Source organism: Lontra canadensis, unplaced genomic scaffold (genome assembly GCF_010015895.1).
Source record: "Lontra canadensis isolate GAN:19392208 unplaced genomic scaffold, GSC_riverotter_1.0 scaffold53, whole genome shotgun sequence".
NCBI classification, from domain to species: Eukaryota; Metazoa; Chordata; class Mammalia; order Carnivora; family Mustelidae; genus Lontra; species Lontra canadensis.
This window is the reverse complement of record NW_022631047.1, coordinates 13,264,121-13,546,961: the sequence shown is the minus strand read 5'-3', so window position 1 is coordinate 13,546,961 and position 282,841 is coordinate 13,264,121. Positions and strand designations below refer to the sequence as shown.

General features: G+C 50.5%; 5 protein-coding genes across 33 annotated transcripts; 3 read left to right on the top strand and 2 right to left on the bottom strand.

The window, feature by feature from the left end:
• The first annotated feature begins 13,623 nt into the window (after window positions 1-13,623).
• SLC6A13 (solute carrier family 6 member 13) lies at window positions 13,624-52,706 on the top strand. 8 transcript variants are annotated; one of them, XM_032874915.1, is made up of 15 exons: window positions 13,624-13,746; window positions 18,513-18,719; window positions 30,905-31,039; window positions 34,082-34,222; window positions 37,673-37,757; window positions 38,391-38,523; window positions 39,422-39,556; window positions 45,139-45,242; window positions 46,138-46,262; window positions 48,799-48,911; window positions 49,238-49,375; window positions 50,091-50,193; window positions 50,675-50,775; window positions 51,767-51,937; window positions 52,275-52,706. In XM_032874915.1, the coding sequence occupies exons 2-15, from the start codon at window positions 18,518-18,520 to the stop codon at window positions 52,395-52,397; spliced, it is 1,809 nt and encodes a 602-aa protein (XP_032730806.1). In that variant the 5' UTR covers window positions 13,624-13,746; window positions 18,513-18,517; the 3' UTR covers window positions 52,398-52,706. The 8 variants fall into 8 exon arrangements, with proteins under 8 accessions (XP_032730806.1, XP_032730799.1, XP_032730801.1 ...); XM_032874908.1 differs by lacking the exon at window positions 13,624-13,746 and adding an exon at window positions 15,681-15,724; XM_032874916.1 differs by lacking the exon at window positions 13,624-13,746 and having other exon boundaries at window positions 18,549-18,636; window positions 18,669-18,719.
• Window positions 52,707-58,358: 5,652 nt separating this feature from the next.
• Window positions 58,359-84,051, top strand: SLC6A12 (solute carrier family 6 member 12). 11 transcript variants are annotated; one of them, XM_032874902.1, is made up of 16 exons: window positions 58,359-58,455; window positions 60,304-60,388; window positions 62,413-62,675; window positions 68,394-68,528; window positions 71,474-71,614; window positions 72,233-72,320; window positions 73,409-73,541; window positions 74,797-74,931; window positions 76,631-76,734; window positions 77,079-77,203; window positions 77,678-77,790; window positions 78,265-78,402; window positions 79,130-79,232; window positions 81,042-81,142; window positions 81,615-81,785; window positions 82,964-84,051. In XM_032874902.1, the coding sequence occupies exons 3-16, from the start codon at window positions 62,462-62,464 to the stop codon at window positions 83,105-83,107; spliced, it is 1,845 nt and encodes a 614-aa protein (XP_032730793.1). In that variant the 5' UTR covers window positions 58,359-58,455; window positions 60,304-60,388; window positions 62,413-62,461; the 3' UTR covers window positions 83,108-84,051. The 11 variants fall into 11 exon arrangements, with proteins under 11 accessions (XP_032730793.1, XP_032730798.1, XP_032730797.1 ...); XM_032874900.1 differs by lacking the exon at window positions 58,359-58,455 and adding an exon at window positions 58,957-59,074 and having other exon boundaries at window positions 76,682-76,734; window positions 77,109-77,203; XM_032874899.1 differs by lacking the exon at window positions 58,359-58,455 and adding an exon at window positions 58,957-59,074 and having other exon boundaries at window positions 76,682-76,734.
• An 11,837-nt stretch (window positions 84,052-95,888) lies between these two features.
• IQSEC3 (IQ motif and Sec7 domain ArfGEF 3) lies at window positions 95,889-195,258 on the bottom strand. 8 transcript variants are annotated; one of them, XM_032874891.1, is made up of 15 exons: window positions 194,589-195,258; window positions 162,408-162,491; window positions 141,880-142,159; window positions 129,774-130,906; window positions 127,772-127,933; window positions 114,594-114,716; window positions 113,939-114,105; window positions 107,618-107,757; window positions 106,340-106,465; window positions 105,350-105,449; window positions 105,009-105,170; window positions 102,137-102,229; window positions 99,873-99,922; window positions 99,707-99,786; window positions 96,544-96,624 (listed from the first exon to the last, which is right to left on the bottom strand). In XM_032874891.1, exons 1-14 carry the CDS (start codon window positions 195,143-195,145, stop codon window positions 99,712-99,714), a joined length of 3,252 nt encoding a protein of 1,083 aa, XP_032730782.1. In that variant the 5' UTR covers window positions 195,146-195,258; the 3' UTR covers window positions 96,544-96,624; window positions 99,707-99,711. The 8 variants fall into 8 exon arrangements, with proteins under 8 accessions (XP_032730778.1, XP_032730779.1, XP_032730782.1 ...); XM_032874890.1 differs by having other exon boundaries at window positions 96,546-96,641; XM_032874887.1 differs by lacking the exon at window positions 99,707-99,786 and having other exon boundaries at window positions 95,889-96,641.
• A 34,600-nt stretch (window positions 195,259-229,858) lies between these two features.
• On the top strand, window positions 229,859-244,925 carry WASHC1 (WASH complex subunit 1). Its single transcript, XM_032874886.1, has 11 exons — window positions 229,859-229,880; window positions 233,371-233,524; window positions 240,552-240,663; window positions 240,859-241,005; window positions 241,165-241,301; window positions 241,562-241,697; window positions 241,898-242,099; window positions 242,190-242,357; window positions 243,111-243,269; window positions 244,264-244,332; window positions 244,497-244,925. The coding sequence occupies exons 2-11, from the start codon at window positions 233,376-233,378 to the stop codon at window positions 244,634-244,636; spliced, it is 1,419 nt and encodes a 472-aa protein (XP_032730777.1). The 5' UTR covers window positions 229,859-229,880; window positions 233,371-233,375; the 3' UTR covers window positions 244,637-244,925.
• A 107-nt stretch (window positions 244,926-245,032) lies between these two features.
• On the bottom strand, window positions 245,033-281,172 carry DDX11 (DEAD/H-box helicase 11). 5 transcript variants are annotated; one of them, XM_032874884.1, is made up of 28 exons: window positions 281,064-281,172; window positions 275,743-275,928; window positions 275,350-275,497; window positions 268,355-268,603; window positions 267,810-267,896; window positions 267,360-267,517; window positions 260,788-260,833; window positions 259,827-259,934; window positions 259,564-259,651; window positions 258,973-259,178; window positions 257,312-257,464; window positions 256,139-256,185; window positions 255,721-255,800; window positions 254,798-254,842; window positions 254,610-254,677; window positions 253,080-253,118; window positions 252,737-252,848; window positions 252,446-252,577; window positions 251,857-251,969; window positions 249,068-249,140; window positions 248,611-248,714; window positions 247,797-247,946; window positions 247,455-247,523; window positions 247,252-247,352; window positions 246,764-246,869; window positions 246,362-246,440; window positions 246,074-246,228; window positions 245,033-245,995 (listed from the first exon to the last, which is right to left on the bottom strand). In XM_032874884.1, exons 3-28 carry the CDS (start codon window positions 275,491-275,493, stop codon window positions 245,966-245,968), a joined length of 2,742 nt encoding a protein of 913 aa, XP_032730775.1. In that variant the 5' UTR covers window positions 275,494-275,497; window positions 275,743-275,928; window positions 281,064-281,172; the 3' UTR covers window positions 245,033-245,965. The 5 variants fall into 5 exon arrangements, with proteins under 5 accessions (XP_032730775.1, XP_032730776.1, XP_032730771.1 ...); XM_032874885.1 differs by having other exon boundaries at window positions 246,764-246,848; XM_032874880.1 differs by having other exon boundaries at window positions 247,252-247,523.
• Window positions 281,173-282,841: the final 1,669 nt, after the last annotated feature.

Here is a 282,841-nt window from a genome sequence, read left to right as displayed (position 1 = left end):
GGACCTGTACAAAATGGAAATTTTTCTATAGGAAGGAGGGTGGGGGCAATGATGTTATTAGCAAAAGAAAAGAAAGGAGCATTTCAGAGAAGGTCAAGCAGTTTCCCTTAGGAGGAAGATCAGGAGGTCTCAAGCTGACTACCATATCTTCTGTTGGGGAGTGGGGGTAGAGAGGGCCCATGTGACAGATTACTACACTGATGCTCACCAGAAACTCCCGACTGACTGATTATGACTACTTCTCTGATGGAGGCTGAAACTGCATTAGGTTAGGTATTAAGTCCCAGTTCGGTGATTTGGCCTGACACAAGAGACTCCATGTTGGACCTATGGTTGTCTTTTGAAAAGTCCTCATTCTTTGAAATTCAGCTCATCCCCAAAACTCTTTTGAGAAGTCTTTCAGATTAATCCTTTCCTCCTAATCTGATTTAGGTGTCCTTTCATGGAGCTGATAGCATTTTAGATTATACAGTGGTTCACAAAGTGTGGTCTTTGGACCAGCAGTATCAGCAACACTTGGGAATGTGTTTAGAAATGCACATTCTTGGGCCCGACCCCAGACATTTTGAATCAAAACCCTGGGGGCAGGGCCCAAAACCTGCATCTTAACAAGCCCTCCAGGTTGTTGTGATGTTTGCCGAAATTTGAGAACCACTAAACTGCATCATAGGTATTATATTTATTATCTCCAGCTTCTAGCACAATGCTTAGAAAAAGTTTATTGTAAAGATTTTCCTTATAGGGGCGCCTGGGTGGCTCAGTTGTGAAGCAGCTGCTTTCGACTCAGGTCATGATCCCAGGATCCTGGATTCGAGCCCCACATCGGGCTCCCTGGAAGCCTGCTTCTCCCTCTCCCACTCCCCCTGCTTGTGTTCCCTCTCTTGCTCTCTCTTTCTGTCAAATAAATGAATAAAATCTTTAAAAAAAATAAAGGGAATCTTTAAAAGATCTTCCTTATAAAGAACTAAAATCCATCTTCCTGTAGCTTCATACTTTAATCCTGATTCCTTTAAAGATATGAAAAACTAGTTTGACTGCCTCTGTTTTGGCAGCATTTCAATATTTGACAATGACCGTTATTTTTACCTCCCCACCCCTCATTGTCAATCTTCTGGCTTAATATTAATTCTTTCTCATGTGCTATGACTTTGAGTCTCTTCAAACTCAAACTCATTGGATTTATCTGAACGAAGTCCGACTTCGTATCCATCTTAAATACATATTCAGAGCATCCTTTTAGCTTTCAAGCTACAATTCTAAAGGTGAAACTAGATGTGTAGTGTCACCCTAACACAGTGGACTTTGTGATGGATACGACTAACATTCCGTTTGCACAGTTGGACACGTACACTGGAAACCAGAGGTGGTCCGAAGCTCTGTCTGTTCCCTATCTCAAAGAATCTGGCCTTGGTAACAGGAAAGTAATTCTCTAAAGTGGTCTCCTAGAACTGAGTTGGTGGTTCTCAGCCCTGGTAGCACACTGGAATCATCCGGAGAGCTTTAGAAAACTATCCCTGCCACTCCCACCCCAAACCAGTTGAATCAGAGTGTCTTAGAGTAGAACCCAGGCGCCAGTATTTTTTGGAACAGATTCTTTAAGATAGAATACCATGAAATTCACTTGTTTTATTTTATATAAGTCAAAGACTCTTAATAAATTTACAGTATTGTGCAACCATCACCACAGTCTAACTTTAGAATGTTTCCATCACCCCAAAAAGAAACTTAATGCCTCTTCAAAGTCATCCCGTTTCCTCTCCCAACTCCCGGCAGCCGCCAGTCTACTTATGTCTCCATAGCTTTGCCTTTTCTAAACTCAAGCATTAGGATTAAAAAAAAAAAAAAAAAAAAAAAAAAAAGTTTCCAGGTGATTTTAATTATGCAGCCAAAGGTTCAGAACCACATTTCTAAATGCATTGTAGGGAGTCTTAATGATTTTTAAGGGCTGTGTATAATAAGAATAGTTCACATATTTTCATGTGTGTGTCTCCCACCTATGCCAGCATATTCACCCATCACTAGTATGACAAGATCATTAATTTGAATGGAACTTAATAGACCATTCTATTGTTTTCCTTTTATACTTCTTAGAATCATAATTAAAATTGCTGGGATACCTGGGTGGCTCAGTTGGTTAAGCATCTGCCTTTGGCTCAGGTCATGATCCCAGGGTCCTGGGATCGAGCTCCCACTGGGCTGCTTGCTTAGCCAGGAGCCTGCTTCTCCCTCTGCCTCTGCCTGCCACTCCCCCTGCCTGTGCTCTCTCTCTTCCTCTCTCATTCTGGCAAATAAATAAATAAATAAATCTTAAAAAAATAAAATAAAATTGATTCCCATGCTTTCCCCCAAGCTATTTTAAAACATGTCTAGTCTGCTTTTTTCCCTTTTGCTTGTAAATTACCAGTGACAGAGGTGATCTCAGGAGCATTCTCCCTGAGATAATGTAGTCTCCAGAAATGACTAAAACATACTGCTATTGATCCCATCCATGAACTTGTTTTCCTTTCAGTGTCTTTCACATTGGTTTTTTTTTTCACGAAATGTTTTCGTTTAACTTCTCTGCCGAATATAGATTTTTGCACTAGTACTTCCAAAAATGTTTTGAAGAAAATGTATTTCCGTTTTTTATTTTTTTTAATTTTATTTTATTTTATTTATTTTTATTTTTATTTTTTTTTTTTTCCTAATAGCACAGAGGTGCCTGGGTGGCTCAGTTAAGTGTCTGACTCTTGATTATGGTTCAGGCCATGCATAATCTCAGAGTCATGAGATCAAGCCCTGCACTGGGCTCTGCCCTCGGCGGCGTGGAGTCTGCTTGTCCCTTTCTCTATGCTCCTCCCCACTCCTCTCTCTCCAATAAACAAATAAAATCTTTACAAAAATTTTATTTTGTTATTATTTTTAAAGATTTTATTTGACATACAGAGAGAGCGAGAGAGGGAACACAAGCAGGGGGAGTGGGAGAGGGAGAAGCAGGCTTCCCACTGAGCAGGGAGCCCGATGGAGGGCTGGATCCTGGGGCTCTGAGATCATGACCTGAGCTGAAGGCAGACACTTAAAGACTGAGTGACCCAGGAACCCCAAATCTTTATAAAAATTTTAAAAACATTAAAAATGGTACATGCACATTTGTTTAAGAAAAATATTAAGAATAAATGAAAAATGATCCTCCCAAAAAATGACTACTGTTAAGATTTAACCAAATTTACTTTCTGACAGTTATCTGTGCATATTTATATAGGGATATACACAAATATGTACAGCTTTACATAAATGAGGTCACACTCTGCTGCTTTGTAACTTCTTCTTTTACTTAATAATAAGAGCATTCGTATAAGACTAAAATACAGGTTTGTATTCTTTTTTCTTTTTTTTTAAGATTTTTTATTTATTTATTTGACAGAGAGAAAGAGAGATCACAAGTAGGCAGAGAGGCAGGCAGGGAGAGAGGAGGAAGCAGGCTCCCCCGCCGAGCAGAGAGCCCAATGTGGGGCTCGATCCCAGGACCCTGAGATCACGACCTGAGCTGAAGGCAGAGGCTTAACTCACTGAGCCACCCAGGCACCCCCAGATTTGTATTCTTTTTAATGGCTGTATAGTTTTGCATCATATGGAATCTTAGTGATTTTTAAGAGTTATGTATATTGAGGACACTATTTCTTTGTCTTGTGTTGCAAATTTTTGATGACTTTGTTATTAGTCTTTTAGTCTTACTATTTTTTACTTTATAAAAGTTATTATTTTATGATGTAAACTTCTTTAGTTTTATAATTCCTGGTTTTCCTGACATGCTTAGAATGACTTCTACAAGATAATAAAAATACCTCTGTGATTTTGCTTACTACATTTCTAGTTTTATTGTCTATACAAAATTTTTGTTCCATCCTGAATTAATTGGTGTGAGAAATGACAAATTTCTTTAGATTATTCCTCTGTCAACTACATTTCTTGAATTTCTTACTGCATACTCATTCACTCTTCAAAGTACTTGAGCATTGGCTTTGCATTTCTTTTCTTTCTTTTAAAGAGTTTATTTATTTATTTGTCAGAGAGAGAGAGCACAAGCAGGCAGAAGGAGAAACAGGCTCCCTCCTGAGCAGGGAGCCTCATGTGGGACTCAATCCCAGGACCCTGGGATCATGACCCGAGCTGAAGGCAGATGCTTAACTGACTGAGTCACGCAGGCACCCCGCAGATGTTAGTCTTATGTAATCATGTACACCTAATCACATATGTCCCATCACCTTTGCTGTGATCTGTTGGTTAGAACTAAGAGGTCCAGCTCCTGCTCAAGGGGAGAGGCAGTGATTGTGTGGGGGTCACCTTACATCTGTCTGTCACACACACACACACACACAAACACACACACACACACACACACAGTGAGGGTGAGTAATTCGCTGCATCAGCTTAAGACTGACATGCCTGAGAAAAGAAACTGACTTCCTTAGGTTTAGCAACATTCACAGTTTCCGTACTTTCCTATTCAAGTTAGATTGAAAAGGAAAAGCATAATGGCTTTGTTTTTCTAACGTTCATGAGAAAGAAAAGCAGTAGTTTTTTCACTTGGGCTTAACTTCTATAAGACTGCTGTAATTTGAAGTAATTATAATTACCCTTTGGCCAATCTCCTCCTGCATTCAGTGGAACAAATCTTTTCCGCTTCTTAGAGCAGTAAAAATCTCCAGATCACATCACATCTATTCCTATGTGTTCTGAGTTCCTTGACCCTCCTGGTAGTTCTCTTCTGAACACATTCCAGATTGTTCCTATCCTTTTTAATGTCTATGCAAAGCATTTTTTTAATCTTTAAGCTGTAATTCAAATCTCCTTGGATTTCTTAATTCATAAGATTCACAGGATGCATAGTTAAGAGTCTTTGCAAATTTGCCTCCTCTCCATGCATTTTCTTGTCTTCTGTAGCCTTGTGCTTTTGGAGGCTGTGAGCAATAATTGCTGTACTTTCCATTCCTAATTTTCATTCACAAATATGGAAATGTGAGGATTCCCTCATCATTGTAATTACACTCCTATCTTTCCTAAATACCCTGAGAGTTTCTATTTTGTTCCTAGGGATGGTTTAGTTGGGAGTTTCTTGTAAACTGGCTTCTTGAAGTGTGGTAATAAAAGATAAGAGACAAGGGACTAGAAGAAGAATTCAGACTTTTAAAAGTTCTCATCCCAAGTTTGTAAATTAATAGTAATTTCTTTTGAAGGTAGTAAGATTTCCATCTGTGCTACTGATGGGTGATTCCTTTATAGGAATCACCTGGAGAGCTTTTTATACCTCAGCAAGGGCATGAGTCAGTGCTGGCTTTCTGTGTTGTTTTGCAGTTCTTTTCTGGGATATATTTAATATTTTGCTTTAAATTCTATGCATACATACACATATATACATATATCCTAAATCATGTCTGAGAATGACATAGTCCTAACATTTCCAGGTATCCGAATGTCAACTTTTCCATGCTTCTAGTGCTAATACAATAGCATCTAAATCATTTCTAAACATGTTCTAAACAGTTCTAAAACTTGGCTAATGCTTGCATGAAAAATGTGTCGGGGAAATATTATGTATAAACAGCCTAGTTCCATCTTATTTTTTCTAATATTACTAATTAAGCACCATTGTACACTAAATATTTGTTTACCAAGCAAAGCGTTGTCTGGTTTGTGGGGTGTGTTGAGACTATGGGGGATGATGAATGGACAGGTGGAGGGAGAAGGAGATGCTGGCTTGAGTTCACACGAAATCGCCAGGTTTGAAGGTGTTTCTCTGTTAAGCTGTGTTTTTCCATAGCTATATCTGTGCCTCCTCTGCTTTGCAGAGATCTTGGACTTCTGCCTTCCAGGTTATCCATTTCTTTCATCGCACTGAAATTTGCTCTTCCCTTCTTCTGCATTTATGGCCTTTCCTTTTGCCTCCTTAATGCACCTGCCATTGGTCACCTGGTAGGACTTACCACCTGATTTCAACAGTCACTTCTTCGGGCTTCTGCTCTTCAGTTTGCGGGTGTGTATGTGGAGTTCCTCCATTGCTGGATTTCTCATTTGGTGGAAACCAAGAACTGAGCCACTGTTGACGCAAACACAACCTGAATGGGTCAATGGCGATAGGGCATGGTGGAATCACGGGGACACTTGGGGCACTTCAGCTTCACGGAGATGTTATGAGCCTGGAGAGCTTCCAGAGGACAGCAGTGAAAACAGTGGGTGGAGTAAGGAAGGAGAGCTCTTGGAAAAGATGAAAGGATTTGGGGTTATTTATCTTGGAGAAGAAAGGGCTGAGGGTGGCTTTCAAAAAGATTTCAAATATAAGGCCAGCTGCAGAACATCTTTCTTGAGGGTGGAATGAGAAATAAGATCGCTGCAGCGAGGGGATTTTGGCTACAGAGGTTTTCAGCCTGTGCTGCCCATTAGAATCATCCGGGGAGGGCGCCTGGGTGGCTCAGTGGGTTAAAGCCTCTGCCTTCAGCTCAGGTCATGATCCCAGGGTTCTGGGATCGAGCCCCACATCGGGCTCTCTGCTCAGCAGGGAGCCTGCTTCCCTCTCTCTCTCTGCCTGCCTCTCTGCCTACTTGTGATCTGTCTGTCAAATAAATAAATAAATCTTTAAAAAAAAAAAAAAAAGAATCATCCGGGGAGCTTTAAAGAAAAAAAAAGTCAATGACCAAGGGGTGACTGGGTGGCTCAGTTGGGTCTGACTTTGGCTCAGGTTGTGATCTCAGGTCCTGGGACTGAGCCCTAAGTTGGAATCCCTGCTCAGCAGGGAACCTGCTTTTCCCTCTCTCTCTCTGCCCCTCCCCCTGCTCATGTGCACTTGAGTTCTCACTCTCTTTCAAATAAATAAAATCTAAAAAAAAAAAAAAAAAAATCAATGGCCAAGCTGTACTTCAGAACAATGAAATGAGAATCTAGAGTTGGGAACCAAGCGTCAGCAGTTTTTAAAATGTTTCCCAGGTGATTCCAATGGGCAAACAAGGTTAAGAGTGAAGATAATGGGTCCTTACCTGCTAAGACTGATGTGATTTGAGAGGGGACTCTGAGTGCAGTGTGTGGTCTTCCTATTTAGAAATGGTTTGCATATGTAATAGACCCTTAGCTTCTTGGGTGTAGATAGATAGGTATAGATACATCTGCACAGGAATCTGTCTGTATCTACATCTATCTGTCTGTCTGCCTGTCCGTCTCTATATCCCTTAGAGGTAGGTTTTGATGGGGTAGCCTTCTTCAGATGCGGTAGTTCTCAATCAAGATCATCTTTGTGAGAATCAGGGTCAGTGCACAATAGGATCACATTGTACAGCTTTAAAAATACAGAACTATCTGGAATGCACCCCATTCAGAAGAACAAATCAAAATCTCTTAGATGGGACCCAGACTATAAATTTATATATGTTATAGATAATATGTATATTATTACATGTGTATTATGTATATATGTATATTACATATATAATATGTGTATATAGCTAGATAGATTGATATCTATATATCTATCTATATCTATGTAGTTAAATATAGCTATCTTTAAATTCATATAGCCCTATGGGTGATTCTGATGTACAGTCAATGCTGGGAATCACTTTTTTTTTTTTTTTCGGGGGGAATAACTTTCTAGGGAAGGATCACATCCTCCTGATTTCCACCTCTCATGAACATCTGCTGTGGGAAAGACACTGCAGATTTTGATGGCATTAACTTTGCCTTGAAAAACACCCCGGGCTGTGCACCTGGGAAGAAATCTCCATCCACCTCCGGTTGCCTCCTTTCCCAGTTACACACATGCTTCCCTCAAGTGGATCAGCCAGCAGGTAGGCATCAAGAACCTCCCGCGTGCCCAACACTATGTATTCTTTGAGAATAGAGAAAAAGAAGTTCTTCTTCCCACTTAAGGACTTCACAAACTCTTGCACTGAAACTGATTAGGAAACACACACACAAGAGATTGTTGAATTAAATGGTACGGACAGCTGGGGGCGCCTAGGGGGCGCAGTCGGTTAACTGTCTGACTCTTGGTTTCAGCTCAGGTCCCCATCTCAGGATCTTGAGATCCATCCCCGCATCAGGCTCTGCGCTCAGTGGGGAGTCTGCTTGGAACTCCCGCTCTCCCTCTGCCCCTCCCACTCGTGCTCTTTCTCGCACTCTCTCACTCTTCCTCTCGCTCAAATATATAAATCTTTAAATGGTATAGGCTGCCACAGAAGTCCAGTTCTGAGGAACACTTCATGTAAAGTGTGGGATTTGAGCTGGTCTTGAAGAGCAGGTAGGATCTGGAGTGAATGTGGGGAAGTAGACCAGGTGAGACTTTGAGAAAAAAGCATTTGATGGGAGGGGAGGACCATGTTTGAAAGGAGAGGGAAGCAAAGTTGGCAGGAGTGCATGGACCAGATTCTCACACACATGGCTGTGGGCCACAGTGGTAAACATTCTAACAAGCTGACAACCTCCTATAGTGGTTGAGTTCTTAGTGTCAAAGAAGGATTTGCAGAAACCCCTTAGGGAGGTCATCCTCTCTTAATCCTTTCTTTCCTAGCTGATATAAGGCCCAGGGAAGCAAGCTTTCCTCCAGACTCTCTGGTAATGCTTTGTGATTTCTGATTCAGAAGATTTTACATATTTAATCTTAGAAGAATCAAGAGGAAAATGGCCAAATGATGTCAGTCTATTCTAGAAATTTCTTTTTCCTTTTTCTTAATGGAGGGAGTTGGAGTGAGATGTAACAAGAGTGAAGGCTGGGGTAGGGCTACTTGTTTGGAGGCTTGAGAACAGGGGAAAGGGCATGTGAGAAGCTGGGGCCATGGCCTCTGAGAGCAAACTCTTTTGGGTTCCCTCTCCCTCTCTGGATGAAGAAAAAGTCCTCAGCTGTCAGAGGTGAGATCATGGGCACGTCTCTAGTTCCATCTCCATCGGCTAAGTGATCAGGGCATTGATGTACACCCTTGCCCATCACAAATAAACGCCTGCAGTACTGTGGAAAAATGTTCAGCCTAAAAGACTGTACAGAGGTTGAAATTGTTCTTTCTACACGTGGTCCCTCTGCCCTAATCTCTCACCGTGGCTCTGGGCTATCGTGTGAGGGTGTCGAAGCTATGTTGAGAATTCCTCCATTCAATCAGAGCCCCTTATCGCTCACCGTTCATCAGCCAGGAGTTTCCTGCTAAGGCTAGTTACCTAAATGTTGCAAACTCTCCTCTCTGTGTATTCCGAGGATCCGATGAGAAACCTGGGAAACGGGGATCAGAAGAAACTGGATATGATTGGAAAAGAACAATTTTCTGGAGTTAAAGAAGAAAGTTACGATTTTTCCTTCTTTGCTCGGGAAGGTAGAGCAGTGGGGGACGATTGTACACACAGCTGGATAGGAGACTTGCCTCTAATTAGATTGTTAAAATAGTTCAGGTCTGATGAAGTTTTCGGTGAAAGGAGTATTTTTTCTTGTCATTTCATTATCCACCTCTCTCCTAAGAGAGCTCTGTTTAATCCCCTGGGCCAGCGATAGCCCAAACAAACACAGAGCCAGAGCTGTGCTCTGTAGCCTTTTTCCTGTCTTTTTTTTTTCTCCTGGATTTAAAGTGTAGCCTGGTAGCTGTAAGTAGTGGACTTTGAAATCTCACAAGCCTGAGTTCAAATTCTGCCTCTAACGTTTTTTAGTTAAATGACCTTAAGAAAGTCATCTCCTTTCTGGGTATTTAATTGATTAATTTACTGCGTCTCTCTCTTTTTTTAAGTTTTTATTTATTTATTTGACAGAGAGAAACAGTGAGAAAGGGAACACAAGCAGGGGGAGTGGGAGAGGGAGAAGCAGGCTTCCTGCTGAGCAAAGAGCCTGATGTGGGGCTCGATCCCAGGAATCTGGGTCTGGGATCAGGACCCGAGCAGAAGGCAGAGGCTTAACACCTGAGCCACCCCGGCGTCCCACTGGGTCTCATTTTTTTAAGAGGTCATACTAGCAATCTCTTTATCTCTCCTGAACAGATGGGGGCCCCCAAATGTGGGGGCACCCGCTTGGGGGGAAGCCAGCAGCACGGGAGGTGAGAGAATTCACTGGAGGCAGAACAAAGAAGTTGAAGGTTTATTGAAGACAGCGCAAGGGAGCTGAGGGCAGAATACCAGAGGAGGGGTGGTATGGTACGAGGCAGCGGGTCGGGGATGTATTTAAGGGGAGAGGGTGAGGAGGTATGGGAACATATAGAATTCTCCTTTTTTGGTCCGGGTGTAAGTAACCCATTGGTCAGCGGGGGCTTATGGGTATCTTGAGATGGGTCACCCGATGGGCCTGTCTGTATTCAGCCAGAGTGGTTGGGGGCTCTGTGGGGGTTCCCATCATTCAAGCCTCTTGCCCAAAAATGGCATCTACATCTGTTTCAGAGGTTTATTCTGAGGATACAATTAGATGGCATGCGTGTAGCCCTCAGCACAGCGCCTGGCACGTTGGAAGCGCCCAATAAAATGAAGAACGGCGACGACTGATATTGACATTCTTCGTCCCAAGTTTTATTTTTTTAAGACCTTGGGCTTCGAGAGTTCAGTCTATCCTCCCGGAAATCCAACCCAGCACCTGAGAACGGACTTCTGCGTGTTCAGGACACCTGTGGTCCCAGGGATTTCCCCAGCGGGATCCAGTGCTTAGACAGCAATGGTCAGGGAGCAAACCATGAAAAAAAAGCCTTTTTTATTTTAAATTAATTTTAGACTGAAGGAAATGTTGCAAAAATAGTACAGTTTCCGTATACCCCCCAAGTCACCATCTTATCCAACCAGACCACGATTGTCAGAACAGGAACCCAGCGTGGGCGGAGCGCCATCAGCCTGAAGGCCTTCTGTACATGGCACCGGTTTTGACACTGGTCAGTGGCCCTTTTATGTTCTAGCATCCAGTCTAGGACCCTTGGGAGGATCCCAGGGGATATGTGAATGTTACTTCCCCTCGGTCTCCTGCAGCCTGAAACAGTCTCTGTCTCCTTGTCAGTTATTTTGTCCAGTGTCCCCCTCTGGCTTTGTCTTAGGTTTCCTCATGATTAAAACTGCATTTTTGGCAGGAGCGTGGTTGTGTTTTTCTTAGTACATCATTTCCTTGGTTCGTGATATGGATAGCGGTATGTCTTATTACCAGAGATGTTGGCCTGGGTCACTTGGTTATGGTGGTTTCTGTCTGATGTCTCCACCATGAAGTGACTCTCTCTTTGTAGCTAATAAATATCTTGGAGGAGATGCTTCGAGACTATGTAAACTTCTCACCCATTCATTTTAGCAGTCATCGGTGGAACTTGTCTCCAACAAGGATTACAGTGGGGTTTGTCTAGTGGTGAGTTTCTGTTTCTTGCTTTCCTTCTATTTTTATTAATTAGAATTCTACTGTAGAGAAGAGCTGTCCTTTTCCTCCCATTCATTTATTTGATTGATTATTTATTTATTCTATTAGCATGGATTTGTGAATATATTTCATTCTTTGGGTTAAAATCCAGTACCTCCTTATTCACTTTGTGGCTTGAATTGTTCCAGTTTTAGCAAAACTGTAATTTGTGTAGTTGATTCCACTTGTTCTTTTCTTTTTTTCTTTAAAAGATTTTATTTATTTATTTGACAGACAGAAATCACAAGTAGGCAGAGAGGCAGGCAGAGAGAGAGGAGGAAGCAGTCTCCCCGCTGAGCAGAAAGTCTGATTCGGGGCTCGATCCCAGGACCCTGGGATCATGACCCAAGCCGAAGGCAGAGGCTTTAACCCACTGAGCCACCCAGGTGCCCCTCCTCTTGTTCTTTTCTTCTCTTTCAGATATTTGAAAAGAGATCAAAAAGGTCAATAGGTTCCTCACCCCTGTGGTTAAAGAGAACTATGCCTATTAATTGTTTTAAAAAGATTTTATTTATTTATTTACTTGAGAGAAGAGGGAGCAAGCGAAAGCACGAGCAGGGTGGTGGCAGAGGGAGAAGTGGACTCCCCACTGAGCAGGGAGCCCGATGCAGGACTCCATCCCAGGACCTTGGGGTTATGACCTGAGCCAAAGGCAGACGCTTAACAACTGAGCCACCCAGATGCCCCAGTTTCTGTTCATTTAAAGATCTCTCTCCACTTTCTTCATTAACTCATTCCAATGTTGAAACTGGTGTTGCTCAGAAATATTCTTTTTGAAATGAATCATGCTCATTCGAAAATTTTTTTACCTTTGTGCCACTCCTAGTAGAGAGAAAAAATTGCTGGGGGAGTATATAACAGCATATTGACATTGAAATATGTCGGGGTCAACGGGCTAGAAACCGAGAACTGCCAGGCCCGCTTTCTCCATGGTTCACTCTATTTCTGTTTGAGGACCACATCCTTCCATTATCCTAACAGTCTCTAGCGAGTCTTAGAACCAACACCGCCTCTTGAGTGAGAACTTTTGAAAACTGACTCTAGTGTTCCCTATTTTCAGGTTTCCTGACCGAGGAGGGCAAAGGCTGATGGCGAAGTGAAGTAGAAGCAAGGCTAGTCCTGCCTGATTTGTGCTAAACCCCAGACAGGGAGTTGTGAGCAATTGTCACTCATTTACCAGCGATTTTCAAATGTTTTAAAAATTGGTGAACCTAAACAGGGCAGAAGACTTACAGCACCTGTTCCTACTTTACGGAGAAAAAGAAATTGGGGATAACAAAGATTTGGAGAGGAACAAAACAACAATCAAAATGATAATACGTAGGAGTGCCCGGCTGGCTCAGTCAGTGGAGTGAGCTTCTCTGTCTCGGGGATATAAGTTTGAGCCCCACGGTGGGTGTACAGATTACTTAAAAAATAAAATATAAAAAGGTAAAATGTAAGTGGTTATGTAAAAACAACAGGATCAACAAGCAAAACTGAACATTCCTTTGTACAAGGGCAGCAACTCTAAATGACTCTAATTCAAGGCTAAAGGAACTCAGCCTGATCCTGATGGTGCCCTGGTCACTGGGAGTCTTTCCTGGAAACAGGGAACCCTAGTTTTTGCACATAGAGGGCATAGGAGGGGCTGTGCAACACTGCTGATGGCTGTCTGGCGTCCTAACTTAGAATACTATTCCTATATCGATCTGAGGTTCAGTACACTCCAGTTACCTGGTCATTTTAGAGCACAAATACTAGAGTTTCTAATGATTAGCAGCTCAGTTAATAGGTCATTAGTAAGTAGTACTTGATGGTAAGTAAAAACAGAAGTTAACAGCATTACCTTTGAAGATGGAGTTTTTTACATGAGTTTGCAACCTCTCTGGGAGAACACTTTTGGTCTCTTGTTTAACAGTTAAATAAGATAGAGGGATGGTCAGAAGGGGAGAGAAGAGCAGCAGAAACACAGGAATAATTGTCTCTGTGAGGTTCCCTGGGCTTTTTTTTTTTTTTTTTCAGATTTATTTATTTGAGAGAGAGAGAGAGAGCTGAGCTGGCAGCCAAGGGTGGGGTTTGATCCCATGACCCTGGGATCATGACCTGAGCTGAAAGCAAATGCTTAACCGACTGAGCCACCCAGGTACCAGAAACTCCCAGGCACCTTTGTGTATCCCATTCAGTCATCCACCCCAAGCCCTGCCCCCAGCCCCAGACTCTTACTGTCTGACCTGAGCCCAGCTTTGCTCAGGGGTCTCTGGATCTCATCCCCTTCAGGAAACCTTCCCTGCTCACTGTGAATGATTTCCTAAGGATCAATACCAGCTACCGTTCGAAGGCTTGCTACCCATGGACTGGGCCCTTCACATATGCTCGTTACCTGCCGAAACCTCACTCAACCCTGCAAGGTAAGGAAGAGGCACACCTTTTTATAGATTTTTCAAAAGCAAGTTGTGTTGTTGTTGTTTTATAATGTTAGGGTTTTTTTTTTTTAATATTTTACTTATTTATTTGACAGCGAGAGAGACTGTGAGAGCAGGAACACAAGCAGGGGGAGTGGGAGTGGAAAGCAGGGGGACGGGGAGAGGAAAAGCAGACTTCCCACAGAGAACCTGAGGTGGGGCTGCACCCCAGGACCCTGGGATCGTGAGCTGAGCCAAAGGCGGATGCTTAACCCACTGAGCCACCCAGGCGCCTGAGAACAAGGTTTTTGAGCAAGAAGGCCACAACACGGAAAGTGATGGAGCAGGGACTCCGCCCAGGATCATCTGGCCTCGGCACCCAGAGCGCATCCGGGCCCAGCATGCACCCCAGGGGGCATTCCGTGTTGGGCGGGTGCTCTGCCGCCCCACTCTGCTCCCGCCCTGACGCGGAGTGCGAAACGCCGGGGACTGGACAGCGGCCGCCTCTTCTTCCCAGCCAGCTCTTCCGCTTAGGATGAGTTTAGGGCTTAAGCTAGGCACTTCTTTTCTTTATTGGTTTAAAAATCATTAAAAAAAAAAAAAAATCAAAACTAGCACATTATTTAACAATCCACAAAATCGAAAACAGAAGTGAAAAATGTCCCTTACTTCATGTTTCATTTCCGAGTCCCAACCCTACTCTCCAGATAGAACTAGTATTAATTGTTTTGACTTTCCCATATGTAGATAAATGTGCAAATGCGCGTGCACCAAAGGCCAGGGTGGCTCAGTTGGTGAAGCCTCTGAGTTGGGCTGGAGTCATGATCTCAGGGTCATGGGATCCAGCCCCAGCTCTGCACTGGGCCACTGGTGGGGCTCCCTACTCAGGGGGGAGTTGGCTTCACCCTCTGCTCCTCCTCCCAGCTCCTGCTCTCTCACTCTCAAATAAGTAAATAAAATAAATTAAAAAATAAAATAAATAAAAACTCTCAAAAAAATAAAATAAAACACACACCTGTGCGTGCGTGCGTGTGTGTGTGTGTGTTGAGGGAGTTTTTCTGACTTCTCAGATTTCTATAATCTACGTATTTTTATTCCTTTTTTCTGACAAAAGTCTCCCTTTATTGAATTTTATGCCTATAATTTTGCCAGTAAAACAAAAAGTAAAAAATAAATAGTAGGGTACAACCTGCAAAAATGATAACTGATATTTTTTTTTCATTCCATTAATGTATTTTTTTATTGAGTTATAGTTGACTCACAACATGACATTAATTTCAGGTGCCCGTATATATCTTTATTCTTTTTTTTTTTTAAGATTTTATTTATTTGACAGAGAGAGAGAGATCACAAGTAGGCAGAGAGGCAGGCAGAGAGAGAGGGGGAAGCAGGCTCCCCGCTGAGCAGAGATCCCGATGCGGGGCTCGATTCCAGGACCCTGAGATCATTACCTGAGCTGAAGGCGGAGGCTCAACCCACTGAGCCACCCAGGCACCCCCGTGTATCTTTATTCTTAATCACGGTCCACACCAAATCATAAACTGCAGAATGTTAAGAGAAATGCACATTCAATTTACTGAGCACCTGACCAAAGGAACACCTATTCCTGAGGGGAGTATAGGAGCGCTGGAGCCAGAGAAAGGGTGGAAGGCGGAATCCCTCTAGGGAGACCCCGAGGTGGCCAGAGGGAAGAGTTTGTGAGGTCTGGGGAAGACAGACTGCTGCCCGGCCTCTCAAGCAACTGGCCTGACCTGCCAGGGTGCGCTCGCACTCCCCAGGCTGTGAGTTGTCTGGTGCTCAGGGGAGGGAACGTGGAGCGGGGCAGGCAGGAGGCGGAATGTGGGCTGGGCCAAGTTTAGAATTACAAGTGCAGCAGAGGAGTTGGAACCACACTTTAAATAGCCAGCACCTTCCCCTTCCCCCTTAGATCATTCTTCTCCCCACCCCCCCCCCACACTGGACCTCTGGCAGCAACCGCACTAAGGTTGGTGACATTTTCTTCTCTCTCTCTCTTTCTCTCTTTTTCTTCTGTTTCTGGGTCTCAGACTACAGGTTGGTAAGATCATAGTTCGTACAACCAAAGGATTTTTTGGTTCTCCTAGAAAACAGATCCTGCCACTTCTGTGTGCCTGTGCAAAGACTAGATGCTATATTCTGGGCTTTCTGAAGGTTCAGTGGTCGTGGACTTGAGGGCCCATGGGCTTTAGAGGACGAGAACCCTAGACTGAGAGGAAAGAAAGTCTTTCTTCTCTGTGAGATGAGACAATGAACATCTCTTCGGCAAGACTGAAAGAAAATAAAAATCTGAGTGCTGTTATTCTATGAAGTGCTTTCCTTTCTATATATCTAGTGCCTCACTTAGTCCTTCTTGCTTTCACAGATGAGTGAATGGAGACTCAGAGTAGTTAATTCACTTCCCCGGAGTCAGACAGTGAGTGGCACGGCGCAGAGCTAAGATCTGTGCTGGGCTTGTCTGACCAGCTCATGACCTTCTAACTGCAACACACTACCTCTGAGAGGCACCCTCATGAGGCCGGGGACCCAGGAGAGGCCTGCGGTTTCTTCTAGGGTCTGGGAGGATGAGGGAGGGAGGGAGATGGCATTCCCATTGGAAGACTCCCATCAGATGGTAAAGAGAGGCTCAGAATGAGCATGAGGCGTTAGACAAGCTTCTTGAAAGGACTGAGGAACTTTCTCGGGACCAGCTGGTTGGGTTTCTCCTTCTTAGCTCAAGATCTCTGGAGCCTATTCCCTAATTTATCAAATGAGCGAAGGTGCCTACTGTTCCTTGACTTTCTGAATCCCTGAGGTGGCCCCCCTGGGGAGGCGGAGCCAAAGGGGAGCCTGGGCAAGATGAGGCTCTCCCTGAGAAAGTTCTGTTAGCATGAATTTTTCCTGAGGCATATGAAAAAGCCCATTTGCCTCCTTTTCCAGAAAAGGGACCATTGTATAAAATCAGGAGGAAGTTAACAGAAGATGCTACTGAGACATGCTGATCAACCTGGGTAGCCAATGTAATCAAGAGATTTAATGGAAAGAGCAGTTCAAGTCTGCCAGTACCATTATCTCGCTGTAGAGCTGCAGACACGTCACCTAACCTCTCTGAGCTGCATCTCCCTTATTTACAAAGCAGAACCAATACTGCTTAACTTTCAGGTGGCTGTGGATTAAAGGAAACAAATATTTGTAAAGCGCTTAGTAGTAATTGCTCACTAAATGTGAACCATGTCCAGTATTATCTTTAATCCTGGTAAGAGTCTAGAATAGGGCAGTGAAGCATTTGGACCAGTGTTTCTTTTTTTTTTTTTTAATTTTAAATTTTTAAAAAAGATTTTATTTATTTATTTGACAGACAGAGATCACAAGTAGGCAGAGAGGCAGGCAGAGAGAGAATGGGGGAAGCAGGGACTCGATCCCAGGACCCTGAGATCATGACCTGAGCCGAAGGCAGAGGCTTTAACCATTGAGCCACTCAGGTGCCCCTGGGCCAGTGTTTTTTTATTTATTTTTTTTTAATTTTTAAATTTTTAAAAAATATTTTATTTATTTATTAGAGAGAGAGATCACAAGTAGGCAGAGAGGGGGAAACAGGCTGCCTGCTGAGCAGAGAGCCCGATGATGTGATGCAGGGCTCCATCCCAGGACCCTGAGATCATGACCTGAGCCGAAGGCAGAGGCTTAAGCCACTGAGCCACCCAGGTGCCCCACAGTGTTTCTTTACTAATTTCATGCTTTCTTCTCTACTGTAACAGATTCCTATGTGTAACATCACAAAAAAAAAAAAAAAAAGAGCCCATAGTTCATCTTTCTTTTATGTTGACTTCTGAGAGACAGGGAAGGATAGCTGGAAAAATCAGCCCATCTTCTGCAGAATTCCAGGACCCCCTCAGCCTCTCTCATTCCTTGGGAAGGATTGTTTAAAAACTTGCTTTTATTTAAATAGTACAAGATAAATCATGTTCTTTGATGAAAATGTAGGAAATGGAAATAGGGAAAACATTCCTATATTCCAACCATGGAGAGAGAACCATTTTGGTGTCTATCCTAAGCTTCCAATGCATACACTTTATGAAATATTTCCAAGCATAATGGTATCGTGTATGCTCTTTGATAACTTTTCGCTTCACATATTGTGAGCACTTTCATTTCGTTACCTTTTCTTCTGCAACACAATTTTTGATGATAGTATAAGGCTCCAGTGTCTGTATGTGCCATAATTTATTAACCTATCGCTTTGGGACCTTACGTACTTTCTAATTTTTTGCTGTTGTAAATAACGAACATCTTCAATGCCAAATCTTTACCCACAGTCACAGTTACTTTGCTAGACTAAATTCCTGCAAGGGAAATTGGTGGCCTTGAGGGTCCTTTCAACTATTACCAGCATACAGAATATAGACACTGAAGGTCATGCTAACACATTCAAAGTGAGCCGTAGGCTGGCAGAGAGGAACTTAGATAACCCAGGGGCCATGTGAATTCTTCCATATCCATAAGCCCCCACCCAAGAGGACCTGCCCTGTGGAACACCTGCCTGTACCTCGGTCTCCATGCTTTCTTTCCGAACAGGAAAGGAAGATACATTCTCAGCAGCTGTTACTCAGCCGTTACCAATGAGAGATGCTAAGGAGAACACGGGTCTACAGGCAAGGGGGTAGGAATCTACTTTCTTCCAGTGCACTCATTCCCTTGGGAATCTGCTGGTGAAGGAAGGGGAAGGCTTTCTTCCCAGGATTCCCAGCAGTTAACAGAACACTTTGCTTCTTTTCCAGGTGGGATGGATAGCAGGGTTTCGAACACAACCAGTAATGGAGAGACAAAGCCAGCATACCCAGTCGTGGAAAAGGCGAAGGAAGATGGCACCCTGGAAAGGGGACACTGGAACAACAAGATGGAGTTTGTGCTGTCAGTGGCCGGGGAGATCATTGGTCTTGGCAACGTCTGGAGGTTTCCCTATCTCTGCTACAAAAATGGGGGAGGTGAGAGCCACTGCGCCACCCCACCCACCCCTGGAAGGAGGATGTCTCCATCTCCCACACGTACTGCCCCTCTAGGGAGTCCCATGGGTGCACAGAAATGCTGGAGTTGGAAAGACCCTTACGAGTCAGGAAGGACACTGCAGACCTAGGAGATTGAGACCTAGCCAGATTATGTGACTTTCCCCAGGGTTTTTCTATGTTGCTGTGGCACCCTAGGAGTACGAACATAGGTTTGGAACCAGACGGATCAGAGTTTGGACCCTGGCTCTGCTACTTAATCTCTGTGTAATCTTGGGCAAGTCGTTTAAGCCCCTCAGAGCCTCAGTGGCTCTTCCTGTAAATTAAGATAGCAGTACCTGCCTTGCAAGCTGCCGTAAGGATCAGCGGTCACGTGGGTCAGGAGCTTAATAAATGGCAGCAATGTTGGAGAAGATGTTGCTACTGAACTGTCCTGTGGTCCTGAAACTCCTTAGTGTCTTCCCCTATGCTGCTGGCCTGATGCCATTCCCAAAGGCAGTCATTACCCAACCCCCTTTGATACCAGCGGCTCTCCCTTCAAAATCCCCCCCCAAACTTTGCAGGCAGGTGGCATTAACTCCAGGTTCTTTTTGGCTTCTCGCTCCCCCCACCCCGTTCCAGCCCGCTGGGGGCATCTCTGCTCCTGCCCGGCAGCGGTGGTCATTCTCTGACCAGTACCTCACTTTCAGGCAATCCCAGCCCTCTGTGGGAGAGCTCAGAGGGATTTCTCAGGTTCTGAAGCATTCTGGGTGAGCAGTAGGTTAAGAAGATCTCCTTGTTGGTGGGTAAAGCGTACAGGTGTTGGGGCTCCCCAGATCCAGTTTGGACGTCTGGGCTGGAGGAAGGGGCAATGGCGAGGTAGGTCACGTGGAGAAATGCTGAGGGCCGTGGTTATTCTGTGGGCCACAGGATTGGCGGGTGCCCTAACGTAACACCTGTCCTTTTCCTGGGGAGTCAGATCCTCCAAAATGCATGGAGCTCCGCCTCCCAGTGGTTTTGGACAGGGGAGGTGGGAGGGCTGGCTTGGCCCTCTGAAGCCTTGGAGCACTGTTTTCAGGATCGTGGCAACTGGAGGCCTGGCCTTGGAGTTGGAAGTTAACTTGTATGTTTCCAGAGGGCAGGAATGGGCTGATATGTCCTTTCTCCCCCCTGGGGATTTCTGGCCAGCAGCCTGAAATCACAGGACTTTGTTCCATGCTTTGTGTGAGGGAAGAAAGGAGGTCTTCCCACTCGAACCCAGCCTTGGACACTCCACCTGCCTCCCTTCAGTGAGCTGGGTGGAGGGACAAGGCTGGTCCAGGGCGGAGGAGGAGTCTGGAGGCTAAGCTGGGCTTTGGGGCTCTGTATCTGGAGCCTAGTAACCAGCTTAGCTCCTCACATGGCAGGAAGATTAGGAGGTGAGCGGCTTTCCCCAAGCCTCTCTGGAATTGGGTAAGGGTTGGCCTGGGAATTAGCGGGAGTGGCACGAAGAGGTGGGAGGGAGTGATTTCCAGTGATTTCTGGTGCAAAACCACTGGGCTGAGGAAGGGGAAGCAAAGGGAGCTGTGACCAGGAGCAGTGTGTGTGTGTGTGTGTGTGTGTGTGTGTATGTGTGTGTGTATGTGTGTGTGTGTGTGGTGAGGGGGGGCAGAGTGTGGGCTCACCCCGTTGAGGGGAGCTTGTCTGGCAGTGTTTGGATCTGAGCTCTGCCTCAGAGCTCTGTGGTAAGTGCGTGCAGGCCCGGGAGAGAGTGTTGCTGTCTTGGGTGGAAATGCAGGCCCAGGAAGGGTATGGGGGGCCCTTGGTTCTTGCCATGGGCTTGTGAGGGAAGGGGGTGGGTGTGACGGCTTATTGGCAGCTTCCTCCCTGGATAGAGCCGGCCTTCCAGCGGTGCTGATTCTGACTGGGAGTGGAGAGACCTTTTCTGGGTCCTGGGTCCAGTCAAACTGTTTAATCCCTAACACTGCCACCCACAGTCTCTTCCCTTGATCAAACGTAGGGCCTTAGGACTCGTCTTTTCCTTGATGGACGACAGCAGCTGGAGGGAAGTGTTTTGAGGGGCTTTGGAGCTAGAGGCTGATGCTCAGGTTTGCTCTGAAGGGCATGAGTCATCCAGGGCCACTGGGTGAATTAATGGAAAGCCTCCTTTGCCAAGGTAAGGGGGACTCACCTAGGATGTGTGGGGTCATTAGACGGACAGGCCTGTTTTGTGGTGCTCCTCGTGGTTTAACCTTCCTGTCATCATTCAGCTCCCCTCGCCTTCCAGGGAAAGCAAGTTTCTACAGGGAATGGGCTCTAACACTTGCTCTTCTCACCCCCTTGTCTGGCAAGGAGCAGACTGATGCCTTTTTCTGACAGGACCCTTTGTTACCCGTGTGGGGCAGGAAGGTGAGGAGAATGGAGACTACTTACATGGATTCCACCCTTCTTCCTCCTGGTGTAGTGATTTTGCTTAAACCCATGATTCTCCAACTAGGGATCCCTGGGGACTCCTAGGGGATGAGAGGAATGTTTTGAGCAAGTTCTGGAGAAAGATGCTGGGGGTACAATGGGGTGAACCGTGCTCAGGTAATGGACCCTATCAGCCTGCTTCCGGGCCCTTTCTTCAACTTCCCAGCCTTAAACAGCCCCTTTGGGACTTGGGGCAGAGCGGGAAAATAAGTTAGGTAGGCACTTTTTATCCATATTTGTTCAGTGATGAGGTCAGGAATGAAAAAGTCCCCAAAACATATTTTTTGTTCCAAACTTAAAATACTGACAGTCTTCTCTGGTTCCTTCCAGCTTTAACATCTGGTGGATCCCAATTTGAAGTGACTTCCCAAGCAGAGAAAGGGCTGAGGCAAGAATATGATAGAAAAGCAGGTGAAACTAAAAAAAAAAAAAGAGAGAGAGAGAAAAAAAGCAGGAGAACAGCGAAACACTATAGTCAAAAACCAGAGAAGCTGAGAAAGTAATAGAAAGAAGCCCATCTCAAATCAAAAGCAGCTAGTAGGCTCTTCAGGGAGATGGATGGGAGCCTTGCCTGCCTCAGCCATCTACTTGGTGAACACCTTCTCTGCTGTCCAAAACCTGGGGCCAGCCTACCCCTAATGTCTTTCTAGAATCTCCAGTCTCAGCCATCCATCCCAGCACACAGCTCACACAAGCCCTGACCCTAACCATGTCATTTAAAGCAATTACTGGCTACATTCCATTCGCCCAGAATTCTTCTACATTGTTGGCATCCGTGTATAAAGAGAACAGAACAATTCCCTGTCCTTGTGGAGCTTACATTCTAGAGGAGGGAAACAGACGAGAAACATACTAAATGGGAAAATTATACAGTATATCAGAAGTTAAGGGGTGCTATGGAAAAAGACCAAGGAGAGCTGGGTAAGGGGATCAGGAGTGTGTGGGAGGGGTGGAGGGGAGGGGGCACTGAGAACATGTGAGCCAAAGTTTGCCAGGAGTGAGAGAGTTGGCTGTGTGGCTATTGAGGGTAAAAGTGCTCCGAGCAGAGGACACACAAGATTTAAGAGTCATAAAGCAAGAGGCTGACTGGTTGGTTTGAGGAGTTGTGAGGAGGGGAGTAGATAGAAGCTGGGGTCAGAGAAGTAAATGGGACGGGAGTGGCAGATCGGGGAGGTCCTTGTCCGTTACTTTGAGACTTTGGCTGTTGCTCTAGTGACGTGGGGATTCAGAGCAGGATTTTGAGCAGGAGTGACATGATCTTCATTTTATTATTTTTAAAAAGATTTTATTTATTTGAGAGGGAGAGAGAGAGCACCGGGAAGAGCAGACAGCACAAGTGGGGAGGGGCAGGGGAGGAAAGGGGGAGAGGGAGGGGGAGAAGAAGACTCCCCACGGAGCAGGGAGCCTGCCATGGGGCTCGATCCCAGCACCCTGGGATCTGAGCCGAAGGCAGACACTTAACCTACTGAGCCAACCAGGTACTCCATTGATCTTACATTTTGAAAGAATCTCTTTGGCTGCTGTTGGGAACGGAGTGTATAGGAGTCAGGAAAGAAGGAGGCCAGTTACAAGGCTGAAAATGTTAGAGTCATTCTTGATTCCTCCCCCGCCCCCCCAACCCTCAAATCTACCTAACTACCCAGATTCTGGGTGCTTCTGAACATGAACCTTCAGCTGGGTTCTCTACATCCTGGCTGCTGACAGACTGAGTTCCTCAACACCCAGAACGCTTGGGACTGGAGACCCCCCCCACCCATGATGTAGGCAGAATCAGACACTTCTTGTCACCCCCACTGATGCTTTCTGGTCTCAGCAGTCCCAAGAGCTACAGTTTGAGCACTGGGGAGGAAGGACGAGCCCTCCGCTGTGATGTGGAAGACCATGAAAGGAGAAGGTGTTCAGAAGAAAATAAGGAGTTGCATTTTGGGAACACTGACTTGAGCTATCTCTTAGTTATCCAAGGGGAGCTGTCCACTAGGCAGTAAAACACAGAAGTCTGGAGTCTGAGGGAGTTGCGGATGGGAGATATAAATCGGTGGGTGATTAGCCCTTTCATGGTGAGAAGAGAGAACAAGGAATGGGGGAAGGGGAGGGAAGAGCAGGGGGCAGATAAGGAGACAGCAGTGCAGAAGGACGACCACTAGGACAGTGAAGTGTTTTGGGAGGCAAGGAAAGTGATGAGGTCAGAGAGGCCGGAAGGACAACGACATCAGATGCTGCAGAAAGGTCAAGAAAGTTACGGAGGAGACTGGAGTGTTGGCTTTGGTGGCATGGGGGCCATTTGTTGGTGACCTTGTAGGAACGGTCGCTCCGGGAGGCCGGGGCAGTGACTGCTTCTGCTTGCAGTGGGTTCGAGGTAATGGGGGCAGAAGAGAATTAGAAATAGGAAGTATGGGTTATTTGGGCAAAACTCGGGAGTGGACAGAGTACATGTCTGCTGTGTGTTCTCCCTCCTGGTTAGGAGGGAGCCAGTGTGAGTGCTAAAGAGAAATGACAGTGTGCCCTGTGCAGCCAGCGGTGCCGGTGCTGGGGCTGGGTCTCCTGCCTGGGAAGACGTTGAACATTTGAACTAGCTCTCCTGCTCTCCACCCTTAGCCCCCTGGAGGGAAATGCAAACATGACCTCCCACCGAGGCCTGTCCCCTAAAGCTCTAACCATGGGGATGAGAATTTTCCAGAGAACCCAAAAGGCGTGATGCCGGGGGGAAGGTGGTAGGACAGGGTTTTGGTAAGAGGATTCAAATCTGCCAGGAGGGAATGTAAATTACTTGCCCACCAGTCTCAGCCCAGTCAAAAACATCATCTGCCAACCATTTTATGCTGAATTTATTTTTTAGAAAAAATTGATTTTTGTATTTATTTTTACGATTTTATTTTTAAGTCGTCTCTACACCCAGTGTGGGGCTTGAACTTAATGACCCTGACCAAGATCAAGAGAGCCATACGCTCCTCCGACTGAGCAAGCCAGGTGCCCCTATACTTAATTTCTAAGTCAAGTTGCTGAAAACCAGGGGCCGAGGTCACTCGTGCAAGGAATCATTGGTTTTTGCTAGTCATAGAACACCAGCTGGAGGTCATCTTGTGTGAAGACAGATGCTTCCTTGATCCTTGTCCCCCTCCAAGCCCTCCTCCCTTCTGATCTTCAGTCCCCAGATACCCGAATTCTTCATGGGGCTTCAGCTGAGCTCTCCCTAGCTCCCTGGACTCTGGCTGCTGGCTGACCAAGTTCCTCCAACACTGGAATGCCTGGACACCCCACATGCTGCTACAACAGAATGCCCCACAGCTGGATTTCTAGGAATAGGGATCTTAGAGCAGCAGGCTATGGAGGGAGGGCAGCCCTAGACCACAGGGACAGAGGTCATAGGGACACCAGGGCAAGGAGGATTAAATAGTACCTGGCCTCTGGGAGGACTGATCGCCTTGATGCTGCTTGTTAGTATAAAGAACAAAGGGAAATGAGGAGTGCTTTTTTCTCCATATAAGAATAACGATTGTGATTTTAGTAGTGTGTGATGGTTTGTTACCACTGTCAGTTAATGACTCGGCTCCCAGCAGTGGTCAGAATAGTGTTGCTTCTGGCACGTAACGGCTCATTGATGCTCACCACTGGGTAGAATCTGATCAGTTTAGGCTTTTTAAATATTTGCTGGAATATTACAGAAGACACCACAGAATGGGTTCCTTTGGAGAAGAGTGGCCTGCAGAATGATTCCTTTCTAGGTTGGACATGGGGCTTCCCCCATCTCACAGGGAAGCATGCCAGGACCCTTCAGAATTTGGGGAAGGAGACTAACCTGCCGGGATGGGGGAGCAGATCACTGAGGTCCCTCCTCCATCTCTAGGACTAGCTCCATCTTCTAATCATGGTGACCGGGGCTTGGGTAGGGAAAGAGACCGGGGGCTCCATAGGAACCCCAAGTCTGCACCCGGGTCCCTCTGGGGCCCATCACTCCCCTGACCCCTTCCCCTTGTAGGACCAGTGGCTCAGCTTGTCAAGTGTGGACCTTGCCCCTTGTGGCCAGCTGCCCACGTGCTCCAAGAAGCAGAAGACTAGGGGAGCAGAGCTGACCATGGAACCCTCCGTGGTTAAACATTGGCTCAGATTATTGGGAAAGATCAGGTAGCATAAAGGTGGGGAGGAGGGGCTTGAATTGGGCTGAAAATTCTCTTTCTGTCTTTCTATCTCTCTCTGCTCTCTTTCTTTTTCTGCCATGTTTTCAACTCTGAGCAGTAACTGTTCAAATTGGCTACTGAGTTCTCTCTTCTGGAATTTTCCCTTCCTACTCAGTAAGTTTTGGATTGTTTTATGAACTTATTACGCCGTGGTGTTTATGATCTTTATTTCTTTGCCCTGTGGGAATCAGGTGCTTTCCTCAGCAGGACTATAGACATGTAGACTACAAACCAGAGATTTGGAAGGTGAGGGACTGCAGAATGCTATCCCCCATTAACTTCCATTTTCAAACAGTTTTATTAAGATATAACTGATTTACAACAAAATTGTGCCTATTTAAAGTGTACAGTTTGATAACTTTTGACATGATACACCTATGAAACGATTGCCACAATCAAGATAATGAACTTGTATTGTATTCATGACTCCCTCAAGTTCCCTCCTGTCCCTTTCTCCCACCTCTCTTACCTTTGCTGCCCTATCAGAGTAAAACCACAGACGTGGCTTGGTTTTTTTTTTTTTTAACGTCTTTCCAGTTTTATTGAGATATTATTGACACGACATATATTAAGTTTAAGGTGTACAATGTGATGATTCAATCTGTGTTATCTACTGTGAAATGATTACCACAATCAGGTTATTTGACACTTCCATTTCCTCCCATAATTATCTTTTCTTGGTGATAACACTTAAGATCTAGTTTCTTAACAGCTTTCAAGTATATGATATGGTGTTGTTCACTATAGGCACACTGCTGTATACATTAGATTGCCAGAGCTTATTCATTTTATAGGTGCAAGTTTATCTCCTCATTTCCCCCATCCCTGAACCTCTGGCAATCACCGTTCTACCTTTTAATTCCACAGATTGGGGCTTTTTAAAAATTTTTTAAAAGTTTGTTTGTTTTAGTAATCTCCTCACCCAATGTAGGGCTTGAACTCACAACTCTGAGATTACAAATCACGAGCTTTTCCAACTGAGTCAGCCAGGTGTCCCCAAATTTGGCCTTTTCAGGTCCGCATATAACTGAGAACATACAGGTTTTGCTGGAGTCCTGAGCTCATGGTGGCTGAGGCCTCTGGTGCTGTGGTCTGTGGTTACTGGTTTGGGACTGGGACATGAGCAAAGGGACCCTGGATGATGACAAAGCTGGGATGTGAAGTCCAGAAGGGACCTGACATCACTCCTCTACTCCTCGCTTTGCTAATGAGAAACACAAAGGAGAAAGGACACTTGCTTAGGTTCCCCAGGAAGTTAGAGGCCAAAGGCAGAGGAGAGCCAAGTTCTCTTGCCATCCCAGCCAGCAGGTGGGGAATGCTGCATCCCTTGAACATACTGTTTCTTATTCTCTCCCTGCAAACAATGTCCTCAAGGTCCATCTACCCTATCTCAACAGGCAGGATTTCCTTCTTTTCAGGTCTTGATACTTAAAGTGCATTTCTTTTAAGCAACATATAGCAGAGTCTTGCTAGTTTTTGTTTTGAAGCCCCACTGACAATCTCTGCCTTTTATTTGTTTAGACTATTTACATTTAAAGTAATTATCAGTTAACTTTATCCCATTAAGTTTAAATAAATTATCTATTTGTTTTCTTTTTTTTTTAAGATTTTATTTATTTATTTGAGAGAGAGAGAGTGAGGTCACAAGTAGGCAGAGAGGCAGGCAGAGAGAGAGGGGGAAGCAGGCTCCCCACTGAGCAGAGAGCCCGATGCGGGACTCGATCCCAGGACCCTGAGATCATGACTTGAGCCGAAGGCAGAGGCCCAACCCACTGAGCCACCCAGGCACCCTACTATTTGTTTTCTATTTGTCCTATCAGTTCTTTGTTCCCCTTTTCCTATTTTTCTGCTTTCTTTTGAATTAATTGGTTATTTTTTATTATTTCATTGTTGGCTTTCTTCCTTTGATGGCTTATTAGCCACAAGTCTTTGTTATGTTAGTTGAATGATGGTTTTATTTTATTTTTTGAAAAGACTTTATTTATTTGTGAGAGAGAGAGAGAGAGCCGCGCATGCGCACAAATGGGGGAGGGGGCAGATGCAGAGGGAGAACCAGGCTCCCTGCTCAGCATGTGGGACTCCATCCTAGGACCCTGAGATTGTGACTTGAGCCTAAGGCAGACACTTAACCAACTGAGCCACTGAGACGCCCCTGAATGATTGTTTTAGGTTTTGTGGCATGCATCTTTTTTTTTTTTTTAGATATTTATTTATTTATTTAACAGAGAGATCACAAGTAGGCAGAGAGGCGGCAGAGAGAGAGGAGGAAGCAGGCTCCCCACCAAGCAGAGAGCCCCATGCGGGACTCGATCCCAGGACCCTGAGATCATGACCTGAGCCGAAGGCAGAGGCTTTAACCCACTGAGCCACCCAGGCACCCTTTTTTTTTTTTTAAAGATTTTATTTTGTGGCATGCATCTTTAATTTATCACAGTTCACCTTCACGTGATATTCTATTGCTTTACATGCAAGAACCTTACAATAATATATTTCCATCTCTCTCCTCTTGACTTCTGTGCTCTTTGCTACACATTTTACTTTTTCATGTGTTATAAACTCCACCTCGTATTGTGTAACTAGTCAGTCATCTTTCAAAGAGATTTGGGTGATAAGAGAAAATTCTTAGATATTTATCTATGTATGCAGTTACCGTTTCTAACATTCTTTGTTCTTTTGTGTAGCATCATATTCCCCTCTGCCTGAAGGTCTTTCTTTAACCTTTATTATCGTGCGGGTCTTCTAGGGATGGATTCTTTCAGGTTTTGCTCGTCTTAAGAAGCATTACTTCACTTTAGTTTTTGAACAGTATTTTTATTGGGAGTCTAGCTAAAAGTTTCTTCTTTCCTTCAGTACTGGAACTAATGTGCCCTCTTATTGCTGTCTTCTCGTTTGCATTGTTTTCAGTGAGAAATTTGAGGTCATCCTATCTTTGTTTCTCTGTGTATATGTGTCCTTTTTTCTCTGATTAATTTTATTTTTTTTAAAGATTTTATTTATTTATTTGACAGAGATCACAAGTAGGCAGAGAGGCAGGCAGAGAGAGGAAGATAATCAGACTCTCTGCTGAGCAGAGAGCCCCATGTGGGGCTCAATCCCATGACCCTGGGATCATAACTTGAGCCAAAGGCAGAGGCTTTAACCCACTGAGACATCCAGGCACCCCATAATTTTATTTCTATTTTTTAAGATTTTATTTATTTATTTGTCAGAGAGAGAGAGAACACAAGTAGAAGAAGCAGCAGGCAGAAGGAGAAGCAGGCTCCCCACTGAGCAAGGAGCCCAATGTGGGACTCGATCCCAGGACTCTGGGATCATGACCTACCTGAGCTGAAGGCAGACGCTTAACTGACTGAGCCACCCAGTTGTCCCTCTCTGGTTGCTGTTAAGATTTCCTCTAAAAAACTCTTAGTCACTGGTTTAAATAACTTGATTATGATGTGCCTTCTTATAGTGTTTTTTATGCTTCTTACCTTGAGGCTCATATAGCTTCTTGAATATGTGGATTTATAGTTTTCATCACATTTGGAAAAATTTCACCCATTATTTCTTCAAATTTTTTTCTGACCCTCCCTCCCCATCTTTTATCTCTTCAGGGACTCCAGATGCTAGTATATCAGACTTTTTGAAATTGCTTCATAGCTCACTGACACATTTTTCTTTTAACCTCTTTTTTGTTTTATTTTGGATAGTTTCTACTCTGTGGTTCAAGTTCACTAATCTTTTCTTCTGCTGTTAATTTGCCACTAATCCCATCCAATTTATTTTTCATCTCACACATTGTGGTTTTCATCTCTAATTTTTTTTTTTTTTTAAGTAGGCTCCTTGCCCAACGTGGGGCTTCAGCTCACAACCCCGAGACTGAGAGTCGCATGTTCTATGGGCTGAACGAGCCAGGTGCCCCAGTGGTTTTCATCTCTAGACATTTGACTTGGGTGTTTTCGGTATCTTTCACATCTCTGTCTAACATTTTGACTATATGGAACACAATTATAATAAACATGCTAGCGTCCATATCTGCTTATTCTAACATCGGTTTAAGTATGGGTTGGGTTCATCAATTGATTTACCTGCTCGTTATAAGTGACATTTTTCTGCTTGTTTTCCTGGTAATTTTTACAAAAGTTTTTATTTATTTATTTGTGAGAGTGAGAGTGAGTGAGTGCAGGGAGGAGCAGAGGGAGAGGGACAAGCAGACTGTGTGCTGAGTGTGGAGCCCAACATGGGGCTCAATCCCATGACCCTGAGATTTTGACCTGAGCCAAAATCAAGAGTTAGATGTTCAACCAATTGAGCCACCCAGGCTCCCCTTTCCTGATAATTTTTGATTGGACACCAGACCTGGTGATTTTTGCTTTATTGGCTGCTGAGTATTTTTATATTTCTATAAATATTCTTTTTAAAAAAGGTTTTATTATTTATTTGACAGAGAGAGACGCAATGAGAGAGAGGACACACGCAGGGGGAGGGGGAGAGGGAGAAGCAGGCTTTCCGCTGAGCAGGTAGCCCCATGCGGGGTTCCATCCCAGGACCCTGGGATCATGACTTGAGTGGGAGGCAGACGCTTAATGACTGAGACCCCCAGGGGAGAATACAAATATTCTTGAGCTTTGTTTGGAGCTAGTGAAGTTATTTGATACTTTCAGGGGTTGCTTCCAAGATTTGTTATACAGAACCAGAGTTGTGCTCAATCTAGGGCTAATTATTCTCCATTTCAGTGGAAGTGCCTTCTCTTTCCAATGCCTTGTGAATTCTGGGACTCTCCAGTCTGGCTGGTGGGAGTCAGCCCTTCTCCCCGCCCTTCTCCCAGCCCTGTGTGAGCGTCATTACTCTCCATCTTTTGAACTGGTTCTTTCCCTTACCTTGGGTAGTTTCCTCAGACATATGTACTTATTTTTTATTGGACCACCCCTCAGTTGAAAGCTCGAAGTGGACACCCTGCAGATATTTGGATCTCCCTCTCTGCACGGTTCTCTTTTCTCTGGTACTCCGTGAACTCCTCTGCCTACCTTGGCAGTAGACAGAGGTTTACAGTGGAGAAAATGCCAGCATTTCCAGCATCAGCACTTCCAGCATCAGTACTCTTGTCTCAGCAGAAAGCCGAGCAGAAAGGATTGTGAAAACTGAAGCAGAAAGGATTACTAGAGGGAAATCTGATTTCAAACTGCTTCAAGTCTCTATCTAGCATTCAAAACAGTAATTTCCTTGAAAAGAATTATAGTCTGTGGGCTATGTTAATGTTCTGGGATGTCCATTATTCAATGAGCTCCTTGCTATTGGCACAGTTATGGATAATTGAAATCATAATTGATGTTTGATGGGGAGCAGATCCTGGTAGGTATAGATTGAAACTTTCAGAGTGAAAGAAAGGGCTGGTCAGGTAACTTGGTGACTCTTGATCTCTGCTATGGTTCCAGATATCTGGAGGAATGTCCCCCCACAGTTTTGCATGTCTCACACCCCTGGGTATTCTGACTGGCAGTGTGGGGTGGTAATGGGAGGAGATGAATGTGGACCACAAGGAGGCTAGTGCCAGGTAATGGAAAACCTGTTTCCGACCCACAGGTGCCTTTTTCATCCCCTACCTCATCTTCCTCTTTACCTGTGGCATTCCTGTCTTCCTCTTGGAGACAGCGCTGGGCCAGTACACTAGCCAGGGAGGCGTCACAGCCTGGAGGAAGATTTGCCCCATCTTTGAGGGTGAGTAGCCTCGTGCCTGATTCCAGGATATCTGCATACATGGTTACAAACCTTATTTGGGATGACTGAGTGCTTTGGTAGCAGTGCTGGTTGACCTAATACTCTCTGTCTTTATGTTAAACCCTCCACTTGTAGGCCCAATGCTGCACTGATTTATCAGAGAATGGAGAAGATGGGGCTGAGGATGGAGAAAAAGATTTCAGATTAAATAAGTAGAGTGCAAAGCTCTTTTAGCTATATATTTTACAAATGTATAACAAATGATTTTGTATTTTTTCAAAATGTTTAATTAATTGCAAGACATTTAAAAAGAGAATTTTAGTTTATTTATATTTATTTATTTAAAAGATTTTATTTATTTATTTGAAAGAGAAAGACACAGCGAGATAGGGAACACAAGCAGGGGGAGTGGGTGAGGGAGAAGCAGGTTTCCCGCCAAGCAGGGAGCTTGATGCAGGGCTCCATCTGAGGACCCTGGGATCATGACCTGAACTGAAGGCAGACGCTTAATGACTGAGCCACCCAGGAGGACTAAAAAGACAATTTTAAATGACAAAAAGATACCAGTAACAATTCTGCTTTCTCGACAAAATAGCTATTTAAAGTTTAGGGTGTTTTATTTCAATATTTCTCTCTATATAGGATTTTCTTTAAGTTTCTATTTTGAAATAATTATATATCAGAGAAAATTGTCGAACTAGTAGAGAGAGGTCACATGTACCCTTCACCCAGTTTTCCCCAATGGTAATGTCTTACTTAACTATAAAAAAAATCATAACCTGGAAATTGATATTTGGCACTATCCACAGACCTTATTCAAATTTCCCCAGTTTTCCATGCACTCATTAGTGTGTATGTGTGTGTGTGTAATTGTTATTTTTATCACATGTAGATTTATTTAACCATCACCACAATCAATATACAGACTGTCCCATTATCACAAAGGTCTCTGTCATGCTACTTCTTTGTAGTCACACCTGCCCCTTCTTGCCCCATCCCTAGTCCCTGGAAACCACCGATTTGTTCTCTATCTCTATAATTCTGTCATTTTGAGAATGTTACATAAATGGAATTGTGCAGTCTTTACCTTTTGAGATTAGATTTTTTTAGTCAGTACAGTACCCTTGAGATCCATCCAGGTTCTTGTATAAAGAGTTCATTCTTCTTTATTGCTGAGTAGTATTCCATGGTATGGACATACCACAGTTCATTTAACCATCACCCACCTTAAAACATTTGTGTTGTTTCCAGTTTTAGGAATTCATTTCATTCATTCTTTCTCTGTATAGAGCTTACATATCTATTAATCCAGGATATACACAGTTTATGTCCCCACTTTCCAATTAGTGTTATTTTCCATTTTCTTTCTTTCCCTCCCTCCCTCCCCCCCTTTCTTTCTCTTCCTTCCTTTCTTTTCCTTCCTTCCTATCACCCTCTCCCTCACTTCTTCCCTCCCTCCCTCCCTTCCTTCCTTCTTTCTTTCCTTTCATTCTTTCTTTTTTTTTAGAGACAGAGGGTAGGGGAGGGGCAGAGGGAGAGGGAAAGAGAATCTTTTGAGAATTTTTTTTTTTTAAGGATTTTATTTATTTACTTGACACAGAGGGAGAGAAGATCACAAGTCGTCAGAGAGGCTGGCAGAGAGAGGGGGGGAAGCAGGCTCCCTGCTAAGCAGAGAGCCTGATGCAGGGCTCAATCCCAGGACCCCGGGATCATGACCTGAGCAGAGGCTCAACCCACTGAGCCACCCAGGCACCCCTGAAAGAGAGAATCTTCAACAGGCTCTACAGCCAGTGTGGAGGCTGATGATTCAGGGGTCCATCTAATGACCCTGTCATGACTCTGAGATCATGACCTGAGCCGAAATCAAGAGTTGGGATGCTTAACCAACTGAGCCACCCAGGCACCCTTATTTTCCATTTTCTATATAACAATAATTTAATGATTGCATAAACTTCAATGGAGTGGATATATAATAATTTACTTAACAGTTCTCTGTTTTGGGCTTTTGGTTTATTTTCAATTACTTATAAAGCTGTTATATTCTGCTGTCGTGTGTATTTGTTAAGATAGTTTTGTCTCTCTTTTTTTTTAAATTATTTCATTGGGATAAATTTCCAGGATTAGGATCACTGGATCAAATGGACAATCAAGTTGATGTCTCTTGATCTGGCTTATTAAATTGCCCTATGCAAGTGTTATACTGATTTGCCATGTCATTATACTCAAGTAAGCACCTTTCCCCCGTATCTTTCACGACTCTGGGTATTTGCGGTTCCCCAACTTGTCTTCACATTGGAGTCACCTGGGGACCTTCAAAATATCCTGAGGCTTATGCCCTGCCCCCAAAGATTGTGATTTAATTGGTCTCAGGTATGGTTTGGGCTTTGAAATTTTTAAAAATATTCCCAGGTAATTCTAATATGTGGACAAATTTGGAAATCACTGCGTTACATAATTTGTAAAAAATTTCACTATGGCTATCTATGCAGAATGGTACCTCACCATCATTTCCTTTTGCACACCTGCAAATATTAGGGAGGATCTAGTATTTTCTCCCATGTGAATTGTCTATACCTGCACTTTTTTTTTTTTTTCAAGTAAGCTCTATGCCAAATGTGGGGCTTGAACTCACAACCCTGAGATCAGCAGTTGCATGTTCTATGGACTGAGCCAGTTAGGCGCCCCTGTTCCTGCTCTTAACATGTATTTTTATATTTCAAAAAGACATCAACTTAATTCCAGGGAATATTTACTATTGGAATCTTCAAGTTAGTCTTAACATTTAAAAAACAAATCAGTGAATTTTCAGAACCGATAAAGATGGAAGGACACAGGGAGCCAGGGTAGAGGGCAACCAACAGAAGGCAGGGAGAAAAGCCCCTTGTCACCTGCCAGGGAGGCAGAGGAGAGAGTCGGGCGCCTGGGCCCAGTGCTATCTTAGGCTCTGACAGTGGAGAGCAAACCCCCTCCTGAACTGGGATGGGGGGCGTGTGAGAACTCTGTCCACGGTCCCTAGCCCAATTCTGCAGTTTTCCCCTGCAGGCATTGGATATGCCTCCCAGATGATTGTCGTCCTCCTGAACATCTACTACATTATTGTCCTGGCCTGGGCCCTCTTCTACCTCTTCAGCAGCTTCACCATCGACCTTCCCTGGGGAAGCTGCCACCACGAGTGGAATACAGGTAAGGTCATCCCTGGCGAGTCCCCTTCCTCTTGCCGCTCAGCCACATAAACCACGACTGGGATTATCCGTATATCCCCGGCACCCCATCGCCAACCTTAACTTGGGACATTCTAGATAACCCGCCAAGTAGGTCACAGAAATCTTGTATCAAAGATCAGCGTGAGAATTCACCAGCATCACAGGCAAAATGTCACACACTAAAAAAAACGGTCTCTCAACTGTACTCAAATTTTAAAAAGTTAGTGTATTCAATTCATAGATTATGAAGTCGCAGATTATGCAAACAGAACTGATTTCTTTTTATGTAGTTTAGCCATTTATTTCTTGCAGTTTGAAGTATGATCACTTCGGTGTATGTATTGTTTGTCCATTATCTTTGTTTCTCCCGTCTTCTTTCTGATACTATCTTGGGTCTTTCGATCTCATGGTCCATCTCGGTTTAACCAGGGAATAAGCTGTTTTGTGCATCTTCCTTATGATTTATAAACATGCTTGATTTCTCCTGTGCTTGTAAGACTGCTTGTGACTCTCTTAGAAGACAACAGGAGCCACCCGTGGCCACAGGCCTACTGAGTCGATTTGGTAGAAAGTATAAAGATTGAAAATCCCTAGGGTAGTGCCATCCAAGAGAACTTTCTGCGATGAGGAAAAGTTCTCCATACTCTCCAACATGGTAGCCGCCAGCTCCATGTGGCTGTGGAGAGCTTGACATGGGCCCAGTGTGTGTGAAAACCTGAGTTTTTAAGTTTTTGTTTAATTTTAAGTAGCTTAAATGTAAGTAGCCCCATGGGGCTGGAGGCCAACCCAAGGACAGCACAGGTGGGGAGCTGTCCTGTCTGGACCCAACATCTCCACTTGCTCTCACGGCCCCAATATCCCTCGGTGCTCATCACGGGGGCCCAACCTGTGCCATGACTTCTTTTTTCGTTTTATTTTGTTTAGGTGAGGTATTCAGTTCCAACCTGGAGTCTAAGCCCTTTGCTTGCCAAGGGGGCACACTTGGCAATGCTTAGCAAGGCCCCTCTGGTGCTCAGACCCTTATCCCTTTCCAGGCGGTTCTGGTGCTGATCTCTGCCACCTTCATCCCACCAGTTGGCAAGCAAAGAGTCTGATCTTGGAAGCTCCTCCCCCCACAGCCCTAGATTCCTTAGGTTCTTCTTTTTTAAAGATTTTTATTATTTTTTTTATTTATTTGACAGAGAGAGAGAGATCACAAGCAGGCAGAGAGGCAGGCGGGGGTGGTGGGGGAAGCAGGCTCCCTGCCGAACAGAAAGCCTGATGCGGGGCTCGATCCCAAGACCCTGAGATCATGACCTGAGCCAAAGGCAGAGGCTTAACCCACTGAGCCACCCAGGCACCCCTCCTTAGGTTCTTCTTAAATGTGCCTGGTGGTGCCTGCCCCGAGCCCTGACTCCACTGTGCTACTTACCTTACTTTCTGGTGCTGGCTACATCATAAGCGCTCAAAAAAAAACATTTTGCTGGATGAGTCCAGTCTTAAAAGTTGGTTCTATTCTAGTATGTTCTTGATTATTATTTTTTTCTTTCTTTCTTCCCTCCTCCCTTCTTTCCTCTCCCACTCCATCCCTTGTTCATTCTATTTATCCTGAAATCACCCTTGACAACCAGCTTGTCAGATGTTGATTTGATTCAGATCTCAGAGGAGTTCCTTTTGTAGAAATGTTGCAAATTTCTGGTGGCCTAGGGCTTTTGCTTCAGGGTGTTGTGAGGCCTACAAACCTTGGGGTTGACTGGGGGATCTCTGAGACAATCTCAAGGCACATTCCATACCCGAGTCTTTTGCTTCTTGATATTTTTGACATTTCTCCTAGTGAGTCTGGTTTTACTCAGAGCCTAGCATCTTTTGTAGCAGAGGACATCCCATCCTGTCAAGATGAAACGCCACTTTTCTGGGCGAGCTGAAGCTTCAAGGAGAGAGAGGGTTCCGTGGAAAGAAGACTCCATGGGCATTCATTCAACAGATATTTATTGAGTTCCTACCCTGTGCCAGGCTCTGTTCTAAGCACTGGGGTTATGATAAGGCACACAAGGGTCCCTGCCCTCATGGAGGTTTTGTCCTAATGGCGAGACACAGACCGTAAACAAAATTAAATGCCTAATGTGTATTATGTTAGAAGAAGGGTTAGGGAGAAACATATAATAGGGAGGAGGAATTGGGAGTTTTAGGGGTGGGAGTTGTCATTTTCAATAGGGTCATCAGGGAAGGCCTTACTGAGATGACACAGAAGTTGTGCTCTGAAGGAAGGGTGGTGGGGAGTCAGCTGCAGTGCAAAGGCCCTGAGGTGGCCTTGTGCCTATAGCATCCAGGGAACAGCAGGGTGTGACTGGAGCAGGTATGGCCAGAACAGGTCAGTGGGGATCCCTTCAGGCGACAAGGTCAGAGGTAACAGTGGTAGATTGAAAAGGGCCTTGGAGGCCATTATAGGGGTCATATCTTCTTTCTCTGTGTGGGGTGGGAAGCTCATTGGAGAGTTTTATGTCACAGATGTGACGTAGAGTTACTTAAATTTTAACAAAATCATTCTGGCTGCTGTGTGGAGATTGCACGAGGGAGGCAAAGGTAGGAAGCAGAGGGCAGCGGAGGAGCCACAAAATGGTGGGGACCCACAGGTGGCCGTAATGAGAACGGTCTGATGGCAGGTGTTGTGGAGGTAAGGCATACAACTTGCTGAGCTGGATTCCAGCCTTCAGTCAGTCATTCACGACCTGCGACAGGCCGTTTCTAAGAAGATTCCCTTTCTCCATGTGTACAACGGGGAAAACTATCTGGTTTAAAGTTTTCTACGATTATTACGCTAACATGACGTAAAAAAGAATGCAAGCCCCCCGCCCCATCGTGAAACTCCAAGGTCATTTACAAATAATTAAGAGCCACTACTTACTGGGCGCCTTATACTCAGGTTTTCATTTAGTCCCTCATCAGTCTCACAACTGGGAATCACTATGTGCATTATAGGATCGAGCAAAGTGATGTCAGAGAGCCACACAGCAAATAACCAGAGCGTCAGCATTTGAGCCAGAACTTTCTGACCTTGTATCTGAACTCTTGGCCACTCCGCTACATGTCTTCCCTAGAAAGCGTTATTATCCTTCAGAGATTGTGCCTTCATACAAGGCAGTGACCTAGAAATATTTGCAAACTTTGAAGAAGGCAGAAGCAGAGCTCCCTTTGTGATCCCATCTTATGATGCTTTAGTAAGAGTATGTCCCCAGACATTTAGAAACCCGCCCGTGAAGTCATGCGGGAGAAGGCGCAGTAAGCTTGTTGAAGTTATCTGTGTTCGAGGATGTTCTGTATGGACAACTTCAGCCCGGTTCCTTCCAGATCCCTTCCTTCCCGTTGCCCTATAATTTCACACCCCTCTCTCTGGCCATGCCAAATAGTGAATGACCTTTCTCTTGCTTCCTTCCCTGGGACCCACGGGTAGAATACTGTGTAGAGTTCCAGAGGACCAATGGCTCCCTGAATGTGACCTCTGAGAATGCCACCTCTCCTGTCATCGAGTTCTGGGAGTAAGTGAGGCCCTCTCCCCATCCCAGTGTGGGCTGTGTGTTGGAAAAGAGGGCATAGGGATGAGCTCGTGTGGTGGTCCTGTCACCTAAGTGGCTTCCCCTGCCCTCCTGCCCCCTGTTGGGCTTGTATTCGTGATTAATGCAGAATGGGTTTCAGAGATGAGAATTTTGCAACTTTCCTTAGGCCATACCTGCCTTCCCTCCCCTCATCCTCACCCCCATGTTAGATGGCGCACACGCGTGTGTGTGGACACTCCTACTTCCCTCTGCCCTGCAGCTTCGTGTAGGCTGCGTCCTAGCCCCCCCCGCCCTCATATCTATGTTCACCTAGTGATTCCTAACATCAACACATCCCGAAACCCTGGTTGGGAAGATATGTGTTTGCACCTCCCTCTCTAGGTTAAATTGGTGCTCAGCCTCCCAGACCACACTTACCTGGGAACAGTCTCTAGTTGTCTCCCTTGCTATCTATCCCCATCTCTGGGCAAAGGAGAGCCTTGTGGATCTGAGCAAAAAGAGCTGACGAGCCTTTGGACGAGAGCCTGCAGGCATGACTCTACTGCCTGAGACACATGGGCCACAAAACTGAGGCTGGGGGCAAAGGCGGAGCCCAGCCCAACCTTTTTTCCCCAGGAGGCGGGTCCTGAAGATCTCTGATGGCATCCATGACCTGGGGGCCCTGCGCTGGGAGCTGGCCCTGTGCCTCCTGCTCGCCTGGGTCATCTGCTACTTCTGCATCTGGAAGGGGGTCAAGTCCACGGGCAAGGTCCGTGCTGGAGAGCTCCTGGCCCCTCTCTCTTCCCAGGACTCCTTGCCCTCCCTGGTGGCCCAGTCACCCAGGAGCTCCCAGAGCTGTAACCTGGTCGGGGACGGGAGGGAATGAGCCCCTCAAGATTGAATGTGGCTCCCTTGATTCTGGGCCTCTCCTTGCTTCGCTCCTGTGCACTCTGGTATGTGGGGAAATGGAATGGAAAGGCGGGAGAGAGAGAGGCAGGAAGGACACTTCCAAGGAATGTGATCTTATAATTTGCCACACGTGCGGGCACGTTGCAAATTGAACACCCATCATGGCTCCCTGATTTATTCAACGGTTCTTTGGAAAAATAATCCCACTGAGACAATTCATCTCAAAATGATCCGCAACCACCCTGAGAACTTGGGGGTGGGTACTCTCTGCCATAGAGTGTATGAGGCATTAGAGGGCATTCTGAGTTCTTCTGGACTCTTGCCCTGGAGGCCTCTGACAAGGCTTCCTTCCTGATCTGGCTCCCCAGCTGCACTAAGCATGTAAGCCCTGTGAGGACAGGGATCACGTGTTAGAGAGTTTTTGGTACCCGACAGCCCTTGCCAAAAATCTAAGCACCTTTGCTCAGAGCATGCCTGAGTTCATTCAGTCACTTAACAGATATTTACCAGGGGGGAGGTGGGTGTGTGAAGCTGGAGGGCTAGGGGAGGCTGTGGCTTGGGATGGAGGGCAGATGGAGCCGGAACAGCTGCAGGGGTGAGAAGGAGGGGGCAGAGACAAACTGTCTTGACCTCCTCTGTGTGCTCAGAGCAAGGAGCTCCCGCCTCCTGCCTCTGTAGCTGGTCTCGGTCTTTGTCGGTCTTGGGGCCCCTCCTACCAAACTCACGGGTTCCTTGTCTTTCATCTGCCCTCTGGTTAGGTGGTGTACTTCACAGCCACATTCCCTTACCTCATGCTGGTGGTCCTGTTAATTCGAGGGGTGACGCTGCCTGGGGCAGCCCGAGGAATTCAGTTTTACCTGTACCCCAACCTCACACGTCTGTGGGATCCCCAGGTAAGAAGCCACAGACAGGGGCCAGCCATCCCGTGGCTCTGGAGGCTTTTTCCCTGCTCCTGGCCCAAACCCTGTGGTGGCGTATATGGTGGTGTAGGGGGGTCTCTGGCCACGTGTTAGCAGCTGTCTGTGGTCCCCCGCTTGGTTCGCAGCCGCCAGGGAGCGCAGGCCTCGTCCTCAGGGGCTCCAGTCTGTCCCCACTTTCCCACTTTTCCTATTGGTGTTCTCAGCTCAATTTCTTACCCCTCCACCAGCCCCTCTGGTTTCCTCCCTCTGCCCACATGGCCCATTCCAAGGTCCCTCAGTTCCCCAGCCCCTCCCATGGCCAGCTGGGTTGGTGTTGAGTTTCCCATCAGTTGTCCAGAGGCCCCGGCCTCCTCCCTCCTCTCCGGCCCTTCCCTCCTGTCCTGTCTGCTTCAGCCAGCTTCTTTGTGGCCTGGCCCTCCCCGGGGGTGCTGCTGCTTGCTTCCTGGAGGGGTTTGGAAAGCAGGGCCTGAAAGAAAAGCCACCACTGCTGACAGGTTTCTTATCTTCTCCTGTTTGGCAGCCATTTTGAAAAGCTGGCAAAGCCAGGAGGTGTCGAGGGCCAGAGGGGAGCGTGGGTAAGCTCCACCCCAGGGCTCCTAAAATGCATTGTCCAGCTACGTGCCCCACCTATGTGCTGTGGCTCCCTGGCACCGAGGTCACCCTCTCTTTGGGTGCTGGAGGGGCTCTCTGTGTCTGGAAAGGGGCCCTGAGGAGACACAAGGTGGGAGGCTCCCAGCACAGAAGAGACGAGAACAGCCAGTGGCTTCGCACACGTTGCAAATGCTGAGGTCCCTGCTGGGCAGGACCTGGAGCGGGGGTGGGGGCGGGATCCAGCAGCTGCATTTTTCTCACGGTTCCCAGCCACCCTGGCAGAGTTGAGTCCTGCCATCCTGAGTTCTGCCCGCGACCAGAAGTCGCCAGAGCACTCGTCTTCCAAAGCTTCTCGCAGAGTCTGGCAGCCTGGCGTGCCAGGTCCTGCTCAGCAATCTGGGGAGCTGTGGGCTTATCCTTCCCTCCCCTGTTTATTGGACACAGCGGAGGTGCGGCTTGCCTTTGCCTCATCTCCACGTGAGGCACATGGGCCGTAGTCCGGCTAGGGAGCAAAGCGTAGAACTGTGGTAGTTGAAGCAAAAAGGCCCCCAGAGATCAACCAGGGCAAACTCCTCATTGAACAGATGAGCAAACAAGGCCCAAGGTCACACAGCAAGTAAGGGGCTGGCCAAACAAAGTGTAATTTTATTCTGTGATTCGGAAGCCCTTTGACGTTTCTGGAACCCAAGTGTTGTGGGTCGTGACAAGCAGGAGGTTGTGGGGACCAGCTTTGAAGGCCAGGGGTAGAGAGGCTGGCTTGGGTCTCGTGAGCAGGAGGGCTCCAGTGTTGTTCTAGAAGAGCAGAGGGATGAACCAGGGCTAAGCTGCCGTCTACCTTCGTCTGGGGGGTTGGGCTGGGAAGGAGAAGCCCGTGTTCAGGCAGGGAGACGGGCAGGGAGGCCGAAAGAGAAACGGGAAGGAGGGCTCTGGTATTTCTTGAATGGATTTTTGGCTTCAGTGATCAATGCCTCATTTGTTCTGATCAGCTGTTTATAGTCAACAGTGACTGAGCCCTAACTACGTCCTATCGTCATTACGTGCAGTGTCACAGCTAACCCTCAAGGCTGATCAGTGAGGTGACCCCATTTCATAAGAGAGGGAGGCCTAGAGAGCTTAATGCATTTTTCATCCTCACATTTGCAGCTGGAACCTGGGTCCGAATGAGGACTAATCCCATATGCTTTATGATTTCTTGAGGGCAAAGTCCCCATCTGCTCATCTTTGTTTTTCTCAAGCTCATTCAGTCAGCAAAAAGTTTACTCAACATCTATTTATTACGTGACAGGTTTGTTCCAGCAAACGCAAAGGAGGTGGACCAGATAGCCTTTAACTCTGAGCGTCAACAAGGCCATGATTCTGTGTCTGGGTCACTGCGGGGAGTAAAACCTCTTTTCACTGCCATCCAGGATACCACCCTTCCAACTCCAGCCAGCTGTAGGCTGCGCAGAGAACGTGTGCCTTCCAAGTCCCCTGAGGCCATGAGGAGGGAGATGTTTCCAGAGCCGGGCTTGGTCTGTGCGGCCCAGCAGCCTTCTTGGCCCCTGGGTCCCCCCCCGTCTCCGGCTGCAGCCAGGCCTCTGTTGTCGGTGAACAGAGCAGCAGCCCCGCAGGTGTGATGGCCCTGCCAGAGCCCTAATTGAATGTAGTTTGCACTCCCCAGGAAGTGTGAGAATTCCAGCTGGCATTTGCCTGGCACTTGAGAAAGGTGCGAAATTCCTGCTAGCCAACACAAAGACCAAAGACATCTCTGTCTGCCAAGCACTCAGTCTGGGAGCGGGGAGGTGGGCAGAGACTGCTGGGTTCATCTGGCTCCCTCCTCTCTTCCTGCCAGGCTTGCTGCATGTCAGGCAGGTCACTGCCCCTCCCGGTGTTCCCTGGGGCTCATCCCTTTCACACCCGGGAGGGGCTCCTGGAGACCAGGACTCTCCTGGGCAATCCTTTCTTTCCCTTGCCTGTCCCTTTGTTCTGCTGCCTTTGTTCGGTAGATGGATAGGGACTTAGGGTGTCCAAAGAGCCTTCTTGGAACCTTTGAAATCTCAACGCTAAGCTCTTCTAATGAAGGGCTTGTTTAGGGAGGCGGTTGGAACATGGATTAGAATGGGTCTTTTTATTTTTACTCCTATGGGACCTCATGATCACTGGAAGGTGAGTTGCCTTTTTGAAGTAACCACAGTAACCACAAAGAGCAGCAGGAGCTGACACATTTATTATGTGCTTGCTGTTTGCCAGGCACTTTTACTGAGGGCATGACGCTGGGGAGCCCCCACGCAGCCCCATGAATGCCTGTCAGCTTCATCTTACAGATGAAGAAACTCAAGCATAGAAAACTTAAGAACTTTGCCCCAAATCCACAAGAACTAGCACACGGGGAAGCTTGGGTTTTATGCCAAGTGGTCTTACGGAGTCTGCTGTCCTGATGACCATGATATACATTTTCCAAAGAGTATGAATGTGAAAGTTTTCAGGGCTGCTTTTCACTATTCCAGAAGATGGGACAGGGAACTAATACTTATTTATGTGCTGAGGATTTTGCATATATTATTTTATTTGTTACTGTACCCATTTCCCTGAGGAGAAGAGTGAGGTTCGGAGAGGTTAAGGGACTTGCCCAAGATCACACAGCTAGGAATTAATAGAGTTAAGAGTTGAACCCAGTTCAGTGCGACTCTGAAGCCCAGGCTTTTTCCATTACACACTAGTGCCTTCCTACAAATAGTGAACATAATCATCCTTGGGATTGAGCTCAAAGTCGAAAACCTCCTTCCTGGATCTTAGAGGTCTCTGTCCTCTGCTCCCCGCAAAGACCTCGCTCTCCTTTTGCCCACACTCAACCAGGTGTTTCTCACACTTGTTTTACTCTTGATCGGTCTCCTGTCGCAGCCAAAGACACACTGGGGCTTTGTTTTAGGAACCAGAACTGCTGGCGTGGTCAGGGAGCAGGTCGCCTGCGGTGGAGAACAGAACAGCCGCTCTACTTGTTCCTGCGGCCCTTCCTCTGACCCCTTTCTTCTCCCCATCCCAGCAGGCTTGTCAAGCCACAGCTGGGCCAAGAGCGGGGGGGGGCTTGCCAAGCTGCTGGGGAGCGGGTTTTAGTCAGAGGCTCCAGGTCTGACCCTCACCCTCTGAACTCTCAGCCCTCCTGCTGCATTTCCCTCTGTTCTCGTTAACCTCTGCCCCCAACCCCAGTCGTAGTCTGTCCCCCTCAGGGCAGGGTGAACTGCCAAGTCACAATCTTTCTTATTTTTTCTTCCCAAGGCCAAGTTCGTGCAACTTCATCACCATGGGGTTTGCGGCCCCTGCTTACGTGTGGGCAGCCGCAGAATGTCTCTGCGGGCAGCGGAGAGTTTCCCTGGTAACTCATGGGCACTGCCAGGCCCGGGAGGGAAACTTCCAAGACCCGAGGCTGGGCAGGCTCCTGGGCTCTCTCCTGGATGGCCCACTGGGGAGCGGTCACCTGGGCTGGTGGCTGTGGGCCCCCAGGTAGAGAGGGATGTCTCCCAGCCTTCCCTCTCTGGGCCTGGATCAGATCTTTGGACAAGTTCAGAGCCTCCGGCCGCAGGGTCCCACCAGTAACCCACTGAGAGGGAACGAAACAGAAGAGAGGGACCCGTAGTCACTGACTTCCTGAGGTGACTCCCCTCACAGCCTCTGTGGGGATGGGGGTTCACAGTGAGCAGAAGGGATAGGAGCCCAAGATGGTCTCCTCTCTTCTTCACCGTCTTTCCCCACTCTGCCCCGCATCCCACAAAAGTGGAATACAACGAGAGGAGTGGGTGCCCTGGGTGGGTTCCGGGCGCTGGTTCTCAGGGCCTGTAGGGCGGGGATTCCCGCCTCCGGCTGACACTAGGATCATTCAGGAAGCTTTGAAAATAATACAGATTTCTGCATGTTTCTTAAGTCCTAGAGACCCGAGATCGCAACTAGGGCTTGCTATTGGGTCCCCGGGACCCACCCCAATGCTGGGGGAAATGGGCAGTTTGGCAGGGGCGCGTGTGACAAGACCGTGAGGGAGGCTGGGGGCGGTGGTGACAGTCAGGGAAGCAGGGAGAGGCTGGCCAGCAACTGAGGCTTTGGTGGGTGTGGGTACTGGGAGCTTGACATGAGAGGAAGGAAAGCAGGGGTCTGTTTGGGGCTGTTAGCAGAGGGCGAGACAAAAGCAAGAAATGGGGACCCCAGAAAGGTTAGGCCCGGTGTTTTCTGCGCCCGTAGCTTAGTGTTCCCTTGTGGTGCTGCATCCTCTGAAGACAGGAGGTGCCTGGGAAGGGTCTGCGGCCCAGGGACTCCACCTCCTGCAGATCAGCAGGGTTGCCCAGTCTTGCTCGCCTTGATGTGCTTTCTCTTCGGGATGTTATTGTAGCTGTTAAATCTAAATCATAACATGTCCGGGCCGGCTCGGCCAGCTGAGACAATAATGGTTCTCACCGGGCCCGGGTTTAGCCGCAGAGTTCTTCCCCCCAAGAAGTACACAGCATGTGCATTCCTGTTCAGCCTCTTGCTTTTGTGGGCTGAGGATGACTCTTTCTGCTTTCCAGAGGACTTTGGGGGGCGCGGGGCAAAGATATGTTCTCACCATGGCTCTGATATGAAGGATCCCCTAGGTCCAGAGATCCTGTCCTCTGGGTTCCTTCCAACCCCGTTGCGAGGAGGACTCAGGGAGGGAGAAAGTAGGGGAAGAACCAGGACCTTATTTCTGTTGCAGAAAGTTGGTGCCAGGCCTGGCTTAGTCCTACAACTCCCTCCCAGACTCCTCTTCCCTTGGTCCTTCAGGCTTCTCCCAGACCCTGCTGCCCACGCCATCCTGGTAGTCCCCAAGAAATGCCCTCCCAGGGCCTATTGGGATAGTCGGGTTGCAGGCTGAGCCACTGCTAGCCAGCGCCCGGCTCAGCCACAGGACTGTGTGTGCCGTGGAGCCCTGACAGCCCGGCTTTCCTGGGGTGCAACGTTCTTGCGTTTCCCCTGTGTAGGTGTGGATGGACGCGGGCACACAGATCTTCTTCTCCTTCGCCATCTGTCTGGGGTGCCTGACCGCCCTGGGCAGCTACAACAAGTACAACAACAATTGCTACAGGTGATTGGAGGGGTGGGGCCTGGGCCCCCGTCCCGCCTCTCCCCTGCCCCACCAGTGTGCTAGGTCTGGGTGCTTTAAAGGGTGCAGAAGCTCATGCATCTTCACCCCACTTTCCCGTGCCCCAGGGCCACCAGTTGCTGAAGGCGAGCCAAGGATAGCATGGGCAGAGGAATTTCCTCCAAAGGCTGGGGTGGTTGTGGTTGGCTGGGAAGCCACCCTGGGGTCCAGCCCTCTGGCTAATGGAGAGGTTTGTGGGCTCGAACCTGGGAAGTCATTCATTGTGCCATGCAGTAGAGCCTCATTTGCCCAGCCAGTGCTGAACCCTCACCTACTTTTACCTCACCGCTCCCCATCTCATGCCTCCCCCCGAACCCCAGGGTTCCCTCCAGCCTCCTGGCTTCATATCAGAGCATCTCAGCCAAGTTCAAGCTAAATTACAAAAAAAAAAAAAAAAAGAAAGAAATCAAGTCCCGTCTTTCAAAATCAGATTTGGGGGATGAGAATCACATGTTGCTTGGGATTGCCCATGTCCATAGCCTCCACATTAGCATGCCAGACTGAATTGCGTCTGAGCGGAAGCGTCCTGAGAGGGGTGGTGGCAATAGGGCAGGGGTGGAGGGGGGAAGCTCTGCAGCAGTTCCTAATTTTTAGATGAGTATATTACTTCCTTAGAACCTTATTCTTCTGGGACCACTGTGACTGAGTCCAAGTCTTAGCTAATAGATTGAGGGGGGTGGGTGTGGGGGCAGAACCAGGCCTGGAGTGCTCGTTGGGATCCTGCTGGCAGCCCCCCTCTGGTCTGGTGAAGGGCTGGGGCTGTCTGTCCACCTGAGGGGCTTCCTGCTGGCATCCTCGTGCTGACCCGGCCCATCTCTGTCCCCCGCCTGCCCCGCAGGGACTGCATCGCCCTCTGCTTCCTCAATAGTGGCACCAGCTTTGTGGCCGGGTTTGCCATCTTCTCCGTCCTGGGCTTCATGTCTCAGGAGCAGGGGGTGCCCATCTCTGAGGTGGCCGAGTCTGGTGAGTGCTGGGGGCTGCGTGCCAGGGCTGGGTTCTGGGAGCTTTGTTTGAACCTTCGCCAACTGGGGTCTGGACACGTTTCTCCCTACCCTGGGGTGCTCACCCTTCGGTGGCCGCGTCCCTGGGAAGACGTGGGGGAGCACATCCACACTCACCCCAGCTTCAAAGGGCAGAGGGGTGTACGGGGAGCATTGCCCACACCTGGCCTCCACTTCCTGGAGGCAGCCAACATGGTCAGGCTCATGTTTCTCCTTGCAGAAACACTTTAGGCATCTGTGAGAAGAGAAAGGCACACATACACATACGCACGTACGTGAACATTCATACAAGCTGAGACATGGTACTATTTCTATTTCTTACCCCCCCCCTTCTAGAAAACCAACTCACAGAAAACTATAGATGCTGTTCTGCCCCTTGTCTTGTTTTGCCCACTCCAAAACGTATCTGGAAGATAAGTTTATGTTGGCGTGGAGTTTCCTCCTTTTTATCATGCCGTATTCAACAAAATATGGTTGTTGTTGCTTTTATATTTTTTATTATTTTTTAAAAGAGTTATTTATTTATTTTAGAGAGAGAGAGAGCATGAGCAGGGGGAGGCACGGAGGGCAGAGGGAGACAGAGGGAGAATCTCAAGCAGATTCCCTGCTGAGCCCACAGCCTGATGCGGGACTCGATCCCAGGGCCCTGAGATCATGACCTGAGCTGAAGGCAGACACTCAACTGACTGAGCCACCCAGGTGCCCCTGTTGTTGCTTTACTTTATTCTTTAAAAGATGTGTTTATTTGAGAGAGAGACAGAGAAAGAGAGGGAGAGTGTGTGAGTGCTCACACAAGTGGGGGGCGAGGGCAGAGGGAAAGACCGTCAGCAGACTCCCCACTGAGTGCGGAGTCCCATGGGGTGGGGGGTGCTCAGTCTCGGGACCCTGAGATCAGGACCTGAACTGACACCAAGAGTCTGAGGCTCAAGCCACTGAGCCACCCAGGCGGCCCCTAGTGTTGCTTTTAATCAAGAACCAGTGCCCTACGTGAGTGAGCTGTCAATGTGTCCTGCCCTTCCCTACTCTTGAGGACCACCCTTTCGCCCTCTGCCTCAAGACGGTGTTCCATCATGGCCCACTCAAGCATGCCCTGTTACACAGAGGGCCAAGCACTGGGAACTGACATCACTGATTCTTAGGAAACCCAGTATTTTTTCACTTTTTTAAAAATAGAACTTTAAAAAATTTATTTTTCAGAGAGAGAGAGCACAAGCAGGCAGAGCAGCAGGCAGAGGCATAGGGGAGAAGCAGGCTCCCTGCGGGGCAGGGACACCCCCCACCCCACGCCATGCGGGACTCGATCCCAGGACCCTGGGATCATGACCCAAGCCAAAGGCAGACGCTTAACCTTAACCGACTGAGCCACCCAGGCATCCCGCTACTGTTTCACTTTTATAAAACATTTGCTCAATGCCAGGCACTGCAAGAAGCAGTTTGCCTGCAGCAGCGATGGCAAGCTTTGAGGCGGGACTGGGATTATCCCCGTCCCTCCAGTGTGGCGAGTGGGGGCTCGAGGAGGTAAACGACCGTCCAAGGTCCCAGTTGTACTGTCTCTCCGGGGAAGCTGCTGTTGGATAAAGCCAGGCGTGTGCAGGTATATCAGCTCCCGTAGTCTGAGCCAGCTAATTTGAGAGACTGTTATGTCAGCGATACCCTGAAATGAATGCCCAGTCACTCCTAGCCTTTTCTGAAGGACAGAAAAGGCTCTGGGTGCAGAGGTGGCACACGGGTGGCCCCGGGTTCAATCTAGTCCTTGGAGGTATTTTCTTTGGGAGCGTCTTCTAGAAAGAACTCGCCGATTGCCGTGGTGGAGTCATGATAGCGGCAGGTCTCATCAACTCCTGCCTGCGCTCATTTGACTCTGGGTCAGTGGCACAAATGTACGTGGCCAGGGCCCCTGGGTGGCTCAGCAGGTTGGGCTGCTGCCTTCGGCTCGGGTCATGATCTCAGGGTGCTGGGATCTGGTCCCGAGTCGGGCTCTCGGCTCGGCAGGGAGCCTGCTTCCCTCTCTCTCTCTGCCTACTTGTGATCTCTCTCTCTCTCTCTCAAATAAATAAAATAAAAATCTTTAAAACAAACAAACAAACAAACAAATGTATGTGGCCTTCCTGGCCTCTGAACTCTTTTTAAGGGTGAAACCTCTGGTTTGGGGCAGTAGATCCCAAGAGTGAGCCCTGAGGATCTGGGGTAGAACTCACGGAAATGCAGGTGATCTTCCCCCTTTGTGTCTCCCAAAGCCCCTTACACCCACAGCTTCTAGGTGGTTCTGCTCTGTTCCTGCCAACAAGAACACAGCGGGGGGTGCCTTGGAGATGTGGGCACCAGGTGGAGGTTGGGATGACTTCTCCCAGGCTCGGTTAGGGGCAATGACGGTAACTTGGGGGCGAGGTTTCCTCTGGCTCTTGTGATTCCATGACCTGCACCGAGCAGCCTTGGGATCTCATGTGGTCTGGAGGCAGCCCAGGCACTGGGCCGTGTTCTTCTGCTCCTTGCTGTAGGCCCCGGCCTGGCTTTCATCGCCTACCCCCGGGCCGTGGTGATGCTGCCCTTCTCTCCCCTCTGGGCCTGCTGCTTCTTCTTCATGGTCGTCCTCCTGGGACTGGACAGCCAGGTATCAACAAGTGGTCGTGCGAGAGCCTGAGAGATAAGTGGATGTGTGCGGGCTGGAGGATGGGAAGCCGTGGGCATGAGGTTGAGCCCGACGTCCCGAGGGACCTTAGGAAAATTGGGGACCGGGTGAATGTCTCAGGTGGAGGCCCATCTAGGGACCAAGAGGGACTCTGCAGGGTAGGTCCAGACCTGAGCACACCAGGACGGTGCTGGGTACTTGAGGGCGGGGGCAGGGCTGAGCCTGGGAGCAAGAAGCCAGAGGTGGCTGACGGCAGCAGCGTATTTGGGAGCTCTCTTTCCCTCCAATTCTTTTGCCCTCTCATCCAGTTTGTGTGCGTAGAAAGCCTGGTGACGGCGCTGGTGGACATGTACCCCCGTGTATTCCGCAAGAAGAACCGGAGGGAGCTCCTCATTCTGGGCGTGTCCGTCACCTCCTTCTTTGTCGGGCTGGTCATGCTCACAGAGGTGAGGGTCCGGGAGCTGTGAAGGTGGGGACCGGGAGAGGAGGAGAAGCCAAGCTCCCGGGCTTCAGGGCCCTGGGACTCCGTCCCTTCCCAGCCACAGCCAGCACCAAGTAGGTGAGGCCTTCCTCTGCCCTGGGAACACCAGCCACACACCTCTGGGGGCGGCTGAGGGGTGGTTTGGCTCCACGGTAAGCTAAGAGGTATGAGAAGGATGGTCAGGAAGTTCTGGGTTAGGAAAAATGGCCTTTCCAGCAAGCTCCCATGACTTCTCAGTCAGCTGAACCACGTTCCTGGGAAAGACTTCAAAGGCAGAAAGGGAGCCCTGGGGATGGGTGCTATTCTGTGTTTTGTCTCAAGGGAGAAGGAAGGAGATGGAGTTTGTCGTCTTCACAGTACTGATGACGGCCTCTGTCCTGATCCTCCGCCAAAAAGTACACACGTCGTCTCGGACTTCTGGGTCAATCCCTAAATGTTCTCAGGGATGAGCTAACAACAGCGACTGTTTTCTCTATCTTCCCTCTGAAAATAATAAAAAAAAATTTATTGTCTCCTATTGGCCCTAGTGCCTCCCAGCTCACAAACTATATTCTGTTTTAATATCTGTCTCCCGTGATCACCAGGTCTGCTCTGTGCCTGTGGGTGTGAGGCTGGAGGCCGGGGTGGGTAAATCTCTGTTTCCTCCGGATACAGTTCTGCTCTGTTTTCTCCCACGGCAGGGCGGTATGTACGTATTTCAACTCTTTGACTACTATGCTGCCAGTGGCATGTGCCTCCTGTTTGTGGCCATCTTTGAGTCCCTCTGTGTGGCCTGGGTCTATGGTGAGTGACCCTCCCCCCCGGGTCCTAACCCCAGGGCTCACCGCCACCTCATGGCCCTTGGACAAAGAGACATCTGCTGTTCTCACACACCTTTTCCTGGAACGCCCCCCACTGCTTGACCTCAAAAATCTCAAGAATCCTAAATCGCTACCATTGGAAGGGCCCTCCGGAGGTTGCTTCGGCAACCTCCTGGTCATGGCCGCACCCAGACTGCCCCGAGTGGGCCCATCCTATCCTGTCCTAGCCAAACCTCTTCAGCCCTTGACGACCTTGATGAACAGAAAGTCATTGTCTTTGCTACGCTAAGGCCTGCCCCCTGCCGTGTATGCCTATGACTCCCTGGGGAAGAGAGTCTCCCAGCAGTCGTTGGAAAGACAACCATGTTATCTTCTATTTCTTGGTCCTTGCCCATCTGGCCCGTGCCTTGGATGCTGAAGAATGTTCTTTCTCCCCCTTTCCTTCCTTCTCTTCTTCCTGGTAGGAGCCGGGCGCTTCTACGACAACATTGAAGATATGATTGGATACAGACCATGGCCTCTTATCAAATATTGCTGGCTCTTCCTCACCCCAGCTGTGTGCACGGTAAGGGAACCTCAGGGGTAAAGTGACATGAAGGCAAAGAGAAATGGTGGTGGTAGGAGGGTAGATAGGCTGTTAGCTCTAGAAGGTACTTCTCCACGGGGACTGAAAAATCATTTTACATTTTCACTCCTCCTCCTGTTGGATTCTAGAAAATGGTTAGCAGGGTAGATGCTTCCTTTCCAATTCACAGAAGGTCAAACTGAGGTCCAGAGCTACCAGATGGTTTGACCAACACCACAATGTGAGTTGAATGTCACAGGCAGGACAGCAACCCAAGGGCATTGGGCTGCTTGTGGTGTACTAGTAACCACAGCAATTATAAGAACACCATTACAGAACTCACACTTTGTGCCAGGAATAAGGTGCTTTGCACGTTTTAACCCACTTGATCTGCACAAGAACTGCATGAAGAATTACTATTATACTCATTTTATGGATGAAGCGGAAGCCAAAGAGGGACAGCCATTTGCCCTAGCGAGGAAATAGCAGTGAGCTGGGATCAAGCCCAGCAGCTTGGCTCCAGATTCTGAGCAGTAAGCCCCGGGGTGCTGCCTCCTGGGGCTTTTTCTTGTATGTCTGCTGCTCCCCAAGTTCCCACTTCGGGGCACAGGGTGTAAATGCGGCTCAGGGGGAAGGAGGCTCGACCCCCTGCCCTTGAGGCCCTCGCAGCCTCACCTGATGGTGCTGGATCCTTAAGCACCTGAACACGTTAGCAGCCTCATGACCATTTCCTAGCTGAGGGCCAGCTCCAGTAGAGGTGCACAGGGGCACGGGGCCCTGCAGGGAGAGGGGAGGCGCCTTGGATGTTCTGTTGAGAAGGTGTGGATTTTGAGTAGAATGTGGTTGGGGGTTGGGGTTTGATTGACCCAGATGAGCCTGGAGGCCAGTCCAGGCTTACAGAGTGAAGGATCGCTGCCAGCTCTTCCAGGGGGCGTGGAGGGCACAAGGCTCCTGCTCTCCCAGCCCCTTTCTCTTCTCCTCTCCTCCTCAGGCCACCTTCCTCTTCTCTCTGATCAAGTACACTCCGCTGACTTACAACAAAAAGTACACGTACCCGTGGTGGGGTGATGCCCTGGGCTGGTTCCTGGCTCTGTCCTCCATGGTCTGCATTCCCGCCTGGAGCTTCTATAAACTCGGGACCCTCAAGGGCTCCTTCAGAGAGGTAGGGGGTTTGTGGGGAGGGACAGGAACACGAGACGATGACATAGGGCCCCATGAGGATAGACCGATATCCACCAGGGTAGGAGTTGGGACACGGGGGTGACACCATGCCTGGAGAGGCTGCTGGGGAGGGACAAAGTGAATTCTTACAACTCTCAGAAAGAGACTGATGCCTCCAAGTCACAGGCTGGGTCGTGGGGGTTGGCACCTGGCCACCTGGAGGGCACATATGTGTGTTGTGGGGGGGGCGGCAGGCAGACACTGGTGAGCTGATGAAGGAGGCGGGCAGCCATGCCCCTGACACCAGCTCACGAGAGCCACCTCCACTTGCCTTGCAGAGAATTCGCCAGCTCATGTGCCCAGCTGAGGACCTGCCTGGATGGAAGCGAGCAGAACCCTCAGCCCCTGCCACACCCAGGACGTCGCTTCTCATACTCACAGAGCTAGAGTCTCACTGCTAGGGCCATGGGGCCCGGGATCATGCCCACGGGCCTGGCTTGGGGGCCAGCTGCAGAAGCCACTCCGCTGGGCATCTCTGCCTCCACCTGTGGTAGATAAGACACAAGGGGATGGTTTGGAATCTGCTTGGGGCTGGGGTCCTCCCTCCAGAACTTTCCTGCTCCAGGGCTGGCCAAACAGGTGTGAGATGCTGGTATCAAGAGCGCCCCCTTTGAGACAGGCCTTGGGAGTCCAGGTGAGAGCTGGTGGGTGGAGCGGGAGCCCCGTCCCTCTTACCTTTCATTCCATTAAATCCATGTTCTTCCCACCAACTGCCGGCTGTTCCGCCTGGTTCCTGCCTTGGCTGCCTTGAGCACCATCTCACTTTAAAGTTGTGGCTTTAGAGTACCCCCCTCTGCCCCATCTCTCCTTCTCTCCCTGAGTTCTTGCGGCCCAGGAGCAGAGGGAAAGGACAGTGGGACCCAGCTGAGACCCTCCATCTTCAGACACTCACACCAGAGGGGTCTCTCACACTCCATTCATGCTCTCAACTTCCCGGAGCCCTTTCCCTCCTTCTCTGCTCTGCGGACTAAGCAGGGCAATGGAGGGGGGCATGAGGGAGACCTGAGCCCTAGCTGGAGGAAGGAAGAGGAAAGAGTGATGCTTGGGCTTCTTTCCCCCCACATTCCCCTTGCCCCCTCCCTCCCTGACCCTGCCTGCCAAAACGGTGTGTGCACGCGCCCGCCCGCCCAGGTCCTGAGACCCGAGCACGCGAGGGACAGCAGTGGCTGCAGACCTGAGGCGGCAGGTGCCACCAGCCCTGGCAGAACGGGTCCTATCCCAGCTCAGCCAGCAGAGGGACCCTACTTCCTCAGGACCACCTCGCTCTTCTGCTCAGGGCGGATGCCGGATGCGGCACTGCTGAACGTGGCCACAAGGGGGCGGCACTGCCACGACCAAGGCTTGAGGTCTGGGCCAGAGCTGCAGAGAGGATCCAGGTGGCAGGCAGCCCCTGTCCAACCTCGGGGGCGCCGGGGGTTGGGGGGGGGAGTGGGCGTGGTCTGGGCCCCAGATGATCACACAGGTGTGTCTGCAGCCTTTATGTGTGGAGCTGGGGCATACTTATCTCTTGGTGTGTAGGTATGTGTGTGTGTGTGTGTGTGTGTGTGTGTGTGTGTATGTGCCTGAACACGGTGCTTTCTTTCTCCCTGAATGTGTGGAGGCTTCGGTGTCTGCCTGACCCACCTCTGCTCAGATGGTTCTTCTTCTGCTGGTGTCTGGGGGAGCGTCTGCGAATCTCAGAGCTGCGGACTAAGGGCACACACTATTCCTGGGTGATTTCCCTAGTTTATTTTACAGGTCAATTAGTGGGAAAGTGCGCTGAAACCGTTGCCAGTCTTCAGGTTTTGATTTTTGTTGTTGTTGTTTGGAGAAATTATCAAAGTCAGTGGTCACGACCCTCCCGCTTGTTGGTGTCGGCTGCTCCTTCCTGCACTGTGCCTGGCTGGGCATCTCCCGAGTGCACCAGGCTCAGTCACGGTCCTAAGGTGGGAGGAGAAAATGTGTGAGGGGAAACCTGGCGTCTCCATCCATCTGACGATGTTTCCAGAACACCATGATGTGACACTGTGCTATCTTCATGATGCTACAAAATAGATACCATTTCTGCAATAAAAAATTGTGGCCGATGCTATGGAGGAAAAGCAAAATGCCATGAGAAGGAGGGATGGGGTCTGGGAAGGAGGCTGCTGGTTTAAGTGTGGGTGGGGGTTGGGAAGGCCATTCTGAGGGTGTGCTGGCTCTCCAGCCAGCCATCTGACTGCAATTGCAAGCAGCTGTGAGGCCAGGGAGGGGATGCCTGCCTGCAGTCCGGTGATGGCTCTTCGAATCCTAGATGGGAGATTCATTAATACAGGCTGAAAAGAATCCATTGGCCCGAGGCTCAGGAGATGCAGGGTCCAGTCCTGACCTGCCTTTAACTTGTCTTTGTGGCAGTCCCATGCAACCGAAGTCTTCGCATGTTTCTGACGGAGGGAATACCATGCCCCCACCTAAATGCAGTCCTGTTGTAGGGCGAAATGTGGTCATGGATGTGAGAGCCCTTTCAGTCATTCGGTGCCAAGCGGTGTGAGGTCATTAAACCAGTTGGAGGGGATGAATGAGGGCGATCTGCTCTAATAACCCGGGGGGTGGGGACAGGCAAAGGTGCGAGAGAAGAGCCCCTTGTCAGCCTCAGGGTCGGGAACCGGAGCAGGAATACCTGCACTTGGCTTTAACGGAGATGGTGGGGGAGGGGTTGCTATCTGTCCCATTTGCTTTCTCTGCCTGGAAGAGCAGAAACTGGATCCTGCGGTTCTTCGAGGAGGAAGACACAAAAGAAAGGGCACCTCTCTGACCTAGCAGCCCCACCTCTTAGAGAAGAAAGGCAGGCACAGGAGAGCGTGGGTAGCTCCGTCAGTTAAGCTTCCCACTCTTGGTCTCGGATCAGGTCATGATCTCGGGATAGTGGGTTTGAGCCCTGAGTCGTGTTCCCTCTGGCTTAGCGCTCGGCATGGAGTCTGCTTGAGGCTTTCTCTCCCTCTGCCTCTACCCCTGCCTCCTTGCGCGTGCGTGCTCTTTCTCTGATATAAATAAATAAATAAATCTTAAAACAACAACGACGACAACAAAAAATCAAAAGGCAGGTGCAGGGGTGCCTGGGCAAGTGATTATAGAATGGAGAGAAGCAAACAGCGTCCCGGAGCTGCAAGCAGAGGCCTTGCAGACAGGGAGGAACCGACAAGGAGCTGAGCCCACCTGGCCGCCTTGGAGCCTTGGGTCACATACCGCAGACCTCGCACACGCCTCCTTCCTCACCCTCAGATAAATGTGCACCAACTCAGATGCTTCACAGTCAGCCCAGTGCACTCCTTTATAGAGGCTTGCCGTCTTGGCTTGGGTCCGAGCCCTCTTACCTATTTGCTATGTGACTTTGGGTCAGTTCACCTTTCTGAACCTTCATTTTCTCCTCTATAAAATGGAAATAATAAGACCTAGATTAGTGTGATGTTGGAGGCCAGTGGAGAGTGTAGGGAGAGCTGCCATGGGGACACATTTGAGAAAATCCACCTTTTCCCCCCATGCTCTAGCCCCACCACATTGGGCCATCCATGAAACACAAAAGCCCAGGAAGAGTTCAGAGGCATCTTGGCAGTCTGCTGACCTCCTCAGCCCCCGGCATCAAGTGGCGTTGGGCCCAGAAAAAAGGCTACCGGTTTCCTGAACTAGGCATTTGGGGGGTGGTGGACAAGGGAGAAGGAGGCCCAGAATAATTCTGCACCCTGGGGTCCCAGGGTTCTGCCCAACACAAGTGGTATTGTCCAAGAAACGCAGGAGCTGAGCCCCCCAAGCCCTAATCTATCCCCTGAATCCGGGAGGGCAGCGCCTTTCCAGAAAATGGAAAATTGGGTCAATTTTTTCCCCTCAAGTTGCATCCATCCTTCCTTCCTTCCATCCATCCACCCACCCACCCATCCATCCATCCATCCATCCAATAAACATCCAGTGCCTCCTCTGAACCAGCATTGTATTAAATGCTGAAGGCAGAAACAAAGAATTAGGAAACACGTCCCTATCCTTTAGACATTTCTTGTCTGGGAAACAATGACGCTGCAGTGGGACAAGAAAGAGTTGGATGCTCAGGAAGCAAGTTCCATGCCAGGCTCTCAAAAGCGTGGGCTCAGATGAAGGTGGGGAGAACATTTTATGGGGTTCACGGCTCTCACAGCGGCAAGATAACGGAGTCACTTAGCCATATTCCTTCTTGTCTCCAGACACATCCCAGTTTGGAAACCATCTTAGGAAGGCTTTCCAGGAAATGCAGGGATTTCCTACCTTTTGCAAAGACGGGGGTCTCTAGCCTCCAAGAGTTTACTAATTGGTCTGAATACCCACTAGGGGTGGGAAGCTGCAGGGGCCGGGGTGAGGGGGTTTGAAGAAGGGGGGGCTCAAAGTTAAAAGGAGTCCGGGGCCAACAAGGCAGCTATTACCTGCCAGGCCAAAGGAGAGGAGATAAAACTGCTTGTCCCTGTGTAACCCCAGGTCCTTGTGGAAAGCCCGACACATTGTAGGCATGAAATGCCATTTTTGAATGAATGAATGAATGAGCCAGGAAATTTCCCCTCTGCCTACTGTGATTCTCTTTCCTCTCGCTCCCCTTCGTGGAGAGGCTGGGTGTTTTGTTCCAGAAAAGTGGCCGCTGCTGTCCTGTATCTCATGGACTTTGGTGTCCCCACTGCACTAGGCTCCAGGGCTGACACGTGGTGGACCCAACATGCCGGGACAGATGCAGCAGCGCAGGTCACATCGTCCCAGCTGAGTGCAGGGGTAACCGCGGTATGAATTCTGCTGGGGGGCCATGGGCAGCTCTGCCAGGGCTGACCCTCTGTCTGCCTTCTGGTTTCGCAGAGGCAAGGAGTCTGAGAACTGAGACTCACTCCGGCTTCCTTGTGCTGGGGAACCCCACAGGAGATGCTGCGAGGGGCCTCCGAGGCACCCAGTGGGTCTGCTTGATGGAAAAGTACAGACTGAGATTCTCACTTCACACCCCAGCCCTGCTGGGAGGGTCGAAAATACAAAGGGGAAGCTCATGCAGAGGGAAATTTCCCTTTCTCTCCACAACTTCCCCTCCCTCCACACCACTCGGGGCTTAAAAATCACCGTCATTGTCTTGAAAGAGGCCCTGGGGGGCTGTTCTGAATGAATGACCGTGGGACAGTCCTGCACCCAGCGTCGTGAGGGGCGTGTGCAGGACCAGAGATGAGGACCCTGCTCTGCATAATCTCACTGAGCACAAAGCAAGGGGCACACACATTCATTCAACAAGTACCGGATCGTCACTGATGGCGGGCCGGGTGATCGGACAAGTCCCAGTTAGGGGCCTTAGTGCTGAGAGGTCACCAGAGCTTTATCATTGTTGCCGGGGACCAGACACCACACCAACCCTGCTCTCTCTTCCAGAGGACACACAACAGACACCACTGACCCCCGACCCCTTACTGAAGCCCCCCACAATCTCCTAAGCAATTTATCATATTGTCTTTAATTGTGAAAAGTTAAGTTGGTCTTGTTTTGTCCCTTTTACAGATGGGAAAACTGGGGGTTCGACCCTTGCCTAGCTGACCCGACCACTAGAACAGAGGAGGGGCTTAAACTTAGGTCTTGTCTGACTGTAGACCTGTGTCCTTTCTAGATTAGGCTTCTTGAGGTATGCTCTGGGCAGTTTCTCTAGGAAAATCCCAAGGCAAAGGGTAGTGGTTGTGAAGGTCCAGAGCCTTGCCTTGAAACCACAGAGGGCAGGTACTTGGTGGAAAACTCCAGCGCGTGATTCACCCTCCTCCTGAGCCCTCGTCAATGAGGCCAACTCCCCTCCTGAGGTTCTCAGTTTCCAGCCTGGGGGTTGGTGGCTCCCATCCTACTGCTCTGGTGAGAGAAGCCTGCACCCTGCCTCGCACACCCTCATCTCCTTCCTCGGAAGGAGCTGGCACTGGAGGGGCAAGGTGAGGAGGGGGAAGGCGGGAGGGACAAAAGGAGGGAGATGTGGTCAGATGGGAGTCTGAGCTGTCTGGAGGGGTCGTCTTGGGACAGCATCCACTGGGACAGCTGTGGGGGGGCGCGGGGGGCGCCCACAGAGGGAGGGAGCTGGGGGTGGGGGACTGGGGACAGAGGACTTGGCTTCCTGAGGTTGGATGTTGTAATCCTGGTGCACAAACTTTTGGCTTCAGTCCCTCCTGTTGCTTGTGGTGTTTCTCTGTCCCTTCACTTCCCAATACACTGGTGTGTGTGAGCACACACACACACACGCACACACACACGCACGCACACACATGTACACACACAGTCGCTTTCTGTCTGGAAGTCCCGGGACGACGACTCAGATGGGATTCTGAGCTGGGAGGAACAGGAGAAGGAGCAAAAGTGGAAGCTGGTTCCCCTCCCAAGTCCCAGCTGTGTGGGCATTCGTGTAAGCGGCGTCCCCGGGACTGTGCCGGGGACGGGAGGCATGGAGCTGAGCTGACCACGGGAGCCAAGATCGGGACTGAGGTGAGCAGGAAGTGGAGGACAGGCTGTGTCTTCGCAGTCCCTTAGAGGTGCCGGAGGGGTGAATCTTGGGAGGCAAGATTTTGTAGGATTGTGTGGATCTGTTGTATAAGAGACTGGGGCAGAAGATAAGTGTGATGTTGGGGAATCTTAGGACTAGAGGCATCACCCCAGCTCTCCCAAGCCGCCCGCAGCTTCTACGTTGCTCAGGGACAAGCCTGGGGAAGTCCAGAGGTGGGGGGCTGGCCCCAGGGAGTGGGGGAAAGAGGGGTGATCACCTGACTCAGAGAGGGAGGGAAAGCAGACAGTGCCCAGCGAGATGGGAAGGAAGAGCAGCGGGACAAACCTTGGGCATTCCCGAACACCCGTGACCTGCAATTAGCCATGTGGATGCGGGGTTCCCTCCCTCCCCCACGGGTCGAGCAGGGCAAGCAGGGCGACAAGTGTCTCTCAGAAGGAGGAAGCTGCCCCAGCTGAGGCTATGGGGAGGCGTGGGCGGGCTTGTGCCAGAGGAGGGCAACAAGGGAGCCCCGGGGAGGGGCGGGCGGCCACAAGCTGAACCAGGCAGCCCCACAGGGTGTGAAGGACTAGCCGGAGTCAGGTTTTGGTGCCATGCACACAGGTATGTGTGTGCAAAGGGACGTGACGGGAATGGCACCAGTGTGTGTACGGAAATGGGAACTGGTATGTGGGTGTGGGCTGAAGCAGGGGCTGGGGCATCCCGTGCCTCCACCCCACGGCGGGTCTTGGGCTGGGCTGTTCCTGTGCTGGACTGGGAGGGTGATGGGGCCAAGCTGGGATCCCAGCAGCATGGTGGTGAGCAGCATTTCTCCACCTGTCTGGTCCTCCGCTAGACCCTGACCGGACCTCTTCCTCCTAGACCTTGACCCATGCCCAGCTCCTGTAAACGGTTAATTTTGGACTTGCTAGCCTCCTGAAGATTTCCTCCATGGGCAGCACTGAGCCCTGTGTGGGTGTAGGTGTCTTTGCTTCTGGAGGGCACTGACGTGTGGTGAGCTCCAATGCCTGTCCCCCCGCACCCTGCTCCAGCTTAGCAGAAGTGGGAAGCGGGTTCTAGGGGCTAGAGAGGTGGCAGGGCTGGGATGGGGAGATCTTGGGAAGGGGGAGATCTCTGGAAGTCACCTTGACTGTGGATAGCACTTGTTTATTCCTTGCTAGTGGGCTAGGGGCAGAAGGGCACAGTGGGGAAGGGGTGAGAAGGGTAGGGGGGCAGGCCATCCTTTTGGCTTTTAAAAGTAACCCCCACAAGAGAGCTCTGACCTTGTGTTTATGTCTGACCTCTGCCTTGACATTTCTTCCCTGAGTCTAACTTGAATCCCACTTGCTGCACTGTTTCCCCTTGACTTGCCATGGCTCGGGGCCAGCTTCCCTTTCCACATGCTCATGCTTTCATTCTGCCATTCCGGTTTTTCACTCTAACCCATAAATTATGATCTTTCCAGTAACCTTAAAAAAAAAAAATACGTTCCATCAGTATCAGCTCATCAATGTTGTTCTCTTCTGGTCTCCCCCATCCCGGCACAACCCAAACCCTGTGCCCACACTGGGCTCTGAGATCTGCTTCCCCACTCTGCACTTGCTTCTGGTCTTCCCTTCGCTCACTCCTTGTCCCCACCAGGTCTCCCCTCCTCCCACTCTTGCAGACAGCTTGGCCCTCACGTGGTGCTTCTGGTCCGAGAACAGGAAGGCTTGTCCCCTGGCCTCCCCCTTGGAGACCTTTGTGCTTGGGCTCACCCTGAGCTAAGCTACACTATGGCTTGGCAAGAAAAGGCTTATTTTTATCCCCTACCCTCCCGGCACCCCTGTTGAATGGCTCATTCTCTCTTCCAGGGAGACTTAGAGCCCAGAGAGGACGTGTGAGTTGCCTAAGGTCACACAGCAAGTTAGAGACTCGGCTCCATCACTTATTGTATTGGTAAGTTCCTTCAAATCATTCAAAAGTCGTTTTTACTGAACACTTGCAGGGTGTCGAGTCCCGTCCCTTCATCTCTCTGAACTTCATTTCCTCATTGATAAAATGGAATTCGTAGTAATACCTACTCAAAGATTTTAATGAGGATGAAATTTAATAATGTATTGAAGAAGTGTAGGTTTTGGGCACAAGGATTAGTCAAATGTTAAACTTTTATTAATGTTATTATTGGCTAGGAATAGACTAGACCTTGGGTTTCCTATCTGGTGCTTTTTTCCGTTAATGTTTTTTAATTCATTCATTCATCCATTCATCTGTCTGATAACGATTCCGGGGCCACTATTCTGGGTGCCTAAGCCCCAATTCTGTAGCAATGTCTACCATCTACCATTGGTTCAAGTAGCACCAACTCTTTTCCCCAGGGTCAAACTGCCTCGTTCTTCCAACCTGACACTCTGGTTCTCAAAGCCTCCCCGAGCCCCCAGGGTCCGACGGTCTCCTCTGAACCTGGAAGCCTTCTTCCCTCCCTTCCTTCCCTCCTCCTCCCTTACATGGGAGGCTGGAGACCTCTGATTTCCAGTAGGTGCTTCTCTCTTCATCTTTCTTCCTGGGCTGAACTTGCGGTGGAAACCTGTGAGTGGGTCCCCATACCAGAATCTAACCCCGACAGGCTATCCCGTTCCTGGGATAACCCGTACCCTCCAAGTCACCTTCAAAAATTTCCATAACCTCAAATGGCTCCTGCCACGCCCTTCTAACTGACTTGGGCTTGGGCTGTTGCCTGGGTTAAAAGGACCAACAAATAAACACAGACGCTTCTTTTAGTAAAAAGAATCCCTTGTGTTTCCCTGGAGCCCTGGAGGAGCACTTGGTAGCTTCGGGTCACTTTGATTCCCCCAGCGCCCCCCAGAGGTGAGGGGGCTGTGTGGGTACTTACCCCTGGAGCCCAGACCCCTCCTCCTGGCAGATCCCTGGGAGCCAAGGCGGAGGTGGCCTCAGGGTGGCTGTGTGTGGGGGAGGGGGGAAGGCAAACAAGGACTCCAGGTACAACACCATGGTGCCGCAATTTGTCTCCTGGAGGTTGACAAATGGACAGCGATAGGGGCAGAGTAAAACTGAGGGAAGCCACGTCATTTTTCTGGCAGTCCAGGGAGCTCTGGGCTCTTTACGAGAGCAGGGACTCAGGAAGGTCAGTAACCTACTGTCATGCTTAGCCACGTCTGGGTCTCCCTTGAGCAGACCACCCACCCCAGTGAGAGTTGCTCTGGAATCGACTGCCAGAACCCCTTGCTTGTTCTCAGGACAGAGGTACAACGGGGAGAGAAGAACCAGGTTTCCCTCGAAGACCTGTGCTTGGTCCTGGCACCAATCCCAGGTCTCCTCTGACCTTATTTAAAGACCCCACCTTCTCCTTCCCTCCCAATCAGACTCCCAGAGCTAGCTGGCTCCCATGTTTACCTGGAGCTGATCGATTCCCTGGCACAGGGATGAGCACACAACCGGCCAGAGGAAGACCATGCAGTCAGCTGGGCCACACCTGCCCTTTGACCTCCTGTCACCCCTGGCAGGCTTTGATCCCTTCTGGCCTGGAGGCTGGAGGCTGGGCAGGTGCCACTCACTGGACAGCTGGGCAGACGGGCAAGCGGGGATGGTGGCTAGCTGTTAATACCAGAAGGGGACTCGGAATAAAAGACCTCAAGCCTTTTCCTCCCAGTCTACTCCTACGTGCTCATCGGCAAGTCCCTTCATCTGTCAAGGCCTGGATGTCCCCCTCTGCAAAATGGGCAAACTAAGATCGGCTCCTTATTTGCTCTCCGAGTCACGAGAGCAAAGTGTAACTTTTGGTGTAAATGTCATTGAGAGTTTGGGAAGAAAAGCAACACCCCGACGATTATTAAACCGTATTCCACCAAAGGGAAATGTGACTGTCGTGTTCCGACAATAATGAAAACCTAGGAGGGAGAAAGCAGGGGTGGAGGGCGCGCATCGGGTTGGTACAGCTCACCCCTTCTCCCCCCACCTGGCAGTACCCATCTCACCGTCCTGCTCTGCGGCCTCCCGGTCCATCGCGTCGCCATGGACAGAAAAGTGACAGTCCCCGCAGACGGGCCTCTTGCGGTCTCCTGGCTCCCTGAGGAGGGAGAGACGTTGAACCAGGAAGGCGAGGACCAGGTGAAGCATCGGGGCCAGTGGACCAACAAGATGGAGTTTGTGCTGTCAGTGGCCGGGGAGATCATTGGGCTGGGGAATGTCTGGAGGTTTCCCTATCTCTGCTACAAAAATGGAGGTGGTGAGTTCATTTTGAGGTAGGCGTGGTGGGGAGAGCTGTGCCTTGACCGCCCAGGCAGGGCCTACCTGGTGCCTCCTGCCTGGCTGTGTGATGAAATGGAAGGAGGCTAGATGGAGTCGGAGGGCCCGGGTCTGAGCTCTGGCGACGCCTCGGGCGTCCTCCGCCGTGAAGGAGGGATGCTGCCTCCCAGGGCCACGGTGAAGGGTAACAGAGTTCATGGGCAGGACCGAGGAATCTGAGTACGTAACCAGACAGGATAATAATAGTCCTTCATGATGGTGTACAACGTCGGTTGCTGATAGGAGCCATTGATTTAGCTGGTATTATTATGGCCCTGCCCTGTGCCAGGTGCTGTTCTAGATCCAGTCCAGAACACATTCTGGGTGATATATTCTAGATCAGGGTGCAGACTACAGCCAAAGAAGTAAAATGCATGATATGTTGAATGGCGAGGGGTGGAATGGTGAGAAGCCAAGCAGGGACGGGGGTTGGAGAATGCTGGGTCGCTGGCGGTGGGGGACGTGGGGGGAAAGGTTTGAAAGGTGAAGTAAGGTGCCCAGGAAAGCTCGCATTGAGGATGTGACTTGAAGGAGGTAAAGGAGTGAGTCTTGGGGATGGAGATCAGGTGAAGACCATTCCAAAAGGAGGGGAAAGCAAAGGCAAAGGTCCTGCGGTCAAAGTGCACCTGGCCTGTTTGCAGAAAAGTGAGGAGGGCAGTGCCCAATGGGGAGAAGAGTAGGAGAAGACATCAGAGAGGTAACAGGCTCTGCTCTGAGAGAGATAGGAACGGTTGAAGAATTTGAGCACAGGAATATGACCTTCTCTCTGATTTTTTTAAATTAAAGAAACATAATTTTATTATTTTTCAGCACTGATAGTAAAAATGAGCAGGGGTATGGTGGGAAGGGGCCAGCTCAATCTTTTTACGGGTACAATTAAAGGTTTTTCGCATATTCATAGAATTATGCAACCATCACCACAATTGATTTTAGAACATTCTCTTCATTCCAGAAGGAAGGCCTGAAGGCATTAGCAATCACTCTCTATTCCCTCTCACTGCCAGCCCTTGGCAATAGCTGATCTACTTTCTGTGACCATGGGTTTACCTATTTGGCATTTTCATACAAATAGAAGTGTCCATTTGTATGAATTTATTTGTGACAGGACAGATTCATCATTGCTTATTGAAAATACCTTTATTCTTTCTCGTGGAAATTGTACACATTTATTGGGAAACCGGAACCTTTCCCGAAAGGTAAAAAGAAGAAACATTCCTACTTAAAGATAATCATTGTTTAGAAAGTACTTCTAAACACTATTCATATTTAATTTTTTAAAAAAGATTTTTTTTAAAGAGTTTTTATTTATTTATTTTCAGACAGAGATCACAAGTAGGCAGAGAGGCAGGGAGAGAGAGAGGAGGAAGCAGGCTCCCTGCTGAGCAGAGAGCCCAATGCGGGGCTCGATCCCAGGACCCTGGGATCATGACCCGAGCCGAAGGCAGAGGCTTTAACCCACTGAGCCACCCAGGTGCCCCTAAAAAAGATTATTTTGGAGAGTGGGGCAGGGGCTGAGAGGGAGAGAGAAAATCTCCAGATTCCCTGCTGAGCGTAGAGCCTGACCTGGTGCTTAGTCCCACGATCTGGGGATCATGACTTGAGCGGAAGTCAAGAGTCAGATGCTTACCCAACTAAGCCCCTCATATTTACTTTGACAGGTATTTACTGAGCATCTACCAAGTACCTTGTTCTGTATTTCAAACCTTTTAGTTATTATTACCAAGTGTTTGAACTAATGACTCCAAAGAAATAGGAATGGGGTTTCTTGGCATGTGAGGGTTATGGGGCGAGGCTGTGGAGTGGGGGTGAATGTTGGCCAGAGATTAGGGGAGGCGGGGAGAAGTGGTAGGGGTGGTGACTTGTTTCTTTGTCCCAGGCCAATTTCACGGACATGCAAGGCATTCGTGTTCTAGCTAAAAATGATGGAGGCTGAGCCCTCATTTCACAGAGCACACAGAGGCTCCTTGGGATGTTTTGTGACTTGCCTAAGATCGTAGAAGTGGTTGGTAGCTGTGCACCCTGGCTGCCTGGCTCCCGGCTCGCCCATTACTCGCCCTGCCAACTGAAAAGGAGGGAGAAAGAGGGTCCAGGGAACAAGTTTTCAGGTTCAGGTACCCACAGGTGTCCCGCCTGGTGGCTGCCCTTGGCTGTGACCTCGGTCCTGGCCATGGGGTGGTGTGGGAAGAGGAGCACGTAGGACAGTGAGCAGGGACACCAGGCTGAGCCTGGGTGGTCCGTGAAGAGGCGGTGCCAGAACGCAGCTCCTGGGCGGAGTCTGGGTACTTATGTCAGCTCTGTCCCAACCTAAGTACCCGGGGAGGACACCTCACCACCCCTCTCTCCTGTCTCCCTTATTTCCCCACACATGAGGGACCGAGCAAAGTCAGGGGTCCCAATCTGAGGTCACTGGTCTTTGGGGGTCCAGGAAATAGGCATGTAGTTTTCCTTATTTCAGACAATGTAATGATGGATCTACATGAGAACACGACTTCACCCACCAACTCAAGTGTCAACTTTTTGCTTTAGGCTAGAATTTTATGAACTTGCTGTGATAACAGGGTTTCTCTCGAGCTGACCATAAATCCTTAGTTAGCGGTTAGGATGTGAGGGCGATCTGGCTGTGACATCTTTCACCTCATTGGTCACCAGCGTTGATTCGGCTGATCTGGAAGGCCAGGCGGGTGTCCCCTTGTCCCTCACCACTCCACATGCGTCCTTCCCGAAGCTGCCTGCTCGGCCTGAAGCAACAACCTTCCCCGAGAGAAGAGGGCTGTTCTTCTGTATAGGAGGGTATAGGAGTAGCAACGTTCCCCTTCTAGAACCTCCAGACAAGCTCTCCGGGTCTGTTTGTAGGAGGACATAGGGTAGTCAAGCTTCCACATGAGGAACCACAGGGGGCAGTCTGACTGGCTTTTAAAAAAAAATTTTTTTTTAAAGCTGTTAAATATAGTTTTTGCTGATCTATTAATCAGTTCATAATGAATTGATAATGAGTCAACCAACGGTTCTATAGAGGAAAATCTTTCAAGAGGGATGAAAAAAATAGTGTTATTGGTGTAATCATGTCTTTGGTTACAAAAAAAACAGGGTGTCACCAAACTACATCATCGTCAAAAAAGGGTTCACCCCAAAAGAGAATTTTATGACTCCTGAGTTTGCAAACTGTCAGTGGTTCAGGAGTGAGTGCTTGGCAGAGATAATAAGGCATACCTTAGAGCAAAGGGAAGGAGACTTTAAACACGTCCTGAGTCATCCCGTCCTCACAGATCCCTGGGGGGCCTCACCCGGCTGCTCAGGCCCAGAGCCTGGGCAGATGCCAAGAGAACTGTGGGCCAGGTCAGCCTCCCCGAGTGAGGATTCTCAGATGTTCATTGGAGAGGAGGATGTTTGCAGTGATAGTGTGTTGAAAACCCAGGGAGAAAGCCAAGAATGGATGCCTGTAGGCGCTCCAGGACCAACTTCCTCCCACTGCCTGCCGTGGCCCAGGCCTGGGCAGACTCAGCCTGAGCGTGGCCCAGCTCCAGACCTCCTGAGCTCTCCCCGGTTTCAGTGGGGCAGAAGTCTACATAGCCAAGGGTAGGGCTGAGGCCGTCTCCTTCCGGAGAGGGAAGGACCGCCACACAGCCAGCAGGAAGGGGCCCATGAGTCACATGCCACCACAGACTTCCAGTAAAGCACCCTCCGGGAGAGCCCTGCACACTGCCCCTCAGCCTCACCCCTGTAACCCACCAAGCCACGTAACCTGGAGTCAGGGGTGTTGCTAGGCAAAGCTGGGGTTACAAAGGACTTCAGGACTTGGAGAATTACTGGCTGCCGTGGCTCTAGAGGGCCCAGAAGTCTCACAGATCCTTCTCCTTCACTCACATATTGCTGCTGGCAGTGCAGATGGGTAGGAGAGGCTGGGAGGGCCATTTGGAAATGCACGTCAAAGACTTTTAAAAAGTGTTCAAGCCCCAAGGGTAGAAGCAACCCAAACGTCCATCAATGGACACAGGGATAAACAAAATGTGGTATATACACACGAGGGAGTATTACTCAGCCTTAAAACGTGGAAAGGCATATGGAGAAACCTTGAGGACATGAAACTAAGTGAAATAAGCCAGACAAAAACGTAAAAACATAAGTACTGTATGATTCCTCTTATATGGGATATCTAGAAAAACAATAGAGAAGGTGTAGAACAGTGGTTACCAGGGGCCTGGGGAGAGGCGGGGAATAGGGATGTAGTGTTTAATGGAGTTTCAGATTGGGCTGGCTGAGAAGGTTCTGGAAACCAATGGTGGTGGTGATTGGATAACAATGTGAATGCACTTAGTGCCACTGTACCGTACACTTAGAAATGGTTAAAAAGTACAATTTACGTTACATGTATTTTACCACCAAATAATAAAAAAAAAAAGTGCATTCCCTCTGACTTACCAATTTATCTACTGGAAATTTATACAAAGGAGCCAGTTAGCTAAATGCACAAGGATGTGGACCGCAGATCACAGTGGAGTTTGCAGTGAAACAACCAGAGGCCAGTGGAGGTACGGATGAGATGAGCTAGGACAGATGCTTATGTTAGAATATAACACGGCCATTGAAATGATGCTGTCTACATTTATTGGTATAATAGGTTCATGATATGTTTTTAAATGGTTATCAAGGAATGTATAGCAGGTACTCATTTTTGCCAAAAAAAGAGAAATATGTGTGTGTGTGTGTGTTTATAAGAATATTGGAAGGCTATACAATGTTTTTTTTCCTTTTTCCCCCTTTGTACTTTCTATTTTTCCTACACAGTAAGGTGGATGACTTGGGTAAGAGCACAGACTCAGGATCAGACCAGCTGGCTTGGTGTCTCAGTTTCTTCCTCTGTAAAATGGGGATAACAATGGTATACCTGCCCCATGGGAGGTGGTTCTATGAGAATTTGGATGATGGTGGAGCGTTTAGAAGAACGCCTCACACACAGTAAGCACTCCATAAGTGCTAAGGATTATTTCGGTGCAGAAAACAATAATCCGTTCACCCCCCGGGTACACTTCTGAGGTGACGTATATGTCTTAGAGACTGAAGTGGGCATTGGTGGCTTAGGGTCATCTCCAAATTCACTACTTTGCTGGATGCTTTTTTGGCCTGGCCTCCCGTGGGTTGGCACCTAATCACATGACTGCCGAAACCCCCGCAACCCGAGAATTGGCCTGAGCAGAAAGGCCTTCTCTGCTGGGACCCCAGTTCGGATCCGGGCCTGGTAGAGGGGGAAAAAAAAAATCTGAAAATTATTAGAGGAAAAATAATTTTTTTGAGGTGTCTGTGTTTGTTTTTCTCTAAAATGTAACACACTTGATAATTTAACAGGCATATCAAATTATACAGAACACATGTTTCGGTTCCAAAAATAATAAATGGACTAAGTTTGTGAAGCACACTGAGAAAATAAATTGGGCATCTATTAGGATTTCCACCTAAATGTTCACTCCTTTTTCTTCAAAGGTCTTTCCTATCCCGGGGGGTGGTTCAGACTGGAAAATTTCTGCCCGTCCCTGTTCATAGACAGGAGGAAGCCGACGCGGGCCCCTGGGAGGGTGGGGAGGGAGATTACAGATGCTGAGTAGTGGGACGCTGGTCTCCCAGATGGGTCGAGGACTCAGCCCCTGCCCCGCTTCTTCCACAGGAGCCTTCTTCATCCCCTACTTCATCTTCTTCTTCACCTGTGGCATCCCGGTGTTCTTCCTGGAGGTGGCTTTGGGCCAGTACACCAGCCAAGGCAGTGTGACAGCCTGGAGAAAGATCTGCCCCCTTCTCCAGGGTGAGTGTTCCCCTTTGCCCTCCTACCAGGGCCCCCAAGCGAGTCCATGCATCTGCCGCTCCTCCCCTTTCCTTCCCCTCCACCACCTTCTTATTCGTCTACTGTGGGGGACACGAGGAAGTGTCATCAGACTTTGGGGGGCCCAAAACTTATAGATTCTGAGGAGGAAGGCACTCCTCAAGAAAGACAATACAAAATCACCACTGCAAAACTAGATACAGAGCCAGGAAGGGGTCCTTGCCAGTGAGGAATTGTGAAGGTTCATCTTCCTCAGCTTCCTGAAAAGTTGTTCCGTGTATACGGCACGGCCACAGACATGCCACCGAGGCCCATAACCATAGTGACGATGACAATGACAATGGCTAACAACTACTGAGCCCTGCTACATGTTGGGGCTCAAGTAAGAACTTTACGTGCATTTCCTCATCGGATCCTCTAGTAATAACTCACTTAGTTATTTGCAGATGAGAAAATGAGATCATTCACTGAGGATTTGAACCCAGGTCACCCCGAGCTGAAAATTCATGCTATTTCCTGTGTTAGGTTAGGGATTCGGTTAAGGACAGCTCCTGTTCTCTCTGTGGATTTGCTGGCTAATGTGAGCAGCTTGGGGTGTCCTTCCCCCACTCCAATTTTAGTTGATTGGGCCAGTCCCCCGGGGGCCATTGGGAAACCCAACCTTTGTCTCTGAGGGGTTCCTGGCCTATGTGAAATGAGGAGAGGACTCTTTTCCTCACATCAGTCTCTGAGAGAGCCTCAGGGACTGGGCTATCTGGGGTTACTGCCCAGTTTGGTAGGCTGGGCAGAGGTGGGCATGGGGGGAAATTACTGGTTCCTGAACAGGCTGGGAACCTGACCACTGACTGGGGGTTTGGCTGTAGGGACCAGGCTAGTCTGGGGCTAGCTGATTCCTCTTGGGGCACCCATGGGACCTGTGGAGGAGCAGCAGTAAGGGGCTGGGGCAGGGCAAAGCTTGGCCTGCACACCTTTCTACTCACGAGGGCTGGGTCCTGCTGGAGTGCTGTGGCTTCAGCCGGAGTAGTTTCTCAGCATTCTGCTCTGGACCCCAGGGGTCGCCTCATGTCCCACACAGCTGGGCTCTATCCCTAGACTCGACCCAGGGACGAGTCTCCCGCAGATATCTACTAACTCTGCAAGGGGGTCACTGCAGATAGGGTGAGCAAACCGATCATTGGGTGGGGGTTGAAGGAAAGGATTGCTGCTCCTTCCCTCTTTTCCAAGTAGAAGAGACAGACTCTGAGGCTTGGGGTCTCAGGGAGAGAGGCATTCAAGGTGTGTGCACCTATGTTGGTGGGAGGGTCCAAGGATGCGTACTATCTGCCCTCCATCTGCGTAAGGGCGCCCACCCCACAGATCACCCTCCCCATACGGGAGGACACACCCTGTGCTCACCCTCCCCCCCCCCCCAATTTACACACAGGCACAAGCTTCCTTCTCCCCCACCCCCCCAGATCATCCCTCCCTTCAGAGATGGGGCAAACCACCACCAACCCCCACCCGCCCTGGCGCGCTGCCTCCTCCTGGGTCAGGTCGGTGTTTACTGGGCGGTGGGAGCACAGCGCGTTCCGGCGGCGGCGGAGACGAGTGGCCGCACAGTGGCCGCTTGTTTGGGAATGTCTGTGTGCGCGCGTTCAGAACCGCCTGGCCGCGGGGCTCCCCGGGGACCCTCCGCACCATCAGCAGGCCCCGCCCCCGCCCCTCCCGAGGCCCCAGCGGGTCGCTTTAGGGCGCGCCCCCACCCCACGCCTGCATGCTGTGCGGAGACCCAAACGCAGGAAAACATGGGGGGCCTCCAGTCGAGGTGGCCAGGCCCGTGGGAACAGACAATCAGGGTGGGCTCGACCGGCCAAGGGCAGGTTTTGTGGTCAGTCGCCCGGCTAAGGGCAGGTTTTGTGGACAGTTGGCATTGATTTTCCAACCTGCCTCTGGGCTTTGTTTCATTAAATCCTTCTGGAGCACCGACTTCCCGGGCCGACAGCCGAATCTCCAGGACTTGGGGCCCCGGGGGGGTGGGTGCTGGGACGCAAGACAAACAGGCAGGCCCTGGCAGGGCACGGCGCCCACTTCTCCACCAGTTTTCGCACCTCGGGACTAACGGCCGCCCTGGCAATGTGTTACTTTTAAAATGACTGTGGAAAAGATCCCACGTTTGCAGGCGGGGCGGGAAGGAGGGGTGGGGGTGCATACTGTGCCTGCCCTTGCTCCTTCCCAGCCCTGATAGGTTTGAGGGCGGGAGGGGTGCCCCAGGCCAGCCTCCAGACTGCTCCCCTGTGTCAGACCTGGGTGCACAGGTCGCGCCTCTGGGGACACTCTTGCTCCTCGCTCCCCTGTGAGCTGGCATTTTGAGACCCACTCAGGCTCCCGGTTCTCCAAGGTGACCACTTCTCTTTTTTCCCTTTGCCTGTTTCTTTTGGTCTTTGCTCTTACCTTGAGCAAAAGATAACTCCTCTGTTCTTCCTGCCCCTTTTCATTTTACAAGTCACGCGTGACTGTCATAGAAAAACTAGAGAATGCAGATGGACAAAAGGAAAAAAAAAAACTTTAAAAAAGTGAACTGAAATCTTATCACCCAGAGAACCACAGGGAGCTTTTGGATGGCAATCCTTCCAGAGTTTATCTCATTAAAAAAAGGGGGGATGGAAGTTAAGTAAATTATGCATAATGAGAAAAAAAATTAAAAAGAAGATATACGTTCAAACATGTATTGCAAAACTGGAAGAATGCAAACCGTGGTGTTCTGTAGCCTGGGTTTCTTAGAAAAATGTGCTGTCTGTGGCTTCTCAGGCCAATAGCAGATGTGGTGAATTTCTTCGGGTAGCACCCAATCCCTGGCCAGCCACTGCAGGAGGCTTCCGTGCGGCTCTGCTGGACTAACTTGATCTCTTGGATTCTCCTTGTTGCTTCCCCCGCGCCCCCCGCAACAGGCATCGGTCTGGCATCTGTGGTCATCGAGTCCTATCTGAACATCTACTACATCGTTATCCTCGCCTGGGCCCTCTTTTACCTGTTCAGCTCCTTTACCTCTGAGCTGCCCTGGACAACCTGTACCAATAGCTGGAACACAGGTATCCATTGTTTCGGCCGCTGGGCTGGGGCCTCTCCCAGCTTGGATGTACTAGACGCCCAAGGGCGAGCAAAAGCCACACGGCCCCAGCCCTCCCCGAGCCTATGGTCTCGTGGGAGAAACAGACCGATTAATCAAACAATTACAAATTGCACCGGGTGAAAGAAGCAGCAGAAACCCGACAACAGCGGGAGGAAAATTGATGGCTGAGGGCTGAAGGGTGAGAAGGAACCCATCATGGGAACAGCGGCCCGTCTGGGGCAAAGAGCAGGCGCAGGACACAGTCCCTTTGTGTGTCGAGTGGAGAGACAGTGGGCCAGTCATGGGGGTGGAGGAGGGATCTGAGGTCTGTGTCAGAGGTTGGTGGGTGGGGTGGCCAGGGCACAGCCAGATTCCCTGGAACAAGAGCTGTATGAGGCACACGGGGAGGGGGCCTGGTCCCATGAACCGCTTGGGTGGTCAACTCCTAGGAAATGGGGGCTCTGAGGGAAGCTCTTGGGATCGGGAATGATGGGGACCGCCAGGCTGTAAGGTCAGAGGGTCGGAGGGGACCAGAGTGTCAGGGCATCTCTCCCCATCTGGTCCCTAGCTGACGCCCAGCCCCCCTTGTCTCCAACAGAGCACTGCATGGACTTCCTGAACCGCTCGGGAGCCCGCACAGCCACCCCCTCCGAGAACTTCACCTCACCTGTCATGGAATTCTGGGAGTAGGTGCTGGGTTTGGATGCCATGGGCCAGGGGCCCCAAGCGGGAGTGGATGTCCGAGACCCGGGACTTGGAGGGAGGGTTTAAGCCTTTCTGTGCACACTCTCCAGCGCTTGCCCACCTCCCCCACCTGCACATCACTGGGACCTGGGGGCACACTCGCATCTACTCGGACTCATCCACTGACACACTCCCAATGACCCTGAGTCCACCTGTGTCTGCCCAGGCCCACACATTCACCCGTGTCGTCTTGTTGCCTTGCACCAATCCACCCCCCACCCCAAGGATCTACCTACACCTTCATTCCTACTGACATGTGTCCCCTGGCGCATGGCCAGTGGTCTGCCCCGGCTCGCAAGAGCAGGTGGTGCCCATCACTCCCCAGCTCCGTGTTCAGGGATGTCATGTGGGTAGCTTGAAATGGGCCAAGGTGAGCGTATTGGTACCACAGAGATTGGCCGACCCCATACTCGCACCTCCACCCGGTGGTTACTACACCCATCCATCTGCCCACGCCCATATATGTCCAGCTTCATGCCCGCAAAGGTCCGCCTGTACCCTTACGTATTTACCAACACTCACATGTGTCTGCCTGCACCCGCACACTCGTGTGTCCCCATGTCACCCAAAGCTCACACATCCACCAACACTTACGTGCACACATTTCCACTGCTCCCTGCGCTCTTCAGGCGCTAAAACACAGTCAGCCCCCCTGTTTGATACCCATGCGCTTGTATCTCAACCTGCCCGTGTAAGTATCTACTCTCCATCTGCTCGTCCATGCCTTACTTACCACCCTCACTCTCTCTCTCTTTCTCTATCTCTCTCTGTACAACAGAGAAAGCTGGATGGTTAGAAAGACAAAGATACCTATGGGATTACGTGATTTGGTCTTCTAACAGGAGGGGCATACAGACCACAGGTGGGAACATGGCATGGCCATGGGTGGGGGGGTGCAGCGGGATGGGGAGGGGAAGCCTGGAACATGAGATCTGTGGGGTCAGCGCTAAGAATCAAGAGACTTGAAGACAAACACCAAGTTCTCCCCTTTCGCCTGCCACCTGGTTATTAATTCTTTTTCCATCCTCAGGAGACGTGTTTTGGGCATCACCTCAGGTATCCATGACCTGGGGGCCCTGCGCTGGGAGCTGGCCCTGTGCCTCCTGCTTGCCTGGGTCATCTGCTACTTCTGCATATGGAAGGGGGTCAAGACCACAGGCAAGGTGAGGTGTTCTGGCCCCTGGTAAGCTCTTTCCGGCCCCCAGAAGCCCTGGGGACACTCACAGAGTCCCCCTGGAGAAGTGAAAGAAAGAGTAGTGTAAGGGAGAGGCAAGGTGAGAACAGGGGAAATGGTAAGAAGAGTTTAACTTAGTACAAGGAAAGACTTTCTCTTTCAGTATGATTATAAAAGATCCGTTTATGTAAGTAACATACAGATCGAAATAAGAAACCTAGAAGTCCCCTTAATCACTGTACCAGCCAGCATGACGGCCATTTGGATCTATGAGTTCCCATTAATGTTTCATTGTATTGCCTTCTAGTTTTCTTTATGTGTGTGTCTGTGTCCATCTGTATTAATTATGTGTGTACATGACACAATTAGCATCGTACACTTTTATGACTTGCTTTTTGTAGTATGTGGTATGAACCAGCAAACAGAACTGTCTTTGAGGTGGTAAGTTTCCAATCGTCAAAGGGGTTCAAGCCAAGAATGGACAACAGTGGCTTATTGTGTGTGTAGAGAGTTCAAATTAGAGCCATTATTTCCAACCCAGGAAATCTGAGGTTGAGGCTTCATGCTTTTTAAAAAAGCCAGGAATAGACAGGATACTGACTGCACCGATTAGCCTGTTCTGGGGACAGCCCCCCCCCCCAATCCCCGGGATTGTTGTAATAATAATAAAACTAGTGATGGCGATAATAACACAGATCTTGCCGTCACCTCCGACAAGGAGCTGAGCTCGGTCAGGGGCAGAGTGGACCCCTTGGAGTGTCTCCATATCCCAGAACTCAGGCCACTGCTGCTCCCCCAACGTTAAGCCTGGAAAAGCACAGTGTAAATTTTGTCACAGGTCACTGTGAGGATCTGCTCCCCCTCTGTCTCCGAGACCTACTCTCACCAAGGGGCACAAGGAGAACAGCCAGGATTCCGGGAGACCAGATTCCGGATTTTAAAATAGCCTTTGAAATGTTGTGGCTGGGAGCTTGTGCCTCTCCCTGCCCTTCTTCCGTCCTTGCCCTGCTGGTGTGCATCTCACACTCCACCGGCCTCGCAGCCCAAGACCCGCTAGAAATTGTAAGGAAGCCATGGCGAGTTACGGGTGCTCACCCCTCTCGGTGTCTCTAAGGAGGCGTCTGACGCTGAGCTGGGGACCGCTCTTGCTGCCTGAGGAGGAGTGACAGGAGGACAGCCGGAGGTTCCATGGCACCTCCTGGCGTCTGGATCAGCAGGAGTGACCTGGGGATGCTTCCCTGCAGGTTGTTTATTTCACAGCCACGTTTCCCTACCTGATGCTGATTATCCTTTTGATCCGTGGCGTCACCCTTCCCGGAGCCTCTGAGGGTATCATTTATTACTTGAAGCCCGATTTGCTTCGCCTCAAGGACCCCCAGGTAGGAGCTGTGCTGGGGACCTTTCCCTGCTATCTCCCGCCCCAAACCACAGCTGTATTTTTGAAAATCTCTGGTTGCTTTTCTTTTGGTTTAAAGGCAGTATATCGGGAACTCAGTCAGTTAAGCCTCTGCCTTTAGCTCAGGTCATGATCTCAGGGTTCTGGGATCCAGTCCCGCATGAGGCTCCCTGCTCAGTGGGGAGCCTGCTTTTCCCTCTTCCTCTGCAGCTCCCCCTGCTTGTGCTCTCCTTCTGTCAAATAAATAAATACAACCTTTAAAAAAATAAAAATAAATAAATAAAGGCAACGTATCCCCACTGGAGAACAATTAAAGATCTCTTGAAATCCCACCACTTAGCTGTTTCTCTATGAGCATTTTAGATTTCCTTCCAAGTCTTTTTCTAGTTGTGTGTGTGTATGTGTGTGTGTTTTAACATAGTTGAGATAATTTTGTAGAAATATATCTTTTTTCATTTAAATTATATTGTAAACATTTTCCATATTATTAAATTCATTTGTAAATGTCATTTTAAACACTTGCCTATACTGTGTTCTCCATCTATCACCCATTCAGTTACTCATCCACCCAGAATGTACCCATCAAGGTACATTCTGGTACATTCAAGGTACATGAGGACCCATCAAGGGCCAGGTAGTGCTCTAAGAACGGAGCGGGCAGTGTGCATGACAGACCAGGCTCCGTGTCCTCTGAGCACTTACACGTGGGGCAGGTGTCATCAATCTGCTCCTATTCTTGGACAGTTTGGTCAGGCATTTTTTTTAAGATTTTATTTATTTATTTGACAGACAGAGATAGGCAGAGAGGCAGGCAGAGAGAGAGAGAGGAGGAAGCAGGCTTCCTGCCGAGCAGAGGGATCCCTGGCTCGATCTCAGGACTCTGAGACCATGACCTGAGCCGAAGGCAGAGGCCTAACCCACTGAGCCACCCAGGCGTCCAGGCATTTTTTTTTTTTTTTAAATGGTCACATATTTAGCTGTAACGGACACCTTGTGTTTAGAACTTGGACCACATCTCTGATTATTTCCTGACAGTCTCTGGAATCACTAAGTCCAAGAGCATGTGCGTTTAAGTTTCTTGAAATGTACTGGCTTTAGAGAAATGGAGACTTTCTCCACCAGTATTGCAGGACACCCTTTTTTCCTCCAGGGCCCATAAGAGATTCCATAATAATTTGCTTTAAACTTTGATCTAATTTGAGAGATCAAGATAGTATCATTTTGTTGTTTTAATTTAAATCCCCACTCCCCTTCCCCACAGATTTACTGCACATTTCGATTTCCTCCTATAGGATTTGTCTGAGCACATTCTTTGCACACCCCCCTCCCCGTTCCCCAAGGAGTCCCGGGTTTTTTCCTTATATTCTAATGAAGTGGCTCTTGGCCCCATGTGTTGGCTGCCTCTCGAGGCACTCAGTGCTGTGGAGTGAGCCCAGTGCTCTCAGTTCTGCCCTGCCTTCTCTGGGCCCTCCCTTCTCTGGGCCCAGCCCCTCCACTCAAGAAATCCTAGTGTGTGGGGCCCCCTGGGTGCCCTCAGAGCCACATTTAAATGGCCCTGCCTGTGAAGTGACATGTGAGTGGAAGGTGAGGAGTGAACAACTCCGAGGGCACACCCAGCAGAGTCTGAGGGGCCAAGGCCGGGTGCCCCCCACCCCCTACCACATTTTTGGGGTCTCACATAGGTGTGGATGGATGCGGGCACCCAGATCTTCTTCTCCTTTGCCATCTGCCAGGGGTGCCTGACCGCCCTGGGCAGCTACAACAAGTACCACAATAATTGTTACAGGTAAGTGAAGGGGTAGGGGTGGGGTGCCGGGGACCCCAGGTTGATGGGGAGCTGGCCTTCCTGGAGTGTGGCCAGGAAATCACAGCTTCAGTTCCCAGAATGAATTTCTTTCTTCCCTCCTTTTCTCCCTCCTGCTCCCTCTCTCACCCTCCACGATCCTTGATCTTGTTCCCTCCCCCATTCTCTCTTCCATACCTCCCCATGCGCATCTTTGCTCCCCCTTTCCCTCCCTGCTCTGCTCTCTCTGCTTGCTCCACTGCTCCACTGTCTTTGGCTCTCTCCTCCCTGGTGGCACTTCTTCGTCTCTTTCCCCCGGCTCCTCGCCTTCCCGCCCTGCCCCACAGGGACTGCATCGCCCTCTGCTTCCTCAACAGCACCACCAGCTTCGTGGCCGGCTTCGTGGTCTTCTCCATCCTGGGCTTCATGGCGCAAGAGCAGGGGGTGCCCATCTCCGAAGTGGCCGAGTCCGGTAAGTGCCACTTTGCTGCCTGGGCCCTGAGGGGAGGACACAGATCCATCCTCCAGGGTCCCAGGCAGGGGTGCCAGCAGCTGGCTGATGGGAACATGTTTAGCCTCTGGGGGCCCTGCGTGGTTCAGAGGAGGGCCTTCTTAACAACAGGTGGGCGGGGGAGCGCCGACTGAGGGGGCATGGGCAGACCCACAGTCAAGCCAGCTCCTCAGAAGCAGAAGAGCAGAGTAATGGAAGAAACTACTCTTGAAACACACACACACACACACATACACACACATATTCCCCTTGCGCATGCCTGCGTGTGCATGTGCGTGCGCACACGCGCGCGCACGCTTTCTCTCTCTCTCTCTCTCTCTCTCTCTCTCTCTCTCTCTCTCGCATGTGCACTCACACAGGGCCTTGGGAGAAGGCTCCTCCCTGCAGGTAGTGAGAGCCTGGAGGGAGCTCTCCTGACCTCTGTGTGCCCGGCAGGTCCTGGTCTGGCCTTCATCGCCTTCCCCAAGGCTGTGACAATGATGCCCTTATCCCAGCTGTGGTCCTGCCTTTTCTTCATCATGCTCATCTTCCTAGGGCTGGACAGCCAGGTTTGTCACCCCGCCCACCCCACCGCACCCCTCCCTGCCCTGGTGACCCTCTTCCCAGGTTATGCGCTTCTGGGAATTACATTTCCCAATCTCTTTTCCCCCTGACCATATCTTCCAGACCCCCCCTCCACTTTCCAGGGCTTGTCCTTGCAGTTGGTTGGAGGACCCTGGGCCTCAAGACCAACCTATTCTGCGAGGGGGCTGTCTACCTTCTCCCCCTAGGCCTGACCCTTCCCTATGTATAGACACCCCCCCTTCCCAAATGGCCCTTCAGCCTCCTTCCAGCTATCCAGCTCAAGCAGCCTAGCCCCACTCCCCAGCCTTGGGGACAGAACATGTCTCCTGCTCCGGCCCCCATGCTGGGACCCTTGGTTGTCCCAGGGCAGGACTGGCACTCCCAATTCTGCCCTTGAACTCCCTCCTGTGCTCCTGTGCATCAGCATGGGTGAGTGCGAACTCCCCTCCTACCCACAGTTTGTCTGTGTGGAATGCCTGGTGACAGCCTCCGTGGACATGTTCCCCAGTCAGCTCCGGAAGAGTGGGCGGCGGGAGCTCCTCATCCTGGCTATTGCAGTCGTGTGCTATCTAATAGGGCTCTTCCTGGTTACGGAGGTGAGTGTGTGTGGGGGGATGTGGCCTGCAGTATGGGCTTCAGGGTGAGGGAGCCAGGGGCCACACCTTCCTTATCGGCTACTTGGGGTTGCTGATACGGGCTCTGCCCTCATCACAGTGAGGATGTAGGGAGAGTTAGCTCTTTTGATGTCAGGCAACAGAAACCAAATGCTAGCCAGTTTGAGCAGAAAAGAGAGTTTTTTGGGGCCAGGAAACTGAAAAGTCTAGAGGTTATTGGTTTCAGGTATAGTTGGATCCAGCTGCTCTAAGGACATTGTCAGGAATGCCATTCTTAGCCAGATTTCCCTCCCAATATTAAAGAGCACTGGCACAGCTTCAGTCTTACCTTCTGCCACCCACCCAACCCCCGAGGAAAGAGAGGGACCTTTTCCTAAGAACACAGTGAGTGTCCAGCCCTAGCTCCGCTTCAGGCCTGTAGCAGGGAGAGGAGCACCCTCAGAGTGAGGTGGTGACAGCTTCTACAAGAGAGGATGCTGGGCAGATGCAAAGTGTATGTCCCACACTTCCCAAGAGTCAGAGATTGTGGCCCTGACGTTAAATGAGGGGCCTGGAGGCAAGGACAGGAGAGGAAAACTCCCTTTAGTTAGTTGCAAGGAACGGGCTTGGGCAGGATGGGTGCCCAGATGGGTGGTTGCGCTTTCGCTGTGGAGCGGGTGCCCTGCCCGCCCTGGCCAAGGCCCTACCCAGCTCCCCGGCTTCTCTGCAGGGCGGGATGTATATCTTCCAGCTGTTTGATTATTATGCATCTAGTGGTATATGCCTGCTCTTCCTGGCAGTGTTTGAAGTGATCTGCGTCAGCTGGGTGTACGGTAAGTGGAGAGAGGAGTGCGTGGGGGAGCCTCCACCCCCCTCCAAGAAGGGCATGATCGGCCCAGGAGAGACAGGATGTGCCAGCCCTCTGGTTTCTATAAGTCTTTGTACTGCTGCCCTGGGAAGTTCATCCAACCCTGGGAGCCCAGGCATTTGTCATTATGGCAGACAGAGCTGGCGTAAGGACAAAACCGATTTCCCGCAATGGTGAGAGGAATTAGAAACAACGGGGAACAGTTTTTTTGATACAGAAGCTGCTGGAGGCCCTTCGCCAGTGGGAATCCTAGTTTTAGGGCTGCTTCGTCCGAGCCTCCGCACATCCCCACATTCCCTTTCTGGGTTATCACCCAGACTTTGCTTGAATACTTCCCCAAACAGGAAACTCATTCCCGTGTTTTTGAGGGAGCTTTTCTCCTTATGGCTGTTACACATTCCTTTCTTAGACTGGAGTGAATTCTGCCTTCTGTTGACTTCCACCACCGGCACCCCCACCGGGCTGGGATATCCAGCCAGTGACGCTGAATGCTAGAACGTCCTGTCTGATGACAGTGGAGGGGGATCCTTTATGCACTGAGTCAATGCGCTCTTAAATCCCAAGAAACATGCTGACTGTGGCATACCTTATCTTGCAGCCCACACAGCAGCCCTTTGCAGGGGGAGGCGAGGCTCAGAGAGGTAGTTCTCTTGCCTAAGCCCACACAGCTAGTATGCGGAAGAGGTATCATCATATCCCAGGACCCTGGGGGGGGGGGTACACGCTGCCGACGTAACAAGGCTTGGGGCAGAGAGGGGGAGCTGGGTGCATGTAGCAGGCCTGAGGAGGAAAACTGCGAGTAGGAAGGTTTTTTTATTTTGCTACCTTGAGCCTTCCTATCTAATGTCCTTCCTCTCCTGGGACATGTCTCCTATCTTCTCACTTCAAACATCTGATGTCTTTCTGATTTCCCTCTACTGCTTCTCGGAACTCTGATAAACTTCATCACAGTGAGTCCTAAAAAGTTGAGGAACTATAATAGTTTATGCCTCCCCAGCATTAGCTGATATCCGGGGGAGAAATTTGGAAGTCAAAGTAATGACTTCCTAATGGGACATTTCATGCACCCCGGTGATGAATGGAGAGTTATTTCTTTGCTGAGGAAGGGCTTGGAGGGGACCATCCCAGGATCTTTCCCTGATTGGTGGCTCTCTCCTTAGAGGACTGGCTGGGCCTGGATCTGGAGCAAACGTGGAAACAGAAAGACAGTACATAAAACCAGGCAGTGTTTCCACAAACCCAGATCAAGCCTCTTGCAGGGCTTTCCCGAGAACTCGGTGTGGTTCCTCCAGAGTCTAGAATCTAGACTTCTAGATTGTTCCCTTCCCAGTGGCTTTCTGGCCCCATGTGAGTTTGGCGTGCTACGCAGGCATAGTGGGACCCTCGCTGTTTTGCTGTTTTGACTTGAAACTGAATTCATCTCTGCGGCATAGATAAACGAGCTTGGACGTAGCAATGGTGCCATTTTAGGCCCACTCTGTCCTCTGAGTTTAGGATTTAGGCTCTTTGTTCCTAGACAAGGGGATAAAGGATCGCACTGGGAGGTTGGGTAGCTCTCTCGAGGGCTCCCGGGTTTTAGGTGGCAGCCCCTTCTCCCTCCTCACTCCCTGCCTTGTGGCTGCAATGCCAGTGACCCTGCTCATTCACGTGCCCTGACCAAGTTTCCCCTGACAGGGTGGGAGGAAGAGGGCAAAGCCAAGTGAGTCCTCCCCAGATACCTACAAGCTGTCTCCCTCCTCCCGTTCTCACACTCTTCTCCCACTGCCCTGGGCAGGAGCAGACCGTTTCTATGACAACGTTGAGGACATGATTGGCTACCGGCCATGGCCCTTGGTGAAGGTCTCCTGGCTCTTTCTGACCCCTGGACTTTGCCTGGTATGTGCCCACCTAGCTACCCTCCTGCCTCCAGAGGACTCGGGGATGAGGAGCAGGACGCCTGAGTTCTGGGCTCCTTCCCTGCCTATCCAGTTACCCAGGGAAGCTGGTCCATTCTCCCCTTCTGGGTCGGTTCTCCTGCACTTCCTTTCAGTTCTCCTGCCTCATTCCAGTTTCTGCCCCGTTCCTTTCTCTCTGCGTCCATCCTCTGCCCGACTTCCCAGTTTTAGTGGTCTCTTTCTGTCTGCCGATTTAGGGCTCCTCCACCTCCCCTCCCTTCCTCAGAGCTCCTCCTGTCTCAATCCTCGGGGGAGCCATGCCTTGGCTCACAGCTCGTGATGGCTTTTACTAGTCTACCTCCGTATGTACCACAGTGCATTAACTCATCCCCTGTCCCTGGACATTGACATGGGTGAAGAGAGGATTTCAAGGACTCTCTGTCTCATCTGTGTCCACCTCTCCCTCCTTCCAGGCCACCTTCCTCTTCTCCTTGAGCAAGTACACCCCTCTCAAATACAACAACATCTACGTGTACCCTCCCTGGGGCTACTCCATCGGCTGGTTCCTGGCTCTCTCCTCCATGGTCTGCGTCCCACTCTTTGTCATTGTCAGCCTTCTGAAGACCCAGGGCTCCTTCAAGAAGGTAGGGACCTGGGGAAGGGATACATGGAAAGGGGTTCCTGAGAGAGGGTGTGGGCAGGACACCATCGGTGGGGCCCAGCTCTGAGTGTGGGGCCGTCCTTTGGTCTCATGGAATCTTTGAAGACCAGTCCCATGGCTTCACTGCCAGAAACGTTCAAGAGTCCTCAGATTCTGGACATTCAGAATCTGACCTCCAGCAGATCATGTGGGCGGGCTGAGCAAGAGTAAACTGTCAGAGGCTTAAGGGGGAAACTGAGTCACAGCAAGAACTTAAAAAAGAGGTGCCCAGGCAGAGATTTAGAGAGCACAAATCCCCTACTCCCAGGAAACTAATAACCCGTTACCATGGTTCATTTCATACACAGGCTTCCGGCTTCTTTTCTTCTCTTAATTCTGCCTGGGGAACCAATGCAAAGGCTCCCTGTTTAGAATTTAAGACATGCCTTCCTAGAAGGGGATAGAGCATGTCCCACAAAGATATTACACTTGTAGAAATTGATCTGGCCTATAAGTAACAGAAAACCCAATCTGCAATAAGCAAACGGGCTTATTTTCTTTTTACATCGAGAAGACCAGAGATGGATCCTGTTGACATTTGGTTTAGCTGCTCAAAAGAGGTCATTAGGGACCAAACTCTTCCTATATTTCTGCACCTCTGTCTGAGCATGTCTTTGTCATCATGCTCACCAGCCCATGGCCACAAGAAGGCTGTCATGACTTCAGTCATCACATCTGCATTCAAGGCAAGAAGGAGGGGGAAGGAGATAGATGGTACCAATACCAGTAATAATAGTAGTACTACTACTCCTATAATAGGGAGCTATTGGTCACATTATAATAGTAATAGTAAGAACAAAAATAAGCACTTATTGGTCAACTTACTTTGAGCTGTGTACTATTAATATCTTTGTTTACAGATAGGGCACAGAAGGGTTAAATGGGTTGCCTACTATTGCACAGGTAGTTAGTAAGAGCCAGGACTGGAACCTGGCCAGTTTCTGGTCCTAGTCACCATGCTGTCTCTTCTCTCTTCTCGAAATATTTATTCCCATATTCACTCAGATTCTACCAATGGCCCCTATGTGCCTGGCTCTGGGCTGGGCCCTGGGAACACAAAAAGGACAAAACATCTGTGCCTTACTCACCAGTAGCACCCATCTGCCCCTCTCATCTCCACAGCGCCTGCGACAGCTCACCACCCCTGACCCCGGCCTGCCACAGCCCAAACAACGCCTGTATCCAGATGGTGGTACCAGCCAGGACGGCGGGCCTTCCCCAGCAAAGGAGGGATTCATAGCTGCGGAGAAGGAGACCCACTTGTAGGATGTGGCCAGCAGTCAGGTGGCTATGGAGCCAGGAACCTCTGTTAGGGCCACCACGGTGGACAGCCTTCATCACCGTCCCTCACCGCAGTCCAGCTGGGGACCTCTTTGTTGTCCGTGGGTGCCCCCAGCCAGAGGCCAGGCCGCTCGCTCCTCAGCTGGGGCAGCTCCTTCTGTGGGAGAGAGGTTGTCTGCTACACCACACCATACTGTTGGAACACACCTTCTTATTTATAAAGGAGGGTGGTCTCCTTTGAGTCCACCATCTGATTCGAACACATCATGCTGTGTGGGAGCTCCCGCTGTAGGGATGTTCCAGCTTCCTGTATTGTGCTTTGGGAGGGTAGCGCCGATGGGGATACGTATCACGCTTGGACTCGGAGAGCCCGATGGAACACGTGGGTTGGAAGTGACAACAGAACACATCATATTTGTTCTGACATTCCATTAGAGGGGTCCTTCACTAGGCTTGGTATTCTGAAGTCCCCGGGGAAGGAACTAGAGAGACAAAAAGCTTTCACGAGCCATCAAGGTCTCAAGTTTTCCTGGAGGCTTCTCAAGGTGCCCCGGTTCCCCATGCTTTCTAAAATCTGTGTCCTCGGCTCATGGAACATTGGAATGGAAGGAACTTAGAGATGACCCCTAGACTGTTCAAAGGCAAGAGTGTCTGTACCTTCCTGTGCCCAAGGCAGACATTGCTAATTGATAACAGAGTCTTCCCACCACACAGTCCTTCCAAATACAGAGCTCCAGGCAGCTCCATGGGCCACCCTGCTTTTGTCCCACCTCCTGACTTCACGGGTAAGAAAACTGAGGACCAAAGAGAAAGTGACTTTTTCAAGTTCACATAACTATGCCTAAAACCTGGTCTCCTTTTCTCAGGCCGAGGTTCTTCCCATGATACCCTCCTGCCTTAGTTAACAAGTATATATGGCTTGTCTGCTATGGTGTGCTAGTCTTCTCTGCCTCGACCCATTCCTGTTTAGTTCTGTCTTGGGGTGGGAGGGAGAGGGTCCCCTCTCTAGAGGGGTGAGCAGCTTTCCCCACATTGGCATCCCTATCTTGGCATTTCCTCTGCTGGCCCATACTCCTCTGGCCAGATTTCCTCTCTCGACCCTTTTGTTCTTGCTCTTTTCCATCTCCTCTCCCTCCAGAGATTCCTTGGAGTACATGAAAGCCCACTGGTCTCCCACAGAGAGGGAGGTGTTGCATGTGGGATGCTCCTCTCCCCAGGCCCTTATCAAATGATGCCAGAGCCTCCGGAAGGCAAGGGAGGGGGAGGAGTCAGGATGGGGGAGGCCACTTCGGGACAGTGGCCTGGGGCAGAACCTGGGAGCTGGAAGAAGGGAAGCCACCTGTATACACCTGTGTATCTATAGATAGCCATCTGCAGGGATGCAAAGATAGATGTCACCCAGAGCCAGTGCCTGGTGGCCAGAGCAAAAATCTGTGGTCCAGCCAGGGTGAATTTCATCTTCAGAGCACCCAGCGTCCTTCACCCAGATCTGTCAGGGCTTCCCTGCTGGGCACAAGCAGACGTCTAGACCCCTGGGTTCAGCCTCCCTTGGACTGCTCTGCATATCCGTGCTCGCTTTGGTCAGACTAGTTAGTGGGTGGAGAAGGAGGTCCAGGAGAAAGCCATAGAGAGAAATTGCTTCAGCCTGGTAGCTCTCCTGAATGACCCTGGGGGACCTGTGGAGCAGGTCTGCTGCTTTCTGCTGCCGCCTGGTGGCAGATGGGAGCAGTGCCTCCTTCCCTGGCCCTGCCAGCCTCTGGAGCTCCCCATAGGAGCAGGAGGAAAGTGCTCTCACCCCTGTCTGGAAACTAAATACTTCTTATATCCTCCTCCCGTGGCCTCAGCGGGGCTCCCCAGTACAATTGGCTTGGTTTGGGGGAGCCCAGCTTCAAGGGCATGGGGGCTGAGGCCGGCCAGGCTCCTCAGCCCCCCGCCTCCTCCCCAGAGTGTGCTGTGCTTTTTAGCCTGGCCCCCTTCCAGTCTGGACTATGGCGTTGTCTGTTGTGGGTGGTTTTCCTATTCCGCACAGCGGTGGGGCACCAGCTCTCCCCAGCTCCCTGGGCCCTCAGCCTCAGTCTTGATCTCTGCAGACAGCAGACACCACTGTCCTCTTCCCACATCAACTCACCAGGACTCAGCTGCTCCAGATCCCCTGGCTTTAAGCTCACCAGCATGTCCAGGAAAGTTTCTGCCCTGGCATGGGGGTGAGGGAGGTGGTGGGGGGTGGGCCTGGTTGGAGCTGGAGAGAACATCAGCCAGAGAAGAAGGGACTTCAGGGAAGCCACTCATTGGGCCCACAACATGGGCAATGAGCACGAATTTGACTCTTTCAAGTGCCCAGAGCACTACTTCAGCTGTGCGTGCGTGCGTGTGTGTGTTTACATACACATGTATGCGTAAAGAGCATAGCTATGCCTCTGTGGGTTGTAGGGTCATAACTTGGGGTCTGTTTTCATCTCATCGAGACTATTTAAGTTTTAAACTGGTGGCCCGAGCAGGCAGCCATGACTTGTTTGGCCACTATGATACTTAAAGAACAACTTTTTTCAAGGTGGATGCCTCCAGGCACCCTCCAGTTTGCCACAGACCCCCCTCCCCTGCCAAGTCCCTATTTCTCATACCTGACCTTTTCACACATTCATGCCTGAATGCATTTGCCTTCATAACCGGTGCCCAAGCTGAACAGAGAATTCTGCGCAAGGGAGGTCACCGGAACCCCCACTGGAGCAAGACAGGGACCCAACACAAGTGGTCTCACGAGTCCCAGTGCCTCCGAAGGGCTGGAAGTTCATGACTTGTTCATGAACTTCCCACTCTGTAGACCCTCTGATGCAATTTATTAATCCTGGGTCACCTCCCCCTCCCACCCAGGCTCTTCTCTTGCCCAAAGAAGGATGGTGGCTGAGTTTAATTGCGAAGCTGGATCTAAAATGTCAGTGCACGGCAGTCCCTAGGGGCAGGGTGGGCTCCAAAGCAAAAAATGTGGCCGTGTTTTCTGAAGTCTGGGGTCTCTCCTGCCTCCCAACCCCACTAGTGCAACCAGATGTGCTTAGAAATCATCCTTCCCCTTCCTTTATTTTAGGTAAAAGCATTTTTATCTGACTGGCACTCCTCTATGTCGTGAGGCTAAGAGTGTCCCTGCTTTTCCCTCACCACCCCCAGGCTGGGATTCTGGGGAGCCCACCCTCTAAAGCTGGGGTTTGCTGTCCCTAGCTGCTCACTTTGTCTTCCCTGTATGTCCCCCTTGCGTGGCTGGGTCTTGGTGCTGGCTTGAACTTGGCCTCTCCCCGTCCCATCTCCCCTGAGAGTCCAAGACGCTGCCCGGTGCAGGAGCTGAGGAGGGCGCTCAGGCGAGCTCAGCCCCCTCCACCCCATCCCCCTGAGCTGGGAGAGCTCTGGGAACTGAGAGGGGCCTTGAACTCTGCTGACACTGGAGCCTCTGACCTCAGGGGAGCTGATTTCCCATTTGCAGGCTGTGGTCTGTGTGTGTTGGGCCAGAAGGTGCCTGACTAGGGGAAACTGTTCCCCTATCTAGCCTGGCTTCCCCCTTTTACAGCTTCCCTACTCCATCCCATGCAGAGCCCCAGAAGAGGGTAGCTGGCCCTGGTTTGGGGCCTCCAAGAACTATCTGGGCTTCACCTCCAGCTCTTTGCCCAAATCCACCCTTCAGGTACGGGCCACCTTGAGGTTGACCCTTGACTTCCAGTTGGTCTCTTGTCTCTGCTGTCGCTGTCGACAGGAGGCACAGCTCTGCCCTTTCCGCTCCATCCCAGGGCCGCCCAGAGCCTCAGCTCAGAACTCCCCCAACTGGGTCAGAGAGAAAGATAGAGAGAGAGAGAATGTAAGCGCCCAATCTCTCAGCCTTGTGAGATTTTTGGCTGTGGAGGGGAGGGGACAGGGTTACAGGAATGGGGACTGGGGCAGGTGAAAGAAGAAGAATCAGATGGCATTAGGGGGAAACATGGTGGGGCAGAGGGACCTAGACTACACACCCTGGAAGAGAGCTCTATGAGGTTTTGGAGGAAAGAGCCAGGATGGCGCTTTGTGGGGAGGTATCATAATCACAAGGCTTGAGGTCAGCTCACTGGAAAGGCTAGCACCTTATTTTTAAACAGCCAGGGGATAGAAGGAGCTCCTTGGATAAACCTTCCAGTCCACCCCCTTCCTCCTTCTCCGCTCGGGACCCTGGTAGCCAGCATCCAAGACGGCTGTCTGTGAACCTCACCTCCTGGGACCCATGCCCTTGATCCACAGTGTGTGTGACAGAATGGTGGCAAGTGACTTCTTCTGACTTGACCTCTTGGGTCATTCGCTCAGAGAGGGGAGGGGTAAGCCAGTCGCCATGCCACGTGGACACTCAAGCACCCCAACAGAGAGGCCCATGTGGGTGGAACGGAGGCCTCGGACCAAGGGCCCTCACTGACGTGTCAGCCACGTGACTGAGCCACTGTGGAGGGGGGTCCTTCAAAAGGGACTAAAGAAGGATTGCTGATGTTGCAGGCCTGGCTGGTGTCGACTGTAACCTCACGAGGGGCTCTGTGCCAGGAAGGTCCAGCCAGGTGGGCCCTGAATTTGGAGCAGTTTATTATGCACCAGCAGGTAACCAATATGGGTCCTTGGCTCCCCTGCATACCAGAATCTCCCTGTTTGAGGGTCGGGTGCCACCCCCTCATCAGAGGCGACCCTCGGTACGCCCTGGGATTCCTCCCGTCTGAGCCCTTTGCCTTTCTCCCCCATCCTCACCACCTCTGGCCCTCCAAAGCCCTCCCAGGGCCCTGGGCTTTGCCCTCCTCTCCCTGCTCTGAGGCAGGGGAATCCGGCCTGCCACCCCGGTCCTCACGTGTCCACTCCCCGGTGGCCCAGGGCACGTGGCTTCCCTGCGAGTTTAGCTGCTCAAGAAAGTGATGCGGGCTGATCAGATCTGACAGGGAGGAAAAGCTTGCTAGACAGCGGTTGGCACAGAGAGGTCAGGAGGACAGCAGAGGGCTGCGGAGGGCCAGGCTCTGCGCCCAGCCGATGGGAGTACATGAACATAGCCTATACCCAGCCTGTCCTCAGCTGGAGGGGGTCTGGTGATGAAAGGACTGTCCCCATGAGAGGGGCTACAAGGCTATGACTTTTCATCTGTTCCAAAGTTGCTGGGTTTTTTTTGTTTTTGTTTTTTTTTAAATCAAGACCTTTGAGTTGGTGGTAGGACCTTTCTTTTCTGTAGGCATGATTGAAACGTGACTTTTTGTGCAAATTAGATGGCTAAATTATTTCTTTTGGAGCAAGAGGATCTACCTTTCTCTCCACGATACACAGTTGTATACCCCTTTATGGTTTTCCAGGAAATTTAAAAAAAAAAAAGCAATCAATGTTGATTCTATTAATTGCTTTTTCATCAATTGAAATGATCGTATCGTTTTTCTGCTTTAATCTGTTAATGTGGTGAATTATATTAATGGATTTTTTCCTAATATTTAACCATCTTTAATTTCTGGGACCCATCTAAGCCGGTGGTGGTCTACCATAGTCTTTGTTATTCACTGCCAGATTCAGTGTGCTAATATTTTGCTTGGAGTTGCTATATTCTGGCTAAATATACTCACAGAAGCAAGAGTGGCTTCTAGTTTCCCTTTCTCATGTTGCCTTGTCTACTTTCGTTTTTGCTTTTAAGATGACTTTAGCCTCGTGAAAAGCCATTTGGGCATTTTCTTTTTTTTCCCCCTCTCTGAAGGAGTTAATAAAAGGGTGGAACTTTCTGTTCCCTTGATGTATGGTAGACTTGTGTAGAACCATTCGACCTGGTCTTGTGTCGTTGTTTCCGTGGAGGGAGGTGGCAGAGAGATTTTTTAACACGTGCTCGAATTTCTTTAACGACCATTCATCTCAAATTTCCCATTTGTACTCGAGTGAGTTTTGGTAAAGTATTTTTCAAAGATCGTATTCATCTTACATGACGATTTTCAAACGTGTTGTTCTAAAGTGTGTAGTTTATTTATAGCTGGTTTGTAGTATTCTGTTTATAAAAACATTTCTGCAGGATTGGTAGCTAGGCGCCCCTTCCTGCCTCAGTTTATTTATCTGTGCCAAATCTCATTGTCATGATCAGTCTAATTGGAGGCTTGTCAATTTGATTAGTCTTTTCTTAGAACTAACTTCTGCTTCTGTTAATCCTTTCCTTTGTATATATCTTTTCTGTTTCTCTGTTTCTGCTTTTGTCTTGATTAGTTCCTTTTTCCTACTGCCTTTAAGATTATCCTGTTTTGTTTTGTTTTGTTTTTTGAGACTTTAACTTCTTAACGGGAACAATCCCGTCAGAGATAGCCGTTGGACTGATTAACCTGTTTGCTTCCAGGTCCGACATTCGGGGACTCTGTGGCTCCCTGCGATGGTGGACTAGGCTCCCTCAAGCCTGGGGGGTTGCGAGGGAGGCCACTTCCAAGCCCGGACGTCTTAGAAGGAGAAAGGATTGCAGGTTCTGGGGGCAGGGAAGCTGGGAATGTGGGAATAAGAGCCAGCTCTCCTGGAGGCTTCCTGCCTTCCCGCAGCTGGTTCCCACAACTTCTCCACAGCCAGCCTTGAGGTTCCTTAGGGTCATGGAAGCAGGAAACTCAGAGGTGCTCAGGGCTAGCTAGTGGGTCTAGGGCGCCTGGTTCTCTAGGGAAAGGAGCCACCCAGACCTGCAGGAGGGATGGGAGGACAGGGTGAGGAAAGAGTTTTCATCCGACTCCTTCATCTCCTGAGCCCAGTTCCCTCATCCTCCAGCCTCTTCCAGAACGGAATTTTCCCAGTGGGACTGGTTCTGTCTTCAGGCTGGAACAACATGGGGCCTCTCCCTGGGTCTGGCTCCTTCCTGGGAAGGAGAGAGAAGCAGATAAGAGGTCAGACTGCCACTTCAGGCCACAGTGCTCTTGTCGGGCCCCACATTCTCCTGGAGGGAACACGTCACCCTGCCCTGTGAAGACTTGCCTGGTGGTGGCCTCTCGGGGCCATGCTTTGTCCTGGGATGGAGAGCTCTCCTGAGTTCCCGTTCCCCAGACTCCCTGTCTGTGACCCTGGCTGCTCTCCTGTACCTCAGTGGCTCACTCTGTGGGTCAGAGGAAAGAGGGAGCCGATGGCAGCTGAGTAGAGCAAGTGAGGGGACCTCCTGGGCCAGGGGTCAGCAGGGTGCCGGAGTAGGGTGGAACCAGCCCTAAGAGGGAGCAGCCGTGAGCATCGGACTGGCACAGCATTGGTGAGCTATGGAACAGTGAGGTGTCCTCCTGAGCCATTTTCCACAAGCAATCTGACAAGAGTGGGCACAAGCGTCTGCCGCCAGGCTTCCTCCCTAGGCCCGGGTCCCTCAGTCCACAGAGTTCGCCTGTGCCTCCTGCTCTAAAACCACCTCCGTCCCAAATAGCTTCCTTCAGGGCAGCTCAGGAAGGACACCTGGAGTGGGCAGCCTCTTCACTTCATCCCAGTGGCCAACGTTTGTTGATTGATGGGGACTCCTGCAAAGCAGTGGTCAACAAGCCGCGTCTGTCAAGGCTGGGGGAAGGAAGGGAGGCGTACCAAGGTCCACAGCAGCCTTCTGCCAGCCCTGCGGGATGAGAAATTGACCCTACCACAGTTTTGGGTAATTCATGCTGAGGTCAGAAAGGTTGCCAACCCAGGTCTTGTGGGTAATGGGCCATGGAATCCATCCTGTTATTTAAAAAAGCAAATCTGAGTTTCCTTGGCGTGGGGTGACAGGGAGGAGGTGGACAGAGGGCTGCGTGCTGGCCCACTGGGCCCTGGGTGGGGGGCGGCGGGGGGCTCTTCCACACCAACTTTTGCTCTGGACAGTAGCTGCCCCCACCTGGCCAGCCCCTGGAAGTGCCTGCCGGCCTGTGTCCAAGCCCCCTCCTTCCCCACTGATGATGGTGCCCCTCCAACTGGAGTTTCCCAGGAGAAGCCCAATTTTATCATTTCCTCGGTCAAGATGGTTCTTTAAATGCATTTCAGGAAGCTACAGTAAGAATTTTCATGTAAGGACATTCACAGATTAGGAGACAGTCCTGTGCCAGAACGTCTCTGTTTTTGCCTCAGAAAGCTATGGTCATTCCACCCCCTGAAACTGCTCCCCTGTCCTGGGAACTGTTCTTGACTTTGCTGCATCTGGCTCCCTGCAGAGGCCTTCCTTGACTGTTCACCCTCTCCCCATCTCCCCCTCACCTCTCCTGCGCCACCACTTGCTCTGTGAAAACAGCTGGTCCCTTTGTGTTTCTGTGATAGCACCGCTCGGTGCGAGCTCCTGGAGGGCAGGACCCTTGTCTGTCCCATTCACTGGATGCCCCCCGCACCCGTACCAGTGCCCGGGGCATGCTGGGCTTCCTAACCTTGCTAACTGCTCCCTGAATTCTCACGCTGCTGTCCTGTTCTGGGCCATTGCTCTCAGGTGCCCCTTATTGGAAACATTCTCAATCAATGGCTGAGGAGTTTCTCCCTGCTCAAGGGTCACTATAGGGAGAGGCACTGGCCAAGGGACCCAGGGGGCTTCTGTTAGAGCCCCATGGTCTCCCTCTCTCACTAGACAAAGGGCGTTCCTTCCAGACGACCTCAGGGGCCAGAAGGCTTGGAGGATGGCGCCGCCCTGTGTTCCCACACAGCAGCAGCCCTTTTGGCCTTCAGCCCTCTCCCAGGCCTGGGCTGAGCTGGGTCCCCTCAGGGGTGCTCTCCAGGGACCCGTCCTCAGATTCCTGGGTCAGAGAGTTCCCAGGATGGGACAGGTCATTGCTGGCCCCAGACTTCTTCTGGAATTTCCCGTTTCCTGGAAGGAGGGTGAGGTCACGTTCCTTCTTACTTGAACTGGGGATAACGGGCCCCAGCCTGCGGAGCTGCCTGGATTCCTGGGTGTTCAGAGTTCTGGTCACCAGGAGAGTGGGTCACCCTCTTTACAGGTGTCCCCGGACCCTCCGCCCTGGCCAGTCACTCTTCTCCCACGGCGCAGTGCCTCTGAGGCGTTGGCTTTGCTGCAAGGCTCTGTCCTCTCTCCCCCACCAGGGGAAATCGCTCTCTGTGAAGCCCCTGTCCATAGCAGTGAATGCTCGCTCAAGCCCCTTGTCTCTCTCCCCCACCCTGATGCTCTTGTCCTCTCCTGCAGAATTTGGGCGTCCCCTCCTGCAACCTGCAGATGTCTGCCCCACACACTCCGTGCCCCACACATCAAGCAGTGCAGCTTGCCGGACCGTGCCCTCGGGCCTGTTGACTTCCACCTTCGGAAGGGCTCTCCACCCCAGGGCTGGTCAAAGCAGACCTGTGATTAGAAGGTCAGACATTCAGAGGCTGATGATCAAATGTGCTCAGTGGGACCCGGGGCCCCCAACATGGGCCCTCTCAACATGGCATAAGGCCAAGCATGGCAGATGGGGTCCTGACCCCTCCTCTCCCTCTCTGCGGGGAGGCACACTGGAGGTCATAGGGCTTCTTCCCTCTAACGTGGCCCGGGTCTCCACTGTTAGCGGCTCTCTTGGCTGAAAGGTGCGTGCGGGAGCGCGTGTATGCGCATGTGCGCTGTGTGGGTGTGGCTGTGTGGCTGCGCTGAGTGTTGGGGTCAGCTTCCCGGCCCTGTGCCCCCAGCTCTGACCCATCCTATGACTCCCGCACAAGCCCCCAACTCTTCTTTATTTCGGATGGGGCTTCCTAACCATGTCCTATGGTGGCACCGAGTTACCCCATCCCGGGGTCAGAGGTGACACCGCTGCGGCCAGAAGAGAGCAGCCTGGCAGTCCAGCTGCCCCCCAAAGCCCTCGGGGCTGAGGGCTGCACAGCAGCCTCTGGCTTCGGACTCTGGCCAACCGGATGCTCAGACTCAAGGTAGGACCTCCCTCTGAGAGAAACAGAACCAACGCAATTTGCTCAAGTGACATATTTCAATATAATCTCTAAAACTCTATGAATTGAACAGATAAAATACCTCTGGGCTATTTTGTTACAAAATATTTGCCATTTGGATTCATCGCTGGGTGCAGCCATCCTGCCTTTCCCTAGAGAGGTTTCTCTCCAATGAGGAGAAGGGGCAGATGCGGGGGGGGCGGTGCTGGAGCGGGTGGGGAGGATGTTTAGCAAGAAGGTCTGTACAGCAGGACACAGGGACAGATGGACAGATGGCTACCAGGGAAGCCTATTGGACGCAAAGAGACATTCTGGCAGGCTGTGGGGGAACGGGGTTCAGTCGGGGTGGGGGGGCTGCCCAGGGCCCAGCTCTGATTGATAGGTGTGTCTTGGAGACTAGCAGGCTTCCAGGCCAAGCTGCCAGGGTGGGGACTTCCAGCTCCAGTGGGGGACTTGCACAAAACTGTGTGGGAAAGCTGCTAATCGTTCCCACTCCTGCTTCTGAAGCTGGGGCCGGATGGATACCACTGAGAGGGGGCCCAGGTCCCCTAAAGTAAGGCCTAGAGAGCTGATCCAGTGGGTCTACCCTGGAGTGGGGGTAGGCCCACTGGAGTCATGGGGTGGGCCCACCTGGGGTCATGAGGGGGCCCACCTGGGGTCACGGGGGATGTGCCCAGGACGCTGTGTCTGGGGGCCCAGTCAGCACTCCACTGCCCGCCCCCCGCCCCACTGCCTCAGAGAGCAGGGAGCCATAGTGCACCTCCAGCCGGGCCCTCTGGGAGGGCTGGGCCCTGACGCTGCCATGGGGAGGAGCAGGCTTGTCCCACGTCTCTGGGGACAGGGAATGAGGTGGGTCCCAACCTCAGCTTGTTAGCTGATCGGAGGAGGGCAGTTAGAGCCAGTGGGAAGTCTGGCTTTTCTGACAGTGAGGGAGGCCATCAGGAATTAAAAGCCCCTCAGATCCCAGGCTTGGCTCCAGGTTCCGCTGACCCCAGGCTGATCTGCCTCCTAGGCCAGGCCTCCCTGCGCTGCCAGTGGGGCCCAGGGAAACCACCCCAGTGACAGTGGGTAAGCCCCTACCCGGGGAAGGGACCCTGTGACGCCTGGGCGTCTGGTCTTCAGGGAGAGGCTCCAGGCATGGTTTCAGCCCTAAGACCTTTGCTGGGCCCGGCCTGGAAAGTCAGGGCCACAGCAGAGCTGGGACGGGGGTTGGTGTGCCTGTCAACAGAGAGGAGGGCACTTTCCACCAGAAGCACTGTGTGGGCAGGTAATAGGGGTCCAGCAGTTGTGATGGTGCCCCTTCTCAGCGCTCCCTGGCACTCACGGTCCCTACCGAGTGAATACACTTAGCCATCTCAGAGCTCCTGTTCCTTCCTAAGGCAGCCTCCCTGCCACCCAGCGTAACTACCGCTCGCTTTCGGCCTGGCCCCTCTTTCAAGGTTCATCCACTCCCCCCACTGAGTCCCCCCAACCCTGACTCCTGCTGTCTAGGCCTGCATTTTTTTAAGGGCAATCCCTGCCTTGGTCAAGGGCACCAGAGGTGACTGAATCTGTGGGCTCCATCTGTCAGCCACTCTGCTCTGAAGGCTGTGACTGTAGCCACCTGTTACAGGAAAGGCATGGGGGGGTGGTGGTGGCAGGGAGAGACAAGTACAGGAGATCAGCTGGGCAGCCACCCGGGGAGGAGGCGGCAAATTGGTCACAAGTTATGGAAACGGGGCTGACAAAGACAGAGCCAGAAATAAACTCACTGGGTGACATCATGTGACGTCTGGGTGACCGCACACACACATTAGAAACTAGGTCATCTGGAACCTCTGAGAGTGGGGGAGGACGCTGCGTCTCCTAGCTGGCTCGGGGCACTCCCTCTGGGGCACGGGGTAGGCGTCAGGGAGACGCAGATTCACTTTAGCCCTAGCCAATAGTCCCTTCCATGTCTTGGCAGGCTTTGCTAATGGGCTCCAAGTGGGAGGGGATCTTAATGAAGGACAGCAATGAACTCTTGGCACAGTACTGGAGAGTCCGGCCTGACTTGGGACAGATACTTCCTGAAAGGACTGGGATGGGGCAGGCCACGGTAGTGCCCAAGGGCTTTGAGGCCAGGCTGCCTCGGCTCCGCGGGGCCTCACAAAAGCAGACACTCTGATTCTGGTGGGCCCAGGTCAGCAGGCAGTGAGCCCTGCTCGGCTCTCCTGTGCAACTGTGATGGTGTGAGGGCTCTTTCAGCCGTGCCTCCTGGAGGCAGGTCTGTTGCCTTCCTGGAGGAGGCACGGGGAGCAGGATTTAAAGGCTGCTGGGCTGGTTGGGGATGGCAGCAGGAGGAATGCCAGTGCCTTTACAGCATCTGCTTCTGTCGCCTGCTTCTGTCTCCAAACCTCTCAGGGGGGCTGCGGCAGGCATTCCAGAAGGAACCCTGACTTAGGTCTGAATTCTACCTCTGCCTGCTGTATCCGTCCCTTGGGCAATCACCACCACTTTTCCGTGTGTCTGCTTCCAGGCTGGAAGAGCCTGGCTCAGATGAGTATGTTTAAGTCTTCACTTCACCTCTGCACTTTGTCTTGGCTGGGCACCATCTGGGACTAGAGAACTAAGAAACTCTTTTAAAAGGTGTGTATTGTGGCTATATGGCCTCACAATTCCACAGCTCTGCTGATGGGCTCCCTTTCCCTCTTAACTTCAGAACTTTCCTGAAGTCTGAGAAGCCCCGGACAGGCAGGGCCCAGCTCCTGAGAATGTGGGAGAAGGCCCTAGGAGGAGGGGGAGGATGTGACCCGGACAGCCAACATCCCTGGGGGTTAGGGGATCAGCTTGGGGGCTGCTGAAGAGGAAGCCTCCCACCCCTTGCTTTCCCAACCTGGCCTGAGGCCTGGGACCCGACAGACTCAGGGTCGGGAAGCCAGTTAGGCCCTCGGCTCCTGCCTTCTTCAGTCTGGGGCCCAAGGGGCCAGAATGGTAGCAGGAGGAAGGGGTCCCTTGCTGTGTCGGGCCCCAGGAGAGTGAGGTGGTGTGTCCAGATTAGGGGGAAGGGGTGCTCAGACCAAGGGAAGCATGGTGGGCGAGGCCATCCCAGGCGCCTGGGATTGGGAATCTCTTTCCAAAATGATGGTGAGCAGTGGCCAGGAGTGCATTGTGCCGTAGTGTGGGGAGCAGCGAACAAGGGTGTGTTGGGGTTGCTGGGGGCAGCTAAGGGCCCCCCCACCCCCACCGGCCAGCCCTTCCAGGACAGCAGTGCAGTGGGGACCAGAGTCTACACTAGGCTCCTGGAGCCGCTGGAGTAGCGGCGCCGGTGCAGCAGGGAACCGGGCGGGCAGTACTGGTGGGGGTGGTTGTATGGGGGTGGGGGCGGGGGCAGCGGAGGCTGGTGGGTGACCTTGACGGGGGAGCCTGGGCCACCCAGGGGTGTGGAGCCACAGGAGTCGGAGGAGGACGAGGCGTAGCAGGAGAGGGCCTGGCTCAGCAGGGGCTCCATGCGGGCCAAGCAGGGCTTGTCCAGGACAATGACCTTGACAATCTGCTGGCACTGCACCAGGGTCCCAGGGGGTGTGGGTGGCAGCGGCGGCAGCAGCGGGGGCTGCTCCCTCAAGGGGCTAGGCTGCGGGTCTGGCGGCGGCGCTGGCGCTCCCCTCTCGGCCCCCAGCCTGGGGTTGTGCTGAGACGTTTGAAGCCTGTTGTGAATTGACACCTAGTTTAGAAACAGCCAGAGAAGCATGAAATGTTATAAGACTAATTCCCAGCTGCTAGGACTGGCTACCCTGAGCCTCCCTCCCCAGCCCTTTCTCGTCTCCTGGGCCCCTCGGCTGCTTCCAGCCCTCACCTCTAGCCGCGCTGGCTGCCTCCCTACCGGCCTGGAGGAACTCTGGCTGCGATACAGAAGGGCCGCCCCCCCTTGTGGTCCAGAGAGCTCGGCTCTCAGGCCTGTCTCCTCACCTGGGGCTCTGCAGGCTTCTGCAGTCACATCTCACGGGTAAACCTCTCTCCACTTCCCTCTCTACTAACCTCGGAGCTTAGAAAACAGGGCAATGGTCTTTGCCCTCTCCCTGCCTCCCAGGGCTGTGGCAAGGACAAACAGAGACCAGACACAGGGACAGTCCATCATCTTTGAGCCTCTCAAGCCCCCTCCTCCCTTTGTTAAAGGGGAAGCTTCACCAGCCCTGTCGAATCACAAAGGTGCCCAAACCCAGAACACTGGGGGCCTCTGAAGGGACGATCTGGACCTACCCTGTTCTCCTAGATTTCCCCAAGGCCAAAACCATGAATCTAAAAGCAACCCAGATAGCCAAGGCCAGAGCTCAGTCCCCAGCTGCCTTTCTGGGCCAGCCTGCATCCTGGTTAAATTTGTCCCACTGCAGGAGAGGGTCCCCAGAAAGGACTCGAATCGTTATGCCCTCCCTCGACCCATGGAGGTCACTCTGAACCAACCTGGCCTCCTCTCGCTAGCAGGGGGAGGTTGAGGAAATGGGAGAAAAGGAGCTCAAGCCTTCTGGGGGGTGGGATGTCTTTAGTTCCTCACCTTCCAGCTCCCCAGCCTGTAGGTATGACATTGCCACCATCCCCTTCTGACCCCTGGCCCTCTGAGGTGGCTGACACCTTTCACTCTGAGACATTCTACTGTTCTTGGGCCACCACCACCCAGGATGGGCTCTCAGAGCACAGAGGGGGACATCAAGGCTGGAGTGGAGGAGCCCTGATTGCCAGGTCTAGACCAAGATGCCCATCTCAGAGCTGTACACCAGGGGTTCCTAACCGAATTTATTGGCACAGGATACAATTTCTGGGACCCCCCCCCTTCTGGGCCCGTGCACTCCCCATGGGCTGCTTCCCTCTCCACAGTCCCCCAACCCCCCTCCCCCCGTCCCTCGGTGCTCTGCTGAGACACAGGGTAGGCAGAGGGCATAGCTGGGACCCACCTTCTTCTTGGGGAGCCCTCTGCCGTCCCCACTCTGGCAGAAGGCTTCTGCCCTCCACTGCTGGAGGGGACCAGCTTCTTTCTCCACCTGCCTGTATTCTGAGTTACTCCCCAGGAGAAAAGTGGCCTAGAGAGTGGGGGCAGGCCTTCTGCTCTCCTGCTCCCCCAGATTTTACAGCTGGTGTCTTGCTGCCCTAGTCCAGACCCACTGGACTTCCTTTTCCTCCTCCTGGCCCGCACCCCTCCCCCACGCAGCCCACAGCTCTTGGCTCATCTCCGCCCCCTCATCACCTCTTACTTTCCGTCCCCCACCCCACTGCCTGCCCCTCCCGCCTCTCCACCCCAGCGTGGATTCCTTATCTTTAATGGTCAGTAAGTGAGAAGCAGGAAGTGACAGCAAAACATTTCATTCTGACCCCCTTCTTACCTCCCTGCTAATGGAAGAACGGGGGGGGGGGGGGGAGAAAGAGAAAGAGAGAGAGAGAGAGAGAGAGGGAGGATGGATCATGAGTAGCAGGTCAGAACAGCTCAGAGAAGATGGAGAAGCACCTGCCAGAGGGGCTCGGCCAGGCAGTGCCGGAGAGAGGGCAGAGGACGAGAGAGCTTGGGGTCCAGCTGAGAGGCTGGGGGCAGCGAGGCTGCCCTCTGTGCAGGGGAGCAGAGGCTGGCAGGGCCCTGGGGCTAGCTGGGGATGGCAGCCTTGCAGATAGCCACGTGGCCCTCTGGCAGGGTGGGAGGGGAGGACCGGCCATCAGACGGCTCGTGCTCCCTAGGCAGGCCAGGCTAAGGCAGGGCAGAGCTGGGAGAACAAACCGGAGGGCTGGGAGCCTTGTGTGTTTATCTGCAAGGCTAGAGAATGGGCAGCTGCAGGAAGATGGGGAGAAGAGGGGGCACGGGATGGGATACCCACCCTGGGGGCTTGTCAGCTGCTGGGGCAGGAAGCTCCTCCGTGTAAAGGTGCCTCCTCCAGACACAGGTGTGTGGGGGGTGGGGGCCGTGGGAAAAGAGGGAAGAAGCTGGGCTCCCCTGGGGCATCATGGTGGGCAGGCTTCTCCCTCCCTCTAAGTGGGGGCTCCTCCAGCTTGGGGTAGGGCTGGGAAAGGAGGTGTCTGTGTGTGAGAAGCTACATCCCTAGAGGCCTGGCAAAGGAGTGAGGGGTTCACTGGGGTGGGAGGGGAGCAATGGGGGAGGACTGGGGCCCAGTGGAGCTTATAGGGGGCACTAAATAGGGCCCCCACTTGGGGGCTTGGCAAGGACTAGCTGCGGCGGCTACCTCCCCAGCCTCTCCCTATGTGGCTTGGGAGGGCATCCCCCTCCCACGTGGGGAGTCTTCGGATACCTCTGCTGTCCCCCCAGGGAAATCCCCAAGGTGATCCAACCCTGCTCTCCCTCACTGGCTCCCACACGCACCCCTACGCCGTGGCCCGCTTTCCAAATGGACGGGTGGGTCCAGGGAGGAGCTCCCCACTCTCAGCTGCCCCCTGTCTCTATGTTCTCCAACTGTCCCAAGAGGCAGCTGGGCAGGCAGGGTCCGCACCGGAAGCGGTCCCTAGGGCTGGACATGAGGGGTGAGTCTCCGGAGGGGCCCAAGCTCCCTCCTGTGGGGGACAGACACCCCATGGGGAAGGGACCCGTGGCTTCCCTGCTAGAGCATGTATTAGGGGCTCAGTGAGCAGTCTGCTGGGGAGGTGGTTTGAGGGGGCTGTGAGCAGAGTCACTACGGAAGCGTCATGGGCATCGTCTGCAGGTGTCAGTCTGGGAGCTCGGCCTCGGAGAGCACGCGGCCAGGGAATGGGCAGAAAGGGCTGTGGCTTAATTAGGCGCTGGAACAGTGGCATTACCCATGCTAGCAGTAACTTTTAATTGTATCTCTTGAAATTGGTAAAATGGTGAGTCGGGCTGGGGAGGCATTGATTAATACCTGAGAAGAGAAACAACAGAGACAGTGAGAAGAAGGACAAGCAGGGGCTCGGAATCACTCACCTGGGCGACCAGGCGTCCACTTACCTCCACCGTGCTCTCCACTGGCTTCTCCCCCAGCGCCGCTTCCCTTTTGGCTTTGAATGCAAAGAGCACAGGGCTCACTCTCTACCCAGCCCAATACAAATAAATTCCTGCCTTTCCCAGCCACCGCTCCCCCGCCCCCCACGCCCCCTGATACCAAGCATCCTTGCAGTTAGCCGGTGTGGACAGAAGACTCCGGGTATCGTGCTACTCCTGACTGGGACGCAGCCCCAGGGCGGTGGACCTGAAGGCAGAGCCCAGTTCTGCCCCTTGGTTGCTGTGTGACCTTGGGCATGCAGACTACAGGATCTCTGATGGTTTTTATGTGGGCATTGTTGAGTCTTTCACCCATGGTCAAAGCCTCCCCAATAGGGACAGTGAAAGTCAGTTTCACGGTGCCACTGGCTCTCAGAAACGCAGGGAGTCTCCGCTATTAACCTGTCCCTGACCAGTGCAGGCCCCTTGAGGGAGAGGCAGTGTTCCTTTTGTGTTCCTATCCCCGCTACTTAGCTCCGTGGTGCGGATTCAGTAAACTGAGGCCCGTACAGGGCCTGGCATGGGAAGTGTGGCTGTTTGAGCTCTACAGGGCATTCTGACTGGCGTGGCACAGCACCAGGAACCCTGCAGACCTCCAGGGACAGTGTGGTGGCTTTCTCTGGCTCAGTCACTCCCGGCTGTCTCCCTGGCCCTCGTCAGGCCTCCCACAGCCCCTTCGGGGAGCCCCTCTGACTGCTGTGTGCCCATGTATGTGTATGTGTGTGTCTGTGCGTGTGCGCAAGTACCCTTGCTGTGTCCATCTCTCTGCTTTCTGTAGCGCAAGAGGGAGCTATGCCATTGTTTGGGACCAAGGAGAACCCCAAGCAGGAGGTGACTGATGGACCAGGCCCTGGAGACAGGCATCCTGGACTGACCAGGGGGTGCAGCTTCCAAAAGAGGCAGGCTGGGCTGCAGAGTGGGGTGGGATGTCAAGTAATTAATCACAGCTGAGGCATGGCTCCGGAGTTTACACAGCTGTGCAAACAAGCAGTGACCCGAGTACTGTGACCTGATAGAAATGGAGGGGCTGGCTGGAAACTCAGGCCGGGTGGAGAATTATGAATGCGCGATGTCAGGCCAAACCCACACGCGGAAGATGACGTCACAGTGAGAATCCCCATGCAGCTAAAGGAGCCTCAGGTCTTGCTTGGGAAAGGAATCGCATCTCCAGAGTGACCGAGGCCTGTGATGCCGTCTGTCCCAGCATCGTGGTGTCATGGCTGTCACCGAGGGCTGGGGCCCAGCATGAAACCCACCAGAGTGTCTCGGCTCAAGCCGTGGTCTTGCTGGAACCCTGGTCTTCTAGTGCTTAGCAGGGGGCACACGGCAGGCACTTGATAAGTGTTTGTTAAATGTAAGAATAAATGGCTGAATTAATTAACCAGTGAACAGTTCTGGATGGTTTACTGGAGGTCTGTTGGGATGGGAGTTCATTCTTACGCCATCTCGGCCTCTGATTTTTATTTGGGACCGCAGAGTGGGGGTGGCAGTGATACTTCTCTCTGTGGTGGGTGGCGGTAAGGTGAAGGCCAAGAGGTAGAAAGTAGGAAGATGTCAGTGGCAGAAAGGAAGCAGGTCTAGAGAACATGGCCAGAACTGATAACAAAATCTGAAACCGGCTTGAGTTGTCTGGAGTGAATAAGTCAATCTGAAGAAACCATTGGGGAAAATGGGTTTAAAGGTTTATGTTGGGTTGGGCTGACTCTTCTGGCCTGGAGCACTTGTGGCTCATTAGGTAAAAGACTTGACTGGCAGACCAAGATTTCCAGACCCTTCTGCCATCCTCCTTACTGGGCTCCCATCATAGGCAGTAATTTTTCTCAAGCTGTTTCTCTTTATTACACCTCCCACCCCCCAGTGAACCCCAGCAGTCCCCGGGGAGTCTGGATGCAGGGTGGGTGCGTGCATGGGAGGCTCCCCCACTGGGGCCAGGCATCTGGGCTCTTGGCCCGACTTCTCTAGGGAGGATAGTGACATTTCACAGGGACCCAGGGCCTCAGGGCAGCATGTAAATGGACACATTCCTCCCTCGTTGTCCTCCTCACTCCCACTACTAAGGCCCGTGAGATTAGCCTGGAGCTCTGAGCAGAAAGAAATGACCATGGGAATGAGCACTTCCCTCATCCCAATTCCCCAGGAACCCAAGGCTGGGGGTGGAGAGTGGCCTCCCTGTGGGCCCAGGGCCATCACAGGCCTGGGATTTGGGACTCCAGAGTGGAACCAGGGCTCACCTGTAGGCGATCCTTGCTTTGACTGCGGGTCCACCTGCGCCCCGCTGGACTTGAAGGAGAGCGTCTTTGCTCCCTGCTGCTTCTCCAGCTCCCCTAGAGGATGGAGAGGAACCCAACCTCAACCACAGTGAGATGGGAGAGGAGTGAGGAGAGAGCAGGGAGGAGGGCTGCTCCCTGACCCAGGCTCTAACATGTGGCCCGAGTCTGGCACCCTCTTCACAGCAAGTTAGAGACCCACTAGAACCTCAGTTTCTTCCTCTGTCTGTGGGGATGCTAACGGCTGCTTGATTGTCATAGAGGCAGCAGAAGAGGCGGAGAGGGCAGCGGGCAGTCTGGGTTTGAATCCTGGTTCTGGGACTTCTTAGCTGTGTGGCTATGGGCAATTTACTTAACCTTTCCATGCCTCATTCAAGGGGACAGCCGTGCTCACTTCCAAGTGTGGTTAAGCGGATTACAAGAGGAAATGCACCAAAGCCCTTTAGGAGATGGCCCAGCTCATGGCAAGTGCTCAGTGGATCTTAGCTTTTATGACAACGCAGACGAATCACCTGGCACAGAGGACCTCAGTGACGGCTGGGGCCAGCCTGCGTCCTTTGCACCGGATGGGAAAGAGCCCGCCCAGCTGGCTGAGCTGCCCCAGAGAGGAGATTCCCCACCTGAGAATGTCGGTGCTCCTCAACCCCCAGGACACCCGCCTTGCCCTCAACCTTGATTCCTCTCACTACACTGTAAGCCTGGTCCAGACATGATTCAATCACTGCTTCAGGGTCTCTCTTCTAGGAGATATAACTCAGGTTCCTTTTATTAAATCTGCTCTCCTGGGTCCCATTTTCTGTGTCCCTAGTTGTCTATAATCCAGGGCCCTGGACTGCAAACCTCCAAGCCAGCACAGGTTGTCCTGACTGCCTGAATCACACCATCAGTCCATACTTCATACTTCTGCTGAGCGGAGGGTTGTCTCTCCCCAGAGAGGGGCTGTCTTGGCTTTGGAGAAATTAGCATCGTAATTATAAGCAGGGATTCCAAGGAACTTGGTGCAAATCTTGTTTTGTCACTGACTGTATGAACTTGGACAACTTCCTTCAGCTTGGTCCCTTATTTGTAAAATGAGGACAAGCCTCCCTGCCTCACGGGCAGTGGTGGCAAGGATCAGATAACAGAAGAGGGCTGGCACGCAGCCCAGCGCCGGGCATGGAATAAACGGTGGCTCTGCTGTTTCCATTTTCCTTTGTCTATTTCCTTCCCTCCCTGCCTCCCTGGCCCATGCTTCATCTTTTCTTAGCTGTTGCTTCCCCTTCTCTGCATCTGAAGAGGAAAAGCCAGACGCGAGTGAGCCTCTCTCCCTGCTCCCCTGCCCTCTGGGCAGCAGGGAAGGACATTGCTCTTGACAGACTGATTCTGGCAATATCTACTCCTTTGTGCTTTGGGAGGGCTGGGTATGCTGCTCCCGGGCAGGTGGGGGCAAAGGGGCCTCTTCCAGCAACCGCACTGTGCCTCCCCGGGGCGGGGCAGAGCCATCTGTAACGTTTTGACAATGACAGAAGTGACCTTTCAGGGTGTGTCCTTGAGAATGTTCAAGATCAGCAGCCAAGGTGGCATGTCGGAGCCTCCGGTCCTGCCGCTGAGCTCAAGAATGCCAGCAGAGCGCAGCAGCAGAATTTACACCCCCTCCACCTCCGAGCCCTACAGTCTGGGCTGGTGGGCTCCTCTTCCAACCTGACTGAGCTGTTTCCTTATGTTATTATAAACGGAACCTCTTTCGTCAACGTTAGAGTAGAAAGTACATGAACCTCAGAAGCAGACCTAAATGCAAGTGCCACGTCTACTTCTAAGATGCCCGATGTTAAACACATCCCTAACTTCCCCGGAGGCTGGTCTGTAAACTGGGGACGAGCACCACCTTGCAGCATCACTGTGAGCGCTGTAGGCAAACTGCCCAGCACGTAGTAGGTGCTCCAAAAACACGGATTAAAAAGCACCGGCCTGTCCCGTTGCTGCCCTGCCCCCAAAGTCCCTCTGCTTTTCCTATTGCCTAATGGGTTTAAGTTAATTTAGAAGCACTTTCCAACAAACTGACCATAGAAGGCAGACCCGAAATCTATCTGCTCTTTTTGTTTCTGAATCCACGGTTGTTTGATTTCCCATGAAAGGCAGTCTGAAGCCAAGGGCGATGTCACAGCAGGAAAAGCTTGCGAGTGGGCCCAGCTTGTGGGCCCTCGCTGCTCCCTTCCTCAACCACCAAGTTACCTGGCAAACCACCTTCCCCTCCAGAGAGGCCCACGGAGTTTCTAAAATGCCTGAATTGGAGCACTCAGGAATCCAGGCATTCCTTAGGGGAATCAAAAGACAGCTCCTAGATGAGGGAGAGTCAGAAAACCAGGCAGGACCCTTCAAAAAGACCATATGGTGAAAAAATAAAGTCGGGGGACGATTCTAGATGAGAAGAGATGAACGAAATGAAGCAGACAGATGTAAGGTATGAGCCAGACTGGATCCCGGGGTCTGTGTCTCCCCTGGGCACACAGACCATCGAGGCTGGCATGGCTGCCTCGCTCGGCCGGCTCAGCCTCGCTGGTCAGACACAGCCGGTCCTCAGCTCCCAGGGGTCCACACGCAGCCCCACAGCCTGGTGGGTGTGCACACGGGTGTGCGCACTCTAGCAACCCCCAACTTCAATTGTGAAGAAACGGGAGCAGATGCAGTGAGCCTGGAGTGGGGCTCAGAAGACGGGAGGGGCCTCGGCTCATCCCACCGCATTCACTCCAGGGCGGGGCCAAGAGTCAGACTCCTGCCACAAGCAGCCTCCATTCCCTGTGGACGGGGAGCCCACCCACCCGCCCCGCCGTGTGCCCCCACCCCTCGTGGCCCTTACACTCTATCCGGATCTGCTCGAGCTCTGTCACCTCAGCGATGGACTCCTTCAGATCTTCCACAAACTTCTGCATCTCGTCCGAGCCCAGGGCACAGAAATGCAGCACTTGCTTCTTCTCAGAGCCCGAAAGTGGGGTCACCAGGGTGATGCCGTGAGAGTAGTCTGGAAAGGAGACCCCAGGCCCACGTGATCGTGAGCAACAGCAGGGGAGGCTAGAGGCAGCCCCGTGGGGAGAATGACCAGGGACTTTGGGACCCTTGTCCCCTCTCTCCTCCCTCCAGCCTCCAGCTTTCCCCTCCAAAACTCCCTCTGCCATGTCTCCGGGTCTGCAGGAGACTTACACTCGTTCTCAAAGAGATGGAACTGCATGCCCAGCAGGCCGACTGATTTGCAGAAGGTGTATGTGGAGGAGCTCTTCTTCTTTGGGCAAAGCTTCAGAATCTGTTCAGAGAGGGACAGAGACAAGCACTGACAGCGCACGTGTGTGTGTGCGCTCGGATGCACACACACACGGGGCACTGGGGAACACACGAGTGCATACAAAGAAATGTGAACACGCTTGCACACTTGCATACTTAGGATACATTCACACACATTCACATGTTTCTCTATACGCACACGCATACACATTGCTATGTATGTGTCCACACACATATACATGCGTGTATACACATGTATATAAATACACACTATCTCAAAATATGGTGTTTTTTTAACTTGCTAAACTCCTCAGTGGCTCTTCCCACCACAGTTAGAAGAAGCCAGCCCACACTCCCTGCCTCTCCCCATCTTTTCCAGGCCTCACTCTGGCTTTATGCTGGGTCCTACTGTCCTCCTTTCCGTGGCCTGAATAGGGCAAGCTCAGTCCCCCTGCAGGCCCTTTGCACATGCTATCTCGGGGCCGCAACCCTCCCTGCAGCTTTTTGCATGGCTGGGTTACTCTCATTACTTACATCTCAACTCAGATGTGGCCTCCTTAGGAATCCCCTCCCTGAGTAGCCCAAGTAACAAACAGAAACAAACTGCACCAAATCCCCCCTCATCATGGCTTGCTTTCATCCCACCTTCTTCCCAATTTGATAATATCTTGTTAATTTCTTAGTTATTTCCTAACTATTTCCTAGGTATCTCCCTCCCCCAAGGAAAATGGAAACTTAGCCAGTTGCTCAATACACAAATGCTTCCTCAGTGCCCTTCCTCCAGCTGGGCCCTGGAGACACTGGAGCCACCAAAAGAGAGAAATAACTACAGCATTCTGAAGGAGGTCCCCAGGGACAGGGCTGAGGCTGAGGAGGGGCCGCAGGCTGCCCCGGCCTGGCCAGGCCACTCACCACCAGCAGGTCGTTGAAGAGGAACACCTCCCTCTGATGCGCGGCCTGTTTCTGCAGCTTGTTCACATCTGTCACCTCGAAGAGACGGCTGCAGCAGACCAGGCGGCGGTGGGGCACAGACAGCACCTGGAGCAAGGGCGTGGCCATTGAAAAGAGCTTCCAGGTTGTTCAAATATGGCTGCCATCGACCCGTTTCCCTCTAAGACTTCTGGAGGGCCCCCCCACGACCCAGGCTGCCAGCTGCAGGGCTGTACCTCCGTCCCCTTGCCCCCTGCACACCAAATCCTAGTGTGCCGGAGGGAGGGGATGGCGGGGAGGCCTTGGATCTGCCATGTGTAACAGTCTACTGCAGCGGCACCCGCAGACCAGGCAGATGCTGAGACCTCGGCAATGGAGGTGCCTGGGGAGCTCAGTCAGTTAGTTCAGCGTCTGCCTTTGGCTGAGGTCATGCTAGAGGGGTCCTGGGATAGAGTCCCACATTGAGCTCCCTGCCCAGTGGGGAGTCTGCTTCTCCCTCTCCCAGTCCCCCTGCTTGTGCTCTCACTCTCTGTCAAACTAATAAATAAAATTAAAAAAAAAAAAAAAAAAGACCTCAGCAATCAAGGCTCTGGGCAAAAAGGGCCATCCCAGAGCAGAGGAGCCCAGTGCAGAGCTCAGATGACATCTCCATGCTGCTTCTGGGTCAGCAATTTAGGAGGAGAAAGTGGAAACAAATACCAGAACCCACTCTACATCCTTTATATTTATGGCATGAACAGCCTCTGCCGATGTGTGAGTAGTAAACTATAGAGCGTCATTACCAGCTTGGACCATATTGCCTGTGACATAGGTCATAACTGAGGGGCAGCCAGTGGTTGGGACACCAGAGTCTAGAAGGCTTTTCAGCTCTTTCCTGTCTTCTGTTCAGTAGGACCATTCAGGAACACTCAGCATCCCGCCCTTCCTTAGTCTCCCCATCAGGCCATCCGGATGCTTCAACCCTAGATCACTGGCCAGTCTTTCCCAACACCTCACCTCAGGCCCTCCTGCTGTGGTGGCTGGTAGCCACGAGGAAATGAGGCTAGAGGAAACGGCGGGGGGTGCGGTGGGTGCCACATAGTGGGAATTCAATCACTATGAAGTGAGCAAATAATGTAAAAGTGTTTCAGAAAGGGAAGGAGGAGAATGGGAGGAGATGTCACACAGGAGACAGAAGCAGGTTCAAGGTGGGGGGCTTGGCAGCCATGGGAGGGGAAGCGACCCCCATGGGGTGAGTGCTGTTCTTTGGGGGGCACTTACTGTCTTCATGCCCACGATGGACTTCTCCACCTTGGTGACATACGTGACGTGGTCCTCATTGGACTTGAGCTCCTTCTGCTGTATCCTTTCGTAGATGCCTACCACCAGCTCCCTGGGGATGTCGGCACCATCATCGACACCTACCAGCAATGGAGAGGGAAAGTAAGGTCAGGGAGGCGGTGGAGGGAGAGAGGGTGGTATTAGAGACCAGGAGCCAGAGAGGGGAAACCCTACCAGACTGAGGCTCTTCAAGGGTGGCCTTGATTTTGCCCAGTCCCTGTTCCAAAGCCTTCAGTGACAAGTCCCTTCACCTACTGAATTAAGGACAGACTCCTGAGCCAGGCACCAGAATACTATAATATAACACACATTGCAGCCTCATATCCTGCTGTTCCATGACCAGAACCTCCATTCCCCGATCCCACCTCTTTCCCCGTCCCCAAATACAGCCTCCATGCTCCTGCTCAGCTCCTTGCTTCTGTAGTTCTCTTATCCTCCGTGCATTTGTCTACCCCCACCCCGCTCCCTGTTCCCACCATGAGAGTCTCTTGACAGCTGATGTTCTAGCTTGTTCTCTCTTGGATCTCCTCCCTCTTGGACCCTCCGCACCCCTCCACACGGAGGCCTGGTGCCCCATGATTAGTTGCTGCATGTATGACACAATTCTTCCCTCACTGGGAGTGTGGGAGGTGGTGGTAGTTAGACATCAGGTGAAGAGAAGCGGAGGAGACCTTACGTCCATCTCCTACTTCACAGTCATTACACTCCGGCAACAAAAAAATACTAGCACGAAATTGACCAGCATGGAAGCAAATTTCTTCAGGAGGTAGAAAGAGAGGCAATAAAAAATTTCTTCTTTCTACCTTTTCTAAAGCTTTTTTTTTTAAATGACTATATGTTTCTCTTACAAGAGAGAAAAGTAGAAAATAAAGCAACTTTGGCAAGTGTGCTCAAAGGAGATTTCCTAATTTAGTGAGAGGATATTATACCTTCTCCAAGCATCTCTTTGTATCAACCTTGTTTCTTCCCCATTTGACCTTGGTTCTTCAAGTCAGGCACATTAGCCATGCAGCACCCCTGGGGACCTAAAAGGCATCAGGCTGGGGGCAAGAAAGAGCAAGGACCAAGACTGAACCCACAGAGGCTCCCAGCTGAAGACGGCAGGTCACACATCTCTGTTCCTCCTTAACATTCTGGTCAAAGGGAGGTTTTTTTAAAAGAGGGCAGGGAAGAAACAATGGCACCACGTGACCTGGGAAGTGGACTAATGAGCCGGACTGGCAAATCTGAGAGAGTGGAATGTGAAGCCAGCAGCAAGTTAGAAGCCACTCCGTACACCACAGAACCACCAAAGGGCTCTGGAATGGTGGCAACAGGAATCCTTGAAAGTGGAGGTAAAGTCAGGCTGGACATAGGATCATAGCTCGATCGTCAGTCTAGAAAGCATTTAGATCTCCCTGTCCCTTCTTCCACTCTGGCAGCCAACCAAGGGTTAGATTTCTGCAAGAGGTGAGATAGGAACTCTGTGCAGGGGGCGGCGGGGGGACCCCAAGCCCAGCCAAAGGTGGGAGTCCGTGCTGAAAACTGGGGCATGGAGTTGATGTCTATGCATTAAGAGACCCTCTCAGTCCTATTGACCCAGAAGATCTCAGAACGTAGGCAGCCAGACTCATACCCTCTGGGCAACAGATCAGACGTTTCTCTTCTGAGAAATCAACAGGCAGAAGAGAAAAATCTAAAAATGCTGCCGTAGGGGTCCCTCAGTGAAGCAGCTCAACTAAATCACCCTATGAGAAAGACCACTGGTCAGCAGCTCCCGCCTATATATACATATATATTTATATATGCATATATATATATGCATATATATATATATTTAAAGATTGTACTTATTTGTTTGACAGACAGAGATCACAAGTAGGTGGAGAGGCAGGCAGAGAGAGAGGAGGAAGCAGGCTCCCCGCTCAGCAGAGAGCCAGATGTGGGGCTCGATGCCAGGACCCTGAGATCGTGATCTGAGCTGAAGGCAGAGGCTTAACCCACTGAGCCACCCAGGCACCCCATACTTATAGTTTTTAATCAGCCTTTTAGCTCATTCTTAAATATGAGAGAACAACCAAGTTTCATCATGTATATATATATAAAGTGTATAAAGCAAAAGAGAAAAAGGACAGGGAATCAGAAAAAGGAAGCCAGAAGAAATAGAGACAAGCAGGGAGAAACTGAACTAAATAAATACCATCAGAGACATGTAAGAAGACACCACATCTAAAAAACAAGAGTAAAATCCTAGAAAAGAGGAAGCTTTTGAGAACAAAATGTTCTTGAAAATGAAAAATATGACAGGAAAGGTGAAAACCTTAGGAGGAGACTTGGAAGACATCTTCAAGAAAGTCCAGCAAGGGGCACCTGAGTGGCTCAGTGGGTTGAGCATCTGCCTTCAGCTCAGGTCATGATCCCAGGGTGCCAGGATCGAGTCCCGCATTGGGCTCCTTGCTCAGCTGGGAGCCTGCTTTTCCCTTTCCTCCCAGCTCCTGATCTCTCTCACTGTCTCTGTCTCAAGTAAATAAAATCTTTAAAAAAAAAAAAAAAGTCCAACAGGAAGACAAAGATGACAAATAGAAAGCTGTAAAAATTAGAAGATCAAACTAGGAGATCTAACATCCAGAGTTCCAGAAAGCACAGAGAAAACGAAATGGGGTGATGATCAAATACTCTATTTAAGAAAACTTCCCAACAATTGGAGGACATTATTTCTAGACTAAAGGATCAACCCAGTGCTAGCACAAGAGATGAGAAAAGAACCATAAAGAAACTCACCAGTTTGAAGAGATATCTGCAACCCCAGGTCCACCGAGCATTACTTATAGTGGCCAAGATGTGGAAGAATTGAAAGATGAATCGATATAGAAGATGTAACATATATATATATATATATATATATATATATATATATATATATAGTGGAATATTGGTCATAAAAGAGAATGAAATCTTGCCATTTATGACAGCATTGGTGGACCTAGAGGTTACTGTGCTAAGTGAAGCCAAGTCAGAAAAAGAAAGAAAAACACCATATGATTTCACTTATATGTGGGCTCTAAATATGAAACAAATGAGCACACAAAACAAAAATAGAAACAGACTCATAAATACAGAGAACACCTCCAGAGGGGAGGTGGGTTGGGGGTGGGCAAGATAGGTGAAGGGGACTAAGGGGTACAAACTTCCAGTTACAAATAAATTAAATCACAGGGATGTAATGTACAGCATAGGAAACAGAATCAATAACATTGTAGTAACTTTATGTGGTGCCAGATGGTAACTAGACTGCTTTCGCAGTGTATAAAAATCACTCTGTTGTACACCTGAAACTAACAGGATGTCAGTTACACTTCAGTTTTTAAAAAAAGAACCAGAAGGAGGTGAAAAGTCATGAAAATTTAGAACACAAAGGACAAAGAGAAGAGCCTATAAATTTTCAGAGAGAGAGAGAGAAATTAATATGCAAAAGGGGACAAATTGGAATGGCAGAGAAGCACCATCATTAAAAGACAATGGAGCAGCGCCTTAAGAATTCTGAGTTCCCTGTTTCCAATCTGGAATTCTTTCCCCAGCCAAACTCCCAATCAGGAGTGAGGGTAGAAAAAGCTATATTCAGATACACAGGTTCTCGGAAAGTTTGCCCCCCGTGCCCCTTTTCTATGGAAGTGAATTAGAAATAAGCAAACCACTACTGGGTATTTACAACTAAAGATACAAGCGTAGTGATCCGAAGGGGCACGTGCACCTGAGTGTTTATAGCAGCAATGTCCACAGTAGCCAGACTGTGGAAAAAACCTAGATGTCCATCAACAGATGAATGGATAAAGAAGATGTGGTATATATATACAATGGAATACTACGCAGCCATCAAAAGAAATGAAATCTTGCAATTTGCAATGAGATGGATGGAACTAGAGGGTATTTATGTTGAGCGAAATAAGTCAATCAGAGAAAGACAATTATCATATGATCTCCCTGATATGAGGAATTTGAGAAGCAAAGTTGGGGGCTTGGGAGGTAGGGAAGGAAAAACAAGATGGGATCGGAAGGGAGACAAACCATAAGAGACTCTTAATCTCATAAAACAAACAGAGGGTTGCTGGGAGGAGGGGGGTAGTGACAGGGTGGTTGGGGTTATGGACACTGGGGAGGGTATGTGCTATGGTGAGTGCTGTGAAGTGTGTAAACCTGACGATTCACAGACCTGTACCCCTGGGACTAATAATATATTATATGTTAATAAAAAATTAAAAAAAAAAAAAGAAATGAGCAAGCCATAAAATCTAGGATCTATGGACCGAACACAGAAGCTAGGTGAAGGGGGGCCCCAGATGATGGAGGAGGGGATCCCATACAGACTGGAGCAGCTAGAGGCTCTGGGAGGGAGACTCCAAGAAGAAGACCTCCCTGGGCTCAATGGGTTGAGAGGGACGTGATACTTAGGATGGGGAATTTGGAGAGGAATCAGTAGCGTGTACCTAAAGAGCTAAGCAAAGGGAAGAAGAACACAAGTGCTCACTTCACTCCAAGGAAAGCAGAAATAAAAAGACTTTGTAATCACGACATACTTCAAGACCCAGCTTTGGACTGTGTTTAGGTATTTTTTTTAAGATTTTATTTATTTATTTGAGAGAGAGGCAGTGAGAGAAAGCATGAACGAGGAGAAGGTCAGAGGGAGAAGCAGACTCCCCATAGAGCTGGGAGCCCGATGCGGGACTCGATCCCGGGACTCCGGGATCATGACCTGAGCCGAAGGCAGTCGTCCAACCAACTGAGCCACCCAGGCGTCCCTGTGTTTAGGTCTTAATAACATAAACGCAGTGTCGTCTTAGTGGGGCAGGCTGGGGATGGTGGATGAAAGAGAGCTAATCCTTGGATTCTGCAACAGGAGATGGCCGTGGTCCGAATGTTCGTGTCCCCCTTCTTCATGCATAGGTTGGAATCCTAAGCCTCAAAATGGATGGCATGAGGAGGTGGGGCCTTTAGAAAGTGTGGAAGTCATAAAGATAGAGTTCACGTAAGTGGGATTAGTGTCATTAAAAAAAAAAACAACAAAGAGCTCCGCACCCCTTCCGCCATGTGAGCACACAGCTGGACAGGCCCAGCCAGAATCAGGAAGTGGGTGCTCACCAAACACCAACTTGGCCAGCGCCTTGATCTTGGGTGGCCTAGCGGGCAGAACAGTGTGAAATAAATGTCTGTTGTTTATCATCTACCCAGTCTGTGATATTTTGTTACAGCAGCCTGAACCGATTAAGACAGAAATTAATAATACTTAAAATTTAAAAAATGAACAAGTCTCGTATAAAAAGAATAAAAGTATAAAAGGAACCAAAGTGTGTGTACTATTTAATCCCACCTGTAAGAAGTTCAAGAACTGGCCCAGCTGGTCAGCGGGGATGGCGTTAGGAGAGTTGGCCCTCGGGCAGGGGTGCTGAATGGGACAGGACGGGAGAGGCTGTCCTGGGGTCAGGGAAATGATCTAGATCGTGAGCTGGCTGTGATCCCACACGTGTATATTCATACATTCAAGCATTCCTCAAGCCCTCAGATTTATACACCTTACAGTCGGCTTTTATACTAATTAGAAAAAAGGCATAAGAAAAGAAGCAGAAGCATGTTGTTTAGCGCTATAGAAGACACACAATAAACAGCAAAACAAAATTGAGATTGGTTGCTTCTGAGGAAGGAGAGTGGTGACGGGTAGGGATGAACTTTGTAGCAAGCCTTGTGGAATTATTTGACTTCGTTAAATTACGTGCATGTATGGCTTTGATTTCTTAAATGCTAGAAAAGAAAAAAAACCCAGTTGAGCACACATCCCGTCCTGCCGGCTTTGCTCTGATCCCTGCCAGGGGCTGCATTGTGTCATTTAGGGAAGGACTTGGCTGGTGGCTGCATGACATTATCTGCAAGGCGGATGTAAGCAGACCTAAGACCTAAATGTCATTGTATGTTGTGCAGGGGAAGGGCTGGTATACCCCAGCACTGGCTGCAGTGCCACACCTAGAGGTCAGTCCATGGAGGGCGTTCCGTGGAGGGCAAGGGGTACCGCCCAAGGTCTAGGACAGTGGCAGTGGCTCCTGGAAACTGAACAGATGCCTGGCACTCAAGCAGCCTTCCCAGATTGCTGTGTGTGACCAAGACCGGACAGCAGCGTCCCCGTGCCCTTGGCTGCTGGGGTGACCATCTCCAGTGGACTCAGGCTCACAGAATTAAGGCTGAACAGACGGGGGTCTGAGCTGTGGTCTCACCCCTCCTCCCCCTCCTCCTCACCTCGCAGGTTTCGGATAAAGTCCTCCAGCATCATCTTGCGGTCAGGCTTGATGTTGGGGCTGTACATGTCGGTGTTGAGGAGGATAATGGCGAAGGCAAGAATGAAGATGGTGTCGGGGTTGTGGAATTGTTGCACCACCTCGGGGTTGCACATGCAATAGCGCTGGCTGTGGGGGGGACATGGAGTGGGATGCCCAGTTACGTCCCCTCCCCCCAAACCCTCATCCCCCAGTCCCTGAGCTCCAGAGACTGGGGGCTGTTGGGGCCTGTAAGCTGGTTCCCCAAGGGCATCTGGTCTGTAATGGTGGTTGGCTTCCCTGTAGCTTGGTCCTCTTCTCCACTGAGAGGACGGGGCAGGTGTCCCACACCCGTGGAGCCCATCACCTTGCACAGACGCGGGATGAGGGAGAAGCCCGCAGTCCACTTGGGGAGCCTGGCGCTACTCCAGCTTAGCGAGCTCGAGGGCTGAGGGCTCCTGTCCCTTTTCTTCCCTTCCTTCTATCCCACCCAGCCCACCACCCCCGCTGCCTCACCAGGAGTGCTTCTCCCCAACCCTGCACTAACCGCCCCCCCCAGCATCTCCCGTCCCCCGTGACCCCAGGCATGTGTTTTGAGGGCTGGGGGAGGGGAGGGAGGCTACAGAAGGGGGTCCTACCTGAAGGCCTCTATGAGCCGCTCCACCTTCTGGGCCTCCCCTTGCACGCGGATGTGAGCCTGGAACTTCCGCAGGGCCTCGTCCAGCTCCATGCTGGAGAAGTCCATCTCGTCCACCACGCAGCTGGGGGCGGGGGAGGGACGAGGGGTCTTGAGGAGAGGTCGGCCCCTGAACCTCCCTCAACCCAAAGAAACTGAGGAGCAGTGTGCAAGGTGCACCTTCCCTACCCCCCTGGACAGCCCGCCCTGCTGGGGGAGGGGCTGGGGTCCCGTGACCAATCAGGAGGGGCCTCCTAGGCCAAATCGCCCCACCCCCGGGGGCTTTCCTTTGAAAACCCCCAGATGGCAGCTGGTGGTGGAAGCCTCTGGGTCTAGCCCAGGGAGAGGCAACTCTTGATTTCTCAGCAGCGTGTTACCTCTTCTCTAGGTCTTCCCCAGGTGGCAGGTGAGCCCTGAGAGCAGCATCATGGGGCCCACATCCACGTGACCCCCAGCCCAGCACAGTCAGGAGTTAGGGATTGTGCATGATTGACCCAGGCCACGAGGCTGGTCGGAGGAGGTGAACCAGCGGACCGGCAGCGAGGGGCCGAGGAGCTAGAGCCCGGGAGGCAAGGGCTGGGTGGGGACAGGGATGGAGACAGAGAGACGCAGAGGATACAGAGTCTGGTGAGAAAGACAGGGAGGACAAAGACAGAGAGACAGAGAAGGCAAGAGAGACAGAAAAATAAGGGCAAGGAGATGAACAGGGAAGCAAGAAAGACCCACAAAACAGGGGAGAGACAGAGACAGAAGAGACCAGAGACGGCGAGAGACAGGGAAAAAGACAGACAGACAAAGAGAGGAAGGAGAGGAGGGAGAGAGGTGGAAAGTAACAGGACATGCAGGTGGAGAACACCACAGACTGGACAGGGTGGCCTGGGTGTGGGTGGGGTGGGCTGCACAAGCTCATCTCTGCCCCCACCTGACATGTGGAGACCACCGGGGAGGGCGGTATGCCCCAGGCTGGCCAAACCCAGAGGACCCCAGGCTGGCCCCTGGTGCCCCGGCCAGGCGCCCAGCTGCTGCCCAGGACTTGCCCCATCAGTCTGTCCATCCCACTGCTTCAGGGCCTCTGAGGCCCTCTGCACTGTCTTTCCCAGAGCCTCTGTGCCTTCTGTCCCACCGCTCTGAGGGGGTGGGTGCCTCAGGCCTCTGAGGGGGTGGGAGGCCCCAGGCACCATGGCAGGGGGCGAAAGCAGCTGAAGGAGGCAGTGGAGCAGCTGGGAGAAAGTGGGATCTGCTCGGCCAAGCACGATGGCCTAGTTTCCCGGCCTTCACTCAGGTGACCGGCAGCCCGCTCACTGGCTCGCTCGGGGCTGCGGCTGAAAGCTCCAGTAATGAGCCCAGAGCCCGAGACTCAGCCAGGTGGAAATGCCAGCCGCAGACTGGGAGTGCTGAGTAAATCGGCCACAGGCCACCGGGGAGGCGGGGGAAGGAGGAAGAGACAGATGCAGAGCCCCTACACGCACGCACGCACACACGCATGCACACGCATGTGCGCACTTATTTCGCGCCTTCCTACCGGGAGGATTGCCACCATGGGGCATCAGTGTTCGATGGGCTGATGGTGTCCTGGGGCTCTCAGATCCCGAGGGGAAAAAAAATCTCAGTGTGTTCTGCCAAACCCCAGATGGCAGGGAAGAAGCTGTTCTGAGTGGTGGTAGGGCATTACCATCCCCGAGAAGACAAATGCCTTCCTCTCTGGAGACTTGGGGTCCAAGCCAGGTAAGCGCTCAGGACTGCCCTTACTCTCTGAGAAAGACCCAGCAGAGAGGGCCACAGTCAGCAGCGGCGTTCCTGGCTGGCCAATGAGCGGGCAATGACGGGCTGCTTCTCTCCCTCACCCCAGGGGACCACCGGGGGTCTTCCTGGTGGGGACTGTGCCGCCTGGGGCAGCTAGCTAGTCCAGGCTGTGTTCTCTCCTGACAAGCCTGCCCCAGTGGACCCTCACCTCAGAACCTCGGCCATCCTGCAATCACCCAAACCTTTGTCCCTCCACTCAGCATGATGCTTTTTTCTCTCCCGAAGGGTCAGCTCAGCCTGCATGACGACCTCCTCTCCCTCTCCTCTTCTCTCCCTCTTTCCCATGGTCTCTCTTATTTTGCTGGGTCTACTGTAAAATCACCCCTTCCCCATCCTTCTTTGCCACCCCAGAATCCCTGTGAGGTGCAGACTGACAGTTTTCCAAACCTATCCTGCTGCGTCCACCCAGGACAGCCCATGACTGTCTCTCCTCTTAGAGGATCTTTAAGGTCAAAACCATCACACATTTCTGCGTGGTCTTGTCTGGCGTATAATCTCCCCATTTTGCAGAAGGCAAAACTGAGACCACAAAGGGGCTTGCCCCATGCTTCCTGCTCCTGTGAGGCCTTTTCCCCCAGCAGGACCTCTCCACTCTAAGGGGGGGGGGTCCAAGACCAGTGGGGGACATGGCCTCTTCACTCACATTTACTAAAGACTGTTCTTTGCTCAGAGCTCTGGCCTGAGGGCTGGTGGTGCTAATTTTTAAGTGGAGTCCAGATGGGGTGGACTCAGAGGCAGGAGGAGAGATTGAGACCGCCAGTTGAGACACATTCAGTCTGAGATGGTCTTACTGATAGTACCAACTTAGTGTCTACTAAATCATCCCCCTTAGTACCCGGAGTCTTGTCTTTCCTATTTCACGAATTAGGACCCTGCCTTGACTCTTCTTTGCCTCTCGTCGCTACCCCTTCTCTCTACTCTTCTTTGGAGCCAAAATTCTAGAAGGTGTCCCTACCCATGCTGTCTGTACTTCCTCAATCCCATTCACTTTTCAACCCACTCCAGCCAAGCATCTACCCCAGCATTCCATTAAAACTTCTCTTGTCAAGGCCATGCTGGCTGCCTCGTTGCCAAGTCCAATGGCACCAGCTTCTCATCCCACCAGCCTCTTGGTGGCACGGACATTGTTCATCGTTCCCTTCTTGAAACACTCCTCTCTCCCGCTCTCCTCACACCACCCTCCCCTTGGTTGACTCTTTCATCTCTGAGGGTGCCCCTCCTCCATCCAGAGCCTCCCTCCCTTGGCCTCCAAATTAGGGCTGGCCACCAGTCTCCCTTCTCCCTCTTAACACCTCTGTCGAGGTGGCCTCATCCATCACTGTGGCTCTGAATGTCCCCTGCCACCACTCATACGTGTGTATCTCTTATGATGAATTCCCCCTTTCCATGTTATTATTCGTCACTAACTAGTTAATTTTCTTTTTGGTTGATTCGTATTTTTAATAAGAGACAACGTTGCTGAATCCAGGGGGGCCAAGTAAACAACCAACTGTGCGTTTAATCGAAGCCAACCAACTTCTGAGTTCTCACTGTTGACCTCATCGGGGTGCTCTGGTCTGAATGGCAGTCAGAGCTGGTCCTGGCACACTCACAAGCCCACAGGCTGTGCTGGCATGTCTTGCAGGGAAGTCAGCCTGCACACACGTCATGTTTCAGTGGCTATTTAATATTTCAGCTTGTTCTCGGTAAATATTTGATAATACCTGGTTTGAGGGATTCTTCAGATCAAATGTTCCCGACCCCAGCATCTCCCTTCCCAAACTGAAAATATGCACATGTTTATTTGGTATAATTTCACAAATTACCCTAGAGAGCCTGAAGCACAAACAAATTCATATGCTAAGAGGGAGGGTTCTGAAATCTCAGCCCCTCTGGAGGCTGTTCCTTGGATCAGCTACCCCATCCCCGCACCTGCCTGGCCACGCCTCCCGGCCCCGCCTACTTCTCCCTTCCGTGGCCACTGCTTGAGCTCAGTCTCAACATTTCTCCCCAAGACTGTGCCTTCGATGGCCTCCTAACCAGCCTCCCTGCCTCCAAGTCATGTTCCAGAACAATCCTTCAAGGACACCCATTTGGTCCTGTCACTCACTCCTCTGCTTCTATTTTTTTCCCAAGGCTTCCCACATCGTAGTCTGAAGCCCCAGTTTCGGGGCCAAGCAAACCCCAACTTCTGCCCAGCTTTTCCTGCCCCTTCCATATATCGGCTTCCCCTCCTGCAGTTTGGGTCTGAAGCCTGACACTTTTGTACACGCTGTCCTTCTTCCTGCTGCCCAGCCCCAACCTCAACGTCCCTGGTGAGCTGTCCATCTCTCCAGGAGTCCTCCTGGACCGCCCTGGCCTCCCGGACAGTCCTCTGTCTACCGCCGCCGTTGTCCCTTGTGCAGTAACATTTATCTGCCTGTCTTCGCACCCGGCTCCACGCCCCTTCCAGCAGGAGCCTCTCACTCTCTGCGTGCCTGGCGTGCATATGAATTCAATAACCGTTTCTGGGATGAATGAATGCGTGAGTGAGAGACCAGCTGGGCGAATGAATGGGACCTGGAGCATGTGCTCAGCTAGGGAGGGAGCCCAGTGGCCTGAGCCTCTGGGAGCTCTGCCCAGTGGCTCAGGATTGCTGGGCCTGCTTTGCCAAGATCATCTGGAGCTGCCCCCTAGACGGGGTAGAGCTGCCTAGGAAACGGCCCTGTGGATGCCAGACCGCAGGCAGTCAGGCAGTGTGGCGGGCACAGGCTTCCCACTGCCTTCAGCCGCACACGCGAGGAAGTGAGTGAGGAGAAGCCGGGCAAACTGGTGCCCATTAAGCCGCTTCCAGCAGAGCCTGCCTGCACCTGCCCAGGGTGGGGCCTCCGATCAGCGAGTGAGTGGATCATGAGAGTTGGAGCTTCTGCTGGGGCCTCCCTCCCTCTCTTTCCTGTGCAAGCCCCTCCCAGGGGCTGTGGGGAACAGAAGCACAGATGTTCCCTGCATCTGTATAAACAGGTACAGCCTTGCAGAAAATGGTTTGTTAATACTGATCTGTGCATCGAAGCGGTTTGTGTTGCAAGGAGATGAAGCATCGTACACGACTGTGAGCAAAATGAATTTCGTCATCTCAACTTTTTTTTTTTTTCTTTTACGATATCAAGACTGTGTCTGGCAGACAAAGGAACTGACTGGGAGCTGAAAATAGGTAATGATAGCAGCAGGGATTTTTAATTGGCCAGAAGAGACAGCAGAGATCTGGAAGGTGAGGCTCGGGCTGAGCTCAGAAGAGGTGCGAGAGCGCAGCGCCCGCCGACAGCAGGGGGGGGCCCTGGTGCTCGAGGCGGGGACTGAGTCCGGGCTCCAGGATTAGGATGGAAGATGAAACCGCCCACTGCCACGGGATGTAGGAACCTTGGTTTTATTTCTGCAGTTCTTGGCTCATACAATTCAATTAAAAATATCCCCATCCGCCAGAGAGTTATTTTTGTGAGGCAGAACTCATAACATGCCCAACAAAGGTCAAGGCTTTTTGGAAAAGTGTGATGTGGCTCAGAAAATAGAACAGAGGGAAGCTGACGCAGGAGGACCTGCCAGCATCCCTGGTGACGACATGGGGACAAAGAGAGTCTCATCTGGGAGGTCCTCAAAAGGGATGGCTGCCGGTCACACGTTGGGGACTCAGGAACCAAAAGAACGAAGTTGAAACGACCCGAATGAACTCAAAGCCAGTGTGGATGCCTGGGGGGGGGGGTCTCCCTTCACTAGGCCGGCCAGCATCCCCGCTTGCCAGGGATTCTCTGACTTGAGTGTGCCTCCGAACCACCTGGCTGGCTTGTGAACCCACCGTTGCTGCCCTCGGAGTTCTGGCTCCGTGGGCCTGGGGTGGAGTCTGAGAATTGATATCTCTAACAGTTTTCCAGGTGATGCTGCTGCTGCTGTTCTGGGGACCCCACTTTGAGAACCACTGCTCCAGGGTATTAAGAATGGGCAGCATGGGAGGTCAGGCCTTTGGTGTCAGACACCCTCGAGGCTGAATCTTGCTTCCATCATTAAGCCTCTCAGTTCAGGTCACCTAGACTCTCCATGCCTCATTTTTTCCACCTATAGAATGGAGCTGACTCCTAGGACCTCTAGTGGACGGGTGATTCTGAGTTTTAAAAGAGACCGTGTATGTAAAGCTACATAACAAAGCTTCAGAGATGAAGGTTTTCATTATGTACCTGGAGACCCAGTCTGAAATGACATACCAAGTGAGTAAGTGAATTTGAAGTCCCTTCTAGCATAGCGATTGAGACCCTCTCCATCATCAGCAGTTGACTCTGCCTGAAATTTCACCTCTAGATGTTCATTCACTAACTTGAAAATATCCACCTATCGGGGAGAGAGGAAACTTGATCCAGCTCAGACCCGAGATGTACGGATCCATTTCTCAGTTTTGCTTTCTTCTCGGATGAGCAGAGCCAACAAACGTGGGTCAAGGGATGTAGGAGTACCTGATTTTGTTCAATTTGCCACTGGCCAGGGGACTAGTCATTTCTTCTCTCTGGGCCTCTCTTCCTGCTTGGGTGAAATGAGAGGGCTGGACAAGCAGGCCGTGTAAGGGGCCTTCCTGCACCGCATTTCACAACTGAGGTCATCTGGACCACACTTGCCTTGAGATGAGGCAGAGAGGAAGGATGGTGTCAGGCTATGGGCTCAGGTTGTAGACCCATTCTGCCTGCCTTCAGATCTCAGCCATTGGTTAGCTCTGTGACTGTGGGCAAGTTAGCTACCCTCTCTGTTCCTTGGTTCCTTCATTTGGCACAGATTAATAGCACTCACCTAACAGAGCTACTGAGAGATGGGATGAGATTTTGCATGTATGGGTCTTAGCCCAGTGCCAGCTGGCACACAGTGAATGCGTGATATATGTGAGCTGTCACTGTTACATCTCACAGCCTAGTCACTCACAGCTGACCCTCCTACAAGCCCCAGGGTAGTGTAATCCTAGGAAGCCCCTTCCCTAGAATCCTACTCCCTAGAAATCCCACTTAAAAGAGTGGCCAGGTGAAGGCACACCTGAATATCACACAGGGACTGAGAGAACATTCCAGAGCTAGGGCCCAAAATATCATGAAAGGACTGGGTGGTAGATCTTTGTGTGAAAGTCCAACTTATACGTTAATGTGACCAAGCCAAAGGGAATCTCAACATTGGACTTGTTCGCCCCACACTTAAAGTCCAGAGATCTCTACACACAGGAGTAAGTGGGTCTAAAATGTTCATTACTCGTTATTGTTAAGGAAAATCTCTTGTCTGTGTGTGTACGTGTGTAATGGTGGGGTGGGGGTTCAGGGGAAAGGGCACTGGAGAGGCGAGGGGTCATGGCCATAAACCTAAAGGCTTCTCTTTTAGAAGAGACCCCCTTCCACAGAGCTGGAACAAATAATCCTAAAATTTATGGAACCAGAAAGGATCCCAAATAGCCAAAAGAATACTGAAAAAGAAAACCAAAGCTGGGGGCATCACAATGCCGGACTTTAAGCTCTATTACAAAGCTGTATCATCAAGACAGTATGGTACTGGCACAAAAACAGACACATACATCTATGAAACAGAATAGAGAGCCCAGAAATGGACCCTAACTCTATGGTCAACTAATATTTGAGAAAGTGGGAAAGGATATCCAATGGAAAAAAGTCTCTTCGACACATGGTGTTGGGAAAATTGACATGCAGAAGAATGAAACTGGACCATTTCCTTTCACCACACACAAAAATAGACTAAAAATGGATGAAAGACCTAAACGTGAGTCAAGAATCCACCAAAATCCTAGAGGAGAACACAAGCAGCAACTGCTTTGACTTCAGCCACAGCAACTTCTTGATAGACATATCTCCAAAGGCAAGGAAAACAAAAGCAAAAATGAACTATTGGGACTTCATCAAGGTAAAAAGCTTTTGCACAGCAAAGGAAACAGTAAACAAAACCAAAAGATAACCGAAGGAATGGGAGAAGATATTCGCAAATGTCTTAACAGATAAAGGGCTAGCATCCAAAATCTATAAAGAACTTAGCAAACTCAACACCCAAAGAAAAATAATCCAATCAAGAAATGGGCAGAGGACATGAACAGACATTTCTCCAAAGAAGACATACAAATGGCCAACAGACACATGAAAAAATGCTCAACATCATGTGACATCAGGGAAATAGAAATCAAAACCACAATGAGATGTCACCTCACACCGGTCAGAATGGTTCATGTTAACAAGTCAGGAAATGACAGATGTTGGCAAGATTGTGGAGAAAGGGGAACCCTCCTACACTGTTGGCGGGAATGCAAGCTGGTGCAGCTGCTCTGGAAAACAGTGTGGAGGTTCCTCTAAAAGTTAAAAATAGAGCTACCCTACGACCCAGCAATTGTACTACCAACCAAAGATAAAAATGTAGTGACCCAAAGAGGCACCTGCACCCCAATGTTTATAGCAGCAATGTCCACAACAGCCAAAGTGTGTAAAGAGCCCAGATGTCCACCGACAGATGAACAGATAAAGATGTGGTATAAATAAATAAATACACACACACACACACACACACACACACACACACACATAATGGAATATTACTCATCCATCAAAAAATGAAATCTCATCATTTGCAATGACGTGGATGGAACTAGAGGGTATTATGCTAAGTGAAATAAGTCAATCAGAGAAAGACAATTATATGATTTCATTCATATGTGGAATCTAAGAAACAAAACAGATCACTGAGGAAGGGAAGAAAAAATAAAACGAGGAGATCAGAAGGGAGAAAAACCATAAGAGACTCTTAATCTCAGGAAACAAACTGAGGGCTGCTGGAGGGGTAGTGGGTGGGGGGATGGGGTAACTGGGTGATGGACATTAAGGAGGGCACATGATGTAGTGAGCACTGGGTGTCATATGTGACTGATGAATCACTGAGCTCGATCTCCAAAACGAATAATACACCATATGTTAATTAACTTAATTTAAATAAAATACAATTAAATTAAAAGAAAAAAGAAGAGACCCTGTCCTTCTATCCTGCTGGGTGGTGGCAGTGTCAAGTTTTTAAAGCAGTGGAAATAAACACAGTCTATCCCGGCCTGCCCCGGGCCTCTTTCCACCCTCCTGCAGACCTATAAGGGTCAGCCTGGGCCCCAGCCTGCTCTCTCCTTCCTGGTGGAATTCCCCAGAAACAAAGTAACCATTCTGAGGTTACCCATGGCAGAGTGGGCAGGACATTCTCAAATAATTTCTTCCTAACCACTAAAGGCTAGCACCTCCCAGCCTGTTGAGTTGGACAGGCAATCTGTCTTCATTTCTGAATGTCCCCTCAGAAGAACAAATCTGTTACACTCTGGCCAACACATTTCTAAGGAAATGAAATAATGCGATCTGACTAAAATGTCAAATTCTAATATTGAACAAGAAACGGAGTAGACGCAGCGAGAGAAGGAACATGCAGGAAACCCTTTTGGCAATTCAGCCCAAAAGCTGCCCTCCGTGCACTTCCACGGAAATGACAGATACCCACACCCGCCCTGTGTCTGTGATTCCCCTCAGAAAAGATCACCCGGCCCAGAAAAGAGCCTGCTCACAGCCAGCATGGAACGCGCCCCCCGCTCCACCGGCCTTCAGACTGCTGAGGCGAACATTTCAGAAGGGAAATAGAGCAGAGCCAGATTTCCCAGCCATGTGAAAACTGAGAGGGAGAAGCTTCCAGCGCCCCAGGATCCTAACCTCAGCTGATGTCTGGCTCCTCAGGCCAGGCTGCCAGGGCCCCTCTCGCCTCAGCACCAGAGAAGATTTCCTCAGAGTGCAGGATGGTCCCCAAATGAGCTCCCCTCCCTCCCCAGCAAGCTCCAGCAAGTTCTTGCTGTCTGGGGAGTGGACCTGATCTCCAACCAGACCTGAGGCGTCTGAGGGATCCCCCCACTGGGCCGGGGCCAGGCTGGGGAGGCATCTACCGTCCTGTGCTTTCAAGTGAGAAAGATAATAATGGAAATAGCTAATATTTGTAAAGAACTGACTAAGCCTCAGTCACTGACGTAAGCACTTTACATGCGTTTTAAAACTGTAATTTGCATGACGTGGGTCCTATTGTCCCCATTTGACAAGCAAGGCAACAGGCCCTTTTCTCCTTTATCAAAACCAAACCCTTCCCAGGTAAACAGTGGAATGGACATGGCCTCTGGAGCTCAGGATGCCTCCTCCTATTATTCAGTACACCCTGATTAAATACATTTCTTCTTGGAACGGATCTGCTATGGAATCAGGGCACTAAGGGACGAAGAGATCAGCTGATCAGCTTCCTAGAGCAGCAAGGGCCAGATTCCGGAGGCGACGTCATGCAATCCATGGCGCTCAGACGTAGGCCAGCAGCTGAGGTGGATTCTGCTTGGCCCCTTCTATCTTCCTTTTCTCCACAGGCCCGTGGGCGGTAGGGGTCGGGGTCCCGCCCCATCCCCTCCTAGAAGCTTCCACCCTCTCCCCTTCCTGCCCAGCTACATCTCGGAGAGTGCTGTGGCCGGGGCTGTCTCAGTCTCCAAGGGGATGGGTGATTTATGCCCTTTTATTCAGCAAGCAGCTTTGTACAGAACGGACGAGACATGCTGAATGTCACCAGGCGGGGGCAGGGACACTGTGCAGAATCCCAATGAAGCCTTATTGGCCTGGGCAAAATGGCACTGGTGACTTTGTTATTGTGTGTGTTCTCTGGTGGGCGTAAGGAAGAGGCAGCAGATGCCCAGAGGTGGCGGGAGAGCTGGCTTGAGTGGCAGGGAACCCCCCCGAACCCCAGCATCTGGCTCCCCTGTGAGTGCCTGCCCCCTTCCTGCCTCCCATCTCCCACTGACACCCTACAGGAGACAAGCCAGGCAGGCGGCAACTCGGACTTGGGTGAAGAGGGTCCCTTCGGTGCTGTTTCTGTGCAGAGGCTGGGTGTGCCGGCGAGTAAAGCACAAGGGTCCAAGCACCCACTGGGGCGGAGGGGGCTCAGCTCTGCACTCCACTCTCCTGACACCCCTAGGCCTGCAGGAGGTTCCCTGTCTCCCTTTCCACTCTCCTGCTCATCTCTCCCACTGACACCAGGGTCTGTGAGTTCCCCTGAGGCCACGGCCACGCCTGCTCCTCCCTGCCCCCATCCCGCACTCGCAGGGATGCCCAGCGCAGCCTCATTCCCAGCCCGGAGCAGGCACTGCTGTTTGTGGCAGGAACCGTGAGCTCCTGGCTCTGGAGCCCACGGACTGCTCTGGGATGCCCCGGTGGCCTGACAAAGCGTGGTCTTGACCTTTAGGGCGAACGATTCTGCAACCATCCCAGTGTGCGATGATGACACCGAGGAATACGTAAGATCTCAGGAGTTGAAGGGACCTTGGAGATCGCACAGCCCGACCCTCTCGCTCGCTTTCCAGGTAAGGAAACCGAGGCCCAGAGGAGGCCTCCCAGCAGGAGAGGAGCAGAGCCAGGGTTCAGAGCCGGCCTGGTCAGGAGCAGCTCTCTCTTGCCACCACACTGTTCCCTCATCCCTAGCCTGCTCCCCACCTCAGCTGCCAGCTCAGTCCCAGGCTCCCAGCGGCGCCCCTCCCCACGGGGGGGGGGCTGCCTGTCTCCAGCCCACACACTCGGTCTCCCAGGGAGGATGGCAATTAGTTAGCATTGTGCTGCCGGTCGCCCGCACCACCGGGGCTGCCGGAAAACTGTGTGTTCCCAGTGCACCAGGTCACCGTGGACCTAGCAGGTCAGAATTTCAGGGCCAGGCCACATGGCGACTGGGGATGGCAGAGGAGACTGGGGAGGTCAGGGCTGGGAGTGAAGGAGGAAGCCACCCCCCCCCCAGCAGAGCGACAAAGCAGGGTCCCCCAGGGGCGCGGGGAGCCAGGAGAATGAAGCGTTGAGGAGAGCACACGCCCACTCACCCTCCCACGGAAACAGGGGGTGGGGGGCGGGAGTGAAACGGGGACAAAAGCAAATGAAAAGGCCAGAGAGATGAGCTAGATGGAGGGAAAGCCTGTGCGGAAGGAGACAGAGAAAACTTGATCTTTCTCCTCTTTCTATCATTTCCTCAGGGCATCCCTTCAGGGCACCCTACCCAGCAGGGCTGATGCTGAGGAGAAAGGGGGGTGGCGAGGGAGTGGGAGAAGAAAGGAGGAAGGAAGCACACTTATCCATTCATTTTCCTCTGCAAGACCCTCAGAGCATCTTAAGCACTAGTGGGGGAGGGTCTGATTGTTCAAATAGGGGGGGATTGAGTTCCGTCAACTAAGGGGCGAAATCCTGGGATTTCAAGGTCCCTCAGATGTGTCCAAGCCCCTGCTCTTCGGACTGTACTCAGTTAGACTGAGTGGATTCAGGAACGTGACAGGGATTCCAGAGGACAACGGGACGACCCCTCATAATCCAGCCCCCTCCAGTCCACGGGCAGGGAACCACAGGCCCCCAGGGTAGGGACTTGTCCAAAGACACAGCACCAAGACTACTGCGTAAACAGAAGCCAGGTCTCCAACTCCTGCTCCAGGCACAGTGACCGTCTTGCCAGTTAGGCTGCTCCCAAACCCTCGGGCAGGAGCCCCCTGTCCCTCCTACAGCAGCCCCTTGCTGCTCCAAAAGCAAGACAAAAGGGAGAGATTGTTTCAGAACCCCCGAGAAACACATCGGCTGACTTCCCAAGGAGAAAGCAGGAGAGAGGTGGGGCGGCTTCCAACAGCACGGTGACCTTCGAGAATGGGGTCTGGAGCAGCCTTCAGAGGGCCTCACCCTCTCTCTCTGCCAGGGGCAAGGTGGCTTCGAGGCCCCAAGGATGTCACCCCAGACCCGGCGGCTCTCACCTGCCCACGCCTCCGCGTGAACAGAGCCAAGAGCACTAGCGAAGCCAAGCCCCCATCCTGCCCACATCTGTTGATCTTGGTGGTAAACGTATGTTTATGGAATCACTGCATTTTCTTGCTCTAAAACCCTTCCATCTAACTCCCTTTTCCTGACTTGTGTTTGCCTCCACCAATATGAAACTGAGCCCACACGGGGAGCAAGCCAGCCAGTGGGGGCTCAGGGGTTGGGCAGACAGCAGCAAGGTGGTGGGCTGAGGGTCCTGTTCACCAGGCAGAGATAGCCCCCGTGTAGACCCAGTCCTCCTCTCTGGCCCCAGAGGGTAGCAGGGAGGGAGGCCTTTTCGTCTCCTTCGACCATTTCTATACCCCTGGTGCCTTCAGTGGGACCCAGCCCGGAGCCCGCTCAGTAAATGTAGGACCCCAGGAGGGGGAAACAGAGGCTGGTCAAGATACATCGACGGGCCCAGACTCCAGGGGTCCTGTTCCCTCCCCTGTGTCCTGTGGGACCCTGGGCCATGCGTGGCGAGAGGGGCACTCACTCCAGCACATCGCGGTTGAACTGCTTCTTGCTGTTGCCTAGGAACTCCCCGATCATCTGCCGGCTGAGGCCCTTGCGCTGGAGCAGGAAGTGGGCCACTCCGATGGGGGTGTCGGGGATGAAGCCTCGTGAGATCAGGAACTGGATGCCTTTGTCTGGGTTTCTGGGGGTGGGAGTGGAGGTGGGAAGAAGAAGTATAGAGTGAGCCAAGGCTATCCACGACTTCTTTCCTCCCTTTCTTCCAGCCCAGGGAAGCCACAGAAGTGCCTGGAAATTTCTGGGAAGAATTCCACCGAAAAGCCAGGATTCCTTCCGCTGCAGACGAGCTCCCTGTCCCAGGGGCTTCGCCTAGGAACCTCGTCTTCCTGAACACCCCCACCCCCCACACCAATACACACACAAGGAGTGAAGATAGCACAGGGAGAGAAGGAGTTAGAGAGGTCTGGCCAGATGAAGAGAATTCCAGAGCAAGTAGAGAGGTTTCTTTTTGTCTTCCCTGAAAGGCCCGGAGGCTTGCCACGAAGGCCCTTCCTCCCTGTCTGTGTTCTGTCATCTGTACGCAGTACTCGCCCCAGAAGCAGGGCTCTGGGGAGCAGAGGGGAGCTCTCCCACCGCACTGGCCACAGAGGACACAAGAATCCTGCCCTCCATCATTCACTTTCTCAGGCTCGAGTCTCTACGTGTGGATGTGGGTGCTGTGTTTTTAGGCAAATGTGCTCACAGTATGGCCTGCAAATCCATGCTGTTCCCTGAACTGTATCTGACCCGTTCAGGAAAAGCTAAGTACAGAAACAGAGGGCAAGCGTTTAGAACCTTTTATAGCACTCTGACATTTTCAGGATAACCAAGCATGTGATTGTTTTTCTAGCAACTCATTTTTATTGCATTTCACAAAAGTATCAGCCACCACTTAGTGGGTAAGAACCCAGACTGGTCCTTTACTACAGAGAGTTTGAGAACCACTGTCTTGAGGGATCCCAGGGTCTGCGTGAGTGTGAGCGCACAACTCGCCTTACTTGTGTGAGCCTGCTTCCTTTCCGTAAAATGGCATAATAAGGCCATCTCTAGATATTGTTAGGAAGTTTGCAGATGTTTTATATAAGGTGAGCCGGGAATAGTAGCTGTTCCTCCCTGGAATAGAAGTTTCTGGAGACCAGGGGATGTGTCCTACTCATCTCCATAGTCAACGTGCCCGGCATTCAATAAGTAACAGTTGAGTGAATAAGTGAACGGACACATGGCTGGGAGAGATGTTCAATTTCCTGGCTCGGGGCTCTGAAGGAAGGGGTGAATGGAGGGTGGAGACGGGATTTCCACGGGAGGGCTGCGTGTATACTGCTGGCCCCCTCTCTCTACATTCTAGTTGCAAGGACAGTTCTGGCTGGGGCTCTGGCTGGGGACTTTGAACCAAAACCCTTGTTCATTTTTCTGCTTTCCTTCTCCTGTTCTCTTCTGTGCCACCTCTGTGTCCTTGTCGCCCCCTTTTATCCCCGTCCCTCTCCTGCCTTTTACCTGGATTCCTTATGCTAGGTCTCTTCTTTCTCACCCATCCAGGGCCTCCCTTGCCTTTCCTCCTTTTCCTCCTTGCTCTCTCCTTGACATCATCCCCCTGAGACGATGCTGTTTCCCTGGCTTCGGGTCTGCTTGAAGGATTTCGGCTCAATCCTCATACGACCTGGACTATTACTTAATACTGCATTTTCTTTTCAATTCCCTTGCTTTCCAAGCCCTAGTAAGCAGGAATAGTACTGAAAGCATGGGCTTGATGTGTTGTCTTGTCCCTAATCCTGAACATAAATTTGTTAACCATTAAAAAGAAAACATGCATCCCTACCCAGCACCTCGAGGAGCAGGTACAGCACAAATGTCACCAGGCAGGGTGCTGGGATGATGCAGGAAATCAACCTGTACCCTGCTCACCTGTCATTGTAGCCCCTGCCCCTTACCCGCAGACCAAGAGCTTCCCGGGTTGCCCCAGAGCTCCCCAGTCGGTGCTCACTCACATGTTGAAAAGGTTGAGGCCGATGCGATAGAGCCGTTTGCGAAGGGTGTCGGTGGAGAGCGTGGGCGACTTGCAGCTGGCGGGGTTCTCGCAGTGGTAGCGTGGCAGGCTCAGGATCATGGCCTGCAGGGCCTCCTTGGAGGCTGAGGCTGACGCTTCGGAGCCCGACTTGGCCGACTTGGTGGACGTGCTGCTGCTGCTCAGCGGCTCCGAGTTGTCGCCGGCTTCGGCCTCAGTCCCTTTCCCCACCTCCCCGGTCCCCTCCTCCGCTGCCTCTGCCTCCGCTGCCACTGAGGCCCCCTCCGCCACCGCCTCCACTGCAGCCCCAGGCGGGTGGGTGCTCGGGGCCCCGCTGGCTCCGGCCTCTGCGCCCGTGTTTTCGGCGGGCACGTCCCCCTGAGCCGCGGTTGTGGCCGCCGAGGCCTCCTGCCCCGGGGCCTCTCCGTGCTCGGCTTTGCCCGCCGCGGGCTCCGTCGGGGTCTGGGCGGTCTGCGTGCCCAGACAGTTGGCCACCGACAGAGCCGTGGCAGAGGAGACAGAGATGTTCTGGTTGGCGATCTGCACGGTGACGTCCCGGAAAGCCATCATGAGGGTGCTGCCGTGGCCCTGGGGCAGGCCGGCGGCCTCGGCGGTCTCTTCCCCAGGCGCGGGCGCGGGGCGGGCACTGTCGAGCTCCCGCATCTCGGCCTCTAGGCCTGGCGGCCCCGCGCCCGCGTGCAGGGCCTGGTGGAGCTGGTAGGCGCCGCTCTCCTGCAGGGAGCACATGGTCTTGAGGCTCCAGGTGCTGAGCGCGTCGTCGATGGACTTGGCCAGGGACTGCACCTGCTCGGTGAAGGAGTCCTCCAGCTCGGTGAGCGTGCCCGCAAAGGTGGGCGGCAGGGAGGGCGAGCGCACCAGCGGCAGCCCCATGAGGCCGTAGCCCTCCATGAGCGCCTTCTCGGCCGCCAGGCTCTCAGCCGTGGGCGCGCGGACTTTGCGCAGAGAGATCCGTCGCGGCAGACGGCTCTCCAGGAGCGAGTTGCGGATCTTCTCGAAGTTCTTGCTGAGCTGGTACTGGCGGAAGGCGGTTTGGATGGTGCAAGCGGCGCGCCGGGACACGAGGTGGCCCCCGTACTTGTGTTCTAGCATTTCAATCTGCAGCAAGAACAGAGAAGAGGAAGAGTGCGGTGAGGCCTGGGGTGGGGTGGGGGGGGCGGCGGGGGGGCGGGGTGGGGGGGCGGGGACTAAAGGGCCGAAGTCTGAAACTCCAGCATGTCACGGCCTGGGATACCAGATCCTTGTCAAGACTCTTAGATGTGTAGGATGTAGGACTGGCTTCCCAGCGGTTGGCAATTTTCGGGGAGGGGGGGGCGGGCAGAGGTCAGGGCGTTGCATTTGGGGATCAGATAGCTGCTGTTGCAGTGTTTGTTTTAAAACGTTCATATCAGAGATCTGTATGGAAGTCCTTATGGGTGAAATACACGGGATCTTGAGTTTGTATTAAAATACTCCATCAAAAAAACTGGAACCGTTAGAGGAAACAATATTAACAAAAATTGTTGGAACTGGGGGGTGGTTATCTGCAAGTTTACTACACTATTCTTTCTACTTGTGTGCACATTTAAAACAATAACAAATTAAAAATTAAACAGGAATGCTTTAAAAAATGTTGCTCCTCCCGTTCACCTTTCTTCCTCATCACTGCATTGCGGAAATTTCTGACCCTGGGATCATCATAAGGGGATGATTGGGGATTGATCAACGTGTTCCTGATACCCAGCCCAAGGGCTGGCACATAGTAGATGCTCAATAAATGTGAATTTAATAGATGGAGGACAGAGGAGTGGGTGGACGGATATTTCAAGAATGGGAGTCCCTCCAGGCTACCATGCTCCATAATTTGGGCCACCTCTGTTCCCAACAACAGGAGCTGTACAATCAGGGCGGGGCTGGGTGGGGCTGGTGGGCACTTATTACCTCATGTGGGCAGTGTGAACCCAGGAAAACTTGTGACAAGGGACCCGTGTGTCTTCTAGGCCCTTACTCGCCTCCTTCCAGCTCTGTCCTCCTGCTGTGGCTGTTTCTCCCCATCACGTGGCAATGCTCTCACTCTTTTTCCCTTATCGAAACCTCTTAGGAAAGAACCAGAGAGACTTTCCCCCTGTGGCCAATAACCTTTAGCCACATTGGCTCACCAGCGGCTGGGCTCCCTCCCTGTGGGTGCCCCCCTACCCCTGGACCAACAGAGGCACACTTCTAGCCCAGGAAATCTGACAGGCACAACCCCAACCCCCAGGGACGATCCCGGGTAAAATGGCATGACCTCAATCCTGTCTTCGGTTCTTCCGTCTCGCCATTCAGGGCCCTTCCCCATCCCCAGACCTAGTGGCCTTATGCTTTCTATCTTCCTCAGTCTGGCTGTCCGCTCTGAAGATAGGGGGGAAACTGAATCTCACTAAGATTTGAGTGGCCAGTAGGTATCCTAAGTTCAGCTGCTTGAGATTCCAAGGCTGAGGCCCTTAGTCACAGCTGCCTGCTGTTCTCTGCCACATGGTATTTTGGCCCTTTGAGGCCAGCAGGAGAGTGACTCTGTTGCTTCACCTTCTTTTAAAGGGTTCACCTGATTCGGTCAAACCGCCCGGGATGATTTTCCTTTGATTCACTTAAGGTCAACTGAGTGGTAACCTAATCACAGGAGGGATACCCTATTATGCCCTGTAGTCCCACGGCACTTCCCATGGAAGGGAATTATACGGATGTGAGCACCAGGGGGGCGGGAATCTCGGGCTGTCTGAGTTCTGCCTCCCGGAAGGTTCCGACAGTTGCCTACAGGGTTTCATCATGTACCCAGGATCTCCAGAGAAAGAGAAACTCCCCATATCTCAGAGGCATTTCGTTGTTGCTTTCACAGAAATCATGTCAGAGGGGAGAGATCACTGTGGCTCAGCTCAGTGTCGCCGCAGAACTCTGGCAGGTTCCCTGAGGTCTGGAATGGCCAATAGGCCTTAACGAGGAAGGAGAGCCCTCCAAGGTGCAAACTGAGGGGAGGTGACCACTTAATTGCCTCCTTCTGTCAATTTCTGTCTAGGGGACCAGGAGAAACAGACACCAGGCAGAAATTCTTACTTCTTTCCAACCTGGCCTACTCACGCTTTGAGGGAAACCCTAGCCCCAAGAGCATTCTCTTTAGGTTATGAGATGCTATTGGCAACAGAGGGAAGGTATGAAATCCCATTGCCTGAAATGCTTCCAGAATGGGAAAGATGTCCATTCCCCTAGCACGGTATCATCCTACCTGGAGACAGAAGGCTGAGCTAAGCCTAGGAGACTTCTACCAGCCAGTGTCCTAGTGTCACCCAAGCAGAGAAGAAAACCAGATTTTGAATATCTTGAATCTATTCCCATCAAGTTCTCCACTAGACTGTAAACCCCACGAATGCAGAGACTCTACCATGTTCACTCCTTTATCCCCAGTGCTTAGAGAGCGCCCAGCACACAGTAGGACTTCAGTAGATATTTACTGAATACATTAAAGAATTAATTGCAAAGTTATCTTTGTGACTCTCAAAAACGCCCCTAACCTAACCCATAACTTTCTTCTCCTGGAACTGATGTATTTCACTTGCATTTCCGAACTCTATTGTGTCACTGGCTCCTTTCCCCCTGCCTACAGACCCTCCCAGATCTCCCCAGGCTAGAACATAACTCCTCTTGACTTCACTGCTCTGGGGCACTGGCCCAGTCTCTTTTTTTCTGTTTGCCACCAGACCTCTTGGAAGACTATACCCTCTGCCTCCTTCCATGAACAAGTACCGAACAGCCAACCCAACCCTGTATGCGCTGACTCCCCAGGGTCTACCTCCTGCTCCCACCAGTCTTCTAAAGTGACTCTCAGGAAGGTCACCAGAGACCTTTAATCATGAAACCTGATGGTCCATCCTCCACTCTCCTTCTCCCCCTTTTCCACAGTTCTTGGTATTTTTATCACCTTGAGACTCCGTCCTCAGCTCTCACGACCCAGTCTACCTTGGTCTGCCTGCTCCCATAGCCCTTTCATCCTATATTCTGACCGAGAAACCCCTACGAATGTCAGTTACGAGTCCCACGTGGGCCATCTTCCACTCTGCAGACACATCTGAGCCCTTCCGGACATTCCGTGACTGCCATGTTGGACGTCGTCAGAGCAGCCTCTGGTAACTGATAATTAGGCACTAATTAAGAGGGAAGCTGTCTCAGGCAGAGCCTTTGTGGCAACATCTACAGGCTAATGTCTTCTCACCTCTTATGTGAGAACCTTGTTTCCTATCATAACTTCACTCTGCTTTAATGGACTGATGAACAAGCCTTAGGAGAGACATTCAGGCCCAGATCTGCTTCTTCCCTGCTGGTTGACCTTGAGCTAGTTTCCTAACATCTCTGATTCTCCACTTTCTTATCTGTTAAATGAAACTAATCCTGCTTACCCTGTACCTTGTTATGAGAGTTGAATGGTTTCGTATAGCGCTTGGCACATAATAGGTATACAGTAAGTGGTAACTATTTGATGACAATGATGATGATGGGAATGACTCTCAAATTTCCATTCCGAGGCTTGATCCTAGACTTGCATTTCCAACAACCCACGGATCCCCCTGTACACCTATACAAAGCCACTGTCTTCCCCCACCTCCCTAAACCAGCTCTCGATGACTTCTTTGTTTGCATACAGAGCCTTGGCTGTTACATTCTCCAGGCTGGGAAACTTGCATTTGACTATGGGTTCTCCTTCACCCCGGCCTCTGCGTTTGTCAGCCTCAAAGCCTTTATTCCACGCACCCCCCACCCCAATACCTTTTGCATCAACCTGACCCGACTGTTGCCATGTGAGGCTGTCTTTGACTCCCCACTTGGACCCTTCTGGCAGCCTCCCCACTGCCTCCCTGCTTCTTGCTCACACCTACCATCCACCCTACATAACCCCGATCAAGGGTCTTGAAAAGCCGATGTGAACACAGGCTTTGCACTGCTTGAGAGCATCACCCAAAATAAGTATAAGTGTTTCCTGCTGGCCTTCCGACCCTGAGCAATCTGGCCTCAGCCTCCCTCCCATCTTCTACTCCTACGCCAAGCCTGTGTATACACTGGCTGGACTCCTGCGCTTCCCCCAGGGCACGCTAGGCTTTCCTGCCCTGAGCATTTGCTCAGCCTTGTCACTCAATCTGCAGTATTCTTCCCTTTCTTCGAGACCTGCCTCCAGTGTGCTTCCTCTGTGAAGCCTTCTCAGTCCCCCTACCCGATGGGGAGCTCCCTATTTCAGGCGCCCATGGAGAACGTTGTTTCTTACTTCTCTCTTACACTCAGTTCTCTCCACTCATCTTTGGGATATTTATTTAACCCACCCTTCTCTCCACCTCACCACCCCAACTCGAACAGAGCCGAAGTTATTCGAGCCCTCTGATCCCTGCCCAGCACCCAGCACAGACCCTGGCAAGGAGCAACTGCTCACTCTGGTGTTTGAATTCAATTGTTGGATCTTCTCCATTTGTTCCAGCGCATTTAACACAACCATCTCCCATTTATCCCAGCCTTGTGCCTGCACTGTCCCCCACTGTTTCTTTCCCGTCCTTTGTAGCCCACCCTCTGTAGCCCCACAAACTGTACCTTACAGACAGGATAGTATTATGTCTCTACATTCCTAGGGCCCAGCATCGAGCCAGAGCCATGGCTGGGGCTTAATAAATGTTTGCAGACAGGAACTAAACTGAACTCTCTCCTATATCCCAGGGAAAATAAAAATCTAGGCTCTCTTCCGGATCTGGGCTTGGAGTCAAATGCTGCAAGCTCCCCTTTCCCTCCACTATCTCGCCCCCAACCAGGGCTTGGGAACTTGGCAGTGTCCCAGATCAGCTCTGTCTACCCAGCCAGGTCCTCCCAAGCACCCTAACGCTTTTCTTTTCTTAACCGGGGCCAGATTAGAGAGCTAAGAGAGATGGACACGGGGGTGGGGGGAAGTGGGGGGTGGGCCTAGGGAGGGAAGGTCTCTGGGCCCACTGGCCTAAGAGCAGCTCAGCTCACTTCTCTCTAAACCCCATGAATCATGGGTAATTGTAGCCTCGCCTCCTCCCAAGAGAGCAATCTCTCAGCTTCTGCAGGGAGAAGCGGTGGAGGGGGGCTCGGGGGGCTCTGTCTGTCTAATGAGCCTCTCAGTGTTAATTAGAACATGCTCCCTCTTTTCAGGTTGCTGCCGCAGCCAGGCCCGAGGAGGGCTGCAGAGAGAGGGCCGCCAAGTCAGGCTGGGGGAGGAAGAGCAGCTAGCTGGGGGGTGGCAGTGCTGGGGAAGGAGGGAGCCAGCCCGGGGTGGGGGGTGGCTTTCACATGTGAGAGAGGATTTCCTCTGATCCAAGATTTCCCAGCTGAGAATGTTTAAGCATTACGTGGAATGAGCCTGCAGAACTTGGCAAGGGAAGGCTTCCAGGAGGCTTAGGAGCAGACAGTAGGGGCGGGAGGGGGGAGGAGCTCGGAGATGCTAATGGCGGGCCCCCAGGGGAAGCTGGCCTGCGCCTGGCACCTGGCGGGATGTGACCCCTGTGTCTTCCCTGTATGCCCACCTCGCTGTCCGCTGTCCAAAACACTGAAAGTGCTCGACATAACAGGGCACTGAGGCCTGCCTAGAAGTAAGGATGCTCTTGGAAACCTCTCCTGGCCCCATCCAGCTAGGGTTGGGGGCTACTAATAACTCTGCTCCTCCTCGGTCACAGAGACTGCCTCAGGGAGAGCTGCTGCTGTGGGGAGCCTGCTTTGAACCCCAGGTTGGGCTCCTCGCTGTCGCCAGTGCTCCCATAGCATGCCGTCCACCGCTTCCTTGGAACCTACCCCTTTGCTGCTCTTGTGAAAGACCTGGGATAAAATCAAGGACTGTGAGTCGCAGTCTTGGCTGGACCACGGACACACACTTAGGGGCATGTCCTTGGGTGAGTTACTTGTTACAGCGAAGCCTCAGTCCCCTCATTCCTCAAATGGGGGTAGCAGTCGTCCCTAGCTCACTGAGATAGCCAGCAGATCTGGGGAGATAATGCATAAGAAATGCTTAGCACCTCGTCTGGCCCAGATTAGGGCTGTTAGTGCTACTTAGTACCCACTACATGTCAGCGCCCACCACTGGAGTGAGCTCCCTGAGGCCTGGAACTGCATCTTTTGCAGCGCGGTGGCCCAGGCCTTGCACAGAGCAGCTGTGCGATAGTGCTCCCTGAATTGGATGCAGGTGGACAGAAGGACTACCATTGACCGGCATTGCCTTCACCATCATCTGTAGGCTGGCCCCTGATGCTGTCCAGGACCATGGTGGGACTCTCATCTTCAAAGGAGGAACGAGCCTTAGATATTCCAGAATAACCTCTTGTTTCTTCCATGAGGAAACTGAGACCAGAGAGTTGGAAACATAATCAACCACCTATCCCCTTAAGAGGGTGATCACCTCCCGGATGAGGCTGGACCCCGAGGCTCGGGTAGGGGAGATCGCTTGTAGAAAGGACTGCTGTCCAAAAAAGAAAACATGACTTCCACCCAGGACCTGACGTGGGGTCAAGGCCTGGCTGCTACGGACCACCACCACATGGTCCCCTGGCTTGGATGGCAAGAGACCCATGCCATTTGGACATCCCACGCGGGCTCCAACAGGGTCCTCCTCAGCAGAGGCACACAGCAGGATCCGAACTCCCTCCAGAGCATGGAGGAATGTGGAACTCACTCAGCTGCCCTATGCATCCTCCCCACACCACTTTCCTAAAGGACCCCCCGAAAGGACCTGCATGTTCTTTGTCCCTGGAGGTTGTAACCCCAAGGACCACGGTGAGATAAAGCGACAGAGCTGAGGGTGGAGGGAGCGGAGGACAGGAGAAGCCAGACTGGAGGACCTCCCCACTGTGTGAGTATGGGGAGAGGCCCTGGGGGCTGGGAGGCAGGGATGCCAGGGGGCAGACTCATTCTTTCTTTCGTTCATTCATTCGTTCGTTCTTTCATTCATTCATTTGTTTGTTCTTTCACTCATGTGTTCCTCCAGTGTGAAGCATGTCTTAGGCACCAGGGACTGTGCAGGCTGCCGGAAGCAAAGGTGGGCAAGAGCCACGTATCATCTAACGCACAGCTCTGAGGAATGCTCACTCCCCACAGAGACTACAAAGGTGTTCTGTGCACAGTCTGCTCGACTCTGTAACAGCCCTGAGAACGGCACAGTCCCTGCCTTTATGGGTGGGACAGCTCTCAGGTGGCACAGAGTCATCGGTGGGGCACTCCGTGAAGGCACACAGCCAGGCTCAGGGATACTGAGCTGAGATGCGGAGTATGAGCAGAGATCTCCCCGGTGACGTGTGCTGGAGGGACAAGTGGGGAGTACTCCCAGCAAAGGAAATAAAATCCGTCAAGGCCCGGAGGCAAATGACGGCACAGAGGTCTGGAGCAAGGCAAGTGGGAATGGCTGGAACCCCACTTGGGAGCGGGACAGGAGATGGGGTTGTGTCTGGTAGTAGGAGACCTTGGAGAAGTCTTTGTCCTGCACACGGAGAGGAGCCATGCAAGGCTTTCAGAGAGATACCGTGATCAGATGTGCTCTCCAAGAGGGCTCAGTGGCAGCATGGAGATCAGTTTGGAGGAAGCACAGCTCCAAGTAGGGGAACGTGCGACCCCCCCCAGGGGCTCAGGCGGGAGATGATGGTGGCCTGCCCTGGGGTGGGGGTGGTGGGGTTGGCAGGGGAGGGTGGGAATTGGGGAAAGAGTTAAGATGTAGCAGCAGTGGAGGTTGGGTTGGAGGACAGAGAAGCCACAGAAACTGCCTAGGATTCTGGACTGGCCGATGGAGCAAGACTAGCAGTTGGTGGGCTAGGGAGATAATGACTGTCCAAGATCCTTCCAGTCCAAGTGCTACAGTATTTGTGCCACTGGTGGGACTGACAGAATCAGAATACCACACCCTAGATCTCGAAGAAACCCAAAGCAGAGTCAGGTCCTGGCCCCAGTTCTCATGCCCCTCTCCCTCTTCAGCTCACTTCGTATTTTCCCCTTTTCATCCCTGAGCATCTTCTTCATGCCAGGCACTGTGTCAGGCACTGGGGATATAATGATGAATAATAAGTCATGCGTCCTGCCTTCAAGGAGTGGTCAAGTCAACAGGGAATGAGGATATAGGGTTGAAGGGCTATGACTAGGAAGGGCTGGGTGCGGGAGGGTCACAGAGAAGGGACATCCAGCACAGGCTTGGGAGGGCAGGGAAAGCTGCCAGGAGGAGGAAAGAGAACCATAATTCTGTCTCAAAGTAAAATAAAGAGTAATTGAGGCCAAGTGCCAAGTAAGGAGGGGAGCATGAATGTTAGCGGTAGAGGCAGAGGGAACAGCACATACAAAGCCCCAAAGAGATAGGAGGCAATGGAGGCCCAGAGAAGTTAAGCAGCTTGCAGGAGGTCACACAGTTCATTTGCAGAAGAGACAGAAGTTGAGTTCAGTCTCTTATGAACGTGTGCCGCATTTTTAATCACTTTTCTCTAGCCCCTCACTTTTTGCCCTCTTCCTGCCTCCCTCCAGTCTATGTTTGACCCAGACAGATACTCAATCCAGGGGAGTGGGCTGTTGCCCGAGGCTGGTTTCGCTCAGCACAAAGGCTCCTGTCACACCCTCTGCCAACCGTCCCACACCTTTCCCACCCCACTCCTGTTGGCCCGACAAGCAGAACCGTCTATCAGAATGATGTCCACTATAAAAAGGTCCATGATACCGATCAGAGCAACTCTCCATATGCCATCATCACTCAGAATTAAACTAATTCTCCCGCCCAAGTTGAAGCACAGGTTTCCCTCAGTTTTATTGGCCCGATACTCCTTAAAATGAGCTACACTCTCTTTGGGGGCCAGTAGGGACCATTTTCTTCTTGTTACCTCACTCTCGTGTTCCTTTTCACACCGTAGTTATCCAAATAGTATTCATTCAATGAGCTCTTACTATGTCCAAGACACTCCGCTAGGTGCTGGGGGAATGGTATGAAGATGGATGAGAGATGGTCTCTGTCCTCAAGGAGCACAGTCATGTGGAACCGAGAAGATGTCTTCTCTGGGCCAACTGACCACCCACATCATACTGTAGTGTTCCAGATGGACTGTCTGCCAACCCCTGCCTGGGCATTCCCAGTAACACAAACTCACTACCTCATAAGCAAGGCCTTCTATATTTTTAACAGCTCTAATTGTTAATTGAGCTAAAAGCTTCCTTTCCTGTAGCTTTCTTACATTAGTACCACTATTTTTGCCTGGAATGATAGAAAATATATCTAATCCCTTTTTCACATGCCAGCTTTTCCATATTTAAAACTTGTTTTCGTGTCTACAATTTCTCCATATGAATCCAGTCAATCCTCTTTTCCTTCTTAGGAGAACCTTAGAATCCTCGGCATTCTTACTTGCTTCTTAAAGACAGCCCCAAGAATCAAGGACGGGCTCCAGACGGGCCCTGACCAGGAACCAGTGTGGGGCTCTAGCCAGCAGCTTCCTTATTCAGGGGGCTTTATCTACCCTTCTGTGCAGGCTGCTAGACTCACTTTGGCACCTGATTTCCTGGTTATTGACTCCTTTTGAGCTTACAATCAATGGAAGCCCTAAGGTCTCTCTCCCAGGACCAAGCCTGCCCATCTTGTATGAATGCTGTGGGCTTTTCAAAGCTAAGAGAAATTTAGATGTTTTTCCCTATTTCATTTAGACTTTTTCATTTAAATCTTTATGTCTGGATAAGATTTTTACAAAATCTTGGATTCTGTCACCGAGGTATTTGCTGTCCCCTTTCAGCTTTGTGTCATCAGAAATTAGTGCCTTGTCAAAACCAGTTGAACAGAACAGGACCAAGGACAGCACACCGCTCACCTCCCCCAAGGAATTGGCCTTGATGGAAAAACCAACTTTTTTTTTTTTAAGAATTCTGTTTGAAAAGAACCCACTTGACTATATTATCATCTACTCTGCTTCCTGTCTTGCCCACATATCGATCATGGGGGATTTTTTAAATACTTTGCTGACAGCCAGATGTTCCACCTACAGCTGACCTTGATGCAGAAGGAAAGAAGTAAAGTTGGTATGGCCTGACTCAGTCTTAGTGATCTTCCTACTAGCTTTCCTTCCCAAGACTGACTTTGCCCATTGAGTTAAAGGATGTTTCTTTAGAACCTACACACTGTAGAGCTAGAAGGGACCTTGGAGATGATTCAAGGTCTAATGCCCAATTTTGCTGATGAAGAAACCAGTGCCCAGAGTGCATAACTGGCATTCCCAAAGTCACAGAGTTAACTAGAGCAAGACCAAGGATTGGATCCTATGTCTCTGGCTCCAAGTTCAATGCTCTTTCTTAATAATATCTAGTCATGGGGCACCTGGGTGGCTCGGTGGGTTAAGCCTCTGCCTTCGGCTCAGGTCATGATCTCAGGGTCCTGGGATTGAGCCCCGCATTGGGCTCTCTGCTCAGCAGGGAGCCTGCTTCACCCTCTCTCTCTGCCTGCCTCTCTGCCTACTTGTGATCTCTCTCTCTGCCAAATAAATAAATAAAATCTTAAAAAAAACCCAATATCTAGTCATGATGTTTTTCTCTAAGCATATGCACATAAGTACACACACACACACACACACACACACACACACACACAGGATTTGTTCTCCAGTAGAGGAGATTTGGTTAATCTAGGGAATCCTCAATCTCCTTGGAGGAGACCATTCTCTTGGCACCTCATTTTAACCTGTGTCTACACACGGGGCTTGTCCTTTGCATGGACACGTAAGCGAGGCTCTCTCTTCTTCCCCAGAGAACAGTGGGCTACCTGTCTCAAGGTCTGGGGGTGGGGCAATTTAAGCTTCTGGCTCACGGCGAGAGGAACAGAGCCCTGAACACAGTACTGAGGGAACTGGCATTGCAAAGGTGTGACCCCTGCCATGGAGAGGCTGATTCCTGACAAACTGGGCTCCAGGGAAGGGCCGAAGACAGCTCCATCTGGGAGAAGTCATGGGAAAAGAAGTGTGCCTACAGCAGAGGTGGGCCCAAGTGGGGAGATCCCTGGTACCCTGGATAGCCCCCGAAGGCAGGGCCCCCTCACCACCCTTCCCACCCCCCTCGGAGGCCCTGGGTACCTGTTTATTCTTTAGGTCAAGGGAGAGCTCGTAATCGGAGGCGTTAGGGGCGTGGGAGCAGAGCGCCGTCGCCAGGGCAGGCTGCTGCCGGCCGGGGGAGGCCACGCGGTGGGAGCCAGCCCTCGGGGAGGCACCCCCCGCCCCCGGCCGCTCCTCCTCCTGCTGCAGCTCCTGGGCTTGAGCCTTCGGGGCATGGGCACTGGGTCTGCCGGCTGCCACCGCCGCCGCTGCCACCACGGAGTCCTCCATGCCCCCACCGGCCTGGGTGCAGGAGCCATCGCTGTGAACAAAAGGCAACGGTGCTCGGTTGGGGGAGAGCGGGACAGGGTGCATGTGGGTGCGGGGGTGAGGAGAGAGACTGGGCGCTCCAGCCTGACCTTTGGGGCACTGATGGGCCTTTCTGGCGGTGGGGACTCGTGGGGGTGCCTCCTGCCATCGCCTCTAGGGAGGGGCTGCCTTGGCAGGGGAGAGCTGCAGGCAAGGAGAGAGAACCTACATTTGAGAAGGGTAGCCCAGGAAGAGGGAAGAAGCAGCGGTGCTTAGAAGCAGTATGGCACAGTGGGGAAGAGCAGACCGCCTGGGCTGGGATCTGGACTCTGACTTATCAACTGTGCCAACCTCAATAGGCTATTCGACCTCATTGTACCTGTTTCCCCATCTATAAAATGGGCACAATAATAGTATCTACCTCATAGGGATGTTGGAAGGTTTGAGTTAGTTAAAGTTCTTAGAACAGTGCCTGACTCATGGTCCCTCCTATATATCAGTGTTAAGGATCACCATTATCAGTCATCTAGCTTCCAGACCAGTGGCTTAAGCAGCTGGAAAGAAGCTGGTTTACACTGAACGTGCTCCATCTTTACACTGTTCCAGCAGCTGTTGGGGAAGGAATGATCCTTACAGGCATGATCTGGGCATGAAGCTCCTCTGGACTGGGTGGACGGACGTCAGCTCTTTGGAGCTGGGGCTATGAAGAGGAGGGTGCTTGCCCTTCAGGGTCTGGGGTGGCAACTGTATTTGGCTCCTGGCCCCTCCTTCCTTCCCATGGAAATACCAGCAGGCTGGGCCGTAGCTGCTGTCCACCTCCCTGCTCGAAGCAGGCTAGAGCCCCCACACCCAGCCCATCCTGGAGAACTAGCACCCTCAGGTCATCCCCCTCCCTGACCAGTCTGCAGGTCCTGCCCCTCCCTCAAGACCAAGTGCGAAGCCCCCTGTCCATGAAGCCTTTCCAGGTGACTCTAGCTGTAACCGCTTCCTCTGTAAGCACACTAGGAGCTATGCTTAGCGACGCCCTTCCTGGTCCACAGGAGAAGACGCATTATGGCTACAGCATGGGTTCAAATTCAAGCTCTACCACCATCCGGCCTCAGTTCAGTTGCTTTTCCTCTGGGCCCCTCTCTGGTTTTCTCCTCTGTCTAGTGGAGCTACGCTTGCCTACTCTATGAGGTTATGGTGAGGGGGAAAGGAGTCAGTATGTGTAAGCTGTTTAGCACACTGCCTGGCACAGAGTCATTGCTCAGTAAGTATTAATTCTTATTTCCCCTGTTCATCCTGCCCTAGAGGCCAGGGCCTGTAGTCCGGCTTATCCCTGCTCCCCACTCAGTGCTGGGCAAGTGGTGGGTGCTCAGTTCACAGCTGATGATGACTGACCTGCAGGGAGGGCAAGGGCCATAGAGATGGCCCCTACAGCGGACAGAGATAGAAGATCAGGACTGGAAGGGACCCTGAGGCCCTCTAGTCCAGCCCTCCAATCTCCCCTTTTTACAGATGAGGAGCAGGGGCTCAAGAGGTGGGGTGACCCTGGTCGGAGAGCCAGGCGACCTTAGGGATTTCTTCTTCTAAGGCTTTGCCTCCACGTAAGGTGCCCCAAATCATGCCAGAGAAGAGACCTCTTCCTGTTGCTTCCACCCAACTTTGGAGTCTCTGGTACTAGAATAACCACAGGTGGGTGAAAAATCCTGTCGCTCCATCTCCATCTCTCCTCCCAGCACTCCTCGGCCTCATCGCATCCATAAAGGAGAACTCTTTGACTGGCCCTAGCCACAAGAAGCCTCAAATCCGCTAAGGAAACCGTCCTTGTGCAATTTTCTTTGCTCCATCATTTCTTGTATGGCCATTAATCAAGGTGCATAGCTGAATGGGCTCCAGAAGTCTGATAAGTCTTTTTCACCGGTATCACCAAGAAATTCTTTTTAAGAACTGACTTCAACTCCTGTGGTAGGACTTCCCTATTCTTTCCACAGGGCACACAGAAATAGCCCTTCCCTTTCCGATCACAACCGGCTTCCAGAGGGCACCGTTCAGTCTCATCCGTCTCTCCTACAGACTGTCCTTGGTCCTCATGCCCAAGCCTCTTCACCCAAAAAGGTTTTCCAGACTCTTTAGAGAACTGGTAGCTACTAGGGGCTACAAACACCTTTAAAAGGAGCCTTTCACTTTCTTTTATTGCTGGAGTGAATAAACCTTGAGAAGAGGTTCTGGGGAGCTGAGGCCCCCAAGTAGCAGTACTCAGCAGATGGTAATGGAGGCAGGTGGATAAACCCCCTGGGTTCCTCCTCCCTTGAGGAATAACCCAAGGCACATTCCACACCGTCTCCCGGAAATGCCCAGCAGTCAAAGCAGTGATGAACATGTACTGGCTTCCTTCTCTTCATCCCCCACTCCTACATTGGCGCTTCTTGGAGTCACCTGTCCCAAATAAACTACTTGTGTTAAACCAAAAGAAATGTTTAAAAATAGCCTTTTTTATGGTCTACCCCTCTGGGTATAGATGGACTCCACGGCCTTCTCCTGAACTCATTCACAGGACCTGGGAATTAGGAGACCCCTTACTGTCATCTCCAGCACATACACGTGCATGCATTTGTATACACACATGTGCACACACACACACACACACTCACACACTCACACACACTTACACACACACTGATGCATATACAACGCTTCTAACTAGTTCTGTGGCCTTGGGTAATTTGTTCTTCCTTCTGGGTCAGTTTCCTTACTTGTCATTTGATGGGAGCTTACTTATCCCTAAGCTTAGAATTCTGGGAGCTTGGATTCCAGTGCCCAGGCCAGTCTACCAAGGCCCACCAGCCCCAAGGTTCCAGGCTCTCTGGCTGGTAGAACCAACTCTGCCTTTATCCACTTCCATGCAAAGGGACTGAGAGACTGTGGCCCTCCCAAGTATATGATGAAAGGTATTAGAAAGGGGATCTTGTCCTTGTCTTCCCTCCTTAGACTTCTTCACAGACTTGTGTGGTACAAGGTGGCTATTGGAGATCCAGAGCTGCTGTCATCAATATGGCAAAGTTTAAGGTCATATAGTGAAGGGTAAAGAACATGGGCTTTGGTGTCAGGAAGAAGTGGGTTAGAATCCTGGTTCTGCTACTTATTATGTGACCTTGGGCAAGTTACCTAACCTCTTGGTGGCTCTATTTCCCCAAAGTGGGCATCTAAATAATTCCTTGCAAGGCTTCTGTGAGGAGTAAATATAACTTACAAAGAACTTAGTGTGGTGTCTGGCACAGAGTAGTCCTTGATAAGCAGTGACAGCTGCGGTGACTGGGTTCTGAGCTGGAGACCTACAGCATGGAGTCCCAAAGGAGTCCCCAGAAGAACAGCATGGAGAATTCCTGCAGAAGGGGTTCTCAACATTTAGCCTACCTCAATCTTCACAAAACCGAAACAGTAGGGTTTTTCCATCAGATCTCATGGTCTTTCCCAGACCTCCAGGCCAGCTTTCACAAACTTTAGGGAGAGAGGTGAAGGCAAACTGGCTTCCTAAGGCTTCCTCCTACACGTGGTCTCCACCCACCGGAGCAACAAAAGAGCCTCGGTCTGGTAGCGGGGGCGGTCACCAAATCATGGGATCTGTGACCTCTGAGGAATCCATACATATTTACCACCTACAGGCAGACCCCCTGGCGGTACCGGCCACAACACGGGGCACGCCTTAGGCAGACATTTGTCCAATGCTCCTTGTGTAAATTTGTCTTTTAGCTACTTTGTCAGGGAGCAATAGAAGCCTGAGTACTTAAAACCTCTACGTGATGGCTGAGCATCAGAAGAATGTTCCCAGCCTCACTCTCCCCGTTTGAACCCCATCTGTAAACATGGTCTAAAGAAAGAGGTTGGAATATTCATCCTGGCTGCCATCGCTTGGAAGGACCGTCGATGTCACGTAGAGACCATTACTTCAATCCTAGTCCCATACAGAACTAGAAGCCCATTGTTCCAGTGCCCAGAACATCACTCCGCTCAAGATACAGGCTGTGATCCTTAAGTGTCCAGAGTTGGCTGGACTGACCTTACATCAAGAAACTATTGTCCCTAGTGGGTCAGATTTCAGGCAGCCTGGCACTTGGACAGGAATTACGTGAATGGGATTCACTCTGTGACCTGCATAGCTTCCTGTAAAGAGAAGGGCAGGAGAGAAGGAAGAGGGATCCCGGTGATCTTAGCTCTCTTGGGCTCACTATTCAGCTGTGGAAGCAGATTCCTTGAATGGCAGCCCACTAGCCTAGAGAAACTTAGGGTCACTGATGACATAAAGGAGACACTAGTCTCAAAAACCTGTCCTGGGTTGGGATGCCCATTCAAGAAGGTAAAAGAATGTAGGTGGCACCAGAACAAGGGGGCCAGTGAAGGCTTTGGTTCAGGCCTTTGGTTCAGGCCACATGACATTAGACCAATTAGGCTTTGGTTCAGGCCTTTGGTTCAGGCCACATGACATTAGGCCAATACACACACAGGGACCAGGCCGTCCCCAGGGCTTATTCCACCCATGAGAACACAGGATGTGAGCATGACAAATGAAAGTCTTTGGGAAGTAGGGGGAATAAATAGTTGCTCAGAGGAATACTACATGTGCCCAGGACCAGAGCGACCTGTGTATAGGAACTGAGCTTCACATCAGAGAGGGTCGCTTATGTCGGAAGCTGACTTGTGCTCAGAGAGATGATACGGGCTTGGGGAGCATGGTGTATATATGACTCCCTTGGGGTTCCAGTGACCACTCCCTCCTGTCTATCGTCCCTGCTTTCAGAATTGACTTCCTAAAATGTAGATACTTCCATATCAGTCCTTGGCTCCAAAAGCATCAGTGACTTCCCAGTACTGCTGAGATAAAGTCCACTGGCATGGACTCGGGAGCACTGGTGATCTCACCCCAACCTCCCCTTCCAGCCACATTTCCACCAAGTGACCCACCCACACCGGGCACACTGACACTCTCCCCAAATCTCCCATGTGCTCTCGGACCACCGTGCCTCTCACGTGACCTCCTTCTGCCTTGCAATGCCTTGTCCTATTTCCGCTCCTGCGCTCCCGCCCCTCCTTTCTCTGCCTCATCAGCTCTTTCAGGACTCACTCGTTGCCCCTGGAAAGAGTCGGTTCCACCCTCCAGTGTGCTCTAATAACTCTTGGCACTTGCCTCTATTTCATCAATGACCACTTTGTGTTCTAATTATTCGTGGATGTGTCTCTCTCCACTAGACGACGCCACCTGCACCTTTTATCACAGTGGGCTGGCTCCTGAGACGTGTTTAATAAATGTTAAATGAAAAAATAGATGGCTGGATGGGTGGATGGATGGGCATCGTTTAATCTCTCCTACTTGCCCAAGGGCAGAGGTACTGACCCTCCTTCAGGAAATGACTTGTTGCCCGGCTCTGGCAGTGCTGCTGGGGGCTGCCCTCTGCCCTCAGCCCCAGCAGTCCCATCAGAGATGGTCTCAGCTGCAGGCAGCTCCTTGGCCCAAAGTCACGTCATTCCTGGGGCTGTCCAAATCCAGAGACTGACTGAAGCGGGGAATATGAAGGTTTGGCCATGTTTACCCAATATGGGGCAAGTTTGATAGGTTGTTCTCATTCCAGAGCCCCCCTGGGATCGGCTGAGGCACCTGTTGGCCTTCCATCACTTGGACTTCTCCCTTCACCCCATGCTGGGCTCCTGCCTTCCCTTCCCTAGGTGGTGATCCCAAGCACATCCTCTAGGAGACATTTAGGGCTCTCAACTCTGACTCTGCTTCCCGGAGAAACCCAATCAAGGACAGATAACCGGCTTCTCTTTATTCTTCCTTTTGCTCTCAACAGCCAGAATTATCTGGGTCCAGCCTTCCAACCACCCTGTAGAACCTTTGCTGGTTCCCAGCACCTTTGAAAAAACTGTCTTTCCAGAGAATTCATGCATGCCAAATTTTACCTCCACACTCAGAAGCTTTATAGACCCCGTAGGCTCAGGCTGAAAACACCATTCTGGAGAGAAGTTCATGGCTTATCTTCCCTATGCAGAGGACTAGGTCAAGGGCTATAGGCAGCCCCAGCCACCAGGCTATACCACCCACCCCTGAGCTTTCAGACCCTGCTTATTACTATCCTAACATAGATGACCTCTTCCCTCACAGGCAGGACAGTGGGCATGGAGTGAGGCCTCTGGTCCTCCCGTTCACTATTTGGCTGACTCGGGCGAGATGCCTAACTCTTGAGCACCACAGTTGGCTCCAGAGAGTGAGAAGGAGAAAGTGAGCTCGTAGATGGGTATGCTGGCCATGGCAGGAGCTATGGCCTTTCCATGAGGACAGAGTGTGAATGAGGGCAAGGGACCCTGGTGTTTGTGCTCATGTAGCCCCTGCCAAGGAGCTGACTCAGGTCAGTGAGTGTCCTCCCTGGTGACCAGGGGGGAGGCCATGTTGCCCACCGCTGGGAGCTGGAGAGACAGGAGGAACTGGAGTGCTGCATGAGGGTTGGGAGAGAGCACCTCGGCCCTCGGCCCACAAGCTGCCCTATCAGAGGCTGGCTTGGGTGGGGGCCCTTGGCAAGAAGGTGCGGTAAGGAACAGGGAGGGCCCTGGAGGCCTAGCTCCCAAGGGGTTTGTTGGTGTTGAGGGTTGAGGGGCTGCTGGGGGAGGCTGTTTTCCCCTCTGTGCAACGGCTGGAACAGTAATTTCTAGACGTCGTGCTCAGAGGGTATGGAAAGCTGAAGGACTCCTCAGGCAGAAAGAAACCCCAGAAGGCCTGACTGATTGCACTACATTAGCCCAAATTCTGCCAGGCTTTCTTCAAGCACTTCTGGAACAAAGAAACTAGGCATTTGGCCGACAAAAGCTAACAACACTCCTCACGTCTGAAGATTTCTCAGCCTCTACTAAAACACTCCTTTTTCCTCCCATGTTTGAATCAATAAGGTGGTGAGGAAGGGTCAGAATAAAGGCACCAAGCAAGGGAAGCCGAGGGTCCTCCGCATCCCAGCTGCCCCTGGGGAAAGCTGGGGTGAGCAGAGGGCCAGTGCTGCAAACGAAGTCACTCTGTGCTTATTCTAAGGGCAATCTAGAGCATGCTGCTCTGGATGTTGGCAAGAGCACGAGGCTGGGAGTCAAGGTCCAGTCTCACCTCTGCTCACGCCCCCTTCCCTCTCTGTGGACCCCAGACCCTCACTGCACCATCCCTGCTCAGTGACTGGGCTCTGGCTCCCCCGCCCTCAACACCCACGGACACAGCAGAAGCCTCCCCTTGCTTCTCTGATGTCATCAACTCCATGCCCGCACCTGACCCAGCCCATGGCTCCTTGACCTCCATTATCCAAGCTGGAGGCCAGGTCTCAGAATAGAAAGCCCTGGAGCGAGGCAGCTGTGTCTTTCTGGGCCCATTCCCTTGCAGAAGCTGCCCTGACTTCAGTGGCTGTGACAGATGCTTCTCCCTCCCCTCTCCCAAGGGCCCTGAGAGAGTAAGTTATTCTCTCTCCCGTTGGCTCCTCGGAGACACCAAGCTTTGATCTTACAGCTGTTCCCAAAAGGTGTTGGCTGGTTCGGTTTGCCTGTGGGGGTTTCCCGTCCAAGAAACCACAGTCCTTCCAATTTCGCACCTGCCCCATATCCAGGCCCCTGTTTGCTCGACCCTCTCTCCAGGCTGGTCACAGGTGCAGCTCCAGCAGACCGGTCCCCAGACGTCTACTGTGGAAACCTCCCCTGCTCAGCCCACCCCACAACCGAACGTCAGCACCTGGGCATGTCAGAGTCCGCAGTCCTCCAGGGAAGCCTCATCTAGAAATTTCCGCAGTACACCTCCCTCACAAGCTCCCAAGCCGGCCACACTGACTAATGCCACTGGAATCCTAATAGTCTTGAGCATTTTATTTTCTCACAGATAGACGTAGATCTGGTAGCAACATCCAGCTCTAAGGACATCCTCCCCCGCTCCCTGTCCCAGCACACAACTTCACAAACGCACGTTTCTCTTAGCCCAAGCACAGAGAACTCGCAGTGGCCCCTAACACACTTGGGATCTCCTCACCTTTCCTCAGGTGCTTGTGTTAGTAAGAGAACAGGGTTCCCACATCTGGCAGCCCCATGGCACCCGGCCCTGCCGTGAAGCTCTCACTGCCTCTAGAACCGTCTCTAAACACGCGGCCTGAAGTCATTGCAAAGCTGGTGCAGGCAACACTGGAGATTTGCAGCCTCGTAAAACTCGGGGTCTTATTTAATTGTTTCTTTTTTTTATGAGCCACTTTATAGATGCAGATAGCAGTAACCTACATACAAAGTCTAAAGAAAATTATTCCCTTGTACCCAGCTCGAGAAATGGCACAGGAGAAGCCTTCGTACCCCTTTCTGCTTCTCTCCTCAAAGGAATCTTTGTCCTGAATTTGTGTTTATCGCTCACTAGCTTTTCCTCAGGGGCAGATTCCTTCCCTGTCTTTACGTAAGCAGTGGTGGCTGCTTGGCAGGGAACCGTGTCTGCAGAGCGAGCTCAAGGGGGAGGCTCAGGAACACCTCTCTAGGGGGTGATGCCCAAAGCTCCATGCTGGCCAGACAGAAACAATGGCAGGGATCTGGCCACAATCCCAGGGATCCGGGAGCTGGGCGATACCCATTATCTCAGCAAGGAAGACTTTCAGGAAAGAGAACAGACTTGTTCTTTAAGGAACCCTGCTCTCCCCCCTGACCCTTGTGGTCTGGAGGTGTCATCATCTCCGAATGGGCCATGGTGACTGTCGGGAGCCACACAGATGATGCTGGGAGAGGCGTCCTCAAGAAAGGCAACAGCCCACCAGCCGGCCGGAAGCCAGGCCTGGGGTACACGTGCCTTCGGGGTCCCCGAGAGGAGGGAGCACAGGAGGCCGCAGGCAGGGTTGGCCCATGTGTCATCTGGGGTTGCAGCGCAGCAGGTCTAAGTGTGGACTGGATTTGAATGTTGACTCTGCCTTGGCTTGCTGTGTGGCCTTGGGCAAGTTGCTTCACCTCCCTGGGCCCCACTTTCTTCTCTATGAGAGAATTGAGGTAGGAATGTGTATGCAGTGCTCAGCTTTGTCCTTTCTTAGGACTTCCCACAAGCTATTTTTGTTCAAATAAGAAAATAGAAAGGAAAGCATCGTTCAGTTTCCTTATAATATTACAAAAGAATAAGAATAGGAAGGATGTGACTTCGGAATAAAGAACCATCCTTGAACTTGAACTATCCTTCCTTTATGTTCTTGTGCCAGAGTTCTTGAAATGGAGAAGTATTGTTCTTTTCTGTATGGTATAATTTCTGAAGCTCAGAGTTAGAGATGATGCCAAGAGAAGCTCACCAGAGGTATAGGGGCTGGGAGGCAGCCGAACATGGTAAGTAAGAGATTAGAAACCAGACAGACTGCCCGTGGTTTAAAATGCAGCCACTCACTTGCTGCGTGATATTGGCAGGCACCTTGATGTCTCCAAGCCCATTTCCTCAGGTGTGAGGTGGGGGACCTACCACATGACTCTGAGGCGAGAGTTACTAGAACAATGTCCACAAAGCCTAGGGCACCTACTGCTGCTCCGTCTGTGTAGGTTTCCTTCCCTAATCTGGGCGTGTCCTGCTGCCCCAGTTTCTGGCTCAAGAGTGATTACTCCCTGGAGAGCAAAGTTCTCATCCAGTTCCTCTTGGGTCCGGCAGAGAGCCCTGTGATGGTAACCTACACACACCGTGTGTGAGCACAGTGCATGCCAGAGGCTGGGCAAGAGACCATGCCTGCCTCTTCTGTAACCTCATGGCTGTAAAGTCCCTTTATTCTATCCTCCTCCTGTCCCACCCAGATCAGCCCTGCCTCACCCCAGCAGAGCGGACGTTTCTTTGGTCTTGAGCCATTTCCAGGGAAAGAAACCTCCTGGCTTCTCACAGGCTCAATTCTGCCACATGCCAGGGGGAAGGGTCTCTGGTGGCCAACAGGTGCATATGGTAGTCAGGCGTGTGCGTTGCCAAACACAGGAGTCTTAGGACACGAGAGATGGAAATGGCCACATGGCCAGCAGTGGAGGACACTGCTCCGGGCATCCATCAAGCTGCTAAGGAACATGATTATTTCCCTATTTCCCTAGAGTCACCTTCCTTATCTTTTGCCTTCCTACTTAAATTTCTTCATGTCTAAAAACTTCAACCTTTCTTGCTGCAAGTGTACAGTTGCAGAATGGCCATGTGATTTCCCACATGCCTGTGGGTTTTACACGTCATCTCCAAAAGTGTTTAAGATGAAAGGACTATGCAGGGCATGCTGGCTTTGGGAGGAAGCCTTGGAGATCCCAGCATGGGGGATCACCCACCCCTCCGGGCAGAGCAGGGGTCAGTGCCAGGCTAGAAACCTTTCCCCGAAAGAGTTCAATTGTTTCCTCCTCTTAGGAGAGCAAACTATCAGAATTTTCTGATAAAATGCCTCTGCTTTTAATCTCATCTTAGCCTGCACTGTGACAGCCTGGTGGTGGGTTAAATCATTTGTCTCCTGCCCTGATGTCTAGAAAATCTCCTCCCCGGGCCCGTTGGCCCTATTGGATTGGCATTCATGGGGGCCTCTAGCTTCTTTGATCTTTCGCCCAAATTGGTCTCTTAATTCCAGAGTCCTCTCTCTCTCACACAGATATTGGGCTCTTTCTAGCCAACACTCCATACGTCCCAAGCTAGGCTTGAATAGAAAGACCTGAAAAACCACCTCCTTCCCATGCCCGTCACCTGCCATCCAGAGAAGGGACTAGACCCTCTCTCTGAGGGGCATGCCTCAATGTCCTGGGTAGTGTGTCCCCTCCCACTTGCCATCTCAGGGGCTCTACCATTAGGCCCCAAAGTAGTCATCCCCCAAAGTAGTCAGCCCATTCCCTCTAAATTTTTCCTGATCATAGCTGAGTTTCTAAGTCTCTTCTCTGGGACTCCTGAATCTTGATAGATTTCTCCCTCTCTACTCTTGAAAAATCCAGCTTTAAAATAGTTAGCATTTGGGCTGCCTGGGTGGCTCAGTTGGTTAAGCAATTGCCTTCGGCTCAGGTCATGATCCTGGAGTCCTGGGATCAAGTCCCACGTCGGGCTCCCGGCTCCATGGGGAGTCTGCTTCTCCCTCTGAGCTTCTCCCCTCTCATTCTCTCTCTCACACACTCTCTTTCAAATAAATAAATAAAGTCTTTTAAAAAAATAATTTAAATAGTTAGCATTTATTGAGGGCTTCCTATGTGCCACAAACATTTCCATGTAGCATCTCATTTAATTCCCTCAACCTCAAAAGACGCAAGTGCTCTTGTTACCCCATTTCACAGGTAAGTAATAATAATGGAGGATTAGAAAGTTGGAAGCAGATTAACCGAGGTCACAGAGTTTGTAAGTAGCCAGGTCAGGATGTGAACCTGGATTTGTGTCTGTGCTCTCACCTGCTCCACATTCTAGAACTTCTTTAAAATTTTCCTGAATTCATCTTTGAGCCCAGGGTACTACCTCCCCACTTCTCTCTTCCTTTCCAATGTAGAAGGGAATCCATGAAAGTGCTCATCCCTCTGCCCTTGGAAAAGAAAAGGGACTCTCGTATCTTTAAGTTCCTTATTCATCGGTAATTATGTGTAGTACCTGTTCACCAATACTATTTCTCATTATGAATTCATAAATTCACACTACTCTATCAGTCTCTTATAAATTTGTATCTGGTGAGTCTGTTCCCCTGAAATCCGGGGACCTCAGGGTAGACTAATCGCTCCTCCAAATCTGCCAACTCACAGCCTCGATTAGAACCCAGAACCACATTGAGATGCTGCCAGTTTGCGTGGGTGGTGGCACCTGGCACGTGGCCGAGGCAGCACATCCCAATGGTGACAAGCAGGACACAGGGCTTTATGTCACTGCTCGTTGCAGCCCCTCTCTGTATACGGGCTTGTCTTGATCTCTGTCAGTTTCTACCTTCCTACCAACACTTCTCATTTCTTGCTTATGCTTGCACTAGTTTGGATGTGGCTGTTCCCATCTGCTCCTTGGGGTCTGCTGTCTCCCCTCCACCTTTCACTTTGTAAATGCTCCCAGGGGCTCCGTGTGTAAGCCTATGCTGTCCCCGGCCAGGACAAAGTGTCTTCTTATAAAATCATGGTGCAGGGGCCTTGGGGATTAGATGGTTCACCCCTTCATGTGGTAGCTAAGGAAACTGAGGCACAGAGACGTCTGGGAGTGGAAAGCACCAGCTTTTCAGGAAGCCCGAGTTCTAGACCCTGTTCTGCACTTAAGCAGTTGATAGACCTTGGGACTCTGGTCCCGCGTCTCCTATCTCTGTGATAACGGGTAAAGCCCCCACAGCCTGGGGTTCAAAAGCAACAGCCCCTTTCTTTCTGCTGCTGTTGGCACGTCTCCCTGATGGAGACAGCAGCATATGCCGGTCCTCCTTCACAGACAGCTGTCTTTCCTGTTTTTTCGTTTTTTGGGGTTTTTTTTTCCATCATCACAAAAGAAATCTCCAAAAATCTCTTTTCTCAAGCCATTCCAAGGCCTCTGTCAAAGGCATTAAAGTCGTGAAGAATGTCTGATCTGATTAAATCACTCTTGCTGCAGAGGAAGATAATTTCCTCTCTTCCGGTGTGATGAGACAGGCTTAAAACCATTTCTGTCATATATCAGAAACGCTTATTGAAATTATAAATTATTTTTATGGTCATGTTATTGGTTCAAAGATAAATGAATAAGGAACGATGACTTTTCAGAGGCAAAAACAAAACCAAACCAAAAAGCGTAAGAGATGGTGAGGTTAGAAAAATCTCTAGGACTGCAAAGAGAGGTTATTCTTTCTGGGAGTGGAAAAGGAATACCCAGAAGACTCAAACTAGAAGTTTCCGGTAATCGAAAAAAAGAATCTTTTTCCCCCAATTGGATAAAACTCTGCATTAATGAGCACCAACTGAGCAGAGATAGTCAGACATGCCTTGTGGTAGCTTTCATTTTGTTGTTCTGGGAGTATTATCTTTAGTTATGTTTATTTCTTTAAAATAATAAAGCCTAAATCTTTTCTCCCCCCATAAAAATCCTCTCTCTGCCACTTCTCTCCTCAGCTCGGTTGCTCTGATGTGTCTACCTCCTGCTGCCTAGAGGGTGCAAACAGCCTTGTTTGGAGGGTAGCAAGGAAAGGCCAGCCTTCTCGGTCCCTGAACTACAAACCAGGGTCTCTGCGAGGAGCCCTCTCGAAGCAGCCCCCTGGGGAAGTGGGAGTCAGATGGTCACTCCGCCATCACGCTTTTACTTCCCATGCTGAAAACACCTCCCTTCTTGTGTCCTCCGACTCTGGTAGCAGAAGCCCTCATAGATGCTTGGTTCAAATCCTGGTTTCGCCCTTCACCGGGTATGTGGCCCTTGGACAAGTCACTCATCATCTCCAATCCTCACTTTGTCTGTGAACCTGGGACTAATCACAGTTCGAGAACTTTCAGCAGGAATTAAGTAAGATCCTATCTGCCTAGCACATAGCGAGTGCTCTATCCCTCACAGCCACTATTCTCTTTCTTTCCCTCTCTTACGGGTAAGGGACACAAAACAGAGCGAGGAGGATTTCTCTAAACATTTCTAATCACACTGCTGACAGCAAGTTGTCTGTCTTAACTCACAGCTCTTTGGAAGTGGACCCAAGCCTGGCCTCGCTCACACTCCACAGCCCCAGCACAGGCCTGTGGACGGGGAATTTTCCCAAGCACTCTCTGCTGACAACTAGGTCTCCTGGAGAGACTGGTCTTAGAGAGTGACCGGGAGGAACAGTACATAAGGAAATCAGCCTGGACAAATTCTTGACTCCAAACATGAGTTTCACATCACAGCTGAGGAAAAAAAGCCTCCCTAATACTCTCTGGAATTAGGGGGAGCGGGTGGGGGAGGACATCCCCTACCAAGCTATCAAAGCATCTTGACATCTATTTTGTCTTTTGTGCCTCTGGTGGGGAAGATGCTGGCGGGACAAAAAGCACAGACCGGTGAAGAGACTGGCCGTGTGGTTCATCAGGGGACAGATTTCTCTAGCTCCAGGACTGAATTTTTCGGCCATCCTCCTTGTGCTTATCCTCAGGTATAAAGCCCGCCCAAGGTGGATTCTGCTGGAACTCCACAGAAATCCTCGGGAGACTGGAGAACTAGGGTAACCTGCTCAAACAGCCCAAATAAGAAGGAGCAGCGCCACCCCCCCCCACCCGCTGCTAGGCACTTCCCACCAGGTTTGCTGCGTCCCGGGCCAGACTGAGGTCCTCAGTTGCCAGGAATCCCACCTGAATCCCACAGTTGGCAGCTGCTCTGTTCTAGGGCACCATGGGAAGTGTCACAGCATGGCATTAGGTCGCATGATCCTGACCCTTGCCAAGGCCTTTGGGAACTAACCACTGGATGCCCAAGGAGACCAGACCATTTCCCCCTTGGCCTTGTCTGCTGTCCCACTCCCTTCCTAGTGCACTGAGGCAGAAACCCCAGAGACCCCAGAGACCCCCATCTCCTCCCACCTCCGGGCCTGTGAGGGAGGCCGAGAGAGTCTTCTCGGTGCTTCTCCAGGGAAGAGGGACGCAGTTCTGCAGCCCCAGAACGAGCCCCACCCCCTCCACTGCGGGTGGGGCAGGTTCCCAAGTAGCCTCAGAGCCTGGGAGGTGACTGATGGAGCCAGCACGTGACCCTGAGGCTCCCTAGCCCGGCTGTTTGAAGACTGAACTGTATTGATCGGAAATTTAATTGCTCCATAATCTCTGAGTAAACACTGGCTGGTCCATTGATCGCGCCCCAGGCCGGCTGGGGAGAGCGGAGAGGGAGAGGCCGGACAGAGACGCCAGCAATGCTAACGAAGGGTTCTCCCTGACAGCATCCTCCAAGGGAAGCCCCTTCCTCAAGGGTGGCACGGAGCACGGCCTCCAGCAGGGCCCACGGCCAAGGGCACACACCAGCTGGCCTGGGTGGTAGGTGCAGACCGGGGCCCCCAGGACAGGTTGGGGGCATGGGACGGGCTGCTCCAGGGCTGGAGCGCTCCTGGGACACGGTATACTAAGTGGGAAGTGCAGACTACAACAGCTTTTGCTCTTTTCTTTTCTTTTTAATGAGGGAAAAATATAAAATCCCATGCCTAGAAACATAAAATCCTGGGAGGTCGTACCCTAATATGTTGACAGTGGTTAATTCCATATAACGGGATTCAATTATTTTCTTCTTTACATTTCTGTATTTTCCACATTTCCAACAACTAGCAAGTATAACTTATAATCAGAGAAAATAGAGGTTATTTAAGATCAAAAGAAATGCCTGAAAGGATTTCTTCTGTGCTCTTTTAAAAAAAGAAAAGAAAAGAAAAAAATTCTGGCAGCAGCTCAGTGGAGAGACGTTGCATTTTGGCGGTAGACCTGAGCTCCACCTCCACCTCCAGAACTGACTGGCGTGGTCCCTCTGTCAAGACACAGGACTTCTCTCCATCTCAGATTCCCTATCGACAAAGGGGAGTAATAGCTATCTCCCAGAACTGGGATGAAATATTGAGAGGGCTTAGTGCAGCATCCCCAGTACGTTCCATGAATCGTACTTTCAAGAAATATTAGTGTCTCTTCTGTCCTGGAGTAAGGGGTACGCGAGGAGGAAGGACTGAACACCAGGGGTAAGTCAGTTGAGACTGCCGGGGGCCCCCTTCAGATCTGGGGGTTGTTCCGTTTCCACCCTGGGGGTCCCTTTCCTGAGCCCTCATGCCCACCCCAATGAGCCTCCTCTCATGACCCTATTAGAGACCAATCTTCCTCAACTTGGCCCCATTGCCACCCAGAGAGACAAATGGCCTGCCTTCCTACGGGATGCTGGGAGGTGTCTGGCCAGCCCAGGGTCATTGTTCCGAGTGTCACTGAGAGCCTGAGAGGGAGGAGAGCCACGGGATGGAAAGTAGGGCTGCAATTACTAGCCTATTCAGTTCCCTAGAATAAAGCCCTTGTCATTAGCGAGCAGCAGGAGGAGGTAGGGAAGGGATGAAAGAGCCTGGCAGGCACTTGCTGCCCCTGGCTGGCTGCTCAGGGCTGCATCACCCCCACCTCTCACCTGAGCCTCACTACCCAGCAAGCAGAGGCCGTTTGCCTATGGGTTTTCGAGCCTAGCCTCGACACCTTTCTCCGGTGGCCCAGCCTCAGAGGCCTCTCCAGCGCCACCACTGCACCCTTGCACCCCAGTCCCTTAGGCCCAGCCCTTGGCCTCCTTTCTTAGGGACCCCCAGCTTCCAGGCTTGCTGCACTTTGGGTCTCCCCACTTCTTGGAGCATCACTCCCTGGAAGGCTCCAGGTCCCAAGAGTTTCTCCTGACCCCGCCCCCCCAAAGGCTGCTCTGTAGGTATCTGGGCAGGCTGTCCCAGCAGCACCCCTTCTCCCAGGGCTGGGGCTTGGCAGCCTCTTCTGGAGGCGGGAGGATTGCTCCTGGCTGGTCTCTCCACGGGGCTGAGGGCTTGCCTCCTGTGGTGGCGGCCCCTCTCCACAGGTCTGACCAGTGGGGCTGTGGGTGACCAGCTGCCAAGCAGCCCCCAGGAGATGAGTCCAGCAGCTTAAGAAAGGGATTCCTGTTCAGTCCCACAGCTTGTGTTCTGTAGGGAAGATGACAGACATCCCAAACTTGACAATTTGAGAGGGAGTCAGCTGTGAGGTCACACACCAAGGACAGCAGTGACCCTGACACCTGAGTGACTGGTGTAGCTTTCTTATTGGGGTCTCCTGTAGAGGCCAACGGACTTATCCCCAGAGAACTCTGAGGAGGCTGATTGGGCTGGAGCCTGGCTTGTCTTGGAGCCCTGTATCCCAGCCCAGGATCTCCCAGGGTGGCCCGAAGGGCTTTGTGACTCACTGACCCTGCGTTCGTCCTCAGCCCAGTCTCTGACCTTGGCACATTCTCATAGAGAAATTCATAGGGAGGTCTGGGCTATGCTCTGGAGGTGGGGCACCTGGGTAAAGGAAAGGGATATGGGGCTGTGAAGGAGTCATGGGTAGGGCTGGGATCAGGGATGGCAGGGATCTCATGGAAGAAAACTATCTTGGGATGGGATTCCCCAGAACACCAAGAACAGACAGACTTGACTGACATATACACTGTTGGACTGTCAGAAAACTTCCAGTAGGCCTCCTCCCAGAGAAGCCAAGAGACTGACATCACAAACACAGACAGACCGACAGACAGACAGACAGAAGTATACTCTAGGAAACTACAAACCAAACAGACGGGACAATTAGAAATGACTGGGAACAGAGGCAGACAGCAGCTGAAGGCCTGGACCCTCTGGGGGCAGGTCTCCCCAGCCCACACAGAGGGGAAGTCTGCAGTGGGCAGTGCTCTCAGACCCTCCACCATCAAATGTTCTCCCACCCTCCTTCCCAGAGCACCCCCACCCCAACTTCGGCGCCTGTCCCTCCAAGGGGAAACAAGGAAAATAGATTTCCTACCCTCCCGCCCCAAAGCCTGGGGAAAAAAGCCCATACCTTGGTGCCCCAGCCCCCATAAGGGGGGAACATCCCTCCCCTGCCCCCACATGCTCCCACCCCTCTCTCCCACATGTCACAACAGCTCCTCCCTCCCCTTCCCACCAGAATCCAAGGCCTCAGGGTGGCCGCAGCAGGCAGAGGAGTGTGGGCACGGGAAGGAATGGGAAGGATGAGAGTGAGAGGGGGAGCATGGAAAAGGCTGGGGAGGATTTCTGTCGCTGGCGCCCCCCACCCCAAGACTGAGCTTGCGGACACCCGGCGATCTGTTTTCACCGATGCCTGGTGCTTGGGTGGTGGTAATTAAACGTTCCTGAATTGAGCTGGATTGATGGGGTGGGAGGCAGAATAGACAGCTTCCCTCACTTCTCCCTGCCCTATGAAGGAGGACATGTTAAAGATTCTGCTGTGTGTCTGAACGGTGAGAACTTATGGGGAGAGGACACGGTTCTCCATCTCCATCCTTGCAGACCACCCCGATGCCACTCCACTCTGTCCTCATTCTTTTCCTCCTCCCCCCACCCCCTGTCTCATTCTCCTATTTCTTTCTCCTTCCAGTCAGTTTCCAGGCGAGCCATCAACCATTTGGAGACATTACAGTGCCCCATTAGATGGGGAGTTCCTCCAGAATCCAAATGGCCTTCCTTGTGCTTCTGTCCCCAGCACAGAACTTGGCCCCCCAGGCCACCCGGGTGCTGGCACAGGGCTTGGTCCTTCCCTTTCCATTCCATCCTCCAATCTGGTCAGGCTCGGGGAGCAACCATGCCTCCCTCAGCCCGGGATGGAGGGATCCTGAAGGTGTGCCACTGGCTTTGGCTTCAGTCTTCCAGTTTCCTTCTTAGAGTCCTACCTCCTCCCTGACCCTGATTTCCCAGTAGTAACACCTTTCAGGGGTGGTCTTATGTCCATAGCTTCCATTCTGATTACTATGGAGTTACTTTCCGAGGAACAAAGGAGGAAAGAAAGATCATGGAATCACTGAGTCTTAAACCTGGAAATGCTAGCAGTAGGAGTCACGTGCCCTCAGGGCAAGTCTGGGCACTGGGACTTCCTGGCTGTGTGATTGTGGGCAAGGCCCTCGAGTGCCCTGAACCTGCCTCTGCTCTCACATGAGGCAGGGATAAGAAAACCTGCCTGGTCTAACCTTGCAGAGCAGCTGAGAGACTCCATGAAACGCTATGTCAACGTTCCTTCCCAGACAGATCACCCTCTTGATTCTACAGATGGGGAAACTGAGGCCCAGGGGAGCTAAGCGACTTGCTCAAACAAGTTCCAACAATAGAAGACTGTAAATGGGGCAAATCCTGGCCAGAATCCAGGTGTCATGACTGCCAGTGAAGTCAGAAACAAGTAAAGAAGAGAGAAATGTGCAGAACTGAGACAGAAAACTCGATGGAAAGAGAACAAAGCTTTAACGAGGGACCCGGAGTGCAAGGATCAAGACAAGCGAGCCAGAGGAGAGGAATCTGGTGTTGGGGAGGAAGAGGAGAGCTGGAGGGACAGGTGGACGTGGAAGAAAGCGGACGAAAGCATGAGGAGGATGGACGACCAAACAGCAGGCGGGTGGACAGAGGGGACCGTGAGTTCAGCTGCTCAGTGGCTCTCCTCCCCCTCCCCTCCCTGAGGAAGTGACTGGCATGGAACAGAAGTATTTCCCTACACTTACATTTCAGGAGAGCCTTGAGCTTAAGAAACCCAAAGAAAGAATCAAGGCGTCAGTCCTGAGACGTAACATATCCACATCAAACAGCCGGGAGCTGATGTGTGGGGAGGAGGGGTCAGAGTGTGGGAAGCTGGCCACGCCGAGAGCTGCCTTATGGGGCTCGGGCACCCACATTTCCACGTCAGCGTCACAGGCAGAGCACTTGGGGACTCCCCGCCCTACTGCTGGGGTAGGCTTTGCAAACATGATGACAATGATGGACAGACACTTAGATGAATGGGGATGGACTCCCTGGTAAAACGAAAAATTTATAGTACATTTAAAAGCTAAATAGCTTTTTTGACCACTATGACTATTTCACACTAAAGGCTGCTATGTTGTTGACAATATTGGAAAGACCCCAAATATATGCTGTAACACCCCTATTTTCTGTCTCATTAGATTGGCATGCTGTGCCTGTGCCAATCAAAAAAAATATGTATATATATTTAGTTATATTACCCTAAGATGTCATCAGTGACTATTAAATGACCTGAGGGTTCCCTAGTAAAAAAAAAAAAATTAGTTAATTTTTTAAAAATAATAAAAGAAAGAGGGACCATGACTAACCCACAACTAGGTGAAGAAAGCCTGGGACAGTGACACGTACCCTAGACCCAACACTCCCCCTTCCTTCCCAGGTCAATGGCTATCTCAGTGAAGTGTTGAAATCCTGAGAATTTAAACTTAGTCATCTTGGCTCTTTTATACAAGGAGAAAGAAAGGAAAGCATCTATCTTTGCTCTGATAGAAAGGATGGGTGCTACCATTGGTTGAGCCCCTCCTGAGTGCCAGACGACCTATATGATGTTTTATGTATGTATTTTATACTCTGCATAATCCAATTACCCTGGAAGTTTAAAGAGATGCCATTTTATGTAGGCCGTTTGGGGGAAGGAGTCTAAGTTTGGAGTTTGAACCAATAGGGTATAATGACCTCAAGAGTTGGGAATGGCTCATCTGGGGTCCAAAAGAAGGAAAGAGAAACGGAAGCAGGAGGCAGGAGGTAAAAACAGACAAACAAGAACACAGGACTCAGAGGAAGAGGCGCTGTGTGGTGTGCCTTGCTCCGAGGGGAAGGTCAGTGGGGGTGGGGAAGGGAGGACAGCCACCGCGTCATTCCCACCTTTGGGAGGCCAAGTCGGAGCAGGCGGGCTTCTGTTCGGCATCGGCGGCGGGACAGCAGAACTGGTGTAGCACAGTCTCATTCCTGAGGACAGAGCAGAGGGACAAGGTCAGAGGTGGCCTCGACAGGCGGGGTCCAGCCAGCACCAAGGCATCCCTGCCCTGAGAACCCTTGCCGCTGCATGCAGCCCAGGACCTCCCAACTGCTACCTCTTCCTCCTTCTGAGCCCCCCGCCGGGTGGTAGGTTCCTCTGCATAGGATTTTCCATTAATTCCGCACTATCTTTTATCATTATAGTTCTTTAAACCCTGTTCCCCGCTTCCGTCCAGCAAAGCGGAACTAGGTCTATTCATCTATGATGCCCAGAACTGAACGTGTTTAAGCTGATCATACGCAAAGATACAAAGCATTCTCACGGAGAGTTCAGTGCTGCCGGCTGAAAATCCAAGGCGCGGTGCTTGATGAGGGATTTGTTTGATGCAAATGAAAAAGCCAACCGAGAGGCAGAGATAAAGGTTCTAGCGCCAACTCTACAGCTAGCCAGCTGTGGGATGCCTCTTTCACCTTTCCCAGGTCTCAGTTTATTTGCTAATGAAATAAGGAAGTTAAGCTACAGAAGTGGCCTTCAACCCAGGCTGCTGATTAGAATCACTAGGAGACTTTTCCAAGCATCAACCCCTGTCCTCCCCGCACCCACCCCTGCAGCCCCCCTACCAAGGGACTGATTCTCTTGTTCTGGCCCTGATTAGGGGCTCCAGGACTTTTTATAAGCTCCCAGGTGATTTGAATGGTAGCCAGAATCGAGAGCCACTAGACTTGATTTCCAAGTTGTCTTCCATCATCAAAACTCCGTGATTCTAATACTTACTTTGAGCCACCTTGGGATTTAATATTGAAATTACTTTTAGATAAAGTTATGTTGACATGTTGTTTCACGATCATGAGGTCAGAGAATGCCGGACCTGGAAGGGCCCCCAAAGATGACCGGAAAGAGGTGTTTAAACTCCTTTTAGCCTCAGAACACTTTGCCCAAACCCAATCTTTCCTGGGATCCCATTTTGGTTTTTGTGTGTTCGTTTTTTTTTTTTTTTTTTAAGATTTTACTTATGTATTTGACAGAGACAGTGAGAGAGGGAACACAAACAGGGGTAGTGGGAGAGGGAGGGAGAAGCAGGCCTTCTGCCGAGCAGGGAGCCTGATGAGGGGCTCAATCCCAGGACTCTAGGATCATGACCTGAGCCGAAGGCAGACGCTTAGCTTAACGACTGAGCCACCCAGGCACCCCTGGGATCCCATTTCGTAAAGCAACCAAAGCGGAATAGCTCAATAGGGGCAGGAAGTGGGAGATCTGTGCCACCCCTTCACACCCCTGTCTTGCTAGCCCCAATGTTGGTAGCCACCTCCCAGGTGTCTCTCGGGGGCTCCACGATTACAACAGCATAGATTAGAAACTGCTGAGTCTGGCTCTTCTCATGGGAGAAAATAACATTGGAGCTTACCTTAATTTGGCAGAAGTAATTCCAGAAAGATTTCAAGTTTCAGTGGGAAAAAAACAAAACAAAAAAACAAAACAAAACAAAAAAAAAAAACAAGGGCAAATTTATAAGGAAACTTAGAAAGATAGTTTATGTGTTTGGGAGACTTTTAAAACAAAACAGGAAATTGAAAAGCCATTAAGAAGAAGAAATATATCTGACTACATAAAATGAAAGCATCTTGCGTGGGAAAAGATAATCTAGTAAGTCAAACGACGAATGATCTAGTGGGAACATATATTTGCAGTACGTATGGCAGAAGGCAGGTGCGTCTCCTACACCGAGATTCCACAAATTCATAATGTAAAGACAGACCCAGTAGAAAAAATGGGCAAAGGGTATGAATTCTGGTTGAGAGAATAGGAACTCCCAAGAGCCAACAAATGGAAAGACGCTCTACCTTGCTAGTAAACAGGAAAGTACAAATGGAAGCAACACAGAGATGCCATTTCCCATCCATCAGACTGGCAGACATTAGAAAGACAGTAGCTACAGTGGCTGGTGAGAACACGGGCAGAGAAGTGCCCTGGTCTACTGCCTGTGTGTGAATCACTCATTGTGAATGTTTACAGCTGTTTTTTGGAAGTTGAAAGGAACACAGGTCTTCTGACCTGGCGATCCCACCTCTGGAATTGTATACCAGAGAAATGCAAGGAACCTGTTCATAAAGGTATTTGTACAAAATATGGCGGCATTGTTTTTAGTGGGGGAAACAGAGCAGCTGGGAATAACCCAAGTCCCCATCATTCAGGGACTGGTTGAAGATACTGGGACAGTTTCATCTATCCCATGGAGTTATGTGTTCTATCTCTACATGGAATTATGCGTGATATCTCTTGGCTGGGGTTGATTTCCACAACATGTGGCTAAACGAGAAAAGCAAGCTGCAGAGAAATGTGTATCATTTTGTAAAACAATGACTCCTCTCCCCCAAATGCATATTCTATACAGTGTACTGTATTTCTGTATGAGTGCATGTATAACTAAGCGGTTCATGTTGGCTACCTCAGCAAGAAGAGAGCAGGACAAAGGAGATAAAAAAAGGGAAAGGAAAACATATGCTTGGTGTAATGTTAGCTGAAAATGTTCACTATAAATTCCTACTTATGGTATTACTGTAAATACATTAAAATTGAATATGTATGTGAACAAGGACTAGAAAGTGTCAGGAACCAACAGAAATATTAATGTCATTTCAGGATGGATCACGGGAAATTTTCATCTTGGATTTTTGTTAATTTAATAAATTATTGATTATGATTACATAGATTATAAACTAATAATTGATGCATTTAATATAGTTTCATAAAAGGGCAGTAAGGAAAATATTGAATCTGAACCCTCATTTCACGCATGAGAAAACTGGACCTCGAGTGGAGAAGTAATTGGTCTACAGTAGTTCCCTGACCAAAGTCCCAACTCAGTCTTGAGTTCCCCTCACCTCCCCTACTCCAGCTCTGGAGTTCCTGGGGCAAATCAGAGCCTTTAGAGAATTTTCTGGATCCCAAATGTCACATGATAGCCTCTAGGACTGCCCAGCCTGAGGAGAAGGGGAAGGAGGAAGGAGGAGACAGGGCAGGAACCAGAAAGGCTCAGAGCCCCAACCACGGGGAGGCAGGTAGACCCAGGTATGCAGGTAGCAGAGAACCTACCTCCCAGTTCCTTCCACCAGATGTACCTGTGTCCCAGGGTAGGTTCAGAATTCCAGAAAAGACCCCGAGATCATAGGCAAAGAGGCAGAGCTTGTTCACCCCCCATGGCACTGGCATTTCAGGAAGAAGAGCTCACTTGGATACAACCATAAGCCAGGTGCCTGGGGGCTCTGTCCTGACCCTGCCTCCACTTCTTAGAGGCACCCTCCCAGAGCTGGGAGCTGCTTCTCTGGCCAGGCACTCGGGCAGACTCCAGATAGTCCTCCCAGTTCCCCAGATTCAGCTGTGTTGGCACATGCAATGGGTGATGTAATCCTGGATGTCCCCAAGTCCTTCCGTACCTTGGGCTTGGGATGGCAGTGCTGTTGGGGCTTGCATTCTCCTTTGGGGTTCCTACTGATGAGGTCCCCCAAGGCAGTCCAGCTGAGAGGCAAAGCTTGCCTTCAGCCTTTTTTCTATTTCTCCTCTATCCACCTCCTCCCCCATGGGTCTCCTCAATCTGGTCCAAGGGTTTCCCCATTAGAACCTCCCTTCTTGCCTTCTCTTAGGGTTTAGTTCATGCTGAGTTATAAGTCCTGCTCTACCCACCTCTGACCAGCCTGGCCTCCTCCCTTGCCCAAGGTCAGAGTCCAAGTCCCCACGGTCTTAGTGTAAGTTGGCTGAACGTTGATTTTACACTCCCAGATTTCCTTCCCTCTACCCCAAAGGAGAACCCAAAAAAGGGATCCAAAGAATTCATTCCCATTAAAAATAAAGTTGGGGGTACGATAAGAAAAGCACTTCACCTCTTTGGCATCTTACCCCCAAAACTATAACTCCAATCTACCCACGAGAAAAATACTAGACACCCCCAAATTGAGGACCTTCTACCAAATATCTGACCAGTACTCCTCAAAACTGTCAAGGTCCTAAAAACCAAAAAGAAACAGAAACTGTCACAGACCAGAGAAAACTAAGAAGACAGAACAAATTGTCCCATGGTACCCTGGCTGGGATGTTAAAGCAGAAAGAGGTTAGTAGTAGAAAAACTAATAGAATACAAATAAGACTAGAGGTTAGTAGATAGATAGATAGATAGATAGATAGATAGATACAGGTAGATGATAAATTTGGGGTAGCAGAATACTAAAAATTATATTTTAGTACTTCATAATGTTTACTATGTGGCACGGACTGTTTGAACACTTTGCATGTATTAACTTTTTAATTCTCACAAAACACCATGGAGCAAAACTTCCTCATCACTCTACAGACGAGGAAACTGAGGCATAGGGAGTTTGTGGACCACTGATGACATGTCATGCATTCAACATATGCCTTAACCTTTAAGACAATTTTATAGTGTGTGTCATCATCCTCTCTTTTATAAATGAGAAAACCAAGACTCAGAGCAGATAAATGACTTGCCCATGGTCACACAGCTAGTTAGTAGGAGAGCCTACACTCCAGGCAGGCAAGTTTCAAGGATCATGTCCAATTCTCTATTTCATGAGGTTTTTGGCCAATGGTGATTCATGGGTCCAACCACTAAACCCTGGACTGGGAGTCCCCAATGTCTGTTACACTGTTGGTGCTCAATGTGTGAAAGTACAGAGAAGCATCACAGCAGGCCCTGCCTCAGGGAGCCCACCAGCTAAGAGAACTCCAAACTGGCAAACAATAAGTTCCTGTTTGATTGAAGCCGGGCGAGGAAGACATAATGAGAATGTGGGCAGAGGGATCATTGCAGAGTTTGTTCCTCCCTGCCCAAGTCCAAGGCTTGTCCTGACACTGCCCTTGAGCTATTTCCCAAATCCTTAGCCCACAGGTCATAGCCCTTTGTCTCTCTCTGCTTCCTTCTTGCCCAGCTTTCCCTGGGAGCACTGCCACCACAGCAGATCGACCATGGGGCACCAGAGGCTGCGAAGGGGGGTGGGAGCCAGGGAGGAACAAGACAGTGTCCCTGGGGTGGGACCATCCCAAGGCTGTTGCCAGCATGTCCCATCACAGCTTGTCCAGGTGTGAGGTGGGGGTGTGGGCACACCTGGCCTCTGTCCACAGTACCTGGAATAAGGCTTTTTTCCCAAAGAACACCTGACGTAAGGCCTTGGCACACTCCACTCCGGGTAAGGTTTCAGGGTGTATGCCAGGGTCATAGACCCCACAGGGTCATAGAACCCACAGATGGGCCACAGCCCTTGTGTAAGTTCATCCTAGTCCCTTGCCTCTTGAAGCCTCGGCTTTCTCACCAGTAAAGCTAGGACAGTAGCAATACCTGAACCTGTGGTGCTTTTAAGAAAGCAAACACAACATCGAATGTCAGCTCATGTAGGTCCTCAGAACCTGCATCTTGAAGGCTCCACACTGAACAAGCTCCGCTCCCTGTACCTGAGTCATCATCCCAGGGCAACATTTCTGCATCCCCATTCCATCGTGGTGGAAACTAGGACCTAGTGTAGAGTGAGACAGGGGCCCAGCAGGTTGAGCAAATCCCTAGGAGGCTGGATGATTCAAGCACCTAAAACCAGACTTCGTCTGTCTCCCATTGCTACTGGAGAAGTAAAGAAAGGAGAAAGGCCTGCACTCATAGGCCTGAGCGCAGTTGCTACACTTTGGGGTGAGGGGGTGCCTTCAAGTTGCATTAAGAATGTGAGCCAGGCCTTGGAATCAAACAGTCCCCAGCCCACTCGGGAGCATGAGCCTGAGAGGGACTTTCTCAGAGCCACCACATCATGCAAATCCAGAGGCACACTTCTTATTGGAGCCTGTGGGGCCTGCCGCCCAGGGCTGTGGCCCTAAGAGTTCTGGAGCTGGAGGGACCCAAGGAATAGCAACAGAAAAGGAACATGACCCAGCCTCAGTATATGGTTCTTGGAATTCCAAATGAGGGAAGCCAGTCGTATCCAGGCCAAACATTTATTTCTTGTATTTTTAATTCCATGGCCATGACTTTAGGCAGAATTCAGTCCTTCCTGGCTTTAGCAATCCAAAAGTGCCCCAAGCTGATGAGTATCGGTGGGGTAACTGGACCATGGGGTGGTCCAGACCCAGAACAAGAATTTTGATGTTTTGTCTTATCCCTGGTCATGCCATGAGCCTGGGATGGGAAGGAGCTTGGAGGACTCAGGAATGAGAGGTACAGAGTAGGAGCAGCTGGCTTAAGGAATTTCAGGACATCATCCAAGCAAGACAGGGGTTCAAGGGTCTTCATAGAAGGCAGCATGGACCTGAAGGAAGAGGGGAGCCTCAGGTTTGGCCAGAAAAGTTCCCTGTTCTTGGAAGAACTAGGAAGGAAGCTGGGGATAGAGTGGCGGTGCTATCAGGGGAGAACAGGGGCCAAGCGGCCAGGGCACTGGGAGGGGTAGGAAATGGCAAATGTTGGCAGGAGCTAATTAAAGCTTTAGCCAGGGCCAGGCCCTCGAAGTTCTGGGAGATTGTGCGCCTATAACTTCCCACATCTATATTCAGTTTGAGTCTCAGGATTCCACTGCTTGGCCATAAAAATAGTCAAGTGGCTTGGAAGAACTGATGGTGTGTATAGCACCGCAGTAAGTGAGTCTGGCAGAGGGATGAAGAAGGGGGACTCCCAGCAGGAGACTCAAAAAGGCAAAACCAGGATCTCAAAGGGGGAACTTTGAATGAGGAATCCCCTTCTCTTCTTCCAAGGTGAAGACAGCCGATTGAACCACCAGTCCTTGAAACAACCAGGAACCTCTCTAAAGGACCTGCCTTGAGCTCCAGGAAAAGAGAGAAATCATAAAATCATTTCCTGTCACCTCCTTGACCCCCACCCATCCTGGGACCACCATCACCAGGGCTGGCAGAGCCTGAAGACCAGCCTCCTTTTTTTTTTTTCTCTCACCTCCTCCAGGAAGACTTCTCTATCTAAACATGATGAATAGGAGGAAAATGTCACTCTTTATTTTTAGAGGTCACTCCTTTTCCCGGGGGGTGGGAGAATAGCCAAAACAACTTTGAAAAACAAGAACAAGTTGTAGGTCTTACACTATGTGCTTTCAAGACTTTAAATAAAGCTACTAAAATTAGGACAATTTGGTGTTGGCAGAAGGACAGACATACGGATGGATTGAACCAAATAAAAAGCTAGAAGTAGACTCAAACATGTGTTAATTCTTGTAAATTAACTCATGGTAAAATTACCAAGGTAGGTGTGCCTGAGTGGCTCAGTGTTAAAGCCTCTGCCTTCGGCTCAGGTCATGATCTCAGGGTCCTGGGATCGAGCCCCGCATCGGGCTCTCTGCTCGGCAGGAAGCCTGCTTCCCCCTCTGTCTCAGCCTGCCTCTCTCTGACTACTTGTGATCTCTGTCTGTCAAATAAATAAATAAATTTGTTTTAAAAGTACCAAGGTAATTCAATGAGGAATGATAGATTTTTTAATAGATGGTGCTGAAACAATGGAAAATCCATATGCAAAAATAAAATGGACCTCATGCCCTGCACCATATTTATATAAAAATTAATACAAAATGGAACATATACCCAAATTAGCAGATACAATTATAAAACTTCTCAAAGAAAACATAGGAGAAAATGTATGACTTAGAGAATGCAGAGATTTCCCAGCTAGGACACAAAAAGCACAGACCATAGAAAAAAAAATTAATAAATTAGGCTTCATCAAAATAAATATTCTCTTTGAAAGACACTGTTTTTAAAAAATGAATAATCCTTATAGCTTAATAATAAAAAGACAAACAACTTTATAGAAAATATACAAAATATTGGCAACAGATACTTCACAAAAGAAAATATATCAATGATATGATTAGATATTAAGGAAATACATGTTAAAACCACAATGAAATGCCAGTACACACCCACTAGAATTAGCAACAGTTAAAAGTCTGACAATATCAAGTGTTGAAAAGGGTGTGGAGCACCTGAAACTCTTATACACACTTTTCCACTTGTGGCAGAAATGTAAAATGGTACAACACTTTGGAAAGCAATCTGGCAGTTTCTTACAAAGTGAAACATACACTTACCACATGCTCCTGTAATTGCATTCCTAGTTATTTACCCAAGATAAGACAAAACATAAATTGGCAAAAAACGATTCAGAGCTACAAATGTTCACAGCAGGAAAAAAAAACAGCCACCAACAACAGGGAATTCTACCCATATACATTCAATTAATCTTTCACAAGGGTGCCAAGAATGCACAATGGGGAAAGGATATTCTCTTCAACAAATGGTGTTGAGAAAAGGGGATACCCACATGCAAAATAATGAATTTAGACCTATAGCTTACAGTACACAAAAGCAACTCAAAATGGATGATGGACTTAACCTAAGACCTGAAACTATAAAACTCCTAAAATTAAAAAAAAAAAAAAAAACCACAGGGGAAAAGCTTCATGATGTTGGTCTTGGCAATGATTTCATGGATATGACACCAAAATCCCAGGCAATGAAAATAAAAATAGACAAGTGGGACTACATTAAACCAAAAAGCACCTACATAGCAAAGGAAACAACAGAGTGAAAAGGCAATGTACTAAATGGGAGAAATTATTTGCAAACCATAACATCAGATAAGCAATTAATTTCCAAAATATATTTTTAAAAAAACTCCTACAACTCAAGAATGCTAATAACCTTGATTAAAAATGAGCTAAAGACTTGAATAAAACACACCTCCAAATAAGACATATAAAGGGCCAACAGGTATATGAAAAGATGCTCCATGCCACCTATCATCAGGGAAATACAAAACAAAAACAATGAGATATCACCTCACACCCGTTATGATAGCTATTGTCAAAGCATATGTGTATATGTGTGTGACAAGTGTTGAGGAGGATGCAGAGAAATTGGAATCTTTGTACACTGTTAGTGGGAATGCAAAATGTTGCTATGGAAAATGGTATGGAAGTTTCTCAGAAAATTAAAAATAGAACTACCATATGATCCAGAAATCCCGCTTCTGGTTATTCATCCAAAAGAATGAAATCAGGATCTTGAAGAGATATTAGCACTCCAATATTCAGTGTGACACTATTAACAGAAGCCAAGATTCATAAATGATATAAATGTCCATCAATCAATAAACAGAGAAAATGTGGTATATATATTCAATGAAATACTATTCAGACTTTTAAAAGAAGGAAATCCTGTGATACGTGACCACATTGATGAACTTGAAGACATCACATTAAATAAAATAATAAAATAGTAAGTAAAATGGAAGGACAAATACTGCACGATCCCACTTATATAAGGTATCTAAAATAGTCAAACTCATAAATTCAGAGAGTAGAATGGTGGTTACCAGGGGTTGGGGGAGTAGGGGGGAATGGAAATTGCTAATCAGTGGGCACAAAGTTTTGATTCTGCATGATTCTGCATGAATAAGTTTTAGAGATCTTCTGTACAACTTTGTGCCTATAGTTAACAAGCCTATATTGTACACTTAAAAACTGAAAACAGTGGGGGCGCCTGGGTGGCTCAGTGGGTTAAGCCTCTGCCTTTGGCTCAGCTCATGATCTCAGGGTCCTGGGATCCAGCCCCACATTGGGCTTTCTGCTCAGTGGGGAGCCTGCTCCCCTCTTCCCCCATTCTGCCTGCCTCTCTGCCTACTTGTGATCTTTCTTTCTCTGTCAAATAAAGAAATAAAATATTAAAAAACAAAACTGAAGAGAGTAGATCTCATGGTAACGGTTCTTACCACAGTATAATAGAATACAACAAATAAAGTTAAATACCACATTTTGGTTTGAATATTCATTTCTTGAGTTGCATGACTACAATGAGCGGTTCCCACTCTGCGAGAATCTACACCCTGACCAGAGGAGTAGGAGTGGGACAGAGCGGCTCACAGTTAATACAAGGAAGGTCCGAGTATGTGTTTGCCAAGCATCGTCTATAAGTTGAGTAAACGATATATCCACACACAAATGGTCCATGTGTTCTAAATGTATATAGAGACAGTTATTATCAATAAAATAAAGATGCATGCAAAAAAAAAAAAAAAACCCGGTAGCAACCTAAATGTCCACAAACTGGTAAATGGATAAACAAATTGTGGTATATCTATACAATGGAGTACTACGCAGGAATAAAAAGGAACAAGCTTACTCATATGTGTGCTAACGTTCATGAAATTCAAAAGAGCATCATACTAAATGAAAGAGGCTAGACACAAAAGTCGACACACTGTGTGATTCCATTTGTATGCCTTTCTAGAAAAGGCAAAAACTATAGTGACATTAGATCAGTCTCAGTGATATGGGAGGCGAGAGTTTAAACTGAAAAAGGGAACAAAGGGTCCTCTGGGGTGATGGAAATGTACTATAGCTTGATTGATGTCATGGTTACAGAACTGTAGACATTTGTCTACACTCATATGCTCAAGATAGGTGAATTTCATTTATGTGATTGTACCTTAACGTGGCTGATTTTTTAAGACCAAAATCTTTTTCTCACCCTTCTCATATCTTGATACTTCATCAAGAAGCTTTAGAATAGTATCTTTTCTAACTTCCCTGCTCTCATTGGCCCCAGATCACCTAATTATTAACCCCCCTCCAAGCAGCAGATAAAAATAACGGATTGTTCCTTTCCTTCAACCACTAGATTGGATTTTCAGAGACCAGATGGCTCATGACTGAGCCAAAGGAGTCCAGGGGGCCAGAAACTAGGACAATGAGAAAACTGGGGGTGGAGATGGTTGAATGGGGGAAATTTTGGAGTTGGGCCTGGGGCCGAGAGCCCCTGAGAAGTGCTGGAGATGGAGACCCAGCTCACCATTCACTACTGTCAGCCCTCAGGAATGTCAAGTCATGGTAGAGGAGGTTCTCATTCCTGCCTGTTTATGTCACTGAATTATAGGGATTCAATAAGATTTTGAATGGGAAACTGCCTTGGGAGAAACATAATAAACCCTGCACAGATGCAAAATCTTATAATGACTATTATTGGTATTATTAGACCTTGCCCCTGGGGCACTCAGCAACCACAGCGCGATTACAAGAAGGGACCAACCAGAATGTCATTTCAACGGCCTCCTCCCCAGGCCCCCAACCCTTCCTCTCGGCGTGGGGGCAGTGTTGGAAGGGGTAGATTTTCTTTGCTCACTCTTGCAATCTGCCACTGCAGTCTTCCATGGGAAGCTCTGGAAAGATCTTAATAAGGCAAATGCTTACAGATGTTCCAGCAGCCAGGGGCAGAGAAAGGAAGTGGCTTGTACCTACTTATATGTGGATTTGGCAAGTTTTCCACTCCATTCAAACTAGAAACAGCGGACCCCACCTCCTTTCATGCTTCCTTCTAAAGACAACAGGACACTCTCTTCCTAACGGAAAGGGTCATCTCTCCTCCTTGCTCCCCTCCACAGAGCTCAGAAGGTCACAACCCTCCCTAACTGCGTGCTTGTTCATTTACTTTTTGAGTGCTGATTGCCTGCTAGGAACTCGATGTGTAATAATCATAAAACAATAGACCAGAGAGAGAGATATTGTTATTCCCATTTTACAGACGGGTAAAGAAATTTGGTCACACAGTCAGAGTCACACTGCTAGGAAGAGGTTGAGGTAGGATGTGAACCTAGGGCTGGTCCCCAGCCTCCAAGTTATTTTATTGCCACGGAAGAGGCATGGTAACAGTCCCTTGTTGGAGAGCTGGGAGAATTCAATGAGAAAATATACCAGAGGAATTTAGCCCACAGCCCACAGTGGTATATAATAAATGGTGGTATAAAATAAAATAAATCCCTGAATGAATTGTGGTATATCCCACTCAAATGGCAAACTCCGTGTCCTGTGTGTCTCTGTAGCCCCACGCACACGCACAACCACGCACGGGGCCTGTTCATTGTTTGCTAACCTGAGGACAGAGTCTGCCTGAGGCTGGTACCTTCCTTTTCTAGTCGTTATTCTGTTATACAATTCAGTGCTATCAACAATAGTCACCATGTTTTCCCTTTGACCCACAGGCCTTCATCTTGAAGCCGAAAGCGCATGCCCTTTGGCCAAACCTTCCCTGTTTTCCCCCAGCCCCCAACCCCCAGCTTCTCTGAGTATGACTTTGCATACGTGTGTGTGTGTGTGTGTGTGTGTGTGTGTGTGGTTTAAGGGATATCATGCAGTATTTGTCTTTCTCTGCCTGGCTTCCTTCACTCAGCATCAAGTTCTATCATAAATGGCAGGATTCCCTCCTTCCTCACGGATGAATAATATTCCCGTGGATACATATACCACACTTTCTTCATTCATTCTTTTGTGGGGGGACACTTAGGTCGTTTCCAGGTCTTCAGCCACTACAGTGTTGCAGTGAGCGTGGGCGTGCGGAAATTTCTTTCCGATTCTGTTTTCATTTCCTTCAAATAAATACCCAGGAGTGGGATTGCTGGATCCTATGGTAGTTCTATCTCTAACATTAAAAAAAAAAAAAAGACTTTATGTATTTATTTGATAGAGAGAGAGAGAAAGCACACAGAGGTGGCGGGGGCGGGGTTGGTGGGGACAGAGGGAGAGCAGACTACCCGCGGAGCAGGGAGTCCCCACGAGGGACTCAGTCCCAGGACCCTGGGATCATGACCAGAGCCCAAATCAAGAGTCAGATGCTTAGCTGCCTGAGCCACCTGGGCGCCCTTGCTCATTTTTCAACCAGACGCTTGTTTTTTTGTTACTGAGTTGTATGAATTCCTTATATGTTTTGGATATTAAGCCCTCACCAGACATATGATTGGCAAGTATTTTCTACCATTCTGTAGGCTGCCTTTTCACTCTGTTGACGGCTTCCTTTGCTGAGCAGAAGCTTTTTTGTCTGCTGCTATCCCACTTGTTTATTTTTGCTTGTGTTGCCTAGTGCCTTCCTTATCGCATCTACCACGGTGGTGGGCACACAGTGCGGCTGTCTGTTCCTTCCATTTCAGCACTTCACAGTTTATACAGAATTTTCTGACACGTTGTTTGACCTTGGTATCGCCTTGTGGGTTAGGTGTAGTTATGCGCCGAGGTCACACAGCTGGTAAGGGGGTGGAACCAGCCTTGACCCGAGGTCCTCTGGTCCCGGGAGCATACCGGTGTGGAGCAGTGAGGTTGCCACATGATCTAGGGAGGAATTCCATCCAGGACCCTTGAACCACAGGAGGCAGCGTGGTTCCATGGACAGGGAACAGGCTTGAGGTTTGGGAAGGTGTGCACGCCTTTCCACTGAGTTGGCTGGGGGGTCTCGGACAGATTATCTGACCTTCTGCAGCCTCGGGGTTCTCAGCTCTGAGTGGGAAGGGTCATAAAGGAAACCACCCCATAGAGTTATTGAAAAGATCCAACAAAATAACCCATGTTGGGGCGTCTGGGGAGTTCAGTCTGTTAAGCATCTGCCTTCTGCTCAGGTCATGATCCCAGGGTCCTGGGATCGAGTCCTGAGTCGGGCTCCTTGCTCAGCAGGGAGCCTGCTCCTCCCTCTGCCTGCTGCTCCCCCTGCTCATGTTCTCTCTCTCTCTCTCTATCTCTCTGACGAATAAATAAATAAATAAAATCTTTAGGAAAAAAAAAAACCCATGTCATGCTAGTGTGATGCTTAGCACATAGCAGGGGCGAAATCAATGTCGCACCCATACAGGGTTTTCGGGGCAGGGTAAGTCCAGAGTCCAAAGCTGGTTTTGCCACTTTCTAGTTAACAACTTGGTCTGCCTGAGTCTCAGTTTCCTCACTGGTAAAATAGGATCCTAATGGCATCTACCTCAAGGATTATGGTGAGGACCCAATGAACCAATATATCTAAGGTGTCGGGAGCTGTGTCTGACTCGGTCGAGCACCCCTGCTGCTCGCAGACCCAGAGGGCCCCTCCCCGGCCCTGGGTTTGCATGCTCCAAAGACTTGCGGTAATGTTGTAGGGGAACGGCACAGCCCCTATCCATCTCTGATTTATACCGTTGGGAAACAGGAGGGTAACCTCATCCCAAGATCCCAGGCTGCTTCAGTCTCCAATCTCCAGATTCTGCCCGCCCTCTAGAGCCCAGCGCCGAGGCGTGACCCTGCCAAGCCTTCCCCTGCTGTTCTTGTGCCTGACCTCCCGCCCTGCTGGCCTCAGCCCCTGCCCCTGCCTGGGCTGGACCCGCTTGCCTCTGGATTCCCGCACCAGCCTCCGTCAGTTCTCCTCCAGGCTGTATCCCCAATGTTTGCAGACAGGCTGCGTCTCCCTACACTAGAGTGAGCTCTTCGGGACAGAGCAGCACCGGTGACCAGTTTGCCTCTACCTCAGAGACAGAAGGCAGCCTGGCTCGTCGCGTATAGTAGATGCCATTTGTTGACACGATGCACGAATTAAGTCCCTATGACTGAGGGCAGTGGAGAGAAATGGGGAATTAAGCCCGCATGTTTTTGAAAACACGTGCATTCATGGAAACAAAGGCCTAAGTACATGCATCAGAGAACTGTCCACCACCATTACTGTCTATGCAGGAGTACTGAACCCTTTCCAGACATTGCCTCATCTTATTTTTTTTTTTAATTCTATGTATTTATTTATTTATTTATTTGACAGAGAGAGACAGCGAGCACAAGTAAGGGAGCAGAGGCAAAGGGAGAGACAGAGGGAGAGGGAGAAGCAGACTCTCCACTGAACAGGGAGCCCGACGCAGGACTTCATTCCAGGACCCCGAGATCATGACTTGAGCTGAAGCCAGACGCTTAACTGATTGAGCCTCCCAGGCGCCCCTCACTTAAATCTTCATTTTACAGATGAAAAGGCTAGAGAGAGAAGATATTTGCTTAATATCACACAGTCTCGGCATCAACCTGGTAACTTTGGGGAAGCTTAACTCAGACTAGGAAACTCGATCTGTAACTTGAGTGCACCAAGAAGCCCCAGCCTCCTCCTCCATCCACACTCCCTGCCCTGGCCCAGTCCTGGAGCCCTCAGGACTTCCTCTCAGTCTCCCAGCTTCCTGCTGCCCTCTCTCCTTCCTGCCCAGCAGGGTGGCCCGACCCGCTAGCCCACAGCCATTCAGTGGCCAATCTTGAAGCCTACTTGTTTGAGGTCCAGCTGCCTTTGCGAGGAGCCAGGAGAGCTCTGGTGCCAGGCGGGGTGGCTCAGCGGGAATTACAGAGCCGGGCGCTCGGCTGCATCGTGCCAGCTTGCCTTACGAGAGATCTCTATTACCTAGAAGACAGGTGCCTGGCTACTGGGCAAAGCCAGCTGGAGAGGATGGGATCAGGGCCATCCAGCCCATGCCTGCCACAGAGAAACACTCCTACACAGTGTTACTTCCCTACCCTTAGTCAATGGTGGGCAAGCACTGTTTTTCCAGGAATGGTGAAGGCAGATCCTGGTCGATAATAATGACTGCATTCGTCAGTGTTTCCGATTTACAAAACATTTTTGAATGTCCTATGAATGGTCTCAGTGGATAACGGTAGTAAAAGTCATAATGTTATATATCATAATTATAATAATAATTAATGTTATATTGATGCCATATACCTGATGAGGAAATTAAGGCTAAGGGAGGTTTCATGACCTCCTGCAAACCCACAGCTAAGACTAGCTCCATGCCATGCCCCACAACCCCACGGCAGGTATGTGCAGGAGAGGTGGCCTCTGGGCTGTGAATGGAAGAGCCTTGATCTTGCCCTCCATGGCACAGTCAGACTCAGAGTTACACGGCAACACTCAGCCAGTCTCCAATCACACACTTCAACTATCTCCTAGCCAGCCGCTCTGTTCATATGCACCAACCCAAGTCACATACCCACAGCAGGAACCACTGCTACACACTAATACTCAATGTGTTTGTAGACACTGGTTTGGGAGAGCAAAGATTCATACATGTAACTATAATACACATGCCCCTCACTGCCCACACACCTAAGTGCACACACTCCTTAACACGCATACCTCATTCCGTGAACACATCCAGGGCCCTCATAAAAATGTATGGGTCCTTACTGCACCCCAAGTCACCCACTTAGTAGAAACTCCCCAAACCTATGCACACGCAAATACATGAATGCACACGCACTCCCCCTTGGATATCCAGACATGCATATACACATGTATCTACAGCCCTCCACGTGCAGCCACGTGCACGCGTGCACACACACACACACACACACACACACACAGAATCGAGACGAAGGATGTTGTACCCACTCCTGACCACGTGGGCCCTGGAAGGATATGATGTCCCATGGGGACCTACAAATCCTCCATCTGTGGCTACATGTGGGTGGCATTTGGCCAGTCCTCTAGCCCAGTCCTGCCTGGCATGACAGAGAGGAGTGGGCCAAAGGCCAAGTTCAGAGCTGCAGCAACATGAACAACTGTCACATGGGCATGGTGCCATCAACCTTTTTGTCCCTGAACACTGAGCCAGGTTCCTGATAGGACCTTGCCGAGGGCAGACACTTCCCACACTGCAGAGGACTCCCCTAGAGTGGAGAAAGCTATGTCTGGGTATAAGAGGCTGAAGCTTGCATGAGGAGCTTGAAGACCCCACTTTACTGTGTGACCTTGGGTGGGCTACCTCAACATCTCTGTGCCTCAGTCACCACATCTGTGAACGAGGGATAATAATACCTTCCCCTCAGGAGTGAGTCAATCAAATGAGATGATAGATGTACATAAATGCCTCGCACACAGCAGAAATGAGTACATGCTATTGAAAGACAGAATGAATGAGTGAACAGCAGATGATTGTGAACGGCACTCTAGGGCTCTCTCTGCTGAAATCCCCTCCCTCTTCTGCCCTTTGAACCTCCCACTCTGGTTTCCGAAGTAGGGCATTGCATCACTGCCCTGTCTAAAGTTTCACCCCCATGACTTCCTATTAGCCTCCCACTCCACAGATTCTTCTGGAAGGCCCATCTTAACCTCCAACCCCCATCTCCTCCACTCCCTTGCCTTCTGGCCACACTTTCCTTCTTATATTATTTGAACGCACCCATTTCTTCCAGCCCCAGGGCCTTTGCACAGGATGTTTTCCCTTCGCATCTTCATGTGGCTCTGTCCCTAGCTTTATTTAATCTCTCTGCTTAAATGTCACCTCCTAGGTGAGGTCTTGCCTACCAAAACCACCTTCCCCCCGTCATCCCCTTATTTTCCCTCTGAGCCCTTATGAATTTATATGCACATATAGTCTTGTTTAATATCTGTCTTCTCTTGAACGTGAGCTCCACAATGGTAGAGTCTTTTGCCGTGAATCCCCAGCACCTACAGCAGAGCCTGACATACAGTAGGTGCTCAATAACTACCGGCTAATGAACATACAGATAGGACTCGAGCCCTTGAGGAACCTAAATAAATTTTCCATCCTTAAATAACAATAAGGTACTGAGCTCCCCTCTCTCCACTTCCTTGTTCCTGTACAGCATAGCTCATTATATTTTAATTTTTCCCAGCCCCCAGCTAGTCTAATTATTCACAGCACTCATGTGAGTATTTGTGTATGCGTGTTGATAAATGAGTGAGCTTGGGCCGATCTATGCTAATGGTTCTTAGGCAGGGAGCAGCATTCTGAGCCCTTCATTTAAATACCCTTGGCCGCCCTCCTTCCACTAACTCCCAAGTGAATGACAGTCTCCAAGGCGAAGTCCACAGCAAGTGCATTCTGAAAAACTCCTCTTGGCCGCCCGATGCATGTTACCACATCGTCTGGGGGAAGGCAGTGGAGAGTGGAGGTGAAGACACCGACTGTCACAATCACCCTGCTAGGGCTTGAATGTGGGTACCACCTCGAGTCACCTAACCTCCTCGTGCCCCACCCCCCAGCTGTAGCGGGTTTCAGAACACGTATCAAGATAAGCTTGTAAATCACTTAACACAGTCCCTGCCCAGTGCAAGCTCATGATGAAATATTTGCTTCATTAAGTTATTGTGACTTTTCTCTAGGCAGTGATGCCACCTTCCTCAGTTTCCCTACAGGGCTTTCTGTCTGCAAGTGGAGTTGCCCGTCATGCTGATGGAAACACATGTGCTGTTCCTCCCATCTTCCAGAACAATCTTCTGTCTTGAACTCAGGGCCCCCTCCAGTTATCAACCCACTCCTTTACTCTTCCTTATAGGAAAATTCATCAAAGACTTTTCTGCACTCATTGTCTGCAGTTCCTCTCCTTCTGTCGTCCTTTACACTTATTAGGGAAATTTCAAACATGCATTTTACTAATCTCCTGCCCCAATATTTTTTGCTGGGGTATTTTAAAACATACCCCATTTTAGATCATTTTAGCTTGAATGTATCTCTAACAGGTAAGAACTTTAAAAAAATATAATAATGGGATCATTATTACGCCTAACTGAATTAACAATAATTGGTACTCAAATTTCCCTGATTGCCTTAAAAAATGTCTTTTTACAGTTCGTTGGTCTGAATTAGGACCTACTCAAGGCCCACACAACACATTTGGTTGGTTTGTCTCTTTTCCCTTCTCTCCTAACCCCACACTAATCAGGCTTCTGCCCTGATTGTGTTATCAGAGCTAGGTCATTGATTACCTCCATGTTGCTAAGGCTGATGGGCAGTTCTCCCGGTCCGCACTCTACTCCAGGGCTTATCTCTATGTCCCCGCCCTCCTGGTTGAAACCCCTCTTTGCTAAGACACCACATGCTTCTCCAGCTTTTCTCTTGACACCGGTGTGCGCTAAGTCTCCACCCCTGGTCCTCTTCAGTCTTCTCGCTCCTTGGTGATGACATCCAGTAAGGCTTTCAAAGCCACCCCAAATGCATATCTCCAGTTCATTCCAAATGCCTGCCAATCATCTCAACCTTGAGTGTCCAACAGGCATTCCATAAGAGGCATTTCAAACTTACCATGTCTGAAACTCCTCCTGAAATCCCCCCCCACCCAGACCTCCCCATCTCCCCCTTCCAGTAACTTTCGCCCAAACTCTTGAACTCACGTCCAATCCCCCTTTCTCTTACATGCCACACTAATCCTTGATCTGACCACTCATAGCCACCTTCACTGTTACCACCCCAGGTCCTTGCCTGGACTTTACAACAATGTCCTGCCTTCTCTCCTTGCTTCTAGCTTTCTTCCTCTTCAGGCTGTTCTAAACAGAAACTCAACCCAGCAGCCAAGGTTCCTTTTAACCCAATTTTTCTTTTTCTTTTTTTAAAGATTTTATTTATTTATGTGAGAAAGAGCGCGTGAGTGGGGAGAGGGGTAGAGGGAGAAGCGGACTCCCTACTGAGCAGGGAGCCTGGGCGCTGGGATCACGACCTGAACCGAAGGCAGACACTTAACCAACTGAGCCATCTAGGCACCCCTTAGCCCGGTTTGTCTTAAGGTCAAAATCAAACTCATCACAATGGACGTCAAGACCCTATCAGCGAGTCTCAACAAAGAACACTGGTATATTGGGCAAGAACATTCTTCACTGCAGGAGCTGTCCTGTTTTCTATTGACTGTTTGGCATAGCCTTTGCCCCTAAATGCTGGGGGAGCAACACCTCCCCCTCAACCTAGCCAGCCCTTGTGGCAACTAGCATATCCCCACACATTTCCAAACACAGCCCGGTGGATCCCATTTGTAGCATCTCTTACAAGATTTGCTGCACCCCTGCACTCTCCCACTTTGCAACCCTCCACCAACATTTCTGGTTTTGCCTCTGACTATTCTCCCTGGGTTCCCTCTGTTTCTGTCTTACTTCAACAACCAGGCTGTTCCCTCAGTGCCTCAAGGGGGCTTTGCCTCTGCCAGCCTCACTCCCCTACTCAGATTTCTCAGACACCTCCCCGCCCCCCGCCCAGGCTCCGGGTCTTTGCCCAGGTGTTATCTTCTCAGTGAGAGCTTCCCAGGACTCCCTGTTTGAAACTGTGATTCCCCCTTACCCCCAGGTCCCCTTCTCTGTTTTATTTTTCTCCATGACACTCACCCCATCAGATGTAACCGATGTTCTCTTTCTTAATCTTGCTGATTTTTTTTTTTCTGTCAGCTTCCTGACGGAAGTTGTGGATTTTTTTTGTTCACTACTGTACCCCAGTGCCTGGAACAGTAGGAACGGGCTCGTGCTAGACAACCGAGTATTTGTTAGGTGGAGAATAGACATATCATGACTATACACTTACATAGAGAAGAAAATAAGCACTTTTAAACCAAGGAATAAAGAATTGACTTCATTCTTAGCCAGGACTGGATTAGGCTCAGCCTGAGGTGGGAAGTAGGGGGAGAGGTAATGGGAAACTCAGTTTCCTCCTCAGATCAGTTCAGGAAGACTTCCTGAAAGAGGTGGTGTTTTCGGACTCATCTTCGGCTTGTGGGAAGGAGACTATATACCTTGGCAGCTCCCCCAACCTTGATGCCTATAGGCAACAAAGGGAGCCAAGCTAAAAGAGTGGCAAAGACTCTTCAGGGAAGAAGGCACGCTTCCTGAGTCTTCTTTTTACGGCAACTGATCTGTGTCTGGAGGAGGCTGCAGGAGCACACCTCAGCAGCTGGAGGGCCAAGTTCAAATGGAACTCCTAGGTCATGTCTGCCTACCCACCCACCCCTCAGAGAAACACCTCCGGAATGATTACACGGGTGGGCTACCCAGAGCTTGCCTTCCAAACTCTCAGTAGACAGGAAGGAACCTAGATTCACAGCCAGTGGGATACTTCACAGCTATTAAAAAGAATGAGGCAGCTTTCTTTATACTGCATATGGAAGGATCATCACCAAGACAGATTATTGGGGGGAAAAAGCAAGGTGCAGAACAGCATATCATTTACTGCCATTTGTGTAAAAGAAAACACACACACATAAACACAAATATATACGTGTGTGTGTGTGTGTGTGTGTGTGTGTGTATTTGCTTGAAGGTACATAGAATAACCCTGGGAAGATGCATGAGAATTAGTTAACTTTTCTGGGGGGGGGAGTTCCTGGGGGTGACAATGGGCATAAGTGGATTGGAGGGATTGTCAACGAGAAGTCTTTCTGTTCTGAGCCCTCTGGAAGACACAGGGGGGATAAGGAAGAGAGCCCTCTACCTTTGAAAAGCACTTTCTGGCCTCAAAAGTCCCCAAAGAACAGCAACTAATGTATCTTCTTGAGTCCTCACTGCCCGCAGGCACTCGCCTTGCCTGGCGCTTTTTTTGGCCTGACCTCTTCATTTCCCAGCAGTCCTACGAGGTTAGGAGTATGCGCATCCCCATTTCAGATAAGAAAACCAAGACTGTCACTGCTGAGTATGGCAGCGAGCACATGACTGAGTGAGGATTCAGACCCAGTGCCACTTTCTGAACGATTATGCCTCATCATAGGTTTCGCCAGAATTCTAAGACTATGAGATTCTATAAAATACAATATAAACCATGGGAAGGCCGAGATACAGCTGGGATTCTCCTGCCCACGTGTCTGGGTACGAGGGAGGCTTGTACCCAGGGGAGATGGATGCTGTGTAGAAGCTGGATGCTGTGTAGAAGCTGGACCTAGGTGACACCAGCCTGATCCCCGAAGTCGCCCATGCCTTCTTCTCCCCTTCTTCCCCCAGGTGGATGCAAGCCCACCAGCCTGGGTTGGGGCCTACGGAGAGCTGGGAAAGGATCCGCATCCTCGGGGAAGGGGGCGTGGAGCGATCCTGGCCTGGGGCTGGGGGCAGGCAGCAGCGCCGCGGGCGGCGGCGGCAGAAGCAGCAGCGGCCGGGTGGTGACGCAGCACGGAGGCCCCGACCTCCCCCCTTGGCTCGCGGAAAGGCGCGGGCGGCAGCGGCGCCGGGGGGCTCTCCCAGACGCCGTGGGCGGGCAGCGGTGCGCACGCCGAGAGCAGTCGGAGGGGGCCGTGGGGCTGGGGCTGGGCCGGACCGCGGGGAACCGCCGCATTTGAGATACGGGTCGAAGCGAGAAGGGAGAGGGGCGGGGCGGTCCAGCGAAGGCCCGCAGCGCGAGCCCGGCGGGGGCCCCGGAAGGCGGGCGGAGGGGGCGGGGGCGCGGCGGGCGCGGCCGAGCCCGAGCGCACAGGTGCCAAGGCTACGCCTCCGGAGCGGGTGACTCAGCAGCACCGCGCCGGGCGGGGGCGGGCAGGGGGCGCGGGGCGCGTGCGCGCGGGAGGCGGGGCGGGGGGGGCAGGCGCGGCTTCCCCCGGTCGGGGTACCCGCCCCCGCGGGGGAGCTTGGAGCTCGGCGCGGGGCGGGCGCGGCGCGGGGGCCGGAGGTTCCATCGTGCTGTGAACAGCTCGCCAAGTCGCCCACGCAGCCAAAAGCCCGGCTGCGCGCACCCTCCCGGCAGAGAAGCCCCCGGGGAAGCGGCCGGGTGAGGAAGGGCTTTCCCCAGGCTTTCCGAGGGAGGGGGTTCCTGGTTCCCGACTTCTCCCTTCCAGCTTGCTCCCAGTTTTCACGCAAAGTCCGGAGGGAACCCGGTGGAAATTCCTGGCGTGCTTTAAAGCTGGAAACCCCTAAAGAATTCACCTCGTCCCTCCCCCACCTGCAGGGCAGGGCCACCCTACATTGCAGGGGTCTCTCTCTCTCTCTGTTTTTTTTGTTTTGTTTTGTTTTTTTTGAAAGGGAGCGTGAATTCAGCGTCTCCCTTTGTCCCCCATCCTGACCTCCGTTCCTAAGGCTCTTACCATTCATAAGTCACTTTGTATGTCTAAGCTAGGTTCTTGATGCTGCCGCAACCTCTCAACAGCTATGCCTCTCGTTGACGTAGTGAGTCTAGGGGAGACAGTCCAAGAGCAGGGCAAAGAGTGATTGTCCCCCCCTTGCTCAGGGGGGAGATCAAGGCCCAGAGAAGGGGAGGGGTTTGCACCAAGCTTACATTTGGGGTCTGTGAGGATGGCACAGCCATCAGGACTGAGGGGCCTGGCTTCTGGGTCAGGGTCCTGCCTACTTCTGGAATTCCCTTCAGCCTTCCATGACTGGCTCATAGGAGGGAAATAGCCCCAAGAATGTCAAAGATGCCAACCTAGCCAATTTGGAAGCATCCGGGCCATCTCTGTAAAGACCAGACTATGCCAGGAAACACTAAAACTAGACACAAGCAAGAGCTTCCCAACCGCTTTGTAGAGTTTTTGTCGCTGTTGCCGTTTTAAAATAATCATTGTGTTGAATTCATGTGTTGAATGAAAATTGTGGTGCATTGGAATCATTTATCAAGGAAGAGACTGTGGAATTCCCTTGCTTCTCTGCCTGGGGTGGGAGTGCATTCCTCATAGTAGGGAGACAGCTGGTAGGACCTGACAGCTCCAGAGCCCAGAGAGGTCATGTGGTGCCACTCCCTGGCCAGAGCTAGGCCAACTCCGGTCCAGGGAAAACCACAGCGCAGCTTTCCATGCATCACCCTGCTGCTGGGTGTCTGAGCTTCCAAACACAGTACCTTAATAGAGCATCTCTGATCCCTGACCCCTGCTCTTGCCCACCCTTCAGGCAACCTTCTTCCCAGGAGCTGGCAGCTTCCAGAAACCTGGTCCCCTTCACACCTGCAACGGGGTGAGGGTGGGAGCATGTAGACTCGCCCCATTACAGAGGGGAATATCCAGAAGGAACTGGCTAGCCAAGAGAGACAAAACAAGTCATGCAGAGAAAGGAGAGAGAACCCAGAGTCCTGACTGTAACCAGACCAGGGAGTCATGGGGAAGCAGGAGGAAGACCTATGCTGAATTTTGCCATGAGGTCCACACATCTTTTTATGGTGTGTGCTGTGATCCCTCTCCCCCACCCCTAGTAACATTCACTCCTGCACAGCCGTAACCGCGAACACATCTGCTGCTTATACACACCTGCTCACCCTCCCTTTGGGGTCCTGACATTTCCCTGAACAGAGCTGACACTGCCTGGTCAAGAAATAGGAGTAAGAGGCCTGGAGCCTGAGGCTGGTTCCTGTTTCATCCCCCAGGCCAGAATCCAGCTCTCTCTTTTCTCTTTCCACCTGGAGACATGGCCACATCTTGGGCTTCCTTTCCCTCCCATCATCACAGACCAATTGCCTATTCCTGGTTCAAGCTTCTGGCAAGGCCATGGGCCTGGGGCAGGGTCACTGAGTTGAAACACTCAAAGGGCTTTCTCATGCTTAATTCTTAACATGGTTTCCCACACGGAGGACTGGACTGGTCTGGGGTTAGAGGCTGGCAGCAGAGGGAGAGGAGGCCTTTGCAGGCTCATGGAGAGGATTGGGGTGGTAGAAACCCTGATGTGGCCCTCACTCCCCAGCTGGCCTTAAGAGCTGAGCCTCTCATCCAGCTTCTCTCTTGTGCTCAGCTGCAGACTCTGGGCTTTTGGGCCTAACTAAGCACAACCTCCACCCCCAGCAGAGATTCCCTCCGGCGGAGACATCCTTCAGCCTGGACACCTTATGCTTACCTCCCTCCACCCAACGATTGCTGAGCCTGCCTGGGACCTACATATTAGGAGATTGTTTCTTCAAGCAGTATTTATCAAGCTCCTACCAGATGTTGAGTTAGCCCCTCATCCCCCATTCTCTCCAGGCCCAGGTAACCCCAACCTCTACCACCTGTTAACGCTCTCACCCACCTCTTCCCAACCTCACTGCAGACCCCAATAGAATCGTGTGAAATTTTGCCATCTAGAGAATTATTCTAAGATCCTACAAAGGATCAAAAGAGATTACCCAGTATCAGGATGCTCCTTAAATTCCTGCTGAAGGATTTTTACCCATGAAGCTCATTGGGCAAGTATCCCTTCTACAGCCAAGATAATCACTTTTCCGAGGCAACCCAATGTGGGAGTGCCCTGGGTCCCCCCGCCACTCTGCTTGCCAGGTCCAGGCCAGGCAATTCCAAATCCCTGCAAAATATGGCAGAGATAAAAATCATTTAGGCTTTCAACAATCTCCCCTGTGAGCCTTTCCACTCCTTCTGAGCCTCCTGCTCTGTCTCTTAGTCAACCAGTGTTGCCAGGGCACCCCCCTCCCTTATCAAATCCTTTCTCGGACACCGCTCACATCAGAACTCTTTCATGCTGAAGAGTAAAGGCTGATAGAGCTAAATGTGTTGTTTTTCTCCTGTCCTAGGAGAATTTGCATTTTAACAAGGGGGATAACCTTGAAGTATTGAAAGGAATCTCTAATTGTGGAATTGCTGGCAGAGGTGAGCTATTCTGAAAGGCAGAGACCTCTCTGGGATCCCTGAGTTCACATAACTAGCTGTAGGTCTGGCCCCGTACACCCACGGAACAGTCCTGACCAGCTACGGGGGCCCGTCACTGGATAATGTCAAGAGCACCAGGGGAAGAATTCTAGGTCTCTTTCCACCACTGACTCATCTGGAAACACCAGTCACTTCTCTCTCCAGCTATAGTTGCCTTACGTGCCACAGTTAAGTTTGGATCCACGGCCCTTTTCGTACCTTTCCAGCTCTGACCTTTGCTTGACCTCCCAGCGGGGCTGGAGGACCTTGGCCCAGCTCCGAAAGCTCTCCCACCCCGGCAGCTGTGGCCTGGAGGGAAGGGCCCAGTGCCGGCGCGGTCTCGGACAGGCGTGCGTGGCCTCAGTCCACAATCGCCTGCCTGCCTGCTGGGGACAAAAGGTACCACTCAGCACATACACCGGGCCTGCAGAGTTACATAACCCTTCCAGATGGGATATTCCAAGGAGCCACCGCAGAGCAGCCCGTGCCTCTGCTGCGCCCAGGGCCACCCGTGGCCACCTTTGCCTGTGGTGTCCGCATAGCCACAGCCACCCTGGGAGGGAATGTCAGAAGCCCATTGTCTTTTCTGTTTTTGTTTTTTTGCTTTTTGTTTTTTCCTAGACGGCATTTCATCTAAGGAAGTCTTAGGAGAAGAAACTCTTTTATCTAGCCTTGACCCGAGAAAGTAGAATCCTCCCGTAACCTCCCTGCCTTCCCCCTCAACCCACCACCCCTAGTCCCACAACACATCAGGCTGTCCTTTCCTCAGGCAAACCCTGCTGGGCTTTGTTTTTTTTTTTTGTTTTGTTTTTGTTTTCAACTTTTGGACCTCAGAAAGAGCTGCAAAGAACAGGGCTGCCCTTTCAAAATTCCCAGGATGGAAAAATTTGGACAAATGGATGTAGGTTTCATTCCAGGGAAGTGGGACACATTCTCCTGGCCCAGACTCCATTCCCCTCACCTCTTACTTTTATCCTCTACGAGTTCATATACTAGAGGAGACTGTGGCTTCCCCATTTGGAAAATGGGCAAGATCATTCTTATCACCATGGGGCATTGGGTGATCCCTTTGATGTCCTTAGGAGAAGTGCAAATCATCTTAAAATGCAACAGAAGACATTTCAGTTGAGCTTAAGGAGGCATTTCTCAACAATAAAGTTGTGAGACCCCATCACAGATCACTAAGGGATGGTGGATTTGTCCTGTTTGGCTGCATTTGAAGGTAAGCTCTACATGCGTGCAAACGAAATAGCTTGGGTGCACACTCTCCGAAGAAAGAGGGGCAGATGAGAAAAGGGCACATGTAGGAAGTTGGCTTCGAAGCAGGAAAGGGATCTTGAACTTGGTTTCAGGTCTTTCATTGTGGTCTGACTGGGGATGAGCCCTGGGCCTGGGTTGTTTATCTGTAGAAATGCTACAGTGTCTTGAGCACTTATTAGGTTTCCAGAACAATATTTTAGAAATGATACCATTTAGTTTTTAAGCTTTATAGCAACCCTTCAAAGTATATGTTACTTTTCATTTTATAAATGAAAAAACCAGAGGCTTAAAGAAAGTAAATAATGACTATAAGTTCTCACAGCTGGTAGGGATAGAGCAGGACTCACACCCAGAGATGCCTGACTCCAAAGCCCATGTTCTTAACTACCTAGATCTTGAAAATTCTGTGATTCTTTAGTTCCTTAAGTTCCCTTCAGCCTGAAAAGTCTAAAAATTTCTCCTTCATGCTGCTCCTCACCCTTTTTGTTTGTTAATGCCCTCACTCCTTGAAATGGAGATGACCGCTACTCTCCTCCCCAAAACAAGAAACCCTTTGCAACCTGGGTGAGAACCTGCCCTGTGTGCTTTTCCAGAAGCAGAGGAAGAAGGTGCTGCAGTGGCCCAAGCCTTGGAAATCCTGCCAGATGGCCTTGCACTTGGGGGTCTGCCAGGTGCAATGAGAGTGTCCCCGGGACCTCTTACTAAGAACCCCCACACCAAGCTGCTGCTTAGCTAATGTCCAGGGCCACTGAGAGTATGTTTGGGCCCTAGTAAGAAGTGTTGAGGCTCCCCAGCAAGGTCAGTCTGTCTAAAAATCTTTACCTGGGATTTAAATTCAGGATCCAAGTCTCTTTCCAGACCACAGGTCCAGCTGTTGGTCCCAGCCCTCCCCTCTTCTTCAGGATCATTCTCACTTTTGTTGGCTCTCCCCCTACACCTGACCCCATCTGCCTTGTCTCGTAAGTGACCTTTGAAACTTGGGCCACACAGATATCTGCTCCATCAGCAGAGCCAACTACTGCTCTTCTTGTTGGGTTTCAGGCCAACAGGAGAATGTTCCAGGATGCTCTCATGGGGCCCTTGTGGTGTTCGCTATGTGGGCTCGGGAAGGGCTTTGGAGTAAGGAAGGAGAACTCGAATGGAGCAAGGCACCGGGAGCTGGTGAGGAGGACAGAGAACAGTGGGTTTTCCCAGAGGCAGGGGTGACTCGTTTCTCTTGAGCTGTGTTCTTTTTGGATGAAAGGGAGGAAGGTCTGGGCTCTTGGGCAAGCAGGGAACAGAAAATCTTTACAAGTGCCCACTATGTACCATGCTTCTAGGGTGAGCAAAAAGATGCATACTCCCTCCACTCGGTGAACCTTCCTTCTGGCCCCATTTTCCAGCTTACCAGCTGGAGGTCCTCTCCTTGCTGCGGGTAGAGGAGAAAAGGAGGGCAGGCAGTTTGGTGAGCACTGGCCTTCATGTTGCTTCCTCAGCAAGCAGGCCTTCCAGCCGCAGGTAGACAAGGACTCTGAGTGTTAACGCTCTTCTTACTCTGCTGATAAGGTTTAGCCTGGTGGGAAGTGATTAGGGTTGGGGGTACTGTACTGTCCAAGGATGGAACGATATGCATATGCAGTACAGGTCTCTCCATGAGCTGAATCTCTGGGTCTCCATCCTCCTTCCAGCTGCCCTTGGCCCTTACTCTTCCTGACATAAACCCTTGACTCCAACCAAGAAAACCTTCTCTCTGGGCTCTCAGTATCCTCCCCCTTGTCACCCTGTTTTCTTCTGATAGACGGAGCAGCAATCTGCTTACGCTTGCTTGGATGTTTCTAGATATATGTTTCAGGTATGTTGACAGGGACTGCTCGCTTCTTTCCTGTTTTTCCACTGACAGACAGACCTTCACACTCTCTTAGTAGCTCTCAGAATGGGCCACACAGGAGCCACCATCTCTAGGCGGACGACCCTGACTCAGTGGGGACAGAGACACCTGCTCCAATCAGCATTTTAGACAACAGGCTAAAAAGCACATCTAATGATTGTCTGTCCTTCAGCCTCCAGTCATTATGACACCGTGGAGCTCAAGTGACCCAAGATTTGTTTTATGCTTAAAGGATGAGAGCAGAGAAAAGGAGACTTCACTGGGCTGCTGAAGTGGAACCAAAGGAGAGATAGAAGGAAGAAAATATGGGAGAGAAAAAGAGTTTGAGGGGAGAGAAGAAAGGGGGAAGAGAGAAGGAAGAACAAAGAGAAGGGGGAAGGTAGGGAGGAAGAGAAAGTAGAAGAGGAAGATGAGGGACGAAGGAAGAGAGGAGAGGACAGGAGCTACTGAGCCTTTCAGACTTCCTGACTACTTGGAGGTGGGGGGTTTGGAGTAGGAGCTGAATTTGAATTATAATTCAAGAATCTTATCCAGCCTCCGGTAATCCCCTGCCTCGGGCTGGAGAACATGGGCCGTAAATGCATGGCTGGCTGGGTGGGCATACGTGTTCAGACAGAGAAGCTGTGGTCCCAGGGAAGCCAGTAGCCTCTTGTAGGGTCATGTGCTTCCACGGCACGAAGTAGGCTTTGCCAGATCAGGCTGAGGCTCTGACTCCAGCCAGGAAAGGGATAATCAATTCTGTAGATGCTGTGAGCCTTGATTGAAAAAATAAAGAGGAGGAAGCTAGATAGCTGCTTTCATTAAGAGGCAAAAGCAGTGGGGGCTGGAGCTTAGCAAGAGCCAGGAAGCACGCAGAGAAAGAACGTTAACCCCTCCAGCGTCTTTCTTCCGTGATATCTTTGCACTCACCCACTCCTTCATCGTCACTTCCTTGGCCTGACCTCTAAGGCCACCACCTTCCTATCGCCCTCAGCTGAAGAAGGGAGAGAGGCCAGGCTGCATAATAATGCAGATCTGATGACAATTAAATGATGCATTATTTCCCGGGCCCAGGTTCCCCGGGGCTCTTGCCTCTCCTGGATTTGGGCAGGAAGAGGAGCTCTGGGTACAAGAGACAAACTGTGTGGGAGGATAATGCGTCTAACACAGTGCCTCGCCCCATGTAACCCTCGCCCAACCCTCAGCAACCTCCCCCCGGCCGCATCTCTACTATAATGAGGCCAGAGAAGGGCAAGTAAAAAATGAGAAAGGATTTCAGTAAAATTATGATCGGAAGACCTCATCTGCCATGTCTTCTTCTTACTTCAGCGTGCCCAGTAGAGAACTGATTCAGCAGGGAGCTCCCCAGAAGAAACACCAAGGAAAGGGCTGCTGCCTCTATTGTTCCTCTCCTCACTTCCCCCTACCCATAAAGATCTCTGCCTGCTGGTCACATCCAGCCCTGCACTGCTGAGAGGTATGGGCAGAGGAGAATAGCCATACAAAATGGGGGTCGGGGTAGAATCCAGATGGGGCCAAATGTAATCGGCAACAGTGAGTCGTTACTGAGGTTCTGTGGGGGAAACTTGGGTTGAAGTTCAGCGAAACAGTGAGGAGGAACGAGTGGCACAAAAGGCACAAAAGGCATTCAGCCAGCCAAGATGTCCATGATTTCACATCCAAGGGGAGAGAGTGTTGCAGGGGGGAGGTAGGATGCTCTCTCTGTCTCTTGGTGTCCAGGCTTGGGGAGCAAGGGGGAAATACTGGAGGAGCTGGGGGAAGAAGGGGGCTACTTGGGGTATTAACCTCTTAGTGCCTGGCACAACTTCCTAGGTGAGAGATTTTTAACAACTTTCACTCTCCTCTACCATTCTAATTATTTCTTATTTTTGTTCTGCTCCTATGGGAAGCAAAAACAGGACAAAGGAGAAGGAAAGATGAAGACGCTATGGGCAGGAGAGTTGGGGCTCTTCAAGCTACTTTGGGGGCCACAACAAAGTCCTTTCCCGGAAAAAATGATCTTTCCTCAACCCTTTTTGCTCATAGTTCCCTGAAGAGATGCAGAGAATGTGGGGAAGAGAAAAGAGATACCAAAGGGCATGAGGAGAGGAAGCAGGTGAAGAATCATAATTATCAGGAAGCAACCCCCAGAAAAACAAATGAAATAGGTCTTCCCCCCCCCCCTACTTAGGGGAAAGCCACATAACACCTTGTAAGAACATTGTCTTGTTGAATCCTGGGCACTGAGGGAAACCTGACTTTCTGCTTTTTATGCCAGATAAGGAAAGAAAACTGAAATTGAAGGAAGGACAGATGGGCCATTGGGGGAGTTGGGGAAGAAGTCTGCATCTTTTGGGGGCTTGACTCAATTGCTATAGGTCTGCCAAGTCAGATCATCCTGGGTCTTCACCCCTAGGAGCCCATGGTTCCAGTCAAGTCTACTCTCTATGAGTTAACATATCCTTCCCCAACTTCTCTAACTACATAGATATGAGGAGAAAATGAGGTTTGAAGGAATACGCCAAATCCTCACAAGTATCTGCAGACTTGAAACATGCCGATGAGATGAGATTCTTGGCTCTCCTTCCTCCTCCCTCCTCCCCCACCCACCTCCTGTAACATCACCATTGTCAGTGTCAGGTGCTGACTAGGTACTGATTTCCCCTGAGCCATTCTTCCATGCAGTTCTCCCATCACCTGTATACTCAAGAGGAAGGAAGCTGATATGTCACAGCCTGCCCAATACAGAGGAGAGAACATTCCAGTCCTCTTTCATCTCTTCTTCCCATGTCCCTAGTTCATAGACATTGAAAGTAAAGAAAGAGCTTGAGGTCCTAGAGTCCCTCACTGGGGGCTAATGAGTATATTTCTCTCAGGACCCAACATGAGATTCCTAATATCATCAAATAACCAAGTGGAAACAAGAATGCAGTCACCAGCCATAAGAGAGAGATAATTAAACATCCAAATGCCAACAACTTCGTTTGCCGACTCTCTCTCTCATCGTTCCCCTTCCACAATTGCCAACCATCCTGCACAGAAATCCTCCTTGAGTCAGAGGGAAAGAGCTATAGCCAGATTGAGTCCTCATACTGTAACTGAGTCCTCCATTGGCTTGGTGTGTTGTGTCTTTGCACCCCTTTGGTTCTGTGGGGATTCAGAAGAAAGATGCCCACTCAGGTCAGCAGAGTAAGCTTTCCCAAAGAGCCACTCCTGGCTTTGATCTCACTGCATCAGTGAAAGAGCTAGACTCGTTCCCCTGGGAAATGCTTTCTCCCACCCTTTCTCTATCCCCAGCACCCCTGCCTTCTCACATCATTCTTTCTTTTCAGCCTTATCCCCTGCCTCCTAAATTTTCTCAGACCCCAATTCTACTCTTCCTGGACTCTAGTCCTTTTAAAGCTCTTAACATGCATCTTTGCCAAGCCTCTGTCTCTTTCCATTCAAATAATTTTACTACCCAAACTCCCTTCCAAATTCTTCTTAACTTAAAAAAAAAAAATCAGCTGTTCTTTTTTCTTTTTCAGTGTAATCTTCATCACAACTTCCTCCCGATCTTGTCCCCTTTAAAATCTGCCAGTTTCTGATATCCCCAATCACTTAAAAATCCACTTCTTCCCTTCTTTGCCCCTCCGTAAGGGTCTGGATTCTCTCTTTTGCTCCAACATCCCCTGAAACCTCTCAAACACTGCTATCAATCCCTCTTTCCCCCCAAATCTCCTTGACACACTTCTACCTACAAACATCTTCTCATCTCTTCACTTCAGGTTGTTCTAGTCCTTCAGACTCTTAGGGGATCCCAATTTCCCCCTTATCTCCTCCTTACACCCATTTGCTTCCCTTTCTATCACTAAAATCCGCCTCCCTTCTTCCCCACTCACTCGGGTCTCCTGCTCAGGACGCCCTTGCCGAGGGCGGCGGGGGATTTGTGCTGAAGGAGGGTTCCAGCGGCAGTGCAACAACTCGGGGGACGCTCCTTCTCTTTGTCGGCGACGGCCCCAGGCGCCGCTGGGTGCTGGTGGGGCGACTGAGGTGCGTGAGCTCTGCTGCTGGGGCCCGGCTGGGGCTGCGCCAGGAGCTGTCCGTGGTGCTGAAGCGGTGGCTGCTCCGGCGCGGGCTGCGGCGCTGCGGGCGAGATCTGTCCGTGGTTCTGGAGAGGTTCCTGGGCCCCGGCGGCGGCAGCGGCGGCAGCGGTGGCCGGGGTGGCAGGCAGCAGGGCTGGCGACGGAGGGATGAGCCCGGGCGGAGGCTGGGCTTGCAGCAGCTGCTGGTGCTCCCACAGGCTGCGGTTCTCGGCGCTTAGCTCGTCCAGCCGCCGCTCCAGCTCGTCGATGCGCTGGCGCTGGGTGTGGATGAGGCTCTGCTGGTTCTGCACGATGGCCGTGAGCTCCTTGAGGTAGAGCACGGCACGCACCGGGTTCTCCAGCAGGCTCTCCATGCCGCCCGCCGCCGCCTGCGCCCTGCCTGCGCCTCGGCTGGCGGCGGGGAGCGCGAGGACGCGCAGGAGCCGAGCAGCCCCAGCAATCCGCTCGCCTCCCTCTCCAGCGGGCCCAGCCTCCCTCCCCGCAGCCGCCGGCGCCGCGTCACCGCCACACAGACATTCACACACGCACCGAGGGGCGGGACCGCCGCGCCAGGGTCCACCCACCCACCCTCCCACCTCCAGGCTTCGTGAGGAGTCTCGGCTTCCTGCAGGGCTGACAGAGAAGGGAGATGAGCAGAGGGAGTGGATAGGGAAGCAGGATAAATGAAGGGGACCAGAGATAGATAAATCTGGAGACCAAAAGAAAGCGGGTGAGGTGGACTTAGCAGTACTGGGAGAGTGCCCTGGAATGGGTAGAAGAAGAAAAGCAGATAAGGAAAGAGGAAAAGAAGAGGAAGAGGCCGGGAGAATGAGGGAGGGAGGGGGAGAGAGAGAGAGAAGGTGGCAAAGGGAAGAGAAATAGATTTGAAATAAAGAAGTTTCAAATATATTTGAAAGATCGCATTCTTTTTCCTGGGTCCAACCATCCCAGAGGTTATGGGTCATCTTAAAGACCTTCTGAGGAGAGGCCACACTTGCCTCTTTTGTACTCAACAACCTATTCTGCTGGTGTATTCCCTGGGATACAAGGATCACAGAGTTATAAGGGACCCTAGAGAACATCTAGTCCTTCTTTATTCAGCCAAGAGGGAACTTAGAGTGGGAAATCTGTTTATAGTGGGTTTTCTCAGGAAATGAGACCTCAGGACAGTTTCAGCCACTCTAATATGAACATTAACTAAATAAACCAGGTCCTGTGTGTTGGGTCCGCCGCTCTGGGAATGCAGGAGAAACAATAGAAATTACCGCGGGGCCGCCATCTTCCAGGCACCCCCCCCCCCACCTTTCCTAACCCTTGACTCTCCCGCCATAAGGATGTATGCCCAGGTCATGTCTCCACAAGTAACTCGATACCTATGCAAGAAACCAGAACATCAGGACTCCCCCAACCCTCCAATCCCGAATACCGTACCTTATATGGCCATGAACCTATTCCCTCTCTTAACCTAGATAAAAGACCCACTCGACCCCCTCCCAGCGCGACTTCCTCTACTCCTCTTTCCAGAGTACCTCACCCGAGGATGCCCACCTCCTCCCGGTGCGACTTTTCTGGCTCCCCTTCTCCTGAGCCCTGAAACTTTGCTGGAGAGCGCCTTTAATAAATCTTGCCTTGTGCCTACCTCGCCTGGTGTCGTGTTTATCTCGCCTGTAAAACCTTACACTGTGTTTTGTGGCTCAGGCTTCCAGAAACTTCTGAAGAGATCGTTCTGTTTTAAAAAAAACCATTTATGCAGTGCATTCTCCTACAAACACTGGGCTAGGTGGTGGTAAGATCGAGATGACTAGGATGGAATCTTTGGGTTCTTGAAGCTTACAATTAAGTAGGTGAAACAGGTAGTAAATATTTAACTTTGATATATGGTTCTGGTTGTATGTTATAAGATAGAAATATGCCCAGAGTACTACAGGTGACCAGCAGCTTGGGATCTGGGAAGACCTTTTGGGGAAAGTAACACTTGAAGTGGAAAGGATTTTCCTGGAAAGAGGAACAGCAGGAGCAAAAGATTAGAGATATGAGTCAGCATGGACTGAATCATTCATTAATTACTACAACAAATGTACGTGTAACACCCACTAATTGTTAAGTAATGTACTAGGAACTAGGCAGGCTATACCCAGCATAGATAGTAAGTTATGATTTCCATAACCAAGGAGATTATAATCTAGTACAGTAGATAAGGCATGCACCTGAATAGCTAAAATGCAAATCAGAATTTCTGTTAGAGCTCTTCAAGCCAAGTTTCATGGGAGTTCAGGAGAGGGAGCGGTTGTTTGACTCTGGTGGTCTGATCAGGAGGAGGTGTTACTCAAGCTAGGATATGAAGGATGGGAAATTTCACCAGGTAGACAGAACAGGGGAGCAGAAGATGAAGAAGATACATCAGACAGAAGGACAAAACTAAGGGATGGAAATAGAGAACTTGGGTTTAATCTAATTTGACAGAAGAATGACCTTTTCCTCTGGGCTGTGAGTGCTCTTACCATTATCTGTTATTCTCCTGTTCTATTCTCCACATGGTTGTTGTTTCCCCAGGGTAGGCATATCTGTGGATACCATGTGTCCAGCGAGCTGGGTCAGCCAAGTCCATCTGGTGCCAGACTATAATGCCCTTATGGGAAAGGATATGTGCTCTGCAAATACATTGGTTTCTCTGTACCTATAGCGTGTTTTTATTTTGTTTTTCCGATTTCCCATTTATTTTCCGAGGAAACTTCCTTCTATAAAGAATGAGTGAAAGAACCTATCCATAGCTGAGCCAACAGTTGGGAGAGGATCCTTTGGTAGTGATCAGTATTCCAACTAAAGAATGAAGGCTGGGGATGAAATGGGGGGATGGAATGAGGGCACACAAAAATTCAAACACTTTTCTTCTGAATTTTCTTTGCTCACCTAGTCAGTTTGTTTTCCATGAGTTGAGTGCCCATAGAGACAATACTATTTCTACAAATAAAATAGCCTGCAGCCTAATTATCCATAGGACTTGTTTGAAATGCAGGTTTCTGGGACCCATGTTAGTCTTGCTATGTTGAAATCACTAGAAATGGGGCCCAAGTACTTTCATTTTTTTTTGGTGCTTTTTTCCCATTTATTAAAAAAATCAATTGTATTGAGTTACAACTTAAATGTAATAATATGCATCCACTTTGAATGCATGGTTTAAAGAGTTTTGCCAAATACATATACCCATGTGATCCAAATTTCCATCTCTATAAAAAGTAACCTCATGCCCCTTGCAGTCCAGTTGTTTTTAGCCTCAGCCTCAGTCCACCATTGATCTACTTTTTGTCAAGATAAATTAGTTTTGCCTCTTCTAGAATTTCTTATAAATGGCAATCATAAAATATATACTCTTTTGTGTATTTTTTTGCTCAGCATAATGCTTTTGAGATTCATCTATTATGATATCAATAGTGTGTTCTTTTTTATTTCTGAGTAGTCTTGTGTGGTATGGATAAAACCCATAATTTACCCATTCACCTAAATGTGGACATTTTGGTTGTTTCTAGGTATTGGTTATTTTGAATAAAGTTGCTGTGGATGAGCATAACGGACAAGTCTTTGTGTGGACCTATTGGGGGGAGGAACTCTGGAATTGGAATTGCTGAGTCATATACTAAATATATATTTAACATAATAAGAAACTCTCAAATTGTTTCCCAAAGTGGTTGTACTATTTTTTATCTTCACCAGCAGTGTATGAGAGGTTCAGGTGTTTTTACATCCTCACTAACACTTGGTATTTTTAGGCTTTTTAAATTTTATCACTCTGAGTGGGTAGTAGTATATTAATATGGCTTTCCCAAATATTTTTCGGTTGACTAACACTGCTGAGCATCTTCTCACGTGCTGTTGGCCATTTACCTGTTTTCTCTGCCCACCCTTTCTATTGAATTGTTTCTCTTATCTATTGATTGTAAGAGTTCTCTATATATTCTGGAAAGCAGTCTTGGTCAGATGCATATATTACAAATATTTTCTCTAGTCAGTGGCTTGCCTTTTCACTTTCTTACCATTGTCTTTTGAAGAGCAAAGGTTTTTATTTTGTTAAAGAAAACCTTATCACTTTTTTTCTTTTCCTAGCTCATCCTTTTTGCGTCCTATCTAAAAATTCCTTGCCTATCTCAAAGTCAATAACATGTCCTCCTGTGTTTTCTTCTGGAAGTTTTACCATTTTTGTTTTTATGTTTAGATCTGTGATCTATTTTAGATTAATTTTTGTATTTGGTATGAAGAGTCAAAGTTCATTTTTTTCCTTAAACATTTGACAGAATTCATCACTGAAGCCATTCCAACCTGGAGGTTTCTTTGTGAAAAGATATTTAACTACAAATTCAAGTTCTTTAATAGATAGGGGGTTTTTCATCCATTCTATTTCTTTGTGTATCCATTTTGGTAATTTGTGTCTCTGGTAGGCAGAATGATCACCCCAAGATATCTGTTTTAGTCTCTAAAACCTGTGAATGTGCTTCCTTACATGGCAAAAGCAACTTTAAATATGTGATCAAGTTAAGGATATATATTTTTAAGATTTTATTTATTTATCTGAGAGAGAGAGAGAGAGAGAGAGAGCATGGGAGGGAGGAATGTCAGAGGGGAAGCAGACTCCCCATGGAGCTGAGAGCGAGATGCAGGACTCCATCCCAGGACTCCAGGATCATGACCTGAGTTGAAGGCAGTTGCCCAACCAAATGAGCCACCCAGGTGCCCTAAGTTAAGGATCTTGAAATAGAGAGTATCCTGGATTATCTGGATGGGACCAATGTAATCATAAGAGCCTTTGTAATGGGGATGTGAGAGTGTCAGAAGATGTGACAACAGAAGCAGAGGTCAGAATGAAGCAATTGCTATCTGGGAAGCAAAATTCAGAAAATGCAGGTGGCATATAGAAAGTAGAAAAAGGAAGGAAACAGATTCTCCTCCAGAGCCTCCAGAAGAAATGCAGTCCCACCAATACCTTGATTTTAGCCAGGTGAAATGCATTTTGGACTTCTGGCTTCTGGAACTGTAAGATAATGAATTGTGTTGTTTCAAGTCAGTATGTGTGTCGTAATCTAATAATGCATCCATTTCATCTGAGTTGCCAAACTTTTTGGCATGAAGTTGTTTATAATATGTTCCTATTAGCCTTTTAATGTCTGTAGGCTGTGTAGTGATGTCTCCTCTTTCATTCCTGATATTGGTAATTTGGGTGTTTTTAAAACTCAGTCTGGCTAAATATTTATCCATTTTTATATTTTCATATAACTAGTTTTTAGTGTCATTGATTTTTCTCTGTTGTTTGTCCGTTTGCTATTTCATTGATTTGCTCTCTTATCTTTCTTTTTTTTCTACCTACTTTTGTTTCCATTTGCTTTTTTAAAACTAGCTTCTTAAGATAGAAGCTTAGACTATTGACCTTGAAACTTACTCCTTGTTTAGTATAAGTACTTAAAGCTCTGAAGTTCCCACCAAGCACTATTTTATCTGTATCCCAAATTTTTCATATTTATTCAGTGCAAATTATTTTTAAATTTCTCCTTGTATTTGCAAATCTTTCTATTATTCATTTCTAATTTAATTCCTTTGTGGTCAGAGAACATATCTATATGAGTTCAATCTTGTAAGATTAATTGAAATTTTTGGAACTTTTATAAGGGTCTAATTTATGGTCTATTTTGATGAATGTTCTATGTGCAGTTGTCTGATAGCTAGTCCAGTTTTCCCATTATTAATATTTGCTTTTGTGGTAGGCAGAGCAATGGCTCCCCAAAATGTCCATATACTGTCCCAGTAAACTGATTGTATTACCCTACATGGCAAAAGAGACTTTGCAGATGCCATTAAAATTAAGAACACTGAGATTGGGGAGATTGTCCTGGATTTTGTCCTCAGCACACCTGTGCCCATTCTAACCATATGATTCCTTAAAAGCAGAGAACCATTTGTGGTTGTGGTCACAGGGAGGTAGGACTACAAAGGAATGGTCAGGGTAGTGTGATGTGAGGAGGACTAGGTCTGCTTTGCTTGCTTTGAAGATAGAGGAAGGAACCATGAGCCAAGGAATGTGAGTGGTCTCTAGAAGATGGAAAAAGCAAGGTAACTGATTCCCGCCTAGAGTTTTCAGAAAGGAAGGCAGCCTTACTCACACATCGATTTAGCCTAGTGACACCCATGTTAAGTTTCTAACTTACAGAACTGTAAGATAATAAATTTGAATGGCTTAAGCCATTACATTTGTGATCATCCATTATGGCAGCCACAGAAAACCAATACAGCATGTTACATTTTTTCTCATTCTTTTCCTTTTAATCTATGTATGTCTTTAAATTCAAAGTTTTTTTTTTTTTCCTATAGAATACATTTAGTTGGATCTGACTTTTTAAAAATCTAGCTTGAGAGGCGACTGGGTGGTTCGGTTGGTTAACCATCCAACTCTTTTTTTTTTTTTTTAATGTTCAGTTGGCCACTGTATAGTAAGTACATCATTAATTTTTGATGTAGTGTCCAATGATTCATTAGTTACGTATAACACCCAGTGCTCATCACAACATGTGCCCTCCTTAATACTCATCATTCTGCTACCCCCTCCCCCCATCCCCTCCCTTCTGAGAGCCTCAGTTCTTTTTCCAGGGTCCAGAGTCTCTCATGGTTCATCTCCCTCTCTGATTTCTCCCCTTTCAGATTTCCCTCCCTTTTCTATGGTCCTCCATGCTATTGCTTATGTTCCACATATGAGTAGAATCATATGATAATTGTCTTTCTCTGCTTGACCTACTTCACTTAGCATAATCCCCTCCAGTTCCAACCATGTCGAGCATCCGACTCTTGATTTAGGTTCAGGTCATGGTCTCAGAGTTGTGAGGGCATGGAGCCTGCTTAAGATCCTCTCTCAACCCCTCCCTCATCCTCCTCCCCCTAAACCAAAAAAGAATCCAGCCTGACATTCTCTTAATTGAAGTGCTTAGATTATTTACATTTAATTTATTTATAAATATGTTTGGATTTAAATCTGCCATCTTGCTGTTTTATTATTTGTTTCATTTGTTTTCTGTTCTTTTTCACCTTTTCCTGCCTTCTTTTTGCTTGAATAGCTTTTTTAGCTTTTCTGGTCCATCTCACCTCCACTAGTGGCTTGTTGACACCACCTGTTCATCTATTTATTTAGCAGTTGCTTTGGGTTTACAGTATTTGTTGTTAAATTCTCATTGTCTATGTCCAAATGTTGTATTTTGTATATAATATAAAAACATTATAGCAGCTTATTTCCATTCCTCCCATCCTCTGTGCTATTATCATCATAGATTTACTTCTATATTTATTGTAAATTTCACAATACATCATTATCATTTTGCCTCAAAAAGTCAATTATCTTTTTTAATTTTTTAAAATTTTATTATCTTTTTTATTTTCATACACACACACACACACACACACATACACACGCACACACACACACACCATTTTGGCCACTTGCATTTCTATATAGATCCAGGTTTCCATTTGGTATCATTGTCCTTCCACCTGAAGAATTTTTTTTAACATTTGTTATAGTCAGGTCTGTTGGTAACATATTCTGTCAGGTTTTTTCTTTATGTCTGACAAAGTATGTCTTCTCAATTTTTTTTAAAGATTTTATTTATTTGAGAGAGAGAGAGAGAACACAAGCAGGGGGATTGCCAGAGGGAGAAGAAGCAGGTTTCCCACAGCCTGATGCAGGGCTTGATCCCAAGACCCCTGAACCATGACCTGAGCCAAAGGCAGATGCTTAACTGACTGAGCCACCCAGGCACCTCCATATTTATCTCCTCAATTGTTAAAAATTTCCTTTTCATGAATATAGAATATTTTACTTTGATTTCTTTTAGGCACTTAAAGATATCATTCCAGTATCTTCTGGCTTGCATTTTCTGGAAAGAACTTTGTGATCAATCTTACCATTATTATAACCCAAAATGAGAAGAAAAATCTTCAGTAAAACAAGATATGAAATTAAAGAAAGGATTTTAAAACAGCTGTCATAAATATGTGTAAGGATTTACAGAAATACAAGAATACAATGGGGAGAGAAATGGGAACTATGAAAAAACTAAATAGAACTTCTAGAGATAAAAATATAATATCCAAAATGAAAGTTTTACATGGTGGGAGTGACAGCATATATACACTGCAGAATTAAAAATCAGTAAGCTTAGCGATACAGCAACAGAAACTCTAACCTGATTAATATCAATCCATATGTTCCTGAGCATCAGGATTTTTTTTCCCAGTCTTTTTTCTCTCCATGCTTCAGTTTAGATAGCTTCACTTCTAGAAGTTCCATTTAGTTCCTTTTATCTATTTCATTTCTCACCTCATTATGTTTACGTTTTCTTCTAGTTTGGGGTCTTACTTCCCCCCCTTCTTCACATGTCTAGTAATTTTTTCATTTTATACTAGAAAGTTTGAGTGCTGTCTGTTGAGTGCTGACTTGTTTTGCCTTCAACAGTGTGGGACTGTATTTTTGCAGGTAGTTAAGTTACTTGTGGATCCACTGATGCTTTTAAGGTTTGTTTTAAGCTTTTTATAGGGCAAGTCTAGAATAGTTACCACTCTTGTCTAATTTATCCTTACTACTATGGCGAGATCATTCTGTCATCTGACTGAACGTCATCAAGATCTTTGAAGTCTGAACTTCAGTCTTTTGGGTTTTAGGGTCAGAACTCTAATCTTTTCCAGGCTGTGTGAGCCCTGAACTTATTCATCTTAAACCTCCACAGTCATTATTTACTCAGTCATGTAGAATTTCACTCTCTCTCTATATATATATGGCTTAGTGTTCAGCAACAGACTCAAGGAGGGTTATCTGCAGATTCCTAGAGCTTTTTATATAATTCTTTCTTTTCTGATACTCTGTCCTGTAAATCCAGCCACCCCAGCCTCCTCCAATCGCTGTGTCCTTAACTCAGAGAGACCATCATGTTCTGCTTTGGCTCCCTCTTCCTGCCCTGGAATCTTGAAGGTTTCTCTAGGCAGTGAGCCAAGGTGATTATAGAGCTCCCTAGTCTGTTTTCCTTGTCTCAAGAATCATAATCCTGTGCTGATAGTTTTCCAATTCCAGAAGCTGGTTTTTATTTTTTTTTTTTTAAGATTTTTTAATTTACTTGACAGAGAGAGAGAAAGTGCAAGTAGGGGTAGTGGCAGGCAGAGGGAGAGGGAGAAGCAGCCTCCCCGCCAAGCAAGGATCCTGATGCAGGGCTCAATCCCAGGACGCTGGGATCATGACCTGAGCTGAAGGCAGATGTTTAAGCAACTGAGCCACCCAGGCAGTCCTGGAAATTGGTTTTTAAATATATGTTTATATTAGAATATGATAATTTTCTAGTTGTTGATATAGGAGGGCAAGTGCAGTCCCAATTTTGGCTTCTGGCCTTAAAAACTGGCCAGAAGACAAAAAAACTACATTTTTAATAAGCACCCAGGTAATTCTGATATATTCTAAAAGTGGAGAACTGGCAGAGGGAAATTAAAGTAATGCCTTACTTTTGTGTGGCATTTTCCAGTTTGCAAGTCCCCTTCATATGCAATATCATTTAATGCTCACATCTACTCTCTGAAGAAGGAAGGGATGGGATTATGATTCCCTTCCTAGGGTACAAAATTTGAGGCCCGAGAATGTTGTGATTCCATAACACGGTTGGTATATAGGACAGCTGGAGCTGGAATTCTACTCTTCAAAGCCTAACTCATAGACTCATCTCCCATACATTGTGAGAAGAGAGGAGCCCTGGAAAAGACAAGCCTAAGAGTAAGCTTGGGCTTACCTTTCCCTGAACCATGCCATCTGTTTGCTCCCCAGTGCTCAGGCTGTTCTTCCTCTGCCACTGCGTTCTAGCCTTCCAGCATTAGGTCCCATTATTTCTCCTAATAAATGTTAGGTCCCAGCCAGACTGGACTATTTAACCCTTCTGAAATCCAACAACACTCCTCTGTCTTTCTTGTACGTTCTACTCCAGCTAAAGTGGCTTTCTCACCCTGAGTCCCTGCATGTCCAAATCCTGTCCCACCAGGGCTCAGTAAAAATGCCACTTATGCAATGAGTATCTCCCATTTGTCCTTCTTTCTTTAGAGTCTCAAAGCACCTTATCTATGTGTCTTTCCCGGGCATTCACTACTCTCTTTGTTACATAGTTACCTATATAGGTGTTTTCTCCTCCCATACTGCAGTCTCTGAAGAGGAAGAGTTAGTACCCCTCTGAAACGAATAATACGCTATATGTTAATTAATTACATTTAGATAAAATAAAATTTAAAGAAAGTTAGTGCCTTATAAATCTGGGCCCCCACCCCACCTACCTACACTAATCCCAGGGCCTTGGGCATAAAGGATGTGCAAAGAATATATGTTTAATAAAAGAAGTGTGGTGGTGGGGAGAGAAATTAATGAGCAATTATACTTAGTTGTAGGGAAGAATTCAGCCATAGAAAATGGCACTTTACCCCTCTGGGCCTCAGATGTCTCTCTTTTAAAATGACATGGTGGCGCCTTGGTTATACTGTGTGTGTGTGTGTGTGTGTGTGTGTGTGTGTGTGTGTGTGAGTACTTTTCTACATGCATCTATGTAATCAACAATAAAATGTTCAAAAACAGATTGTAAAACAAAACCATTCCTACATTTCCCCCTAACTATGACATATATATCTGTAAAGTCATAATTCTAGGGCAATTTTATGGAAGCAGAAGGGATATTAACGATGCCTTTGATGGCCAATGGCTCCCTGCAGGAATAGCAGAAAGGCATTTGGTTTTCTGGTTCAGGGTACGGATTCGGTCGGTACCTCTCTTCTTCCCCACCTATTTGACAAGAACTGAGGATGCTGCCATCACTGCCCACGGGCTGCATGACCCTGGTGGGAAATCCTCTCCCATCAGCACAGAAGGTCCACAGATGTCACACCTCACTTTAATTGGATAGTTCTCCAGACAGGCAGGGGACGATAGTGGGGAATAGTGGCAGTGGCTTCTGCCCAGATGTGACGGCTTCTAAACCACTGGACCAGGCCTTCAGGATCGTTTCATCTCGCTCTCTGCCTCTGGGCAGAACAGCAACAAAGCCCCACAGGCGAACAGAAGTTCTCCTGGCTCACACATATTTCTTATGTATATACTGTTGCCAGGACTGGAAATACATCAGGCTATCAGCCTATAGGGAAGTAAAGCAAATACGGTCTCTCCTTTGCCTTATTGTTGCCTTATTGTTGTATGATAATAGCGACGATAATCCTAGCCAGCACTTGTATTTCGCTTAATGCCCTTAAATATCTCTGGGCCTTGGTTTCCTCAACTATAACTTGGAGATAATAACCAAATCCACATCATAGGTTATTTTAAGGATAAATAGGACATGTGAAATTGCAATCACAGGTATTTATTTTACTTGCTTCTCAGTGATTGGTAAGCAAGATTTTTCAGATGTGGCAAATGAGGCTCAGAGAGGGTGGGTAGTGTTGGGTCCGTTATCAAAGGAACGAGACCGAGACAAAGTGAAAGTTATGCAAAGCCTTACTCTATGCCAAGTATTGGAAGTTAGACTGACCGGCCAGGGGAATGAGACTGAAACAAAGTGAAAGTTATGTAAAGCTTTATTCTATGCCAAGCATTAGAAGTCAGACTGACCGGCCAGGGCCGCCTCCAAAGAGAGCGACCCCCCTTTGGTCTTACAGGCTAGTTTTATAGGGCACAACCGCAGACCTCTACGTATGTGGGTTTGGCTGATTGGATGTCTCCTACCTGTGTGTTTTAGTAACGGTTACCCGGAACCGATCCTAGTAACTGCTGAAGTGTTTTTTAAACAACAAAATGGCCTTGTTTTAGGTATGTGTTTTAGCAACAGTAACTGCTGAGGCATTTATTAAACAACAAAATGTCTACCTAGGCAACATGGAGTCCCTATGGCTAAGTAGGCTCAGGCAGGCCCTAGGGGTTTAACAGGTTTTAACGTGGAATCGGCCCCAACAGGTAGCTCTCTTAAAGTTACACAGCCAGCCAAGCCAGAACCAAGACTGAAATCCAAGTCTCCTATTCTAAGCCTGTACCCCCTTTTTCTTTGCACCACATATTAGGGCATAAAATATAGAGGGAATATTTGGGGGGAGTGTTGACCAGCAATGACCTTGTATTTGTGTGTGTGATTAAATGAAAGAAAGCATGTAAAGCTTCAGACTTAGACTTAGAACAATGACTGGCACAGAGCACATGTCCAGTAAAAATCTGCTTTATTACTGAGTGGTTACTGCTGTATTATGTATAAAGTACTTTCACAGATACACGATCTCATTTAGTCCTCACAAAATGCCCATGGAGTATTTTTATTAATCCCATTTACAGGAGAGGGAAGAGGGGCACAAAGAAATAATGACTTGCAGGGCGCCTGGGTGGCTTGGCTGGTTGAGCATCTGACTCTTGACTTTGGTTCAGGTCGTGAGATCAAATCCCACATCGGGCTCTGTGCTGGGCATGGGATCCTACTAATGATTCTCCTTCTCCTTATACCCCCCCTAAAAAAAAATAGTGACTTGCCCAGGGCTAATAAATATCAGAGCCAGAAATCCTACTGGCACCAGGCTGCTCGGGGGTTTTCAGCCAGAGCTTCCCTGAAATGCAACCTGGGAGGTGACTTTTTTATTTTTCTAAGATTTTATTTATTTATTTGTCAGAGAGAAAGAGCACAGCATGGGGAGCAGCAGGCAGAGGTAGAAGCAGGCTTCTTGCTTAACAAGGAGCTGGATATGGGACTTAATCCCAGGACCCTGAAATCATGACCTGAGCCAAAGACAGACACTTAACCGACTGAGCCACCCAGGAGCCCAGAGGTGACTTTGTCCACATCTCACATAGCAATGGTCAGTTGAGGGGATACAGTTCATACTATGGGCCTCAGAAGGAGTCTCTGAGGCCTTCTTGCAGTTGGCCTTTGGGCTAGGGAAGCCCTATCCATCCCTATTGCCCACCTGATGGTTTATGTCAGTCCTGCCAGGTCTGAGACATTCTGAAGGCATCTCAAGCCTTCTGGCTAGAACAGACCCCCTCAAACCCCCCTCTCCCAAGATACCATTTTCTTGGGACTTCTCTAGATTTAGGAATGGAACAGAGTCATGAAAAGAACATGAGTTCTAGAAAAGGCAGATGTGGGTTTGAACCATCATTCTGCCCCTTCCTGCCTATGTGAACTTGGGGAAGTTATCTAACGGGTCAGAATCTCTAGGAGATGGGTATTGTGGGTTGTTGTAGAAGCACAATACCTGCCATAGAGTAAATGTTCAACAGTTTTTAACATTTAGGAGGAGTGGTAAAGATTTTCCTGGAGTTGGAAGTCTGGGTTTTTACCCTTCTGGTCATGGTACATGGGTGAGTCACTTACTCTCTCTGAGCTTCCCATCCTCATCTGTCAAATAGGTCCATGTTGGTATCCCCTGAGCTCACATCCATGAATGTTCTATATGAGCTGGAAAGTAGTAAACAAATTTTGGGGGAAAGTAAACCCAGATCCAAACAGAACTCGTGGGTTGGGCTGAAGGTAGAGCACCCCTCTCTCACTGTTCCTCATCTCTAGCCCCAGCAAATGGCCTGTCTTGAATTTGGAGGTCATAGCCTCCATGAAAAGCACACTGAGACAATCCAGAAAAACCTGTAGTGAGAAGAGCATAGGAAGAATTTTCCTCCTTCTTTGACACTCTGCGGGGTGGGTGGTCATTGACAATACCTGAGAAAGCTTCAAGCTCCAAGCCGCCTGTCTAGAACCCTGGCTACTGGTTCTCGTTTGTTCTCTCTCCTCCTGAAAAGCTACCAAGCTAGGGCCAGCATCTCACCTTCTCTGGACCTCAGGAGTCTGACATTCTGGAGGTATAATCACTGGATCTAGGAGAAAGGACCCCAGACCTCACCTACCCTAGGACACCCTAACACCCAAATGCAGGCATTCCCCCCACCCACATCATTCTTGGTCACCAGACTCTGCCCAAATTTTCCCACAACAAACAAGTCCCTAACCATCACAAGATGGTTCTCTAATTTTAGGATACCAAAAAGCTAGGAAGGTGTTTCTGATATTGGGCTGTGATCTGCCTTCCTTTCCCTTCTCTCCCATTGGTGTGAGTTCAGCCTTCTGAAGTCTCATTATCCAAGTCAATCCCTAAACCCCCTCCAGCTTTGTTTTCCCTGGAGGAGAGCAAGCGATGAGAGAGGGAAGGAGGGGGGAGACCAGATCCAAACTGCCTGAGCTTTCCTACGTAGCGTCTGTCTACGTACAAGCTGTGGGTGTCACATTTGACAGATTGTTTTAAAATATTCGGTTTCTGATTGCTGCCAACTCTTCATCACCCCCAACCCACAGAAACTGCTCTAAGAATGACCCAGGAAGTGGGAAGCAGTCACAGCACCCCACCCCCTGGGGTTTCTCCAGTTTGAATGGTGACAGTTGGTAGTTTTTAAATTTTTATTATCTTTTTTATAATTTTTTCAGCAGAATCCTTTTAATCATATGAACTCTTACACAGAACTCAGATGGTGGGATAGATGGATGGTTGGATGGATGGATTGGTGGATGGATTGGTGGATGGATAGGCAGGTTGTTAGATAAAATGGGAAGAGTGTGTTTAAGTAGGTGCATTCTAGAGCCAGGGTTCAAATCCCCGCTCCACCATTTATTAGCTGTGTGACCCTGAGCAAGTCATTTAATTTAGTTCCCCGTTTCCCTATCTGAAAATGGGTAAAATCCATCTTATAGGAATATTGTGATGACTAAATGAATTAATGCACACAAAGCACCTAACACTTGGAGCAGTGAGTCCTCTCTGAGTGTCTGCCATTATTATTTTTCCTGTTGTCATTCTTATCATTATTATTATTCCCACTGACTGAAGTTGGGGAGACTCTTCCTCTAGCCAGTGAAATGTTTGAGACATTGGAACTTCTGGGAACACTGCTTGTAGACCACTTATCTAGTTCATTTTCTCACTCGACAGAGGAGAAAATCCAACCCGGGAAGGAAACCTCACTTGCCTCAGGCCACACAATGGAGTGCGTAGAGCAAAGCGGGATCCTGAGGTGAGGTCTCCTAACTCTTGGCCTTTGCAATCCTCAGGGATCCTTCTGCACATGCCAAACTGTGGAGTGGAGGCCAAGGCCAGAGGCAAGGAACTGGAGCATCCCCCCAGCAGCCTGTGAGTCCGACCTTGGCTCAACTGCTCTGCTCCCCATCCCCAGCAGGATGGGTCCCAGAGGCCCTCTGCTAATGAAGTAGCACCTTCAGCTCTCTCTTGCAGCCGGGCAGGAGGCTGAAAGGCGGGGAGGATGTGGATGAAGGCAGCAAGCTGTGAAGCTTAATTCACACTTAGGCTGTGTCTTAAGAGCGCAGGCTACAATATGGTACGCGCTGTCGGCGCAAAGTGCAGTGAGTAATTGACAGGCGAGTCTCGTCAGGCTTCCTCTGCCCCCTCACTCCCTTCTCTCTTGCTCCACTTGAAATATTAGAGGAAGTGTCTCTCCCCAGGACAGGGAGTTCTAGGCAGTAGTGTCCCCCCGAGTCGCCAAGGTGTTAGAAGAGGGAGGGTTTTATTTATTTTATTTATTTTTTGAAGATTTTTATTCATTTACTTGCCAGAGAGAGAGAGAGAGAGAGAGAGAGAAAACACAAGCAGGAGGAGCAACAGGCAGAGGGAGAAGCAGACTCCCCCTTGAGCAGGGAGCTCCATGCAGGACTCTATCCCAGGACCCTGGGATCATGACCTGAGCTGAAGGCAGACACTTAACCGACTGAGCCACCCAGGTGTCCCAAAGAGGGAGGTTTTCAGTGTTCATCAAAACCAAGTGAACTGTCTCTTGTATCAAGTGACAACCCTTCAATTATGTCCTGTGTATTTATTGAATGCTATGAGTGTTTGCCAGGGCCACCTTCAGGAGTGTGGGACCTGGGCAGCCCTTCAGGCTCCCGTGCTTTTGAGAGCCTTGTACTTGATTTAATGCTCTGCTGTCACCATCTTGAAATCATTAATAGTTTTCACTGGAAATGTGTGTTTTCTTTTTTTTTTTTTAAAGATTTTATTAATCCATTTGACAGAGAGAAAGAGATCACAAGTAGGCAGAGAGGCAGGCAGAGGGGGGTGGGAAGCAGGTTCCCTGCTGAGCAAAGAGCCTGTTGCAGGGCTGGATCCCAGGACCCTGAGATCATGACCCGAGCCGAAGGCAGAGGCTCAACCCACTGAGCCACCCAGGCACCCCTGGAAATGTGTGTTTTCTAACTGAAGTCCGGTGAGACAAGGGAGCATGCACACAGAGGAGATCTGTGTCATATGAGTATCTGCCATTCCTAGACACCCACTCCCATGCAGCTTTTTCAGTGACCTGGGAGCACAGAATTGTGGCGGACCCCATGCTATGGAGGGAGCACAAGGAGGGTATTTGGTCTATGACTGATGACAGGGACATCCAAAGATCTGAGAGGCCACACTGTCCATCCAAACCAGAACTTACACTGTAAGAAAGAAGGCAGTGACATCTAAGGACACACAAATGACCACGGGAGCCTATCATATCCTTTCCAACTGTTGTTACATCCTTCTATTAACCAATGCTTGGGCTGAAAATGATGACGCAGAATGATGGAGAGAGACAGAGTGACCTACAGCTCTTTTTCTTTCAGTCCTGCCTGATTCATCAGTAACCCGAAGGCACAGCATGTGGGAAGAATGTGTGTGTGTCAAGTAGTGAAATAAAAACATTTGAGTTTTGTGCCGCATTTCCATTGAACTGTAAATACAAAATCCATACATGTGTACAAGCTATGAAATGCGAGTTGTATGATTTTAATGATTTCACATATGACTTAAATGCTCACATTTCCATTTAGAATTTACATCATATACTATAAATATAAATGGTGGGCGCCTGGGCGGCTCAGTCGGGTAAGCGTCTGCTCTCAGCTCAGGTCATGATCCCCGGGTCCTGGAATGGAGCCTCCTGTGAAGCTCCCTGCTCAGTGGGCAGTCCGCTCCTCCCTCTCCCTCTGCCCCTCCCCCATGCTTGGGCTCTCTCACCCTCTTTCTCTACCTCTTTATCTCAAGTAAATAAATAAAATCTTGGGGCTCCTGGGTGGCTCAGTGGGTTAAAGTCTCTGCCTCCGGCGTAGGTCATGATCCCCGGGTTTGGGATCGAGCCGCGCATCGGGCTCTCTGCTCAACGAGGAGCCCGCTTCCCCCTCTCTCTCTCTGCCTGCCTCTCTGCCTCTTGTGATCTCTCTCTCTGTCAAATAAATAAATAAAATCTTTAAAAACTTTTTTTTAATAAATAAATAAATAAAATCTTAAAATTTGCAGGGACGCCTGGGTGACCCCGTTGGTCAAGCGTCTGCCTTCGGCTCGGGTCATGGAATCGAGTCCCACATCGAGGCTCCACAGGGAGCCTGCTTCTCCCTCTCCCTCTACCTGCCTTTCCCCCTGCTTGTACTCTCTCTCTGTCAAATAAATAAACAAAATCTTAAAAAAATAAAAATAAAAAGAATAAAATTTGCAGCCGTGCAAAAGGCTAGAATAGGCACTTTACCAAACAGATTATCCAGACAGGCAATAAGTAAGTACACAAAACATGGGATATCATCAGTCATTAAAGAAATCCAAAATCAAGGGGCACCTGGATGGCTCAGTGGGTTAAGCCTCTGCCTTCGTCATGATCTCAGGGTCCTGGGATCGAGTCCTGCATCGGACTCTCTGCTCAGCGGGGAGCCTGCTTCCCCCTCTCTCTCTGCCTGCCTCTCTGCTTACTTGTGATCTCTCTGTCAAATAAATAAATAAAATCTTAAAAAAAAAAAAAAAGAAATCCAAAATGAAGACAACAATGACATACCATTTCACCAGAATGGCTAAAATTTTAAGAGCCCAGCAGAACAAAATATTGGGCAGGATGCAGAATGACCAGAACTCTGGTATAGTATTGGCAGACGCGAAGAACTGTTCAACCATTCTGGAAAACAGCAAGGCCATTTCTTCCAAAGTTAAATGTATACTTACCATACAACCCAGCAGTTGAACTCCTCCCTATTTACCCAAAAGAACTAAAACATTTGTCCTCACGAAGACTTGAAAAATAATGTTCACAGCAGTTTCATTCACAACAACCCAAAATGGAACCAACTCCAATGCATATCAGTTGTTGAATGGATGACAAATGGCACCGTATGCATCCAATGGAATCCTGCTTTTTTTTTTTTAAAGATTTTATTTTTTTATTTGACAGGGACAGATCACAAGTAGGCAGAAAGGCAGGCAGAGAGAGAGAGAGAGAGGGAAGCAGGCTCCCTGCCGAGCAGACCGCCCGATGAGGGACTCGATCCCAGGACCCTAACATCATGACCCGAGCTGAAGGCAGCGGCTTAACCCACTGAGCCACCCAGGTGCCCCTGGAATCCTGCTTTTTAACAAAAAGACGCAAACTACAGGTGCACATAACAATGTGCATGAACTTCAGAAATATTAAGCTTAGTGAAGGAAGTTAGATGTAACAGGGTGCATAGATATATTTCAACCTAGGTGAAGTTCTAGAACAGGCAAAACTAATCTTCAGTGATGGACATCAGATGAGCAGTATGGAGAGCGGAGGGGGGTGGACTGACTTCGAAGGGGTGGGAGGACACGGATTTGGGGGTAGATGAAAGTGTTCTCTGTCTCGATTGTGGTGGTGAGCACTTGACCACACCCATGTGTCAAAACTCAGAACTCTGCACTAAAAAATGGGAGAGTTATACTTATGTAAGTTATACTTTAGTAAAAATGTGTTTAAATTGAAGCCGTGAGTATCGACAAGTTTCACTAAGTGAAGAGGATAGAGAGAATTGAAGAGAACTAGGGGGCACTGATCTTACCAATGGCTAAGAGGTGTGGTTATCCCCAACTTACATGTGAGGAAAACGGGCCTCAGAGGAGCTTTCCCAAGATCACATAGCTCCTAAGTAGTAAAAACTGAGGCTGGAAGCTAGAACTATGTGGTATTAAGGTACTTGTTCTTTTTGGTTTGTCCCTTCCAGGGGCCTGGCCCCAGGGCTGAGCATAATGATGAGGCAGAGAGTAGGACCCCAACTCCTATTCTTTGAGGAAGACAGGCAGCAGCCTGAGATTAGGGCCTGGGTTTGAAAACCATGTGCTGTTCTACAAAAAAGAATGGAGGGGATGGGGATCCCCCTGAGAATGGCCTCCTGCCATATTTTCTCCACCAGTCTTCACTGTACCCAGTGGAAGCCCTCGCAAGATGACAGGCCCGGGTTGGGGGTTCTGCCTGGGCCCACCGGACACCCAGGGAGCCACCATGATGTCTGTTCCAGGGGAGAAATAGTCCCCTGCCCTGATTTTCCAGGGAGCTCATCATCACCACAGAGAGCACTTTCCACTTCTCACCTCCAGAAGCATTTGCTGAGGACAACTACATTTAGAGCTCTTCCTGGGGCTCATTGATCAGTCCCAGTCCTGGTGATGGATGAGCTCTCTCTGGACGGTGACCGCAGCTGTGTCACTCTGCCTCTCATCCCACCCCTTCTCCCCACTCCCCTCCCTGCCGCAAGAGGGGCTTCTCGGACCAAGGACGCTGTGCCACTACCTTCAGAAGATCTTCAGCGGTTTCCCATTGCCTAGACAGTGCTTTGCAAAACGCAGGCAGTAGTAGATCATGAGATCAGTGTAATGGGTTATTTAAAAATATGAAATCAAATAGAAAAGAAAGTAAAGTGTATCACGTGTGTGAAGGTTAAATATTATCTCTTCAAGCGTCTGATTCAGTTAGGTCTGTCCACACATAGGTATGTAGATGGATGTACTGACCAGAGATGGGACATGGATTTCTTGCTGTGGATCACCGTCAAAAAGGTTTAAAAGGCTAAAAAATCCTGCCATGATGGGACACCAATTATCTTTCTTGCCTCTCACTGCATGTGTACGTCCCCACATCCTACATCCCCGCCAAAGCGGGACATTCCTCCAAACACCATCCCTCTTCATGCTTACAAAGCTTGACTCCAACCCTTTCCTCCACCTTTGTCTTTCCCTCACCCATTTGCCTGTCACGATTCTGTCTGACAGCACACTTCTGAAAAATCTCAACTTTCTTCCCCATCAGAGCTCATCGCATATTCCTTTTTGGTCCCGTAGCACATTTTCTTACACCTCTCTTTAGCATTTTTCATTCTGCTTGAATAAAGGTTAAGACAAATGTCGGTTTCTCCCAGTTGCCTTGAGTTTTGAGCGCATATATAATCCATCTTTGTTTTCCTCTGCAACTAACTCTGTGCCTGGCACACTGGAATCGCCAGGGAAATGTTGATTGGATTGAACTGAATCCTCAAAATAAAGAATGAGGTAGGTATTATTATTTCCATTTTGCACATAAGGAAGGTGGGGCTCAGAGAAGTTAGGGGACTTGCCCAAAGTCACACAGCTAGGTTAGGACCGGTTTTCTCACACTGCACTCCCGACCTCTGGCTCTACCTGGTCTCTGAAGTGTGGACCCCAGGGTAGATGTCTCAGTCACTGACCTGGCCAGAGAGAAATCTGAACAAAGCACTCCCCACGCACAGGAATTACTTCAGTCCGTGCACACACTCTCCGCAGAGTTGGTGGAAACTTCCCGTAGACCACACCCAGCTCTGGGGTTTGGGGAGGGGCGTGCTGGCCCCCAAAGGCTGGGCTGGAGGAGGCTGAAAAAGTCAGGAAGAGGGGCTCTGGAAGGAGCAGGACGGAGGCAGAGGCACTGAGAAACCAGACAGGTGAAGATAAAGAAAAGAGGAAACGAGAGAGAAGGAAGGGCAGAGCAGAAGAGGAAGCCGGGCAGAAAGAGGAAGGAAGGGGAGAGAAGGAAGTGCACAGGAAGACCGACAGAGAAAGGCCTGTGGTTTCCCCAGTTTCCTGTGTCTGGCCAGCTCCTCTGTGGGTCAGGGCTTCTTGTCTTTCCGTATGTCCACCAGGGGCCTCCAGCATCCGGCAAATGGCAGCTCCCTCATCTTCTCTGTCTGGTGGGAAAGTGACCCGCCTTCAGCTCAGTGAATAACATCAGCTTCTCCACCAGGTGGACAAAGCTTGCCCGGGATATGTGGTACTTCGGTGGCAGAGCTGGATTTGAACCCCCAGCCGCTGTCTCCCACTCCAGTGGGTAACACCTCCTAGAAAAGCTTTCATGGTAAGCCGCTTCTCCAGCTGTGGACTGTGAGTTAGGAGACCTCCTTTCTGGTTCCTAGATCCGGATTAATATGAATGAGTGATCTTGGTCAACTTGACTGACTTCTCTGGACCTGGATGTCCTTGTGTGTCTAACGGACCAGATGAGAAGCAGATCCATCACCGCTGACCACTTACTAGGAGTTACTCCCTTTACATGCCTCAAGTAATTCGATGTATATAGTCGTTGCGATTTTGTAGAACATAGGGGGAGACCCACAGGCGACTCTGACTTGCAGGATCGGATTTTCTATAATGAGGAGTATGTCTGGGAAAAGTATCTTAGAAGTTAGACTCCACAGAAATCTACGAGCCAGAAAATGTCCCCCAGCCTTACAGGCTCTTCCTCTTCATTATCCTAGCCATCCCCAACATCTCCGAATCCCCTCGGTTCATTTATTTTCTCTGCTGGTATTTAATGAGCACATCCCATGAGCTGGGAAGGCAATGGTAAAAATGGTAAAAATGGTAAAAAATAAAACAAGCAAGAATGATGATAAACACATCGGAGAAAATAAAGAAGAAAGGGAGGTAGGGAGCATCGGGGATAGGTGGAGGTGTGTGCAATTGTTAAAAGGGTGACAAAGGAAGAAGACCTCACGGCAATGGCAAAATTTAGGCAATAATCCAAAGGAGGAAAGAGAGTGAGTCGTGCATTTATGTGCAGGGTGAGGATCCTAGGAAGAGGAAATGGCAAGTGCCAACACCAGGACACAGGTGCTTCCTTGGTGGTTTCTAAGACCAGCAAGGGGCCAGGTAACTCCAGAGAACCAGGGCAGAGTGGCAGGGGTCGAGCAGGTGGGGAGGCTCAGACTGAGGAAGGCTTGGGGGCTGTATCTGCGCTCCATCACTGGGTCATGAATTACCACAAACTTAGCAGCTTCAGATGACACACACTGTCTCCCATCTTGTGCAGGCTGGAAGTCTGAGCACGGCTTAACTGGATTCCCTGTAAGGTCGTGGTCAAAGTCGAGCCAGAGCTGGGTTCCTGTCTAGGGTTCAGCCGGGGGAGGATCTGCTTCCAAGGTCATGGGGCAGCATCCAGTTGTTTGCAGGCCAGTGGATGGAAGGCCTCCGGCAGCTGAATGTCAAGGGGAAGCATCTCTTAGCTGCTTACCACAAGGTCCTCTCCGTAATGGCGGCTCACAACATGGCACCCTGCTTCTTCAAAGCCGCCAAGTGAGACAGTGCCCCGGCAAGATGGGTGTGACAATCTTATGTAACCCAATCATGGATGCGTAATCCCAGATAAAGGATCTCCTTTGCTGAACTTTGTTGATTAGAAGCGAGGCAAGACCGCCCACACCCCAGGGAAGGGGATTATGCAATGGTGATTTGCAATGTGAGTACAAAGAGGTGGGAAGTCATGGGGGTCACCTCAGAGTCTGTCCACTCTGCCCTCCACCCACCCCTTGACTCATGTCCATTGTACTTGAGAAATAAATTCACCATCAGCCCCGCAAGGTCAAAGTCCAGAAAGTCCAGAAAGTTGCCTGAATCAGATTTAGGTATTAATGAGCTTCCATTAGGTGTTCCTCTTACTTGATTTGTAAAAACTAAAGATAGGAGTTATCTGCCTCTGTAAACAGACAACAGTGGGATAACAGCTATTGATATTCCTGTTCAAAAGGCAACAGGACAGCATCTGGGGTGGCTCAGTTGGTTGAGCGTCTGCCTTCAGCTCAGGTCGTGATCCTGGGGTCCTGAGTTCAAATCCCACATCGGGCTTCTTGCTCAGTGCGGAGCCTGCTGCTCCCCCTTGTGCTTGTGCTCTGTGTGTCTGTCTGTCTGTCTCTGACAAATAAATAAAATCTTTTTCCAAAAAGGGTAACATGGAAGGTACAGAGGAATCACTCATCCACAGCCAATTCTGAAATCCAGCCCGGCTAATGTTGGGTGTTCCCTGATTAGGTTTTAAGACCTGAGAATACTTCCACGTCTCTTGGCTCTGCTTTCTGGCCTTCTGCCCTCTGGGTCATCCTTCGTTTTCCATGAAAGATAGCATGTGTTTGCATCTGAGTAGTTTAATCAGCATTTGTCTTGCCAGCAGAATTTGGAGGCCCCTACAAGCCCCTCTCATTTTGTACTCTGTCCCTCGCAATTCAAGCTGGCAGTGCGCTTGCTGAAATAGCTTTCTCAAAAACTTTGTGTGTCATCTGTGGATTTCAGTGGGGTTTAGTCCATTAGGCAGAAGCTACACCCCAGATCTTTGTGAGATAAGCCCTTCTCTGCCCAGCTCCTGCTGAGATGACCAGGGGATAACTCACACTTCCTCAAGGCCCCATGATCAAATTAAGAGGTCCTGGGAAGCACATCCCTAATCTCTTGAAACAGTCCTTTGTATGACTCAATTCTTACCCTGATCCTTTGATATTCATGATGTTTTAACAAAAGATTATATCATCACATTCTCTGCCTTTTTTTTTTTCCTAAACCAGGATTTAGCTCTAGCTCATGTGTGTGGGGCCCATTTCTTAATTTTAGCCTCTTTTGCTAGGTAGGGAGGCTGAGAATTTTCAAAATCGTCAAGTCCTGGGGCTCATGGGTGGCTCAGTCGTTGAGCGTCTGCCTTCGGCTCAGGCCGTGATCTCAAGGTCCTGGGATCGAGTCCTGCATCTGGCTCCCTGCTCAGTGGGGAGTCTGCTTCTCCCTCTCCCTGTGCTCCCCCTTCATGCTCTCTCTCTTTTAAATAACTACATAAAATCTTTAAAAAGATTGTCAAGTCCTCATGCCTATTTAAGAGTTTTTAAACCGTTTCTCTCCTCGACGTATCTCTCACCTCTGACATTTGATTAGAACCAGCAAGAAGCAACCTGGAGGCATCTCTGTGCTTTCCTTGTTCATCTCAACTATAGGAGCCAAGTTATCACTTGCATGTTCTACTCTCCATGTAACCAACTACAGAAGACAATGTTGCTAAGATTTCTGCCTCTAAGTAACAAGGACCCATTCCTGGGGTCGCTATCAGTGAAATCCTCACTTCTTTTCAGTCCTTGGTGGTAAGTCCACATTGCAGCTAACAGTCCAATCCAGGCAATCCGGCCTTTCTCGACCACCTCCTGAGAATACCCCCCAGCTCCGCCCACCACACCATTCCACACCCACTCCTATATTCCTTGGTATTTGTTACAGAAGTCCCCCATTTCCAGCACCAAAATCTGTATTACCTATTTATTGCTGTGCAATAATTTTACCACAAACTAAGAGGTTTAAAACACCACGCATTTATTATCTCACAGTTCCTGGAGGGCAGAAGTCTAGGTGTGAGGGGACTGAGTCCTCTGTAAGGCTGTGGTACAGATGTACCCAGAGACAGGGAGAAAAGCGGTGCTTTCCGGTGGCTGGGGGGAGGGGAGAACGGGTAATGACCTGGGTGTGGAGTTTCTTTCTACTGTGATGAAAATATTTTGGGATTGGGTCATGGTGATGGTTGCCCAACTTCGTTAATATAGTAAAAACCACTGAATTTTATACTCTGAGAGCAAAAATTTTTTTTAAAGGGCCAATGTTATGGTATGTGAATTATAGTGTAATTAAAAACAAAAGCGTTGTCCAGGGCTGGGTTCGCATCTGGGGCCTAACAGGGGAAGGGTCTGCTTCCAGCCTCACAGGGCAGCATTTAGTTCCTGGCTGAGTGGAAGGCCCCCATTCCTGTGGAGGCGGACGGGAGGCCTCTTAGCTCCTTGCAGCCCGGCCCTCTCCACAAGGTGCCTTACAACACTGCAGCCTGCTCCTCCAAAGGCAGCAAGGGCTTGCCCCTGGCGACCCGTTATTAAGATTTTGCATCTTTTTTTTTTTAAAGATTTTATTTATTTATTTGACAGACAGAGATCACAAGTAGGCAGAGAGGCAGGCAGAGAGAGAGGGGGCTCTCTGCTCCCTGCTGAGCAGGGAGCCCGATGCGGGGCTTGATCCCAGGACCCTGAGATCATGACCTAAGCCGAAGGCAGAGGCTTTACCCACTGAGCCACCCAGTGCCCCAAATCTTTTTTTTTTTAAGATGTTATTTATTTATTAGAGAGAGAGAGAACGTGTGCATGAATGGTGGGGAGGGGCAGAGGGAGAGGGAGAAGCAGGCTCCCTGCTGAGCAAGGAGCCAGACACTGGGATCGATCCCAGGATCCCCAGATCATGACCTGAGCCTAAGCAGATGCTTAACCGACGAGCCACCCAGGCACCCCACAATTTTGCATTCTTATATAATAAGCACATACATGTGGTCACACCTGTCCTGTCACCTTTGCTGTATTCTCTTGGTTAGAAGCAAGTCACAGGTTTGGTCCACACTCAAGGGACAGGAGTCACACATGGGTATGAATACAAAGCAGTGGGGATCCCGGGGGTCACCTTAGAGTTGCCACATAGGCAATTTTAAGGGACTAGGGCTTTACTCTGAGAGAAGAGTTTTGGACTGAGTCGTCACCTGACCTGACATATCTTTAAAGGACACCTCTGGCTGCCATGTTGAGAACAGATTGAGGTGTCTACAATGGAAGCAGGAGACCAGTTAGGAAGCTACTGGAAAAAAAAAAAATCCAAATGGAAGATGGGCTGGGGAACCATCACGGGATTGACACAAACACAGTCCCCTTCTACTTCCTAGGGGTCCCCGGAACTTCCCCAGGGGATGAGGTCAGTCTCCTCCAAGCAGCCTCTAGCCCCTCCCCATCCCCTTCTCTCAGGGCCTGTCCTCTCTCCTTAAGATCTCTTCACCCCAGCACACACTTGTTAGCCCGCTGAAGCGAACAGCATTTGGGCTGTCATTCCATCTGTCAGCAAAATACTTGCTAAGTGTCTTTTGCAACTCTGGCATGATGTTAATACTGTGAATACAAGGAGGAAGAAGACATGCCCCTCTGCCCGCACATGAGCAAAGATGGCAGCGCAGGGGTGGGGGCCGGGGGGAGGCAGCAGGGGACACTGAGGGGTACAGATCCAGGGGTAGCTAAGAGACACCTAAGCCTCAGGATATAAACTAACAGACATGGCCTGCCCCCCGAAACACATTTTTAACACTGCCAGGTCAAGTCGTCTCTATTCTCTCGTCTCCCCTAACCCCTGCTTCTGCCACCAGGCTAGCTTTGTCTCTGTCCTAGAGAACCTTCTGCCCTGCCTTGTGAATCTCTCTCTTCCACCCCAAGCCAGAGTCAGGTCCCTCTTAGCAGCCTTTATTTACATCTGGAGAGGAGCTGTACGATAGAAATATAAGGTGAGCAACATATGTGATTTCTAAGTACCTAGTAGCCACATTTTAAGAAGTTGTTGTTGTTTTTTAATGAAATTAATTTTGGGGTGCCTGACCGGCTCAGTCAATGCAACATGTGACTCGATCTTGGGGTTGTGAATTCAAACCCCACATTGGGCATAGAGATTACTGAAAAAAAAAGAAACTGGGGAGAAAAAGAGAAATTAACTGAAACTATACTGACTTAATCCATACGTCCAAAATGTTATCATTTCAGCGTGGAATCACATAAAAAATTATAAATGATACTTGAAAAAATTCCCTTTCCATTCTAAGCCCCCAAAGTTTACTGTGTATTTTACCCTTCCACACATTTCAGTTTGGATGCTGAATTTTTATTGGAAATATGTGGTCTGTATTTAGATTTTGCAAAATTTATGTCAAAAAAGTAAATTCAGGGGCGCCTGGGTGGCTCACTGGGTTAAAGCCTCTGCCTTTGGCTCAGGTCATGATCTCAGGATCCTGGGATCGCGCCCTGCGTCAGGCTCTCTGCTCAGCAGGGAGTCTGCTTACCACTCTCTCTCTCTGCCTGCCTCTCTGCCTACTTGTGATCTGTGTCTGTCAAATAAATAAATAAAATCTTTAAAAAAAAAAAGTAAATTCACACATCCAAGTTGTCTCACATGTATTTAAGTTTTCCAATAACCGACTCAATTTTAAAATTTCTTTTTAAATGAGTTTAAGTTAACAGTTCAGTTCCTCAGTGGCACACAGAAATCTCATTTCAAGGGCTCAGTGCCTGCAAATGACTAATGGCTCGAGCCTAGGCCTCTCCAGTCTGGGCCCCAGTTCAACCACTCAGCTTCTGCCTTCTCCAATTGCCCAGATCCTACTGCCCCCGGCATGTCCACCCAGACCTTCAAACAACAGCCTCCCTTCCCCCCTGCACCCCCACCCCCAGTCTGCCTGAGCCACCCATGACTCATACCCATCCCTGGTTCCCCTGGCCCACTTTTCACCTGGTCCTTCCATCAGGATTCTCATGTCTATGCATACACATTAGCATGTCAGAGAGCTAACTTGCATACCGATTAAGCAAATTTACACACTTGCAGGATCAGGAGGTGTTCTCCCCTGACTGACTGCAGCTCCAGAAAAGTCAGGTCTTGCCTTCTTGTCACACTGGAAGAGACAGGATTTCAGTATTGGTTTGGTTTATGAAAAAGGAAAGAAAACAGAGAAGCTACCTAACCAGGGACAGTAGTGCGGTGCCTATGGGTGTGGGGGGGGCGGGGAACGGAGAGGACATTTCACATACGGTTCATTGTGTCAGAATGATTTGGTGGTTAAATAAGCACTTTAAGAGATATATCACATTCCGTACTTTAAATTTTTTATAGTTGAAATTCGTTCCCCCAGGCTGGATTTTTTTCAAGCTTCAGATCTCTGCCTGGACTTGGTTTGATTTGCATAATCCCACATCTGAGATTTAGTCCCACCCCTTAGGACCCCCCTCCTTGCCTCATGGGGCTTGGGACCTCTGCTAGATATTCACCTTCCCCAGTCTTCCCACTTCGGGCAGCCACCCCGCTAGGGCCTCCTCCTCCCTGGGAATGAGCCCGGCTGCGCTGCCACTGAGAGGCTGGGATAATCCTCCCTGAGCTATTTCAAGGATTAGTCCTGCTGCCCTGTGCCCAGCTCCCACACAAGTGGGATTTCAGAGCTATGGACATTGGGCCAGGAAGGGAGGGGCGTAACTCCTGTGATGCAGATCCATGCAGGGCAGGGACCCTGGGGGCCAGGTTCCAGGTACTTAGAGCCTGTCATATGTGGAGTTCAGCAGAACGGACGGTGGCAGCCTGCAGCTCTAAGTATGACCATAGTAAGTCCAAAAGCTGGAGACGTGAGAGCCCAAAGTCCTGGGGCCTCAATCTGTGGCTAGAAACACACACACACACACACACACACACACACACACACACAAAACGCGCGCACGCGCATGCGCACACTCACCCCTCCCCATCTCCCCATCACTTTCATGTACCAGCCTCCTTATTACTTTCATAAACTGAGCACTTTTGCCTTCGTGAGGACCTTACTCCATAAAAAAATATTAAAAATTAGATTTTATGACTGTTGGCATATAGATGAACATATTCATAGGTACTAAAATACCTTCCTGGATCTGCGGTTCATTTTTCTCTTCTGATTTTAATTAAAATATTTTGGGGGTCCCTTGAAAGTATCGTGTTACTGTGCCTAATGGATAAGCGGGCCTTCCCTGTGGCCCTGCTTCCAGTCCCTCTCTCTCTCTTTGCTGGTGAGGAAGGGCTCCATTTTCAGAAGGAGGGGACGGACGGAGAGCTTCAGTCCCCCTCTCTGAGCCTAAAATGACCCACTTGAGGACATTACAGCTCTCCTACCACCCCCAGTTCTGGCCTCTACAGTCGTGGTTGGCAAGAGAGCTACCTCTTGGGCTCAGAGAGGGACACTGAGGCTCCTTGTCCCCTCCCTCTGAAAAGGGAGCCCTCCCTCCCCTGGGAGAACCAGATGCTGCCCCAAGAAGAACGCATTCATGATTTCATGAAAGGCTTCCTGCCTGGCTGCCACCGATTCCAGGTAAACCTGAACAAATCTGAGGGAACCCAGATTTGGCATTAGAAAGCGGCGGCTTCTTCCAAACCTACTGGCTATGATCCCAAGGTTTCAACACATGCTGGCTCAAGTCCAGACTCCTCACTAGGACGCATGAGACCCTCTTTGAAAGGTAATATAATATAGTGGGTGGGAGTGCTCATTAAGAGGTGGATTTGCCTGACCTTGGACAAGTTCTTAAACCTCTCAAAGCCTCATTTTTCTCCAACTCTACATGGGGATGATGGGAATATTTTCCTCACCAGATTCTTGTAAGTATTCAGTATCGTACATGTAATTTTGCTTTGCATACACTAAAGCTCTATACACTTGCTAGGAAATAGGATTGTTATTCGAGGAGTGCCTGGGTGGCTCAGATGGTTGGGTATTTCCTTCGGCTCAGGTCATGATCCCCGGGTCCTGGGATCGAGCCTCGAATCTGGTTCTCTGCTCGGCAGGGAGTTGGCGCCACCCCCCTGCACCCCCTCGCTGCCGCCTGCCTCTCTGCCTACTTGTGATCTCTGTCAAATAAATAAATAAAATCTTTAAAAATAAAAAAATAAAATAGAAGAAATAGGATTGTTATGTGAGACAAACATAGGCGATCCCTCACCTCATCTATGCAACTCAGATACCCAACATAATGGAGATTATATATGTAAAGTACCAAACGCATTGCCCAGCATAGAGTAGGAGCTCCAAAAATGGTGCCTAGTATTGTGATCTGGTTCCCACCTACTTCTCAGTCTCATTGAGGACCCTCTCTCTCTCCCTTGAACTTCGGCAACATCGAACTGCTTACGGTCTTGTCTCCTATTCCCCATTCCACTCCTCAGTGTACATTTCCTCACCTCCTAATCACTGTTGCACAAACCAGCTAGCTCTTGCTCCTGGGAGTATAGACAGACCGTATTTCCCAGCCTCCCCTGCAGTTAGATGTGGCCACTGGAACAAGCTCTAGCCAGTGGAACATGCCCAAGAGCCACGTATGCCCCTTCCAGGCACGTTCCTTCAAACCTCCCACAAGGTCTTCATGCTCTTTCCCCTTCCAAGGAGAGCAGCCAACTTGCAAGCCCCATGCTGAAGAGGACAGAGCCACAGGTGGAAAGCACCAATGTCCCTGAGTTAAAACGTGAAGGAGAACCATCCAGCTGATTTGGATGTCCCATTAGTGAGTTGTAAACTTCCATCATGCTCAAGCCGTTAGATAATTTTGGCTTGATGTGGCAGCTAGGGTACTCAATTAGTACCCCCTGCTGTCTCATGTTCCTGGAATGCCTGTAACTGCACCCTGCTTCACTGGGGTAACTCCTGCTTTGCCTTTAAACTTCATCTCTGGCATTACATCCTCCAGAAAGTCTTCCCTGAGCAACCCCCCAACTAGACCCAGGCCGAGGTAGCTCTAGCAGATGCTGCACAGTTGACTGCCTTTTGTTCCTTCTCCCTTGTTCCCTAGTAGAATCTCAGTTTTGTTCAGGATAGCAATACACCCAGTTAACAATACCCATTTGTCAAGACTTCCTTGGAGCCAGCAGAGTCATGCGATCCAGGCCTGGCCAATAAAATGGAACAGGAAGTTGCTGGATAGAGATTCTTAGGAAAGTTGTTTTTTTTTTGTTGTTGTTGTTGTTGTTTTAATGTAGGCTCCACGCCCAGCCTGCAGCCCAACGTGGGGCTTGAACTCACAACCCTGAGACTGAGATCTGAGCTGCATCAAGAGTTAGATGCTTAATTGACTGAGCCACCCAAGCACCCCTTTAGGGGAGCTTTTTAAAAAGAGAGTCGGGGGCACCTGAGTGGCTCAGTCATTAAGCGTCTGCCTTCACCTCAGGTCATGATCCCAGAGTCCTTGGATCGAGCCCCACGTTGGGATACTTGCTCAGTGGGGAGTCTGCTTCTCCCTCTCCCACTCACCCTGCTTGTGCTCTCTCTCTCTCTTGCTGTGTCTGTCAAATAAATAAAATCTTTTTTTAAAAAGAGAGAGAATTAATTGGGCTCATATCTGCCCTTTACCTTTTTCCTTTATGCTTCCTGCCTTCCCACCTAGAACTCAGACGCAATGCTCAGGAACAGAGCACACATTTTACAACCATAAAGATGACAGCCATGTGCTAAGGCAGCGATGAAAGATTCCAGCTTCCTCAAGGAACCATGAAGCCTCCATCCCAGCCCTGTGCTGCCTCCATCGGGTTCTCCTATAACGTGGGAGTAGAAACTCCTAACGCTGAAACCCCGGAGTGAGGTTTCTACTGGGCACAACTGAAAGCCATCCCTACTGAATGCTCCAAGCTCCTGTGCCCTATGCTGCCCTCACCGCTTGTATGGAAACACGGCCATGTTCTGGCAATCATCTGCTTCAGAGTCACTTTCTGGACTTGTTTGAAGGCCTGGGGCTGGGAGGATGAGGAAAGAGGCCATTGTGTCTTCCTCAGCCTCCTTCTGACACACAGAAAAGGCCTGCAGCCTGCGGCATTGGCTCTATGACCTCTGAGGTGATTTCAAGCTCTTGAATTCTCGGATTCCATCCCACGTCCAGTACACGGTCCGAGGAGGCCACCACAGCGTAGATAAGACTCAGGCTGGGCCCTCCGTCCGGGAAGTCCAGGAAAGCATTAGCGGAATAATCGGCGCTTACACAGCATTTCTTAGACCCCACATTGTTTCTTTTTTAAAAAGCCGAAAGTCGGGGCGCCTGGGTGGCTCAGTGGGTTAAAGCCTCTGCTTTCGGCTCAGGTCATGATCCCAGGGTCCTGGGATCGAGCCCCACATCGGGCTCTCTGCTCAGCAGGGAGCCTGCTTCCCCCTCTCTCTCTGCCTGCCTCTCTGCCTACTTGTGATCTCTCTCCATCAAATAAATAAATAAAATATTTAAAAAAAAAAAATAAAATAAAAAGCCGAAAGTCATATAAAATGGGCCATTTTAAAGCAAAAAATTCAGTGGACTTAGTACCTTCACAAGGCTGTGCAATCACAGCTTCTGTGTAACTCCCAAACCTTTCCATCACCCCAAAATAAAACTTGGTACCCATAGGCACTTCCCTTCCTCGCCTGCCCCCAGCTCCTGCCAGCCTTCAGTCCCCTGCTGTCCCTGTGGTTTCCCTATCCTGGGCATCATGAATCAGTGGAATCCGCACCACAGGCCAGCAAGGGCAGGGTGGGCCTCAGTGTTCCCATGGCAGGATGACATTTAGCTTTTCTTTGCTCTGAGGTCGAGGATTCCCACTGCAGCTTGAGTGACTGAAGTGAAAGGTCTTTGCTATCCAGCTCCTAGGAAATCTTTAAAATTAGGTGTGGGGTGAGCGTCTTGGTGGATTAGGTAAAGAACAATGAAGTGGAGGGTAAACTGAGGGCGCACTGGGTGGTCTGGGTCGTGGGGAGGCAGTCTAGCAGCACTTTTGTGAGAAAACAGCCAGTTTGGGTATTTGGCGGCAGCATGTGCGTGCATGTGTGTGTAAACAAACATCTTGGGGCACATACAAATTTCCTTTTGTGTACAAATCATCCACAAAGCACTTTGATAGCGTCTCTTTGCAGCTCTCAAAAGGAAGCAGGCCACAAGCACTCTCCAGCCTGATTTATAAATGGGGCAACCCCCATTAGATGACTGGCCCAAAGTTGCACAAAGAATAAGTGGCAAAGCCCCAAGCCTGCATGCCCTCCTTTCTGAATGGCACACTTCCCCTTCTTTGATGTGTTTTGAAAACCTTAAAATACCTTTAAGAATCTGCTCAGTCATTGCTCAGGTTTGCAGGTTATATTGGTCAAAAACAAAATACCGGGGTGCCTGTGTAGCTCAGTTGTTAAGCATCTGCCTTGGGCTCAGGTCATGATCGCAGGGTCCTGGGATCCAGCCCTGCATCAGGCTCCCCACTCAGCGGAAAGTCTGCTTCTCCCTCTCCCTCTGCTGCTCCCCCTCTCACTATATCTGTCAGATAAATAAATAAATATCCTTAAAAAAAAATACCGTAGGCTGAGTGGCTTAAACAGCATACATTCATTTCTCACTGTTCTGGAGGCTGGAAATCCAAAACCACCGTGCCAGCAGGTTTGGTTCCTGGTGAGAACTCTCTTCCTGGCTTGCAATGGCCATCTCGCTGTGTCCTTGCATGGTGGAGAGAGCTAGAAAGAGCCAGCTCTCTGGTCTCTCTCTCTCTCTCTTTTTAAAAGATTTTATTTATTCATTTGACAGAGATCACAAGTAGGCAGAGAGGCAGGCAGAGAGAGAGGAGGAAGCAGGCTCCCCACTGAGCAGAGAGCCTGATGCAGGGCTCAATCCCAGGACCCTGAGATCATGACCTGAGATCATGACCTGAGCCAAAGGCAGATGCTATAACCCACTGAGCCACCCAGGTACCCCTCTGGTGTCTCTTCTTGTAAGTGCCCTAATCTCATCATGAGGACCCCACCTTCCCAGCCTCTCTGAACCTTAATTACCTCCCAAAGACCTCTCTTCAAATACCATCAAACTGGGGGTTAGTGCTTCCACATATTAATTGGAGGGGGCGGGGACACATTCAATTTACAATACAGGTGGAAACCCATCTCTTCCTCATCATGGGTAGAGACCATATGCTGCAGCCAGCAAGACACTGTAATGTGCTTACCAAAAAAGACAATTTAACCTAACTCTAGGATGGGGGTGAGCAGCTGGGAAAGAGGACAAAATTCAGAGAGTCTTAAGAAGAGAGTAAGTTTGCAAGATTTAGCATACAAAATATCAAACATCTACTTAATTTTGAATGCCAAATAAATGATAAGTTTTAAGGGTAAATATGTCTCATGCTTAGTTTGGGGTATCTGTGTCTATATATTCATTTTTTAATCTGAAATTCAAATTAATGTGGTGTTCTGTATTTTTATCTGGCAAACCTGAAAGACAGGGGCCGAGAACTTTGAGACAAAGAAATGTATTTCAGGAGGGACCACTGCAGGATCTCTGGATGGATGCTTTCTTTATATACCTAAATTTTTGTTTAGTCTGTTAAAATATTATCTGGCTTTATTTTTTATTGTTGTAACCCGTTCATAACACAAATGGGCCGTCTTAACTGTTTTCAAGCGTACAGTTCAGTGGGATTAAGTACATTCATATTGCTGTACAACCATCACCATTTCCAATCTCCAGAACTTTCTCATCATTCTGAACTGACGTGTCAAAGAAAACTAGAGCTGCACAGTAGAAGTAAGAAGAGATTTTATTTAGGACTTTGCAACAGAGGGGGAAGAGACCTCGGTACAGAAGCAGGATCCCTTGCAAACACAGCATGGCCGAGGGGGGATTTCTAGCCAAGGTCCCCCCGAGGGGGACGGATGGAAAATCCCTAAGAGGGTAGGTAATTCTTTGCTCGGCCGACCAACAGGATTCTTGCTGAGAGCAACCGGGGCGAAGGGCCAGCCGCGGGGGATCGTGTGGGATGAGGCGCGCGATCGAATACCGAGGGTGATCTGACGTAGAGGCCTGGGGATTCCGGCTATAGCGACTTGGCAGAGTTGTCGCTACCGCGGGCCGATGCAGCCCGAAGCCTGGCTGGGCAGAGGATTCAGGGGAGCCTGAGTCCAAGGCGGTGGGAGAAACCGCAGAGAGAAACCGAAAGTCTGTACGCATGAAACCACCACCCCAGGCGCCGCACACCCACCACTCTACCTTCTGTCCTTCTGTGCGCCCCAGAGGCCAAGCCGGGACGGCCGGGCTCACGCAGGCAGAGGGAGGGCGGGGCCGGGACCGCTCCCGGGTCGGGGTCGGGGACGGGCTCGGGGGCGGCGCTGAGAGGCCGACGGACGAAGGAGGCGGGCAGCGCGCGGCCGGGTCTGAGCGGAAGGCGGGGAGGTGACGGGGCGTCGGGAAGAGTGAGGGCTCCCGGCGGCCTGGCGCCCCGCAGCACGCGCGAAGGGTGCGGCGGGGACGCGGGCGGCCTGTTCTGCGCGGGGGCCCGCCACTGGCTGCGCAGAGCTCCGCCAGCGAGCGGAGCGCCCCAAGAGGCCGAGCGGCGGCGCCAGGACCCGGCGGAGCGCGCGCGGCGGAAGCTCGGCGGCCGGAGCGGCGGGCGGCGGGCGGCGGGCAGGTGAGGAGCGGGCGGCGGGCCGGGGGAGGGCGCGGGGGACCCCGAGGCTGCGCTGGGCCGTGCAGGGGCGGGACGCGGCGGGGAGGCGGGGAGGGAGGGGCTCCGGGAGGCAGGGCCGGGCCTGCCCAGGCGGCGAGGCCTGGGATCCGCCACTCTTTCCTCGCTGGAGGCCCAGCGCCGAGCCGGGCCGCGGCCGCTGTCCGCACAGGCCTGCGACCCGGCTGCCATCCCGCCGCGCCGCCCGCCCGGAAGCGGCGCCGAGCCTCTGCCCCGAGTCTGACGGGCCCCTCCCCGCTCGCCAGCACCCCTGGAGCCGATCTCCCCCGCGGCGTGAGGCCGAGGCCGGGGTGCGGGGAGGGCCCTGCCGGCCCGCGGGACTCGGGGCCCCGGGCTCCAGCCCGCCCTCCCCGTCGCGGCCCGCCGGTCCCGTGACCCTCACGGGCCTTTGCACCCTATGGCCCCTGGGCCCTGCAAGCGGGCTCGACCGAGTCCTCGGACCCCCCTTCAGCAGCTTCCTTCCCTCCCCGACCCCTCTTAGTTGACCTGTCTCGCTGCTTTCCCGAGCTTGCTTCCTGGCTGCGCCCGGCCTTGCTGTTAACCTGGGTGGCTGAGGGCCCTGGGAGCGGGGGTCGGGAGATGGTTTGCGGGAAGGAGTCCGTGCACTTCTGTGATTAAACAGCACTGAGAGGCGGGTATGGTGTCTGTTATGGTTTTTACCATATTCTGTAAGGTAGTGTTATCAAATAGAAATACGGCGTGAGCCCCACGTTGTAATTTTACAAGTAAGAAGAAACAGGTGGGGGAGCTTGGGTGGTTCAGTCGGTTAAACGTCTGCGCTCACCTCAGGTAATGATCCCAGAGCCCTGGGATCGAGTCCCGCGTGGAGCTCCCTGCTCAGTGGGAAACCTGCTTCTCCCTCTCCCTCTGCTCCTCTACCTGCCTGCGCTTGCTCTCGCGCGCGCTCTCTCAAATAAATAAGTAAAAAAAAAAACAAACAAAAAAGGTGAAATCGATTTCGTAATAGATGTTCTTTAACTCTGTATATCTAAAATATGGTCATTTCAGCCTGTAATCAATATAAAAATTTTAATGGGATATTCTACATTTTTTTTTTCCTACTAAGTCTTTGAGATTTGGTGTACGTTTTGCACTTACACCACCCTCCACCTCCGGCAGGCCACGTGCAGCTAGAGATTAGCATATTGGACAGCTTGGGCGTAAGGGCTTCAGAGCAAACTTCTTGCTGGGGTATGCAGTGTTTATCACAATCTAGCTTTTTATTTTTTTCCTGCTAATGGCCCAAGGATAGTTATACTCTTATCACTCAGCACCACTTGCCCTTCCCTACACACCTTTGTTCAAGTCTTCCTACCTGGAATGCTCTCTCCCCAGTGCCTGGCTGGGCCGGGTAGGGAGATGCCATTTCTACTGAGAGCCTTTTGCTGACTCCTCCAACCTCTGCGGGGATGGATGATCACTCCTTCCTCAGGGCTTCTCCCCTAGCCACTAGTATTGTGGCTGAATTAGAGCACTTGTCATGTGGTGTTTGTTTGTGAGGCTGTCTCTATGGCTAGCATAGTGGCCTACTCATCTTTGTTGCCATCATGGCTGGCATCTAGTAGCTGATCCAGAGATGAGACCAAATGAATAAATAACTAACCAGCTGTACTCAGTCTCTTTGTTCTTTTTCTTTTTCTTTTTTCAAGGTTTTATTTGAGAGAGAGCATGTGCATAAATGGGCAGTTGCAGGGAGAGGGATAAGCAGACCCACCGCTGAGCAGGGACCCTGATGTGGGGCTTGATCCCACGACCCTGGGGTCATGAGCTGAGCCAAAAGCAGATGCTCAACCGACTGAGCCACCCAGGCACCCCTCAGTCTCTTAATTCTTGAGTGGACCTGCTACTTCCTTGTTGAGATTTGTCCCTGTACGACCCCCCTCCTGTGCACACACACACACAGTTGGGGTAACTTACAAGGAACTATCTCAAAATGTGCGCAGAAGTATCTCCACCCTTTACCCTCTCCTGAGCTTACAGATGGGAAAACCGAGGTACAGAATTAAGTTAGAAAGGCCAGCAAGTTTGCATCAATATGAATATAAATGGGGGGGGGGCTTCTTGAAAGGAGTGCAGTGGTCTCAGAGGGTTAGGTTCCTGGCTTAGGCATCAGCTGGCCCCACTTGGGTCATATGATAGGAGGGAAAAGAAGTGGGGAAGTGAGGAGTGACTCTCTGGCCCAGATGAGGATGCTAGGCAGCTTCAGGTCTGACTGAGGACGTCACTGCCCAAGAAGTTGAAGAGCAGACCTGGAGGGCTGGTAGGAGGGAACAAGCCCAGGGAGAAGGAAGGGCTGGGGAAGCCAGCAGAGGGAGCAAAGGAGTAAGCTTCAGCTTGGAGAAGATAGTGTGCTGTGTTGGGAAGAACCACTTGGAGAGTGGTGCCATGCTCAAGACTGCAGAATGGGAGATGGGAAGAATCAGGTTCAGAGAAGGCAAGCGACTTACCCGAAGTCAAACCATTCTTTAAGCCCCCGTGAGGCCTCCTCAGCCCTCCCTGTTACACTTACTCTGCCCCACCACCACCTGTGTTGCACTCAGGGGCCCCAACATGGGGCCAGAGAGAAAAGGTCTGTAGCACAGTGCCAGCTCTGATTAATGTCTTCCTCACCGTCTTCTACTGAGGGGCTGTGATTAGGCCTATTTATAGGGGCCTGGAGCCTTAATATTCTGCCTGGTACATCTCTTGCCGATCAAATCAGTGCCGTGTGCAGCATGATTGCTGCTTTAATGGCACCAGGGAGCGGAGTTAATTAAACCCAGTATAAATAGACTCTGCCCTCATCCTGCAATTGGAAGGAGTGTTTTTCCTCCTTGTCCCCCACCCTCCCATGCCCCTCCTTCCTCCTGGCCTCCCCTTAGCTGTAGCCTGGGGGAGCAGAGCCCAGTCACCAGCCACTACCTGTCCTGTCTCAGGAGCAGGTCTTGAGTTCCTCGGGGCCAGAGTGAAAAGAACCCAGGAGTCTGCATTTCCTGTGCTTTCCCAGACCTGGGTATCATTTGGCAGTTGACACACACATTCTCCGCCCCCCACCCCTCAGTCCATCCCTCTGCTCCAACCTCTTTTTCACTCTGCAGCCACGGTTTCTTTCTTCTTCGTCCAGGCTTGGGAGGTAGAAATGACATAATGGATGGAAAGGGTGCCTAGCAGAGCAGTGCACTTCTGACTGCTTCTCTCTGGTCTCTGTTGTCATTACCACTTGCCCTCCCTCATTTATGCAACAAGCATCAACAGTACCAGCTCCAGGGAGCTCCTGGCCTCCCACCCATTGCTCTGTCCCCCATTCCCCACCTCCAGAGGTGGGACCTACAGCAAACAGTTCTGCAGCAAACAGTGGCAGGCAGGGGTGGGTGGGGTGGGGGAGTGCTTGGGTTGGGGGCTGGGCTCCGTCCTCCTGGCACTTGGTCCCTCACACTCTGGTTCCCACCCACAGGCACCATGACTCCCACGAGGACCCAGCACTCGTTGGCAGGGCAGACCTACGCCGTGCCCCTCATCCAGCCGGACCTGCGGCGGGAGGAGGCCATCCAGCAGGTAGCCGATGCCCTGCAGTACCTACAGAAGGTCTCTGGAGACATCTTCAGCAGGTGGGTGCTGCCACTCGCCCACACCTGATTGAGGGCTGGGCAGTCAGCATGTGCTCCTCCTCCGTGAACTTGCTATCAGTAGTTACGGAAAGTGTTATGTGCCCTTTCTGTGCTTATGTCTGTGCTAACTGTGCCCAGGGACCACATTAGCAAGAGGACACGGGCCTTTAAGAGCCATCAGTCCCAGATGATAGATACCCCCTGCCCAGCGACCAAAATAGAGGCAAAAAGCAACCCATCAGAAACATGTGTGTTTTCTCACCAGGATTGTGATTGTATGCTTGCCTTTCTCTAAGGGGGGCACTGGAGTTTTAGCACACTGGCCTTTCCCTTCCTGGTATTTGGCACCTGTAGACAGTTTCATGTCCCTGTGCCCAGGGATGGAATGAGGAGAGGGGAGGAAGTCTATCTCCTGGGAGAGGGTGTTGAGTGGTGGGCCCTCCGAGTGCCTTGGCGTGGTCCGGGGAGCTTAGGGTGCCTCTCAGGAGCCTGGTGCCTGGTCACCCCACTGACGTTCCCCACCCTGAGCCAAACCTGCTGGACCCTAAGGGGTCCCGACGATGTGTGCAACCTGGTTCCTGTCCCAAGGACCTTGTAGTCTAGAATGGGGGAAACACCACGTTGAGATGGATTGATTCTTCACTGTGTAGTATGAACCGTGTTGGCTTCTAGGGATCTAGAGAAGAGACGATAAGTAGACATCAGAACTCCCCAAACCCGCTGAAGCAATTAGTACCCAGTCCGTGGAGCAGGATATGGAGTCGCAGGGCTTAACCGATGTCGTCAGTACCTGATTTTTCTTTCATTCCATCCCAGCTTGCTGTTTCTCTGTTGGCCCCATCCCCAGAAAGGCCTTGGCCTCCAGCAGGGCTGATGCTCCAGCACTCCACGTTCAGGTCCAATAGGAAAGAGGGACACTGGCCTGGCTGGGTTCTCGTGTCTATCCCAGAGCCCCTTGCGGGGGCAGAGGCCGTGACACACTGATGGGCTTAGACCCTGTTACCCGCATTACTCCCCGGCTTTAGCCCCACCTGAAGTGCAGGGCCTGAGCCTGTGGGAGCAGCGGGTTCCCCAAAGGAAATGAGGGCCCTTACTTGAGTGAGGAAGAAGTGGATGCTGGAGAGGAAACTTGCATGCCTGCTATGTGGTCAGGGGAGGCCTCCTGAAGGCCATAGGAGGGCTAGGTTGTGGTTAGGCAGGGGTAGGAATATGGGTGTGCAGGGCCTCTGCTGGGGTCTAGAAATGGGTGCGAATGGCTCAGAGGCCTGAATGGGAGCATGGTGTATCCCAGGCTGCCCAGGGGAGGCTGGCCTGAAGGGGCCGTTTTGTACTGGGGGTGCAGACTTTGCTACTTGCCTTCAGCTCCTGCACTGTGGAACAGGGTGTGAAGGGTCCGCTTTCTCTGGGTCCGAGGGCCTTGCTTCCCGCCTCTGACTGCATACCCTTGGGAGCCAGACTCTCGGGGCCTCTCGCTGCTTTCTGTGCTCTGCAGTGCTGCAGGAATGTGCCGGGGCTGAGGGAGGGGGATGGACGATGGGGCCAGTGAGCTGTTAGAATGAGCCGGTTAGGGTCCGTGGGGGCTTCCCCTAACAGGACAGGGCTTTGTGCTTGATTTGGGCCTTGGAGGGAGGCTCTGGAGCAGAGAAGCAGTGCCACAGAAGGGCTTAGGGACGGCTGAGCAGGCAGCACTGAGAGTGGCCAGGAGGGGAGGGAGGGGCTTCCAGGGACGCACTGAGAACTGTTGGTTGCAGTCAAGGCATGGAAGGGGTGAGGCTGCAGTCCAGGGGAGCTCAGGGAGGGCTGGAGAAGAGACATTTCAGAGGAAGTAATGACCGGACATGATGACAGATTGGGAACAGGATGAAGGAAATGGAGGGGTCAGGGATAGTGGGGGTGGGGCAGGCCCAGACCCAGCCTTATTCCCCTGCTCCTCCCACCCTCCAGCCTGCAGCAATCCACACACCCCGTGGGCTTTTCCTTTTTCATGGGCTTTTGTCCTGGGGAAGGGACCCCGGCTTGGAATCTTCCCCCTCAAGCTTACTCTACCTGCTTAAAACCTCATGTAAAGAGGCATGTGGGTATCTGTCTCTCCTCCTCACCGCCCCCCTATTTCAGGCCCAGGCCCTTCAGCCCAGGGGCGCCTGTGCCCAGTTGCGCAGGTAGGTGAGCTCATGGGAAATTAGCATTCCAAGCTGGCCTTCCTCCTGCTCTGCCGCAGAGGGAGCCGCGCGGAGCCTGAAGAGAATGACAAGTGCCTCTCGGGCTCTCCTGGACCCGCGCCTTCCCCTGTCTGGGCGATCTGCCTGTCCCTCACCTGGGAAAAGCCAGGCCCCAAAATAGCCGCCCAGAGACGTCACCTGTCACCTGCTTCGCATGACTTAGATGACGAGGCAGAGGGGGTTGGGGGCTGGAGGGAAGAGGAGCTGGACAGCTTCTGTGTGTGGAAGTTGGGGCGCTATCGCTTGCCTTTCCTGTCAGCCCTGGGGAAGGATTCCTTTTCTCTGCAAAGCTTTTCCCTTTCCTCTCCTTTGTCTTTCCAACCCCTCCTTTCTCCCTTCTTTTCCTTGTTTCCCTCCCTCCCTTTTCTCCCTTCCCATCTTCTCCCCTCTGCCCCCCTTCCTCCCCTCCTCCTGTCCTCTCCTGGTTCTGATCGGCACCTGGTGACTCCCAAGGTTAGGAAGCTCAGTCAGCTGCCCGCATAATTAGCAGATCATTCCTAATCATGCCCGGACGGAGGAGGTGACACAGGAGCTTTTCAGGGGATAGGACCCGCAAGAGGAGGACAAGCTGGTGCTCCCTCCTCCCCAGCAGCCTCTGTGGGCAGGTGGGAAGGCATGAGGGTGTGCTGATTGCAGGGGGCGGGGAGGCTGTGGCCGGAAGTCATCTGTGAGTGGGTGGGGGGTCAGCATGGGAGGTGGGGACCGGGAGCCCAAGTGGTGGTCCCTGTGGTGCTCCGGGAGGAGGAGTGGCTTCCTGTCACCCTTCCCCTGCCTTCATGGTGTTCCCTGTGAAGTGCCTATTTCCTGGGCCTGGACTGTCTTCCCCCATGTCTGCTCAGCACCGCCTCTTCTTGCTTTCCTCTGAACACCTGGAGCCCCTCATCCCTCCTAACCTCGTGGGTGGTACTAGCACCTGATTCACCAGCTAGCTCGGGAACATGGCACACCGCTGCTCATTCTTCCGTGCTATAGAAGTCACCGGCCCCGTGTCACAGCTGAAGAAGCCCGAGGCATAGGCCAGTTCATTGAATTGCTCAAGGTCCCACTGCTGCGAAGTAGATGGTAAACGTACCTGCTTCTGTCCCTGGGAGATGTCTGCTCCCCAGTTCATCTCTGTCCTGGGCTCTGAGCAGACTGGCTGAGCCAGTTCCATTCCTGACACCCACAGAGACCGCGCTGGGGTCTGGTCAAACGTGTTTTGGGGACTTGGCTTTAGTGATAAGCTTGGAAACTGACCTGCCGTGAAGCAGACCACCGAGTGAGGGAGCATAGATTAGGAATGGCAAACAGATCACCCTCTTGCCACTACTCCCCCAAACCCTCGTGGAGGGCACTGCTAATCAGTCGTGGCTTTCCGTCCCAGCCGCATGTGGCCTGCTGGTGCTTCCTGTTGCCACCTTCAGCACTGCCGCTGCCCATCGTGAGAGCCCTTTCACCCATGCTCTGCGCTCTTGGCACCACGGCTCTGACAGTGAGAGGTTGGACAGCCTGTGGGCCGTTACTTAGACTGGTAGGCTCTTGGATGACCCTGGAAATCCTGTCTGCTTTCCCCTGCCCCCCACAGCAGCCCCCCTCGGAGCATTTCTGATGGGTGCTCATCCGTGGGAATCTGATTTGCAGAGCTCTCCTAGAAGGAAAGTTTACTAGAAAGTTCTCCTTGTGCAGAACTGAGAGCTGGTTCCTTGTAACTCCACCTGCTGGTCCTCATGCTGCCTTTGGGGGTAACAGGGTAAGTGCAGTCGCTTTTCCACCTGCCAGCACTTGTGACAGTTTTGACGTACGGAGAGAATTACTGTATTGTCTAAGTCACCTCACCTGTTGCCAGAACACTCAGGACATGAGTAGCTCACTCCTCACCATCACCCTCCTTTGGACGTTCTTGAACTTGTCACTTTTCTTTCACCCAGTATTTGTTACATGTCAGACACAGTGCCAGGTGCTAGGGACATAGCAGTGACTAAGACCTATAGTTAGTCTAGAAGGAATTCAGAGTTCTCTTAAACTGTGGATCTGGTTTAAAAGGAACACAGCTATAGAGAGGTGGGTGCCCGGCACAGATAGCTCACTAATCTGGGGTCTGTTTCTTCTCTAGTGCCCCCAAGAGAGTGGATGTCCCGTTTACTGAAAGAAGGGAGAAGGGACAAGGAGCTGTGTGCGCCAAGATCCCATTTCCTTCTTAAGCTGCTTTACACACTTTTAGCTCATACTGAGCTCTAGTTAACCAAAACGTCAGGCCTTGCTGCTGACCCTCCATCTTCTGCGTTTGTGCACTGGACTTCTTACACCTAAATGCTGGACCTCATCCCTTGTCAGTTTCGTCTTGCTGATTACAGTCCATCCTTCCGGACTCTTAAGATTTGTGGGTCTTTTTTTTTTTTTTTTTAAGATTTTATTTATTTATTTGACAGAGAGATCACGAGTAGAGAGGCAGGCAGAGAGAGAGAGAGAGAGAGAGCGAGAGGAGCAGGCTCCCTGCTGAGCAGAGAGCCCGATGTGGGGCTCGATCCCAGGACCCTGAGATCATGACCTGAGCCGAAGGCAGCGGCTTAACCCACTGAGCCACCCAGGTGCCCCAGATTTGTGGGTCTTGATTCCCCATGCAGACCATGTTGACCCTCCTCCATTCGCTCCCCCGTTTACTAACCCAGTGTTGCATGAGCTGGACAAGGCCCTGCCAGAGAACTTTGTGCAAGGCTGAAATCAGTCCATTGCTCAGCAGTGCGCTTCGGGTGCTGTTCATCTGGCTCTGAGTTTCTCTAAATGTGCCCCAACCCCCCTAGCTCCATCTCGTCCACAGGATTTTGTGAGAAGCCGTCAGAATCCTTGCTGACTCAGGATGCACTGTGTTTAAGGTTTTCCCCTGCTACACCAGTCTAATATCCCTGTCAGAAAAAAGAAAGACTGAATTTAGAACAATGCTGGCCCCTGGGAGCTGCCTCTTTCTCTTCAGAGGGCTTACAGACCCTCGATTTAATAATCCATTCTGGAAGTTTGCCAGGGTTTATGGTTAAGCTCTGTGTTCACAACTAAGAGAGATCAGCCCTTCTCTCCTTGGTGGAAGAATGAGAACAAAATGTCCTTTGTCCCTCTCCAGTTCTGCTGTCCCTCCCACTCTCCATGTGGACTTCAGGCCGAGCTGTCATATAACCACTGAGGTGGCTTCGGCACCCAGGGCAGGATGGCTGGGCTGGGAGTTGGAGGAGGTAACTTGCGCACAAGTACCCTTTCTCAGCGGACACAAACCCTTCTTCCTGTCAGAAGAGATGGAGCTCATGCAAGTCTGGTGGTTCTTCCTCCTCTCACTGGAAGGCAGCTCTGCCCTCAGTTCTCTGACTCCTTCACTGCCCACTCAGCCCAGTCTGTCAGAGAAGACTAAGCTGCTTTGGGTGCCTGCTCGTACCCCAGCCCCCCACCTCAGGGAGCCCCTGCACATAAGGGGCCGGGAGTAAGCAGGGAGACTGCAGGGAGCCGAGACCCCTGGGCTGTGAAATTGGCTGATCTGGCAGGTTCTCTGGGGGGCCAGAATCTTCTAGAGTTGGTAGGGTTTGATTTAGGAAGATGGGTCCAGGGCCTTGACCCTTAAAGAAACCTTTAAAGAAATCCTGGTGTTCCCTGACCCCAGAGACTGTGGGGGCCCCCCCTGCCATCGCTGTGGCCTCCACCCTTTCCCGGTAAACTGGCGCTGGCAGTCCTGCCTCTTTCTCACCTGTATGCTCCCTCTGGCCAGGTGGGTGCCGACACGCACCCTCTCTGAATGTGAGGCGTGGAGGTCATGGGCAGGAACCGGAGTTTGTGCAGGTGGGGGAGCAGTTGGGAGGAGGATACCCTGGTCCCTGTTCACCCAGTCCACTCCGCAGGGAGAAGAACCTGGCCATGGCTCAGTAACGGGGACAGTGTAAGTGAGGCTCCTGTGCACTTACATTGAGGGCACATGGGTGTTCGTCACTCATGGGCTCTCCAGGTGCCGGTGCTGGGAAGACAGTAGGGAACAAAGCCCAGCCGTCTCCCCGTTGGAGAGCGGATGGGCAATAGATGCATGTCGAGCGGCCCCCTGTGAAAGGGGGTTGGAAAGTGACAGGTGCACATTTATAGAGGCGGTGGTCAGGTCTTCGGTGAGGAGTGTGCTCGGTGAAGAAGCCAGTCCCGGGGCTGTCTCGGGGATGGCACTCCATTTGGTGCAGAGGCCAATGGGAACATGTTTGGCCTGTTCAGGGCCCTGGAGTCCCTGGAGCCCGATGTGCCAGGAAGGGTGGGTGGAAGCCTCTGAGCGAGCCCTCTGGCCACACACGGGAACCATGGTGAGGACTTTGTCCACCGGAGCCATTTACTGTGTGTCGGGGCAGTTCCACGTGAGTGGGTCTGGGACTTGATTTAGACCCAGCTTTGCCCACCCTCCGTCCTCCTTGGGAGCTCAAGTCTCATCTGGAAATAGGCAGTTTTGTACAGGAATCATGACTATTTTCTCTCCGCTTGCCCTGCTTGAGGCTGTAAATTCCTGGAGGCAGGGGCCCTGTCCCTGACAGATGGCAAGTCCAGGTACCACCCTGGGGCCAGGGTGATTGCCCATTCGTACCCAGAGCTCCAAGAACTCAGTAGAGTTCATTCAGACGCTTCAGAGTAGAGATCTATGTGGAGGTCACCTGGACAGTTAAAGGTCAGCTGTGACAAGCAGGTAACACTGTATTTTAAGGGTCCCTGTGGAAGCCCTTGGCTTTGCAGTTTGCAGATGGAAGCAGGAGTGCAGGAGACTGCAGGGGCTTGGGGAGCAGCCCTCAGCCGCTGAGTTTTGTTTTCTCCCCCCATGGCAGAATCTCTCGGCGAGTAGAGCTCAGCCGGAGGCAGCTGCAGGCCATTGGGGAGAGGGTCTCCTTGGCCCAGGCCAAGATTGAGAAGATCAAGGGCAGCAAGAAGGCAATCAAGGTAGACCGTGTGACCCCGAGTCCCCGTGGCTGGCAGGCAGTCCCAGAAATCCCATCCCTGTTCTCTCCCTATGCTCCTGAAGTTGACTAGGTCTCTGCCCGCCTTGCCCAGCCACACCTCAACCTTTCCTGCTTAAACCGCGCCCCCCCACCACTCTAGACTCTCTGGAGCATCTCCGACTCCCTGTGTCCCCAGGTGTTCTCCAGTGCCAAGTACCCAGCTCCAGAGCGCCTGCAGGAGTACGGGTCCATCTTCACAGGTGCCCAGGACCCTGGCCTGCAGAGACGCCCCCGCCACAGGATCCAGAGCAAGCACCGCCCCCTGGACGAGTGGGCCCTGCAGGTCTGAGGGGCTCACACGCTTACAGGGGGTGATCAGAGGTGGTGCTGCGTGTCGGGGAGGAACTGAGGGCTCTATTCCCCAAGAGGACTTGGACTGGGATGGGTGGTCACTTTGGCCCAGTCCTGAAGCCCACCATCCTTGCACTACTGCCCCTGCCAGGAGAAGCTGAAATACTTCCCTGTGTGTGTGAACACCAAGCCTGAGCCTGAGGATGAGGCCGAGGAGGGGCTCGGGGGCCTTCCCAGCAACATCAGCTCCGTCAGCTCCTTGCTGCTGTTCAACACCACAGAGAACCTGTACGGCACACAGCAGGGCCCTGGGAGGGTGGCTGGGGGGCCTGGCCTGGCTTTGTGGGGGCCCCAGGGCGGATGGGGGGACACCAGACTGGTGCGGAAGTCTGCAGGCTGGGGAGCCCGTAGCCCAGCAGTCTGATTGCCCTTTTGAGGTGTCAACGTCCACAGTATAGACTAACTGTGGCCTGGATGAAGTAGGAAAGCTGGGTCAGGACCCTGGGCCTCAAGCTGATGATGGGCTGCCCGGTATCCCACCTCTGTAGGTACAAAAAGTATGTCTTTCTGGACCCCCTGGCTGGTGCTGTAACAAAGACCCATGTGATGTTGGGGGCAGAGACCGAGGAGAAGCTGTTCGATGCCCCTTTGTCCATCAGCAAGAGGGAGCAGCTGGAGCAGCAGGTAAAGCCCATGCTGCCCGCCGGGGAAGGGCGGGGGGGCAAGAAAGCCTGGCAGCGGCCTCTAGGTAAGTGGTCTGTTGAGCCCCTGCTCCCACCTTGCTGTCCATGGGTATGCACGAGGCCCTGCTGACTGCCCCAGGGTCTAACTGCAGGGCCCAAGCCCCCTTCAGCCCCCGCTCGTGCCCCCACCTAATCCTGCAGGTTCCAGAGAACTACTTCTATGTGCCGGACCTGGGCCAAGTGCCTGAGATCGACGTGCCGTCCTACCTGCCTGACCTGCCAGGCATCGCCGATGACCTCATGTACAGCGCTGACCTGGGCCCCGGCATCGCTCCCTCCGCCCCTGGCACCATTCCAGAGCTGCCCACCTTCCACACAGAGGTGGCCGAGACTTTCAAGCCAGGTGAGCGGAGAGCAGCAGTTGGGCAAGAACCCCCTTACTTGGCCACTTGCATTCCTGGGCACCTCACACTTTCCCACACTTCTCTTTCAGACCCAGAAGATGGGGTGCTAACAGCACCCCCACCACCGCCACCGCCACCGCCGCCTCCCCCAGCTCCGGCTGTGCTGGTCAACGCTCCCCCACCCCCACCCCAGCCCATGGCCTCCCAGGTCCAAGGTGCCAGGGAGGAGGACAGCAGTGGCGGTGTGTCTCCTCTAGGTAAGAGCAGCACTAGGGTATGTGGAGGGTCAGGGTGAGGGGCGTGTGCTCTTTGAGGACGCCTCTAATTTCTGGATCCCGGGAGGGTTTCCTGTAGGTTTATCGCACCATAAATTCTAGACCTTCAGAATAGTTGTTTTCAAAATCTTGTTCCCCTGGGTTCATGAAATAGTGGCTTTCAAACTGTGTAGCCCCCCCAGAATTCTTCTCTCCAGAGTAGAGGGAGCCTGGACGTGGACAGGTAGAGCCATTGTCCCCCATTTCCAATTACACCAGTGGGAAAGGGGCAGCTACTGGAAACAGTAGAAGGCTTCAGCAACAAAGTACTCATATCCGTAAATGGCAGGATTTCAGTTTTAGCAGGACATCTCCCCGCGTATCTCCAGCACCCAAAGGTGGCACAGAAACCCCAGGTTGGCTCATGTGTCAAGTTCAGACACTGTCTCCATCAGTAGATTCCCACAGTCCACCTCTGCAGTGGCCCCTAAACTAGGTGGCATTAGGAGAGGGACCAGGGGTGCCTGGACATAGGACTGGCTGAGCTCAGGCAGATGCAAACAGCCATGTAGGCTGCAGACGGTCTCCCAGAGCTCAGACTCCCTCACTGGCTTCCTCTTTCAAAAGGAAAGACCCACAGCCAGGCTCGAGGGGAAGCCCCTGGACCCCCAGAACCTCAGGCTGGGCAAGGCTGTCCTGCAGCATGGCCTGCCTGAGCAGCCCTCTTCCTCACACCCTGCCACCCCCGCCCTCAAGCTGCAGTCCAGGGAGCTCCCAAGGAAGTGGTGGACCCCTCCAGTGGCCGGGCCACTCTGCTGGAGTCCATCCGCCAGGCTGGGGGCATCGGCAAGGCCAAGCTCCGCAGTGTCAAGGAGCGCAAGCTGGAGAAGAAGAAACAGAAGGAGCAGGAGCAAGGTGAGAGGATCCTCAGCCCGCTCCGGTAGGGGGACTCTCAGGAAAGGGCCACCTTCTCTCGTAGCTGCCACCAGACTTCCAAGAGGTCAGAGGGGCAGCACCCAGCCCACCCGCCCCCATGCTTTCCCCAGGCAGTCTGTGGGCAGCCCTGGGCAGCTGTCCCTAACATTCCCACCCTTCCTGCCTAAGCTGTGGGTTCCTTCCTTTTTGTAGCCTGCTTAGAACCTTCCTCTCTAAACTCATAGGAGACAAAGCCTCCCCCAGCTCAGATTCTGCCAGGAGCTGTCTTAGGGCATGGCTGGGGACCTGAGCTGCTGTAGGGACTGCGGACCTGGAGGGTTAGCACAGTCCTGCTTCTCCAAGCCTCTCGAGGCTGCAGGTTCCGTGCGCTGCATCCTGAGTGCAGCAAGAACAGAACATTCACGCCCTGGGGCGCCTGGGGGGCTCAGATGGTTAAGCGTCTGCCTTCGGCTCAGGTCATGATCCAGGATGCTGGAATCAAGCCCCGCATCAGGCTCTCTGCCTAGTGCAGAGCTTGCTTTTCCCTCTCCCTCTGCCATTCCCTCTGCTTGTGCTCTCTGGCTATCACATAAATAAAATTTTAAAAGAAAAGAACACCCGGGGCCAAAGCCGCAAGTGCCTTTGAGTCCCGAGCTTGAGTTCTGGCTAGATTTCTGAGATTTGCGCTGTGACTTCAGGCAAACTGCCCCAACAACCTCTCTGGGCCAGTTTCCTTGTCCGTACAGTGGGGCCCCTCCTCCTTGCCCACTTTGTCTCACAGGGCAGCTCTGCCAGTTTAATAGTGCCCCGGTGCTGGCTCCAGTGACAGCCTGCAGCTCTGGGACCTGGCAGTGATGCCATGGCTGGGGGGGCGGGGCTGACAGGTGTGGAGAGTGAGCAGAAAAGAGGGCCAACCCTGAGAAGGTCACCCCAGGGGCAGATTTTGTCCTTGGTCCCCTCATCCTTCTTGACCTGGGACTTCTTCCTGCTACAGTGAGAGCCACAAGCCAAGGTGGTGACCTGATGTCGGATCTCTTTAACAAGCTGGTCATGCGGCGTAAAGGTAGGACACGGAGCCTGGCTGCCTTCCCTTGGCTGCGAATCTCAGGATGTTCTGTATCCTGCACATTCTGCTGCTTTTTTCTTCCTGTTTTTTTTAAGTCTCCAGTGGCTGGGTGAACCGGTGTCCCAAACTAACCCCCTCACCCTCCACCTCTGCCCTCCCAGGTATCTCTGGGAAAGGACCCGCGACGGGGGCCAGCGAGGGGCCAGGAGGAGCCTTTGCCCGAATGTCAGACTCCATCCCACCTCTGCCTCCCCCACAGCAGCCACCTGGAGAAGAGGATGAGGACGACTGGGAATCCTAGGGGCTCACTCCTTCCCCACCGAGACCCAGATTTAGGTCTCACCCTCACAGGGACACGACCAGGATGAGATGCCTGGCCTGTGGGTCTCTTGGCCCCTGCTACCCAGGGAGGAACGGGGACCATGAAGGACTGTCCCAGACCTGCTCCTGGACCTTCTTCAAGGAGTGAGGTAGCCAGCTTCTGAGGCCAAGTGGCTGGGAGCAGGGAGCCCCTGTGCTCTCCTCCAGCCACAGACTGAAATGAGTACGTGCATCAATAAAGCAGTGTCATGCGGGAACCGAGCATAAAATAAGAGCGTACTTTTACTTAAGGAACCCTGGCTGTGCAGGGGGCGAGTGTCTCCTCCAAGCCGACACCTGTCCTCCTGCTCCCCGCTGGGCTCAGGCGGCAGGTGGGGGCAAAGCACTGGGTGAGCCAAGGGCCCTTCCTCTGGGTCAGGGACAGCAGAGAGGTGCTGTCAACAGGGCTGGCTGTTGCGGATGGAGGGAAGGAGATTTTCACACAGGGAAAAATGTCTCTGTAACAGAAACGGGGTCTCTAAAAATAGTCCTGCTGGGAGCCTAATGGCCCTTGGCGTAATGACTGAAGTCAGGGGAGGAGGTGTCTTAGAGTTTGCTCAAGTGGCTGAGTGGGAAGGAGGTGCCATGGACGTGGGAGGAGGACGTGGAGCCAGGCCAAGGGAGCTAGAAATGCTGTGGGACAGGTTAGGGGCCAGCACTGGTTGGGGAAGACAGAGACCAGCAGGTGGGGGAGTCAGCACATGGCTCTTCCCAGTTCTTAACACCGAGAAAGGTGGTAGGACTGAGGTAGTCAGAGGGCCCTGGGCAGAAGGAGCCCTATGGACACCAGGGACCTGGGGCTGGATAGAGGGAATGTTCTTGGTTTTGAAAAGAAGGTGAAGGTCTAGAACAACAAATTGTAGCCAGAAAAGGGAAAGGCTAGAGGGCATGTTCTGCCTCACCTGTGAGAGAATGGACACCAAAGGGAGGACAGAGATGCTGCAGTGGAAGACTGGCCACAAAGCAGGGCAGGGAGCTAGACTCTGGACGGTGGTGAATGGGCATTCAATTCCAGGGAGCCAGACTGCCCTGGGATGGGTCCCAGGATGGCCAGGACCCACTGTTTCTTCAGCATCGACCTGATGTTCTCTTACTGTCTTTTCTACCTGTGCCTAGTCCTGGCAGCCCAGATTCCAGAAAGGGGCTGGTCTGGTCTCCAGCTGGGCTTCACCTTTTTAGGCTGAATCCCCACAAAGCAGGCACGAGGCAAACATTTCACGTGAGCAGCTGGAAGGAAGAGGCTGGCATCTGGGCAGTGGTGGGCCATCCATCAGGAAGGGACAGACTTCTCACGATGAAACTGGGGAGACGGAAAAACAGTGAGGCACGAGATCTCAGGGATGGGGGGCTCTCAGAGAGAGGGAAAGGCAGGACTGACCTTCCTCATAGCAGCAAAGGCAGGACCAAAGGTGGCTTTGACCTCTACACGCTCTCGGATCCAGGCTGGCAGCTTTCTCAGGATAGGTGGGCGGGCATACCGCTGATCCAGAAGCACTATGCTGGCAAAATCCTTCTGGTGCCTGATGGCCCTGCCTAGGTGGGGACAGAGGTTGGGCTCTCAGCTAAACCAGCCTCCCCCACAGTGTATTTCTATCGTGCTCCCTCCTTCTTGTCACCCCATTCTCCTGCCATGTATCCCAAGAGCCAGGAACAGTCCCAGGCTTACCTATAGACTGGTTGACAGCCTTCATACACAGATTCTCCACCAAAGCCTTCCCTGGTGGTGGCTGACCTGGGCCTCTGGGCTGGGGAGGGCAGAAGACAGCACCTGTCAGCATGTTCTTGCCCACCCCCCTCAGTGTTCTGAGAAAATGACCGCTCGGCGTGGGAGAAAGAGCAGCAGGCATCACGGGCACAAGGCCAGCAGTAGCTGCGACAGAGGAGATGGCAGAGTGGCTCCGGAGGGTAAAGGGGTGCGTCCATGCCCTGGAGCGGATGGGAGACACGGGCACACATCGGGGGGCAGTGGGGAAGGCACAGCACTGCAGCCCCGGTATCGCAGCCCCAGAGGCAACAGCACCTCCTCCCAGCCATCTCCTCCCAGCTTCGGGACACTGGAGGTACTCACTAGGGTCTGGTCCAGGTAGGCCATCTTCTCCTGCAGCTCTGGTGACCTGATGTTTGGGTAGGGCATGCCTACCATAACCACACACCTAGGGCCGAGGAACACGAGGCCGTGGCGCGGGGGCAGTCAGGCCCCCAGTGTGTTTGCCAAGGGCCAGGCCTCACCCTCCTGTCATCAACTGCTACATCCAGCGCTCTGTCACACCCCTCAAGTTGTGCTTGCTGCCTGTACCTCCCTCCACACCGGGAGCAGGTGTGCTTGGCCGAGAGACCCAGTGTAGGCCACATGAATGGAGTCCCCACAAAACTGCTCTGCCTAATTTCCACCTGGAGCTAAAGGGCCAAAGCTACCTCCCCACAGAGCTGAGTGACCTAAGCAGCCAGCCCGGGGTGCAGACTCCCGCTGGCATCAGCTTGCAGGCAGGGACCCGGCCATTCGTGGAGTGAAGGGTGATCACAGCAGAGCCCAGAGATGAGAGGCCCACAACTTACCGGCCAAGGTTGTCAGAGAAGTTAATACCTTCACTCATCTTTCCTCCAACCACAGAGAGGAGCAGAGCACCTGTCACCGTGCCTCCCGCCTGGCCACAACACTGCGGGAAATACCAGTCCAGGTTGTAGAGCCAAAGCTTGAGGCCACCCAAAATGCTGCCAGCTGTTCTCTGGACCCAAGGCCTCGGAGTTACACTTCTCACCTTAATGCACCTGGAATACTCCGCCAGCACCTGTTCCACCTGGTTTGCTTTCTTGGGTTCCTGAAATATCTGAAGGAAAACAGTCTCCCAGGAAAGGGTTTCAGAATGCATGGGCCCCAGGTCTGCTCGTGGCCTTTATGTTTTCCAGACTGGGAACAGGAGAGGCCCCCAGAGTCAAAGGGTTCTAGGGAAATCCTCCAGAGGCGATCAGGGGTTCCAAGTGGGGGGAGTAAGGAGCTAGCAGAAGTCCAGATAGTTCTCTGACATGCATGAGAAATCCTAGCAGGAACTCTAGGTGCCACTGTCCTAATAAGTGGGAGTTCTAGCTGAGAGGTCACTCACCTTTTTCCTGACCGCCAGGCGGGCCAGCAGCCCACTCTGATCCCAGTGGGCATAGACCTGGCGTTGGTACTCATAGGAGGGGAAGAAACAGACCACCCCTCCAGGGACCACAGTGCACAGGTTACAGAGAATGCGACCAGTCTCATCCATCTAAGGAAGGAAGACAGACAGCCCTCCCTGGAGTCATTCCTGAGGCCGTATCCAAACAGCACTTCCTGACTTTGAGACTCAAAACCACATAGAGATATCCAAGTGTGACTGCAGTCATGGGGAGGACCTGTGGCCGGAAGCATCCCCTCCCCCGCCCCCCTCCCACACACATCACAATGCTAGCGCACTGGAGCTAAAACCGGCTGGCATGAGCCGAGGCCTTCCTGCTCAACTCCCAATGCCTACGGGCCACTGTGGACAAGTTCCACTACAACAAATCGGACACTGAAAACCCCACGTGTGCCTCTCGCGACAGGCCCCAAGCCCCATGTTCCTGCCTGGGGCAGGGAGCGATAAAACCAAATGGCAAGAGAACCAAAGGAAACAAGCAGATTCTCCTCAGGTTCATCCTAAAGGAATGGCCCAAGGTTCTAAGAAAACATTATTTAATGGTCGAAGCAGTGAGGGAAGGGGGGAGCTCAGGCCTCCCAAGGAGCATGCAGATGGGACACTATCCAGCCTGGGCTGCCTCCGTGTGGAAGACCCCAGCACTAATCTCCCTAACACCTGACCGCTAAAAGCACAGGCCAGGGTGCCCAGCACCCAAGAAACCTCTCTCCTGCCCTGGCGAAGGCAGTGGTAAGGTGAGCGGAATGGTACTAACCATCTGTGGCAGCTCTCTCTTCTGGTATGTGAACTCCAGCTGCTGGCTGGAGGGGCCACTGCAGATGACCAGGGGCAAGATATTGTCTGGAGGGATCACATGACCTGCAGAGACCCCAGGGAGGGGCTGAAAACGAGGGGCTGACGAGTCTGTAAGGCAGGGTCTGGAAAGCACGCTCCCCATCCCTGTCTCCACGCCAGGAAGAGCAGTGCCCACACCCACCCACGTGCCTGCCCCCACAGCACAAGTAGGTGGTACTCAGACCTCCCCACGGGGGTGGAGGCCACCGTGCGAGAGCAGAGAGACGTGAGCCCACGCGAGAGCTGGCAAAGGACTGAGCTCCCATCTCACAGGCTCCTCAGCCCCTGGGGCTTGATGAGAGCACAGGGTCAAACTGTGATGACAAGGGGCCGGAGAGTGACACGTAGCCCATTCCACCCTGGACAGGGATTCTCACCACAGGAAAACTCCACCACTCGCTCAGCTTCCACCCCAGCACAGGCCAGCAGCTGCTCCCGGAAGTCAGACACCTGCAGACCACAACAGCAGGGCTCTGTGATCCCCGAGAGGGCCAGGGACCGCAGGCCTGAGCAGGCAGGGGGCCCTGGCAGGGAGGGAGGGAGAGAGCCGCACTTTGGGGAAGACGAAAGTCTGACCTGGCACAATATGTACATAAGAATAGGGAAAGAGGTAAAAGGTAAGGCAGATAATAAATTGGCAAAAATAAATAAATAAATAACGATAACCCAGTGTTGGATAGTCTCAGTGAGTCTGTGGGAACAGCATGGGAAATCTGGTGAACTGGGCACGTGCTTCTCACCCCGGACTAGGCAACTGAGAGCACCAGTGGGAATTCAAGACAAAATCCACACGTCCAGGTCCCAGCCTCAACTACCGGAAAAGGACCTCTGGGGGGATGGAGGGGTGGGGCAGACATATGTGTTTGTAATTTTAAAGCACTCCAGGATTTTCACCTACTGAACTGGCAAGAATCCTAAGGCGTGACCCCTCCATGGAGAAACAGGCTGCTGGGAGACAGAACAACTCCAGCTGGAGGGGAACTGGACAGTATTTCGTAAGCTGGATGTATTTTTACTTTTTAGCCTGGCAGTGCCCCCCACCTAGGGGTGCCCCCTGAAGGTACAGCTCCGCAAGCCAACACCTGCGCAGGGATACTGCTGCACGTGATCTCTGAGCGCACAACCGCCCTTCCACCCTTCCACCCTTCCCCTTCGGGAGGGCCCAGCGCATGCGCTCACCACACCCTTGCAGTGTGGAGCGCCCGCCGGCAGGCAGGACACACACCTGCAATGGCCACCAAACAGCGTGAGCACCACAACACTGGCGCCACAGCTATTGACATAAGAACAGGGAGAGGAGAGAAATGAGTACATATATTTGCTTAGTTCTGCAGAGAAATGCAATGAAAGCAGGCGAGGACAGACAGTCGCAAAAGTGACTGCCTCTGGGCACAGAGAGCAGCCTGGAGATGGGCGGAAGTGGGACTTTCTGAAGGCACCTTCCAGGCAGTTTCCACTTCTGAACCATAGAGGTGTTTACATATTTTAAAAACATATTAAGTCAAAAATAAAAGAATTAAAAAGCAAACGCTAAAACTGAAAACAGACGGCAATAAAGAGGACCTGTTTGTCACAGTCACAACAGAAGCACACAAGGAGCCTGACTTCCAGTGACTTCAGATCCTTAGTGAGCATACATCCTTAGTAGGATACACTCTCAGAGCAAAAATAAACGCAAAGAAATTAAATTTCAATCACTAGTTTACTGTTAGAATATCAGTCGTATAGGAAAGTATTTGAGGTCTCCTGTGGGAGAGTACAAGTAAGTAATAAGATAGAACAAACGTAATAAGAAACCAAATGTTCAGCTCAAGAAAAAAGATACACAGTATAAGGTCAAACAAATTCATGGATTTTCATTTAGAAATACGCATGATTTTTAAAAGCCATCTTCCCCAGTCTGTCTACAGAAGGTCTAAAAGGAATTACAATCCAGGAGCACGACCGTGTGACACCCCCGGCACCTGGATGCTGGTTTCCACAGACCAATCCCCAAATAAGGAAGCCAGGTTTCTTGGAGAAATGAAGGATTCCAGATCTGGCGCAAAGAAGGTATAAGGTGGCCTGGGACATTCTGCATTCTGTCGTGCCAAAAAGCAAGAAAGCATCCCAAGGCCACTAAGGGCCTCGTCAAGGACCAAGGGCAGCATGTGGGGGCTCTGAGGGGCCGGGCCTGAAACACCTGAGCATCAAAAGCAGCAAGGACTAGAGATGATTTTAATTTGTCAACAAAAATCTGAGTCTACACACAAGAAAGAAAAATGGAAAACGAACAGAGTGGCAGGAGTGGTTCCAGCGGCAGAAGAGAGGGACCAGAGTGTGCGGGCACTCAGGAGCCTTCCACTGGCTCAGTCCCGTGCCACGCATACCTTGGGGACAGAAGCGCTGTGCAGAGATGTGGTTCTATGCGCCTCCATGTTGCTTAAAACAGAGAAAAACTGGAAATCACCCGAATACCTAACAAAAGAAGAGTGGTTCTACAAAATATAACATACTCACATAACAGAGTAGAGCCAGAGCGCGGTGGGATAAATGCACACTACTGACAAGGAACAATGTTTATGACATTCTGTTGCCGGCTGAAAAACCCAAATCGTAGCAACAGCATGTAGAGATGGAGATTTTTGTTTTTAAAACATGTATGTTGTATGTGTATTTGTAAAAATTACACACAAAGACTACTATAATGATACACACTAAAACAAATCTTTTGGTGGTAGAATTATAATCTTTTTTTTTTCCCCTGCTTTTGCTGGTCTCTGCTTTCTACAATGAAAGCATAATACTTTCCTCTGTGTGTGTGTGTCTGTGAATTTTTAAGAGATGGAAGGTGGTATCCCTGGTGGGTCTAAGAAAGGCACGGCATTAAGGCACCATCTGGATGGGGGCCTGCGATTCCAGAACAGCTGTCTCTGGGAGAAATGTGGTCCTGTGGCTCCAGAAGCACCAAATGGGCAGCAGTGCCCTTACACCCTCGCCTACCCCTGGCCCCGGGCTAAAGGCCCAGGCCTGAGACAGTACAGCAATGCCACCTGGTGGGCGCTGCTCAGCCTGCTCAAGCTGACCCCCTTCTGGTTTGGGGGCCCACTGAACAGGAAGAGTTCTGACAGTGCAGCTGTCCCATCCCAGCACCTGGGGCACAAGAGGCGGGCTCTGGGTCCCTTACCGGCTGCATAGTGCCCCCCGCGATGACCACGGCCCGGCATTCCTTCACCACCTCGGCAAAGTGTACGGCTGGATTCAGGAGCAAGAATTTGAGGCTACTCTGACAAAGACTTCCTGAAAAAAAGACAGACAGCTCTGTGGGGCAGGGGGGCGGGCTGCAAGCCCAACAAAGACTTTCGTGAGTCTGAGGCAGAAGGGAGCTCGGTCATGTCTACGGTCATGTCTACGCAGGAACCACAGGGATACCACTTTCCTCTTTGATGAGGTCCCATTTAATCTCCAGGACAACCCTGTGGTAGAGAGCTCGATCACCTACCCTACCCTTGTACATTGATCTTCAGAGAGAAATGAAACAAAGCTTGGAGGTGACGGAATCAAGACTCAACCCACCTAACCACAACGACCAGGCCACATGGCGTCCCTCACAGCCTGGCCCAAGGTGCCCCACTGTCCTAGTGCCTCACACCCCCCTCACCACAGGCCAGCAGACCAGTCACCAGCACCCTGCTTCCTGATCCTCGCCCAGGAGGCGCCACGAGTCTCTCCATGCTCTGGCTTGGCGGCCATTGCCGGCTCCTTCTTGGGATTACCTTGGCGGCTCAGGATGACCCTGCCATCCTGGTTGGCAGTGGTGAGGGCTGCTAGGAAGGATTCGATGTGCATCAGCGGGGAAGCTGGCCGTGGCAGCCTGGCCTCGCCCTCCTCCACAGGGCCCACAGCAGCTGTACAGAGCAGAAGGAAGAGGGTCTGTAACCACAGAGGCAGTGGGAGGGCCCCCTGCGGCAAGCCTAAAGCCATTCTCCGCAAGAGTGGAGTCCAGGCATGAGGAATGGACATTCCTGTCCCCCGCATGCAGCCCGGTCTCCCGCCTCCTCACTCACTCTGGGCCACTGTGGGCTGCAGGGTCTGCAGGAAGTGCTGGAACCCAGCCAGTCTGGGCTGCTCCCTGGAGGATGTGAGGACTGTGCCGTACCTTTCTGTGAAGCCGAAGAGCTGGGATGGAGTAAGAGAACACAGGGAGGAATGAGGATGCAGCAGTGGGAGCCCTGGCTGGAGGGGGGGGTTCTGCCGCACACCAGACAGCCCGCAACTTGCCCCGTACCCCCACCTGCCACGAGGCCTCTATCACCCCCACCCAGCGAGCCGTGCTACAGGAAGGGAGCAGAGGGGACTCTGAACGGCAGGGGGCAGCACTGGGGCACTGCCGGGAAGGGGAGGGCCCACCTTTCTGCTGATCATGCTCCTCTCACAGTAGCGCCGCACCTGTGAAAGCAAGCCTACTGCAGGTATCTGGCCACCATTCGCCGGAAAAAAGAAACCACCAGCTTCCCAAACCCCAGGGAAGCAGGACTCCCTGCTTGCCCTCCCCCCGCCCCAGGAGCCCACAGCCTCCTTGTTGGCCTAGCGGGTCACCCTCCTCTGAGGTCACGCCTCTCCTGCCGCCCCCACACAGCATGGTGGAAGCCTCGTGCAGGCAGTCCCCTCACACGTGTGTGCACGGCTCCAACCCTCTAGAAAGGTCCCCTGATCTCCTTCAATGGGACAGCACCTAAGCTGAACCTTGAAAGATTAAGTTTTAAAAAACCTACAGGAACAAAGGCACGAAGGAGGTAAAGCTTGAGTTTGTTCAGGCGTGTCTGGTGCGTACACTATGGGTAGCCTGGAATGGAAGACAGCGAGTTGAAACCTTTGAAGATTTCTAAAAAGGGTGCTATCTTTCAGCGGAGCTCCACTAGACCATAGTGTGGGAAAGAGAGCAGAAGAGAGAGGGAGTGCAAGCAGGGAGAGAGGGAGACGGCAAGAGGAAAAGAGCCTCTCCTGATGTGGCAGCCATGGGAATGGAAAGGCTTCAGAAGTTCAAGAGCGATTTCTGGCTCTGGGAGCTGGTGACCATTTAGATGCAGGACCCAAAAGGAGAAGAAAGGAGTCAAAAAGGGCTAGATTGCCAGCCTGTCTGATGGGGTCATGGCAGTGACGGGGACCAAAACGGGTAAGTTGGGGGTGTGTGAAGACAAATGGGAAGGCTGGAGGGAAAGCAAAGGGTCTGGAGTCCAGGCACGGGGGCTAACACGCCAGGTACCATCTGCTCACTTGTGTGTGACCTAGGCCTGTCCCTCCTGGGGTGACCTCTCCCAGCCTCGGGTCCCTCTGCTTCTGAGCAGTGATGGTACATCCTACCCTGGAGTCACAAAACCTGGTGCGCTGCCGTGAACGCAGTAAGTGCTCTGTATTGTCAGTAACTTAGAATCTCTGAGTCGTGAGTCGAGCGATGGTGGTGGAATCCTGCACAGCAGGCCCAGAGCGAGCTACCACCAGAGGCTGCATGCAAGTCCAAGGCCTGAGGGGGCGGAGGGGGCGCAGTTCGCAGCCATCTCAGCCCAACAGCAGGATCATGCTCCCGAAGTTAACCTCCTGCTCAGACTAAAGGCCCAGGGCAGAGACTGTGCCGGAGAAAGATGGAACAAGGCAAAGGACCTGGGAATTTCTGTTTGTGCTTATTTGGGACAATGAAAAGCACCTTTTCTCCCTAGTCCCTAGGACCTTCAACCCTGGATTAGAGATTACTTTTTTCTTGCTGATGCAATGCTTTCAGGGGTAAGTGATTACGAACACCTATGCTGTAGATCCTCAGACTTCTAGACTGCTTGAGGACATGCGGAATTTACTTTTTATTCCTTTGTCTTCACACAGCGTTCTGCTCACAGATGGTAATAAGTATAAGCAAACTGGACACAAAAGGATGAAAATCTCTACCTTGAACAGGTTGATGTTGTCGATCTGGCTCTCAAAGAGGAAATCATTGATGGTCTTCAGCTCTGTCCCTTAGGGGTAAAACAAAGGGCCTTGGAATCCTTCCTTGGAAGATGGGAAGACCGAGGTCCCAGAGGTGAGCTCAGAACCGGCTCAGAGCAGCTCTGGGCCTCTGAAGGCAGTCCTCTTACCTGTCTGTGAAAGGCTCTGTGTATTGGGGTTTTGCTTAATGTTCCCTAAAATAAAGAATTCAAGCTGGTCAGGATGGTGACTCTCTAACCCCCAGCTTGTCACAATGAACACTGTACTCCTTAAATAAGAGCATTCGTAATTGAACAGATTTTTCTGCCATGTATAAGCACCCAAAAAAACCGCTGAGAGGACAGGAGGCTCTAGGTAGCCTCAAAATCTGACCCGTGTTTGCACATGGAGCCCAAAGCCTTGTGGATTTCATTCTTTTCACACCTCCTCCACGGAGACTGGGACCAAGTGACCACCCTACTTTATCCAGACCCAAGGAGCTGCCCAGGGGCAAAGTAGAGATGGAAGGGAAGAGCACCAGCGCAGGGCAAAATCCCTCCAGCAAAATGGTCCCCTGGCTTCCTGGAACTCAGCTTGTATGCAAGCCTTCAGATGGACAGCCATGCAACACAAGAAAGGGCAGGTGACACAGAATCCTGAGAGCCACATGGACCTGGAGCCACAAGAGTCCCACCATTAGGTTCACAAAGCAGAGACAGTTCACACCCCTGCTCTGAGCTCTAGTTTACTCAGCTGTCCACAAGGGTGAGCTTGCCTGTGTTCCGTGCTTTCCTCAAAGGTATGCTCCAAAGTGACTTCACGTGGTCCCATTATACTACGCTGTTATTACTACCTGGGGAGTAGGGTCTGGCAAAATAAAAAGGACTCAGAACAGGGGGAAATAAACTAGGAATCTAAAAAAGGATCTAAGGCTAGACAATTCAACGAAGCTCTAAGAGAGAAGAATCTTCTCCATCAATGGCCAAGATAATTCTTGGGGATGCAGAAAACCCAGTTGTCCTGACTGGCATCCAGGGAATGGACCACACAAGCGTAGCAGGCCAGGGGTTAGGGAGGGCACGGTGCTCCTTACCACCCAACACAGTCACAAACTTCTCCAACAGATACAGGATCTGTTTGATGTACATCAAGTTCTTGGCCTTCAGACGCTTCCTGAGGAGACACCAATGGACATCAAGTGGTAGTACTCCACAAGCAACTTCCCTTCCAAGTGCCTCAAACTGAGGCCTTTCTGTCTAGTGTCTTCCAGAGCAGGCCACGAGCGACAAATACACCCCCAGAAAAGAAGGCTTGCCATGGCCCAAGGCCTTTGTAGCCAGCTGTGGTGTCCCGAGCATTCTAGGCCTATGTGGGATACACACCATCGTGAACAGGAGGGGAACAGTGCGCTGGTCTCCCTGGCGCTGGGCCCAGGCCAGAGGTGGAGACCCCAGTGCTTTCTCTGAGACTGAGCAGGATTTTCCCTTCCCCCTCAGGAGGCAGCGTCTTACCCATATCGTTCCATATACTGGAGCAACTGGGAATGGGCCTGGCAGAGCTGGAGAGAACAGAGAATGGACGTGAGGGCAGGCCAGGCTCTACCTTAGATTATGCCTAGAAAATGCCAGCCACGTCACATGGGAAGTGGTAAAGGGAGTGGGCCTGGGTAGAGACCAAAGGCCTTGAGACTGATGGGAGCTGAGAGGTGAAGGAAGCGAGGTTCTGCTGCAGTATCCACTTTAGGTCAGTGAAAAAAGCAAGAGGCTGACTAACTCTTTCAGGTAATGAATCTCCCGGTTAGTTTTTACTATGTTGGGCAAAGATGTATTTTCCACTAAGCAGAGAAGTGGTTTGAGGTGGCCATTACACTCTGGCCTAAGGTCAACCCTGGCATTGGTCAGTAGAAGTGGTGGGAGGCACGTGGGTGGCTCAGTTAAGTGTTTAACCTCACTCAGGTCACAATCTCAGGGTCCTGGGATCGAGTCCGGCATCAGGCTCCCTGCTCAGCAGGGAGCCTGCTTCTCCCACTCCCTCTGCCCCTCCTACCCCATCCTCACCCCCACTCATGCACACGTGCTAATAAAATTAAAAAAAGGGGGGGTGGGAATACCATGTGGGCTTCAGGGTCAGAAACCGGTGGTCAAGTCCCAGCTCCACACTCCTGAGCTGTGTGACTTTTGGCACACTGCTTAAAGTCCCCGGAATCTCAGAGTTCTCAGTGTTAACTAGGAACACCAGCCCACGTGGAGAAGTGTGAAAATTCATGATACTGCGCACGGGCCACGGCACAGAAGAGGTAATCAACAGTGGCCCTCAGAAACCCTGAGCATCCCTCAAAGCAAGGCTAACAATGCCAAACTACGTGAGGACCCCTGCTTCCTTCGCCCTATCATCCTGGCTTACAGAGAACCGGATACTAGCATCTGGGCTGGAGGGACTCAGGATGACTGACCTAGGACAGTGAAGAGCAAGGACACGAGCCACTTCCCCTTAGCTGGGTCCCCATAGTTCTACTATCTGCTGGAAAGCCAGTTAGCCCCCGACGAGGCCACTGCCCCGACTCAAGGCACCCTCTCCCAAGCCACCTCCAGACCAATTCCAGGGCTTAGAGAAATGATCCACGTCCCTCCACATCCCTCTGCCCCATGGCAGGCCCTGGCCCAAGACGGGAGAGGCCGACCCACCTGGGAACCGCTGACCTCTGCACTGTGGATGCCCGTGATGGTGTCGATCAGGTTGTGCGCCTCGTCGATGAGTACCACCTGGCCCTGCAGCCGGATGCCCGCAGCCTGGCGGGTGGCCGCATGCAGCAGCATCTGGTAGGGCAGCACCACGAGCTGGGGGGAGGGGCGGCCGCCTGAGCAGTGTTGGGGGGAGGTCGGGGGTAGGGGGGTACTCTTTGCTTTGGCAAGTGTTCCCTGCCTACTCTAAGTGCCTGGTGCAAATGGTTTTAGCCAATCTGATTCTGACTGAACCAAGAGTGGGGGTGCGGAAAGGGGGAGCAGAGAGGAGTGTGGAACCCCTGCCCGGCCTTATCCATACCTCTGAGGCACCCGAGGTTCCTCAAAACACAGTGAACACCCCTGGTGTACTAGAAGGTAGCCCTGCGCTCTGGTCCCAGGGCTGTGACTTCTTAGCTGCGTGACTTAGGAAAGTCACTTAAACTATCTGAGCCTCAGTTTCTTCATGGGCAAAATGGACTTAATAAACTCTATCTCAAGTGAGGGCCAAGGGCCAGAGGTCAGGGCAACAAAAATAAGAACTCTGTAAATTTTTCGGTGCTACTCGTGAGACCGATTTCCCAGTTAAAAGAATACTGATAAAGTGAAACTCTAGAAAACTGGTAACTTAAGGCCCAGCTTTAATCTGGCACCATTACCCACCTGCTGTGAGAAAACAGGTAAATCACTTAGCCTTTCTGGGCCTGTGTCCTCATGTGTACATATGGATAATACCTGCCTTTGCTTTTTCTGTGGGATACTACAAAGCAAAAATGAGGTGACAGGTGTCTCAAAAAGTCAAGATCATGAAAATCTCAGGGCACCTTATATTTGCACACACGTATCTATGGCACTTATCTTGTGACATAGCAGACAGACCCCAGGAAAGCATGCAACAATGGTGGGGGCTGGGAAGGTTCTAGAATTTCCCTCTGAGCACCCATGCAACACAGTTCAGAGTGGTATACTAACAAGCATTTAACTGCTGTAAAATCATTACTAACATTGTTCCCTGTATCTCTGAAAAGCTACCTAATCTTTTCATGCTTGTATGGAATTCTCCACAAATGAAACTCTATTTCCAAAAGTCACTCGAATTAAACAGTGGCAAGAAGACAGTAAACCATACCAAATAACAATATTTTGGATCTGTCAAATGGGCAGATCCAAATGCCCATCCAAACGGGCAGTGTAAAGATGAGCCTCAACATGGCAAGTCAAAAGAAGACAGCCTTCTCCCACACCGACAGGCAGGGGCCTACGTCAGGACAGTTGGTCTCAAAGGCTGTTTGGAAACACATTTCTGTTCTGCAGCCCCCTGCCTGCCTCTTCTCAGCTTCCTGCTGCTCTGTGCCCCCGGACTCTGGTTTCTTTAGGACTGCACACCCTTCCCAGTTCCTATCTGCTGTCCCCAGTAAGGCCATCTGTTCCTGCAACCCAGAGCCACAGGACACCCCCACTCCCACGCACTGGGACAGAGGGGATGACAGGTCACCTGGGTGCTGTGTGGTCAGTCCACCCACAGCCAGGGACATCCTCCCGAATTAAGAGGAATGAGGAAATGCCTTGTGGCAGAGGCCACAGTTGGAGCCAAGAGTTACTGTCCAACCCTCCAAGGTCTTTACCTGGGCTGCTGGAATGGCAAACCGGCTCCCGTAATAGGGACAGGCCCGGGCCTCCTTCCCCAGTGCCACCAACTGCTCAATGTCCTTCACCCCCACCAGGACCTGGTCTCGGAGGAGCTGCAGCCGCTCGTAGCTATAGAAGGGGCATGTGGCCCAGTGCTCCTGCCTTCTCCTCTTGGGCTTCTCTTCCTCAGCTCTGTTCCTCTCTGAGGGGGCAGAGGCACAAGGAATGACACCTGTCCACGGGGCCAGCACTGGGTCTAAAATGTCAAGACCCAATTCCATGACCCTTCCCACTACTATTTAGGAAGGTCTCACCATTTGGGCATTTAACTTTGTGTTCTCTAGAAAAAGCCAATAAAATCATCTCAGAGCCAGGGTTCTGGACGAGACACGGACCCAAAAAGCAAAAGGCCTTTCCCAAGGAGACGACCTTAAGGAAGGACCCAGCTGCCCGCTCCACTGTCACTGCCACTTAAGACACTATCTCCCGCATCCCGGGTTCACTTCCAGCCCGCTCCCCACCACTTCTCAGTACTGCCCCAGGCTACACGACCACCCCAGGTGCACGGCTCTAGTGCTGGGGGCTACCGTGTTTGCTTCTCTGCATCTCCACGCAGCGGTCACTGATGAGCTGCGCAGAGCCCAGGGTTTTCACATCATCGTTTATACAAAGGTTCTAGAAGACAGAGGGCAAACAGAGAGCCACAGCAGTCACGACATGATGTACAGCAACCCTCTGGGGCCTGCCCAGCACCTGGGCCCACCACCCTTCCATGACTGGAAGAGGAAGATGAAGGCCCAGGAAAGGGAGCGGGACGGCACCCAGGCCAAGACGCAATGCCTCCATGTACCTGCCGAGAGCCGAGGGAGACGAGCCGGGTGTCCTTGCCAAAGGGGCTTCTCTGTACCTCGTGCACAAACTGAGCCAGCTGGGAGTGTGTCCGACTGCAGTAGTAAATCTGCTCCGAGGAGGAGCAGGGGATTTTAGAAACGAGACTACAAGATCTCCATTCTCTGCACATCAAGGAATGCACGGCCCGGTAGGCTGAGGGACTGGGGATAGTGGCCACAAACACACAAACCTAAAGCAACGGGACTCTGTCCCACAGCAGATCTCAGCTAACTTGGGGCCCAGGCAGTCCCCACCTCCCCACCTCAGCTCCAGAAGTTTACAAGAACACCCACAACATGGAGGCATCAGTCCTGCTCAGCCATGAATCCGGCCACTTCATGGGGCTTGGTCATCTCAGGACAGGCTGCCTCCCTGAGCTGTGGCTCCCCAGTGGGAAAGAACAGATTCTGGCGAGCGTGTCGGGGGTGGGCTGCCCACACACTCCTTCCAAAAGGCTGGGGGGCCAGGCTTGCAGTAGGACAAGGGAAGCTGAGCTATGCTCTATGCTCCTCCAAGACTAAGAGCGAGAAGAGAAATAGGGAAAAAATATCTACTTTTAACAGAGAAAACCAAAGTCTTACACAAATGACACCAACTGTTTTAAAACATGACAAATGTCCAAACCCTACATACCTCCCAGTGCTCCGTGCCAACGGAAACACAGACAAGAGAAGAGGGAACCAAAGGGCAGGGCGCTCTTGCTCAGGCCTGCCCTCACCCCCTAGCACCTCCAGACAGACACCACCGGTCCATGGGCCTGCCAAGTGAGCACCCCAACACCGAGGTCTGGGTCTGGGGAGCCCCAGAGTCAGGAGACTAGAGGCTCTTTGTTGATGACAGAGCGAGAAGCAGCCAGGGGGGCAGACACAGAGCCCCGGACTCAGAACCAATCCCAGAACACCCAGGACACAATGTCTTACCTTAGTTACATGTTCTTCCTCTGGGTCATCCTCGTCCTCGTCCACTCTGAGAGAGAAAAGAACACAGAAACTCAGAGAACTCAGGCCACCTGAAGACACACTTGAGTGAGCACCTACTGCGTGCCCACAACGAGCCCTGGACCTAAGCCAGATTCGGTCCCTGTCGTTGGAGGCCGGCAGAGCTGAGGCTGAGCTCTGAGCCAGAGACACACAAGACACATCCCAGCAACAAAGTTCCACCAAAGCAAGTGCCTGCTTGCTTGCCCACTGGGTCAGAGAGATGCACCGAGCTAATACCAGCCCGATCCTCCCCCCGGCACTCACGAGGGAAAGGAGAGAGGGGCACAGTATTCCCAAAACCTACATTCACTGTCCGACTCTGTCCGTCATCAAAGGCTACTCCGTCCTTACTGTCCATGCCTCCAGCAAACTGGAGTTCTCTCAGTCCCCGCAGAACGTGCTCTTCACCCCCTCGCAGCCTCGGACATGCTGTTCTCTCTGCCTGGTAGGTGCTCGCCCCTCACTTCCTCTTTTACCTAGCCAACTGTGTCAACCTTGAGATGCCCACATAAACACAGCCGCCGTCCTCCACCTCCCCGAGAGGCTCGGCCAGCCCCTCGCCACACTGCTGTGGCCCCCTGCACCTGTTCTTTGCAACACCCATCTCCTTTCAAAAGCACTTATTCTGGGTCTGTCCGCCTCTCGAGACTCATGTCTGCAGGCAAGACTCTGGGGTGTCTTGCTTCTGAGAGGGCCAGGGGACTCACCCCGGCCTTGGCACACGGCAGGAACTCCAAGCACATTTCCTGAGGGATGCCACAACTGACTGAAAAAAGATGCTGTTGCCCAGAACCAGACAAACCTCTTCTCTCCTTGGCACCTCACCCCTCCCAGCAATGAAGGAAGAGCTCACATGCACTGAGGGACTGGGAGGGAGGTCAAGTCTGCATTACAAGGCAGAATGGTTAGCTGACATTATTAGTCTAGGCTCCCCCCCAAACAAAATCTTTTACAGACACACTCCCCCTACAGGGCCATCACTGGGATTCTTTTTGTTCACCTGGGAATTTTTTTTTTTTTTAAAGCAGAAATGCTAATTCCCTTGGGCAATTAGAAAAGGAATTATTTATAGGGTTGCCTTTCTGGTCAATAAATAATTGTTCAGAACCCTTTGTCTGACAGGCCTTGATTTAAATCACGTAGCACAAGGTAAGCAAACTCAACAGGATCTAGATAAAAAGGATGTGTGAAGAAAGGAAGAGCAGAAATTTTAGGTTCAGAACTGGTTGGGGCACCTGGGTGGCTGTCAGTTAAATGTCTGCCTTCGGCTTGGGTCATGATTCCAGGGTCTTGGAATTGAGCCCCACCTCAGGCTCCCTGCTCAGCGGGGAGTCTGCTTTTCCCTATCCCTCTGCTGCTCCCCCTGCCTGTGCTCTCACTCTCACTCACTGTCAAATAAATAGATAAAAATCTTTTTTTTTTTTTTTAAGATTTTATTTATTTGACAGAGGGAAACACAGCATGAGAGGGAACACAAGCAGGGGGAGTCGGAGAGGGAGAAGCAGGCTTCCTGCTGAGCAGGGAGCCCAATACAGAACTCCAACCCAGAACCCTGGGATCATGACCTGAGCCAAAGGCAGACGCTTAATGACTGAGCCACCCAGGTGCCCCAATAAATAAAATCTTAAAAAAAAAAAAAAATTGGTTGTGTTCTCAGAGAGGCTCCTCCTCCCTCCCCAAATACCAAGGCATGAAGCTGCCGAAGTTAATCTGCAGGATTAATGGCTCAGGCCCAGGCCCTGGGTAGTAGCACTTTGTTACTCTAATATTCACAAACTCCACTCAAGTCCTTTCTCTTATCCCCCGGGGCGGGGGGGGGGGGGGGGGGGGGGCTCTGGAGGAGAAGTACAGGAGCGGGCAAATAATCTTGGAGGCAGGAGGCAAAGGGTTTGCGGAGCACGTCCTACCTCCCCGAGGTGGGATGCCTAAAGAGGTCTGACCATCTCAGCCCTGGCCAGGGTCAGAAGTTTTGGTTCTAATCCAAGTCCCGAAATCTGTGCTTAAGGGCAAGCCTCTAGCACCAACAAAGAAAAGCCCAGGGCCAGATGATTTCACTGGCCAGACTGATGATTTCGATATTTAAAGAAATGATGCCAACCCTTCTCCAGCTCTTCCAAAACACAGAAGAGAAGGAACACGCCCAAACTCATTTTATGGGGCCAGTATTACCCCAATATCAAAGCCAGATAATGACACTACATAAGATGTACAAGCTACTATATCCCCGATAAAGACAGATGCAAACACTCCCAGCAAAATGTTAGCAAACTGAGTTCAATAGCACACGAAAAGGATCAGGCCCCAGGATCAAGTGGGGCTCCTGCCTGAAAGACAAGAATGGCTCAACGTATGCAAATCAGTAAATGTGACACATCAGTCAACAGAATGATAGACAAAAGTCACATGATCATCTCAGTAACACAGAAAAAACAAATGACAAAATCCAACACCCATTCATGATAAAAACTTTGCCGTATGAGGTAGAGAAGGAACGTACCTCAACAAAGGCTATCTGTGATGAGCCCACAGCTAACACTGTACTCAGCAGTGAAAGTTTTCCCACTAAGACAAGACTAAGACGAAGGTGCTTACTTTCAATGCTTCTCTGCAACACAGTGGAAGTCCTAGCCAGACCCATCAGCCAAGAAAAAGGAAGAAAAAACATCCAAACTGGGAAGGAAGAAGTAAAACTACCTGTTAGCAAATGACATGATCATACACAGGAAAAGCCTGAAGATTGCGCCAAAAAACTGTTAGGACTAATTAGCAAATTCAGTGAAGTTGCAAGGTACAAAATCAACACACAAAAATCAATTTCATTTCTGCATGCTAACAACAAACTATCTGAGATAGAAATAAAGAAAACAGTCTAGTTTACGATGGCATCAAAGACAATAAAATACTCAGGAGGTGAACACTTACACACTCACAGCTACAAGTCTTTGATGAAAGAACCTGAAGACACGAACGACAGAATGTCCCATGTTTGCAGGTCAGAAGAATTCATGCTGCTGAAATGTCCACACTACTGAAATCCATTTATAGATTCAGTGTCATCCCATATCAAGAGTCCAGCAATATTTTTAACAGACATAGGAAAACAAAGATCCTAAAAATCATATGGAACCACAAAAGACCCCAAATAGCCAAAACAATCTTGAGAAAGAAGAACAAAGCTGGAGGCATCACACGATCTGATTTTCAACAGTATGTTATCAAGAGTACAGTACTGGCATAAAAACAGTAGAGTAATCAAGGCAGGAAGGTACTGGCATAAAAATGGACACAAGACTCGTGGAACAGAACCCAGAAATAAACCCATGCATATACAGTAAAGTAGTATTTGACAAGGGAGCCAAGAATACTCAATGAGGAAAAGACCATCTCTTCAGTATGTGCTGAAGAAATGGAAGAGTCACATGCAAAAGAATGAAACGCAATCCCTATCCTACACCACTTACAAAAACTAACTCAAAAGGGATTAAAGACTTAAATGTGAGGCCTAAAACTCCTAGAAGAAAACACACGGAAAAAAGCTTTATGACATTGGTCTTCACAGTGATTTCTTTTGCTATGACATCAAAAGTATAAGCAAAGCAAAAATAAACAAGTGGGACTATGTCAAAATAAAAAGCTTTTGCTACAGCAAAAGAAAAAACAAAATGGAACGGGAACCAAAAAATGGGAGAAAATATTTGCAAACCACCAATCTGATGATAAGGGGCCTATAACCAAAATATATAAGGAACTCCTAAAACTCAAGAGCAAAAAAGAAATGATGTGACGAAGAAAAAGCAGAGGAACTGAACAGACATTTTTTCGAAGTCATACAAAAGGTCAACAGGTCCGTGAAAAGATGCTGATCCCCCAAGGAAATGCAAATCAAAACCACAATGAGTGGGGTGCCTGGGTGGCTCAGTGGGTTAAGCCTCTGCTTTCAGCTCAGGCCATGATCTCAGGGTCCTGGGTTGGAGCTCTGCATCGGGCTCCCTGCTCAGCAGGAAGCCTGCTTCCCCCTCTCACTCTGCCTACTTGTGATCTCTGTCAAATAAAATAAATAAAATCTTAAAAAAAAAAAAAACAAACACAACCACAGTGAGCTATGACCTCACACCTGTTAGAATGGCTATGATCAAAAAGATTAAGTGTTGGCAAGGGTGCCTGGGTGGCTCAGTCATTTAAGCAGCTACCTTCCGCTCAGGTCCTTCCACTCAGATTGCGATCTCAGGATCCTGGGATGGAGCCCCATGCTGGGCTCCCTGTTCAGCAGGCACAGGAAGCCTGTTTCTCCCTTCCCCCGACCCTGCTTGTGCACACAGGTGCACAAAAGCGCACGTGTGTACTCTCAAAAAAATAAATCTTTAAAAAAGAAAAGAAGAAAAGATAAGTGTTACCAAGAATGTGGAGAAAAGGGAACCCTGTGCCCTGAGGGCAGGAACGTAAATTGCCACTTTGGAAAACAGCATGGACGTTCCCCCCAAATTAAAAATATTAAGTAGCATATGATTAGGCAAGTCCACTTCTAGGTATACACCCGAAGGAAACGAAATCCGTATCTCAAGATCCCTGCACCTCCCTGTTCACAGCAGCAACTAATGAAAACCACCGAAGCACCCCGGGACAGATGAATGCATAAAGAACACGTCGCACACACGGTAAAACAGCCATAAAAAGGCAGGCAATTCTGCCAGCTGTGACAATCCAGATGAACCCTGAGGGCATTGTGGTAAGTGATGTTAAGTCCGAGAAGGACAAATTCTGGGTCATCTCATGTGCGGAATAAAAAAAAACAAAAAACAAAACAAAACAAAACAAACAAAAAAAAAACACCCAAACTCCTAGAAGTAGAGAGTAGATTGCTAGGGGCTCAGGAGTGGGTGAAGGTAGCCAAAGGGTATGATCATTAATAAGTGATTAATAAGTAATAAAATTATTTTAATTAATAAGTTTTATTAATTAATAAAATAAGTGACCATGTTAACAACACCGTGTTGTTTCTTTGAGAGGTGCCAAAACAGCACATTTTTAAAGAAAGGTTACGTATGTGAGGTAATGAATTAAGTGACCTCATCGCAGTGGTCCCTTTGCAATACAGACACCTATCAAACCCTCATGGTACGCAACTTCAACTCACACAGTGCTCTATCCTGACTGTAGCTCAATAAAGCTGAGGGGGAAAGAAGGAAGTCAGGGCAGCCGGGACTTCGAGCGTCCTTGGGTCAAGTCAGATGGTGCGCTGCAGCCCAGCTGTGAAGGTTTTCTCCATCACCCGTCAACAGCAGGTTTCAGACACTGGAGTTACACTCTACACACACTCAGTCACCACAGTGTCAATGACAACGTGGGACACATGGGACCTGCAGTTACCTTTAGAAGAGCAGGAAACCTCCCTTCCAAGCTGGGAGCCCAAGAGGAATGACCTCTAGGGGCACGCATGCCTTGGGGGCAGAGCCCCTGATGTCAAAATGACCTCAATGCCCTTCCTAACGCCTAAACCCGATCAGTTCGCTCCCCCACTTGTAATGGCCCACAGCCCCGCAACATGGAGAAAAACACCCAGGGCCCTCGGTGGAACTCCGAGGCCCCCACAAACTTCTCTACCTCATTTGCTTTTAGCCCCTGGACCTTCTCTGTGTCCCTCAACCCACCAAACCTGCTCCCCTTTCCAGACCAGGACACCAGCAGACCTCTGACTAGCCCTGTCCTCCAGGTCTTCCCACGGCTCCTTCTCACCCTTCCTCACCTCCTCAGAGGCCTCTCCTGGCTTCACCCAGAGGAGCAACCCCACACTCTACCCACTGCCCCGGTTTTATTTTCCTCCTGGGCAAATGCGTTCATTCTGCGCAGTTACCATCTGTGTGTTTGTCCCACCCCCCAGCTCCAACCACATGCGAGCTCGCCCAGGGTAGGGGGCGCATCCGGCGGACTTGACATCGGGGACCACGCTGCACCTAGAGCTGGCCCTCAAAGGGCATCTGTGCAACTGAAGCGTGAATGAAAGAGGAGCCCCGACAAGGGGCAGCTGTCATCTTCAGGGTCTTCTACTCCACCCAGCAGCTTACTGCTCACAAATCAGAAACCAGACAGTGGAGACAACAGCTTAGGCTAAGGATACGTTGATGGTTTACATCCTAAAGCTCCCACGGTGTCAACTGGGAGCAAGGAGCACACGACTAGAGCCGGCCCAGCTGGCTCCAAGGCCCAGCTGCTTTGTCCCCAGCCCTGTGGCTTCAGCTAGGCACAGCCCCCACTGGGTGTGACAGGGAGACGCAAACCTGGTGGGGGCAACGGAGCTCAGACCCACAGAGCCAGTGCCGGCAGACGGAAGGGCACTGTCTCCAGCCTTCCGAGTGCTCCAGAGGAGCCCGGCTGAGAGCAGGGGCAGGGGGCTGGCACGCCATCCCTTCGGACGCCTTGTGAGGGGCAAAGCAACCTGCCTGTCTTTGGGCACAGGAGCCGCCCCCATGGCAACCAGGGCAGGGGCAGTGGGTGAAGGAAAAGCGTCGTCTCACCCATGAGCTGCTCCCTTCTCCTCATCACTCTCGTACTCCGCGAGGACCAGCTCCTCCTCCCCGGACGCCAGCGGCTCCCGAGGCTCGGCCTCTGCTCCGGCCGCTAGCATCTCCCTGCTGAGGCAGAGGAGACGCTCCATCTCTTCTTCCTCTTGTCTCTGCCGAGGAGCATCGCCAAGCGGGAAAGAGAAACCAATCTCAGGACTGGACCCCCGCCCCCCCGGACCGAGCGGCCTCTGAGCGGCTACCACGGAGGATGACACACACGCCACTACGACAGGCCTCACTCTCCTCCCAGTGTCTAAGGTATCAATACCTCAGCTCACGCTGCAGCTACTGGGGGATGAGAACTCAGCTTGCGGGGTTGGGGGGTGTCCGGCCCTGGCCACTCACCCAGGGGAGCAACGGCACCCACGCACTGTCCCCGCCACCCCGGCAGAGGGCGCTCACCACGCGCTTGGCTGCATACTTGAGCTGCGCATTGTGCCGAATCTGCCGCAGGCGCTCCTCTCGCTTCTTCCGCCTGACCTGCTCCTCCTAGAGGGTGAAGCAGCCAGAAAGAAAACCCCTGCTGAAGTCCCCAACCATGCCTTTCTTAAAGAGACCGGAGCAGGGCAGTTCTCCCTTCCGTGGGCAACACTCCAGTGGGGGCAGCAGCATCCCTGACCCTCAGTGTGGGAGGTCCACACACTTTGTCCCAAAGCCACATCCTCTCAATCAAATTCATTCCCTTAACGGAGTCTGCAGCCGCAGAACCGCGTTGCCAAGGGCAACGGTGAGGCTCCTTCCCTGGGTGGGTAATGAATGGTACCGTCCACCCCGTCTAGAAAAGGCCTGTTGACATCAGCTTTGAAAAGACAGCACAGGTGCAGCACCACTGACTCAAGGAGGCACTGCAAAGGCAAAGGACATGCTAACCCCCAGAATCAACCCCAAATCACCAGCCAAGCCCTGTTTCCTGGATGGCTCCCAGCTCCTGTCACCCCACAGCTCACCTTCAGGCGGTCCACCAGGTCCCTTTCTTCTTTCTTCTGCACAAACTGAGTCACCCAGTCAGGCTCTCCTGCAGGCCTCGGGGTGTCTGGAGTCTCTTTGCAGGAGGATGAGAGAGACAGGGGCTGCTCCTTCCCGTCACTCAAGGGGACAGTTCCAGTTTCAAGGAGACGTGCCTCTTCCTGATGTTTCCTCTGCTCAAAGTCACGGAGCCAGGAAAGAGCCCCACAAATAAGACTTAAAGATTTTCCCTACAAGAAGAAAACAAGTCTTCAAAAAACAAGAACAAAAACCAAAGCTTTCCAAATAACGTTTCTCATTTTAATAAAGCCTTCAAGCAAGGTCTAACTTTAAATATTAGAAAGCACTCTAACACCAACCTGAGAAAGGACAGGAAGGGATTTAGCAAAAGGACGGCCAGAAAAGATAAGAAAAAAAAAAAATAAAAATAAAGTTCCTGGCTTAATTATATAGCTCACTATTCCTAAGATAATTTAATGTGGCTTATCAGGTTACATATAAGTACTGCAAGTTAACATAATTAGAAGCTGAGGAATTAGATAAAGTCCCAAAAAAGAATTAAGGCCAAAAACACATGGCTTGAAATCCTATATACTCGCAATGGGGAGCCACATTTGGCTCTGTACTTTAATACAGCCATGTGCAGACAGAACAGGATCAGTCCCATGAGATCCAGTCTTCAAAAAATTTTTAAAGCAAACTAATTGCTCTGGAGAACACAATTCTTAATTTAAAGACTAGAATATCCCCTATGGGTCCTCCCTGTGGGTTGAATTGTGTCCCCCCCAAATTCATATGTTAAGTCCTAACTGTATGTCTCAGAACATGACCTTATTTGGAAATAGGGTCATTGCAGATGCATGTAGTTAAGAAAGAGGAGGGCCCCGATCCACTAAGACTGGTGTCCTTTACACAATGGGGAAATTGGGCCACCGTGGCAAGCCCAGAGGGAAGGCAACGCAGTGAATCACAGGGAAGGCTGGCCTCGGGCATACTGAGGAGGGGGCCGGAACAGTCTGCTCTCAAAGCCCTCCCTGCCGACACCCTGCATCTGCACTTCTGGCCTCCACCCTGCATCTGCACTTCTGGCCTCCGGAGCTGTGAGACAGTATGCTTCTGTGGGTTAAGTCCCCAGCCTGTGGAGCTCTGTTAGGGCAGTGGGAGCACTAACTTCCGGGAGGCTGCTGCATGGGCTCCTTCCCTAAAGCTGCTGCTTCTGGGGTCCAAAGGGCAGTTCAGTTCGGGCGAGCCTCTGCAGGAGCCAACATGCTCTGGTCAGGCAGTCAACTATCCAAGCCTGCTTAAGCCAAGGGGGTCTCAGAGCATCCAGAGGGGTCCTGAACCTAATACGGGCTTGAACGAACTGTAGGTAAAATGCACAGTGTGTAGGGTTGGGGATAGAATGGAGCACAGTAGCTAAGGCTTCAGACTCCAGGCTGCCTGGCCAAACACTGGCTCTTCCACTCACCAGCTCTGTGACCTGAAGCTAACCTCCCTACGCTTGTGTGCTCCACATAGGCAAAAATGGGAAGAGTTAAAGAAATAAGATAAAAAAGGAGGCGATGTATATGTGTGTGTATGTGACAGACAGAGAGAGAGAGAGAGAGATAGTACCTTCCTCAGAATTGCCGTAAGCATTAAGTAAGTTCATACTCATAAAAGCTAATACCTACACCAGGACTAGAACACCTGGTACATAAGTGAGCAATAGGAGCTAGATTTTTTTTTTTTTTGCTTTTGTTAAGTAATAAATTATTGTGTCCTTGAATAAGAACCTATTTCATGAAGTTCCCTTGAAAGGAACTTGAAATAAAATCCCATGAAGATTTGATTTATTTATTTGTCAGAGAAAGAGCACACACACAGGCAGGGGGAGCAGGAGAGGGAGAAGCAGGCTCCCCGCTGAGCAGGCAGCCTGATGCAGGACTCAATCCCAGGACCCCAGGATCATGACCTGAGCCAAAGGCAGGCACTTAATCGAATGAGCCACCCAGGCGTTCCCTATTTCATGAAATTCTTTTTTTTTTTTTTTTAAGATTTTATTTATTTATTTGTCAGAGACAGAGGGAGAGAGAGCGAGCGAGCACAGGCAGACAGAGAGGCAGGCAGAGGCAGAGGGAGAAGCAGGCTCCCTGCCGAGCAAGGAGCCCAATGTGGGACTCGATCCCAGGACGCTGGGATCATGACCTGAGCCGAAGGCAGCCGCTTAACCAACTGAGCCACCCAGGCGTCCCTATTTCATGAAATTCTTAAAAGGCCCTATGACAGAACGGCACTTCTGAAGAATGAATGGATAACATATCTTTGGAAAAGCCCATATATACCATTTCTCTCAGCTTTTGATGAATACAGAATGGCAAAGCCTTCTAAACAGCCCTCCCCAGCAGCAGCTCGAGAACACATTCTGTATTGCCAGTAAAATGGGGAGCCACTAGCTTCAGCCATCAACAAGCTAGGGTCAGGAGAGCCACACCCTATAACAGTGGCCCAGGGTCAGACAGCAGGTCAGAGAGCCAGCATCCTCCCCTGGAAAGGGAGCTGAGGACCTTCCTAAGGAAATGTCAGAGTTATCTTCCCACAACCACTGCGGGCACACTCTATCACAAAGAGAAAGGAGAACTGAGGCCTGCAATTCTATATCCTCTAGTAAGACAACAAAAATTTAAATTGGAAAACATTAAAAGGATATATGACCAAATGCTCATGTTAGGAAATAAATTTAATAAAGTATCCACAACATACCTAGCTTTGAACAATGTTATTTCATGGGGTACCATCCAAGATATCACAGTTCTAAAGTTTACGCCAAGTACATTCATGCACTCTAAAACACCCACACTGTTGCGAGCACTGGGCTTGATGCTGAGAAACAGAGTTCTCTAGAAAATGCCCATAGGCACAAACTTAACACACGAACCATGGCCATGGGGCGTCACATTTCCCTGTGAAGCATGGGCTCCATCCAGGTGGAGAGGTCAGCACAATATGGGGGACTGATAAAAGGCTATAAAGGGGACACGGACAAGGGAAGCAGCAGCATCAAGAGCTAAGCGGGGAGCTCAGCCACTGAGGCAAAGGTGAGGCACTGCGTATAATGGTACGGCACCCCGGTGAGCAGTGGGACGCCAATGATGGGGAGAAGAGCTTACTACAGGCGTGATTTAGACAGTGTCAGAATGGGACAATAACTGAAGTCACAAGGACAGGAGGCCCTGGACCCAAGAACATCGCCAAGAAAGGGCTGAGCAGAGGAACAGGTTACATGGAACTGGCAGAGCGCGGAGATGGGGACCTGAGCCTCCAGGTTAGACAGGACAGAATGAACACACGCTCTTCTGTGTTCTTTTCTGAAACATGCTAAAATTACACCAAAGGAATAAAAGAGGCTTAAAACCCACCGAAACAAAGAAAGTGGAAGAAGGGAAAGTAACAGGTTTTAGGAGAGATGGAAAGCAGACAACCGGAACTGAGAGGAGTAAAGGATGCTAAGCCTGAGTGCCTGCAGAGATTCCCTGGTGTTCATGCTCAGAAGCCCAAAAACTGCCAGGGACGTCCCCACCGTGCAGGAGACAGGACGTGTACCCTCTGGAGGGGCTGAGCCAGGAGGGCTCTGGAGATGGCGGGTCACGTGAAGGGTGGGGAAAAGGGCCAGACCCAAATCAGGACACACAGTGAAAGACCATGCACCTGAAGCCACTTCCCCAAGACACCTTCAAGAATACTGGCCAACAGGCTGGGACCAGAAGGCAAGGGTTTAAAGGAGCCTACTTTGGAAAAAATGGATGGCTCGAGCGACATCACACAGATGCTAATCACCAGAAGCCCCAACAGAGAGGCTAGCCCATCAGCCCACAGCCAGCCTCCAGCCAACCCTGCGGTGGCTTTTTCTTGAACACCAACAGAAGACAGCCGAGGGTCACCAGACATTTGAGGAAAGCCTCTCAGCAAAGCACAGAACCCAGACTGGGGGAGGGAAGAGAATGGACGATGAGATGATACAGGGTGGAAAAAACTCAAAAATGCTACTTTAATTGATATCCTCAGAAAGATATTACTATTTCAGGGAGACTAGAACAGGATGCTATTTTTAAGAAGCAGAGAATAAGAGCAAGGTCCTAAATATTAAAGACAGAGTAACAGAAATAAACTGAAGAGAAAGACTGAACAACAAAGTCAAAGGAATCTTGAAGAAAGCAGAATTCAAAGCATAACAGAACAAAAACAAACCAATATGCCCAACGAGACAGGCAATTAGAAGACAACATAGTAACAGGATTAACCAGAAGGTCCAAACTCAAAGAACGGGAGTACCAGGAAGCTTATCAAATGTGTAAAAACATCTCAGAATGGAAAGAGAGAAGCTTCCTGTTGCAAAGTACCCATCAAGAGGCCAACTCAAAGAACTGACCGCACTCTTCCAAACCACCACCAAAAAGTTTCAGAATACGGGCGCCTGGGTGGCTCAGTGGGTTAAAGCCTCTGCCTTTGGCTCAGGTCATGGTCCCACGGTCCTGGGATCGAGGCCCGCATTGGGCTCTCTGCTCGGCAGGGAGCCTGCTTCCTCCTCTCTCTCTGCCTGCCTCTCTGCCTACTTGTGATCTCTCTCTGTGTCAAATAAATAAATAAAATTAAAAAAAAAAAAAAAAAAGAAGTTTCAGAATACAAAGGACACTGGATATCCTGAAACTCTGGAGGGCGAGGTGGGTGGACCAGGCCACCAAGGACCGAGGTGCAGGTTGCACTGGACTTCCCAGTAGCAACAATGGAACCCAGAGGGTGGAGGGAGCATCCGGGAGGGAAAAGCACTCAGCCGCTAGAATTATACACCCAACCAACCAATCGCTATCAAGCAAGTGAAAAGGCACAATGACACATTTTCAGACCAGCATAGTCTCAAAATCTTACCCCTCCATGGGACCCTTCAGGAATGTTCTCTTCCAAAACAAAAGTGAACCAAGAAGACATGGAATCCAGAAAACAGAAAATCCAACCCAGAAAAGAATACACACAACACGGATGAATCCCCAAAATATATTCTCAGCCAGTATAAGAAGCCAGTCACCAGACAGGACTTACTGTATGATTCCACTCCCATGAAACTTTACAAAGACAGAATGTGTCTGCAGAGATGGGAGGTGATCACTGGCTGCGGTGCGGGTGTGAGAGGAGAAGAACAGCAGCCAAGGGTACAACAAACCCTGGGCTGATGGAAACGTTTTCCGTCTTCACTGTGGTCGTGGTTATATGGGGTTTACATCTGTCAATACTCACTGACTTGGGGATTTAAAAGAGGCATGTTTCATTTTATGTCAATATAAAGTTGATTTTTCTTTTTTTCAAGGAGAGAAAGGAAATCCCTAGTATAACAGTTGTGAAGTAGATCTTAGGAGAACATAGAGAAGAAAGTCTCCAGGGTAAAATGGAGTTAGTAACTACTACAGACAGAACTGTGTCCCCCATAAATTCGTATGTTGAAACCCTAACCCCCATGTGACTGTACTGGAGAAAGGGCCTTCAGGGAGGGGATTACAGTTAAATGAGGTCCTAAGGGCAGAGCCCTGATCTAATAAAACTAATGTCCCAATAAAAGGAGGAGAAACACCAAAGATCTCTCCCCCATGTGAAGACACAGTAGGAAGGGGGACCCCTACAAGAAGGAAGAGTCCCCACCAGAAGCCAGAAGCTGCCCAAACCTTGCACTTGCCAGCCTCCCAAACTGCGAAATAAATTTCTGTCCTCTTAGCGCCCAGTCTGTGGTATTTTGTTATGGCACCTGTGCAGCCTGAGTAAGCTATAATTTTAGGGATGGACTAGCATACAGAGAAGCCCCTGGATGGTGTGAGAAAGTGATGTAGATATACTAAAAACTAGACAAACTTTAAAAGGCAATTATCAACTCTGGGAAAACAAAAATTATTCCAGAAGAAAACCCATAATCAGAGCATCCTGACTTAGCAGAGGCTAAAATTTTCCATCTAAGCTACATCGAGAGGATGGGGCGCAGGAGGGAAAGGAAACGGTTACAGAGCTACATCTTAGCTATCACAAGAGGACAATGACTAGAATAAATTGAGAAACAGCACCAAGCTTACAATTCCAGATATGCTATGCAAGTGTATTTCTTAGGAACCAGTTAAAAGGATTCAAAGTACCTGCCCAAAGAACCAAGTTTGATAAACTTAACTTTTTAAATGACATGCATGCATTATTCTTTATTAGATTTTTCATATGACTTTAAACAAAGGAGAGGGAGATGTTCAACAACATTAACTGTTGCAGAGAGGTCAAGTAAGGACTCAAAACACCCAAATCTACTAATCAGGAAGTCACTGCTGATACTAAAAGCCATCTCAGGGGACTGGTAGGGGAAGAAGGCCGGCTGTACCAGCCTGAGAGCCTCCTGTGGATGGAACTTGCCAAGCTCCACGGGATGACAGGGACATGGAGGACCTCCAGGAGGTTGCAGCCTGGCTGGGGGACCTTCGCATCAACGCTCACTATCGCATAGTACTTTCTAAAGGAGAGGCGGGGGCTGCTCACTATAGCTCTAATGCTCTTCCTGGCCACCCTCTTATAAATCCCTCTGTCATTCCACTCCTGGAAGGAAAAGCTCACAGGCCTTTGACTGGATCTCTCCAGCACTCGGTAACCTGGTAACCTCGTTCCTGAAGACTAAACCAGTATGTTTAACCTGTGAAAAGCCAAGGTAATCCGTTTCTCAACATCAAAGCACTTGTGTGCCCAGAACAATTTGGAAAGCTTTGGGGCTATAGGTCTTGGTTCCTATAGGCATTCACATTCTCCTTTGTCTTCAGCCTAATTGTTCTCAGACCCTGGGGCTGCATTTAATCTTTAATAGAGGAAGTGACTGTTACTCAGAAAGGTAAACCAAGGGAACAACTTTGCCCAACTTCAAACCATGAAAATTTCTGCCTAGGTTAACAAGCATGCTAGGTGGCTTCTACGGTGTACTTACAGTGCCAGTCGGACTCTCAAATATTCCAATCTTGCCAGCTTCCAACACCCGATACAGCTCTGCCATGAAGTCTTTCTGGATGGAATAGGGTGTGAAGGGAAAAGGGAAATGGATGCCACCAACCTCCTGGGTTTTATTAGCCATGGTCCTAAAGGGGGGGAAAAAAAGGCTTGAAATCTAGAGCAGTTCCTAAGAGCAGTCTCAGTGCTAGTTACGGAATCTCTCCTCAGGCTGTAGGCTTTTTTGCAAACAGAGACCATGTTCTCCCCATGATGCATGTCCTCATGAAGCCATACCCAGCGCAGGCAACCCATCAAGTGACATTTGTCAAGAATGGCTATGCAGAACACAGCCCAGCAGAGCCCCGCAAGAGAAACCGCCCTGCCATCTTACCTGGGATTCCTATGCTTCTTGGACACCCTAATGCCTCCAGGAGAGGCGCGGAGACTTCGTCTGGAGGACCTGTGCCCTGGAGGTCAGGGATGTTGCTCCTGACTACCCGTGCAGCGCGGTTCTGCACACGTCCACAGCACGGCCTTCGCCTGGCAAAGCTGTCGCACGTACTCCTGCTGCCAAGGTCTGTAAAACTGTAACACACAGGCAGAGGGTCACGAGTATGGTTCTTTATGTGGCACAGGTACATGCATACATCCGTACCTCAAAGGAATCTTCAGTTTGCTTCTTCGCTCGTCCTGGCCTCCATTTCCAGAATACATCAGAGCTGCCTCCTAAAGCCTTCCCAGCCTCTATAAATAAGCGCTTCCTGTCTGGTTGCAGACTGGGAGAGTTCTGCTGACAGGGACTAAGTCCTGGCTAGAATTCCAGAGCTCCCCAACACTGAAACTGATGTGTAAAACAAAGGCAAAAGAAAACTTACTAAATTTCCTTACTACCTACAGCCCACTGACAAGTCCCTGAAACAGGGAGAGTGACATTCTCTAGGGACTCAACTGCCTCAATGTTAATACTTTGCTAAGGGCAAAAGGTGATCCTGGCCTGACTACCCCAACGCCCCTCCCATGTAAGTCCACTTTAACATATAAAAATTCCTTTGGAGTGTTGCCTGAGTAGCTCAGTCGGTTAAGCCGCTGCCTTCGGCTCACGTCATGATCCCAGGATCCTGGGATCGAGTCCCACATCGGGCTTCTGGCTTGGAGGGAGCCTGCTTCTCTCTTCACCTCTGCCTGCCACTCTGCCTGCTGGTGTGCGCGCACGCTCTCTCTCTCTCTCTCTCTCTCTGACAAATAAATCTTAAAAAAAAAAATTCCTTTGGAAACTTCTTTTATCTCTAAACACCCCAAGATATGTGTTGGCAATCATTCCCCAAGCATATGGCCCACTGATATACATCTAAAGGGGGCTCATAACTAAGGTTTTATTAGACAATAATAAATGACCTTTCCCAACAACAGTTAGCCCTCTCAAGATCCTGGAAAACTTGCTTCCAAAATTCCTTAGAGACTTACATTATCCCTAGTCCCCTCCCAGCTTGAAAGTATATAATGTGCCACTGCTCATGACCCCATTGCAGCTCTTTCTGCCCACGGGTCCTGTCCCCGTGCTTTTCTCTTTCCTTGCCAGGCCAAGGTCTAAGAACTTCTCAGCTCCATGTTTGATCTTTTTTCCCCTCTTCTGAACCAAATTTCTCCAAGATAGCTTCTGCATACCTCTTCTTCCTTTAGACTTTTTATTTTTTTTTTCTTTTTAGATTTTATTTATTTATTTGACAGACAGAGATCACAAGTTGGCAGAGAGGCAGGCAGAGAGAGAGGGGAAAGCAAGCTCCCTGCTGAGCAAAGAGCCCGATGTGGGGCTCGATCCCAGGACCCTGGGATCATGACCCACGCCGAAGGCAGAGGCTTTAACCCACTGAGCCACCCAGGCGCCTCTAGTTTTTTTTTAATCTTTATTTTAAGTAGGCTCCATGCAACATGGGGCTTGAACTCATGACGCTGAGATCAAGAGTCACATGCTCTACCCACTGAGCCAGACAGCTACCCCAACCCTTTCTTCCTTTCATCACCATGTGGAGGACTGACCCTTCCATTCTGGTTCCCACACTCTCTTTAGAAGTCACTGCTCCAAACTATTTGGAAGGCCTATCTCTTCTAAGTACAAGTACTAATCAGTCTGAAATCCACCTACAATCAGCTACATGACTGGCTTCAATAAGACCAGTGACAGTGTCAGTACATTTATGAAGGGAAAGGTAATTGCCATGACACTCTTCTGGTTATAGTTTAGGAGCACCTAACAGGACAGAGGTCAAAGAACTACAAGGGTGACTCTTACAAACTAAGACCACTTAATACTGAGAGGGAGGCATATAATTAAAAAAGAAAAAAAAAAAAAAAACCAGGAAGAAAAGAGGAAGGTATCTAACAAATTTTGATCACCTAATATGCGTTAAACACTGCACAGGCCTTTTTACTACTATTACCCTGGTTAACCTGTACAACACTGTAAGGACACAGTTATCGGGTACTTATGCTTCCAGACATTAAGTAATTCTCAAAGGCAGAGTTAAGAGAAAACCCAGGAATCCACACCAAAGTCCATATGGGTCTCTTTTAGTCACATTCATCTGGAAAGAGATAACCAGCAGAGGCAGAAGGGAGATCTAATAAAAATATACATATTGAGGGGCGCCTGGGTGGCTCAGTGGGTTAAGCCGCTGCCTTCGGCTCAGGTCATGATCTCGGAGTCCTGGGATCGAGCCCCGCATCATCGGGCTCTCTGCTCAGCAGGGAGCCTGCTTCCTCCTCTCTCTCTGCCTGCCTCTCTGCCTGCTTGTGATCTATCAAATAAATAAATAAAATATTTAAAAAATATATATATATATACATATTGAGAAATTATGCAAAACCTGCAAAAACCTACAACAGAAGCCACTGCAGAGTGGGATTTCTTGCAGACTAGAATTACAAAGTAATCCAGATCCTAAGAGAGCTCCAAGAACTTCTCTAACAAGCAAATACCCACAGATTGCCCCTCTGCTGCTCAGTCACAGGCCAGATGGAGCCACTCGCTGACCTCCGCTTACTCATAGCTTCTGCCTACCCTAGACTTGGGCTGGCACAGGGCCTCTTCAGCACCCTCTACCTTTGAGCTTCAGAAGGGGAAATTCTTTTCACTTTTTTTTAGTTCTAAAATCCCAAGGGAACAATCTCATCAGCATTGCCTGTCCTTTTAAACTAGATCACTGGTCAGCCTACAGACTGGTGAGGTACCCAGCTTGATCTAATCGTATTTGCTGCTTCCCACCCCCTTCCACCACTGTCTGGGAAATGATAGATGTTTCCTTGCCAGGCCAAGGTCTAAGAACTTCTCAGCTCCATGTCTGATCTTTTTTCCCCTCTTCTGAACCAAATTTCTCCAAGACAGCAAATTTCTCCAAGAGGCTTCTCTGAGAAGCCTCCCCCTCTTATTTGGCCACCCAATCTGGGTCAAATACCACTCCCTATCCAAACACACATACACCACCCTGCTTGAAGTCACGCTTTTGTCTCATTACCCTGTATTTAATTTCTTCATAGCTCTTAGCGCTAGCCGAACTTCTTTTATTTATAATCCTTTCCTACCAGAATACACGCGGCATAAAAGGAGGAACCCTGTCAGTCTGGTTCTTCCCTGCCCCCCAGCACCAGAAGAGGTACTGTGGCACCTAGCAGGCAGTCAAATAAATTCTGAGGAATGAACAGCCAGCTTGACATGGTGGCTGTAAGTAGAGGTTTCTGTTCTTCAGAGGTGTGGGCAGAGGAGGTTCCACAACTAAAATATCTAGTCCAAGGGCCCGTTCTTTAATGGTTTCAAACTGCTTTCACAGAACTTCACAGCAACCCTGTGTGATATTTTCATTACTCTATTTTACAGATGGAAACACAGAGACTCAGATAGGTTGAGACCTGCCCAGTCACTCAGCAAGTGCTTGAACCCAAGACTTGAACCCCATCTGCCAGACCTCCAAGCCCCTGGGATTCACAGTTCATCCCTCTTCCTCCCACCAGGGCAAGCTGACTAAAAAGAAAGACTTGGTTACTAAACATCAGAATGACAACATGAAACAATACAGAGGAAAAGTAATTATTATTTCACTTCCCTGTGGGTGGTAATTATGGATCTCATTATTCCAGAAGCAGCACAGGCTAAATCATAAGTTAAAGAAGCATTTGCATAAATGCTTGAATAATGGATTGACTGAGTGCTATTAAGGACATTTGATGGGACTTTTTCTCACCTCTTCAGGTTGGTTGTGTGGCGGACAACCACGACCCCCGGCACAAGTTCTCCCTAGAATTCCCCAAGAGTGCTAAGGCATACGCCAGATACTTATCAAAGCGGATAAAATACATGAAAGCATCTCAGGTATATGTTAGTTCTGAAAGCTCATTTTCTTCAGTTCTCAATCATCACTCATTATTTGTGTATAAACTATTGCTACAGACTGAATTGTGTCCCCCAAAATTCATGTGTATTCATGTATATACTGTATATATTGTGAGAGCCCCAAGGATGGAGCTGGGAGGGAGACAGAAGGCTCTAGCAAGTGAGAATGAGCAGGTTGTGGGCCAGGTCCTGGAGGACTGCTGTTGTGCTCTGAGTTAGCAGCACAGTATAGACTGTATTTGAAGATAGGGCTTTTAGTAGGAAACTGAGGTGAAACAAAATCATTAAGAGTGGGGTCCTAATCCTTATAAGGACGGGTGGCCTTAGAAGGGGAAAGAGGACTCTTTCCACACCATGTGAGGATGAGGAAGAAGCGGGCCATCTGCAAGTCAGGAACACAGCTCTCACAAGGAACCAAATACGCCAGCACCTTAGACTTCCCAGACTCTGCAACCGTGAGAAAACTAATCTCTGTTAAGCCCCCAGTCTAAGGTACTTTGTTATGGTAGCCCAAGAGAACTTGAAGCCAGCGACGATTGTGCGGTTATGTTCCTAAAACACTTTAACTTCACACACCTGGGAGACAACACAGCCTAGAAGAAAAGCTTCTCCACACCTGCTGCCAACTCAGAGCACAACAGCAGCGCTCCAAAACCTGGCCCACAACTTGGGCCACCTTGCTGGAGCCTTCTGTCCCCCTCCCAGCTCCACCCTCGGGGCTCTCACAAAATCTAAGAAGAACCTGCTACATATTAGCATTTATTTCCACATTTAGGGCACCTCCTCCAACATTCTAGTCAATCCATTCATCCCAGTCCTCTAGACTGACCCCCTACTTCACCTCGATTCCCTGACGGGCAGTAAAGCACAGCTTTCAACAGTATGGGAGCTGGGCTCCAGGGGCCAAGTCCGGGATCCCAGCTCATGTTAATATCCCTAAGCCTCAGTCTCCTCACCTGTAAAAGAGAAACACGTAACAACACTCACGTATAGCGTTGCAGTGATCACTAAATAAGGCAACTGATGACAAGTGCCTTAGCACAGCCGGGCTAAACTGAAGCCCCCCGACGCGCGGTAGCTGTTCTCACGCCCAAGCGCAGCTCCACAGCCACTGCAGGTCCCGCCCTCATTAGTCCGCCCTTTCCCCTCGCACTGGTTCCTAGCCTGCCAATCACACGTTGGTCCCGCCTCTCCGGCTCCAGAACCGAATTTTCCCGCTCGCGGCTCGCCCTGCCCCTCTGCACAACCGCCCGCCGTGTCTGCGCTTCCACTGGCGTCTACCGTCTATCCTCTCACTTCGCCTCATCCTCACGCGGCACCGCGCTCACCTTCTTCGCCGGCGGGACTGCTTCGCTGAAGCCTGGCTGACGACGAGCTCGAGCAGAAGGTCCCGGAATTTCAAATCGCGCCGCACCTCCGTCAGCGTGGGCCCCCGGGAGGAGCGAGCTGCGTTGCCACGCCCCCGCGCCAGTGCGCCTGCGCAGTCCGGAACTCGGAAGGGCGGGTAGAGTGATTCGCCTTTTGTACCTCGGCGCCTGCACAGCGGATTTAGCGGGAATTTTTTTTTTTTTTTCCCCTGGCGCCGGAAACCGTTGTCATGACAGCACCCTAGAGGCTGGGGTCAGGATTCCGGGCTTTCTCCCTTTGCCCTCCTGCCAGATGCAGGATGTTTTAGTGATCTTCCACTGACTGGCACCAAATGTACTGAGCTCAACGGTTGCTTGACTCGATCAAATTGGCCAATACTGATCAAACACCCAAAGGACGACGTGCTGTAACCAAGAATCAGAAAACCCGTATTCTGGTCCCGGCTCTTGTCAGGCCTTACGAATGAACCTCAAGTTATTTTACCTCTAAAATGGACGGCATCTGCCTTGGTCACCTCGACAGGGTTGTGCATGGTCTTGGATATCCTGAAATCGTGTAGATTAAAGCTCTCTAGGAGAGTTTAGGTTATTGTTCCCACCGAGTACCAGGCACTACCCTGAAGGGAAGGAAGCAAGGAAATCTAGTAAAGCACCAGCCCAGCTATCAGGAGCTTCTAGGTAGGAAAACAAACATGTCACCTTCACATCTCTGGAATTGGGTTCTCCTTTGTTTAGTCTGGGAAATAAAACTACACCTGATCCCTATCAACTTTCTGAAAGTATGTCCAATGATACTATCTGGAGATAGCATTAGATCCTATGGGTTAAGGGCTCAGTCCTACAAGACTGCTCCTGCCCCCACTTCAGACACCCAATTACAGGTCTAGGTTGTTACCTATGCCTCTGACCCACTGGGCTATAGATGATGGGAGGTTCCCAGGACCCCACCCTACCCCCAGTCAGATTGATTTGCTGTAGAGAGTCAGGGAAACATTTGCTTACTAGGTCACCAGTTTATTATAAAACCCAGATGAAAAAGATGCATAGGGCAAGGTTATGTGGGAATCTAACATACCTTCTCTAGTAGTACCACTCTCCCAGGACCTGCATGCATTCACTAACAGAAGATCTCTGAACCCACTACTTCTGGGGTTTTACGGAAGTTCCATTATGCAGGCATGATTGATTAAATCATTAGCCATTGGTGATTGAATATTTTTATCTCCAGGCCCTCTCCCTTCCCAGGAGGTCTGGGGGTGGGACTAAAGTTCCAAACTTTTAATCTCTTGGTTGGTTCCCCTGGCAACCAAACTCCATCCTTCTGTTACCTAGGGGCCTTCCAAAAATCACTACATCAGCATAACACACCTCCATCTATCTCAGTAAATTCCAAGGATCTTAGGAGTTCTGCGCTAGGAATGGGGACAAATACCAAATACATATTTATTACCACAATATCACAGAATGATCCTAAGAAATGATAAAGGAGATATTTAATACTAAGTGCTCCTGCGGAATGACATAGGTAATTGGTGTGATTTCCCAGCCGGATCAAGGGATGTTAGGGTTAGTTTGCTGGAATTTGAAGGAAAGGCTTTCAGGAAGAGGAACGAGTGTTAAAAACTGCATAAAATCATAAAACTTAAAAACTGCATAAAAATGGGAGTTTATAAAAGGTGATTCTGATGTCGGAAAGAACATTCGGGTTCGAAGCCCACGCCAAGAAAGAATTATTGAGA

Excerpts from the sequence above, each read along its gene's own strand:
- SLC6A13 (XM_032874915.1), top strand. The coding sequence starts at position 18,518 with ATGGATAGCAGGGTTTCGAACACAACCAGTAATGGAGAGACAAAGCCA. Across the intron at positions 37,758-38,390 it reads CCTGTCATCGAGTTCTGGGA|GAGGCGGGTCCTGAAGATCT; the intron begins GTAAGTGAGGCC and ends TTTTTTCCCCAG. Across the intron at positions 39,557-45,138 it reads CACGTCTGTGGGATCCCCAG|GTGTGGATGGACGCGGGCAC; the intron begins GTAAGAAGCCAC and ends TCCCCTGTGTAG.
- SLC6A12 (XM_032874895.1), top strand. Across the intron at positions 74,932-76,630 it reads TTCGCCTCAAGGACCCCCAG|GTGTGGATGGATGCGGGCAC; the intron begins GTAGGAGCTGTG and ends GGTCTCACATAG. Across the intron at positions 79,233-81,041 it reads CTGCGTCAGCTGGGTGTACG|GAGCAGACCGTTTCTATGAC; the intron begins GTAAGTGGAGAG and ends TGCCCTGGGCAG.
- IQSEC3 (XM_032874887.1), bottom strand. The coding sequence starts at position 195,145 with ATGGAGAGCCTGCTGGAGAACCCGGTGCGTGCCGTGCTCTACCTCAAG. Across the intron at positions 130,907-141,879 it reads TTGACCTAAAGAATAAACAG|ATTGAAATGCTAGAACACAA; the intron begins GTACCCAGGGCC and ends TTCTTGCTGCAG. Across the intron at positions 105,171-105,349 it reads CCATCTCTTTGAGAACGAGT|ACTACTCTCACGGCATCACC; the intron begins GTAAGTCTCCTG and ends TCTCCTTTCCAG.
- WASHC1 (XM_032874886.1), top strand. The coding sequence starts at position 233,376 with ATGACTCCCACGAGGACCCAGCACTCGTTGGCAGGGCAGACCTACGCC. Across the intron at positions 243,270-244,263 it reads ACAGAAGGAGCAGGAGCAAG|TGAGAGCCACAAGCCAAGGT; the intron begins GTGAGAGGATCC and ends TTCCTGCTACAG. Across the intron at positions 244,333-244,496 it reads GCTGGTCATGCGGCGTAAAG|GTATCTCTGGGAAAGGACCC; the intron begins GTAGGACACGGA and ends CTGCCCTCCCAG.
- DDX11 (XM_032874880.1), bottom strand. The coding sequence starts at position 275,493 with ATGGCTAATAAAACCCAGGAGGTTGGTGGCATCCATTTCCCTTTTCCC. Across the intron at positions 257,465-258,972 it reads TTGCCATTCCAGCAGCCCAG|CTCGTGGTGCTGCCCTACCA; the intron begins GTAAAGACCTTG and ends CCCTCCCCCCAG. Across the intron at positions 247,524-247,796 it reads GCCTGGCGGTCAGGAAAAAG|ATATTTCAGGAACCCAAGAA; the intron begins GTGAGTGACCTC and ends GTTTTCCTTCAG.